General features: G+C 29.5%; 7 protein-coding genes and 1 long non-coding RNA gene across 11 annotated transcripts; 2 read left to right on the top strand and 6 right to left on the bottom strand.

The window, feature by feature from the left end:
• Window positions 1–3,449: 3,449 nt before the first annotated feature.
• LOC119662319 (myosin-VIIa) lies at window positions 3,450–24,052 on the bottom strand. Its single transcript, XM_038071914.1, has 11 exons — window positions 23,969–24,052; window positions 12,611–12,871; window positions 12,184–12,533; window positions 11,924–12,124; window positions 9,165–11,247; window positions 8,798–9,106; window positions 7,281–8,731; window positions 5,872–7,221; window positions 5,660–5,806; window positions 5,479–5,599; window positions 3,450–3,716 (listed from the first exon to the last, which is right to left on the bottom strand). Exons 1-11 carry the CDS (start codon window positions 23,984–23,986, stop codon window positions 3,510–3,512), a joined length of 6,498 nt encoding a protein of 2,165 aa, XP_037927842.1. The 5' UTR covers window positions 23,987–24,052; the 3' UTR covers window positions 3,450–3,509.
• A 54,762-nt stretch (window positions 24,053–78,814) lies between these two features.
• Window positions 78,815–92,229, bottom strand: LOC119689335 (transcription elongation factor S-II). Of its 3 annotated transcripts, XM_038104143.1 has the most exons (5): window positions 91,990–92,226; window positions 86,919–87,026; window positions 82,520–82,720; window positions 80,888–81,782; window positions 78,815–79,080 (listed from the first exon to the last, which is right to left on the bottom strand). In XM_038104143.1, exon 4 carries the CDS (start codon window positions 81,696–81,698, stop codon window positions 80,889–80,891), a length of 810 nt encoding a protein of 269 aa, XP_037960071.1. In that variant the 5' UTR covers window positions 81,699–81,782; window positions 82,520–82,720; window positions 86,919–87,026; window positions 91,990–92,226; the 3' UTR covers window positions 78,815–79,080; window position 80,888. The 3 variants fall into 3 exon arrangements, with proteins under 3 accessions (XP_037960071.1, XP_037960072.1, XP_037960070.1); XM_038104144.1 differs by lacking the exon at window positions 82,520–82,720; XM_038104142.1 differs by lacking the exons at window positions 82,520–82,720; window positions 86,919–87,026 and having other exon boundaries at window positions 91,990–92,229.
• Window positions 92,230–93,924: 1,695 nt separating this feature from the next.
• LOC119690189 (ATP synthase mitochondrial F1 complex assembly factor 2-like) lies at window positions 93,925–97,843 on the top strand. The gene is made up of 5 exons (XM_038105194.1): window positions 93,925–93,961; window positions 94,047–94,217; window positions 94,272–94,579; window positions 97,271–97,451; window positions 97,517–97,843. The coding sequence occupies exons 2-5, from the start codon at window positions 94,136–94,138 to the stop codon at window positions 97,747–97,749; spliced, it is 804 nt and encodes a 267-aa protein (XP_037961122.1). The 5' UTR covers window positions 93,925–93,961; window positions 94,047–94,135; the 3' UTR covers window positions 97,750–97,843.
• A 6,322-nt stretch (window positions 97,844–104,165) lies between these two features.
• LOC119688525 (SET and MYND domain-containing protein 4) lies at window positions 104,166–123,385 on the bottom strand. The gene is made up of 7 exons (XM_038103199.1): window positions 123,010–123,385; window positions 122,645–122,967; window positions 117,404–117,644; window positions 116,785–117,065; window positions 112,147–113,218; window positions 107,485–107,827; window positions 104,166–104,482 (listed from the first exon to the last, which is right to left on the bottom strand). Exons 1-7 carry the CDS (start codon window positions 123,247–123,249, stop codon window positions 104,175–104,177), a joined length of 2,808 nt encoding a protein of 935 aa, XP_037959127.1. The 5' UTR covers window positions 123,250–123,385; the 3' UTR covers window positions 104,166–104,174.
• A 20,536-nt stretch (window positions 123,386–143,921) lies between these two features.
• LOC119687827 lies at window positions 143,922–145,204 on the bottom strand. Its single transcript, XR_005253268.1, has 4 exons — window positions 145,127–145,204; window positions 144,571–144,815; window positions 144,358–144,501; window positions 143,922–144,301 (listed from the first exon to the last, which is right to left on the bottom strand). It is a non-coding gene; the product is annotated as an uncharacterized LOC119687827 (long non-coding RNA).
• On the top strand, window positions 145,082–276,098 carry LOC119687824 (zinc transporter 2). The gene is made up of 8 exons (XM_038102335.1): window positions 145,082–145,180; window positions 159,332–159,477; window positions 199,426–199,536; window positions 205,090–205,210; window positions 224,435–224,614; window positions 252,269–252,881; window positions 255,067–255,214; window positions 275,888–276,098. The coding sequence occupies exons 1-8, from the start codon at window positions 145,131–145,133 to the stop codon at window positions 276,031–276,033; spliced, it is 1,515 nt and encodes a 504-aa protein (XP_037958263.1). The 5' UTR covers window positions 145,082–145,130; the 3' UTR covers window positions 276,034–276,098.
• On the bottom strand, window positions 191,092–191,978 carry LOC119687826. The gene is made up of 2 exons (XM_038102338.1): window positions 191,882–191,978; window positions 191,092–191,820 (listed from the first exon to the last, which is right to left on the bottom strand). Exon 2 carries the CDS (start codon window positions 191,706–191,708, stop codon window positions 191,178–191,180), a length of 531 nt encoding a protein of 176 aa, XP_037958266.1. The 5' UTR covers window positions 191,709–191,820; window positions 191,882–191,978; the 3' UTR covers window positions 191,092–191,177.
• LOC119687825 lies at window positions 201,997–210,157 on the bottom strand. 2 transcript variants are annotated; one of them, XM_038102337.1, is made up of 3 exons: window positions 210,115–210,157; window positions 202,914–203,029; window positions 201,997–202,851 (listed from the first exon to the last, which is right to left on the bottom strand). In XM_038102337.1, exon 3 carries the CDS (start codon window positions 202,737–202,739, stop codon window positions 202,209–202,211), a length of 531 nt encoding a protein of 176 aa, XP_037958265.1. In that variant the 5' UTR covers window positions 202,740–202,851; window positions 202,914–203,029; window positions 210,115–210,157; the 3' UTR covers window positions 201,997–202,208. The 2 variants fall into 2 exon arrangements, with proteins under 2 accessions (XP_037958265.1, XP_037958264.1); XM_038102336.1 differs by lacking the exon at window positions 210,115–210,157 and having other exon boundaries at window positions 202,914–203,175.
• Window positions 276,099–288,358: the final 12,260 nt, after the last annotated feature.

Below are 288,358 nucleotides of genomic sequence, written 5' to 3'. Positions count from 1 at the left end.
AACATACGATTATTTTAAGAAAAGGTGTTTCCTTGTTACCTTTTCTTTAAAATACATGTAGAAAATATTAAAAAAAATCACTTAAACAGGATATAAGTTTCGTTTTGAGTAGACAACTATAAGTGAAATCTGTGTCTAAACAACATGCGATAGAATATTTTTCATTATCCACTCAGTAATTAGCGTTAAAAACTCTACAAGAATCGGTTTTTATTTTTGAAAAAATTATAGCATATAACAACTGTCCAAAAGAGTCTCTTGTCAGATGAGCTTTCCCATAAGAAACATATCCATTAAAGAAATAACCGATGGAAATGTGATTAAAACTCTTCCTCGAAAATATGTCACGTTATTAAGATTAATATAAAATTTTATCTTCAAATTAAATCACTCTCCAAGCCAATGGAAATGCGCAGAGATCCAAACGATTCCTAAACCAAATAAACTTGAAAATGAATTGACATCATACCGTTCAATTAGTCTTTTAGTAGCTTTTTCCAAACTATTTGAAAAGATGCACTTGCAAAAACTTCTGCCTTTTCTTCACAAGTTAAATATAATACCGGAACATCAGTTTGGGTTTAGACGAGGTCATGGTACACCAGAACAATGTCGTCGCAAAGTCCATATAATTACCAAAGCCTTTGAAAATAAAAAATATTGTTCTTTTGTCTTTCTGGATATTCAACATACATAATTGATTATGGCATCAAGGTGTATTATTTAAGATAAAAGCACGACTTCAAGCTCCATACTTTTTACTAATCAGATCATATCTTAACAATAGATACTTCTATGTTAAATAGGATATTGCCGCATGGAAGTGTACTAGGGCTCATCCTTTATACTCTCTTTATAGCAGACATATCTGTTCTAGCTGAAGTGAAACCAACTATCTATGCTAATGACACAGCGATTACAAGTATGTACATACGACATTTGCGCCAGTGGCCGCCAGTGTTTTTAAACAATCAACCACTTCCATTAAATATCTCGGTATTCATCTTGATCGTAGATCGACGTGCAATGTTCGCATTAAAGCTAAACGCAAGCAGATTAAAGTTAAAAGAATTTACTGGTTACTTGGATGAAATTCTCAACTCAGCTTAGAAAACAAAGCAAGACTCTACAAGTTCATGCTTAAAACGATCTGAATATATGCAATTCAGCTATAAGGTGCAGTGAGCAATTCTAACATTCAAATATTGCAAAGATTTTAGTCAATCACTTTACGAATGATTATAAATGCGCCTTGGTGAGTAACACAAAGGCTTACAGATTGCTTGGTTAAGAGACAAAATAAAAAGTTAAAGTTACAGGTACATCAATGGACTTGAAGTTCACTCAAATACTCTTGCCTTGTCTCTGTTAGACAACAGTTAAACAACAAGACGACTGGGTTCTACCCTATAGAACCCAAAGAAATTTTAGAAATTTTGTGTTTCCTCTGCAATAGCCCGAATAAAAGCGAACAAGCACATTTTCGTAGAGTTGAGAACTACCAAAACCAATCGATACTTTTCCAGAAAAACAAGTTGAGAAAAATTTGCCAGCAATCATGCGTTCGAATAATATCACATGATTCTGCCGTTAATGAAAACAAGTGCAGGGGCCGGATTCGAGAGGTCACGGGTGTTAACTTATATATTATATTAAGATTATATTAATAGGTAGTTATTAGATAATCGATAAGTTTAAGCTAAGAATTGTATTCCAAGTAATTAACCCGTATGTATTATAAGTTAGTGATAGGATAATGATCACATCTTAAACGCTAAGTATATAACAGTTAATTCCACTGGAAGTTAATTGTTTCTGTTATATAGTATAAGTAATAATTAAATTTGTGTGTGTGTGTGGTAATTGTCGTGTGATATGATAGATTCCAAATAAAAATGCAAAAACAAAACAAAAATCAAATATTGTTGTTGTAATACGTAAAGATCGGCTTATGTACTCTTCTTTAGAAGTGCTGAACGCACTTAGTCATCGAACTTGACGAGTGGCTCCTGAACGTAGTATGAGCCAAGCAGATCCGTATGGATCCGTAAGGATCTGCTTGTGTAGTCTCTTTTGGGAGTACTTAACGGCAGTTGGTCATCGAACTCGACGAGTAGTTCCGACCGTTTTTGAAACCAATATGTATATAACAAAATCAAACTGTTGTGTTGCAACGATCAAGTTAGATCGTGGCAAAAGCAGACGCCTAAGCTGTATAGATCGTTATGACAATAACAAAGCAAATATAAATATGAGAACTAATAGACGATTCTGAAAATTAAAGAAAACTTTTTGTACCTGTTAACTTTTCAGTGAAAGGTACAGTGAGGACTCTACAGCCAAATATGATTATGATGATAATCAAAAGATACTTTCGCAATTCAATTCTACACTGTAAACAAAAGAAAAGATAGTAGTAATAATTTAATTTTATAATTTTAAAAAATGTATTTTATTTAGATTATGTGTAGACAATAAAATTTATAAATAATAGTAAATATTGATTTCATTTTATAACGACTGTTACTAGATATAAAACACAATTTCTTTTTTTAATATGTATGTGAATATTAACAATCTTTATATGTAATAATTTCATATTTTTTTTTATTTTTAACACAAAATATTCAGTACGAAAATACAATGCTTCTACCAAAAATATTAGATTATCTTTTTACATATTTATGCATACATATAAAAACATATATGTATCAAATATACAAACAATCATATATATAACTAATATATAATCATTGTTATTGAAAATTAATTCAATTTGTTTTTACTTTATGTTTTGTTTTGTATTTAAGAGAGAGAAAAAAATTATTGCCAAACAAAATAAAAGAAATAAATAAAAAATGTTTTAAGAACTTAATATAGTAATTAAAAATTTGATAATACATATAACAACTTTAGGTTAAATAAATTAAAATAATATAAATATTTTCTTTATAAATATACGGTTATTACTTCTTCTTTTTTGAAAGTTTAACACCAAAAACAATTTAAAAATGATAACTATTTAAATAAATTAATTAATTAATTAATTAAAACCTCAAATTAACTCAACAGCTACAACCGCCCACAAAATAAGGCACACGTCTTATCAAAATATTGTTGTTATGACATTGCAGTGACAATTAATTTAATATTATTATATATATTATTAAATACATTAATAATATTGTATAACATTATACTATATTATACATATTTATGTATATATACATATATATATTTATGTAGATTATATTCATAATATTAGTTAATTAAAATATTTTCTTTTGTAAATGTTGCAAAAATTAAAAGAAAAATTGTTCGATTTAACGATATAATTATCGTAACGAATTGGAATTATTCAGACTTTTTATATATATTAGTAACGCTGTTTTAATTATTTTTAAAATTTCTCTACTTAATGTTTTTATTTATTTTTAAATAATGCTGGAATGATTTTCAGTTTAACATTTTCTTTTTAATTTGATGCTCTATTTTCAGATATTTTAAAACTAGTTTGCTCGTAAAGTGCGATTTTTGTTCATGTTGGTCAACATTAATGATATATATGATGTCAATAGATCATCCATTTTATATCCTAAAGGTGTTTCACAAAGCAGCTTTGAACCACGCACCAAATTTCCGATTGTCATGTGGAAATAAGTGTTGCCCGAAGACCAATTCGATATGCGCGTAAAGGGATGTGTAACTAAAATATCCTGAAAAAAAAATTATTATGTATTTAATAGTCACAAAATAAATATATAGAATTTTTTTGAAAAATGTTCTAATCTCTCATTATTATCTATTATCTAGATTTATATAATAAATACGAAATAAAAATTATTAAATTTGATTTTTAAAGTTAATTATGACGACACAAACCATGTTTCTCAATAGAAACTATTACAAAGATAATTTGAACAGTAGTGAATCACAACAACAAACAACAAAATTATTTATTAATTAATTGAATTTTTGACTAAGAGCTGTTTCGAATATTACCAAATATCCTTCATGAATGGTTTTTTCGAAATATTTTTTGTTATTATTCTATTTCTTTAATTTTCTTAACTTTAAATAATTTTCTTTAATATATTTTTAATTATTCGGAAATAATATTTCGAGACTGCAAGTACTAAGGGTTCTAAAAATTATATTAGACTTATATTTAAAAAAATTTTAGGAATGGGACGTTTTTATAGAGAGGTTTTTCGAACAGTAGTGAACTACAACAACAAAAATTAATTTTTATATTATTTTAATTAATTGAATTTTTGGCTGACCATACAACTGTTTCGAGTATTGACAAATATCCATCATTAGTGGTCTTGGAAATAATTCTTGTATTTAATTATTCGTTAATAATCTTTTTTGAGACTGCTAGTACCAGGAATCGAACTCGTTCCCTGTCAAATTTGAAACTCAAAGTCAACACTCCTTAACCAATTGTATGTTCGCACTTTTTTTCTGAACTTTTGTTAATTTGCTGTGAAAGTTTTATTAACAAATTCACTCGCTGTGTTTATATTAGAACAAAACCAAAAAACAAGCTGTAGAATAATTTAATTAATTAATTATATTTTTATTTTTAATTGTTAATTACAGTATTATTCTATTGGTAAAGGCACTATTTGTTACATGATTTGTTTAGAAATAAAAAAGACTCGAAGAAATCACAACATCCAAAAAATAAAATCTGTCAAACACTAAATACTCTAAAACTAGAACTTGTGGTTCCAATTTCAGAAAGTTTAATTCTTTTAATTTTTTACATGTACATTAGTGATCAGCAAAACAAAACTGAAAACGGGATATCACCACAGTCATTATTTATTTTTCCTCTATTGCTGAAAACACACGCGAACAATCTTTTGGATCAACGTAATGACATCATAATTCTAAAAAGCATAGTACCAATCTTTTTTAGGACCTATGTATTGTCAATATTTTATCAAAAATTAAACCGAAATAATAAGCATCTCAAATTAGTATGAATATCCAAAACTAACGTTTTTTGAGAATAAAAGTCAAAAATTTGGAAACATTTAATATATCTGTACTACTCCAATAATCAACTGGCTCTAATTGTAATCCTAATGGAACGGTATACTAATGCTTTTAAAACTGAACTGGAAGTAATATTTAAAAAAAAAAAAACACGCTGAATGGGGTGATGAAACACCTCAAATATGAATAATGGACCGTAAAGTTATGGCTGAGTAATTACCCAGATAGTCTTATGTTTGAATTGAAAACAGAATTATCGATATATAACCAAGTTATGATAAACTGATTTTTTTTTAATTGATAAGACCGCAACTCTATAAATTTTAGTAAAGCTCTTTCATATATTTTAGTAGAGATTTTTGATGATCTTTGATACAAAATTTTAATAAATCCGAATTTAACAAATACAAATTTTTTAAGATAATATAAAAAAAAACAATATACCATATACTAAATTCTATAAATAAATACCTTTGTCACTGGATGAATCAGGCTAACACCATGCTTATTAATAGCAATCAAAAGCATTTCTGGATAATTTTGTTCCGTAGTTTGTTTCACCTCAAAGAATGCAGAACCAAATGTCGGCCATCTAGCAATGAATATATTTTTCGTATAAATTGTATAATATCAATTCCTGTAAACTACATACCGATAAACAATTTTCAAAAAAGCCACCTTCGCATCTTCTGAAGACATACCGCCGTCTTGGTTATAAGAAGCTACAACGGATCGTTTCCATTCGTTTGTGCTTTGCATTTTCAATATGTCAGAGGGTACCAATTCCCGTAACATTTGCCTGAAATAATTTTTATAAACGAATTCAAAAGGATATTTGAAAAAAAAGTATTGAATGAAACGTACGGTATGGCTTGTAATTCTTGTTTATTCTCTCCAAAGCGCACGCGGTACACCAGTGCAGCTAATTTAGCTGCTTCTTCCCTTGAACACTTATGATAGCCACGTAGCAGTTTTGGCAATTCTTGATGATAATGGAATATTAAATCAGCATTTCGATCCTTTCCGGGTACCGTATTGGTCCATAATTTTTTCATAAAGAACACTTGGTATGTGAATTGTGGATTGGTACCATCTCTAATGGGGCGTGCTTTTTTGATCCAATCAGTTAAATGTCGCACAAAATCAAAGAAAAAGTCACCTTCGGGCACAGATATAACTTTATCGGCTATTTTAACAAATAATGAAAACCCTTCGCTTGTACGCAGTGATAAACGTTGAGAAATGTTATGACAAAAGTCTTTTGCTCGTGTCGATGAATCCACTTCAAATGCCTCATCTGTATCATCAGGAAAATAAACTTTATGAAATATTTGCGTAGTCTTATGTTGTATAGCTTCAACTTCGACTTGGTGCGGTGGATACTTCCGTTGCCCATTACGTATTGTCTTTTGCAGTCTATGCATTGAATCCTGTGAAATTTGATGCCTTCTCGTACGCAGAAACATCATAAGTTCTTTTAGCAAATTTTGTGAACATGCAAACAACCCCGTCGCTAACCACATCAATTCCCAGCCTCGTTCTTCGGATATACGATTTCGATTATCTGTCAGCTGTTTCATTATTTGACAATAGATTTCATCACGCAGTATTTCATGCTTTAGTGGGCCTTCAAAAATGTGATCAGTGATCTCATTACCCATCCGTGGACGCTTTGATGGTAGATCACCCATATATTTAAGTATGGCAGCGAACGCAAAGCAAGCTTCTTCAGCCAGTTCTTCTTTGCTCTGTAGTTTACGCAATAGCGGCGCCTTAATAGGATCTCGCGAATAACGCCATATTTCATCTGAACGCTTAGAACTCAGAGTGAGTGTTTTTGACATAGTACGTTTTGGTGGTAGCCGAAAATGATCAATCGCATATTCCATTAAAGTGTGAGGACGATCACATGGTTCAGGTACCCCATTAGAAACCATGCTAAGACGTCGACCATGATGTGCTTCTTCAATATTAAATAATGCCAATATATCTTGAGGTGGCTTTGTAAGTGTGGGTAGCACGTATACTGTCTCAGCTGGAAAATCACCACGCTCTTGTGTACGTTCACAACGGCCAATACACCATCTATTATTTAATACAGAATCACCACAGGAATCATCTTCTAATGTTATAAGGTCGCCTTTTAGGAAAGAAAGAAAACTGGATCCATCAGTAGGTGCTCGATAGTCTTGTATGGCAATGACATATTTAGAGCTAAAATCAGATTACAACATTATTACTATATTTTGCAACATTTTACTTATGCCACTTACCGTTTTTTTAAGCCATCTAGAAAATAGACAACCAAATCACGTATATCCTCTGCATTCGGACTTTGAAACGTGAACTCTTCGCCACGTACCGTAGATAAACTAAACGTTTGTGTAAAAACTTTGTTAGTTTTTTGACTCGAAACTGATGTTATTTCTGGAAAACTAAGCTCCAACAATACTTGTTCTTGATCATCGACAACATAAACGCCAGTCCAATTTACAGCGATTATAACATCATTTTTCGGTAAATTGGGTCCTGAGTTTCTGTATGCTTCATAAAAGCGCGAAAATAATAGAGGCCATTTGTACTTGGCGTAACTTACAATATCTTCCTTAATTTTTAACGACGCTACTTTTTCTTTAACGTAATATGATTTTTTATAAGCTTGTAAAACAAGCGCTGCCCAACGCTCAATTGCTTTTTCCACTCCAGTCAGACAAAAATCAGGTATAAAGTTTGGCAACAGCGTGAATAAACGTTCCATTGACATATCTGTACCATACTCAATAAAGTACTGTTGAGCAGCAATCATAGCCAAATCTTCCTCTTTATCGCAACGATACTCTCCAAATTTAACTCCACGCACAACTTGCTGGTAAATGAGATTCGTAGCAACTTGATCCTGGGTTGGTTCATGCCACGGTGCAAAAATTTCTTTGCGGAAAAACAATCGCCATGGTGCATTGCGTTCTTGTGCGCCTTGCTCCTTAGCATACTGTTCGCATTGAGAAATAGCATCCATCACATGATCGCCGCCACTACCTAATGAGGATACTTTATCGAAAAGTGCTATATAAAGTGAAAAACCAAACTGATCCTTCAGTGTAATTTTATCTGAAAGTTGGTTGCAAAGTTCGCGTGCAGTTGTTGCCGAATCTGCTAACAGAGTTTTAGTATTGCCATCCATAAATGTGATAGGTAGCATAATAGGTTTCTTTGACTTAGTTGCTTGCAACTCCAACCACGAAGGCGGTTGATTGCGAGTACCATTATTAAAGGTACGTTTTAAGCGCTCTTCACAATATGGCGCATAACCAGGTGGTCCCTCTCGTATGAAAGCGCGTAGATAATTCACGAATTTCTCTGATGGAGCAAAGCATCCCACACAGAGTGATAATAAAATCCAGCCGCGAGCATGTGATGACTTCAAGGGGTTATTTGTCAGTTGTTTACATATTTGGCAGTATATTTCATCTCGTAACTCTGCACGTAGAATACCATGACCTATAATGAAGTGCAACTTCTCAAGATTAGAGGTAGGACGTGACTGCAACCATGACTGATAACTGTCTGCAGTATACTCTTCATCTTGTAGCCTTCGACGAACATCCTCGCCAAGTTTATTTTTACGTTTGAGCGTTAATGAAACTAGTTTGTGCCTGATTGAGCGTGGTTTTTGCTTAAGGAAAGCTTCTGGATCAAGACCCATAAGTTGAGCTTCTTGAAATTCCTAATTAAAAAAAATTAAATTATTGAAATATATAAGCTTATATTGAATATGCAATAATAGCCTTACTTTGCTCCTAATAAAGTTGCGACCTAATGTGGCAGTTACTTTCGACATTACTGAAGTGGTATCCATACGATCCATTGTATGATATTTTGGTTCTGGCATGTCCCCAGTAAATCGCAATATAGTAATCCATAATGCTTGAGCTGCTAATTGATCGCCCTGTGTATGCAGTGGTAACAATGGATGTTTCAAAGCCTTCTTTGAATACTGGTGCGTTACATTGCCTTGGAAATATGTTGTAGCAAACTTTTGGAATTTGAATTCAGATAAATCTTCTTCGTCTTCGGAAACGTGAATGGGTGCAATAATATCCTAAATATAACAATAAAAAGAGATAAATTAATGTTTTCAAAAATAAAAAATTACATACATCATGGTTGGAGTTGCCATGCGGTAGATCATTGAAAACAGACGTTTCCCGCCCACCATGCGGTGTTGGCGCTTCACTACTGGAATCGGGTAGAAAATCGAACATAGCTTCAACTAGTTTACTGTCATCAACTGGTTCATCCTGTTTTCGTGCTGCGTCATTAATAATATTCTTCTTCACTTCAACACGACGTCGTTCTTCAATTTCCTTTTCCATTTCTCGTCGTTCTAGTTCGTGCAAACGATCTCGGTAATGTTGTTCCGCGATTTCGCGAGCATGTTTATTGCCTTTATGCATTAGTTCTTGCTCTTCAAGTGCACGTAAATGTAAGACTTCAGCAAATTGTTTATATTCTTCCCGTAATTTTTTGTATTTTCGCATTGCAATCATTCGTCGGACATGTGATTGTATTTTGATAATAGCCCACATCTTATGGCCATATTCTCTGCGCACAAGATATCCACGTGCATGTGCCTGAAGTCCAACTATATGACCCCGCAAATGACGAAAACGATGTGAAAGCACACGCGATCGTATCAGTGCCTGCAATCGCATATATCCAACTAGCATTTGACGGTAGCGTTGCCGCTGCGCGTAACCTTTCCAAAATCTTTGAATTGTAATAGCTGCAGCACGCATTCGCAGAAACCGTCTTCTGTAGACCCAACCACGAATAGTCCGTTGAAGTATTAAAATTTTGCGTGTCAGTACACGGTCACGTTCTTGCTCCAGAAACAAATCATGTGCATCTTTCAAGAACACTTTTGTGTGACCGAGTTGATAATCCGACTTTCCTAAAACATTGGCACAAATACGCGCAGTAGCTGCCTGACAGTCTGTGCGGTGAGCTGGCGGTACGCCTGGTATTAGGAAGCGATAACGTTCAACGAACTCACGGAAACCATGTCGTATTGGGTATCCAGCACGTCGTATACGTATAGTTTCCATCATACCAGAATAGCGCAACTGTCTACAGCATAAACCACGATCAAACATCATTGGTTTCTTGACCTCGTTCGGTTTAATGCAACGTATAAAAAAGGGTTGACAAGTGCTAAGAGTTTTCATTAAAGCGTCTAAGCTTTTCTTAAACTGTGTTGAAAGCGTAGGTGTGCGTTTCCTGGTCTCTGCTCCCATTTCAATATCTTGATTGAAAATCTGGCGTAAAAATTTGTTTGAGCTTTGACTAACTAAATGCAATAAGTCCGGACTAAACGTATCTCGGTTCTTATCTAAAAATCCGCGTGTATCATAAAATACAACACCGGCGAAGTGATTCAAACCAAAGCTAGTGTTTATATCCGATTTGGGTTTTAAATAATTTTTATGTGCACCATGTGTTTTATGTAATTTAGCCAACATGGTTTGATCAGTACCCTTAGGGAAACGTGCCTCTTCATCGATTAAAGCCATAATATTTAATTGTTTAATAGCAATTAGATCTAGTGCATCTTGATTATCAACGAACTCAATGTGTTGCCAATTAATAGCCTCATGATTATACTCTTCCTGCTCCAGCTTGAATATATGTTGCACAAAGAATTGCTGTAGATTTTCATTAGCATAATTGATACAAAATTGTTCAAAACTATTTTGATCAAAATTTTCAAAACCAAATATGTCCAAAACACCAATGGCATTCCGTGATGTGGCACGTGGCTTGTAAATAGCCGAATTAATTTTGCGTACAATGTAAATGAATAGACGACCATAAATGCCCTTCACAAACGCATCACGCACATCAACCGACTGTTCGCGGGACAAAGTCGATACGACAGTCTCACCATGTGCAAATAATGTACGACGGGTTAGCGCGTCAATTAAAGGCTGCATTGGAAGACCAAGTAAAGCTGATACCCTTTCCACATTGATGTGCTCTGGTATTTCGGTAGCATCCAAATTATCCACTACAGTTGCTTTATATTTAATATTACCACAATGCAACAGCGCTGCTAATAGTTTAATTATTTCCCAAATTTCCTGATCGGAAAAGAGTAGCACCTTCATGGCTGACCTAATATCTGAAAATTCAACTGTATCATCCCGTCCTTCACAAGTTATACAATCACCTCCAGTAAGATATCTGTAAGTAGAAATAATATAACATTAGGTTATCATAATTAAATACTTGGATATATTTTGTACGTGCATATATCAATAGAGATTTTTAAAATTATTTATATAAAAATATCTTAGAGGTTTTCGAAAAGTCATGAACTACAACAACAAAAATTATATTTAATATTATTTTAATTGATTGAATTTTAGGCTGACCATACAGTTATTTCAAGTATTACCAAATACACATCATCAGTGGTCTTGGAAATAATTTTTGTATTTATTTTTCGTAAATAATTTTTTGAGATTGCAAGTACCAGGAATCGAACTCATGCACCGCCAAATTTGACATCTTATAAATATTTTTACATTTACATAGTTGTGAATTAAATATATATATAACTAAATATATATGTACTCGCATATATGTATATATTACTGCTTTAAATTACGCGAGCTTCGAATTGCTCAAGCAGTTCAGATGTAGTCGAATTCGAAAATTTGGGTTGAACACGTTCAATGTTCGGAAATGTACTCGAAGATATCCGCGTTACTCGAACAGTAAATTTGCGTTAGGTTTCGTTTTATTTTATAAAAATATGTATGACAGCACATGTTCGTGCATCATATGGTGTTCGATAATAAGAAACCACAAAAGGTTATTTTTTTGTAGACAATGTAATTTTTTTTCTAATACTTACTTATAGTCTGAGGCATTTCCCAAGTCTAATCGACGCTTTTCCTCTGCTGATAATCCAGCCAATATACAATAAAAGATATGATAATTACGTTCACTATGGTTTTGTGAAACTATTCGAGATTTTTCTAATAGGTATTGTTCAATTTTAGCGCCCTCTATAACGCCGCTGCCACTAAAGTGTATATCAATATATTTGCCAAACCTTAAAAGAATTGAAAAAGTTAACATAAAACTTCAAAAAACAGTAAAAAGCAATATTACCGTGATGAATTATCATTTCGTATTGTTTTCGCATTACCGAAAGCCTCTAATATCGGGTTTGCTTCAAGTATTTGTTGTTCTATCCATGAGTGTTTACCACTTATAGCGGCTAGATATTGTAAAATTAGTTTTGTGCTTTCAGTCTTACCAGCGCCGGATTCACCAGATATAACAATGCACTGATCCTGACGATAACGTTTCATATGAGCATAAGCATTGTCACCTATGGCAAATATGTGAGGTGGTAATTCTCCAATTTTACGCTCTTTATACAATTTTATTTGGTCAGCCGTGTATATTGGCAAAATTTGATAAGGATTTACAGCAACAAGGATTGAACCTGTATATGTCTGCAAAAAGTTTAGATACATATATTAATTGTTAATTTAAAGAATAATAATATAATTAACTAATTGCTGATACTTACATATATTAAATTTTCTTTGTATCGTATTAAAAGGTTTCTTAATATTCCAGCCTCATGCAGATCACCTAATGATATCATATCTTCCACACCTTGGACAGAGGAGGCGTGCATCGCTTTGATGCGTCGCTCTGGCGATAGCCAAATTTCATCGCCATCGTCATCACGAACTTGTATACGTCTGCCTTCAGCTGATATAACACGAGCTCCAATGGCTACATCGAATTCTCTGCCCGATGCGGGTTCTATCCAGATGTAGTCACCCTACGCAAGAAATAAAATTTAAAGTTTTAATTTATATTTTTACTATATGTTATTTTATCATATTTGTGTTATGGAAAATCATAATTTTTTAGAAGAACATTAATTTTAAAGTTTACTATGCTCTACCATATTTATTTGAACAAAATATTTGCTTCAGCCATCTAAAGTTCTGGTTATATCGAATGAAACTAAATCGAAATTAGTCAACTAAATTACATTAGTCAAATCGCAGTAAAATTCTATAATAGAGTCACTAGTTGCAACGACTACAACGACATCAGTTTGATAGGCGTATTCACAAGTTCTGTAATCGAGTAACATTATCGATCGTAAACTTTAGGTGCCCACTCCTTATGAAAAGATATACATTTTATAGTCCTAACTTGAAAACAATGCTTCTGTGACATAAGCCAAATAGAATTTTTATGCAAAGTATCATAATTGTTGTATAAATTTTAACCATTTTATAAAATGGACCTTTTAACAACCGCTGAACATGCATTATGAATTTTTATTTAATCAAAAAGTTTAAAGCAATTAGGTTAATAGTATAACTACACTATCAAATTGATATTTAAGCTTCGTCATAATTAATAAACAAATATTTTAACTTCAATAGTTTAATGATAAGAAGACAGAATTACTATATGTAACACTATATGCTCACTTATCATTACCGTAGCTCACAGTAGGTGAGCCAGGTAAAACCTGATTTCAGCAAATCTCCCTTTACATAAACTTTGTCATTTATATATTGTTATATATTGTTATAAGTTTCGACAGTTTATAGGTTATTATATTCAAATTGAAATCTATTCTTATCTAATGACCGGCAAAAGGTTATCAAACTGGGAATCTAATTTTAATTGACGCTTTGCTGGGTGCCTGGTCACACAGGAATCAATGGAAATGAGTCTGTGGACAATTTTACGAGGTCAGGATCTGCCATTCAACTCTGTGGACCAGAGCCACATAGTGGATTAAGTTGCTCTGCAACTAGGTCTCTGATTGATAAATAGTTTTCAACCGAGAAAAGACGCTACTGGCGCAGCATTTCAAGTAACCGTCAGGTTAAAGAGCTGGTTCATCGCTACAGTTATGGTAAGGTATCCTTTTTCAGCAGAACAGAGTTGAGGTTACTGGTGGGATATTTAACGGGTGAACATGGAGTACGTTATCACCTTAACAAAATGGGTCTGTCCGAAGAGATAGATTGTCGACTCTGCTTAGAAGCAGATCAGACTTCCAGTCACATTCTCAGTGACATTCCAGCCTTGATCTGAGCCTGGAGGAGATTACTAGGTCGAGAACTACTTCACCCTTTTGATATTAGAAGGTCCTTAACGGCTGACTTTATGGCTTTCATTCGAAAGGCGGAATCTCTTCTATTCAGTCAGGGTCTGTTACAGTACAAAAGATCAACCATGGTCGCAGTACTCCGCAGTACTCCGTACTCCGTTGGGAGCTGGTACACTGTTTATTTCTAATTCTATAGATATTATGCATGAAATAAGTAAGTATTTAACAAAATATTTACATGGTAATACAATTGAAGTACCAAATAGTAGTATGGGCTATATAAAATACATTTTAAAATTAAAGTAGTTTCTAGGTAGTAGGTAGTCAATAGTTTCGAAAATTATAACATTTTTTGTAATTAATTTTGTTAAGCTTATAATTATAAACAAAAATGCAAAAAAATAATTTATGAATGAAACTAAAAAAAAATTTAAGTTGGTCTATGAATATTAAAAGGGAGAGGGATTAATGTTACTTAAACTATTTAATTAACTCTCATTCAAGATGATTTTTTACAGTAATTACTTAATTTTTTGTTTTTTTTTTATAGATACTTAAAAGTGTTGTAATTTATTTTATTCAAAGCAGCGGATAGGCGTTGCAACCTTTTTGCGCGGCAAGCAAAAGTGATTATGGTAAATCATTAGATGTACTAAATACCATTCAGAAACTGAAGATAAATATTTTATCTAATGGCCATTGTAATAATTTTACTGAAAGAAAGAAGAAAAACCCTTGAAATGAGCGTTTACCAAGGTCTAAACAACTTTCATGGTGATTTGGATTTGTTCGCGCCCTTCTACTACTGGTACACCGCCAACAACAAATAAATAATAGCAGAAAATGTTTACAAGTTAAGCTTAAAAGTTGATGTTGCTGTGTTTTAATTTATTTTATTTTTGTTTTTTTTATGTTTTTTGGATTTTTCTGGTATTCTACTTCATGGAAATGTAGTTACCACAGTGCTTTGTTCAATTTTTTACTAAATGGTTCGTTGATTTTTGTTGACGCGTCATCAACGCAACTCATAGCAACAACAACACTTTTAAGTAAGCCACACATATTATGGCATATACGATTTAAGCCAATTTCTCATTTTTATACATAACATATATCAAAATGCACTACGTAAGCCCGGTACATTAACCCTAACTTCTTTACCAACTTCTATCACCATAACAACTGCTACCTTTCTTTCACACTTTGACGGTTTTTTCTAAATTACTCAATAAAATAATTATAGTTGGTCGTAACGACTGATATATAGTTCTTCATATGTTTGTATAACAAACTGCATTTAAGAAATGTTAATATTGAATTTATATGTATGTATATTTATATAATTATGAAATTAATTTGTTACAAAATAAATTGTGACTAATTAACATAACCATCGTTAGCTATGGCGACTATTTCACTTAAAAACTAATGTATTTTGTTAGAGAGGTTCCGAAAAGTAACAAACAACAGCAACAAAAATTCTTTTAATTTTATTTGTAAGTAATTGAATTTTTTGCTGACCCAAAAAAATTTTTAATACTTGCAGTCTTAAAAAATAATTTACGAATAATTAAAGAAAGATTAAAGAGCATTTTTTTAATGTTAATTTTTTTTTTTTTTGCCAAAATTGAGGCAAGACGCCTCAAATGTAAAGAAACTAAAAGTTAGAAGAGTTCCAATGGAAATGAAAAGATAAAAACAAAAATTTTAGTTAATTTATTGAAAATTTGGCTGACCATATAATGCTCCTTCGAGTATTGCCAAGTACACATCATCAGTGGTCTTACGAAATATTCGAATTTCTTTTTAATTAGTTTATAGTTCGTATATAATTTGTTTGAACTCAAGCAAGCCAGGCCTAGAATTCGTGCCTTATGATGGTCTGAAATGCCATGGTTTCAAAAAACTCGACAAAACTCGACATATGGATTTCACAAGTTTCTGACGAAAAAATTTATTTCACTGACACCTGCGATTCTTAAAAGTCAAGAAAATTATGTTTTCTTAAAACAGATTTATATTATTTTTTACAAACTATAATTCCCCGATGATGACTATAGATTATAGTCGAAATATTGGACAATAAAAATCTTATAATACCAAATAATAAAAGTTTTTTTTTAAAAATGATCATTATTTAATAACTGACCAATTAGCCCGTGAAATAATTATTTTTAAAAAAATTTCTTTTGGTCATTAAAACATTTAATTATTATTTTTTACAATAATATTAAATACAAAAGATTATGAAATGAAAATCGTGAACCGGTCCAAACTTCTTATAAAGCTAATATTCGTCAAATATGTTGTATTTTATAGTTAATGGAATTTCAAGGGAATCGTTTTGTTGATATTTCAGCTAGCAATAGGACGATCAATTCTGAAATATACTTATATTCATTGGACTGATGAAATTATGCATCTAATCAGAAAGTCTTTAACTATTCAAAAAAAGAAATGCGAATTGTTTCATAAAGATAATGCGAAACTTTATGCAAAATTTTAGTTACCTGCCAAAAACTGTTTCAGTTCTAATGGAATATGTTGTCACACCCACAATATACTTCAGATCTAAAACCCTCGAATCTACATATATCGTTATTCCTACAAGAATGTTAAGACGGCAAACTCCATACTTCAAAAAAAAAATATTATAATTGATTTGGATCGGTTTTTTTTTTCAGCGAAGAACAGAAATTTCGTGAGAGTAAAATTATTTTACTGTAAAAAAATTGCTTAACGATATTAGAGAACTAAACTGAGAATATAAAATTCAATAAAAAATATATGTATATTTCTATATCTATATCTTAAACTTAACAACAAAACAACAAATTTTTAAATATTTTAACCTATAGGAATAAGGACTTCATAAGTTTGAGAATTATTTCAATATATTTAGTTCCGATAAAAACATTTTATCCGTAAAAAATACACTGTCACAGTTATCTGGCAGTACTGTTTTTACTATTTAATTATGAGGGATTTAAGTAGCTGTTTACATTGCGTTAATATCACCGTTTTTTGCAATCGTACCTTATGATAAACCCCTTGGCTTTCTGTTCACGAATGTTCTGAAGATGAAATAGCCACTTTAGATTAAAGAAAGTTCGCTATAGAAAGCCAACGAAAAATGTATATTGACTTAGGTCAATAACTAGCATAGTTGTTTGACATTCGATAGAGCATAGAATTAAACTTTATGGAACTAATAACATATTTCTATTATTTTTGAATTCCAGAGAATTCGGGTTTAGGTATATGTTATTTTTTATTATATTATTTGTTGTTATCCAGTAATCTTTCGAAAGAAATTAATTGTATAGCTATGAGTATCTTAAAAAACTTTCTCACATCTTGTTTTTGGTATAGATATATTCGAAAAATTATTTTAAATTAATTTTAATTTAATGAGAGTTATTTATTAGATTTAATTTAATGTTTTTTATTTGAAATAATTAACTTGTTAAAAATCAATATTAAAAATTATACACTTATTATGTTAGAAAACTGTCTAATGGAGGTTCAATGCCGAATGTAGCTCTTTGAAGTCATACTAAACAAAGCGATACCATATACTTATGTTATGTATATATAATTTAACCAGTAACAATAATTTACTAGCATATTTTATGTTTTTGTAATTATTTTGGTTACTACTACTGTTGTTGTTGTTGTTAATGTAAAAAACTCAGTAAACCGTAAATAAAAACATCCGTTCGCTCCTATTTTTTGAATATTGAATTCTATAAAAGATTTAATATTTTTATTTATTTACAAAAATAAGTCTTCCTTGAAATAAAAAGTATTTGTTTATAGTTTATAAATAAAGTTGCAATTATTAAATTTTAAATAAATCAAAATAAAAAAAAGCAGTAATATTTCTCATTCATATTAAGTTCTATGTACCTTATATTTAGGTTTAATTCAAGTTTTCAAATTTCAAGAGTTTTTCTAATAGTATTCTAATAATATTAAAATAAAAAAAATAGGAAATAAAAAAGTATGAAAGGAAACAATTTTTATAAAAATCCACAAAGATCGTAAAAGAAAGAATAGAACGAATGGAAGAGAAATTAATGTTAGGAGACTACCTAACGAGAGATATCCCCACCGTGAATATTCAACTAGAGATCAGTGGAGAAGAATAACTCTATAGTTCAATATTTCACAATATAGGAAACCTCTGTATATTATATTAAGACTGTAGCAGTTACATTTTACTGCTTACTACCACATTACAATACCCATTGTATATTTCATTATATGATATATGATATTTAGTTATTATATTTGAAATAAAATATATAAAGAAAGAAACTTGGTAGCGTTGAGATGATTACGGAAGATTGCTATAGATTCAAAATTGAAATAATTTTCGAATTAAAATTCGAGAAATTTGAATTTTTGTCTCGTTGAAGGTTGTTTTAAGACCTTTTTAAAACCGTTTCAATTAATTCTGCTACATAAGCTATTATTTTGATACCAGTCTTGTAGTAGGTTTAATAATAGATTGTATTCTAGGTAATCATGCTAGGAGACTGAATCTCCCTTTCAACTATATTTGCCGCAGTTGTGGTGAGGATGACGAAAGTGCCTTCCACCTGCTTTGTGTCTGTCTGGCACATGCGCGGCGTCGCCTTAAATTTTTGTGGGATTACTTTTTTGAGGATCTTGGCGACCTTTGAGACCTCCCTCTAAATAGCAATATAAGCTTTATCAAAGATTCTAGATAGTTTTAGCCCTTGGGTTTTTAATAATACGGTAGCACAATAGGCCTATGGGCCTAAGTGGATTCCCCTGGTATCGCCGGTATAACCTAACCTAACCTAAGATAGATGCAGGGATACAATTTGGATTTTTTCCAGTTCTCATGTATAAACACAACCCATACAGAATGCAATCCTATTAGTATCATTATTATAATAATCCGAAATAATAAATTTTCAATGCATGAATTAAATCTAAGTAAACAGTATAAGCAGAAAAATTTAATATATCTGGAGGTAATTTGAGACGCCATACTTCATCAAATAATTACTTAACCCAAAAAACATTTGGTATATTTGTTGCTACAACTATTCACTTTACATAATATACTCCTTATGTGCAATAAGTTTAACCTTCATTACTTGACATAATAACTGGTGAAACACAAATCGAAAATATCACATCGAAAATGATGCTTTCTGAAGAAAACTGAACCCGTATAGAACAATTCGTTACGATCAAATTCAAACGGAAAAAATACGATCTCGAAAAAAACTGATTTCGAAAAAGAAATAAACAAAAAAAAATTTAAGCGATGCCTGGACACATACTAACGAAAACGTCCGGGATAAAAACCGTCTGGTAGACGAATGGGGATTGGTTTTAGTCCGTGCAAATTGGACATACCACTATTGTGATGGTATAGTGATAATGCACAAAAAAAAAATAAGCTTAAACTTGTGATTAAAAAAAAACAATTTAGAGATATTTTAGCTTTTTAATTTTGCTAAAGTAATCTAAAAACGGTTACATAGCTTATTCATTAGGATAAAATATAATAAGACAGCATTTGCTATTTTAAAATAGATCTGGGAGGGACACGGAAATCAATTACAAGAGAAAATCAAAAACAAACAAAATGACATCGGGACATTCAAATTCTGCTTCACCAAAACGAAATCAAGACGTAAGTAAAAGTTGCTTGTGTTATTTCTTAATGCTTGTCGGTGAGCATCCCTCTTTTTTTGCATAACATAGCTAGGCTCACATACGCATATTAATATGTTAACTTATATTAAATGTATGAGTTTTCTTGTCAATTCATTACAAAAACTAATGTGTATTGTTAAGTGAATTAAATCCCTGTTTTATGTATATAATGCGTTGTTGTTGACTTGCGTTTATTTGTGATTTTTAAATGGATCAGTTATGGGATTAATCGAAGAAGTACGTTGAGCCAATGCTTGGTCATCGCTAAGCTAATGAAGTTGAGAAATTAGTTTTTTAGTCCGGAGGATACTAAAAAAAAACACCTGTAAGACGGTCTCAAGATAAGAAAGCAGCGCTACAATTTTATAAAGGACTAAAATGCATGTACCTATAGTTCTTTGTAAGATATTTATTCTAAATGCCACAAGTCGAAATGAAAGAGGAAATTACATTTATCGATTAGGGTATTTAAGTTAACTTATAATCCAACATTCGTTCTTTGCTAAAATAATAAACGATGTAGTAGTCTATCCGGAAAATTCAAAATCACTATGTGCGTGCAAGTGCTTTTATTAAGAAAAATAGAAGATTATCCGTAACTTTTACTAACTATTATTATTAGTAGGCATTAACAATAACATCCAGCCAGGTGCATGGACAGACAGTTTGGCAGCAGCAGGTGAAAGAGACACTTATTATATAAATGGTGGGAAATGCTATAAGCGATTAAAGTCAATATTAAATAAATTTTTTTTAAATAAGTCTTTCGAATATACTTGTGAGCTGCATCTTTATTCTATAGATATTAATAGGTATACTTCGTTGTACTGCTCTATTTTATTAATCTATAATTTCACATCTACTAACGACTAAATTATGCATTTCGGAGAAGTGAAAAGATAAAAATCCTAATGTTCATACAAATAATTTCTACTTGAAATGTTTTACTTTTTATTACAATACAGTAACTGGAGCTATGCAATTCGTAGAGTTGTGGAACATTTTTTGCAAATGATACTTTTTAACAAAGCTTGTTATCCCAACAAAAATCTAACATCTGCAACAAAAACATTTAGAATACATAGAACCTTAAAGACTTTTAATTGAAGAATAGACATGAAATTTAATTATTCTATTTCTAAAATAGGAAGGTCGCAGGAAGAGGTGGTTTTAACAGTAATTAATGGTGGTATTTCCAGTATTATGACATTTTCATTCAGCTGTTTCATTTCTACGTCAAACAGATACAATTGTTCTAACAATCTTTTCAATCTGAGAAAATAGTTAGTACTTTGAATAAAGGGAACATTTTTAATTAACACAGTTTGTACTTTCAGCTTACATTCACTGCCTAACTACACAAACATTAGTTATTTTTACAGTCACTAATACTTCTCGGTTTTTTTCGATTCTACATGGCAATATTTTATCCGATAATATCGTGAATATTGCTTTAAGAAAAACTATAGTTTAGGTGTCGGCTAAACCATATCTATAAAATGAGATTTAAATTTTTTTACATGTATCTATTTTCTATATAATTTTCTTATGCTTTAAAAATACTTTTAAGAAATTATCAGTACCACAGCTTGTTTTTTGCAATGTAAAAGATACACTTAAAAAATTAATAATACTGATTTATACAATTTTAAGTCATCATTAAATCTCAAGTTTGGTTAGATAAAATATTTTTCCACCTTCGTATTAAAATACTTATTACGAATCATTTTCAGTACAAAACCTTTGTATCTAAATTTAATTATATACTTTTACTAATAATAAATTAAATGTGCCGTCGACTATTCAATTACAGTGCTCATATGATAAATTCTATGATAAAATTAATTACTTCGCTTATTATCTAAAATATGGTAAGTAATAAATACAACCATATTGAGCCATATTATTCTTGACAAATATAATTCAGAGTAATTCAGGTTCAATTAAAAATACTAAAGAAGATATTTTCTTATTTGTCCATAGATTAAATCGATTGGAAAATTATTGGTAATGTATATCTTATAAGCAAGGGGCTTGCCTCATACACAAGAGATCTTCATTAAGGAATCTTCAATAGATTGGCTTTAAGTCTCAAAAATACTTGTTTTATTTTACAAATACAAATTAATACACACATGCTCTGTAAAAATCATTCGGAATTATGAAATAAAATATACAAAAAATATATATCAATCAATATATTTTTGCCGCCGTAGAAATAAATGCTATCAAGTGCAATATACCCCGGCTTGAATCAATTTCTCATATATTTTTCATAAATTGATTGCGGTATTTATTCTAACTGCTTTAGCGAATTATAATTTTATGACCACAATCAGCTCAAAACAGCCTCTTCGAAAATATCATTTTATGGGTTTTGTCAACTGAATACGGTACTTGGTCTACAACTTTCGTTTATTACCAACACTGTTGTACAACGATGACTTTGTGCAACCGCAGAACTCTCCAAAGTATAATTACTGATTTAAATACATTGGTAAACAGATTATTTCAAATGACTTTTTGCAACCGCAGAACTCTCCAAAGTATAATTACTGATTTAAATACATTGGTAAACAGATTATTTCAAATCAGTACTACCTACTTATAAAACAAAACTAGAATTAATATCTTTTAAATGCATTTACATTATTTTATTATTAATTTAGTAAACTTCTTTCAGTCGCTGACAACTGACATTATTGGTTTGGACTATTATCCATCTTCGGCTGTTGGCTTTTGTTGATTCTACATATATATTTGGAAATGGATTTTAGAGTTGGTATCATTCAGAATTGACAGATCTACGTAGTTCTAATGATGTTTTAAAGTATTTTTATTAGATTTGGTTCACTATGAAACACGCATACTGTGAACAGGTATATGGTATATGAGTAGATTCATGATTCGTTACTTATGTAAATCATATATAGATATTTTTTAGCTTTTTTATTATACGTCCGATAAATATTTTACTTCAGTATAGTTCACATAACGATTTTATATTACCAGGTTTTGCAAAACACCTATGTTTTTTGGAATAATAATTAATTTTAAGTCATTTTAATGAACTTTAACTAGAGGTAAGCAATGTCGACGATCAAACTCGTTATATTAGCATATCACAGTTGTAAAAGATGGAGCTTTAAAAGTTTAAGTCGGGTAGAAATTTATCGATGCCGTTTTGTCTTGATAATCCACATAGAAAATTATAACAAAACGTTGTATAAAAAAAAAGTTGGTGTAATTGTTTTCATATTTACAATGGAAATATCGAATAGGCCCTTATATGTTAATATACATGGAGTTGTCAATATTCGCAATGTAAGTTGGGATGTTGCATTACTTATAATGTAATATATCTTGTAAATAAATTTAATAAGCTATTTGAAATATGAAAAATCTCGATATTCTTTATAAATATTTCTTGTCAATATGTGAAAAGAAAATAATAAAAACAACAACTTTTATTCATATAACTATTGAATCCTTGTATTGATAAAATCGTCGAAATCGATCTTCAGACTATAACTGACTGGAATATTTTGCTTCTAGAAATTGCCGATAGCGGAATATCTTACTCCTAAGCAAGAATTCTGCCAAAAACACCATATCTGGCTCCTAAGTGAAAATTCTTGTTCTTTTTTTGATATTCTACTCCCTTAGCGAAAATCGAAATACATCGAAAAATTATAGGTCAACATTTTACTCTTAACTATGTGAATTATACTGGAAAAAAGAGTAATTAGCATAAATGTTCTTAAAGTTTTTAAGGACTTAACTTACCGTTTTAGAAACTTATTTAGAATAAAATATAATTTCCACTGCCAAGAAAGATTACAACTATTCGTATCTCACATTAACAACTTCAACTGCTATTTTATATCCATAAGTAATACTGAATGTTCTTTTATAGATTGTATTTACAAATAATAAATAAAAACAAAAAACTTCAACTCGCTTTTATTAGGAATTTAACTAAAACTAGGTCTTAAAATGGATATATCTTAGACATACTCGTATGCATATACTTAAGACTTAAACAAGTGCTATTAATAATTTTAACGCCAGTAGTAAAAAATAGTTGAAGATACTTACTCGTGTTACAATAACCATTTTTGCCCTTCATTGACTGTCTTTAAAATTGAAAGTTTGAACTTCAAACTTTTTATTTTATAATTTTAACCTGAAAATAAAAAAATACATTAGTCAATATTTATATTGAAATGATAAATAAATTCGTATGAATAAATAGCTAATTTATATTATGAATTGAATGAAATGAAATAAAATAAAATAAACTTTTGGTTCACATATGTGAGTAACCAAAAGTTTTTTTTTTAGATAAAGTCCTATAGTGTTTTGCATTTTACGGTTGCTCAATATTGGGCTTATGGGCGACAAAAACTTAACGGATTTTGACTTAACTGAAATATACAAAACAAAACAATATAAATAAATTATAATGAAAAGCAAACACAATTTTAAAGTCTTTTTTGTAACCACAGTGCGCTTAATTAATCAAGAAGCATAGGAGTAAAGCCATAAGTAATAAAAAACCGGCCGCACTTGCCTCGAAATAAAGGTGAAGTTGAAGTTTACGGTAAATTAACGATTAACAACCCACCGCGTCAGTGTTACCAACATAATAGTTACAACGCATGAAGCCATACTCTTTCTAGCCCGTCCGTCTGCACTGTGAGATATGTGCATACCAATGTATTCAGCCGAGACTAGAACTTGCTGGCCATACACTTGGACTTAATTGAAGAGACATGCATTTCATTATGCCTTAGACAGCTCTGTGGATTATACAATTTACTTTAGTTTGTCTGTTAGTTATATAAAGAAACAGGTTGCATAAAAACAAGATACACTTAGATAAATTTATCTAAATTTCGTTCAAGTAATTTTGTACTCTGTGGAAAATTATAAAGCGACACGAAAATGTGAATAAACTATTTGATTTGTGGACTGGCAAAGAAAATCGTAACAAAAGATTTCTTCTTTTCAAATTTTAAATTTTTCTATGATGTATAAATAAATATTTTGTATTTTTTTTTTTTTACTACAGAGCTCACACATATTTTTTAAATATTTTTTATATTTTATGAAAAAAAAACACAAAGCTTATATCCAACTAATTAACTTTATAATGAACTGACGGTACAGAAAAAAAATAGGGGCTGAGATATCTAAATTAAAATCAAATTTTTTCTAAATTATATATATCATGATTTTGCTAAAGGGTGACCCAATTGAAATGCAACTTTTTAGAACCTTATCATTTTTTGTATTTAAAATTAAATTTCATCGAGTCAAGATAAAATAATATTGGAAATGAATAAATTTTTTAAGTTTGTTTATAATTCGAAATGGATGATATTAACCCTTACTATGACCATGAGTCAAACGCCCCACCAATATGTTTTTCCATTTACGATAAAAGATTCTTTTAAGTTTATCAACATATATCTAATACAATATTAATCCCGAAGTTTCCTATGCTGCAGGCATTGGCCAGACTCTCACCTTTACAAATACTTCTGGCTGGTTCTAATTCGATCTTCTTTACCCATTAATACCAGGAATTGTGAATTGAAAACGGGATTCGTTCCCCTCTCCATTTCAACTAAATAAGTTCTCGTACCCCATAAAAGCAGTTCGATCCATCTGTTGTTCTGCTGTTGGAGGGGACTAAACGATAGCGTAAAATGAAGTATGAAATGTTGCCTTCGAGGTAGAACTATACTATACTTTAGATATCAAGAATATATAAACATTAATCGAGGAATCAAATCACTTAATAGGCAAATAAAAGGAATGACCAAAATAAATGGAAAAACATTCAAATATTTTCAAATTTAAAGAGAAATTAATCTATTAGATACCAAATAGTACTTACTTTTTATTCTGCAAATAGTACGAGTACTTAATATGAAGACTGGGAACTGAAATTTATAGTACGTTACATATATTATTAAGTACTTATTAATGTCAAACGACAAATAATGAGGAAAAATACTAAGTCATTAGAATGCTTTTCTCAGTAGTAAAGGTTTGGCAATAATAATGAAAAAAAAACTTTGATATTTTATTCCGTCTAGAAGTACAAATTTTACAGATGCGGTATAAATTTGGATTATCGAACAAATTTAAATACCATTACGGTAGGTTCTTCATTCAGATTCCTGAAATTTATAATTTGAAAAATGTGTCTGCTTCATGCCATCGGGATATTAATTTGGGTTTAAAGTAAAATATAGTACTATAAAACCTATTCGAATATATTTATATCAAAATCTTTAGAAAAAAACAGTTTAGGAGCATGCAATTAAGTCTCACATCAAGGTCCACTGCATAATTAATATACCAATAATTAAGTGTACTACCTAACAAGGGTCAACAGAAGTAAGTCTAAATTTATATTATAAAGGACCAACAATACACAAGAAAGTAGGAAACTACAAAGACCAAGTAATAAGCGCATATCATCAAAATATCTGTTGAAAAAAGAAATCCAAATTGATATGAAAACTGAGCTTTAAATGATCCTCAAGATTTTTATGGATTTTTATCTATAGCATAGAAAACGGCTATGATGTAGTGTTACATGGAAATATATAAAACAAATGGGCGATAGAGATGAAAAACAATATATAGAATACATATAGAATAGAAAAATAATAAAATAAGTATAAGAGCATTGTGTGTGATTTATGGAATCTCAAGAGTATTAATATTAACTACCGTCTGACTATATGTTTTATTCGAATTTCTATAAGTTTAAATCAAAAAAATGAAAAATTACTGGTTTATCAGTGAAACAAATTTAAAACAAAATGGAGAATAGTACTTGAGTTTATCTATAAAGACAAAAAAACTAAAATTGTATAATTAAGAGCTACTCATCACATATAATGGCGTGAAATTTTTGAAAAAATGGGGATTATAATAAAATTATATTACAGAAAAAAATTTAATTTTGACTAATACATTCTCAATATATAGATACATATAAACATAAATATATATATTTTATATATACATATTTATATTATATAAATATATATGTACTATATATATCAATTTGTATATATGTGTATATATATAATACAAAAAATATATAAATATATATATAACATATACATATAACCATAATATGTGACGAATTCACAAAATTGAAGTTATGTTATGTTAAGCGTTTTCCGAGTTAGTGCATCTGGGCACTTTTACTCTATGATAGCTGGAGGGATTCTGCAAAGTCCCACCCATCTCACTGACTAATTTGAGTATTCCTGATAATCTTCGTGATTATTCAATGATTGATCTAAGATTTGCGTACCGCCCCGTTCGTTTAGTGATTACTCTAAGATTAGATAGTTCTAAGTAGAGCAGCATGTCGGTTTTCGCATAAAGCTTCAGAGCTCTACCCCTTATGCATTTTTTGACCGGATCTATTCTAAGGTCTCTGAGCATAACATTCGTGCGGATGTACCAAGGTACTTTGAAGAGCCTGCGGAGAGCCTGACTTTGACGAACTCACAAAATCGGAGTGTTTATTTGTGGAACTATAAAAGTCGCCACTATTTTTAACTACTACTGCCTGGGCACCATATTAATTTGAATTTCTACTAAATATATATATGCATATAATATAATATATGTAAAAAAAATATATACCTTAATATTATGCAGAAATAAATATATGTCAGGTATAAATAAATATTTAAAAATACAATAAATTATTTTTTTAAAAAAAAAGTTGATTTTTATCTGATTTGATTTTATATTTTTAATTTATTTTAAAAATCATAATAATTTTTTTTTGTTGTTCTTGATTTTTCTTCTTCTTGAGTTAGTGCTATTACGCACTTTTACTCTATAATGGCTGGGGGGCTTATCTCGACACCACACTAGGCTTTAACTAGGCTAAAAAAAAAATCATATCATTTATTTGTCTTTTAGTTGATGACGGACCTTAAATCAACATATCTTTCTGAGAGTCCAGAAGTGGACTTGAGGATTGTTAGAGCGGGGTTAATTAGCGTATCAACTTTAGTGAATAATTTTAGAGCTCTGTCTCTGATATATTTTTTTACTGAGTCAATCCTAAGATCTCTATGTATGTCTGTTGATCTAATATATCATGGAATCCTAAACAGTTTTCTTAAAGCCAGGTTTTGAGCTATCTGTAATTGCTTTAAGGTAGTATTTGAGACTTTACTATATGTAACACATCCGTACAGTAGTGCAGGTCTAATTACTTGCGTATAAAGTATTGTAAAAGGCAAAACACGTGCTTAAAATAGTTTTTTGTTTATTTATTCAATCGTTACTTTTTATTTCCTTTATAAGAAATCAATTAGTAGGAAATATAGTAAAATAGACTTATGTTCATGTAATTTTCATAACAAACATTTATGTACGCTTAAGTATATTATAACATTTGAAATTTTTTAAATTGAACATTTATATAAAAAACTTACTTTTTCCTAGTTAAATAACATAATTATTAAACTTTAATTATATAAATATAAATACAAAAAAATTGTAAACACATATATGTATATATATAACAATGTTTTGAATTCAAACTATAAATATGATTATTTTATTCATTTTTAATGGTAAAAAGTATATTTACTGCTTATTAAAAACAACAACAAATTAAATACTAATGGAACTAATTAAATAAATGCCATGCCATATATACATACAGATATTTATTTCTTTTAGTTACAAACTGGGTGCTGAGCGCTTGGGAAGTTACAACTGTGGAGAGCAATTTTTAAACATAAAAATTAATATGACTGTATAAACTGGGTCAATAATTTTCTGTTTTATTTCCGGCTTTGCTAATAAACGGATATACATAATTTTAATTAAAAACCAAAAGCTTATAATTTTATCAAATTTTATCTACAAGAACAGAGACAATAAGAATTTTTATTTACGAGGGTTGTTTAATAAGTCACCAAATGAGTTTAATCTGGAAAAATTTATAAACTAAAGTTTAGATTAAAGAAAGAAGTGTTTCGGATATTGATAAGGCACACATTTTTGAAAAGTAAACCATTTATGAAACTGAAGGGAAGCTTGTTAAATAATGAGATTCTTCACCTATCATTCCATAGATTTAAAAGTAGTTTATAGTGTTTAATCGAAGTCGTGGGAGTATTAGAGATGCTAAATGTCCAATCACCCAAATGATTTAACAATACCGGCTCTGTCTATCTACATTGTGGATAGATATTTCTGGTTTAATATTCAAAAAAAAACTGGTATATGGATAAAATATATTAAAGTATCACTTAACATACTGTATATATAAGTGAACATTGTAATAGTTAACATTAGTAATAATTAATATCAAATAATCAAAAAATTACAAGAATTATTTCCAAGACCGCTGATGATAAGTATTTGGCAATACTCTAAACAGCTGCATGGTCAGCCAAAAATTCAATCAATTAAAATAATATAAAAATAGTTTTTTGTTGTTGTATTTCACTACTGTTCGAAACACCTCTTTATCAAATATTTGAAAAATAATTTCATGACATAATTCCGGGTATTGCTATATGGCAATAGAGGATTCGTCACGCGTAGAAATCCTACAAAGAGCTCAAGCTAAGATTCTAAGAATAATAACTGGTGCATCCAGGTACATCAGAAATGGAAACATAAATTTCAGTTTAAAAGTTCCGATGGTAAAAGCAGAGTTCCAGATAATAAGACAAACATATGTTTTAAACTTGACTAGACCTCTTATTAATTTGATAAATTTCTCAAGACTGAAACCATCCTGCTTTCCCTAAATATTATTCTGTTTAATTCAACTTATGCGTCATGATATCTGCTAAATAAGTCCTAGTTCTATCTGATAAATATAAATTGATATTTATTAATTTATGAATTCATAAAAATATTTTATAGATAAATGTATATCTATATGTATAATATATGTACTAATTCATTAAATAATTTACAAATAATTTTTATATTTCGTTGTAGTATGTATATATAAAATAGTTTGTAATGTGACTAATGTGTTATTAGTTTTTAAGATTCTAAAACTTATTTTTAGGTTTTAAATAAAAGCGATTAAATAAAGACATAGTGAAAATAAAAAAAAATAACTCTGGGTATGATGAATACAATCCTTGATCCAGTGATATAAAATCAAGAAATAAAAGTGCGTGAATTTACTGATATAGTAAAAACTTCATATAGTAAAGTACGATCATAACTTTTTGCAGTAGTATTAATAAATCAAAAACGTACCCAAGTACTCACTTACAAACACTATTAGCAAATATTTTAGCGCAATCTAAAAAAGTTTTCGCTTATACAGATGAAACGTAAATATACTACTCTATGTACTTCGGAAAAGAAAGAACTGTTGAAAAACTGAACTTTTCCAGAAACGCTTAATAAACATGTACCAAACCATGTAAAGACTGTTCCATAAGTGGGAAAGTTTTTAAGGTGGATGCAAATAGTATACTCGCAATTATAATTGTCTATGCTCTATAGTCGCTCATCCTTGTCCTTTTCTTTCAGAGTAGCAAAAAAATACTCACAACTTACGAAAGAAAACATGTGAAACACAGCAACAATGCTCTCAAAATCTTAAAAGTTAGGTTTTACTTGCAAAAATTTTTACATCTTATGATTCAAAAATCAGGCTATTGTGAATATACAGTTAAACTTCCATAACTCGAAGTCCAATTTTGCAAAGAAAAGGTTCGACTTATGGTGACTTCGAGTTAGAGAATTTTTTTATTTTTTTTTTTTTTGAAAGAAACAAGAATTATGTTTTGAGATATTGATTTATTTATTTAAAATCAAATACAGCACAGAAGTTATGAAGTATGGTGAAGTAAAATAATTAGAAATTAGTGCTTGAAGTGCTTGGGTTTTTTTTTTTTTCTTATTTTCAGTAAAAAAGGATTACAATTTATTTCAAGCCTTATAGTGATCATGAGCTTTAGTATCATTCGTTTACAAATAAAAATTCAGAATTTTGAATGAGTTTTCTACTTCAAGGCTAATGAACAATTTCATCCACCGTACCCTCATCATTGCTTTCCGCTCCGCTTAGAATCGGATCCAGTAATTCAGAGCTATAATGCTCAATGATATCGTCATTGCTTGATGTACAAATTTCATTGTCAAGCTCAATATAATCGTTAAGAGTAGCATTCGAAGTTATTTCATTTACTTTAAACTACGCTGTCAGCGACTGACATTTGCACAAAGAAGCAACATAAGAAAAAAAATTAAATCTTTCGTTTGGAAAAAGGGACTTCCCCTAACAGCAAAATGCATTTATACTTAAAACAAAAATTCACCTTATAGAATTTACTTTCCCATATTCCTGTCGGCACGGAAAAAAATTTTTTGTTCGAATTATGGAAACAGAATTGTATATAATTTGCTCTCTAAAACCTTGGTGCACTGTTTTTAGCTCGAGTTATAGAAAATTCGAGTTATAGAAGTTCAAGTTATGGAAGTTTGGCTGTGTGTTGCAAAATTTCACTCATCCGTTAAAATCACATGAGCATTTCATTTAATTTAAACATATTAGATATTAATGCTAACCATTGCCCTTCTAATATTAATTTTTTTTATTTAACTAAATTAATTTTTAATATTTACAATTTTTATATTTCATATGGTACACAACACAACAAAAAACATTTATCAAAAATAAACATTTAACATATTTTAAAAGTGATACCAATTTATTTCAACAAGACTTAATGCTGTTTTCTCACAACTCTGAAAGAAAAAATTACGACATAAGATAATTGTCCATCTGTTCCTTATATAGGCTATTGTTATAAGCTCTAAATAAAATTTTTAATATTATGTTTTATAGAAATTTAAAACATGGACAGGAAGGACATTGCCTTACTTTAGTAAATAGGTTAGCAAATGTTGAAAATATTTCGTTATGCAAAAGCGAAGAGATGTAAATAACTTCAACAAGACATACCATATGACCTAAATGGCATAATTTAACGTTTTTACTGCCTGAGGTGCAACGAATTAAACTAACTAAATGGAAAAACTATATTGACCCAATTTTGATCTCGATAACGCCTTGCATCAAAATAAACGCCTTTCATTTGAGCGTTCTTTTTTATTTTGTATTTGCGGAGCCATTCGAAAATGTATACACAGAGAAGAAAAACTAGTTTCCACTTGTATGAGCACACAATAAAAAAATTTTAGATATTAACTAACATTTCATTGTAGACTTATGGTATACGTATCTCACATACGCAGCTTGCACCGGCATCGCATGATTATAAAAACATTTTACCACTTTTTTTAATATCACTTTGTACTCGTAATGCATTCGATTAGGGTTCCATGGCAAACTGCATTTTTTAGTACAGTTTCGAGATTATTTTAGTATTTTTATAAATAAATTAATACAAAAAAAAATATTTACTTTAAGAGTATATTTTTAATTTAATCATTTAAAAATAGTTTTAAACTTAAAACAATACTCCAACAACAAAATAACAAGCCTGCACACACTAAGACACCTATGGCTAATAATAAAGACTTATGTTTGGATTAATCTAGAGACGTAACAGAACCACTAAAATAATAATAATAATAATAATGGAAATAATAAAACTTAAGTATCGCTCAATTGAATCTATGACTGTTGTTTGAAAACATGTTTTAAAAGCTTTATCAGAATGGAAGCCCCTAAACACAGATTTTAGGTAACGCATTACAAATTGTTCTTCCACTACTTTGCTTCCTCTGAAATCAAGTTATCTAAAACCGCAAAATCTTGAAGTTTCCATCAAGCATATGATCGCCTCATACGCGAGATTGTCAATAAAAAATTGTCGTACTTAAGTTTTAAGTAAAGCAAAAATTTTGTTTTTAATTAAAGAAGACCAGAAGACAACAAGAATAAAAAGCAATGATAATATAGAAAATAGATTGCAAGGAAGAAGAAAATAAGTTGAAGAATGAGCGAACACCTTAGCTTAAAAACCGGATGTCCAAACTGGTTACAAAAGTTGGTAACATGTTTCATGTAACGGTGGATATGTGACTATTATGCTTATGACCATAGTCAGTACACATAAAAATCATAATGTATGCAGTAATAATCGCTGTTAATACAACATCAGAAATTAAAATTAAATTAATAATTATAATGTATTGCCTTAAAAGAGCATATCATTACTTTGCTAAACTAAAGCAGAATGAAAGTTATTACACACGTAATAATATGCTAAACACAAGACAGAGTAGAAAAAGTAGAAAAAGTATTTAAAGACATTATAAAGCTAGATCCTTACTAATAGTGGGTATTTTACCCAGTTTATTTTAATTAAAGCCTGAAAAATAACTTCATTTAAGAAAATCACAAATTCTGATGACGTTTTCGATTGATAAATCTGGAGTAACTTTTTGAATCAAGAATCACTTTTGGTGTGAATTTCATTTTCGATTGGTAAACCTCAAGAGAAATTTTTAAGATTCGAGATTAATTTATAAAACTCCAGATATTTTGTCAGTGTATCAAACTAAAACTAAAATTTATTAAACTAAAATTAACAACTATTATATATACTTGACTTGACTTTATAGACTTGACAAATAATGTGTGATTTGATTCGACATATGTATTTATGAAAAATATTTATGTCCACAAACACTAGTATAAAAATGTTAGATTACTCATTTGGGTACCAAAATTTGACAAATCAAGTATAAATCTAGATTGAATCCAGATTTACCGATCGAAAACACCATAAATAATAATTCAACCAAACATCTTAAGTCATAATCAGTCTCCCGTTCATTCAATATATATTTTATATTGATGCCCAGTTAGTTTTTGGATTTAGCAGCAATAATATTTCCAAATTTATTTTTTAGAGTTGTTTCAAAAAGTTGTAAACTACAACAACAAAAAATTTTTATGTATTATTTTAATTCATTGAATTATTGGCTGACCGAACAGCTGCGTCGGGTATTGCCAAATACCCATTATTAATGGTTATGGAAATTATTTCTTATTTTCAAATATTCGAAAATTATTTAAACGGTTGAACTCGTCCCCTGTCAAATTTTTGTAGTCTCTATTAAAGTAAAAATAGTCACTATTGTCATATTGCAGTTAAAATCAAATATAATATTATTTTTCCAGAAAATAATTAATTCAATCACTTGTCATTTTTGCTATATCATACATTTATTATCTTCTAAAGACATTTTGCTCCGTTTTCCTACAATCAATTTATCAAATTAGTTACTTAGTGGTATTATTAAAAAAAATGCATAATTTGATAGAATGCATGAGTATTAAGTAGTATAATCATCCAACAATTTTAATAAGTCCATAGCTAAACTGACAACATAACAAGTAGCATAGATTTATTAAAGCCAAAACCCAGCTAAAAGCTATACATTCACATATGGAAAATTTAAATGCAGGCCAGCGTTCTTTTCCAAGCATCGTTGCTTAGTGCTAATCGAATTTTCTCAATTTTTGAACAAGACAACCCAATCATACTAACAGATGGCTATTGGGTCATGACAACAAATGATCAAACTTTTTAAGTAATAAAGCGACTGAAATTAGAGTAAACTCCATAGTCTCATAGTGCATCGATCTGAAAGGTAATGTCTTCTGCATTTGCATACTTCTGCAATGCCTAGGACATGAATGCAGTCAAGAATCTAGAAAAGGGGGGGGGACTCAAATATAAATTAATAAGTCATATAATTTTTATGCTGTATACTCAAAATCTGAGCAAAAGTACACACAATATATTTTAGAGTCAGAACAGAAAAAAAGTACGTAAAAAATGCTTCATTATCCCGAGTCACACTATAGTGTTTTCTGTACTACATAGAAAACCACACAATAATTACAACACATAAAATGAATTTGTTTTTATAACACAGGATTGACCTTACGTTATATTTCTAAGCTAACTTAGCTCATGACTGTAGGTTTAAAGTCGAAAACTTGCCCATTGTGATGCCCAAAAAATTGCCTGCGCAAGTTGGGTTACACTAACCATTGTTATCTCTGTATATCACTATTGTGAAGATATATATTCCTTCAGATAAAGCTAAAACCTCTCAGGGTAGTGAGGAAACGAACTGCAAGACATTAAAGTAAGTTCGTTTATAGTCTAATACAAAGGCATAGGAAACTATAGGTAAATTTTATATCTACTTTATAATGACAAGTTCTATATAATCCACTTTACAAGATAATCATTTTAAAAATAGAAAACTAATCAATAACGAAATATTGTGTAGTAAAAAATAGTCGACCTGGTCGACCATCACAGTTCTCGAACACTTCGAGACACCAATGTATATGCAAGAAACGAAGTTGTCAACAAGATAATTAAATCTGCAATTTTTTAATTTGACATAACATCACATGTAGTACCACCGAAAATTTAATTTTTATGAAAAAAAAACAAAGGTCAAACTTTTTACTCGTGTATTTTTTTTTAAATAATTTTATATGTCATGCAAAAAACCACACTGCCCTTGTCTAAAAACATGACAAATAATTTAAATAAAAATACAAATTAAATTAATTATATTTGCTGAAAAAACAGTTTATTTATTGTTAAACAACACTTCATTCAGTTTATGTAAAATCAGCAAATAATTAAAAAATATTATAAAAAACCATCATTGCAACAAAAAAGGGTTTTTATATGAATTAAAACCCATTAATATCTCTAAGATATTTGCATTATTAATTATTTGGATTGAAGCATTTAAGGCATCATGATGTGATGAGCTCAGCATGTGATGAAAAAATATTGACTATACGTTGGAAAAATATTTCTTCAGCGAACACTGCCGGGAACAATCAATTGAAGTGATTGAGAATTGTTAGTCTAAAAAACCGTTTAAAAAATTACAATTGATTAGCACTCATCACTGTGCTACCACATCACTGAGAAATAAGTTTGATACATCTATAGCAACAATTGAAGCCTTATCTGATATTAGAGAGAATTTCGGCAGCAGGAGTACACCCACTTTATCTGAATATTTTTCTAAATATCTGTATAGAATAAAGGTTTCATTTCTATAACTGGTGTTCAAGAAGAATAAGATGTTTAAGGTTTTTTAAAAACTGTATTGTTAGTACTTTCTGCTTATATATTTTTTCAGTTAGTTTGAAGTTGAAAGATACTAGATAAAAATCTAGATTACTCTCTATCATTGTCTGTTTGTACGTTTTGTGGCTTTTGTCTTAATCTAGCTGGGAGTTTGAAGAGTTAGTTGCTTTTGAATATCATTATAATAATAACCCTAGCGAAAGACAGCAAAGACTGGTTTTAAAATTATGACCAAACTTTTGTATAAAAACTGGGTTCGGAGTGTCATTGCCATGTGTCCCAGGAAAACTCTGTTTACACTATGTTTTTGTTTAATTCGTTTCAATTTGTCAATAGATATTCTTATTTAAACAGCTATTCAATGTTATTGATTACGTTGAAGATTTTTATCACATATCCGATTCTTGGATAGCTTGTGTTCTGCTACACCTTTCTAATGGACCTTTAACCCCTACGAATTTTAACTTTTCTTTGACCAAGAAATATTGTTTCGGAATTAGATCCTGTTGGCATAAAACACTTTTCAGTTGTAGTTGAAATGTAATTGGAAGAACACTTAAATGTATAGTTTTTTTAAGTTTCTTTTTTGTACATAGAAGACGTGATAACTTAAAACCACTTATTTACAATTTTCGAGTATGTTCGTCATACCAATGAGATAAGCGTAAAAATTCATTACTAGTTATGACTATGTTAATTCTTGACGACAGTAGATAAAGCCATGACATAATGTTTATGTAAATATAATGTTTAAAAAAACTTCAATGAATCGACCGATACGGTCGATTGCATTTGATAAATGGGCAATGAACGTATTTCCATCAATGTAACCACAAACTTTCTAAATGCTCAACTCAAGGCAATTAGATTTTAAGGTTTAAAAATTCTTTAAAACAAAATTACTTGAATCGAAGTAATGTCAAGTTAATGAGCCAATTCCGGTGTAGTTGTAAATAAAAGTGAAAACGAACCCACGTGCATTGAAGATACAAGAAAATATACAACAAAAATTGTCTCGAATGCACTTGAAGTTGAGTTAAATTGTTGTAATGCGAGTCACAACGCAGTTAAGATTCATTCATGATTTTTCTGTAAAGTTTTGTTAGAAAAAGTCTTTATATTCCAATAAAAAGTCATTAGCTGAGGCCTACAAACCGTATATGTCTTAGCTAACATGTCCGTAAGATTGTACGAGTACGTGCTATAAAAACGAGGTTAACAATCTCAGTTAGGCGTAGACATGTGCTCAACTAACTTTTCTTTAACCTTTTTCAGACCTTCAACTTGTTGATATTAAGTTATTAAAAAATAAACATAACAATGAAATCATATGTGAAAGCTTTTCACTTTTTGTGCAATTTTGGTTAAGAAGGAAAGTAAAGTATAATACATAGTATGACAATAAAGAAAAGTTCGCTATAAGAAATGAAGTATTCTAAAAATGATGAACTGCCAAAGAAACACCGAGCCAAACAATAAAAATTTGCCAATTAAAATTCATGTCATTCTCATGCAAATTCGATTCGCTCACAAATAAAATTGTTAAAAAATCAATTTCCAAATTGTATAACCAAAATATTTATTGTCAGCATATCAATAAAAAGCGATTAAGTAAAAATCAAAAATTGTGATTAAAAAAAATTCACTTTCAATAAATTTTTGGCTATCAGAAAGCAACCAATTAATTTTGCTTAATTTATGGCTTTGCGGTTTCAATAATGAACGGTGAATTTGGCATGAAAAAGCGTTTTTGAAAAAAATATAAACTATGAATTCGGATAAATCGGTTGCCAAACAGGGCATAGGAACTTATTCCAAATGAATGTACGTCAAGATTTCAAGTGAAAACTTCAAACAATTACTTTTTCATTTTTAACGAAAATTACGAAATATTGGGTTAGACTTTCGACTTTCCTAATGAAATCCAATAAACTAAACATGCTTTACTTTCTGCTCACCACAAACCCCTAACATTAGTATTTCGCTATCTAAGCATATAATCTATGTACGCTATACCAAATTATTGCAATAATTTTGTCTTGCAACAGCCCTCAGATCCAGAGATAATTAAAGTAAAATTAACAAGAAAATGCGAAAACAGAAATGGAAGAGATACACTTCATCCATCACTTAAAACTGGATATTGTATACGATTGAAGGCGATTGAAGGGTTACCTATTCAACTTATTCAAGCGAACATATATTTTTTGTGTGATAATATTTTTTATATTGATTAAAATCACAAAAACATGTGCAAATAATCAAAATTTAAGAATCCATTCACTCTAGCCCGGTGTGGATGAAGGCCACCTTTTGCGTTGACTTTTGACTTTTGCCTTCAAAACGATTAAAAAATGAGTTCCATGCTTCACAAATATGATCTTCCGGTATTTTAGCCCATTCCTGACAATGCCTTTCTTCAGCGCATCCATGTCATCATATTTTTTACTTCCCCCACCTTCCTCTCCACGTCTCCAAAATAGCACAGATGGAATAATCCAACAGATTTGCATCTGGCGAATTCGAAAGCCATTGTGTGGACGAAATGAAGTGTGGAACATGATTTTTTACCCATTCTGGGTTCACACAAGCTTTATGAGACGGAGACTGGTGGCGACTCATATTGGAACGTCCATGGTCTATAACCAAAATGTTTGCGTACTCAAGGCTCTACAGCAACTTCTAAAACATAATCGCATTAACTTTGACACTAAGTTCGATGATAACGATTGGAGAGCGTTTATTAATGGAAAAGGAAAATTACTTCGGGTGGCCATTCTTAGTCTTAAATGGTAGTGAACAGCAGTGATCATTTTGTGATTTTATGAATTGCTTAATAGGGAAATTTTTTTCAATAGGGCACACAATGTTTAGAAAATCGCTACGTTCGTGCAAGCGTATATATCTATATAAGACTTCGATCTGTTATAATTTTGAACGATCTGAAATTATTAACGATTATCGAAATTATTAGATTGAATTGTAAATTTGTCCATATTTTTAAATGGAAATTTGTAATACTGTATCTAATGTACATAAAACTGAACATTTATTTGCTTAGTTTCTTGATCTTTATAATATTGTAGTTTATTTTTATCATTTCCGTATTCGTTTTACTGGTTTTTCTTTCTTTCTTGGTTTTTCCTTATATCATTAATTGAGTAATTTGTTTTTGTTATATCGGAAATAAATTCACGTTTAACTAATGAATACTAAAAAGTAATTAAAACTATTACAGAAAGTTAAGTACGTGCCGTCACTCACAAAAAAAATATATTACAGCGAAAGTGAAAAATTTTATCACTGAGCCACTTAAGCCAAAAATGCGAAAAACCTTTAAAAAGCGACCTACGACGGCATGACACTGAATTTTTGATTCACCGGGTTTCGTGGCTTCATTTTGTGTCGTAAGCAATATTTTCATAACTTGCCGACTGAGATACATACCATATTTACTACAATTTCAGCTCTCAAATAGCTTCACATTCAAAATGAGAAAATAACTTTGCGAACAAGAATTAAAATTTTATAAATTTTTAATTCTTTTTAATTACTTTTTAAAAAATAATATAAATTTCAAACCATCTTCAATTTGAAATAAATTAAAAAATTAAAAATGAAATAAAAAGGGGTTTGAGCCAAAATTATATTTTTTAACTTAATAGCCTTATTTAAAAAAAATATCTAATAGTATATTTTATTATAGAGATCTGAATCTAATACAAAAAAAAATTAAACTATTTTTGTATTCTGTTCTGATAGTAAAATCATTACCTAAACAAATAATAATTCTTGAGTACCCGTATTATATGCAATGCTATACTACCACCTCCCTAATCATTGAAAGCATGGACTATAATTATAGTTTAAGAATCTGAAAACATCATTGTTTCATACATACCTATAAGTCCTTTCAAAGTGCATATAAAATATTTGAAAGAAATTTTCTCAAACAATGTTCACTCATTCTTAAAAAATAGAATGTGATTTTTAAGTACCAGTCATGGTTATTTCTAACGAGCAAAAACAAAAACAGAAGTAATCATAAAGAGTTATCAAAGGTTAAAGGTTATCAAAGGTATTTTATAGAACCTTAGTTTATATAGTTTTTATATAGTTATACAGTTCTATAGTTTATATTGAAACTTATAAGCAAAACTAAGAAAACACGCTATCAAAGAGAAACTTTCGAATCGCATACCTTCACTGTCGATCTATTTCCTAAAAAATAGTCAGCCCTAAAAAACTGACGAGTGAAAACAAAAAATGTGGTACCGATTTAGTGGGCAGGATAATTCTCTCAAACAGTACTTTGTGTACATTTTCTTGTGGAATCGTTAAGGAGTGCCTATCAGCTTCCCTTGACTAAACCTGTGGGTTTATGTAAAATTAAACAAATATTTATAAATAAACTTATAAATGAAATTATATGAAATCATTATATGACTTTTCAGCAATGAAATCAAATTGTATAGTAGTTAAGTTACTATGATTCGTATACTATCAAGAGAAGCACACTTTAAATATTTTAAAAGACAGAATGACTGTATGTGACCTCCAAATAAACTTTTAAAAACTACTTAAATTAATGAACCATAGAAAACATAGTATAGTTTAATTGCAAATGGTTTATTAATAAAATTGAATTAAAATTCTTTAATTAGATTTTGATTAGAAATGTAAAAATAATTGACTTTAAAATTTTTGATTTTTCGCAGAGGTGGCATCTTAAGCAATAGGGTTCTGGCGAGCTGCGATTATTGCCTAAACCCAATAATAGGGTTCTGTCTGAATACGCATATTCTGTGAAAAATTATAGTAAAATTTTATTTACGAATACCCAAGCTTATAATAACCTAATCTTACACCACTGAACTACTGAAATTATAGGCGATATAGATGAACGGCACAGTACGAAGAAATTAATATTAGGAATGAGCTAATTATTCAACATAGTTAAGCATTTAAGCATTTATTTTAATAATCTTTTATACATTTTTTTATGATATAGCTATGTAGTTAAAAAAGAATTAATTAGATTTTCAGGTGACTTATGAGATACAAACTTACGCACATATAAATATAAACAAATTTCATTTGAGGCAAAATGTATTTTTTGTTTTTTGATAGAAAATATTAATTCAACGCGAATGATTTATAACAGTAGTTAAGCAGTAATTTGACTTAATTTTATCAATTTTGTTTAAAATTTTTCGTTCATATTCCTATTAATTTATTTTTTCTACTTCTCATCAAAAAATAAAAAACCCAAAAAAAAAAAAAACTGAATGCGATTTGTTAGCGGCAATGTTACCACAATCCCGCAATTTTTCTTTGTAGTTTTTTCCAGTACGAAAACTCTAATAATGCTTGAAATAAGAAGCAAAGAGCCATTATAGTTACGCTCTAACAAGCATCTTAAATTTTAACGCTTACACCCATGGGTATGAGTACGTGGAACTGTACAAGACAATCATCAGCACGTCTGACTGTATACCTATATATCGACTTTCCTCTTCGTTCCAGTAATACATAAATTAAAACTTCAAGCTTAGAAAAATCATATTTTTTGCACTTTTATATAATTCCTCAAAATCGTAAACCAGTTGTGTTGCATTCGAATGAACTTCACTCAATAAAACCCGGATAAATGCAGTTACGGCTAAGAGCGAAATCTCAAGTCTCAACGACTTGCATGTCACGAGAATAAACCAGACAAAAAATATTAATTCTTCTGGAGTGAAGGACAATGAACGAAAAATTAATATAATTTAATCAATTATTTAAACCCATATTACTTAAAAAAAAAAAATTAATTAATCTCAATTAATCTCGAACTAATTTAACAATTTATTTTGGAGACATTTTTTTAATAAGTAAGAGTTTTAAACGGATTTGATTGTGAAATAGTCATGTGTTTCAATAATTTTTTGAAAATATAATTTAAGAACACAATATACTTCCAGTTATATTTTGCCTAAGCTTCAGTGTCTTCACAGATTTATTTCCATGGGCTCAAAAAACCTCCTGAGCTAAATTGACTTATAAACTCAAAAACTGCTATGCACATTGTGTGTCTGTAATACTGGCTTCACACGAGAGCTTTGTAGTTTCAGCTGTCATGTTTGTAATTTTAGTTGTCATGTTTGTTATTTTAGCTATCAATTTTTGTTGCTTTCAATGCAAAATAAAAATTTTGGACAGCTAAAATTACAAACAAAACTCTCGTGTGAAGCCAGTATTAGATTAACAGACATCACTAATTTGATTAGAGTTGTCACCATCTCAAACTCTATGACAAAATTTATATATATATATGTCTTTATATATGTCTTTTTCACACTATGTAAAGAGATAATAATAAATTAATTTAATCTTCAAAAGTATAATCGATATTATGTTTATGTATGAAGATATAAGAATAATTTTGAAAATTTTATATATAATCAAATTGTTTTCTAATATTCTAAGCGACATAAACCTATTGTTCTTTAGTGATATCAGATAGAGTCAAACCTTTTATAGATTTATAGTAGACCATCCTGCAAGCTACCTAATTTGAGAATTTAAACTTTTTTAAAATTTAGGAAATATTTGATGATTCATTCCTAAAGTATCTTCAAACTTTAGACTCTCAAGTATTTTACATATTTTCTGGATAGTGCGGGAGATATAGATATCGTTGCATTTCCTTCACATTTTTTTATTAATACTTCCTATAGTGTAAGCATATGTTGCTAGCGTCTCATGAACACACTTATGATAATTCTACAGTCTTTCTGTAACAACTCCAATGCAAATCAAATATTTTTTCCTTTGTTTGATGTACACATGACTTTTCACATTTTACAGCTAGTTAAGTTATACCACTTAACCATTTACTCGTCTTTTCATTCCTTAATTTATTTCATTAAATAGATTTTTACGACACTTTTGTATACCTATCATTTTATTCGTATCGACCCAATTGTACTTTCACCAATTGCATTTCAATTTCACTATGCAATAGATCTGCAGCCATCAATTTATGACTTCCTTGTCTTTTACAAATTTTTTTAACGAAATATCATTCATAAGATAATTGTCTTCATTGCAGCCAACCATCTACGTAAATATTTATCTTGTTTATCTATATTTTGTACGTGGGAGGGCCAGTTTCATGACTTTTTCATAGTAAAAATTTACACTTGAAAAATACGGCAATGATCAGATACCTTAGTTGACCGTCTACTACCTAACATAACAAGGTATTTAGCCCCTACTCCATTTGAGACATTCGTGCAGATATTATAGGTCGTATTACCAGATTTTATACCCTCATGCAAAGCTTAGTAATCTGTATAAACTACGCATATTCTACATATCAGTATCCAAAATTTCCATATGAAAACAGTTACCATAACTGTCAGTGAATTACGCTGATTTTGCTGAAAGGTCTTCAACACAAATGTCAATGGATATTAAGTTGAATATCATTTTCCATACAGCCATCGGAGTACTTTTTAACATAACATGAGTAGTTTATCATTTTTGAAATTATAATTCTTAGCTTGTTTAGTAAACTATTGCTATAAATTGTATTTTATGGGAAAGTAATCTATGAGTAAATGTTAATATATTAAGTACTAGAATAGAAACTATTTTTGCGCAGTTCGAAATTTCTTATTTTATACTAAGTTTTTAGCTGGCGTAGTTAGTTTAAATCCTTAACCTATTTTTGCTATGATATTGTCTTGAGTGTGTAATAGTAGCTATTTTTCAAACACAATTAATATTGGAAGTATCAAGATATTTCAGATATTTATTGGTTTTTAAAAAAATTACGTTAATTTTAAATGCCTAGTGGTATAATATTAGATTTTAATGTAAACTTTTTTGTCTTTATCAGAACTTCTTATCCATATGCCTTATAGGTGATATAATATGCTTTCTATATCAGAAAAAGTGTGGTAAGTCTATAGGTGATGTGATATAATTTCTATATCTATTATTCTATAATAAATAAAAAATAAAAATGTTATCATTAAGCATGAAAAGCAGAGTGATATTATATGTCACATTAGTCAAATTTGTTAACTAAGTCATATCAAAAGTAAATAAAGAATTCAATATAAAGATTACAAAAGCAACATATCCAAAAAAATTGGTTATAAAAGTTGATCTCTAAGCTAAATAGTGCATAGACTAAATAAATACGCTCCAAATAATCTTGAAACAAATAAATCACTGGCAAGCATTCGTACGTTAGATTTTTTCGAACTCTAAGACTGCCTTTAATAACATCTCTGGAGATAGTATTTAAAATCTATTTGATCATGTAGTTTACCTAATTAATTGTTAATACTTTCACTGCTTTTAATAAAAGAACTTAAGCGAGGACCAATAAACAGAAATTCTCAACACAATATCAAGACAGATATATCATATATATTACTTATGTACTCACTAATATGCTAATGGAATTTTAGTAGCGGCATTGGAAACATAGTGAACATCGGCTAGATCAGCTTTAAGATCTTGCTGTATTTTTTATTTCCCAGATTTAAAAAGAAAATATAACATGATTTTACACTAATAAATACAAGGTATCAACGAATACATGTAAATTATTGCTAATATAATTATGTTTATCGCTGTCTTCATTAGCACCTAATCTTTTTTTCCATCATTTTACTGGTTCAATTTTTTTTTCTAATTATTCAATATATTATATTATTATATATGTTATTTTATACCTATCATGCAGTTTATATTTATATGTACATATATTGCATGGATTTTCATTTTCAAAATTATAATTCTCAACTAGTTTAGTTAGCCATCGACAAAACTTATTCATTTTCAAAATTCTAAGTGTCAGTTTGTATAATTAGTTTTTGCTTTAAAATGTTTTTACCTTACAAGTGAGAATATGATTTAGTTTCATACAATTTAAAATAATATTTGTGGAATTCATTAATGCCAACGATTCCACTTCTCCTAGTATGCTTGGACTTGGTTTAATATTTTAGTACGCCAACAATACTTAATATTTTAATCAAACAATAAAATATACTTGTTTTTTGTAGTACGTGTTCGAGAACTTTTTAAAGTACTTACTAGTTGTACTCATATAAGTACTTCAAAAGTGTGGGTAATTACTTAAACCTATGAACACTTTTAGACAAGCAAGTTATTCAAAATAAATAAATAGGTTGCGGCTTTAGAATTATGTTATTGGACATCAAATCAGTATTATTACAAAAAGAAGGAACACTTTTAATTCAAGCACATACTTATTTGACTCCCCGACATTTCCCTTTTACTCAACATCACGAAAAAAAAATTATATTTAATGCATTTTAAAAGATTTCAAACTGTTTTACTAAAGATGAATGAACCTACGAAACACATGTTTGGTTTTTCCAAACGCTGGTTTTTCCTAAATTCTCCCAAAAGTCTGATTTCAAAAGATCTCTATAAAACTTTATCATAATATAGTATTATTATAACATGCTATTCCACTGATTAATCTCAATACTTTAATACTAACTTACTGTTAGTACTAACTCAATACTCAATACTAACTGACAATAACTTTTGTTTGATTATAATATTATATGAAATTATATGACAGACATTTGTAAGATACCATTGAGGTAGATTATCAATATACCATACGTTGCTTCAAGTTCTATTTAAACTTTTTTTTATACAATGTGCTTATGTTCGATCAGTCCTTTTTTATAGAAATTAATACCTCAATAGATGATATCATCTACTTGGGGTGCCAGAATGCCAATTAGTGTAATTATCGGAGAATTGTCAGTATTGAAGGTCACAGAACCATAGTAGGAGTTTTGTAATTTAGTTTGATTGCGACAATTAGACAGCACTTTTTAACTAGTATAAAAGGTATTCAAACATTTCTTCATGATATAAGTTTTGTGTGGTCCATACACCTGTAAAAGTGATAAAACAGTATAGGAACACACAGTTTCTGGTAACGCCAATGTGAATAAAAATGTTGTATAAAAGTGTCGAAGAACTGTCTTGTAAGGTCAAACCTGTAGTAATTAAATTATGAAAATTCAATAACTTGCATTTTATATTAAAAGCACTAACCTATAAGTACGTTGTCATGGGAAGTATATATAATGGTAATAAGTATCAGATAATATATATATTTTCCATACCTTTCATAGTCCTTAATTGGTAAGCAATAAAACAACAAATATGCAAATAATCGTTTCCAATTTATTTTAATTACATGTGTATTTCATTTCCTTAATTATACGATAGGATATCAGGCTTTCGGATATCTTTTATAGCCATAAAAAGTATGAATAACAAAAAAAAAAAAAAAAAAAAGGAATCAGGTAGTGTATTAAAAAAGAAACTTAACTTTGATAAAAAAAATTTTTTGAGGAGTTAATAATGGTGATAATTTTGTTCAGTGTTTTAAATCCAAAAATTTTTTTCGATATAACATAAATAGTGAAAATAGTGAAGGACGTTAAAATGAGATAATAACTTCAAATATGGTAAATAAAATTCATAATCTAGTACTGCAACATTTCTGAAGATAGGTGGATGAAATTGATTTTGAAAGCATAACATTTTTAAGGACATTTACAGATAAAAAAGTTATCAGCAAGATGAGTTATATATATGTATATATCGTTGATATATCGAACACGCCTTGTATACGATTTAGAACTCGTGTGAATTTCTCAAGTATCATTGAATATTGGAATGGCACAGATGGCCTAAATCATTCCATAAAATTCTTGAATTTTTATGCCAAAAAAGCAACCATCATTCTTAACCTAAACAAGCAGAGTCTAAAGTCACTCTCTGTTGCACTAACAGGTCTCGCTGCCTGCAGTAAATACCTACACAAAATAGGTATATCCGACAGAAATATTTACAGATTCTGTTATGATGAGGAAGAGCCTATGGAATATTTGATCACCAACTGTAGTGCACTAGGTTACGAAAAAAACAAAGTATTAGATGCATACCAACTAGAAGATGAAGACCTTCAAAAACTTCCTCCGAAGGAGCTGGTTCGATTCCTCAAGATACTAAATCTCTAAATACAAAGGCGTGCAGAATAGATCAAGCTGGTCGCAGTGCAGAAAATCCTTAGCCTAACCCATAAAACATTACATTACATTGTATTTTAAGCTTAAATATAAAGTTAGTACAACAAAATCCTAATAGGTATGAATAAGTTATTGTGTGTTGAGTGAGATTAAAGAAGAAGCCTAAATAAAAACATTCTTGTTTCCAAACCCTTTAACCTTCTTTAGGTAATAATTCGAATACATAAGATAAATGACATATTTTGTTGCTAGATTGATACCAAATATAATCACTTGGCTCAAACGGAAATCAGGAGACAAAAATTACTATCTCACTCAGATGCTGGCCGGACATGGATACTTTTGTAAGTACCTGTACCGCATGGGAAAAATGGCCCGACTGCATTTATGGCGATGGAGACTGTGACGACGCAGAACACACTTTCTTTTACTGTAATAGGTGGCTCATAAATAGAGGAGAGATAATAGCGCAGATTGGACCTATATATCCCGAAAATTTAGTGGAAAAGATGAAAGCGGACCCAGAGAGTTGGCGAACGATAGAGTCATATGTGATTCAACTTCCCAAAACGAAGAAATTAAATCTAGAAAGAAGAACTAGAAACTTGAATAAGAAATATAATAAATAGAGTGGACACCAAGAAAATGCGGTGAAAAGTGGTGGTGTGGACGCAGAACGAAAATCAAGAGAACGTGGCTTGAAATATCAACATAAAAGAGGCCCTCCTCGAAGTAATGCGAAAGCGGTTCCGAGGGGAAATAGGTCTCGCTGAAGAGGGGGGTTTTAGTCCGTGTACTACATATTAATGTTAGGGAGTCGGCCACACCATTCCGACGACGGTCGATTTGACGGTGCATAAAGCATTCCACCTCCAAAACATATTTTGTTAGAGAAGTAATTATTAAAAATTTCTAAATTGAGAAAACGGAAGTAAATAAAACACTTTACTATTTTAAAATAAGCAATAAGAAAACAAATTAACTTTGATGATATTTCGTTAAAAAATTTTTTAATTTCTTGGAAGAATTCAAAATACTGCAGTGCGGAAATTAACCGCAGATATCAGCAAGACCCCCTGCTGCCCTTTTCGAGCACACGTGCGCTCACATCTACTTAATTAGTTGCTAAAATATAATTTCCAGTTAAAATATAAGCTATTGGAATCTGTATTCATCAGTTTTTATTACAAATTACAAATTAAAATCTCATGATATTATGACTTCATCTACAAACAGTAAAACAGTAAAATAACTTTTTATTCAAAATGTTAAGAAGATTGTGAAGAAAACGTGTTTTGTGTAAATAAAAAAAAAAAACAAACCGAAACTAAAAAACTTTATTAATTGATTTTTTAATGCACATCTTTTAACCGTCAAATAACTTTGATGTCATAAATACGAATTCTTCAAATAGTCAACATTTATATAGAGAAATATAGAGAAATAAATAAAAAGGTACGAAATACATTAACAAAAAATATATAAATATTTTGTTCAGAATTTCTGTAAATTTGAAGCTCGTATTTAACCAAACAAACTGTCAATGGTCGACACAACCAGACTTCTTTGTCTCTTCGAAGTCACGTCGTCTTCCAAGCATAATTGGAGATAAAACAGCGGCTCAACTTTCACTTATGACACGATAAATTTATGTAGCTCAAGTTGGATAAAATTGGGTGCCAATGACAAAGAAGTCCACACAACGAGTAAAAAACAATGGTGTTAACAACTAGTTTATTTTTTAATTTAATATCTTTCTATATTCACCTATTGATTTATTGTCCAATATACGTCATTTAGTTTTAACTAACTTGCCGAACATGAATAGTTGCTTTGAGATATTTTAACTCGAACGGTATAAATATAGTATTTAATTCAACTATAATTATTGAAGCTGTTGTTCAGCGACTGCAATCGTTTAGCTAGTATCGAAACACTAAACCTAATCTTAAAGATTGTAGAAAAATATCAACAAGGGATGACTTAATGCAAGATATGTGATTTTAATTTACGCCAATGTAGCTACAAATACATCAGCAACAGACATTAAGTGGGAGAAGCCAGTGTGAAGATGCTGACTATGATACATTGCAATAGGAACTGAAACTGAAATTTCAAATAAATAGGAACTAGTGATGTTAGTCACATGTAATGCAATGACAAATCAATTGCAATATGTGGTTAGTTTAGGTTGGAGACGCGACCTTGCACTTAAAACGCACTTTAACTAAAATAATGACTCATTGAAGTACCATTGGACAAGCGTTTCTACATGCATAGACTAGAAATCAACGTACAAGCAACGCATAAGATACGACTCAACCATTAAATAAAGATGAACCAATCTGACAATTCTATAAACTAAGCTAAGTCTCTAATTTTGATTTAAGATGTTCTACTAACCAGAAATAGACACTGAGACATGACGTGGCGCGTTTCTGCATAGCCACAACCTCGATAAAAATCATTATCGGATAGACCCAGCTTAATAACATATCTTCCTATCACGCAGTGAACTGTCAGCACCGATGCCGTAGTGCTGAGTAGATTACGCCTCAATTGAAACAGCTGACTGGTGCCTTTGAGAGTCAATATAATATTAAAGAATTTCAATTAAAGACTATGGATATGTTATTACTATGGATATTATTATTACAATGATGTAATAGTTATATTCAAAATAAATACTTTAACATGTCAAACATTGGAATTTAACACACCTTTAACGAAACTTGCAAAATTATTTACTAAAATTAAGTAAAAGGTTTTTAACCAAACATGGGAAGACTCTACGATATGCAGGCATCTGTATGCAATGTGGCCACAGACCAACAATAGAAAATCGAAATCTCTCATAGAGATGCCCCGTAGAGATATCAGTCTTGCAGTAGGTTTACTAACAGGTCATTGTATTCTAGGTAATCATGCTAGGAGACTGAATCTACCCTTTTCCGTTCAACCAGTTTTGTCGCAGTTGTGGTGAGGATGACGAAAGTGCCTCTCACCTGCTTTGTTTCTGTCCGGCACATGCACGGCGTCGCCTTAAATTTTTGGGGGCTTTCTTTTTTGAGGATCTTGACGATCTTCCAGACCTCCCTCTGTGCAGCATTATAAGCTTTATTAAAGGTTCAAGATGGTTTTAGACCATAGGTTCTAATAATACTAATAATACTAATAATAAGTGGATCCCGCTGGCTTCGCCGGTACAACCTAAACTAACCTAAGTAAAAGGTTAGTGAATATCCATTTAATTTTAATTTAATTTAGTTCATTTCTTAATTTAATATATTCATTTATTTTTTTATTTTGTCTATTCACCTATTGTTGTTAATCATAAAGGCTGCTGTCAAAATATCGATCGTTATTCTCGTTAACAACATTGAAGTTTTAGTGCTTAAAAGAAATTTGTTTAGTAAATTAAGAAAAAACTTCGTATAAAAGATACAAATATGAGCAAATAAGAAAACTAACGTAAATAATAAAAGATAAAAGTAGAAATGTACAAGATACTTTTTCATACAATAATCGAATTGATCTAAAAAGAAAAACATAAAGTTAAATGAAGAAAACAAGTAAATTAATTCGGACTTAAAACGTTTCTACGAAAAAATAAAAAATTATTTTAAAAATATTTTTTCACCATAATATTTTTCTCTTAAAGACTCGTTAAATTCTATCAAAACTCAGCAAAAAATATTAATTGGTCGCTACCCTGAAGCAACATTTCACTACAACAACGATTGTAAATATTTAATTGATCTAACACCGATCGCCATTAGCAATGCTAGTGCTTCATTTCTAAAGGCTGAAGTTAATAGATTACTGCGATATTATTGAAAACTTGAATTATTGCATAAAATGAGATAAGAAATATAACTTCATATCATTTCTCTTCAGTTTTAAACCTAAATTTGAATCAAAACTAAAAAATTAGTAACTGAAAAAAAGGACATATAATAGACTAATGAGCAATATTAAGAGAAAATAAAAAATACGATAGCTAAAGTGACATCTGCCGAGAAGCAGACATCGTAATTCAATGCAAACAGATAGCAGAGACCCCCTACTCTAGTAAGACATCGGTCCTACTACACTACCTTGTAGTGTAGCTTAAATATCTACACTAGATATCTTAAGCGTAGATAGATTATGTGACCTGTCACAATTTAAAAAGCTTTGAGTATTAAAAACACTAACTACTGTAGAACTTTAGAAAATGTTTGGATCGCATTTATAGATTTATTCTATTAGAGACATTATTGATATACAATATATAGTAAATTTTTTTTGTATTAATAAAAATTCTATTAAAACAGCAAATGTGATACAAATAGTAGAGTTTTCCACTTCAGCTATATTTTGTTTTTTCTATTTACCTCTATATCATATATAATATAATCAAGCATGATAATATCATATTTCAAAAAGAAATGGACATATTAATTAACTTAAGTAATATACTGATGAAATGTCTTATGCGGTATTTTATACTGGAATAGGTAACTTTACGACCACCTTAAATTGAAAGTGGTAAGAAAAATTGTCCCCTTCTAAAGGCAAATCATAAAGCATAAAATAAACTTCCTCATATATGCTTAAAGACTAAACTGCATATCGATTAGTAAAGGAAGTATTACGAATTAATATCTCAACTGTCTTTATTTTTATTTCTACTAAATTTTATGTCCTAGTAATAAATGTAAATAAATGGATGAACGCATTAAAATGTATGGGAATTGAATTGTAAGCCACAAAAAAAAATATTTTGTAATAGACAAAAATAATTTGTAACATAACTATCTTTATTTTTCTTTCTTCTAATTTTTATCACTTAGTTATGAAAACTCCAATGACAACTATTTCTATATAGGTTCGGTTATCTGCTTCCCATTGAGACAGAGACTCTCTCTGAGCGGCATCATGGAGAGGAGAGTTATCTCCGCGTGTGTTAACATTGTTAAACTATTTGATTATCTAGATAAAGCTGTAGAGTTCCGAAAATCTATTTTCGTTAATTCTAACAGTTCTTCGCGATATATATGTTAAGTCGCTTCGTCTGCAAAGACAGAGACAGCGAACAAAGGCATAGGTAATGATTTATATCTAAGTTTCTTTAATTTTTTAATAAGTATAATAAGTATATAATGTTGATATAATTTATTTTTATAACATTTACTCTGACCCAAGGATTTGGTAAATTTTACTTAATCTTTATTATAATGAGTTTTGCAAATATAGTCAAAATATTTATATATTGTTATAAGATGTAAGATATATATGTATGATATTGTAAATATCTTTGAATATATAGATTTGTATACATGTTGTTGGTCAAAATGATCTACACACAAAGTAATTAAGTAATTAATATGATTTCAAACTTATTGGCTATGTAAAGAAAACTTATAAGCATTATTATTTTCTTCACGAAAAAATTTTAACGCAATTGAAAGTAAAATTAAAATTTTTTTTACAAAAAAAAATGTCACAAAAAAAAATGTCACACATTCATCACATATATTTTATAAAATTTTTAGGCAATATTTTGAAAATATTTTACTCTTGAAAGTAGTCATTTTAAATTCAAGACGCGTGACAGGTTTATATTCTTAAAGATTATGCAACCGAAGAAGTTTAACAGATACTCATATGAGATACAATTGCTATGCATACACGCAAATACAACGTGACTGAATAACTGACTAACATATTAACATTTTCTTCTTTTTTTATAGAAATTAAATATAATATGCATGAAAGTATCTTTAAGCAATATTATTTATTTAAAACTAAGACGAGAAGAAGAGCAGAATATATTGAGTACAGAATTAAAACTTTTGAATATTAATATCTTAAAAATAAAAATGTTTTTTTATAAATGTTTTTATATTCAAAAATAAACAGGGTGTTTTTTATTAATCACAACCTCGACGGGGTATTTTTTGGTCCAAAGAGCGATTGACCCAATTCTTCATATATTTTTCGACGACTCCAACTATTCTACTTGGAATGTTTATTTTAGCTTGGAGAGCTTAAAAAAGCCATGTACGGTCATGTCGAGTTCTTACGGACTTGGTCCATCACATTATTTGAGTTTTTTGCAAAGAAATTTGCACAAGAATGACGTTGTGCTATTATAGGTAGGATAAGCAGGTTAATTAGAAACACATTTCATATTAAGAGTAGAAGATCACTTGGTAAGAGATCACACTCAATACAGTGCTACCAACACACAAAAAAAAATTTAGTAGTATCGTACTTTATTATGTACAGAAGTTTTCTGAAGACAAACTAAGATTAAAATCAAAATAGTGAAAATATATTATAAAAAATTATTAAAATAAAAATTTATATTGCAAAGTATATCTGGATTTAAAGCTTTGTCACTGTCATGGTTCCATAACCACTTACATGGTTATCGACCCATGCCCCCGGTGCATTACGTAATGACAATATCCGAACACGGTGAAGGCTAAAATGAAAAGGTAGATTCTCCAGCTCTACAGAACTATAATCTATCTCTTTCTGATGGCATACTCTACCTATGTGGATAAAAATATAAAAATGGAAGTGTGAAAAAAGTAAAATGAAATTATAAAAATTGATATATAAAAATTGGAATATAAAAATATAAATATATATATATAGGTATGCATATATATTTGCCGATTAAGGCACGATCTAATATTGCAACCAGAGTCAACTTGATTTTGTATTATTAATTTTAAATAAATATTAAATTTTTATATAAAAAATATAACTATATATATATATATGTATATATATTTGCCGGTTAAGGCACGATCTAATATTTCAAACAGAGTCAACTTGATTTTGTATTATTAATTTTAAATAAATATTAAATTTTTATATAAAAAATATAACTATATATATATATATATGTATATATATTTGCCGGTTAAGGCACGATCTAATATTTCAAACAGAGTCAACTTGATTTTGTATTATTAATTTTAAATAAATATTAAATTTTTATATAAAAAATATAACTATATATATATATATGTATATATATTTGCCGGTTAAGGCACGATCTAATATTTCAAACAAAGTCAACTTGATTTTGTATTATTAATTTTAAATAAATATTAAATTTTTATATAAAAAATATAACTATATATATATATATGTATATATATTTGCCGATTAAGGCACGATCTAATATTGCAACCAGAGTCAACTTGATTTTGTATTATTAATTTTAAATAAATATTAAATTTTTATATAAAAAATATAACTATATATATATATATGTATATATATTTGCCGGTTAAGGCACGATCTAATATTTCAAACAGAGTCAACTTGATTTTGTATTATTAATTTTGAATAAATATTAAATTTTTATATAAAAAATATAACTATATATATATATATGTATATATATTTGCCGATTAAGGCACGATCTAATATTTCAAACAGAGTCAACTTGATTTTGTATTATTAATTTTGAATAAATATTAAAATTTTTATTTCAATAATATTTTAAGAAAATAATATTTCTTTTATAATATTACAAAAATTGTTTTTTCCACTATGCTTAATTGTGACTGGGTGTTGATTCCCACAAATCTTAAAAATTTCATAATATTTTTGGCGCCAGCAATTGACCATGATTTATCATAGTTTTATTTTAAACATTTTTTGGGACTTTTTTATTTAAATTGTACTATAGTTATCAATGGAAAGAATTTTTATATATGTAGGTATTATCTGATAACTATTTTTAATTCAAACTCTTATCTTCAAAGATATTTATTTTGAAATAAAACTTTAAAGGTTACTACTCGTATTATTCTATTGTGTTGCAATATTTACATGTTTTGCTTGTAAACAAATACTCGTATCTCAAACAAAAATAAAGAAAAATAAAATATTTAAATGTTATTTGTTTAGCAGCTAATTTATATTAATATTAAATTAAAATTTTTTTTTTTTTTTTTTTTTTTTATTTAATTTAAATTCAATAAGTATTCTGTCACATAGTACGGTGACATTTTACAATTTTTTAATAAATACTATTTGAGACTTGATCATTTACAATTAAAGTAGTTCTCCCTGTAGAGAGCTACTCTTTTCTTTTTAATTTAAGATTTCTTTATAATAAAATTTGATTTTTATAATAAAATTTGAAGCGGCGTTTTCCTTTTCAGTCTCGTAAATATATTTGAGGGGGACATCAAATTCGAAGCTAGGATGTTGGGATGAATTTGTATTCGTTCATGGTATTTTCTAGCTACCTTTTTTACTTCATCTCTTACCGGGATTATCCCAAGGTCCCGATGGATTTGAATGTTAGTTACATACCATGGAGCATTTACTATTTCCCGTAAAGTTTTAGATTGAAATCTTTGAAGAATTTCTATGTTGGATGTTGAGGCTGTTCCCCATAATTGAATGCCATAGGTCCATACTGGTTTTAGCACACTTTTATATAAAATAAGTTTATTCTTTAGGGATACTGAAGATTTTTTATTTAGTAGCCAAAACATTTTTCTGTATTGAATCCCAAGGGATTTCCTTTTGTTAAAAATATGTGTTTTCCATGTCAGACGTCTATCTAAGTGCATGCCCAAGTATTTAGCGCTATTTGATTGCGGAATTATTATATTATTAAGTTTAATTTCCGGGCAGGTGTCTTTTCTCATTGTGAATGTAACATGAGTAGATTTTGTTTCATTTGCTTTCATGCGCCAATACTGCAACCATTTTGATATACGATCAAGACCAGCTTGTAGTTTGAATGAGGCTACAGACGGATCGTTTGCACTCGCCAGGATAGCTGTATCATCTGCAAATGTACCGGTTACAATTCCTACCGTCTTCGGTAAATCGTATGTGAAAAGCAGATAAAGGGTTGGACCGAGTACACTGCCTTGTGGTACTCCAGCTCTAATATCATGTAGAGAAGACATTTCATTTTCATTGTTGACATAAAAGAGTCTTTTCAATAGATACGATTTTATGAACGTATAATAGTTAAGTGGCAGAAGCTTTTTACATTTGTAAAGAAGTCCTTGGTGCCATACTCGATCAAACGCTTGAGATATGTCCAAAAACGCTGCTGAGCAGTATTCTTTTCGCTCGAAAGTGGTCTGTATTTTTTCAACAATTCTATGAATTTGCTCAATGGTTGAGTGTTTTCTTCTGAATCCAAACTGGTGGTTCGGAATTATTCGTTTCGACTCAATTACCGGCATAAGACGTTTTAAAAATAATATCTCAAGAACTTTTGAAAGAATGGGAAGGAGACTTACTGGACGATAGGATTTTACATCTTCAGCTGGTTTCCCTGGTTTTAGTATCATCTTTATTTCGGCAACTTTCCATTGATCAGGGATGAAACTTTTTAACAAGGATGCATTGAAAAGATGAGTAATAAATATTAAAGCAACATCTGGAAGTTTTTTAAGAATTTCAGCAGTTATGAGGTCATAACCAGGTGCCTTTTGATTTTTAAGAGATTTAATAGTATAAATTATTTCTCGTTTTTTAAATTTCCTAATTGGTAACTCCATTTGGTGAGTTTCTTCTAAAAATTTGGAAACATTGACATCTATTTCTGAATCGCCAGTCATATCATGTGGAATAAAAACGTTTTTTAGATGGCTTGCGAAAAGTTGAGCTTTTTCAGACGGTTTTTTCGCCCAAGTATTATCTGTATTTTTAAGTGGGGGTCGATAATCTATTGTATTATTTACTTTTTTATTTGCTTTCCATAGAGAATAGTGAGATAAGTGAGACGTGTCGAGGCTATGTAAGAACTTCTGCGTATTTTGTTCCGTCTGTCGTTTCAGCAGAGTCTTTAGATCTTTAATAATTTTGTTAAGTTTCCTCTTGTCTTCAGGAAATCTGGTACGATGCCATATTTTTCTAGCATTTCGTTTATCCTTTAGTTTTTTTGTGATCTCCCCAGTATACGTTACTAGATTCTTCATATAGACTTTTGGAGGAGGAGTAGCTTCCCATGCTGCCTCTTGAATAGATCTGGTTAGGTATTCAGTCGCTTCAATTATATCTTCTTCAGTTTTTAGTGGCATTTTGACGTTTAGAGACGATGACAACATTGTTTCAAATATAGTCCAATTTGTTTGCTTGTTGTATAATTGACATTTTTGGATCTTGTTTCTAAGGTCTTTATCTATTATTACAATCACTGGTGAATGGTCCGATGATAAATCTAAGCTGGTCTTACATTGCACATGTTCATAAAGGAAGCCTTTGGTAACGCAGAAATCAATAAGATCAGGAATTTTATCTGTATCTGATGGCCAGTATGTGGGCTCTCCTGTGGAAAAAACTTTAAGTTTCAAGAGTCTCACTGCTTTGTATAATTCACGTCCCTTTGTTGTGGTTAGTCGTGATCCCCAGAATATATTTTTCGCATTGAAGTCGCCACCAGTTATAAATCGATTCCCTAATGTTGAAAAAAATTTTGTGTAGATTTCTTCCTTCACATTATGTTTTGGTGGGCTATATATGGCAGATATAAGAATTGGTCCGACTGAGTCCTCGATCATAATATTTGTGGCTTGAATTTCATCAGTGCTATAGTGAGTACATTCATAATGTTTAAGTGTTCTTTTAATTAATACTGCAGAGCCTCCATGAGCTTTTCCGTCCGGATGCGGAGACTGATAGAAACAATAGGATGGAATTTTAAAAAAACTTTTTTTTGTGAAATGAGTTTCTGAAACTAATAATACATCTACGTTATTTTTTGATAGAAATAATCTCAGTTCAGAGGAATGTTTTGACAACCCATTGGCATTCCATAAGACGAGCTTTATGGGCATATGGTTTGTTTAGAAACAAGACTTACTAAAAGATTTGTCATGGTAGTTATTTGATTCATTACTTCCCGCATTAGTTTCATCATTTCTTTCATTTCACTCACCAATGCATCGCTGTGAAGATTATTTTTATTGGAAGAAATTTGATCTATTTGGTTGGCAGCAACTTGAGCGTAAGTTTGCTGTGAGTTTTTATTTGGAGTAGTTTGACCTGGTTGAGCGCGTGCAGGTTGAGCGAAAGTTTGCTGTTTTTCGTGTTGTTCTTGATGCTGATTAGTTGAGGATACAAATTCAGCATCAGGTTTTAGAAATTTTTTTTAAGTGGTGGGAAAGTAGACGCTTGCAGTTTTTTATACACTAAGCAGCCCTTGTAGTTTGCTGGGTGGTTACCTTCACAAAGAACACATTTAACATCATTTGTTCTGGATTTTCTTTCGCAGTCAGCCGATGCGTGATTACCAGCACACTTAATGCATTTGGGTTGTCTTCTACATCCTGATTTAGTGTGGCCATAGTGTTGGCATCTTGAGCATTGAGGTAACTCACGTTTAAAATGGGGTGGCTCAAAGGTAACTCGACTGTGGAGTAAGCTTTTAATGTTGTAGATATCTTTGTTATTTGGTTTTTGCTCTATTTCTACAACGAACATTGGAAGGGACCTTTTTGTTTGGCGATGTTTCATATTCCATATATTTGTAGTAGCATGTCCAAATTCTTCTAGAGCTGTTTTTATATCCCCAATATCGACGGAGGGATGCATATTTCTTAATATGACCTTAAAGCTCCTTTCATTTTTGGGTTTGTATGTGTAAAATTCCGTGTTCTTACTTTCTAGCATTTTAACGATTTTTGAATAAATTTCCGGTGCACTGGGCTGTATACGAACCCGAGTAGATGAAATCACTCTCATTTCATATTTATTATTTGCAATTTCGTTAAGCAGATTTAAAAGTGGGCGAACGTCCTCAACTTTATCTACAAAAATTGGTGGTGATTTAAGCGGTTTTTCCTCTTGTTTAGCAGGTTGGTCTTCTTTTTCTTCCACTACCAGTCCATCAAATCTATTCGAATTACTGAGCCAGTAGTTCAATTTTTGTTGCTTTGGTTTTTTCATTTTTTCAGGACTGTCTCTAAGTCTTTTACTACCTTTAACTTCGTTCCATTCTTCTTTTCTGCACGGAAAATCAATTTTGGCGTTATGAATTTCGCTCATAGATCCTGCTCGTTCTCGCTGAGAAACCTTTAGTAAAGTCGCAATGTCTGTACTTTGATTATTCATTTTTTCTAAACTTTGAACTTGTTTAGTTCCAACATCTGCTGGTGAATTTTCACTTTTTAATTGGTGTGTACCACCTTCTTTTACCGGAGGTGGTGTTCTATTTATAGGCATGAAATGTTTTTATAAAATTTGTGCAGTCGTTTTATATAAAATATAAAAAATATATAAAAGAATACAAAAAGAAAAAACAAATTAAAAGATTTTATTAAAAAATTACACAATTACACGATAAGCGAATTGCAATTGGTATAATTTCAGAGTCAATTTACAACACTTTTTTTTCTTTATTTATGTGAAGCTTTCAAGCTTTATATGCTGTCTCTATCAGCTGTTTTAGATGTGTGTGAAAAATATTAAAATAAAATTCAAAACAAAAATAATTTTGCAAAGTTAAACTCTTTTTTTGATAAAAAACAAATGTTTTAAATTCAATAAAAGTTTCACTTATCTTTTAAAATCAGGCACAATTTTATTAGCTTTTTATTTAGAGTCACTGTCTCAACTTATTTAATTAAATTTGTGATCACTGTGTTCCATTTTTTTAATAAAAAAACATTAAAAGTTGCGGAGCGATTTATTTTGCGCGCACTTTGTACGAATATACAAACTACATTCCAAATTAAAATTAATATTATTTTTTATGTTAACTATTTTGTTTAACTGCGAAGCGTCAATATAAAAAGCATAATTAAATTTTAAAACAAACTTTTACATTCATTAAATTATTCTGAAGATTTGGTTTATATCCTTCAAAGGCAATTAACAAGTCATTTATGGAAATTTATGTATTTATGTAAAAATATTAGAGTTAAATTTAATGTACTTGAAGTTTGCAGAAAATAACATTGATACAAACTGCTCCACTAGCTATTCATGTCTTAAAGTGATTCTTTGACTCAACAGGTCATTCAATAAATAAAACTGAATGAAAGATATATACCTATGTCTATTGCAACTAATCGCAATTGCAGTATATTCCCAACTTCAATGTAGTTATCACATTGACCACAATGTAAAGTATTTGACTGTTTTTCAAGGACCTGTAATAATAACTTCCTCAAAAATAAAATCATTAAAGACGAAATGTTTAGATTTTATATGATTGGTAGGAAATGATAACGATCCACACACCGAAATTGAGAAATCCTGAGCTAGATTATATTTTGAACATATATATAAGAAATTAAGTTCGTTGCCGCCTACTTACAATTAATTCTTTAGTGATTTTAATAGAGAGTAATAAATTTCTTATTGCATTTATTATTACAAAATTTCAAATTGTCTATTTAGTATAATTAACAGATGGCCAACATTTATAGATTCATAATAGATTCATTTATCTATAAAGACTCCATTTCCAGTAAGCGGATACAGAATGAATAGTAAAAGAGAGATAAGTAAATTAATGTGAACCACAGAGGAAGTGAAACTAATTGACTTACTCATAAGACCTGAAACCTTGCCTGGGAAAAACACCAGCTTAATATAACATCAAACACAGTTTCGAATATGTTAAAATAATAGTGATCCTCTTGGTTTAGATCCTCTTGGGGATTATTTGTAAGACAAACATCCTTGTCTGGGACGGTAAAATAACAGATTTGTGAAATAGACCCTCTTGGTGGGGGATTATTTGTAAGACCTACATCCTTACCTTAGACAATATCACTCTAATGGTATATCAAACTTAGTTTCGGAAATAGTGATATAATGATTTCTTAAATGTAATATAATAAATGACAATATTTATACAAGAAACATTAAAATTTACTTTCAGCTGCCAAAATTACTAAAATAACTATTGAAGTTATACTAAATCTTTATAATACTATATTATGAGAACCCAATGTTGCCAAACAAACCCACAATTTTTTTTTATTATAGTCCAATAAAGATACTGTTTTTAGATTGTAACCTAATAATCGGAAACAAGTACTACATATATTTGATTAACAGGAGAATTTTAGAATACATCTACACAACTACGGACTTATGCATTTTAAGATATAGTATTAAGTCAACTGAAAAAAAATCATATTTCTATAATATGTATATAATAGGTAGTCATAACATAAAGAAACAAACATAAACAATCGGGAATTACATTATTTTACTGTAAGTCATAAAATTTAATTTCCAAACGAACAGATATACATAAAAACCTGGAAGATTCCATGCCTGACTCATAGGAATTAATCTTATTAATTATATTGTTGTGGGCAAAAAGCATGTGGAAATAATTATTTACATGCAGTCGTTTAGATATGAAAAGATAAAATAATGCTACAAACCATATTTCCCAACCTTTAACAGAATTTAAACACATCATAATGATGAGGATAGAGGAAACTATTGACAAGGAGAGTAATGCAACATATATATATTATATATTTAGATGTGCTGTCTTAGAGTACAGCAGAAGAAGTTCTTCAGAAATATATATCTAAATCTAATACAAAATTTTAAACTACCAATATATCAAGACAAATAGAAAAACATAAGATATCTGTTGGGTACCATATTAATTGAAGGAGAGATTTGTTGAACTTAATATTTATGTTAAAAGGTAGTCTTTTGTTAAGAATGCCATCTCTTTTTAATGCTACTTTCAGTGAGATTTTATATTAACTAAATGAAGAAGAAGCATACTTTGAATTTAAGCATCAATTTTGTAAAATCAAGACTAAATACTTGAATTCATTATTAGAGAAATTTATATTACCACTCTATACACTTTATGATAATCAAAATTTTTCTCTCTTGCTCTTTACAAAAACTTTCTCATTCTGCAAACTTTTTTCTTTCTTCGCTATTAAGTTCTATCTTTCTTCTCTCTTTAAAGTTTTAACTTTCTTCCTCTATTTAAAAAATTTATATTCTCTCTCTTTTACTTCTCTCCAGCACAGTATTCTTTTATTTTCACTTCAGTTGCTTTGCCAAGATTATGGCAAAGAGGATATATACTAAAAATCATTTTTTAAGCAGTGTTTTTGTAGATTGCATTTTCAAAGATGAATCAGTGCTCTAATAATTCCTCGGATACACAACTGCTTCAATTCATTATTCTTACCCGTTACCGAGTATCGGCCTGATGCAGGATGTGTCGCCAATTGCCTCTGCGGCGTGTGCGCCTACTCCAGTCTCATACATCAAGTCCGATAAGTGTTTCCTCAACTTGATGACTCCACCGGAGACACGGTCTATCTCTTTGGCTAATTTTTACAACTACGGCTTCAAACACGTTTTTCGCTGGAGCATCTTTATCCATTCTCACGACATAACCGAACCAGCAAAGCCGCTGGATGTTAATTCGCTCAATTCATTATTCACAGAGATATTTTGTTTCAAATTGGGTCTGAAGAATTGTGAACTTAATCTATATCATAACAAACAGATGGAAACTGGTAGATAGATTTATCTAATCAATAGAATATAGAAAATATTTATATACACTGAATCATACAAATGTTATTTGCAGACAAATTTATACCTCAGCATATGAATTTCATATCAAATCTAAAATAATTTTTACGTTAAGTATAAAATACATTTTTAACTGTCAGATAATTTTTGCAGTGTATTAGTGTTAATTAGCTAAATAAACAAGATTTAAAACATTTGTTTTTCGCTGCTATTGTGTTAAATGCATTGAGCACTACAACACCACAAAGTATTATACGAGCACAAAAAGACTGCTTCATTCTCGAATGTTGTGTCGTAGGCAAGTCAACCGAAGCTCAGAAGATAAATTCAAAGAAGCAAAAGATACAATATATGATAACATTTTTACTTATAAATTTCTTTTTCTCATTTACGAGTATCTTCAGCTGTGTGAAGTAGGGAGAAAAAAATGAAAACAAATAAATTCTTTTGTGTTTGTTAAAAACATAAATTTCACTGCGAATAATTTTTCAAACTTCTTATGACGGGTTTTTTTTTTTTGACTAACCTAATTCTTCACAAAATATACACATTGATAAAATTAGTCGGGTACTAATAACACAAACTAAATTAATATTAAGTTTTTAATATTATTCGGATTTATTACTATTTAGTATGACACAAAGTCAGTGCTTCATTTTCTTATTTGTAAGATAGCCTTTTTTTCTATTTCATTTTTGACTCTGTGATAATGAAAATCAGACTGAGTCAGAATAGTTTGGTCAAAACTAGATTTGGTAATATAAAATGAAATATCAAAATGGACCTTTAGACTAGACAATGTCAATGTCTCAATGTTATTTAACGTAACATTCTATGCCATGATGGCTTAATATTACGGTGTTCAAAAACATGTGTATTAATACAACGAGTCAATCAACGCTCCATTGTGGTCAGCACAGACGAAGACTGACCCCCATAATACCGGATTAACACTTCCGGTCGTGTGTCGCAAGTGCAGACCTCACCTAATACCATGCACACTTCTTACATAAGTGTTGGCGTGGCACTTGGATTTTAGTTGCCTTTTATAACAGGCATGCCTTACTTCGGGATATTCTAACCCCTTCACCGCAGAAGGGCTTTAGACTAGACAGTCTATGAATACAATAACAATAGTTTTCAATACAAACAAATACAGAAAATATTAACATCGGACAAATATATTTCCTAGAATCAAACTGCTCACTATTCAGATTTAGATTATACCATTGACAAGGACGGTGAAACTACAAGGATCTTAACAACAATATCAAACAGATCTACTAAAATTGGAAAGGTTCAAAACAGCTCGATAGATTGAAGTGAATCTATAACTACTAATCTTAGGGAAAACAAAAAGACCTAATTTTTCTATTGAAATATAAGCTTCGATAACAATAATAAGATAAAAAAAGGCATAAGATTTTTATATGAGCTATATACATTTGACTAACGAAAGTATTAATATTTAAAACGCATTTATAAAATATTTTATCTCTATAAAATTTTTTACTATAGAGATATAAGTAAACTTATAGACTTTGGACCAATATCATCATACTAAGCCAAACATAACTTACTATGATAACTTCTTTTCTTCGCTCTTAATTAAAAAATCAGTTATAATTTATAATGTGCCGCTATTGTATTTTATCAACTTTTGACAGAGATAGATAGATGTGATAGATCACCTGTGATTGTTATGTTCAAGTTATCAAATCTTTAAATTTTTTTTCAAACAAAATTAACATTGGAAGTATCAAGATATTTTAGATTCTTATTGGATCTAAAAAAATTGCGTTAATTTTAAATGGCCAGTGGTATAATATTAGATTTTAACGTGAACTTTTTTGTCTTTATCAGAACTTCTAATCCATATGCCTTATAGGTGATATAATATGCTTTCTATATCAGAAAAAGTGCGGTAAGTCTATAGGTGATGTGATATAATTTCTATATCTATTATTCTATAATAAATAATAAATAATAAATAAAAAATAAAAATTTTATCATTAAACATGAAAAACAGAGTGATATTATATGTCACATTAGTCAAATTTGTTAACTGTCATATCAAAAGTAAATAAAAAATTCAATATTAAGATTACAAAAGCAACATATCCAAAAAAATTGGTTATAGAAGTTGGTCTCTAAGCTAAATAGTGCATAGACTAAATAAATACGCTCCAAATAATCTTGAAACAAATAAATGACTGGCAAGCATTCTTACGTTAGATTTTTTCGAACTCTAAGACTGCCTTTAACAACATCTCTGGAGATAGTATTTAAAATCTATTTGATCGTGTAGTTTACTTAATCAATTGTTAATACTTCCACTGCTTTTAATAAAAGAACTTAAGCGAGGACCAATAAACAGAAATTCTCAACACAATATCAAGACAGATATATCATATATATTACTTATGTACTCACTGATATGCTAATGGAATTTTAGTAGCGGCATTGGAAGTGAACATCGGCTAGATCAGCTTTGAGATCTTGCTGTCTTTTTTATTTCCCAAAGTTAAAAAGAAAATATAACATGATTTTTTACACTAATAAATACAAGATATCAACGAATACATGTAAATTATTGCTAATACAATTATGATTATCGCTGTCTTCATTAGCACCTAATCTTTTTTTCCATCATTTTACTGGTTCAATTTTTTTTCTAATTATTCAATATATTATATTATTATATATGTTATTTTATACCTATCATGCAGTTTATATTTATATGTACATATATTGCATGGATTTTAATTTTCAAAATTATAATTCTCAACTAGTTTAGTTAGCCATCGACAAAAATTATTCATTTTCAAAATTTTAATTCTCAGTTTGTATAGTTAGTTTTTGCATAAAATGTTTATATCTTACAAGTAAGAAAATGATTTAGTTTAATACAATATAAAACAATATTAATGGAATTCATCATCGCAATTGATTCGACTTCACTTAGTATATTTGGACTTGATTTAATATTAATAACTTTTTAAAGTACTTACTAGTTGTACTCATATAAGTACTTCAACAGTATCAATAATTATTTGTACTAATAATGTTATGAAATTATATATGCATTATGGAATTTCGCCGAATTTCTTTCACTGATCACCACAAATACTATTAATATTAATGCAATTAAATGATTTCAACTATAAGAGAATGAATAATTTTAAAAAAATGCTATGGAGTTTTTTTTTTTTTGTAATAAATGAAGTCTTGAAAAATTGAGTTTCGATGATGCAAAATAATACCCAGAAAACATTTAAATCAATTTTTAAAGACTTTTTTGTGGGTATTATTTTGCATCATCGAACCTCGAATCCTACAGCACTAATGTATATCATAACATTCAATATATAGAGAAAAACTAGATCAGAATAGATGACTTTATTGTCGCCTTTTTTTAAGCGTAATTCACTGTCAAACCAGTGGTCCAACAAATTAAAATAGTGCCAATAAATAATAATATAATAAATATAATTTATTCAAATGAATTAAACTATATAAAACTAGAAAGAACACATGGTCTATAAGCACATTATTTCTTCATTCTTAAACATATGTACAAAAAATCATAAAATAATAAGTCTTAACATGGCAAGAATTAGAAAAAGCATAAAGCACTGTCATGAGGCATGATAGATAAAGATATCTCGCGAAAGTTCCATGCTCCAGTAGGAACTCAAGGATTTCAATAAACTATGATGTATGTTATTGTACTTGTACTAAATTAGTAAATCTCAAGAAGTTTGTAATATAATTTTATTTTATTCAATAGTAAATGTTATAATTTCATTCCTGAAATTTTGACCAATATGACAGATAAATAACAACTTCAAGCTGATATATTTTTTTACAAAAATAGAGCACCATATTTTGATTTCTTCTACTCGTAATTGAACCATTTTGCAGATCTAATTATTTTTTCACTTTTTGCTTTTTCTGAGTTTTCTTTATAAGATTTCGAATTCTAAATCCGAATTTTGTGAGCCTTTAATAGAATTATAGCTTAAATTTAGTTGTTAAGAAATACATTATACATATATAAAATACAATGGAATATATTTGGAAATGTTATAATATCTATTAAATAGTAAAGTTTATTACTTACCGAAAGATTTTTTTTTTTTCTATAATTAATCCACTGATAATTTTGTATTAATTTTTATTCTTGTATTTTTAGAACCTTAATTTCCGGATACTTTTAAATTTATGGATTGTACCTGCGAAGAGTTTAGAAATGTGTTTATTAAAATCTTTCACATCAAACGATTATCGCTTTAAACTATCGAAACTGTGCATAAAAGATATCGCGTTACCGTTGCAATAGGACAATTTTCGAATTCTTTTGACCGAAGAAGAATCACAGGCAAAAACAGAGTTTTATACAAAATCTGGTTTTCAAACACCTGATGCCACATCTACTGATAATCTACGTAAGTACTTGTTCCACTCGAAATAAAATAATTACGCAAAAAATACTAAAATAACAAGCAAGGAGAAAACAAATTAAAGCTTATATAGTACTTTTTTTAAAGTGAGCCACATAAAACATCGTACAATTGAAGTGATGAGTGTGTTACTTTCATTGATTTACATCTGAAAGCAAATCCATCGGAATAGTCACCTCATCAATCGAAGAGTTGGTTATACTTTTATGAATTGCGGTTAATAGAAAAATGCCTACATTCTGCAATGTAAAATTTTTCCATTTTTCTGTTTTTAAAAAGATATAGTAACAGAATATCTTATAAATCTTTGTTAAGAGTTTTTGTAGTTTTTACATCTAATTTAGAATTTCATCCAAAATTTGACATATAAGAACGTAGTAACTGTTTTAAAATGTTTCTAAAAAATAGAAAAGATATATAATTTTTACGTATAAATACGTGCATATATACAGGGTGTTTCATTTTAAATTTCGCTAGTGATTTCTGAGTTCTTGGAGCGAAGGAAAACTTATGTTAAGTGAAGGGTTCCATTTTAAATTCTTGCCGATAACGAGATGTCAAAAGAAAGTGTCAAAAATGTGTAATCAAGGTTTTTTTGTTATTTACTTTGTTATATATTCGAATATTATATCCGAAATCATAGCACACAGGTCGCGTTTTCAAGAAAACCTTAAAAGCCATGAAGAATTTGAGCAAAATTTGAACACTTATAAGAAATCATTGAAAACTGATGAACGGACAGTTGAATTTCAATAATTAGTCTAAAAAATGAACATATAATATATAACACTGAGTCACACGAGAGTTTTGTTTATAATTTTAGCTGTCAATTGTTGTTGATTTTAAAGCAAAATAAAATTTTTGAAATCTAAAATTACAAACAAAACTCTAATGTGAGTCTAGTATAAGAGATATAACATATAATAGCCTTTTGTTTTTGATTTTCCTTATACATATTATATTAATATCAATTGCAAATAATTTTGGAAAATAAATTTCTTAGCAATTACACACGGTTTTCACGTAATCGGCATATAAAGGAAGTTACTTCTACTGCTTTATCGACGAAATCGAGCATATAGGCCGTGTACGAGTTCGTGCAAATTGCGGTAAAGTAAATTGAAATTTCCTAGACTTTTTTTGCACTGCACTTATGTAAATATTTATTTATTTATTAATTGCACTTTTTTAATATTTTTGTTAAAAGTTTTCAAATTTATTTATTAAACATCTTATAAAATTGTCACAATGGTAACACCTTATTTAACTAATTTTTATATAATTTACCCTACTCATAATTTACTATTTTCCTCAATTTACTGGAACTCGCACACGGTCATAATGTGGTGGATAAGTGTTTACAGAAAAATGATGTGTGATGGATGAAAAAGTTTTTTAGCAAAAAGTTTTTTTAGACGGACATTTCTTTGACGGACCATATGAAGGATATTTTGTTTTGTTTATTTTTTTTTTTAAATATATATATAATATATATATATATGTTATGAAAATATAAAAGTTGCTGTTGGGCTTTGTTTTTATAAGAGTCACAAGAGTATTTTTAATATTATGGTGATTATATTCGATATTTCTACAGAATATATTTAATATACTGTATACGATATAAGTTGAACACATATCGGAGACTTGAATATTTTGGGTAAATTTCTTCTTGACTTCTTGAGCACCACAATCAATCAATAGATTTTTGTACAAATCACCATTGTAAGCAATTTTTTCCAACAATGCTATATATCAATATAGCTTAGTTCTTGAGATATTCGCTAGTAAATTACAAATTTTTACATAAAAAACATTAACAATTATTACACACCTTATTTGAAGTGTCCAGTTCTTATTAGTCGTCGTTAGTGAAAATATAAATTTTCAATTTTACGACCCAATATCTTGAGAACCAAGGTATTATAAATATCAATAAAAAATAACGCTTTAAATATTATTCAAACTTTTTTGAAGTCTCAAACTTTTTAGGTCGGAGCCAAATGCTCGACCACATCAAGCGGCTCAATATTTTCGAATACAAACGACTGGGGTGTTCAAACAAAGCACAACTAATATGTATTGTTATTATGGAGTTGAAGAGATTAACACAGTGCACTAAAACACTATTATTGTTGTGCTACAATTTATTTAAGATATTTTACAAGATATACAAGTACAAAATATTGTACTCAGCAAAATATTCTCAATTTTGTTTTCTCAATAAATTGTAGTACCGAACCTGCTTACAAGGAAGCAGGCAACTTCCCTGTAAAACAACCCCTAGCAATTTTTTCGTTTATGAATAACCCCCGCAACTATTTTACTGAACTCATTAGTTTCGCTACTTCCCTTCCCTACTATGAAAACCCCAACAGCTATGTTACTGAACTCATTGACTTTCCTACATAGTCAACAAGTGAAACCAATTCTAGCTTTAAGCAAATCTACTATCCGAACAAATCGAATAGTGGTCAGGTAAATCAAAGATAAATCAATGATCTTCAACTATCTCACAGAACAGACACATCTTCGAAGACTTCGAAAATATTCAAGCAGATCGTACATCTTTGAAGAACTCGAAAATTTTTGGACAGATCGAGCATCCTTGAGTACCTCAAATATACTTCAAATAGCTCAAAAATCTTGTAGTAGTTTAAATATCTTCGAGTAGCTCAAAAATCTTCGTACAGTTCGTTAATCTTCGAATAACTCGAATATCTTCAAGTGGCTCAAATGTCTTCCAGTATCTCGAATATCTTCGAGTAGCGGGCAGATCTTCATGCAGATCGTATTACTTTGAGTAAGGATTTCAGTTCGTAAATCTTCGAATAACTCGAATATTTTCAAGTGGCTCAAATGTTTTCCAGTATCTCGAATATTTTTGAGTAGCTGGCAGATCTCCATACAGATCATACTAATTTGAGTATAATCGAAATCTTCGAACAGCGTAAATATTTTTAAATAGAACAAATACTTTCGAGCAAATCAAATGTCTTCGAGGATCATAAAAATATTCAAAAGAATTGAATATTTTCAAGGAACGCATGAATTTTCGAGTAGATCGAGCACTTTCGAGCAGTTCAAACATTTTCCAACAGATTGAACATTTTCGTGCTGGTAAGACATCTCTAAGGATTTCAAACGTATATGAATAAATCAAGTACCTTGGAACAGTTGAAGTATTTTCGAGCGGACTTAAAATCTTAGAGCATTTTGAACATTTTACAACAGATTGAACATTTTCGTGTTAGTCAAACAACTCTAAGGGTTTTGAACTTTTTCGAATAGATCAAGTACCTTGGAACAGTTCAAGTATTTTCGAGCGAACTTAAGATCTTAAAGCAGTTTGAACATTTTCCGACAGATTGAACATTTTCGTGGTAGTCGAACATCTCAAAAGATTTCAAACTTTTTCGAATAGATCAAGTACCTTGGAACAGTTCAAGTATTTTCGAGCGGACTTAAGATCTTAGAGCATTTTGAACAATTTCCAACAGATTGAACAAATTCGTGCTGGTAAGATATCTCCAAGGATTTCAAAAGTATACGAATAGATCAAGTACCTTGAAACAGTTCAAATATTTTCGAGCGGACTTATGTTCTTAGAACAGCTCCAATGTTTTTATACATTTTCAATGAGTCTCTCAAACATCGTAATGCTCGAACACTTTGAAAGATTATTAAGAAAGCTCATGCTTTAAATAGAGGGTTTGTTCACAGCTGGTCTTATTGATTATCAATAAATAGTTTTGATATATGCTTCATACCAGCACTCAACGGTAAATATATGAAATTAAATAATAATTTGAAATTAAAAGTGATTTTTAGTTTATTATAATATTATAATATGTCGGAATGATATGAATTAGTGTACGACTTTTTATTGCGTGCACTTTAAATAATTTATTTGCAGAAGAACATCGCTGTCGTTGCTGTCGGTGTCGCTGTCGGTGTTGTCGTCGTATCGTTGTGTCGTCGCTTTCTGCCAATTCTTAAGTACCACTTGTTTTATGCCTTGCGTATATTTTAGTTATCTTCTTTCTTGTTGGTAAGCTTCGTTTAAGCTGGAATTTTCACCGTTTGTACTCGTAACGTTTTGCCGTAAACGAAATCTAGTGTTGTATTTTCTTATTTGTCTAAGGTGAATGCACTCACTATGCTCAGCTTACTCATGTCGCGTTTCCAGTAAGTTTAGCACCTTTTTAGCTTTTAATTAAATTTCGTTTTTAATACTTGGCGAACAATATTTATTTTAATTATTTTAATTATTTTTATGAATTTTTTTTTGTTTTTTTTTTGTTTTTTTTTTTTGTTTTCTGAATCTATTAAAAATAGCTCTTCTAGAATTTTATTTATTTTGAGCTTAAGTGCTGTTTCTAATATTGAAAAAAAATCCAAACAACGGTTTATTTATAACAGGTTACATAAATAGGTCATCACGGGCATTACAGATAACAAATTCCATTGGATTTGTTTCACTTTATTATTGAGACACTTTATCAACGAACTCGAATTAACAAATTAACAAATTTGATATTAGAAATTTTATTTTATTGTTTTCTTTTTTGTTATTCAAATGTAGAAATGTGGAAATGTAGAAAGATTTTTAACGCGTTTTGCTACAATTATTTTGACCATTTGCATCTTGCACTACTGAGCGGATTTCGAGCTGTTCTCTCTTTCTCAGTCAGGCCAGCACACTTAAGCCCGGTCTATATGTTAAACTAATATATGTAGTGAAAAAACTACAATTAAAATTCTACAATTGATTTATAACACTAACCGTATTTATTCACAAATAAAAATACTGTTTTTTTTTAGTATTTAATATCAACAAATAATCAAATTAAATAAAAATAAGGGTAAATGCACACAGACTTCCGACACGCCAACGTAACACGGACCAACCTCATCAGACAACAGGTAAAAGTGAACTAATTCATTCATTCACTCAGGTGGGTTCCTCGTTTGTTTATTTGTGTTTCCACTTTGTTTTGTGTGTGCCGCATAATCACTCATGCCATTATGCCCGTATCTTTCTATCCGCAAGCGAGTACGTGGTAAATGCACACGACAGTCGAGCTGAACTAAATCTGTGTAATTCTTGTGTAAAAAGTGCTCAAATGATATTCTCTAGTAAATTTAATTCAATTTAAAAATTTTATTATAATTAATCTTATCAATTTTTGTTGGTGTAACGTATTAGTGCTTGAAAGTGTTCGATGAATTACGATGTTCGATGTTTTATGATGTTCGATGTTTAACATCGACATGTTTGGATGAGTGTTCGATCAATTCGAGTGTACTAGAATGCAAACAGTTGGATCGAACATTGTAATAACATACTGTATTTACACAAGAATTTTGTTTGTAATTTTAGCTGTCATATTTGTAATTTTAGCTGTCAGCCAAATTTTTGACAACTCAATTGTTAAAGCAGCATAAATGTTTAAAAATGTGCATTCTGTTCAAGCAACATATAAAATTTTTATTACATATACTTTTCGTCATTTTTTTTTTTTCAAATATGTGTAATAGCCAACGACTCTTGTTAATTTATTGGCAAATACTGAATTCACACTAGAGTTTTGTTTGTAATTTTAAATGTCAACTACAATTGACAGCTAAAAATACAAGAATGACAGTTAAAATTACAAATAAAACTATCGAGTGAATCCAGTATAAACTTATAGGTTAAATAAAAATCTTTTGTTTGTTTGTTTATTGTATTAGCTTTATTATATATTCGTTATTTAAAAGATATTCGTTGTTTAAAGAGTTTGATGAGAGTTATAATGTTCGATACATTTAATTGTCGTTGGTTTAAATGCAAAATAAAAATTTTTAACAGCTAAAATTTCAAACAAAACTATCGTGTAAATCCAGTATATGATACTCGATCAATTCGAGTGTACTGGCACTCTGACATTTGTATAGAACATTGTAAATGTTTAAAAATATTTGTTTTATTCAAACAGCATATAAACATTGTGTCACATTTTCTTTTCGTATTTTTTTTTACAGATATTTATAATAGCCAACAATTTTCGCTGGTTTCTTTACTGATATAAGTTCTTCAAAGTATTCCATGAAGTACGATGTTCATGGAATACTATTTTCTATAGGAGCTATGATGTTTGATCAATTCGAGTATACTGAAATTCGAACTTTTGTATCGAACATTTTTAATATTTGAGACTATTCGTTCTCTTCAAATAACGTATAAACTTTCATTCACATTTCCTTTTTATTTTATTTTTTTTACAAATATGTATTATAGCCAATAATAGCTGATTTTTGCTTTTTTGGTGGCTAATATAAATTCTTTAAAGAATTCGATGAATTACGATGATCAGAGTGTTTCATGGCGTTCGTGTAATTTAAATATACTCGAATTCGAACATATGTGTTATTCAGCTCAAAAAAAAATAAACTTGATTTTACATTTATTTTGTTTTTTTAACACAATCATATAACAACTAAAGATCGAACATAATATGGTGTTCGAACATTTTCGAACAACACACCATGGTCAAACATTTAGCTCGCATACCCAGACATCAAAATGTTAATAACTTCAAACAGTTCAAATAATATTTAAAAAATTGCTTTGAATAGTTTATCTTTTTCACGTACAATTTAAAGATACCTTAAATTTTCGAAAGGTGCGAAAGTGTCCAAACTTTAGAAGGATTTTTATGTTCGAATGCAAATACTTATGTCATTATCAACTTTTGCATTCAAAAAATATTAGTGTAGTATGTTATACCATGTTCCCACTGTAGCTAAATCAATTTATATTCACTAAATCAAGAGTTGGTCGTTTCCATTGACATAAGCTGATTTATGGATGAAAACGCGCTTTTATGTGTTAAAAGTTCTAAAAGTGAAAGTTCTGTAAGAGCTTTTGCTCTTTTTACTCTTTAATTTTAACAAATTACATTATTCAATTGATTATGGAAAATGCAAACAATTCTGTGTATAATATTTATATATAAGAAAAAAACATTTTAAGAATTCTCATCTCTTGTTTGTATTTTACTTATTTATATTTTGCTTCATGCGTCAAATATGTAAAATTTGAATCATTTCCCTTTTGGGGAATATATATTAAAGTGTTGCATTCAATTTTTTAATTTTTTAACAAAGTTAAAAAGTATGAAAGCTCTTTGTACGGTTAACCAACGTCATTTGCGACCTAAGTTAAATGACCTGCTTTAATAAAGGCAATGGAAACATCATAAATGAAAACGTATGAACGTAAGAAAAATTCTTGCCGAAGTCTAGCCAGCATAGACGATGGGTAAATCATATTGTTTACAGATTAAAAAATGTATTATATATTTATTATTACATTTAGTTTTATTATTAATTTTTTTTTTATAATATTTTTTCGGACCATTTTTAGAAACAATATTTATTTATAATTATGTATCAATTAAATTTAATGGTTGTATATGTAGTCGGATCCCCATTCTAGAATCACTTTACAAAATCTATGACCTATTGCTATTTACCACTGCAGTCGCAGTTTCACCATCCGAAAAAAATGTCAGTAAAGCATCCGTTGTTTTTTATTCTCTCCTGACTAAAAAAATCAAGAAAGCATTAAACAACATTAAACATTATTTTTCTTTAAAATTTAAAATTATATTGATTATAAAAAGTTTATGAATTAATTTATTGCTGCTCAAACAGGTCCACAATATTACTTAAAAAGTATTTGAACATTACTATGCTTAAGCAGCTTAAATATAAATTTCGATCAATTACTTTCAATACTCGAAAATGTTTACACTGTTCGAATAGCTCTAAAAGTACTTAAACTGTGATCTCTTGACTCCAAATTTCAAAAAAATCTTGAAAATGAAAAATTGACAAAGCAGACAAAGTCGGACCGGACGAGAAGCATTGGAAAGCGCTGGGCCAAAATTTAAACTTCTTCAATAGTGAACGGAAATACCAGAGAAAAAGTGTCACAATACTATCAAACAGCCAAGTTGCTATCAACGCATTAAATTCGTATCAGGTCACTTCAAGACAGGTGCAAGAGTGCCTTCAAAATCTGAACCTGCTCGGCGAATTCAATCAGGTGTCGATTCCATAGGTAACGAGACATATTGACGTACGCGGAAACGAATACGCAGACAAACTAGCCAGGATAATAGTAGCTACACCGCGGATAGGGCCAGAACTTTTCTGTGGACTAGGTCGAAGTACCCTCCTCTCTCTTATAAAAATGAAAGAAAACCAGAACAAAAAGGAATACTGGGATAGTCAACCAGAATTAGCACAATCCAAATCACAATAGGAGATACTAAGATTGTATGGACTTTTCAAAAGAAAAACTTAGAATCATCACAGGAATCTTAACAGGACACTATAAACAAAAACGGACGGATGCAAACTGTAGATTCTGCGAAGAAGATGAAGATTCACACATGTTTTGTTAAAATGAGCTGACGAATGCACACACGGAATAGATTCCTGGGAATGTATATCCTTACGGAAGAGGCAATTAAACTCTGTGATAATAATTATTATGAAAATGAGAGTGGCGGATAATAATTTTAAAACTGAAAGTGATGGGTAATTAAAACTAGCTCGGGTCAATGTGAAAAAAACTTACTACTCCAATAAGACGGATTAAAAATTTATTCACAATTTCCAATTAATATTATATGTACTATATGTACATTTTGAAATTTAGGTAAAGTAATTTTGAATAAAAGAATCAGTAATAGTAATAATTAATTTTAATGGGATACTAAAAGATATAATCTCCAAAATAAACTCACCATAATACCTTGAAAAGTACAAGAGCCTGGGTTTATGCAATTTCAAGCTGGCGAATAGTAACGTTTAAGGCTTTGCTAAACGCTAAACATCCATATAGCAGTCGAATTATTTGGTTATATAACAGCTTCCTGTTCTTAGTATTGCATATATACATATATGCATTTTTGAATTTATGTATAAAATATAATATACTGCAAATAAAGTATAAATTTAAATATAAAAGCTCTATATTTATATATACACAAATCTAATTTCAAATATATATATATATATATATATAAATTAAATTAAAAATAAATATATAAATATTAATACATACAAAAACATAAACTTAAAATTATATATAAATTAGCTGCAAATCCTCCCTCTGAATAGCAATATAACCTAAGTATTAATACAAATATAATTACATACATAAAACTAAATAGAAACATAAATACATATTTAAATATAAATATATATATATATAAATAAATATAAAATGTTAAACATAAATATAAATAAATATAAATATAAATATAAATATAAATATAAATATATAATATAAATATAAATATAAATATAAATATAAATATAAATATAAATATAAATATAAATATAAATATAAATATAAATATAAATATAAATATTAATATAAATACAAATATAAATATAAATATAGATATGAATATATGAATATATGAATATATGAATATAAATATAAATATAAGTATAAATATAAATATATATATAAATATGAATATGAATATGAATATAAATATAGATACATTATAAATATGAATTAGTTTTTTTACTAGATCTGCTGGTGAGCCACTTTATCATTTCTATATAAATTAAAAATGAAATTAAAAAAAAACATTTTAATTTCTAATTTAAACAAAATTAAACCATTTTATTAATAAAATACTGTCGGTTTTTAGTGTTAAAATTTTTTAATACATATTTTAAATTCATACTAGTGATTATATATGCACATATATAATCAATACTTAGTACTAAGTACTATATCGAGAAGTAAAAAGATTAGAACTGATTATGTACTTTTGATGTTGTTGCTGTAACTTACTTTTGAATCCACGTTAGGAGGGATGAATGACTCGTAGTAATCTGAAGAGACGAGTAGTTATAGAGTATAGACCGGGGGTCGGTATTGATACTACTATGCAGTCTTCGTCCTAAGATTTTTGTGAGTATTTTAAATATAATTTTTAAATTATATTTATATAAAATTATATATAAAAATATAATTTTATAATTTTAATACTTTTTTATTTTACTTATTTACTAATCTTTTTTACTTTACTTACTTATGTATGTACAAAATTACATATATTCCAAACAGATATGTATAAATATATACATATATGTTTATTTATTCATTATAAATTTATATAATTTATACAGTATTATAAAAAAAATTTGCTGTAAAAAATATTAATTTTATTTCAAGTTTATAAGGAAATCCAGGAATTAATAAAATTATACAAATTTTTTAAATATAAATATGTTTCATATTAAAAAAAAATAATATTTATAACAATAAGGTTACATTAATCTTATAATTTAATCTTATCTTAATTTCTAAATTTGATAAAATTCAATTTATAAAACAAATCTGTTATCTGATATATTCTTTTGAATATAGAACATAGATCTCAGTAGCGACCGGTCCTACGAATAAGTCAACTTTTCGCACATCTAAATTTAATTCGCCCATACTTATGTGGATTACAACATCATTGAATCCATAATAATAAATCCAAGTAATACAAATTGTCATTGCCGTCTGGTGGTATAAGGGCTGGTGCGCAAAAAGAGACTGTAATCGTAAAACTCATATTAAGTGAAAGTTATTAATATAAAAAATTGTGTATTCAACTGGCTTCTCCTTAGGCCTTATTTAACAGACATAAATATTCAAAATATAATTATTTCAAAAAAGGTAACAAATTTGAAAGTAAGGTTCTTTGTAAATTTTCATTTTCAAAGAAAACCAAAATGGTAAGCAAAACAAACTCTATTCGTACAATAGTTATTAATATATTTCAAATTTTTATTTCTGAACTAATTGTCGTAAAAGCTGTTAGATGTATGACGATGTTTGTGCTATTTTTAATGTAGGAAGCAAACGGGTTCAGTCTGGAAACTACTACGGACCTGATTTGTAACATTTTCAATTACTTTGTTCTACTACATGTGCTTAAATTTAGTTTGCTCTATTTGGTAAGATTACCAGCAGTTAGTCTGATAGTTTTTGTTTTCTATTAAAATCCATAACTAGTATTAGTTTCTCATATAATACAATGTTTTCTTTTAACATATTCATTTATAAGAAGACTATGTAGTCCAATAAATTTTTATTTAATTAAATTATAAGCTTGTTTCTTTCTTTTTTTAACGTTTTTTATATAAAAATTACTTTTGTTGTATGTAAATATAAGTTTTCTTATATATAATAACTTTTGTTATATATAAATAAAACTTTTTTATATATAAATATAACTTTTGTTGTATATAAATATAACTTTTCTTATATAAATATAACTTTTCTTATGTATAAATTAAATTTTTGTTAAATATAAATATAACTTTTATTATATATAAACAAAACTTTTCTTATATATAAATAGGTATAACAAAATATATAAAATAGATTACATATAAAGAATATAAGTATCAAAGATACTTTTCGGAAATACTTGTCTAATTTATTTTAGTATTAAAGAAAAAGCCACGAAATACTAAACACCTTTAGGAATTAGTAGAGCATACTCGAAAATTTCATCCTGTCACTGTCACGTTCATCCTGTGACCTGTCACTTTTTCGTATTTTCACTCCGGTTTTTTTCTGTAAAATACATATAAAAGAAGATAATTCAAATTTTAAATAAAATCTATGGATTCAGTAATTTTGAAATCTAAAATACTTACAATTTTAAAATTGTTCCATTCGTAGCTTTTCTGCAAAACCATAGATGCTATCAAGATCTTATAAATATTTGATAATGAAACCGAGAAAGTGGTGCTGCTCCATAAAGTCGAGAGAGTTATATTAAATCTATTACAACTTGCAACCAAAGATTGAGCCAAACTATATGTTCTAATCATTTCTTGAAATATTTTTCATAACTGAATGCATCACTTGAGAATATATAAAATTGCAGATCTTTATTCCAGCTGGTATTTCATATGTGGATCTTAAATTTTATAATATATATTAATTTTATTATATATAGTAATTTTATAATTATAATATATAATAATTTTATAATATATAATATATTTATAATATATAATATATATATAATATATAATAATTTTATAATATATATCAAACAACCTATACCAGCTATTGACCTATTGACCTATACATATTTCATAGTGTTTCCGCTAATTTTCATTTATGGTTGCATTCGTTTCAAAACGCCCTATGCAAAATAGTAATGTTAGTTTTAGGCATAAGGAATCAGAAAAAATTAAGACGGGGCCATGATAGCAGAGTATTGTGCTGGATTGCTATTATTGTAGCCCCATAGCACCCTAGAACACAAGTATATGTAAAGATTACAAGACTTATACAAATGAAATAGGAAGAATTTGTGTGGGAGAGTTAGTTACATTAAGGAAAGGGGGAAATGACTAAATCTAGTTTGTGTTAATGGTTAGGAACCTTATTGGTTGGAACTATAAGTCGATAGGTCTCGAATTGATATATGGTGGGCAGACGAACAGATAGACGACATGACGTTCAGTGGACAAACATTAGGTACGCTGTGTTTGTACGTGACAAGTATTTATTTATCATGTGTATTACACCGAACATCAATTGGGTTAGGACATTTGTTGCTGCGCTCGGGAGCCAATATTCGTCATAAGAGATATTTAGCGTAAACCCGGTAAAAATCTTCGGTGTAATAATGCTTCGGTGTTGAAAGGACTAAAAGCTCTTACCGATATTATGGTGTTGCTAAATCAGATATGTTAACATATACACTGGATAACACATTATGCTGAAATCTCGCATGTTAACCGGTTGCAGTATTAACAACTTTCAGAAAAAAATTATGGCGATAAGTTTTACGCACATGTTTGAAATTATAAATTCCGGATGCTATTAATAGAAAATTATTAGGATTAATAGAAAATACATTTGTTCAATTTTTACAAATCTTTCCAAATCTAATGAAAACCTACAAAACCTGCAAAAGAAAAAAAAACAGGATCTACTTATTAGAGACAAGATCTTTGACATATGTCTTTTATATTATAAATTTCAGATACTTTTTACATAGAGTGTAGTTTTGTTTAATGTTCAAAAATCTTTATTCAGCAAAAATTATTACCAAATGAAGGTTCAAGTTTTTATTTTTTCACTAACGTATTAACGTATTAAATTTAAAAGTCTTGGTGGTAAGTTTTTGAAATCTTCAGCAGTTAAAGATATAATGTTGAGTTATCATCATGATTTATCAAAATTCTAACTTAACTTTAATAGATTATCATCACTTCTAATTACTTCTAAAATATTACACGTTTAATCTTATAATTAGATTCTATTTCTTCTTAATTTATTTAGAGTCTTTATTGAACAAATTATCAGTTACATTTTAGCATAAATGATAAATATTTTTGTATCATAAAGATATAATTCTTATTTTATTTTCAGACAATACTTGAGATATTAGGCGTGAAAACTATCCGGAACATTTTCTTTGTTCCAAGCCTTCAATTTTGTTTTTGTTTTAAATACAGTTAAAAAATTGAAAAAATCAAAATTAAATTTTAATTTTAATTTTAATTTAAGTTTAGAAAAAAATAATATCTCATTTAGACAACATTTTTTAGTTAATGTATAACATACACTAGCATGCAATTTTAAAATTCAAATAATATGTATTAAAATCATATTAAATTAGCTCAAAAAATTGAATAATTTTAATATATATATATATATATATGTGCTACATATATATAGTTATATGTTAAATTAAAAAATTTTGGAACCTTAACAAAACTTCCAGCGATTACCGCACTCGTTGCACATGACAAACGTAGTCATAGGTTCATCAGACGAACGGGTTTGCAGTTGATTGTATGTGCAGTTTCTCTTCTTGCATTTGCCGCACTTCAGTAGGTCAGTTTTAGTGCCTTGTACAGTTGCAAGCTGGGCGTCGTTGATAGCTTCCTTGACAAATTTCTCACGTAGTTTTTTCATTTCGTCACTTGCCATTTCTTCCGGTGTCATTGTAGCAAGCTTCTGTGCAGTGACCGCACCACACATAAAATTCCCACGTAGTGTTGGATTCTTAGGATCTTTCAAATTTGCTACGCGTGAGCGGACGCGATTTTTATATTTCATGTCTGTATTTCTGAATTCACTATAAATTGCATCCTCTAACTCCATAGCCATTTCTTCAGGATCTGGACAGCCTTCAGGTATATCACCACCCGTCTTAAGGGCATTACAAAGCATTTCACGACATTTAATGCGTACAGCATCCGTCATACCAGATGCTGACGGTGGAAAAGTGGTGGTTATTGGTGCTTTGCGTTCAGCATTTTGCTTCTTTTCTTCTTCACGCTTTTTCTCTTTAGAAGACGAAGATGATGATTTTTCTTTATCTTTAACAGAGGAAGACGAATGCTTACTGCTGCTAGATACTTTGGTACTACCGCTGCTGCCAGATTCTTTACTGGCATTTGGTGTTGAAGCACTTGGTGCAGCAAGAAAGCGCTTCCAATTCTTAATTAATGTTTTAGCTAAAGCAATAACTTCTTCATCTTTGCTACTTTTACGTAATTCATTCACCGTCATACCGACGCGTGTTTTAGTTAAAATATCCAAATTGATGTTAAGTGTTTGTAAAGCCTTTAGAAGATCAAGTGCTTGATCTTGACCCTGCAAAGAAAAAAAATAACAAAAATTCATTAAACATATTAAATCTATACGCAAAATATAAAAAAACATCAAGAATATAAACTATATTTCCAATTAACATATATATGAAGTAGGATCAAACATTGAAAAGAATTTTAAAAATGAATGCACTGTATCTTTTTTTTCGAATTAGTAATTTTTTATGTATTGATTGCTCTGCCAGTAACATGAGTGGTGACTATCACGCAGCTGTGATGCTAGTTTTTGTTAATCAAGCGATGGAGTAATAAATATATTAGAGTTTATCGAATTTTTGTGTGGCAGATTTTTAGATCACAGAGATTTGAGAGGTGGATGTTGTGTTAAAAACGGAATAAAATGCAGCACAATATTCAAAACTTTAAAGAAATCATTAAACGACGATATTATCTCACACGTATAAGCTTCAGAACGCTACATTGAGACAGATATTGAAACACAACAGAATTCGGAAGCATAACTCTTGAATTTTGCACCGTGACAACGTACTGATTCATATCACATTTTGCACCACTTTTAAATTTTACTACAATTTCTAGTGAATATTATTTTAACACTGCAACCAATATATTTTCCAGACGTGACACACTACGACTTTTTTTATTCTTCAAACATAAAAGACACGTGCTTCATTCAACATTAGCTTATACTAGGTAGATTGATAAATGTCCGGCCTAAGTAATAAGAACACATTTTTTTTAGAAAATTATATTTTATACTTCAACATAGTTCCTTTTTAGCTCGATACATTCAAGTCCAATGATCTTTCAACATTTGGATGCATTTTATGAAATACGATTCATGAAGTCCTACAAAACATACGTCAGTTTCCCATTCCACTCCATCATTTCATGCAAATCTCTTTCGCTAGAGTCATCTTTTCAAGTTTCGAAATAAGTAATAGTCACTGTGATCCAAATCTGTGGAATACAATGCGTGAGCAAGCAATCTCATCTTTCACATATTTATGTTACAAATAAAAATATATTTCTTTCTGTCTCTCTTATTATTAAAGTCTTCAGTTTTTCTGAAGCGAAGTGTTACAGTAAAATAGAAGTTATGTGAAAAATATTTATAAACTAATATCAACAATGTTGTAATTATAACCGGAAATTGTTGTTGTATATACTAGTGCTGTTCGCATTATTCAAATTTTTTAAAAAACCGAAGTTCTTCTATTATTCGAATATTCGTATTTCAACGGAGTCTTCGAAGTTGGAAAAAAATTCGAATTTTACTTATTTTAATTCGTTTACTATTCGAATATTCGAATTCTTCGAGTACTTCGTAAATTCGAATATGAACAGCACTAGTATATACACGATAGTACTATAGATTATTTGATGGAATCGAATAATCATAAGAGCATAAGAGTAGTACGAAAAAGGAATATGAACGGAATAATATTGTAAAGTAAAGAATTAGAGAAGATGTAGCATATAGGGACACAATTTAAGTTGGAAATGATTTTGAGAGAGAGTAAAATAAATTTATTCTGGTAGTAGTCCTCTGTAGTAGTAGTAGTAGTTCTCTGTAGTAGTAGTAGTTAGTAGTCCTCTGCAGTAGTAGTTAGTAGTCCTCTGTAGTAGTAGTAGTAGTTCTCTGTAGTAGTAGTAATAGTAGTAGTAGTAATAGTAGTAGTAGTAATAGTAGTAGTAGTAATAGTAGTAATAGTAATAGTAGTAGTAGTAATAGTAGTAGTAGTAATAGTAGTAGTAGTAATAGTAGTAGTAGTAATAGTAGTAGTAGTAATAGTAGTAGTAGTAATAGTAGTAGTAGTAATAGTAGTAGTAGTAGTAGTAATAGTAGTAGTAGTAATAGTAGTAGTAGTAATAGTAGTAGTAGTAATAGTAGTAGTAGTAGTAGTAATAGTAGTAGTAGTAATAGTAGTAGTAGTAGTAGTAGTCCTCTGTAATATAGGACAATAAATAAGTATGGTTTATTGTGTTGACTGCAAGGAGAGAAACCATGCTGTGTAAAGTCGCAACTGCACTACACATTAGGCACCGACATGATAAGTAACCTTAAATTTATATAATTGAATTTTAATTTCTTTAGACAATAAAGTTAGGCCGCCACTCAAAGACCTTGTGCCCAAAACCTACTTGAGGTTAAACAATGGCCCGTTGTGAAGATGGCCACGAAGATATCTTTAGACAATTAAAGGTACTTATTTGTTGGAATATTTTTTTTTTGTTTAAATCAACACTTAAAGTTTTCGGTACTATATTTTTCTTTTTGCTTCAGTGTTAGAGTATTACGATGTTCGAGTAACTCGCTCAAGTAACTCAAATTCGAACATATGGACCGAATATATAAAATTTTCGAATATACTTGAAATACAGTCAAACTCTCATAACTCGAAGTAACATTTTGCTAAGAAAAGCTTAGATTTATGAAAACTTCAAGTTAGAGAATTTTTTTATTTTTTTTTATTTTTGAAAGAAACTAGAATAACATTTTAAGATATTTATTTATTTGAAATGAAATCAGCGCAGAAGTTATAGTGAAGTAAAATATTTCGAAATTAGGATTTGGAATTTAAATTTTTCAGTAAAAAGAGATTTCAATTTATTTTAAGTCCTATAGTTATCATAAGTTGTAGTATCATTCATTTGCAAATAAAAATTCAGAATTTTGAATGAATATTCTACCACATTCTCGGAAGGCTAATAAACAATTTCATCCACCCAACCCTCATCATCACTTTCCATTGCACTTAGAATCGGATCCACTAATTCAGAGCTATAGTCCTCAATAATATTGTCATCTGTAGGAAAGCTTGATGTACAAATTTCATTGTCAAGCTGAATATAATATAATGGTTAAGAGTAGCATTGGGTTAAAGGAAGGTCATCCTGGTTAAGAGTAACATTGGATTAAAATCAAGGGAAAGTCGTCCTGTTCGTCCCATGTAGAAAATTAGCCAAATCCAGCTTTTTAAAGCAGTGCGGTATCGTTTGACTACCGTTTGCCAGCGACTGACATTTGCACAAAGCAGCTTAAGAAATAAAAAATTAATCATTTGTTTTGGACAAAGGGATTTCCCCTATCATCGAAATGGATTCATACTTAAAATGAAAATTCGACTTATAGAATACACTTTCCCATATTCCTAATGGCACGTAACAATATTTTTATTCGTGTTCTAGAGAAATTTGGGTTATAGAAGTTCGAGTTATAGACAATTCGATTTACAGAAGTTCGAGTTATGGAAGTTTAACTGTATATGTTTTTTTTTTTTGTTTTATATTTGTTTTGTTTTGTAGAAATACGTTTAACAGTAATAATTGCAGACAATATAATGTTCGAACATTTTCGAGTAGGTCACTATGCATGAATCAAATGCTGCTCGCAAGCAATTCGAAGATAATAATGATAGAAGCTTGGACCAGCTCAAATAATATTTAAAGATTTAGTTATAATATTAAATGTACGTGGAATTTTTAATCTATAATATAATCAAAGCAACAATAAAATAAAGGATTTGTTTTTTCTTTTTGTGATTTCAAGTACAAATGATTTTTTGACTGATATTAATGAAATTCAATTCATAAATAAATAAAACATTTTCAACAAAAGAAACACTTTGAATTTCAATTTATAGACGCCTGCAAAATATTTATGTATAAATATTCCAATGAGCTGTAAACTCTTATCAAAAATAAATTAATATAAAAACACTTGTGAACAATTTTGAATTGAATATTTAATGAGAACTTATGAAATTCCATTTCAAAACTTATGTTTTTGTATTTGTAAAATGTGTTTTAATTTTATAATAATTCGACTATACTCTTAGTAATTCAATTAATTAGAGTTAAATAAATTCTCGATCAAAACAATCAGAATTACTGAAAGAGAAAACAGACATGATTATATTTTAAAAAATTGGTACAATAATAACTTTTAAGTCATAATAATGACAAAGATTATCTACCAAAAAAGTCAAAACAAACAGGATACCTCTTAACAAAAACTTTCAACCGTTGTGCACATAGGCGTAGTTAGGTAGGAAAGAGGCGGCTACGCCCATGGTTATGTAAATACTTTAACTTGTACACAAGAGATATAGCAGGTACCATAATATCGTTGTCACATGCAATATAAAACAATCCAACGCTATCCAACTCTATAATTTATTTTAATAAAGAAATGGGTCCGACCAGTTTAGAAGCTGTCACCTTTTCTCTTCCTTCTTCTGTTAGATGGCTACACATTTGGGTCCGACTAGTTTAGAAGCTATCGCCTTTGCTCCTTTTCCCTTCTCTAAATAGCAAGATATTTGATCACGTAAATGTTATGTTCTACTTTTAATATATGAAGACAATATTTGTCTACTCAATCAGAATTTGGTAAAAACCCAATATATGTGACGCATTTAACGCCGAAAATATAAGAGAGAAATCGAATAATAGTACATACCATCTGCTCAAAAAGGATTTTGTTGTTTGTTAACTACTCCTTAATTAATAGACCTTTTTCAAAAATTTGAGCGTCATCTGTCAATTAGTTTGTTTACAGCAGCAGCTGTGAGACTATCTCAAGTGGATTTAGCAATTTTTACTATGGAAAATTCTTGTTGTACGCGATTTTTGGACCAAACACGGCACCGGCACCACTGTCATCGCTAAGGCACCATATTCGCCAGATCTGGCGCCGTGCGACTTTTTCCTGTTCCCGAAACTCAAATTGCCCCTTCGTGGTAAGCGTTTTGAGTCGATTGAATCGGTAAAAGAGAATTCGCCGAAGAAACTAAAAGCTATACCTGCACGGGCCTACCAAAAGTATATGGAAGATTGGGTTAAGCGTTGGCATATGTGTATCGCTGCAGAAGTAGCATATTTTGAAGGAGATAAAATAAATTTGGAATAAAATTTAAATTTGTGTGTTTTATTTACAAAATCCGTACTTTTTGAGCAGAAGGTATTCTACATATTCGAGGACAGGGTCTTTATGTTATAAGGCTCGCTAGCGATCAAGACAGATAAAAAAACTTGCTTTTGTTCTATGCTCTGTATTAAATAATTTTGCAAGGAAATAAATAAAATAAAATATAATACAATAAATATAATAAAATATATATAAATCAATAATTTCATGATCAGCGAAATTTACCTTTTTAACTTTCTTCTTGTTTCATGAATCAATTTGTTAAAGAAAATCTACTGATTACCGTTTAAACTACTTCCTTCTAATGATTTGTATTACAATACTTGACAAAATCTATAAAAGAATATATATCGCCATGAATTATTAAGACTGAAATGCTGTAAATATTTTAATATACAAAAATGTACTTGATTAGAATATAAAACTGATTTTTCGATTATTATTGTGTCTTATTTATATAAATAAATTGTCCATACATTCGTCGATATATATTGAGAAAGATATGATAAAAGAATAGTATATAGTATATGGTATAATCAAGTTATCAAGCCATAACCAATCATCGTTTTAACATAAGAACAGATAGCCAGTCGAAAAATCAGTGCTGACAATAAAATAAAATATTTTATTTAGAAAATAAATGCAATGTTTAAAAACATTTAACAACACTTTTATTTATCCACTTTTCTGATTTAAATTGCTTCTGAATTTTGTCATTTATTTTTTGTTTTTTAATATTGGTCTGAAATAATAAAAAACCTTAAAATCACTTACTTAAGTACTTAAATGAGATATTAAAAATACTCTCATTATTAAATAGATTTACTTTCTTCTTAATATAGCCTCCACACATATATTCATAAAGTAAATTAATGATTAATTATTAATTTGTTTATAAAATTCAAATTTCAATAATTAATTTGTAACGCTAGTGTGCTATTTCACATTATTCACTTAAACAAATTCATTACGTGAAAAGTTACATAGTACACAAGATAACATAGCTGTTGTTGCAAATTTGTTTTTTTTTCTTTGTTTCGTTCATAGTTTTTGCATTTGTTTAGAATATTATATTCTAGTAACTAATTTCCGAAAAAAATCTGTTTATAAACATTTCCAATGTTGAAGAATTTTAATAGTGTCTGCATTTGCTTTTGTATTTTCTTAGTATAAAAAAAACTCAAGTTGAAGTATTTAATGAAGGCAAATGGAATAAGTTACCTGACATGAATAAACTAGAAGCCTTAAAAGTCTGGAACTCCAATTCCAGAAACGGTCAACAAACCAATGCCGTTTAATCCATTGTAATTTTACCTTTCATTTAATATACTTCTCAAGGTTTCGCAAAATATGTTATCAGAATAACAACACAATTGTTTAATACTACCTGATATTATCATCAGAGTCTTCAAAAACATACATTGTGACCGAAAAGCTTCCGGAAATTTTTAAATAAACCGCAAAATTCTTAATCTTCATCAATATTTATTTTATCTCCTTCAAAATATGCTCCATTAGAAGCGATACACAAATGCCAACGTTTCTTCCAATCATCAAAACATTTTTTATAGGCGCTTTCCGGCATGGCTTTGAGTTCCCTCTGCGAATTCTGTTTTACGTCTTCTATGGATTCAAAACGCGTTCCTCTGAGTGGTAATTTGAGGTTGGGAAACAGGAAAAAGTCACACGGTGCAAGATCAGGTGAATACGGTGGCTGTTCGATGGTATTTATTGAATGTTTGGCCTTAAAATCGTTGATAATGTTGAACAAATTGAGGTGAATCGGAACAAGCCGGGCGTTGACACGTCGCATACACAAATTGTCCACCAAAATCAAACGAGCCATCTCACGACCGATGCCTAGCTCTCGTGCTATCTCTCTAACACTCACATGAGGATTTTTGAACACGATTTCCTTTGCCTTTTCAATGTTTTCGTCGGTGGTAGAGGTCGAAGGTCGTCCAGAACGCGGCATGTCTTCGACGGTCGTACGACAGTCCTGAAAGGCTTTGTACCACTCATAAACTTGAGTTTTCGATAAAACTGATTCCCCATAAGCCTTTTGTAGCATTCGCAACGATTCTGCACACGAAATTTCGTTCGAAAAACAAAATTTGATGCAAACTCTTTGTTCAATATTTTTTTCCATTGTTTTTTTCGCAACGCACTACTGAGGTGAACTGGTTTCAACAGCTGCCGTAAACGAACTGTCCGACAGATCGCGCTCATTTTTGGCATAGTAATTAAGGACAGTGCTGCCAAACTACATAAACTTAAAATATCGAAAAATATACAGCGCGCGAATTTTAAATGAGAACCTCCGAAAACCTTTCGGTCACAATGTATGTTATGGAGTGTTCAATATATATAAAATGAAATTTCCAAAAATTTTATATTAGATAAATTCCTTTAGAAGTATGAAATTTCTGTAGATACAATTTTAATTGAAGTAAAAAATTTATAGCAAAATATTTTTTTTATAATTTAGCAATATATCTGAATTGGTATCATATAGAATAACTAAAAATATATAACAATAACACTATATATAATTATTTTAAATTTTAAAATGGTGAATACGAAAAATTCACCACATGTACTCGATTTTTCCTATCAAATACAGTTTTTGTCAGCAAGTACCGTTCTTGTAATTTGTCTTGTCTCTACAGTTTTGGTATTTTCTATATGCAATCTTCATAAAGTATGTACAAAAATATCCTGATAAAAAATTTCAGGTATATATACTCAAAGTTATAGCCTAAATAAAAAAAAAAATAAAACAATAATATTTTAACGCTCGTCACTCAAAATTATTTAGATGACTAAATAAATGAGTAACAGAATATTTAAACACTTTTGGGTACAGTTAAGAGACGTTATATATTCCAGTAATGGTATTTGCCCACATCTCAAAAACTAGACCCAACAGAAAAAAAAATGGAGTGCAGATTCATCTTCAGCATTATGAAAGCTCCATAAATGCTAATAAAACAAAGTTTTGATCAGTGGAATTTATACATATATTAATGTATTTACATAAATATGTATATTGTGTATATACATTACACAATATATATACGGGTTTTATTAGTTAAGAAAAGATTATTAAAAAAGTACTTGCCCGTAATAATATAAAAAATGACTCGAAAATATAAGACGAAAAAATATGTAACAGATAAATAATGATATTGAACTTGTGGATTGTTTTAAACTTAAAATATTAAAGAAGTTGATTTAAATACTATTGAAATGAATTTAAAATGCAGAATTTTTTTTTTGTAAGTTTTTTTAGTTCTGTGGGTAACATTAGAAACTTTAGTATTACCGTAAGGTCTCTTGCTTTTGTTCAATAAAAAGATCTCCTCTTTATTATTTCACACCAAATGGTAAATATAATATTTGAAGTGAATATATCTATGGTTTTCTATTTTAATTTCATCGCGAATGTAGAAATAAAACAATATATGAAAATCTTCTGGGATGTATAATTAATAAAATTCGAATTTCTTGCTGTATTTTCAAATGGTAGTAACAAGACCCCTGCTTCATTATTTCACCATACTATGGTGACAACAAAATTTAAAGTGGCCTTTATGTATAATTTTTTATTTGTTAGTGTAAATATAAATTATTAAAACAGTTTCAAATAAAAAATTAATAAAATTTAAATTTTTTATTATATTTGTCCAAATGCTACGAAGAAGATCACTACTTCATTATTTCACTTTGCATGATGAAAATAAAATTTAAAATGATCTTATATATGATCTTATATTCGGTTGTAAATGTAGAAATGCCTAATTAATACAATTTGAGATGAAAAATTAATAAAATTCAAAGTTTTTATGATATTTCCAAATGCTAGGAAGATCATTACTTTATTATTTCACCTCGCATGGTGAAAATAAAATGTAAAGTGATCTTATGTATGATTATTTAGTTGCAAATGTAAAAATACCTAATTTAAACAGTTTGAGATGAAAAAATTAATTAAAATTAAATTAATAATTTTTGTGATATTTCTAAATGCTAGGAACAATATTCCCACTTTATTACTTCACTACGGTATGGTGACAATAAAATTTAAAGTGATCTTGTTTGATTTTTTAATTACATATATAGAAATAAATTATAACAGTTTGAGATGAAAAATTACTAAAATTCAAAGTTTTTGTTATATTTCTAAATGTTAGGAACAAGATCCCTACTTTATTATTTCACCATAGTAAGCTGGCAATAAAATTTTAAGTGATCTTATGTATGTTTTTCTATTTGCATTTCATTGCAAATGTAAAAAAAAGGAAAAAATTCATATCATTTGTTACGTTCTTAAGATTACAATATAAGAAATATTTATGGTGTTCCGTTATAGAACAGTTAACAATCTCACTTCAACATAGCACATGTTCCATTATAGAACAGTTAACAATCTCACTATAACATAGCACATGTTCATCTTAGATGTAAAACAAATTAAGCGGGTTATGGAAAATTTCAATTTAATATTGTTAAATTTATTTTACAATTTTTTTTATTAAACAATTTTGCATGAATAAAGCACCAAAAACTATATTAAATTATAGCGAGGGCTTCAATGAATTAGATATTAAATTTCTATTACTACTTTATCAGCTGGTAACAGTATAAGATAAGAGTAAGGAGTGTTGGAGCTTATGTTACTGCTCGAGAACACCAAATCGTACTTTGGTGACAACATGCCACCAAAAGATTGTTGTATATGGCAGATATATTCAAATCTAAATAATTTGACTTCATTTCAAGAGAGTATGTGTTTAATATATACAATATTAATATTTACTTCTATAACAACAAACCATAAAAAAAATATGTGCATTAGCAGATTTTAGGGTTCTTGTTACCAAAGGTGTGCATTTCTAATTATTTTTCACACGGTACAAAAATGTGTTTTAGGTGGCTCTAAAATTAATTAATTCACAAACTTATGATCAAATATAACAGTCATTCTATGATTTGAGTTTGATTAATTTTCCACAACCAATACTGATTGTTAAATTAGAAATTTTTGTTGTCAATTTATGCAACAAAAACCGCGCGCTTAATTGACGCCGGTGTTTTATGTGCGGAGCCAGATAATGCAAAAAAAAAGAAAAAACTACTGCAAGTCTTGTAATATTACACTATTAAATAGATCAGTGGTTTAGACAATTTATATATGATACGATCTACAAGAGTCAATATTTATTCAAAACAAATATTTCTTCAGGAAACAATAAACGTTAATCACATTTCACATTTCATTATTAAAGGTACTTACAGCTCCATCATTTGCTGTGATTTTGCTCATCTTTTTTTGGATCTTAAAAACCTCTTCCTCAACGCTCATTTTTGAAAGCGATTTTGTTCTTTTATGCACTTAATAATATTTTAAATTTTAATTCTTATGAAGTCACTTCAACTGTCGTAATATGACAACGATTGCAGACGCCTCACTATCTTTCCGCAGCGCGTTCAAAATGGTTCTACACCAGAAGCAGTAATGCAGAAGAAAGTAGAAAGAGAAGCAGCAATTTACGAATATGACAAATAGAGACAAATGCCAAAACATCTTTCTCTACTTACATTACGAAGTTAGTTGCGATTGTAATTGAAATTTTGCATACGTATCATACTTCAATTTTTCATTACATTAAATCTATTTCCATACTTTTAAAATAAACATAAAAAGATAATAAAATCATGTTTCCACTACAGCTAAAAATACTTATGATAATAAAATTCAGATTTGGTCGTTTTCATTTTCATAAACTAATTTATAATTTAAGAGTAGCCTTAAATTTTAGTAAAATGCTTTGTGGGAATTTTATTAATGTATTAATAAATTGTTAATTAATTTATAATAAACTTATTTATTTGTACTTAATATATATATATTTTTGCGTAATGAACAAAATTGCATAAATGAGACATAGTGGAAGTTAAATATACGCTTAAGGTACAGATACGTTTCCAAATCTATGATAATTATGTATAATTTTCATATATAAATATAGACTCACAAGCAAATATAACAAAACAATATTGATATAATTTATATGAGACTTCGAAATGTTACGGTTATTATTAGCCATATAAAAAAAAACTGCAACGGTTATAAAAACTAAATTGATTAACTTACTTTATATATAATACCATTTAAATACAAAAGAAAACTTTTAAAAGTTCAATGAAAAATAAAAACAAAACTGTGTGGCATAAATTCATCAAGTATAATTAATATACCAATCTTGAACTGAAGGCTCGTTGAAATTTAAGCTACTATATGCAACAGGTTCACTCCCGGTCTTTTTTAATGAAGTCAAGTAAATGTAGAAACGCAAATAACATTGTTTATCTCTCTGAGAAAAATAGCTTACACAGAATGTATGATAGCGCTTACAAGTAATAATTAGTTAATTTCCTTTTTTTTTATTCCTATTTACTTACTTCACTAGTCTTTAGTTACGGAAATAGAAAATAAAATTTAAATAACTTCTCAACTGCATTTTACTAAAAGTGTGGGGTGGTAAGCATGACGATTTATCATTCCGCCTGTTGTTGTCTTTGGTCGCTTCAAATGCACTTAAAAATGTGAGCATTTTTCTTCCTAGGCAGACTGTAGTGAAGTCATCCTAAAAAAATGTTTTATTTTAATTTAATTTTTATTACAAATAATTTACAGAAGTTATGTGATACTTACTGCAATTCTCTGTGCTATCATGTTCTCAAGCACATGTTGGTTTTCACCAAAAACGCCTATTATTACATCAGTAGCCAAATTAAAATAAAATATATTCATACTAATCACAGCAGACATGATTTTATATTCAATATATATATGAATTTTACTTTATTAAAAAATTAAGTTTTTATTAGTTTGTGATTATTTGTAGTAAAATAATTATTAAAAGTTTTACAAGAAACTAAGTAAATCCGTAATGTTGTACCGTCTGCAAAAGATATAAAAAGTTTATGTTACAATTTTATTGGCAAATTTAATAAATTGCTTTTGTTTTTGTCATTTTCACTATATTATATTATAACCGATGTACAATTTATTTAACTTTAAAATCTTTACGTTTGGAGAATTGTCAAATTCTGTTTTTGCTATTAATTTTAATATTTTTAAAGTTCTGTAAAAACAAAAAAGTTTTTTGTTTATTTGGCAGAGCACCGAAAGATCTAAATCAAAACAAATTCAATTGATGAATATTATAAACGTCAAACGCAAAAATTAATTTGGAGTTAGAGTAAGAGTTTCATATCATCTTATTCTATTGTGTTATTGCCCTTTAAATATATTACGCCAAACAGCTGATTTTTTATGCATTTTAGCATTTCTTTGATTTAGCAGGTGTGTTGCGAGTGTTGACAACTATCAGACAAAAATTTGTTTGATTATAAAATAAATGTTTTGAACTAGTATGAATAATTTGTTCAAATTATTGCAAAAACCTTTGAATAGCGCGGTACGACAACGTCAATGCTTATCAAGACGTTTTTATGGTAGGTTGCATACTTTTATTAGAATGATGTGTTAAATATGTGTATATTTTTTAGCCGCTCCGGCCAGGCGATTTTACAGAAATACTTCAGTTGTCTGCAATAATGGTAAATACGAAGTGATATTGGATCAGCGAAAACTGAAGACACCGAATGGCACAATATTCACAGTGAATAGTGAACCACTTGCGATTGCTGTAGCGAATGAATTTGATAGCCAGCTAGAATATATCGAACTCTCCAAAATGCATTTAAGTCTTTTATGCTTTACAGCATTGGACAATCCGAATAAGCTTACCAAAATGAATATTGTGGACTATTTATTGGATTACATTGCAACAGACACTATTTTGTATCAAAGTGAGGTAAGTAAATTTTATTTAAAGAGTACAGTAAAAGCTCTTGAGTGGACACTTTCTACAAGCTAAAAGTGAGCGGTCAAAGACGCTAACTTACTTTAAGTGACGATATAAAAAAAATTTGGTTTAAAAAACATTGTCTACACAAGGAAAGATTCCATTGAAGAGTTTTCACTGTGATATAATTTCGTATTTTTGTATTATATTATAATATTTAAATTATTTAGACTTTGGTATAGTAGTTGTGAAACGGATATTTAATAATACTCATTATTATTGCTTAATACGAGTGATACGAGTATAAGGTGTAATAGGTGAGCACAATTAGACTACGTTGAAAAGTCTTCTCTTAATTTAGTAGGAAATCAAAAAATTATTGTAAGCTATATCGCTTAAAAATCACATAAAAAATGTAATTCGTTTAACGTGATTTGAATCTTCTATTTCTATCTGATATTAGGAAATCCTCAGCGGAATCCTCATTCTAAAAAACTGAATATTTTTTGCTGTTCAGTTACCGTTAATTCACTATAATTCACTGTGGCTTTAATTATAAGGACACCTAATATTTTTTTTTTTTTTGGATATATTTTTGTTTCAACGCAGTTGGAACCGGATTAAACCGTTAAGGAATACGTCTTAAAGACATAGACGCTTATTTGCAGAACAATTGATGCAAATCCAAATGACGGTCTTCAAAGAAACTTTTAAACAAATTAACCAAATATCTTTGGTGATATTTTTCGTTACATGATATTAATTTGTCTTATAGACTGAATGCGTCCATGACTTGCACAGCGGATGCATACTATTGCCCTCTATTATCTGAATGTATGGTATTTTTATGTTTTCTCTGTTCAATTACGTAAATCAAGTATTTAATTATATACATTTTTTTGAATTCTAATTTAATTGAGCGTATCTCATTAAAATATTTAATAATAATTAATTTTTCAAGCTTATTAAAAAAGTAATATAAATTGATTAAAATTGTATACAAAAAATATTAAAGCGGTATATTGTTTTTGTAATTTATTTTTTCACGGTAAATAGTAAATAGACTAATTTTTGTTTTTCAGGTAAAATCATAAAATCTTATTACAAAATAGTTATGTAGTTAACATCACTTGCTATTAATACATTTCTAAAAACCTTAGTATTATAATAGGAGTCCCACAATATTGCGGTGCATAGATTAGGAGCTACATTAAGAATTTAAATAAAAACTAAAAGAACCATTCAACAAAAGAAAATATGTAGTAATAATAAATAAGTTAAAGAAATCTAAACAATTATTAACATGTATCTTTCATGTTAATAAGTTATTTTAAATTACTTAATTTTAATTATCTTACAGTTCACATAAATTTCAGTCCAATGAATTTGTGGCTCCGTAACATTGTGACGCCAAGGTTCTTAAATTTAGATACAGGTTAGTGTCATGTATTCCTCTTTTCAACTCCTTTCTTATTTCTGCATAATCCGTTCATTATATTTTCCACAACCTATCATTCCCTTACCTCTTGTGATATTTATTTCACGGTTCAATAATTCACTCATTTTTTTCTTCGCTAATCTTTCTATTCTTTTTTTTTCTAATATGACTAAATTAGCTTAATTTACTCTCGTACTGTTATCATTTTTATTTTCACTTATTTACTAACTAATTTAATTTATCACCTTTTTTTTCTCTTATTATTTTTTTATCCTTATAAATTAACAGATTCATCTACACTTCCTGCTTCATCTATGCCTTATCAATTATTCAATAACCCACTAATTTACCTAACATCAAAGTTTTCTTTTTTCCCCTCAATATTGTTTTTATCTTAGCTATATTCACTCTTGTTATCTGGTCAAGTTCATTTCTATTTATCAATAATTCACTTATTTTATTAGTTAAATTCACTCGCGTACCCTAATTAACAGCATTTTCATTATTTACTAACCCTCTATTTTCACTAATCTTTTATTTCCGTCCTTTGTGGAATTGTTTATTAATACTAATTAAATTGTTGAATTATTTCACTATTCTTTTCTCATCTAGCGGCCGCGAACTTAAATGTGAGAACTTTGATGACTATTGGATCAATTCAACATCATCACCGAAATGAGAAATGAGAAAGCGAATATTGGAATTAATTGGACATAAGTTTCGTAAGACTATGATGAAAAATTAGATATTTTATTTACATTGAATTCTTGAATTGGGAGCAAATCTGTTTACCTAGAGACTGTCAAATCATTCAACGTAATAGGACTACTAGGAATGGAAATGGATGGAAACTACTTATAAAAACTTTAAGCTCCTATTGCAGTACGGATATACTAAAAATAATTCTTTCCTAATTTATTCCTTTTGTATTACCAAATAACCCACTCATCCCATTTTTCACAAATTTAATTTCCCTTTCTTTCCTTTTTGTGATGTCGCGTTTCATCTAACTATATATATACTCTTTTGCTTAATCAGATTAACTTCATTTTCATTACCTTCTAACCTCCGGTTGAATTCTCATTTCTTTATGAATTCAATAAATCAATAAAAAATTCATTTCGTTATCTAACAATAACATAATTTTCTTTTTCTACCATTTTATGATGTTTTATAATCCTTATGGGATTACAATAATATTACATTAATAACAGAAATACGTAACTTTAATAATAATTTGAAATTATCTTTATTAAATTTAGAATGAAAAGCATTTAGTGGAGCTAGAATTTAACGAGTGGGATCCAGTTCTAAAATGGTTTAATAAGCGTTTCAATACGAATATACAGAAGACACTGAAATTAACTCCGCCACTAATCTCAGCAGAGGATAAACTGAAAATATCGAAATATTTGTCATTATATAGCCTGGAAACTCTTCATGGTGAACTATAATATTTTTGTTAAGCTAAAATAAAATCTATCTAATCATTTTTTAATTTTTACTAGGTATTGCCTTCGCTGTGGATACATTAAAATCCGTAATACTCGCCTGTGCTGTGATAGAACAACAGCTAATTAACGAGAAAGCAGTGGCACTTGCACTACTTGAAGAAGCATACCAGTTGAAATTCTGGGGACGTATCGAGTGGGCACATGATCTAAGTCAACAGTATGTACGATCACGTTTAGCGGCGGCAGCACTTTTTGTACGTTTAAATCGTTCCGAATCCTTTCTTTAGTCAAAAATAATGTTTTAGTATTCTTTAATTACACCATTTTATCTATATTATGTATTATATCTTAGTATAACCGCTTTAATTATTAAATTTTTAATTATCAATCATTTCTTGAGCTAATCCCTCAAAGAAATAAATGTTAATATTTATATTTTGAACAATATATATTCGTAATAGAAAAAAATGAAGGTTTTTTTTTTGCTTTTAAATTTGTTAAAAATTTTTATTTTTTATGTTTTTGCATATCTTAATTTTTTTTTTTAATATAAGTATACTTTTATATTTAAATTTTGAATTCAATATTTCTTATTTGTTTAACATTGCATTTGTTTGCCTTATTGACTTAATTTAAACATAAAATAGCTCTTTTTAAAACATTTGTTATATATTTTTTATTAAATTGGTCATAAATGAAAAATGTAAACTATATATCTTACCTTTTGTTCTTGCTTGTGTAGTAAATAAGTTAAATTTTTTAAATAATGTGGCGTGTTTTATAAAAAAGTTAACGATTAGTTGATTATAATAGTTCATTTTGTCGCCCAAGTGATAACGTCTTGTACTTATTTAGCATATAAAATAAATAATTTATTGTACCAAAAAATCCAAAAAATATCAAAATTAAAATAAAGCGAGGTTTATTTATAAAATAAAGAAATTGTATAAAATATAATTTTAATATTAATAGTGATTGATATTCACAATCTCGAATGTCGAGCTCGGTAATCTGAGAATATAGAATATAGAAATTGCAACTTTTTGTGACACTCACACAGTTCCTTTGAGAGATATACCATTACCAAAGTTTAATCAGCTCAAATATTACAATTATGCAAATGTGAGGACATTGCTTGGGTAAAAAAGGCAGTTATCCTTGCTATTGTTTTGTGGTAACCCATGAAAATCTGACAAGTGATTCCGGGACGTTGAATTAACAAGTGGCTCCGGAACTTTCTTGTTAACCCGTAAAGATCTATTAAGCAAATTTGCAAGACGAATGGTTAGGATGTGGATAAGTATTGATTGTGTGAGAGGAGAGGGGGGACTGTTTAGAATTGAAAATGGGTTGGAACGATGTTATTATAGCTTATTGGGACCTGTAAGCACATAAGAAAGGATTTACAAGCTGAGTAGTGGTAGTGGTTGAAGTTGAAGGGGGATAAGGGGTACTGTAGATTAAATCGCTTTTGAAGATGACAGTTATCGGTGGTCAACCTAGTTGCGTTATGAGCCGTTGTATTTATGACACAAATATTAAAATCGACTTATCTAATGTGAAAATAGGACTCTACTTATTGTGGTACTAATATTGACACTTCCATATTTGTAAAACGCAAGTGGATATATCTATATATCTAAGACAGCAGTTCAATATGTTTTTTCATTAGAAGTATTTTAGACTATGTCTGAAGTTGGTCAATATGAAATGGCAGCCGGTTAAATTTATAAGGTAGCTAGCACTGGTTTTAAATTTTTGTACTGCTTTCTGTGGTATTTACTCTTTACAGTTCAGTTCAAAGCGGCAATATTTAAACACAATTCGATTACTTGTGTTTTGTTGTTATCACATTGTATTGCTTATTACTATCTTACTCGGGGTTAACGACTTCGTTACTCAAGATCGTGAATACCTCAATTGTTTTCTAATTAACTGATTGTGTGTGCCTGCCTTGCATTTGTGAGAAGTTCTTAAGCAAATGTTAAGTTGGTATATTTTTGTTAGTAAAATCGTAAATTTGTTTTTACTTAAGCAATAAAAGCGAGTAACCGGTTTTTTTATATAGTGTGTAATAATTATAATAAATTAATTTTATATAAATATGTATATTAACCAATCGAAATTTAAATTGATACGAATATGTTGGATTGATGTTATAAAAGATAATTTTTTTTTTTTGGTTTGCTTATTCCTGTTATCAGAGCGCAAAATATATGTATTTACCGATTACCCGTTTTTTACTTAATTTATTTGCATATAATAAATTTTGTTAAAAAAGCCTGACCAATTCAGTTGTAAGTGTAATAATATGTATCTTTTGTTGCATATACATATATATAAAATACATTTTAATATATACATACATACATGTATATATATATATATGCAAATATATATGTATATGCATATATAATTGTTTTTAACAATGTATATGGGTATGTTTCTAATATTAATTACACAGTAGCCGGTAAAATTTTGATATGCTTAACAATAACAATTTATAATAAATTTTTTATAATTATTATTATTATTATTATAAATGTATAAAGCTTCTTGGAAGCTAAAAAATTATTGCCGTAAAAAAACACCAAAAACTTAAGTACTATATTTGCTTAAAACTAACGAGTAATCGGTTTTGATTTGTTTTGCGTATTGCGTTTTGCGAGTAAACATTCTTAAATCAATTAATAATTAATAATTAATAATTAATAATCTATATATAATCGCAGTACATGTACGTTATAACTAAGTGCTAAAAAGATAAACAATGCATGGTATTGCAAAAATTGTTTTTATATAAAATGAATTAACTATAATTTGTTCATTTAATTTTTACAAATTCTTTAATGTATATATATATTTGTTTTTAATTAAAATTATTATTTGTATGAGGCAAAAGCGTCATATATTATATTAATTGTTGGTTTTACATATAATTTTCTTTTTGATTTTTATTTATTTATATATTTTTTTTTTTTGTTATTTTTATAAATATTTAGTGTATTTACTTAACAATATTTTAACATTTATTCCAAAACTGCAAATCTACATAGTGAAGTAAATTTAACAATCTTCATGTATATGTACGTTTATTTATATTATTGAGAAACAGTATTCATGTTTGTTAAAAATTTTGAATAATTGTAAAACATATTTACTTTATAACTAGTAACAAATGTATAAGCACTTAAAAAACCGAATAACAGTTTTTAGTTAGTTTAAGTAGATTAGTAACCGTATAAATGTTTGATTTATAATTAATTTTTTTGTTTTTTGTTTGCTGTTTGTTGTTTGTGGTTGCGTTTTTTAGTGCCTTGCTTTCTTAAAATTATTTTCATTTTTATTATTTTAACAGATTTTATATGACTTTATATGGTATAATAGCGCTTATATGTATGCAATTGGTGCTATTGCTATTCTATAAAATATTTGTAAAATATGCACTCGATCTTAAAATTGTACGTAAGGTTACTTCTTTATAATAATAATTTTAGTTTTGCTGAAGAAGGTATTTATATCTGACATAGAAGCTCGCGTCTTAGCTCCCGTGCACACGACCAATAAAAACCGCACGGTGTCGCAGCTCTGCCGCAACGGTGCCGCGTGCACCGCTCCGTTCATCATAATCTCTTAGAATTCGCAATTGCTCAAGCAACGGAGTGGCGATACCGGGCGTTTTTGGTCGTTAGTATGCGTAGAGCCCTAATGCTTTAATTTTTAACATCTTGAAGCGCACTATTTCGATCTGCGCTGCTAATAAGCCTGTCTACATATACATTTTATTGGTGAACTTAAGAGATGGATGAATTTCGGATGTGTTATTTTTTTTCGAATTGCTACGAGTACAGATATTCAAGTCAATTATGCATTGGGCATTATCCAATCAAAACTTACACAATAAGGAATGAATAGTTTGTTCGTAAACTTTACTTATAAGAACTCAAATTGTAGTAACAGCAGCACACTTACTATATAGTTTTATACTATAACATTTTAATATATTAAAATAATATTTTTAAAAAAATCTATCTATCATAAACTGTAGGAACCACTTCAATTAATATTTTCGAAGGCTCAAAGTTTCTTCAAGACAGTTGCGCGATTAAAATCACACATCAACAAAAGCTATAGTATTTTCAATGAGACTATATTTTGTATTGAAAATATACTTTTTCAATATAATAAAAATAAATTCAAATATTTTATAATTATATTAAAAATTATTTATTTCTTCACTAAAAATCTTTAATCAGTCGTATAAATGTAAGATGTTCAACTAAGACTTATAAGCAGCTAAAAAGAAGAATGTTTAAAGTAAGGCACGTCTCATTACTTTGCTATAATATTAGATAGATTTAATGCAATAGAGTTTAATTATAATTGTAATTCGCAATTTAGTGTATATGGGTCTAACGAGCAGCTAGATAAAAATATAATCCTTTATAATTATATAATTTCATAATAAAAATTTATTCTAATCATAAACAAGGCTATTATGTTTTATCTATAAGTTGAAATCAATTCAACTTACATTGCGTCTACACTGGCTAGGCTTTGGTAAGATTTTTGTTTACTGTCTCATATTTTCACTAACACAAGCAAATTTTTGTTCATGAACAAAATTCGAAAACAATGCGTATTTCCTTTCGAACATAAAATTTTTGCGAAAATCTAGCCAGTGTAGACGCCATGTCAAAGTTGCTTGCTTATATTCGTATTCGAATTCGAAAATGGTCAACTTGTTTAAAAATATGCGATTTTACTCTATATTTCACTTTATTTTTATTTTAAATTTGTATAATAGTAAATACTCAAAAACCATTTATTATAGTATTTGAATATTTGCTTATCAAAATGTTTGAGCATAAGTATATTCGAAAAGTAAAACACTGGAACACAAGCATATTCAAATACTAAAATGTTTAAGCATAAGCAAATAAATTCGAATAACGAAATATGCGAACACACACATATTTTACACATACATATGGTTGCAAGAACGGTTGGAAGCTACGTTCCGGAGCAACTCGTCGCCAGTGACGACCAAGTACCGTTCAATACCTCTCAAAGGGAATTCACAAGCAGATCCCAGCGGGTTACAACAAGAACAAGAACAAGAACAACAATAACACATACAATTACCCATATCCTAGAATGCTAGAGTGTGCACATATTCGAACAACAAAATATGCAAGCACAAGCTGCACAGTAAAACGCAGTTTCGAATATTAAAACGATCCTAGTTTCGAATAGATCAACTAATATTCGAAGTGTATTATATGCACTTAAAGTGTTTTCTCTCCGTGATTAATTCAGTATGTGTGAATGTGTGTGTAAGTACGTATTTATAGTTAGGAGATGGGCTGAAGTATTCTCAGAAATTAGTCGATAAGCTGTATGTACGTCTTGAAATACTTAAAATATAATTATGAAACTTATTTTCTGGAAATAAAGCAATTATTTTCTTACAATTTTGGCTATTCCACCTAGCATAACAGCTAGCTTTGATTGATAATTTCCAGTAATGAAAAAGAGTACCAACTTTACTAGTGGATGTAATTAGCCATGGTAGAATGAATGCGAGCGATTCATGAAATATTGCAGTTCATCCAGGTACTGTTCAATGTTAAACCTTTGCTGGGAAAACAAATATAGGAGATTATTTCAAACATTTTTCTGTCTTAAAACTATTAGCCCTGATATACCTATGTATGTGTTCGTATTATTATTATATAGTGAAGCTTTAAAAGTATTTCGTATATGGTATGTACTCACGTGAATATCTTGAAAGTATCGATATTTGTATTCGTGAGTACTTTTAAACTTTTAAGGAATATGTATATGTTAAATGGAAATAAATAGTTTTTGTTTTACTTGTAAGAAAATTACTACTAATTTATGTAGGACAAATACTTTATTTAAAGACTTCAAGTAGTTTTCTTGTCTTCTGCTCGTCTAATATAACCCATAATAGTATATTAACAGATTTTCGTATATAAGCGCACCACACTAAGTAAGTTATAACGACCATAATTATTTCACTAAAATCAATAAGTAAAATTATTATAATTTCAAATGAAACCTAAAATTATATCTAAAACTATAGTATCTCTAAACAACCTTTGTGTACTCTTTATCTAAAATTGTTTTTGCTAAAATGTATGTAGGGAAATCACATTTAAATGATAAAATAAATTCGCTACGAAGTCCCTGTTCGGATTCAATAGATTCGTTATATTGTCTTATAGAACCATAAATGTTCTGTACTGTACAGGAGACATAGTTATGCATAGTCGCCTGTTACAATTACCGTTGTTGAATTGGGTGAAGACCTACAGTAGTAAAGATTTCTACGATATGATTTTGAGTGCAATTATTGGATATACATACTAAAAGCAATGTTTAATAAAGCACCATATCTTAAGTTTTCCAAACTTTGGTTTTTTTTTTATCACATTTGCATAATTTATGCAAATCTTCTACATTTTTTACTTTTCGGCTTTCCAAGTTAAATTAGAAACAGTTAAATGTCACTTCATATATAACGAGCCTTAACTAGTTGTATCTAAATTGTTTAATACATAGTTTACGATTTAAATAATTTAAAAGTATCTAATATATTTTAAAAATATCAACGATCTAAATTAATTTACAAATAAATAAACAAATAATAATTAAACCAGACATTATTGTATTTTGGAATAGGATCTCAAACTTGTGTATCCAGAACGTTTGAATAAGTCTCATCAGCAAATTTTGGCGCTATGAAATCTTCGTAATAATTAATAAATACTTCCTTAAATTCATCTGGTATATATTCGAGTGCATTTAGCATTTGCATTAGTTCCTTATCACTGCATTTATAAGTGCTCAATGCCATAACGTCCCAGAAATAGGACATATGCTGTACATACTCGAGGCTATAGGCGTTGTACTGTGCAGCGACGATGTTGAGCGCACTTCTCATCGTGGAGCCAAGTTTGTTAAATTCCCATTCGTCGAGTGGTTTAGAGGTTTCTAGAAAAGAGCCATAGACAGAACGAAACAAAGAATTTGTAGAAAAAAAAATTTGGAGAATAGAATAATTAAGAGGTATCCAGAGGTATGGATAGCGTTTTAGATAGAAGTCCAGAGAAACGAGCGCGTGAAAAGAGATAAAGAGTAAAATTAAAAAATAGAAATCAATTATATAACAATATTTTGAAATAATAGCATCTAAAAGTTGAAGCGTGTATTTTACTAGCAGTGTTATAAAAACTATTAGTTTTCTTCGGTAATCAAACAATCAAGCTACTTTACTTCAATTCAAAATCCCTATTCTTAAAAGGAAGAAAATATACTAGTTACCATAAGTTCTATTACTAGTAAATGTTGCGCTCTATCAGAGAATTAAGTGTATAATTTAGGTATTTCGGAAATATAATTAAAATGAGATAAAACAAGATTCTCATTATGATAATGAAATGAATATGCTAATATTAGATTGAATTATATATATGGTATTATAATTTTTTATGTAATTATCATTATATGATTTGATCATGTCTATAAAAATTTTGGATTTAGAGAAATTGTTTACAGAACACGGGTTTTCGTTAAATATGGGGTTTCACTCTATTTGTATATTTAGTTAATATTGCAAATGCCATTTTTCTTTTTTGATAGGCTTTGTATATTATTATTAGAAAGGATAAAGTTATATGTTAGTAGACCTTATTACAGAAAGACAATAATGCAAAAACAAAACACATTGTAAAATTGGTAGTTTGTTTTTGCTCACAGGCCTTTCTTAACAAAATTAACTGTACACTGTGACCTATAGAATCTATACTTCTACGATGTGTATAAAAACTTTTTAAAAACCTTAAGTGAAGTGTGCCACAAAAAATTAAGTTGATTGAGTTGATAGAAGAAGTAATTGATTGTAAGTAATATATATATATACACTATAAAATATTTTATTATTTACTATTATTTATTTATTAATTCTTACGTATTATCTAATATTTTATCTTGTGTATAAAAATTCGGAACTCATGGAAAACTCATGCTTAAATTTTAAACTAATTTTTCGGAGATACTCGTATATATACATATATTATATATAGCATTTTCAATTGGTAAATCTGGTTGCAATTTAGATTTACTCTCGATATGTCAAACTTTATTGCCTAATCGAACAATTATAGAGTAATCTAACATTTTTGTAGTTGTGTTAGTAGACATTTATATTTTTTTATAAATATATATGTCGAAATAAACCACACTCTTATTGTTAAGTCATATAAAACAGCTGTTAATTTTAGGGTAATCTTGTTACTCTGGCAAAATATCTAGAGTGTTATAAATAAATAAATCTCGAGTGTTATATGGTACATTTTGCTCGAGATTTACCAATCAAAAATGAAAATTGCATTAAAAGTGAATCTCGATTAAAAAAGTTACCCCAGATTTACGAATCGAACTAGGCTATAGTGTCATATGCATTTTGAAGAAAATATTTCTTTGACAATTAGTGCTTGAGTTATAAACTTCTTCAAACTATTTTCGAAAGATTCGATTATCAGAAAAACTTCTCTAGTGTATTTTAAAATGTTAATTATTCATTGATCGGGTTGGAATATGTATATCTATAAATTAATAATAATAGTTATGTTAGACATGATGCTATTGCATTTATATGAATTTTTTGTTATATAATGTCTCATATTATCTTTTTTATAATGAACTTATACTATATTTACAGTTATAATTATCGAACCTCATTAGCAGATTTTTTGATTATATATTATATGAATTTTATAAGAAAAATGACACTTATTGTTGCAAATTTATTTAGTTTATTAAAATAATAAATGTGTCATTAATATAAATATGCAATTAGTATAAACTTAGATATCGTTATTAATAAATATTTATGTACATTTGTATTTGTAGGATATTAGTAAAAAATTTTTATTCAAATTAAACTACAAATATATTATAGCCGCAACTATTTAAGTTAAGATGAAAACTGTGCCTACTAGTGCTTCAAAGTGTTCGAGCATCACGATGCTGAGGCAGTTCAAATATATTTTAAATATTGAAGCTGCCTAAAAATATTCGAGCATTTCGAACCACTTTTTTGCTCAATGTTCGAACATCAATCATGTTCGAACATTTACCAACAACTCACTGAGCTAAATGTTTGAACTCGAATATCGAATTGCTCGAAGCTTGGAACGGTTTGAGTAATATTTAAAGCACTAGTATTTACTAATGTGCATTAGATAGAATTATGCTAATATTTACAAGTAACGAATAACTATGTGCACGAGTAACCAGTATTTCAATGTAGTCAAAATCTTTATTCATTTGTGTCCTTACTTGCTATGTTTAGCTAGACTAGTAAGTAGTGGTGTCTGTCAATAATTTTTATATGGTAGGTAATCGATAATTATGATTATTGATGAAAGTATTCTGGTGACCTGCCTAAGTAATAACGATTTTATTCGTGTTCTAATAGAGATACATATTTAATGAAACTATTTATAAAATATTTGATTAAAATAACTAGTGTGGAACCTTTTTCTTGAAAAAAATTATATTAGATGTAGGTACAAAAATTATAAGGGTGTTTATATAGTATGGTGAGCAAAAGGAATAGTTGTATGTATATAAAAGACCTATATATACAAAAAAATCTAGTGACTAGTTGAAGTTTTAACAAAAATATCAAATTTTACTAGAAATTTTTGAACTGAAATCTTTCGTCTTTACAATTTACTAAAATCAAATCAATAACGAAAATAATTAATACCATTTTAATTATAAACTATATACAAAACAGTAACAATTTACGAAGCGTTCATTAAAATTTTTTTTTTTTTTAATATAAATATATACTATTTTACATATTAGCTTTTAACTAGGAAAAATAAAACGCGTGCTATTGATTTCAATTGTAAATACTTTTCTGCAATTTTATTTAAATTCTGATTTTAATAAAATTCTGTAGTTTAGTTTACTTGATCACATACCTCTATGCACGAGCAGGCAGTTCTGTACTAATTGCCTGGCAAGCGCCACTTTCATCTCGTGCATCTCAATGAGATGGTTTTCGGCTTGTTCGATAGCCGCGTATAATTTACATCGTTCTTCGATAGAATCACAGTCAACCAGTGCAGCGTTAAAGGCCCAAAACCATTCCAATTTCTGGGTTTCATCGCAAACGCTACACACCAATAACTCGGAGCCGTTATTTTCGGGGCACGTATAATAATCGGAATTCCACCATTTTAAATTTCGGGTGCGTTTCAAGTATGGTGGTGTGAATATTTGCTTACAATTTTGATTATCACAGCGATAGCGATGAAATTTATGCTGAAAATTGTTTCCATACATAAAAAATAATCAACAATTTTCGTACTAACCGATACCAACGAATGAAGTACAAAACCAAAAACATATTCATTAAAAAATTATACATTATCTTTTTTAAAAAAAAAAAAAAATGAATCTGTTTTAATTAACAAAATATTGCAAAATTATCTAAAAAGAATTATTTTAAAAATCTTAGTAAAATTAATCAGTTTATTATAGAGGTCTTGAGTTTTCTTTGATATACTCTCTGAAATGCAGTTATATTGATGAAGGAAAGTCATATTTGAGACGAATAGTTTATTACTAATCAAGAGCGAGAAAGAGAGAGAGAGAAAGAGGGAGAGAGAGAGAGGGAGAGAGAGGGAGAGAGAGAGAGGGAGGAGAGAGAGAGGGAGAGAGAGAGGAGAGAGAGAGAGAGAGAGAGAGAGAGAGGAGAGAGAGAGAGAGGGAGAGAGAGAGAGAGAGAGAGAGAGAGAGAGGGAGAGAGAGAGAGGGAGAGAGAGAGGGAGAGAGAGAGGGAGAGAGAGTGAGGGAGAGAGAGAGGGAGAGAGAGAGAGGTAAAGATAGAGAGGGAGACCATTATATTACTTTTCATTCTATGCAATCGATTTGGATTGAAAAAATTTCAAACCCCTAGATCAAACCCCTTTTTTATTGTTTTTCACAAGAAAGTTTGATTCTTGTTTTGAACTTAGTAAACCAGTTACCTAAGCTAATAGCACAAATTAAGAAGAAACAATGGAATAAAAGAGGATTGCTTGTGTTATTTCTTAAAAACCATTTAGGATCTTTATATGCTACCTATTAATTTAGTTCAAAAAGTTTCTGCTGTACTCAATTTGTCTATTGTCGTTCTAAGTATTTTTTTTTTTTGTTAAAACCGTGGAGATGATTGTGCAAGGTTAAATGCGATTGTCTAAGAGTCCTATTATACAGACGCTCATCAAAACACTGGGCTCGTCGATTATCGTTCTAAGTATTTTACTTTTTTTGAACCGCAGGAACGATTGTGCAAGGTTAATGCGAATGTCTAGGAGCCCTATTCTACGGAAAGTTAAATGATATGATAAATGGTCTCGAATCAATTCTACGCTCTTTTTAGAGATGTCCAAAGCGCATGGCACATTTTTTTTTAGCGTTAGTTTAAAAGGTAATTATATTTGTGTAAATATACGTATGCTTAAATACTCAAATATATACATAAATATTTATATGTGCACCTTTTTGGCACAAATTATAATATATATCACTGAACAATTTTTATTTTGACCAACATAAGACGGCATAGAAAGTCTCGTCATCGTGATCGAAATATTGAAAATAACAATTTCAAATTTTGAGTGATTGTCTGTATAACATGACCGAAATCGAAAAAGTTTTGAGGGACTCTTGTACAAAATTATGTATCATCAAGAGAGGGGCTCTTTTTCAAAATTATGTATCATCACATAAGGATACATCAAACAATAATAGATCTTAAATTTCAGTTATCAATTATTACATATTATCTTTCATATTTCATATTAACACTTATCACAACTTTAAACAACCTGCTATCATTCTTAAATAAATTCTACATTTATATAGGAAATGAGTATTATAATTATTGTGCTTCGATATTCCATTTTCTTTATTATTAATGAGAATAGGATATTATTGAATTTCTCAGAAGACACCAAAGTAACATTCGCTTCCTGAATATGGTTAAGTCACATTGTAAGATATAGGGCATAACTACTCGTATTAGATAAAGTTACTCAGAATATGTTAATTTACTAAAAACTGTTGTCAACTCACAAAGTCCAGGAAATAAGAAATTCTTAGTTTGAATGATAAATTTCTGTTTGGTTGTTGTTGAGTACACTTTAATCTATTAAAAAATTCTGTGCCTTTACGATGTCAAGCTATATTAAATTTATGGACCAGCCATCTAACAATATTGAATAATCAGTTAATAATCTCTGATGTTGGTACTTAAGTCTTACAACCACTCTTTGATCCAAATTTGATTTATTCGATATATATATTATGTGCATATCCGGTATAGATATGAACGATTTTGAAAAAATTTGATATAATTCAATAACAGAATTTAGAAGAAATAGTAACAACAGGACAAAATGATGTTTCTATAATTTCCAAAGAAAGTAACAAATTTCTATTACCTATACAGAAAACAAGGATAATGGGTGATAATGGATATAATGGTGTTGATACAATCTAGCTTTGGGACCGCATTTGCAAGTATGCGTTCACACGTTACATATAAAGTGCTCAGTAAAAGTTACTTATCTTTTACTATCTCTAACTAAAATCACTTAGGATCCGGAAAGATGCTACACATAATCTTGAGGGCAACCTTTCAACCAACCTACCTATCTATCTAGGTATTCATAATGTTCTTTCAATTCTATAAGAATTTTTATAATAAAAGCAATATAAAAGATGTTTAAAATTTCTCCTACTCTAAGATTTAAGGATAATGGAATAGTTTCAAAGCTGCACTATATTGTAATAGTTCAAGTGATAAAATCACCTTAGTGGTTTTAGTAAAACAACTCGGATTAGGTCTTTGAGCAATTAACTATCTAGTTAACTTGAAATCTATAGTGTTCTATAATTTCATTGACTACATTCAGTGTATACAAAGTATTCGGAGTTCACAAGTTTAAAAACACATGGAGTGGATATCGGCTTTAAGAAGTAGATTTTATTTTTCTTTTTTATAAACATGATTTTTTTTTGAAAATTAGAAAGGAGATATGTAAAAGTAAAATTACCAAATGTATACTATCTGTATACCATAAAAGCATTTGAAATATATACCCCTTTTTAAATTCTTTAAAAAACTTCTCATAAAATTTTTTGGAAGAACTCAACGAATATAATAGACTATGTATTCACGAATCCTAGGATTATGATAGACCATGTACGGGGCACCTGACAAGGCCCCGTGAATTTTTTTTGTTTCTGACGTCAACATCACCATTTCGAGGAAGTTATATTGAACCTATTGCGAGCATAAAATAAAAATCTCGGAAAGAATTGAATACCATATCAAAATTAGTCTACGAAAATCTGATTGGGTCAAACTTTAGCTGGTTGGGTTGTATTGCACTCGATGTGGTGATAGGTTTTCAAAGCAGTAAACTAAATTTTAATTGATAATTAAATATTTTTTGTATTTAATTCAGTAATTTCTGAAACTATGTGTACTAAATATATTACCAGAGAAATAGAGAAAAAAAAGAAGAAAAAATAAATAAATTCAATGAAAGGAGTTTTGAATTTTTTGTATAGCCTGAGTGAATCGCATCTAGAAATAGTGTTTTAGGTCATTAAGAATATTATTTAAGGTTTAAAGTGCAGAACTTATAGCTTTCAACTCGATTGTTGGGTTTTTGAAGAAGAACATTCCACTGTGTTTAAGTCTGTATGAAGATAGAGGAATGAATATGAGAAGTATTTGACATTTTAAATACTTTCACAATATAATAGTCATTTTTTAAAGAAAATATTAATAATATATATATAAAAAATTAATGTGGTTTTTTGGGAGCAGCGTATATATATATATAATCCAAAGGCAAACAGACACTGTAATATACCACGATCCAGTTTACTTTGAGTTGTTAGAAATTTGTAAACTCCAGTAGTTGTCATAAGTCATTTGGTGTATATTTTAATTAATTTATTTTGGTCATTCTATAAAACTTATTAAACATAAAAAATAAAAAGCATTATTGAAATTATAAAGAAAGTACATTAAAATATTTACTTTAGAGTTACACATACAAAGCAGCAGATCATTCGCACTAATTTGATTAGAAAACACAAGATATTATTAACTATAACAACATATATAACAATATATAACTTCACATATGGGAATGCACACATATTTAAATAAACTTTAATATATTATATATATTTATTAAATGATTAGGAGTTAAATATTGTGGCTTTTCTAACTCAGCCAATATTCTTAAATAAAAAGGAAACAAACTAAAGTACAATATTTTCATACAAAAACTACGCATTCTTTAGTTTTAATACAAAATTTACACACTCACAGAAAAACATCACATCAAAAGTTTTAAGTACCGATTACTCCATTGAAAAAACCAGTACAGAGATCCATGCGAGTACTATGTTTTCATGACGAATTTTTGGAAGCGAAATGAGGTTTTTCTAAACTGCATTTTAAGTGAACCAACTGCATTGGTTTTTTCAGCGTAGCAACGGCACTGAAGTTGGATTGGAGTTTGTGGAGTCGAGTGGAAGGGAATGTATATTTAGTAATTATGAGTTATACTTACAAAATCCTCATCGGGATTTGGACGAAAGCACTTTTCGCATTTGCATTCGATGCCTTTAGCGTTCAGTTCCAGCTTTCGTGTTTCGTACAACGATTGTCGATAGTTGGTGCTGGCGAAACAATTTGAAATCATAGTTCCTGCACTTAGATCGCATGTAGTGTATGCTGTTATTGTTCGGCCCGAAAATTTACAGTATATAGTATCGACGCAAGATTGCCGGCATAGGCTTAATTTCTGAGGAAAGACGGCTAGCACCACATTAGCCATATTGCCGGCAAGCAAATGCAGTTGACCTTCGCGTACGTGTTTGATTTTTGCCCACACATGAAATTCATTGACTGGTGCAATGACATGCGGATCGGTAGGCAACACGAAGGACGGGCAGTGTATGAGACTTTTATGACGCAACTGGCATATGTGACGCATCAGCAAAGCAGCTGAGAGTAGTTCCCATTCGTTGTTTGTTAATTTCGCTGTTACCGGCAAGGCGTGCTCCAGAAATTCAAAAAAATCTGTACACTCATTTAGGTATATTGCCATTATATGCGCCATTATAGCGAATGTGATCAGACTTTCTGCATCCTCCTGATCAGCGTACGCATCTAGGTGTAACATTGCGGAGTATGGTATATCGGTACGCTCTTTCAGGATACCATTAAACGCAGACCACATTTTATTTACGGTCGGTTTTTTGCGACAATGTGGTAGCACTTGCGGTAGTCCTGTTATAAGCATACGCAGGGCAAGCTGTAGCAGGCGTGGATTCGAAAATTCCTCACTAAACTCTTCGAATAGCTCTATTTGATGAGCAAAGCATTCGACGGAGTGTATGGAAGCGTGCTCAAAGCGACATTTACGAGAGCAATAAACTGCTGAACGATTAGTGCAGAAGACGCAGGGGAATGGTACAAATTGCGTTATTGCACAATTATCGCATACGCGTGCCTCATCATTACTCACAAAAACAATTGCATCCTCTTGGAAAACCGGTGTGTTGGTGGAAATGTTTGCAGTGGCGCGTAAAAAGGCGCCCTTATTGGTGGTTATTACATTGGTGTTATCAAGCCAGGCTCTGTAAATTTTACACAAATTAAAATTAATCAATTTAATTTAAGCGATAATAAGAAATTAAATTAATTGAATTAAAGGCAATAGAGAGATGATCTTAGCACACAATTCCTATTTAAAGTCTTTGTTTACTTTGGTATACATTTAAATGCATTAGGGATCAATCCTGATAAGGTCTATTTTTAACATACAATTTTAAAACAGGTGAGGAATTTTATACATACGTATGTACTCCTAAAACTTTAAGAGCTCCTTGTACATTTTTTGCTATGGAACTACATAGAAATGGTTTTATAATGGTTTTTGCTATAATGTATATTAATTCCTTAAGTACATTAAAAACTCTTCAAAGTTAGACATAATATGATAGACTGAACGCTGGTTCATTAAACAGGCACACATATGAATCGATATCTTAAATATATGATTACTTTCAGACGAAGAAACTATTTTGATTGAAGATAACTGAAAAGCTGTTATGAATTAATTTCTAAAAGTAGTTTTATTATGAGTAAGACTTCCTTAACAGTATCAGAATATACTTCACTCAATTCAGACATGGAAAACTTTAATTTAAATTTATTTAACTTCGCAAGAATTTATTATATTTTACTGTCCGGTTTGTGTACTATTAAAATCGATCTGAAAGAGCAACTCATACGCAATGACAAATACATCAGAATATATGGTCTAATTTTCGCCACAGCATACATCAATCTATTGGTATACTATGTGTTTTTCGAGGAGCACCACGAGAAAGTCATGAGTTTGACTGAATTGGCAGAAAAGATTTATGCTGGTACTAATATATTCATGTTTATATCTGTGGTTCTATTGACTTTACGTAAATTTTATCGAGACCGTTTCATAACAGAAATCTTTAAAGCACTATTTATATTGAATTTCCGCTTTCTTCGCACATTAGAACCATATTCTGCTCGTCGGGAAATGATATGTTGGCTTTCGTATGTAAAATTCATCCTCGTGGGTATACATGCAGTGTCCACTTTTTTATTTTGTTTGAAAGTTTCAACAGTCCTTGGATTTATGCAAATATTAAATGTATTTTGCCGCTTGAATTTTTTTAATATATATGATGCATCCATATATCATCTCAGTCAAATGCTATGGTATATTTTGGCTAATTTTGAATCTATTAATTTTCATGTTAAGTCAATAATGGAAAAAGTGCTTACAAACCGAAATGTAAACTACTTCAAACTATCGACCGAATTGCATGATCTTTCAATCGCATATAAGGAGTTCTATAATTTGTTACAACGTGTGGTCTATCTTCATAGATTTGAAACGCTTCACACAACATTTTCATTTTTTTTTGCTTTTGCAATAAATATATATCATATTTATCTGATCTACAATGAAAAACTGGAGACAATCAGTATCTTAAAATATTTTATGAGTCTTTTCCTTGCATTATATTTTTTTAATGTATATATTCAAAACAATATGTGCCAGTTCATTACTGATACATGCAATGAAACCATGGAAATTTTTAATCAATGCACGGAGTTTCCCAGAAATACCGATGTTGGGTTTTTGATGTCGGTAAGTGTGGATTAATTTTTTTTATATAAAGACTATCATTATCATATGGTTTTATTTCAGTGTGAATCATTCGTTTTGCAACTCACTTGTCTTAACGCAACAATTAGAACCTTTGGTATATTCAACATAAACAAACGACAAGTATTCAATATTGCAGTTCAAATCACTTTGTTCAGTGTAATATTGATACAGAATGATTATTTGTAAATATAATATTTGTTTTAAAATAAATAAAGGTTGTATATGCACTAGACTATTTTTATTTTTTTATTTGGAGTAAGGTTAATCAAAAACATTTTAGCCAAAAATCTTCGTATATCTCTAGTAAAATCAGAATTAAAAAATAATTAAACAAAAATGCGTTGATACCCTTCAGAGGAACGGATCTTTCAGAAATAATACAAAACTATGTTTACTTCGATTTATTATGTTTTATTCATTAATGCTCTCTCTTTCTAATCTTGACTTTTGAATACCCACGTTAACCCTTTAATACAGAAGACTTGTTTTTATAACTAGACACTCACACCTCAAAGGAACGGATCTCTCGAAAATAACACAAAACTATGTATACTTTGATTTATTATGTTTTATTCATTAATGCACTTTATCTTTCTTGCTAATCTTGACTTTTGAATACCCACGTTAACCCTTTAATCCAGAAGGCTCGTTTTTATAACTAGACATTCACACCTCAAAGGAATGGACCTCTCAGAAATAAAACAAAACTACGTTTACTTTGACTTATTATGTTTTATTGCTTAATGCTCCTTGTCTCTCTTTCTAATCTTGACTTTTGAATACCCACGTTAACCCTTTAATCCAGAAGGCTCGTTTTTATAACTAGACATTCACACCTCAAAGGAATGGACCTCTCAGAAATAAAACAAAACTACGTTTACTTTGACTTATTATGTTTTATTGCTTAATGCTCCTTGTCTCTCTTTCTAATCTTGACTTTTGAATACCCACGTTAACCCTTTAATCCAGAAGGCTCGTTTTTATAACTAGACATTCACACCTCAAAGGAATGGACCTCTCAGAAATAAAACAAAACTACGTTTACTTTGACTTAATATGTTTTATTGCTTAATGCTCCTTGTCTCTCTTTCTAATCTTGACTTTTGAATACCCACGTTAACCCTTTAACACAGAAGGCTCGCTTTTATAACTAGACACTTACACCTCAAAGGAACGGATCTCTCAAAAATAACACAAAACTATGTTTACTTTAATTTATTATGTTTTATTCATTAATGCACTTTATCTTTCTTTCTAATCTTGACTTTTGAATAACCACGTTAACTCTTTAACACAGAAGGCTCGCTTTTATAACTAGACACTTACGCCTCAAAGGAATGGATCTCTCAAAAATAACACAAAACTATATTTACTTTGACTTATTATGTTTTATTCATTTATGCATTTTGTTCTTTTTTTAATTTTTACCTTTCTTCGATGTTAGAAAATAAAATCAGTTTATTATTTATTCACCGACCACGTCATTATCTTTACTTATCAGCCTAACTAAGTTAAGTTGAAGGTCGTGGCATAAAAATTACTTATAGTTCTTAACTATAGTTCTTATAGTTCTTAACTTATAAGATATAATAGAGCTTAAGTTTGTAATATAACTATAAGTACTTTTAAGATTTATATACTTAAGAGAGGGGACTCAATGGATGAATAGAATGAAATAGAAATAAACAGGGTACCAGCTCTCAAAGAAGCGGAGCACCACGACCATAATTAATCTTTTGTCCTGCTACAGACCCTAACCGAATAGAAGACATTCCGCGTTTCGAATGAAAGTCAAAATGGCAGCTGTTGAGGACTTCCTAATGTCAGAAGGGGGGAGTAGTTCTCGACCCAGTGACCACCTCCTGGCCCAGATCAAAGCTGGACAGTCACAGAGAGATTCAATATATAATCTCAATAAATATATATATAAACAAAAAAAGAAAGTGAAAACATATGTAATTTTTATATTATATTTGTACTTACACTTCGTACACTTTGTCTATATTCCTTTGTAGATCGTCTCCTGTTTGTACTCCCATTTCGATTTTTTCCGCTTTTAAAATTTCGCATTCGTGCCAAATCTCATAAGTACGTTTCTCAAAAGATTCAGAAAGTTTCATATGAAGGAGTTCGTGTAAATGTTCCTCGCATAGATTAAAATTACGCATTTTTAAGGCACAAGAGGCTTGACGTAGTTTAATCAAAGGATAAAATTCCTCCGGATAACCGAAATCCAAAGCGCAAAGGCAGTCATCATACGATTGCTGCATAAATTACAAAGTTATTATTTAAGTTTATTGACATATTAAAAATAAAAATAATAAAGAATGGAAAGAATATATAGAAACATAATAATAATAATTACTATTTACAGAAGAACTTAAGAATATAAGATTATGAATGTGAAAAAGAAGTTAAAGCAAAAAACAGAAAATATGAATACAATATAATATTAATTAATACTCTTGCCAAGAGTACAAGAGTACATGCAACATTTTAACAACTTGTAATACCAATAATGTAGCATGTTAACCACCAACTCATGGCCAAATAAGTGTTTGGCCAGAACTAACAATATGACTACGGCAAAATAAATATATACCTCATACAAGCCCACATCATGCAATACAGTCGAGCGATTTGCATGAGCCATTGCGATTGTAATGCTATTATCCAAAGTCGCTCGAAATAGAGCTTCCGTATAAAAATCACAAGCCTTAAGTGCATGGCGTTCCCTTCGATAGGAATCGTTACCGGACTCTCGTAAGCGTCTGGACTCCTCATCCTTTTTGAAATTAGATGTTTGTTGTCGCAACTGTTGAAACCATTCAAGGACGTGGGCTCTAATTAACAAATAAATTATTCCAAAACAGTTTTAGTTACTTAATTGTATTTAATTATTCAGTAATTATTCAGTATTATAAATATTCAGTATCTGAGTTAATATGTTATTCCTTATTAGTTAATCATTTTATGTAAAATTTAGGTTTATATTTACAATAATAATTAATAACGAATAATAAAATCATATATTGGACACATAATAGTGGAAAGGAGTATTCTATACGTTTATAAAATATTTGTTTTAGGAATATATTCAACTGTCATACATTATGTATGATTTCATAAACTTACTTCATTTCTTAATATATAACATTGAGCGAAATTTACTTCTGTTAACTTGATATTTACCGACATTCATACTAGAGCATGAAAGCAGCTATACTTTACAACAGTAATGAGAAAAAAATATAATAATGCAACCAATGCCAGTTTTAGCAAAACTATTTAATCTTTTATTCCGTATAAAAAATAATACAGGTAATATTGTAAGACTGCATATGGGTCATTCATTTACATATCGGACAAGTTTACATGAGTCAAGTTTGTCAATTTTGAAATTATTAAATTTTTTTTCCTAGAAGATATGTAGATACATTTTTAAACAGCCGTATCTCAGGCTCTATAAATGAATAAAATTTGTTGTATTTTAAAGTTAATTGATTTAACTTCTTTGAAATTGTTTCAACAATTAAGATTGTTTATATGTAAGTACTAATATTAACCATTAAGTTTCAAGAAAAAAAATTTCCCAAATATGTACCCAGAATTTTCACTTTTTATACTTTATTCAGATTTAATACTGAATTTTACTACAAAAATAAAAATTTCGGTCTTTATCCTGGTTATGTGTCTAGATTATTTATTTATAGATTATAATTGTCGAGATTATTTATTAAAATACAGCATTTTTCTTTCACGATTCAATTTTAGTCATTTAGATAAGTTCTCTCATTCCACTGGTTCCCTAGAGCAACTTTCAGAAACCGACGATGAGGTAATAGTATTTCATCGACAAAACTAGAGAATATGATAGATAAAAGTCTTTGTGTGTGTGTACGGCTAAGTTTAGGCTCAGATAATTGCAGTTAAATACTCGAGACCTTATAACAATTTTGAAGTCATTACAGTATTTGCCTTCAGAAAAAAATGTTTAATCAAAATGCGGAACTATTTTTCTTTCAAATTTTTGCAAAAGTCAAAGATATATCACTTAAACCACTAAAAAAAGTCACAACTTTTTGAAAATCTTATGTATTTTTTATAGTGACGTTGTCTGTTAGCATGTTTTTGGGAATTTTTAAATGATATGATAAAATATTGAAGAGAGCTCATAGTATTGCAATAGACAAAACAATTAATATATCATACATATGATATATGTTATGTGATTTTCAACACGTTTTAGGTAAGTAAATAAATATATTATGTGGACTTACTATTTCTTAATCGATCACTACTAATAATTAACTACATAAGTTACGCTTGGTGACTTCGCATATGTAATAAGCATATACCACATATATTTAATTGGAAACGGTTCATATTTGGTTAGGTATGTTAAACTGATCGATATTAAACTCTGAGTTCTTGACGATACCTATTAGAGATATATGTTACTGACGTTGTTTTTTTTGTATAGAATTATATCAGTTTTTAAGTTTTAGTAAATTTGCAGGTCGTCTGCCTACTAGAGTAGTAACGAAAGCATGTGCTTTTGTGTCGATATATTAAAGGTGGTGCAATCCAATGAGTGGACTATGCAGAAGTCGCCTTAATGAAGACGATGTCGAATTTATCAATCAGTTTCTGTGTTTATATACCTTCGTCAAGGACTGCATGCGCATTGTTTTTAATGGTTAATATTTAAAATTATGTATCCTTTTTCTATCATAGTCATTACCTGGTTTTTGAAAGAACTAATAACAAAGAAAGCTAATTTAAGGGAACCAAAAGAAATGTTTAACGATCAGATACTAAGTACTCACATAAACAATATATTTATGTTAAAGTACGGAAACTTATGCAAAAGTAAGCCTATTTCCCTTAAGACCCCGTAGTAAATAAAAGGTAAAAAATAGTTATTAGTACAGTACAATTTGATTAAGTTATGGTTATCACTTCTGTTTATTTATGGATGATTACTTATCGGGCTTTATTTAAATTGATGTCTTTCGGTATGTTTTACTGATTACTACAATTTGTTGCTTAGACGAATAGCTTATTTACAAAGTAAAAGTTATTAGTGATCCAAGAATTGAAAATAATATAGACAATGAGATAGATAAAGAGCATTAACCGGTGTCATGTAAGTAAAGATAAAACGCACCTAACGATCAAAACTTGCACTCCCGCCCAACTTTCTGAGGTTACCTTGCGATTACCAGAAAACGAGTCTAACACCTACATACGGTTTTTATTGAAGCGAATGAGGTCTGGGATCTAAAACTAAGAACATTACATAAATATACACATATATGAGAATATATATATATAATAATATATATATATATATATATAATATATTATATATATATATTATATATATATATATATATATATTTATTTATTTATATATATATCCACAGCTTTAGCTTCTTGTTTATTTTTAAATATAATTAATTATCCAATCAAAAAACGCAAAACCTTAAATCCAAAACGTAAACCATAAATAAGTTGGTTCCAATTTATTCTCTCTAGCTTATGGCGTATATATATTATATAAACCTTACAGTTCTCAGTCATATGATTAGACCATCCAAAATAAGTAGTATTTGAGTATTGCAGTATTTGAAAGGCATTTGAAAATCATGGTTTGAAGAGTCAGAACACTCTAGAAATAATGAGGTTTTGATATTCGTTATTGTTAACTGCATTATAGTGCGACAAATACGATAAGTTTAAATTGATATTCAATTCAAAAATCAGTTTTTACATTATCAGTGCAAGGAAATAATATATTATTTATCAATAGATTGTAATCGTTTTTGTGATACAAAATATTACAGGCCTTTATCGTGATACTTTTAATTAAGTTCCTTTGTTAACTTATATGATTGTTCTTTCGTTTGTGTAATAGTACCCATATATAAAGTTCTTCAATAATTGAAGGCGATACTAATTCGAAACATCATCATAGAGAATATTATATATTTATAAGTACAAATTTTTAACATTTCCTTTAGTGTAATTATATAGATAAAGTAAATATAAGATGTACCACTTACAAGATGTAATGTCGGTTAAGAGAATATAACTGATTAAAGGTGTTTGACCTCTTAAAAGATATTGTAATTAGTTGTGACAAATTAACAATATCTATTTTGTGTTGTTAATGGCTTTGTAAGTGATTTCAGTCTAACTATAGTATGCATATCAACTAAATTATAAATCATATTTATAAGGTTGACCTAGCATAGCAAGATTACTGATTCTAGAATTTACGGAAGATATTGATATCAGTAATTATTAATTTATTGCATATCTACTTTCTATTATTTATGGTACTGTTTAAGTGTATCTACATAGACATTCATTTCATTATAAGCCATATATATAACGCTTATATCTGATACATCTTACAATGTTTAATGTAGCTTAGCTTGATTACTGATTCTAGATATTGGAACTCATGAAAGATGTTGTTCTTATTAGTGTAAATTTAATTGAATATTAACTTTTAATTGCTAATTGTTTTAGTTTAACTACATGGACATACATTAGATTATAAATTATGTTTATTAGGTTTACCTAATATAGCAAAATTACTGATTTTTGTTGTTCGAACTTATGGAAGATGTTGTCATTAGTCATAACAAATTAAATGATTACATACTTTCTGTTGTCGATTGTTTAAGTGTAACTGCATAAGCATCCATTGGATTATAAAACATATTTACGAGATTTAACTAGATTAGTTATAGTACCGGTTCTAGATATTGTGACTAATGAAAGATTTTGTTCTTAGTAGTTGAAATTTGATTGAATTTCAATTTTTAATTGTTAAGTTTAACTACATAGAGATCAAATAAATTATAAATCATACTTATAAGGTTTATTTAGCTTGGCAAGATTACCGATTCTATATCTTGGAACTCGTGGAAGATGTTGGTGTCAGTAATGACAAATTGATGGTTTATCTGTTTTCTGTAGTGTATTATTTAACTTTAATTATTTTTTATTTTATTTTTCAATAAATTTCTTTGATTTTCTCATTATTCTGTTGAGCCGGCATTGTCTTCTATCAAGTCAAACTATTGCAAAATGTTATATACATTGCATAGGGGTATACTCTTAATGCATACTTTAATACGTTATAATTGAAACGTATTGGAATAGGTTTCGCATAGGTTTCATTTAAAGTGAAATAATTCTTGTTAAGTGGTTTCTAGTGTTTATCTGAGTGGCTTAAATATTTTGCACAATCTCAAGTATTGACATTTGAACTGTTTGCGAAAGTGTACACAAAACTGATTGGGGTCCTTACATGAATATTTGAATTGTGAGCAAAAATAGCAAGACACAAAGACTGAAAGACTGAAAGACAGAAAGACAGAAAGGAGGTGAGGTCAACAAAAATCAATTTTAATTAATTTGAAATGTTAAATATTAATAAAAAATTTATGCATGCCAATTTCCACATTCACATGACCTTATTGTTTCGTACTGGTCGAGATATGAATTCATTAGAATTGCTGGTAACATGTAATTTGAGAGGAATTATTTTACTGGCTTTTGTTTTGAATTGTAATTATTTTGAAATGCATTACGTGTAAATTATATTACTATGAATGTAAATAAACTTATATGGGTATTTTCATAAATTTTTGCTCCTTTCCACTCGGAAATATTACTCGATTTTATTATTTGTTAGATTTGTTGTTGTTGATATTTTTGAGGTTTTTTGTGAGGTAATGCAATTAAAATGCCAAATATGTTTTTATTTCATTTAATTTTTTTTTTTTTTTGCTTTTTTTTTGCTGTTGTTTTGTTATATGCTCACTTGAATCCTTTTTGTAGGTCACTTGAAGCGAGTGATATTTGACTGCTAGTAACACCGGCGCCTCCCACTGCACCAATTTCAATTTCCGTATTTTCGCTTCCACTAACACCGTAAGTAATGCTACTAATGCCAGCGCCAAGACTGCCACCAAATTGTTGTCCAGTCGTGAAAGAAGCAGCACTTGCACCGAGCTCCACATCAGATATTGATGTTGGCACTTTTTGCTGATATTGCTGGCACTGGTGTAGGTTTTGTTTATGTTGCTGTAGTTGTTGTTGCTGATGTTGTTGTAATCCTTTTGAGCGTTGCTGCTGCTGCTGCTGCTGATGTTGCTGTTGCTGCTGCTGCTGCTGTTGTTGCTGATGTATGTGTTGTTGGTGTTGCTGTTGTTGATATTGGAATGGTTGCTTATGGAATTTTTGATTTGTTTGTTGCTGTATTTGCTGCTTCCTTTGGAGTTGAAGTGGCTGCATTTGCCAAATGGCGTCCAGTTCAACCAATTGTCGCAGCAATTGCAGCTCATCTTTGTACTTGAATTCATCTAGTTTAAGGCGCTCCAATTGAAAATTGATTAAGTCGCTCAGGGCCAACAGCGAAGAGGCCATAATTTTTTTAAACACCACAATTCCCGATGGAAACGTTTGACACTTTTAGGCGTTACACTTAATGCGACAACTACTTTTTCTACACCAAAAATATTGTAAATTTCGTTGCACAAACATTTAGAAATTTTGATTTTTGTTTCTCAAATCACAACGAACGAATTTTATTATTTATTTCATAAATTGATTTCCATCAAATGCGCTCATATTGATTTTTAACATTTTGTACGCGAGTACGACGAACACTAACCGAAACACCAGATACGGACACTGTAAACACATGCAGAGCAGGGAGTAAAAAGTGAACAGAACCAACTTACGTTCTGCACCGAAAAACGGTACGGAAAGCTCAACATAACAAAATAAAAAAAAATTTAATTGGAACACTGAATTCACTTGTAAGCAGAACAAAAAAAAAACACTTCTCTACATTTATTTATAATTTTTATAATTTTTATAATTTTTATAATTTTTGTAATTTTTGTAATTTTTGTAATTTTTAATATTTCCAATATTTATAATTTTTTTTAATTATATTTTGTTTTCGGAGTTTATTCAACCGTTTTTTCGTAAATTCATCAAATGAATGGCGGTCAAAACAATGAGTGACACAGGCGAAAAGTATGCAATACGAAAAGTCAAATTTTTTAGTACACACATTTTAGTACAATTTTATTTATTTAGAATTTAGCACTACACTTTGTGCGGGAAACAATGCGAAGAGCAAGAGACATTGTGCACTCAAAACTGTTCAATCTGTAAATTGAATCAGGTTTGCTCACTTCAATGAGCGCTACACTTGTTTTCGGTATGTTAGGTGCGGAGCTTCGATTAACTAAAATATATCGTACTACATAAGCAGTACATTCCACATATTAAGGTAGGTTAGGTTATACCGGCGATACCAAGAGGATCTACTTATAGTTATAGGCCCATACCGTATTATTAAAAACCTAAGGATAAAAACCATCTAGAATCTTTGGCAAAGCACATATTAAGTTAACTGAGAGGCAAAATATTTTTGCTTCTTTTCTACTAATTTTAGTAAGGTATAAATTATGTTAACAAATATAATCAACTTCTTATATATTAAATATATATAATAAATTTATTAATATTAATAAATATATATAAGTCCCTCAACTTTAGAATCAAATGGTTTGCTTGTGATATATATAATAAGCAACAATATAAAATAATATATAGGACACAAAACACAATGAAGACCCTATACTCCAAATACACCAAATCTAAAATTGAGACTTTGAATAAACGCAATGTGGTTTATCAAGTCAAATATAAAGGTGATGGAACTAACATATGCACCAAGTATACATAGATACAAGAAAAAACAAATTGTAGATGCGTATATCTGTTCATAAACACAGCGTGATTTATACAGAAAATTTTGACTCCAAAACAACACTGACTTTATATAGCATTTGATCAAAGCACGAACCGGATTTAGAAAATATACAGGTGTTACACTAAGAAAATAACCAACAAAAATGCTTTTTCTTGTAAATAATTTATGTTCTACAAATTCCTAGTGACGCCAGGTTTAGTTGTGAAACTAAAATGCAACACTGTGTTATATATGTATAAAAACATCTTCAACAAATCCTGAAGAGGATACATATAACATTCCTCTATATATATATACATATGTATATATATATTATTTTCAATGTATTGTATAATTATTTTCTCTATATAATAGTACATATTCCATTTTTAATGTGTTGTATAATTATTTCTTTGTGATTTATACTTAATTCTTGCTACACTGTAAAAACATTATAGCACCCTAAATATGACTATATAATATAGTAGGATTATTGGTTCAGATAAAATTTTTTAAAAAACAAAAAAAAATTATTTTTAGTTGAATTATTTATAATAATAATAATTTATAGTTAAACTATTTATAACAATAATAATTTGTAGTTAAATTATTTAACTATTGCCCAATGAGTCCGTTTAAAAACAAAATTATTATTAAAAATTTTTAGTCATCAAAATAATACATTATTTTATTAAAAATATTTAAATAAATTCAATAAATTTAATTATAATAAATTTTGTTTATTTCTTATATTTAAAACCGTATAAGGAAAAGCATAATATATCTTACAGGTCGTAGAGTTCCATTGTTCTTTCTAAGAACAATAATGTTACAGATTTAAATCATTTGTATACATATTTAATAACAATTATTTATTTCTAACACCTGGTAGGAGTGGTTTTCCGACAGAATGTCACTAAAATTTGTATAATCTCCCGGCTCCAGATTTCTAAGTTGCAAATTATTATATTAATTACGCACCTAAAGAAAGAATAACGCCTGAATGAAAATTATGAATTCAGTTCAGGAAGAATCCAACCTATTATTTTCATTCAACTTCACTTAGCGTAGAATTGGACCATTTAACCAATGATTTAATGCAGGGATTGCAATGATGAAAAGGAAGTTAATACTGAAGAATACTTTCTATATCTTTGCCCGAAACTACAGATGAAGCAGATCCAATATCTAGAAGACCGTTTCTCTGTTACGAAAGTGGGCTCATCGGATCTTCTTGACTTGATTTAAAAGTCAAATGATTTAAAAACGATAATCGAAATAATTGTATTAAGTTTCGTAGAACCTGCCTCCAGACCCCACTCCTGATCCAATTTGGAAAGTCTCAGATTGCCTTTCGCTGTAGTTTAGAGATAGTTTATGTTAAATATAATAAGACAAAATTTAAATATAGCAAAGAAAAGACATGGACAAAATTTATTTAATGAAATTTAGCTGATTATACAACGCTGTTTCGAGTCCGTATGTAATTTATTTGGACTGCAAGTGTCAGATCACAACTCCTGCTTAGAACAAAATAAGTAACTATTGAAAAATAGATAAAACATAAAAAGCCATTGTATGGTGTAGTATTTGATCTAGTGATATAATAAGTCCATATTTTATGATGACGAAGTTGTATCACAAACCGATTATTTTAATATTACCATTCACATGATTACCAATAAGTTTTAGAGTGAAATTGAAAACACGAATATGAAAGATATATAGGTTGAAAACAACAGTGTTAGAAACTACACTGCACGTCCCATTTTCGCATTGTTCACGTTTTGAATGACACTAAATTGTAATAAACATAAAATGCTCACCATTTTCGTGTAGCGATACTAAAATGTGTCAGTGCGAAAAACTCTTGCTGCATGTGAGTAGTTTACATGCCAGAGAGCAGCTGGTGGGTGTTTAGTGGGTGCTGAGAGAGTTTTTTTTTGTTTTTTTGGAAAACGGTTCAAGTGAAAGGTAGACTGAGGTAAGATTTAACACAATTCTAATAAGAGTTATGTAGATTATGCATTTTACTTTCTCCTACCGTCGTACATATTGTTAATATGCTCAGCCGTAAAAAGTTACCCGTACGTACACATTCCCGAAAGTACACGAGTTTAGGCTTAAATCGAGATTATTGTCATTGTTATATGAAAACAATTAACGGTTCAGGCTATGACAACGATGTATAAGGGGTTTATTTAATGCTACTTCAATTAAAAATATACTATGTTTTGGATATTAGAACAATTTTCGAATTATATTTTATAAAATATTTATTCATATGGTTACAATTTTGAGTGGATTTTTTATATTGACTTTAAACAGAAAATTGGCATTTCCTATCTACAAATCTTCCACTTTGAAAGCATCAAGTTATTGGAATGGATGGTTTACAGAAAAGTAGATATGTAGTTATGTAGTATGTAGCAATGGAAATTCAAGAAAAATATTAATTATCAAAAATAACGTACTTTGGCATGCGTCTTGAGAGAGGTTTAATTAATATGACAACACCATAAGTTCTTATAACGTGAGGTTTCAGAAATCATACTAAAGTCTGTATCATCCAAAAACACAAAATGGTTCAGTTTTAATATTCAGAGAATTTGAACGTAAAAATACTATGTTACATTTTCAATCCAAAATCTCAGAGCTACTGCTAAAATACAGTGCTATGCAATTAATGTAAAGATATTTGAAAGAAATCACGTTATTTCTTATATTACTTGAGCAACTATTGAGAAACAAGATTCATCCACTTACGAAGACACATTCTGAGATCTTAATGATTACAATCTTACATTTAGAATCGCATTCTATTTATAACATATTATATATTAAATATTATTCGTTATATATTATTATTATATGTTACATTTTACATATTATATATAATATATTATGTATTATATATTATTTATCATGTATTATATATTATATATATTTTATCATAATATATTACATAAACGATATATCATTATTTTTTATACATATGTGTTATATGTATTATATATTATTTATCATGTGTTATATATCATATATATTTTATCATAATATATTATATAAACGATATAACATTATTTATTATACATTATAATATTTACTATTTTATGTTAGTTAATGAAATACTTTTATTGCATTATTGTAGAAAGGAGTTTGTAGTCATCCACATGGACCAATGAATCGAAGCTAAATAGGTCTGTATAGTATTCATTTAAATATTTATTGCAATTAGATATATATATATATTTAGCATATCTTTTCAACAATTTTTCTGATCTTGATCTAAATAAAATAGAAAAGTCATGATAAAAAATTTAGCAATAGTTTTATTGTTTGGATATTACTCATAATTCTTATTAGGATATAATCAGCCAATATCATTAACACATGTGGGAAACTCTGAAGCTGAAAATTTAGTACTGGCAATTATTTATGATCATTGTTTTTGAAATGTCATTGTTTTTGAACTCATGCATAATTCATTCCAGATAAGATTATCTGTCACATATTTCATAAACGTTATAGTTGATCTAACAATTAAATATATTCTTTTCTTATTTATTTAATCAACCGGAAAATATTCTTATTAATATGAAACTATTTTAAAATTCTATAAACAATTAATGAAAAAAGAGATTTTGGGATTTGTCAGGATGTTTCTAATAAAGTTATAGATAAGTTAAGTTAAGTTAAGTTAAGTTAAGTTAAGTTAAGTTAAGTTAAGTTAAGTTAAGTTAAGTTAAGTTAAGGATAAGTTTCTAATAAAACTATATTTACTTTATATGAATTTACGTAAACGAAGATGAATGATGAAAATTACTGAAGAATATCATATCTTCAAAATTATCAACTGTTTCGCCCAAGCACATCAAGCAAGATTGTAGATTCATGTTATCTGTTAGCCAGATGATAGAATAGTGAAATAAAGTCATAGAGTTAAAGGTGATTTGATAGTTCAAGGACGACTAAGAAATACGGTGATTAGATGTAGGTACAGTAGACCAAAGAACTATGGACATATGCATTTCATTAGCTAAGATATAATAATCGGATATAAGTTTATAGGTATCTTAAAAAAAAATTTTAAATCTTTTTATTAATGAGAATATTAGTAAATTATTTATTATAAAATATTACTATTTAAAGGATACTTAAAATCTGGGAAATCCTAATCAAACCATTACTTTAATTTTTACTTACTCGTGGAAGTACTCAGTCGGTATGCAGTAAGAGATTTCTGTAGATATTGCATAATTAATACATTTTTTAGTCGTTATCTTCTCTAGCAGGATTATAAAACTAAAAGCATTTTTTAATTATAAAAAAGCTGAAAACTGGTTTTATATTAATCTCTTCTTCTGTAATACTTTTGAGACTATTTAGATTAATAATTTTGCTTAAGTATATTCATTCATATCTTGCAAGTACTAAGTGTTCTATTTTTTTTTCAATCTTAAACTTGGCCATTCTAAACTTGGGAACTGGATTAATGGTAAACAGCAAGTGTTTTTGCAAGTGTACTTCTGAGTGTTCTGCGATGGCACAAAATTATTGATGTGCAAGCGGTTTTGGATCGATCCACTGGAGACTGAATGTTTTTCCTATTTCCAAAACCAAAACATTCATTTGGAACGTTTACGGCTATAAAAAAAATTCACTGAAGAAATTAAATTAATCTGTTCAGGAAAAATGCACGACAAAATGTGTTACACGTGGCTATAGGGGCATTGCAATTGATGAGATCTAATTTGAAAGCAATATTTTGAATGTGTAAAAAATCATGCCATATATCTGTTACACATATGTTTCGATAAAGAAGATATTGTCAATATTAAATAATTCGGGTAAAATTTTTTGCTTTTCAAAAATGTTAATGAACAAATTTGAACAGATATTTTAAACTGACATGTTGTTAGCTTATTTAAGTCATTAGATGATTACTCTCCCACTCTTCCTTTTAAGGATTTATGGTCTATTATGGTTACACAAAGCACATTTCTATTATTGTTGTCCTGTTTTATTTGTTGTTATTATAAAAACCAAATTTTAAACTTACCCGAAATCGTATACCATATTAGCACGCTAAGTATTAATCTGTGTTAAATTAACTTCTACACTATACTACATTTCTTTTAAAAGTGCTCGAACAGTAATGGAGCAACAACAATAAAAATTTTAATTAATTTATTAATATTTGGGTAACTGCACTTCAACAAATTATATACAAACTACAAACTAATTAGACAAAAATACGAATATTTCTCAAAGATCTTTTTTCTCTTTTCGATTTTTCACGATTTTAATTTGATTTGAGTCTGCTGTATTCACAAATCTGTATCTATTTTTCTAGGCATCTAGAACTCCGGTCGTAAAAGGTTAAAGTTCAAAAAATGAGATTTTAAGGGTTTAATAAAAAATGTTTACTTTAAGAGATACATCTTTTGTGTCTTCAGTAAATTTGTTATTTAAAATTCATCTCCTTCTTTCCCATCAACCTGTAAAAAAAAGTATTTTAATGAAAATTTAAAAAATTAATTTCTTAAATTTTATATTTAAAAAATAAGAGGACAATCTGCTGAGTATTTATTAAAAGTATTGTAATAAATATTTTTTTTTTATTTCTTAATATTTTTTAATATTAAAAGTATTTTAAAAAATATTTAAAAAATTCTCTTTTTTTACAAGAAAAAAGGAAAATTTGGGAAATGATTTTCTAAGCAAAAAATGTATATTTACTTGTATTAAGTTTACTAAAGATACGAAATTTGAATCTCTTAAAACAATAATTTATTATTAACCCTTTAAGACCCCAATTTTTGAACTTTAATCAGATGTTGCAGATTTGAGCTTAGTAGCTTCAGAATAATCTAACATAATTGAAAAATTAAAAAAGAGATTGTAGTATAGCTCAGTGTTATCGATTATTGCAGTTGACTAAGTAATAGTAATTAAGATCCAACTTATATAGGGCGCAATAGAAGAAATGCTAATTAATGCCATTTAAACTAACAAAAGAAATTGTTTTGTTTGGTATGTTATTACTTAATTTATGTTTTTAAACAATGACGTATTAGAATCAAGAAACCAAATATTCTATGCTAACAAATTTCAATAGCAAAGCCCATAATTCCAACAAAAGTTTGTTTTTTATGTTAAATATACATATTTATGCATGAAAAAATGAATGAGTAAACACTTTTTTTTTGACTAACTACAACTCACATTCTAGTTGAATATCGTATGAATAATTTTTTTAGTACAAAAATTGCATCTGTTCGCACCTCACTAGTAATGAAATTTGTAGTAACACATGAGTGGCCATGCCTGACCCAAAACCAAACCCTTATTCTATATTTCATTCATATTATATGTGCTTCCTTAAGTGGCTTGTAGTAAGCGTCAACTCAATTTTCACCCTCAGAGCACGGCTTGCATCCCTTAAAATGGAAAAATAGTTTCCCAAAAATATTGAGTTTTTATTACAAGTAAAATAAAATAATACAAAGCAAGAAAAATTGGTTAGAAGCATCAATATATCTTATATGATTTTTGGTTTTTTTTTTTTTTTGGAAATAAACTGAGGAAGGTTTATGAATGTACTCACATATCGAGTAGAATGCTTACTTTTTATGAATATCTATCAAAACAGCTCTCATATGAAATAATCTTATTGAATAAAAAAATAAATGAACATGTCAGTTCTAGTATTGCTACTAAGCTCTATATTTATATTACAACCCATACACACGCAATTAACTTGCACAAACATTTTGCTTGATACTTTTGTAAATCTGAATTGCATGTCATTTTCAAAGGCGAAGGGGTTAAATGCTGGTTAAAAAATCAAAAAGAAGCTACCATTTGAATAAATGGTGCTTTTATAGCAACAGTTTGCAGCAATGCCACTCATCCCTTATCCCTACCCCAAACTTCGGGTATTATTACGAGCATAGGCCGAATTAACAGTTCGTTTAAAAGTTGTATTCCAGCAATGCCACTCATCCCTTATCCCTACCCCAAACTTCGGGTATTATTACGAGCATAGGCCGAATTAACAGTTCGTTTAAAAGTTGTATTGACCTCTAAGTTTATTAGTGGGTATGTGTAATCGTCGGCGCCGATTAATTGCAAATCGACATACTACGGTCAAATAACTCGTTGTAATACCAGAGGATTCTAATTAGATGGGACTTTAAATAGAATTAGCAGTCTCCGTTGAACCATTTTTTGGTAACAAATTGAAATCTCTAATCTTAGTAGAAAACGGTTGAAGACATGTTATCTTTCAGTTTATAGTAACCTAATCTGAACAGCTTCTTAGTAGGTTTTAATATCCATTTGCAAAGCATGTCAGCCTATAAGATAATGTTAGGATTGAAAATTTCTTCGTATTTAAAGAAGTTCCAGGTTCAATATTGAGTAATATATTTAAAATATGTTATTAAGTAATCATATGTTATTATGCATACTCCATTCTACCATTCATCTATTTTAATTAAGAAACCTATTCTTGGCTATAAATTTACAAGTTAATAAATTACCTCCAATTTTTTCTTCGAGAATTGTAGTAATAGTTTTTTATGTGACTAGGTGATATATAAAACATTTCCACCATTAATCGTAATGCGCCGAAATTAAATTATAGGTAAGCCAAACTCTATTATTTGTTGTGATTCAGCGATCTTTAAACCGATCCTGTTGCCCTAATTTCCTTTAAAGGCATTGTATTTTAGATAGCTAGCGAAGAGCGATCACATCTACACTAGATAATTACACAAATAAAGACACAATCTAAATATAGGTCATTCTTTCACAAATCGGATGGCTTTTGTCTATATCATCTACTATACGTTTATGTTTAATTAATTACGTACGCATCTAAAATGAAAGTTGAGTAAAAGTTTTTTATGGAGTTCTACATCATAAAGCTGTAAGTCTTCCCAATAGTCATTGTTACTAAACAAATTGGTGGCATTTTGAATAAACGTATGGTGCCCTAACTGCATTAGCAATGCTGACCTTTGAAACGCTACCAATCAGACCCCCGCGCCTTTTGAAATTTGCAAACGAAAATGGCGTTGGATTGGGTAAATGCCAAGGACTTAGATGGAATCCTCAAGGCAAAGGTTGACGAGCACCAGCAAGAACATGAAGAAGATCAATACAATAAGAAATGGTGATGTAAGTGTGTGTATTTCCACTCTGAGGCATCTATTGCCCATTGCGATGCCGTCATATTTGTCTGGGAGAGGCGAATAGTATAAGCTGTTGTTATTTCATGTACTAGTTCTTTTTGAAATATTTAGTGTTCGAGATATGTACAATTTCTGACTGACTGAAGATTGACTTAATAGATTCAATCTTATCTTCGTCATGGTAACTCCTGCACAATCCACTTGTCGGAATACACAATCGTTGAAACATTGTTATAATGACACAGCGCCCCGTTGGTACTTCAGTAAGTACATGAATGCAACGTTTGATAAAGTCCAAAGTGCTTTTTGTTTTATTCTAATCTATGTAATAACGTATTAACAGCCTCACCGTCTGTGTGATTAGTCGACAAGTTATTTAACACAGCGATAATAAAATTTTATATCAAAACAATTCACGCACGGAGCTAGTATTGATAAGCAGTTCTCATTTATATTAACTTCAGAGTCTCTACTGACCAACTCATTTGTTATCTCGTTCCCTTTAATCTTTCTATGTCCAGAAATCTAGAAAATGAAGACCTTGTGATCTTCGATATTCATCAATTAGGAACAATATTTAAATATAGTTCCTGATTTCACCGTCTTGGACCCGATTGCCTTTATGGCTGCCCGACTGTGTACAACGATCGTGATATTTAAATGACGAATTGTACTAGCTTGTACTTGTCTATCTGCTTTTTCGACTGCGGATATCTCTAACTGAAACACGCTATAAGTGTCAGGAAGTGGGTATCACTGCCTTAACTACATATTACTCGAATAAATATTTGCTTCCTTTCCGCTATTCATTTTTAAGCCATCCATAAAGATAGTAATTCCAGAGTTATTAGTTGGAGATCCCGATTCTCAATTTTCTCCGGTAGAGCAGTGAACAAGAATTCTAGTTTGAAAGTCTTGTTCAAACCACGACCTTTCTTTTCCATACTCTTTTGCTTTTTGCCCTTATATATATTTAGGCCTTTCTGGGGTGCAACATTAATTACTCCGAAAATATCCAAGTAAACCAGTTTTTGTACTTTCCCAATATATGACTGATTATATTTTTTGTCTTACGTGTGTTGGCAGACAAAACATTTATAGATAATCATAGTCCTGATGATCGTCTTGTAGATTCCGAGGATAACATAAGGTGACGATTTTGTTGAATACATAATAGGCTGCTAGTCTCTTCTTAGTTTTCTTCTTTATATTTCTCCTCTAATTCAGTTTTAAGTCAAGGATGATGTCAAAATATGTGGTTCCATTTCATCCAGCTTATGCAAGGCGTCATAAGTTAATTTCATTATTTTTATATCCAAATTTGTGATATTTGTTGATTCCAAAGGATTCTTACGAAATGGCGAATGGCTATTATCAAAAGTATTTTCTACTACTACTTGAAGATTTAAAATTTTTAACTGTAGTCATTGCAGACGCTTTCTAAAGACCATTCCATGGATGTACTAATATTATATTAATGTGAGATAAAGTAATTTAATAAAATACAAATCAACTCATATATTGCACATATTGTGCATTGTGCGCTTAAAAGAAGAATAGTTGCAAAACAATTCACGGACCTAGAGTTTGTTGCATAATTTTATCTATCTATTGAGTGTAATTTCAGCAGAGCACCGCGCTTAAGAAGACATATAGATCTCTGAGATCTGCCTCGACTGGAACCCTCTAGGAGGTAAAAGGCCTGATCGTTCAAGTGCCACATGCATGTGAACACTTTTAAAAGAAATTGAAGTAACTGCGAAATTTTGGAGCGAAGTCAAGCAGTTAGCTTGCAACCGTATGAAATGGAAATGTTTTGTTGAGGTCCGATAGTCGGTCACACTGGTCCATTATATATAAAATGCTAGAAAGGTATAGGAATACAAAATTTTAAAAGGTACATTTAAAAGGAACCTTGTATTAGCAACATAATACACTGTCGACGGATATATAGCCACGTATAAAAAATTTATTGTCCGACTACAAAGATTTGCAACTCTCAATAGAGATTATGGTATTAAATTGATTCACGCTATCTGAAAATTTTTCCACAAGCCATTTAACCAAATTAAAACATTGGAACATTGACTACACCGTTAACAAACGCTGGCAATTAGCAGTAGACTTTGACGCTAAATGACAGGAGACTAAAGTCACAACTTAGTCCTGGTCTCAGATAAATGAGGCTCTGCTGCAAAATAGTTTCATGATTGAAGTTGACAAGAGTTTGTTCGAGTCACAACTCTTAAAACTGAACTAGTTTGTTCCAAATGTTCTGTAGCGAAATAAAGTATAACGTCGCTACAATATCCTGTGATGGATATTTTGCCTAAGATAAGTTTATTCCTTTTTTGTTATATTTTTATTACACAAGATTATTTTGGACGGACAGACGGCTTTATGCTTATTTTTAATAAACAGGAATATATTTCAGTTTGTAATATCTGTTTTTTTATTATAATTACATCATATGTTACTGGTTTAGAGTCCTCAATGTACAGAATGTGAATACGTTATGTGATAAAAAAGTTATGAAGAATTTCTTATTTTTGTAATTATTATTTATTTAATATTCGATTTTTTTTTCTTCCCATTCCAAAAAGTGTTCTCTGATATAATGCGGTCATGTCGTAGTTTTCAGCTTATAACAAGTTTTTTTAAAATACCTAGGTATAGTCCTGAGGTCGCCTAGAGATTTGGACTTTATGCTCGCTATCGTCCTTAAATTATGGTCTTAAAATTTTGCAACATAGGATTGTGATAGGAGAGTGATAGTGACATTATGTCATTCGACCATGAATGACAAGGCAGTCATCAGTAGTTTTGGAACATATTTAAGTTTCATTCGTTTAATATCGAAAACACATGCAAAAATTACTTGAATTAGTCGTACGTCATCCCATTTCTTCTGCAGCCTTTCTAATGGTAATTATTGATATTTTTTCTCAAGTTGTCATTAATGACCTCACTTAGTTACTTTTAAATTCTTTTGAGAGTGTTTGTACTATTACAAACGAACTACTGTATATAACACGAACTGCTGGTTCTTGTCATAGTTACCGAAATCCATCTTTATTAAAATTTTTCATAGGACATATATTTTTTGAGTTGAGATCGTATCATATAAAGGTTGCCCAACACACTGAGATAGCTTTTGCTCATTCACTCAGTAAACACTTACTCAACATCACTTGATACTTAACATATATGTTAGGTTATTGGCAGTGCAACCAATACACAAAGCAGAAATAGGATTACTAAGCCCATAGTTTTAAAATTATCGTCATTTTTGATCATAGCATAAATTAAGATTTAGGTAATGCCTATCAATTTAATTCAATGTCAAATATATGATATTAAATGTATGTAATTGTTCTTTACATACTGACAGTTTTCACTATTTCCTCGATTTTAATTTAGTGGAAAAATGTTTGATTGTGAAATATCACAACCAATAGTTATAGCAGATCTGTAATAAGTATTTTCTTGATGCAGAAAATTTATAGATTCGTATGCAGTAGATTGATGTTTAATTAAAAAATTATGCTAAACATAAGTGGCCAGTATTATTTTCCCGATATTCTTTGGTTCTAAATTGATTGGGGATTAAAAGATACAAAATGGTGAATCAAGTTCTCTAAAAATGTTATCAATAATGTTTCTTTCTAGGGATAATCGTAAGTTAATAAGATCTTCCACTACTAAAGCTAATAATCTCTGCGTGAAAGTTTCAAAATATCAGTTTTGAGAGGGAATGTATTGTCCGCAACAAGTACCTATGGAACATCTCTAAAATTATCACTAACATCATTAAGTTGAGTAATATGAAAGTTTTTGTTAACCAGCTTTGTAAAGCAAGATGAATTCTTCCTCGAATCTATTATAAAAACTGAAGCATCGCACTGTGTGTGCTTTACAGTGGCAGTTTCTACTGAACTGTTTTAACTAAGTAGTTCACACTAAATGTCTGTAGCCGTTCTAAACCAATTTAACTCATGCAAATGAACACATTTTTCATTGATTGTATACAAAACACATAACATTTTTTATTACATTTTAGAATAATCTAAAAGTTGTTAGTTTTTTATTGCATACTTCACATTACAGGATGAAAAAATTATTTTTCGGATAGTTTGAAATTAAATTTACTTCAGATAATACACTTAAATGTGGTCGGAATTGGATTTGTAGCAACCAGTGTACAAAATTAAACTGTACAGTACTATATATAGCATTCGCTATATTTGATATTCATGCGTTCTGCTTTAAAAATCTAGACTTCTAAGTACTAAGCCCCTTTATCCCAACTCTCTTCCCTAAGTATTAGAATGAAGCTTCACTCACTGCACTCCGGGACAGTCGTGGAAATTTTCTCCATTCTATTCCAAGAAGTGATTTTAGTGGGTGAAAGTTTTATACTGCGACTATCAATGATTTAGTAAACTATTTTGTATTTTTTTTTTTAAAGTCTACGTGAATAGTATATTTTATAAGTTCAAAATATTTCAATCAAATTTTTCATCAACACAAACACTAAAATTATGAGACACTCTTTCCGAAATCTAATATGAAATTTTTAGCGTGAAAATAGTTCACTACCTTAGTCAAGAGAACACTTGAACACTTGTATACGCAATGACGGAAGTAGTGCTTTTTTTAGTGTTTTGTCTTTCATTTTTAGTTTACTCTTTGTGTTAGTATTTGTGAACAGAAATACTTAATATTGTTTGATGCATTTTAGACTGTTTATTTTCGTTCGCTAGTAGCAACCTTTTGTTTGGGGAGGTTAATGAGACTATAAATGGTATTCTTATTTCCGATCTCTACAGAGAACTGCACTTGAAATCTTTTAAATCGTTGCATTATATGTTTAGTAAAATTGCAATTAAGCAATTTTGTTACTTACAAGCAATGAAAATTTAAATAAGTCAAAATAATTTGAAAAAAATAAAAGACTTGTGCTTCTTCTAGTTCTTCCATTTTTATTTTTAAATTTGTGTTCCCGTATATTTGCTAGTAGTTAAAAGCTTTTCATGCTCTAAAGTGGTAACCGTGAAAAGTATGGGAACACAACTTTATTGTAAATATAGCATTTTTATCTTAACGACAAAGTTCTACCTACTATGCTTCGTTATAACAGTTATAAATAAATTTATTTATTTAATAAGTTATAATTTGTAGTGTTTAATATTTTTGCTATTTGTTGTTTAATTTGATTTATATTATTTTGCTATTAAAACGCTATATAACATCTACATTGTGACCGAAAGGTTTTCGGAGGTTCTCATTTAAAATTCGCGCGCTGTATATTTTTCGATATTTTAAGTTTATGTAGTTTGGCAGCACTGTCCTTAATTACTATGCCAAAAATGAGCGCGATCTGTCAGACAGTTCGTTTACGGCAGCTGTTGAAACCAGTTCACCTCAGTAGTGCGTTGCGAAAAAAACAATGGAAAAAAATATTGAACAAAGAGTTTGCATCAAATTTTGTTTTTCGAACGAAATTTCGTGTGCAGAATCGTTGCGAATGCTACAAAAGGCTTATGGGGAATCAGTTTTATCGAAAACTCAAGTTTATGAGTGGTACAAAGCCTTTCAGGACTGTCGTACGACCGTCGAAGACATGCCGCGTTCTGGACGACCTTCGACCTCTACCACCGACGAAAACATTGAAAAGGCAAAGGAAATCGTGTTCAAAAATCCTCATGTGAGTGTTAGAGAGATAGCACGAGAGCTAGGCATCGGTCGTGAGATGGCTCGTTTGATTTTGGTGGACAATTTGTGTATGCGACGTGTCAACGCCCGGCTTGTTCCGATTCACCTCAATTTGTTCAACATTATCAACGATTTTAAGGCCAAACATTCAATAAATACCATCGAACAGCCACCGTATTCACCTGATCTTGCACCGTGTGACTTTTTCCTGTTTCCCAACCTCAAATTACCACTCAGAGGAACGCGTTTTGAATCCATAGAAGACGTAAAACAGAATTCGCAGAGGGAACTCAAAGCCATACCGGAAAGCGCCTATAAAAATGTTTTGATGATTGGAAGAACGTTTGGCATTTGTGTATCGCTTCTAATGGCGCATATTTTGAAGGAGATAAAATAAATATTGATGAAGATTAAGAATTTTGCGTTTTATTTATTTATGACCGGAAACTTTTCGGTCACAATGTACATCAGTTTTGAAATAAAAAGTTGAGGAAAGCAACGAAAGCTTTTGTGGACGAAAATAACTTGAAAGCACAATGAAAGTTCTTGAAAGCTCAAATTAATTAAAAATAGTGAGCTTAAATACTTTTCTTAAATCACAGACAAATAATATAATAAGCAGTTGATTTTCCTTGATTTCACATATACTACCTAAAAAAAATTAAAAAAAAAATTCACGTTCTTTATCAGATAGGGATCTATATTGTAGTTTAAGTAAAAAAGTTTTAATCACACTGAAAGTTTTCATTAAAAGCTTCAATTGAAAGCCGAGATAATTACCAAGAGAAACAATTTTTCGAAAACTTTGCAAAATAGCTTTAAAGCTTTTTTATAGAATGAGAAATAACTTTATTTTATACACCATCAGAACGAAAGTTCTTTAATGGAGTAAAATAAGCTTGAAAAAGTATGTTTCCATAGAGTTCTTTAGCTTTTTAAGTTTAAATTTCAGACGTTGTTTTTGGCCTAATACGAGTAGAAGAGGTAAATATAAGTAACGTCATGAAGTGCTTAATTGATAATCTCTTTGAAGAAAACGATAAGCATTTGATTATCAAGTAAAAGTTTATCAAGGTGAGTAAATCAGTTTGTTTGATAGAATTATAAAGACAAGTAAATGGAAAAATATTTTATCTTAAGTAAATCTTTGGCAAAAGAAAAATTTGTGGTACTGCGTTAAATAAACTTTAACTGTTGATTGAGCTCGTGTGCAATATGCATTAGTCTTGCTCTAAATAATGCACACTATATCTCTCGGTAGATGTTGTATAGTATTATTATTATAATAAATTGTTTTATAATTACATATGTATTTTGAAATAGTTTTCTTTAGCGAAGCGTTACCTTTTTTAGTGTTAAGTACTCTTCTCTTTTTTCGTCATGAAAATCCAATTTTTATCCAATGCACCACTATTATTAATTGGTTATATTTCATACGTTTTTTATAAAATCTAGCCAAATATAATCAAATCAAATCAAATCTTTAACTTAAATCTATTTAGATGGCTTTTATGAAACATTACATCGTTGTTAGATCGTTCGAGATGATTTTCGATAATTTATCAGCACTTAGCTGACAATAACATCACGATAACTTCGTTTTCAAGGCAGTTGGATTTGCGGAACTATCCACACAAATATGATCTTTTCATAACCTAACAAAAATAGTTTAGTGATTTACAATACTTAATTGTGAAAGAAAGGAAAATATTTCGGCTAGGAAATATTTCGCACAGCAAAGCGTTAACAGATATCTTATATGGCTTTTAGCTTGCAGCTTGCACTTTTTTGTTGAAATCGAATGGAAGATATATGAAGATCTTATATAAGATATAAGATATACTGCTATCTTAAAATTCTCATCCAAAAATATTGATATTCATGCGGCTGTAAAGATTAGAATTGTCAGTTTTTTCTGACGTACCTCCGGTGCCTAGCTTTCATCGTATACGGGAATTGTCATTAGGCAATACATCGTGAACCTGGGCTTATAACCATAAAAATGGTTATGAAACCGTTACAGTGACGAAGCTCTACCTAATAAATCACTGGAGGTTTGGACACATAAATAATGTAATCATTTTTAAAGATATATAAACTTATCACATATCCAGACCAACAGTCACTCTCTACTGGCATATTTCGCATGCAGTGGTCTTTCGATTGCCATTTATGGATTTTTACTGCTTCACTGTTCCAGATGTTACAATTTTTTTGCTAACATATCCATCAAACAAAAAATTAACCTCATCACTGAAGAAAATTCAATGCGTTGTTTAAGAACCCAATTAGTAAATGTTCTACGCATTATATGGTCAGCCGGGTTCTGTTCCTATGTTTGCTGAATTTTATAGGTATGGAGATACAAATCGAAATGTAAAATATATGGTAACGCAGCATAGGATAGATCCAAATGCCTAGAGCAATAAATAATAAATTTGCATATTCTTTCATACTTTCAACAGCAAATCATTAAGCTGGTGTATATTATATATATTTTGGGATTTAGAAATTGTGACTTCTTTAAATAAAATACTGTTAGTATTTCAGTCATAAAAACAACATTCTTAGCAAAACTATGATCAATCTCTTTGAACTGCAGTTAGAATAAAGTTGAATAATCGGCTGCTGCGTTTATCGGTGCGCATGAATTTGTAAATAAATGTAGTAATACTCTAAAGAGAGGTACAAGTTTTCACTTCTTCTGTATAAATATATATATATAGTTATATCTAATTCAGAACCCTTGGCGAAATACGAAAACAAACAACATCTGCAACAGTAGTTCTAGTATCGTAGTGGAATGTATGCATAAAACAAGGCATCAAAATCTGTTGAATATATTCTTCAAATTTTTTATTCTCATTAGCATTATGTGGTTTTTGGTTCCTATTCTGCTCAAAATGGTATTATTTGTTTTTCTCTTTTTTATTTTTGGTATTATTCATATTTTTACAAATGTAGAGAAGATGAAATGTTATTTACATTTATCTGAAGATCATTTCAATTATCTGTTGTGTACGCATTATCATCTTTCTATCTAAAGTTTCTTGCTGATAACCCCATTCACTGTTACACCTTCATTAAATAAGTTGACGTTTTGTTTGCTATTGTTTACTTTAAAGCATATATTTTAAAGTATGAGAAGGCAATCCAAATCTGAAAATTTTAAAAAACTAAAATTTGTTTTTAAATTTCATATTTTTTCTAAACCACTTGATCTGCTATTAAAGATGCGGAACTTATTTTAATACGATAGATTTAAATAGATTCAAATTATTAAGAACGTTTCATTATAGTACTAAAAACTTGTACTAAAACTATGTTATAATTTTCCGTTAATTGTTTGAATCTAAAAAAACCGGAATTTTCTATTTGTCTGAAATTTCTTTTAACCAATTGCATATTTTTTTAACATAAGTAAACGAGACTATAAAACTACATATAAAGCCAATAAATGCACTAAAACACTTATGACTAAGGTAATAAAACGAATTTTTAAAGTTTAGATACTACCCATATCTATAATTTAGATATACACTGTATCTGTCTACAGACTAGAGCATGTCACCGCTAGGTGGTATTGTTACATTTTATACCCATTTTTGGAACAATAAGTATACTGAAGTATACTGTCGCAATCTGATATTGAGATAACAAAAATAGTTGTATATAGTACATTGGAAACTTAAAGAAAAAATTGCATTTCCGATTTTTGCAAGCATTACTGATAAAAATAAACTATTCATAGGCTTTGCCTGTCAGTAGTATATTTTATGGTGAAGTAATAGTAAATCTCTGGGTAAAATCAACTAACCCATTAATGTAATAAAGTATTACATCACTTATACACCTCTTAATACATACAAACCTCTAAATTTTGTTGGACTAGTTTCTCGAGGAGAAACTCCATCAAAGAGTAAGTAATTACGTTAACTCACGTGCGGGAAATTTTTAAACCGATAATGATTCCAATTTCGTTAATTCTGATTGAAAAGATCAGATGATCAACTGAAGACATGGATGTCAAAGACATATTCTGTCTGCGTTGCGAAAGAAATTTTCGAGCCATGTTGTTTTACATTTTGGTAATGTGAAATAGACACCAAATTGGAGCGATTTACTTATACTGGATCGCAGTAATGCGGAAAATTGTTAAACATTTCACATTTAAAGTCCATTACTAAGCACTAGTAATGGTACAGCTATTGTCAACTATGATCCTAAGAATTATCAAAGACTAGCTCAAGAATATACAGTCCTGCAAGATATTTTAATGAAGATATTTATGGTGTCGTATTTCAAATTTAACAAAAAGGGTTCAAATAATACACTAATATCTAATGGTATAAGAACTTGATTATAATATAAATTGTAAATATGTTTTGGTTACATTAACCATCGGTAGTATGAAGTAAAGAGCCATGTAGTAGTTTCTAAATGGGCTTGAACATTAGTTTTCCGTCATACTGCGTCCTTTATATTGTAAGATACTATTGCGTCTTAATCGTATATTCACGTTATGGCTTAATGTATATATGATTTAGTTTTAAATAGAAACAATTTTTCTTTGTGTATTTACTTAAAGGAGTGTGTAAAAATTAATAATTTCCTATTATATTTTCTTTTTTTAATTTAATATTTTATTTTTTATTTTAATAGTTATTTTTTTTTAGTTTAACAATTTATTTTTTTTTCGTATAAAACATATTTCTTCTAAATGCTCAAAACTTTAAAATGGATCCGGCAAGAAAATAGCATTTGTGGTACATGCAACGTACTTGAAATATGGGAAACTCTAGAAGACCTGCATTTCTATCTGCGTCAAGAATGAAATTATCATTCCATATCACTAACAATTTGTCATTACACTAGTCATATATAAAAAGCGAAAATTGTTCACTAAAAACGATCTTACAAGGAGTTGGTGGAACTGATAAAAAAAATAAGTGAACGCAGTCGACTCCTTACTAGTTTCCATAATTGCAGTTTCCAAATATAACTTATGGAACTTAAACATGGATCTGACCTGCATTGCTAGCCGTGTTAATCTACGTATATATATATAATTTGTGTAATCTACATAATTTTCCTATGTGTTATATATGGTATATTCTTCTTTCTTCTCTTATTACTGTATACAAACTTTGGGATTTGATATGTTATCTGTTGGTAAAAAATATTTTGAAAAACATATTCATAAAAAAAAGTATATTTTATATATACACACATAAAATATTATAAAAATAATATCGCTTCTCTATGAATTTTTGAGTACCTCTTTCACCTTTTTTTCTATTTTCAAGAACGTACTTTAGGATTTTGTTTTAATTTGAATTTTTCTTTTTTAAAACTATAATTATATTATTTAGTATTAATAACAGATCGATTTATAATTATTAGATATGTCACGTATAAATCGATTTCCTTTGATTTGAATTTCTTTTTTTATAATTATAATAATATTGCCTAGTATTACTAAAATATATGTTTATAATAGTTGCATTCCCAATATAACATTATAATACAAGTGTTATACGATCATCGTTTTCAGTTAAATCTATAGTTTAAAACTGAGTTTGATGGATATTAGTGTGGGAGAGTTTCGATCAAATTTCTAATATTTTATGATATTGAGCACACTATCTCTCTCTCAAAACACTGTAAAATAAAGTTCGGTCGGAAAATGTATTCTATTCCAATGGACCTGCTGGAATGACATCCGAATACTGTACGTTTCAAGCTCTTCAGCAAGTTTTAATTGTTCTTCATTTATATTTTTCGGATAAGTTTACTTAAAAGAAATAAATATAGAGGATTTTGAAAAAATGTGTTCAAGTGTTTTCATACAAACTGAAGAATAGCTCTTGTTTTTCACCATATCAAACTTTTGTAATCATCATCAAACTTTCAGATAAGGGCCCATTGCATGGTGTTTGTATATATGTAATCTTCTGTTTTTGATTATAATCCGTTTTGCACATTTCACCACAGCTTCAGATATAACAAAATAACAATAACAATAAATGTGATGTATTACAAAGTATGTAATTATGTATATACTTATTCTGTTTCTTCTGTTCTTATGGAATACAAGATTGTTGCCGACTTTCTTATCAGAACAATCATTTATCCATTCGCATGGGTTTGTTGTTGTAAACGTGATGATAACTCTAATATTTCTTGCTCTCAGCGTACTCTTCTCATATGTAACCAGGCCTTTCATATATAATTTCTTCATTCGTGTCTTAGCAGAGATTTGGTGAAGTTGACGCGTCTTCAAATCAATTCTTTCAATTTTTGGTGTTCTGGTGTTGATAAAAGTTTTTTGAAGAAAATAATAAATTTTCTGACATTTTCGTTGAATGTTAAATTTTATTAAAAAATTTAAATGAAATTTTTTAAGTGAACTATATACCAAATAAAAAAAATACAATTGCATCTCTAATTAATTAAATTAAACCATACAAAAAGCAAATTTTTGCACTTTCTGAAAAGTGAAGAGTGTAGTATTTTGTTATATACATTGCACATTTTTTTATTTATCATTCATATAAAACTTATTTATAATATATAGTTTTTTTATATAATATTAACAAACAAAAAAAACCAAACAGACAGACATGCAGCCGGAAAAAAATCAGAAAAACACAGAAGACACGCCGTTCGTAATGTGAGTAAAAAAAAATTTTTAAAAATTTGAAATTTTTTAAATAAAAACAATAACAAAAAACACTTTAAAAAATATATTTACTTTATTAAATTACATATAGTTTACAAAAAATAAATATTGAATTGTTTACCAAAAGTTATTTAGTATACCTTTTTGAATTTTACTGAGAATATTTGATTGAATTTTTTTTATATTAGTTTTAAAGTATGTTTTATATTATATTTTATATACAAAAATTAAATAACTGAATAATTTATTAAAATAAACAAATTTGTGTCTCAAATTGCTTCAATTGTTCTAACAGTGTTATAGAGCTCGCTTTTAAGTGTACCTGTTAGCATTTGTGATATGTGGACTAAAAATAGGTTAAAAACCTTGCTTGTTTCATTCAAACAAAAAGTTCCCTAAAAATCCTTTTACCTTATTTATTCTATAATAACTTTAAAATCTAAATTCTTTGAATTACTTAAAATAAATTAATATTCCAATATATTTCTATTACGAAAGATATTTATAGTCTTACAAGACTATTATTAATATAACTCGATTAACAAGTTCATAGTAGCTTTGAATTATCGATTTCAATATTAATTTTCATTTTTGTAAAAGATACTTAGACTATAAAATATCTATCTGGCTGTGATACAAAAAAGTTGGAAGAAGTAGGGCCTAGGAAATTTTAATATTTTTAAGATTGAGCAATAACGAAATTAGTCCATTGTTCGTACTGAGGTTTTTGTGCTGCAAATGGCGAATTTTCAACATTTTTCTACCAGAATTAAGTTTCTCACCAATACGACTTTAAACTAAGTCCTACCAACACTACTTGTTACACTAGATGTAAATGGTACTGCATGCGCGTCATACTTTGGCCCCTAATGGTACTAAATAATGATGATAGATTCTCTTTCTTCAATTGGCCCGATAATCATTTTACTTGCTTAGTCATTATCGGAAGCACTTATTTTATTAATCCTTTTAGAAATCTGTTTGACACGAGTGTCGCACGTTGCCTTTACTTGCTCCAATTTTCACAGATATTTGATGTAGACATAGCCTATACACATAGATATAGCAATTTCTCCACGTAAAGAAATTGTGTCTTCCGTTCAATACTTAATGTAGAAGCTGCATAAACTGAGATGAGGAAGAGATAATCACACCATTTTTCGATGACGACACAGCTTAGACTAACTGGAAGCACATAGCGTGAGGAAGTACTCTGATGACAATAAGTGAAATTACTTATTAGAAACCACAGAAGATCTATTAAAACACATAAACCCAATTGAATTGATTTAGTTTATCTATAAGAGTTTCTTGCCAAGAATTTGGTACTAAAACAGCAAATAATTGCTAACTATGTGAGGCAACTAATTGTGGCTCAGTGTTCCCCTGGGGACTCAATGGAATGAAAATGAAGAAGCTGTGAGGCAAAACGATGTCTGCAGATCAGCCGCTGCAGCCAAACAATAATCTCAATGGGTTTGGTGGGTTGAAATTTTCAAACACCAATAATGGCGTCTTCGATTCGTTAGTCTGTATTCAATCTAAATTTATTCTCGAACTGTCAGATTACATTTTCAGAGTAATCTAACAGTGGGCAGTGGGCAGTTATATTTTTCATATATACAAATGTCGAATCAAACCACAGTTTACACGTCAAGTCATATAAAAAAGCTGTTAATTAGAGTGTAACCTTACTACACTGGCAAAATTTCTAGAGGGTTATAAATTAGCCTCGAGTGTTATATATTTCGCTCGAGACTTACCAGTGGAAGATAGAAAGAGCATTAAAACTGAAAATGCCATTTCGTTTGAAAAAATTCACCAGATTTAGCAATTGAAAATAGTATCAATAAGTGGTCAACTCTTTAGGATTAATACTATTTCACGGATTGTATTGAACAGTTTCTTTTTCTTTTTTTTTTGGTGGAAGCTTACTAGTTTTAGAGCTAGTAAATTCAGTTTAGTGTACAAAAAATCCGGAATAATTGAAAAAATATGAATAGGAAATTTAAAAGTTTTTTGCTAAAACTTCATTCGCTGATTTTAATTGTTCATAAATGATTTTTTTTAGACTACAAATGTTAGGTTTTAAAATTTTCAGAAATAAAATTTTTTATTTTTTATTATTAAAAACTGTTGACTATTTTTCAAGGAGTTGAACCTTTGGTACTTGCAGTTTAAAATAAATTATTTACAAATCATTAATTCACTACTGTTTAAAATACTTCAATATTGTTTATATGCATAAAATTTTAATATTTAAAGAAAGAAAGTCTTTGATGAAAGTGCTTTACTGTTGAACTTAAAACCAGCTCAGGTTCACTTTTTTTTATGAAAAGTCAAAGTAAATGAAATTATACAATTAAATTATAAGATAATTGCATTTTCTTGCAATGCTAATTGCAATAAAGATATTAAGTGAAACAACTGACAAATATTTATTTAAATATTAAACATATAAATTCTTTTCCTTATTGAATTTCATTGTTCGAAAGCACATCCATAAAATCATTTGATGCAATTCCAAAAAGGTCTTAAACCGTATCTCAAATAATACTTTTATTACCTTCAACACTTCCCAAAAATATGTGATAAGATTAAGATTGTCTATATACATAGATGACTTCAGCATGAACTTAGTGCTTTCGTGGGATAGAATTTCTCAACTAAAAGCAAATAATACTTATAAAAATTTACTTTCAAGTGAAATGAAATGCACAAATACTACAAGCGAGTATCTTTGAAGTTACTGCAAAATGTAATTATAACGTTTACATATGAGTAAATCTCAATCAAATTATATTACATCTAAAGACAATATTTTTTTTTATTTTTTTTTTTTTGATTTTTTAAAGTAAATTTTACAATGGCATAATGTATATTGCATATAAAAATTGTTTAAATTAGTTATTTTGTTATTTAAAATTAAACTTTTTGCTTCTTTACCGTGGCTGCCATCAACAATCACATCGATGGCTATGCAATCATCATTATCATTACCAACTCCGGTGCAGGATATTAAATGCAGCTTCATCAGTGCATTTATTGTTGCACGATAGTCAATTGCCATGACTGGCTTCAATTGAACTTTAGCTTTTCGAGGTTTGGCGTGTGTTTATAACAACGTAAATTTAAAATTACCGTCATAAATTCTCACTGATTAACGTGCGGAAAAATGACGCTGAAAATGCATCATCATTGAATATAATAAAAAGAAAATGAAAATGAAAATATATAAAATATGTATGTACGAGTATATATAATATTATAAATTATACATTCGATACTCGTATAATAGTGCTGATATATAAGTAAGAGCTGCTATTGACAGTTTCATACAAAAAAGTATATTAAGTAGTATGAGCAGCAAGTTTTGATGGAGCTGTGTTCAAAATTAATAGAGAGAAATGCGGTAACCGTCTTTTTGTTCAATGAAGAACCTTCAGCAAAAATCTATAGACACTCTCTACCTGGTTTATGTTATAAAAATTACATTGAAAAATTTGAAAGGTTAACTTTTTGAAACCTTATGCATCGCAATGAAATAAACAAGTAAGTAAAAAGCAAGTGAAAAGTTTAAGTTCGGATTTTCAGGAACTTCAATACCCTGCACACAAAGTTTTCAAAGACCTAAGAATAGGCAGCATATTGACTTTCAACTAAGCAGAGTGCTATTACTACGGCTGATCTCTTATGCTACAGACTCCACCTAACTGAACCTAACCCTAATCTGCTGAGGAATTCGTAACATCATGTGGGTGTACGAATGTATGAGCCAGAAGTAATTTTTTGGTCTAAATCAAAGCCGAATGATTAAAAACAATTATTATGTTGGGGCTATGTGAGTCAATGCACTTGAGCACTTTTACTCTCTATTAACTGCGAGGTTTCTTCATAACCCCTACCTACGCCTTGACTGAATTATTGTTTATCACTTCATCAGACTAAGCAATAATTGACCTCAGATCTGATTACCTCCCTTAGAAGGAGGACATAGAAGATCTTATAAACTTTCAAGTAAAGTTGCCACTCCGTTCTCTCAGAAAAACTTGTTAAGATATTAAGGAGGGCAATAGTACCCAGCCAAATAACTTCCCAACAGCTTCAGCTCTGTTTAGAATAAATTAGTACTTAAAGTTATTCGAAGAAAGGCAGATAATAGTGAACAGACACATTGTCAACAGTTTCAGCTCCATTTTAAATAAATTAATTCTTAAAGTTATTCAAAGAAAACATATAAATTAATGTCTCTATATTATTCGGACCATTAAAATGCTTGATATTGATGTTGGACTGAAATTCTGAGTTCTTTAGAGAGACATACGTCAACATCTTTATATTAGAATTATTCCGATAAAAAATAAGCTTGATAGTGATGTTTCAGTTGTTCAGTGAGCATAAACGATAAAATATTTAACATCAAGAAATTACTGTCTTATATTAAATATTAAAGTTTAAAGTATTTATGTATCCACATTTCTTTTAAAAACAAAGTTTTTTTTTACCATGTTACCGAAGAAGACTAAATACTTTTAACAGAACAAATATGCTTATCTAACTTAAAAAAAAATAATGTGAAATCAGAATAAATTTATTATCATCGGCACAACATTCGCTGTCCTATCTTGGTCTTTTTACACAAGTTCCTCGACCGATCCCAATTACAACTTGATCTTCATCCTCTCTCGTTACATTCGCGAGAGGATGATGTACTCTGATATACTCTTTGTATCAAGAATATATCGACACCTACCGCAGCTATACCATACCGGCGCAGTAATGTTATCGAGACCACTACTATAATCCAACAACATTCTTAGTGAACCTCCAATTGACATATGTGAAGATATAAAACGTCTCTCATGTGCAGCAAAAACTATTCTAGTTCAATTGAGATTCGATTAAAACCACGTTGTAAATAGTTACTTATCAGCCATAAGCGCGTCGATACCAATATATGCATGAACTGTAGCTCCATCTGCAGTTTGAATTCGCTCTACTTTTCACTTACCTCAGACATGCCCAATCTGAACACTATCGATTTAATGGTTTGTCTCACTATAGTGGCAAAGTTTTTTTATTTTGCCCCAAGCTTGGATCGATTTTTTTATTTATTCCTTATTCTTTATGCTGTATAACTTCCACTTTTTTTTGAATACGTCTTGTCATACTTTTAATATTTGCTTTCTAAGGTCGAATGAGCTACATCCATACTAATAGTTGATCTATTTCATCTTATTAAAGCAGAAATAGCTTTATTTGCTTCCGGTTACTATAAAATCTGCTACAAAAGGATTTCCAATCTGGCTTTTCTTTACTCATATGACCTCCATATTTTTTCCACCGTAGTCTACCGTAGTCTGGTTGAAACGTTTTCGTAATCGGAAACAAGTTTATGCTATACCATATATTTCGCAGGAAAATGCAAAGGGTAGAGTTTTGGATTAAAAAAGGTGGTAGACTTCCTAAGTATATAAGGATTGTTTTGTTAGTTGCGATGGTTATTACTACAGTCTTTTACATGGTAACCATAGGTAATCTGGAAAAGACTCGCACAACACCTGAAGTATTTTATGCAATATTGCTTAATAGGTTGGGTTGTAACTATCAATAGGTAAAGGGGTTTTTTATCATTAAAATATTTCTATACTTCATATTGCCTATACTTCAGTAGTAAGGAAGTCAAGGAAGAGAAAAAATGTTTGTTAAAGTGGTTTTAAAACCCCGTATAGAAAAAGTGTATAAAATTATCTAGAGGTTTTTTTCGTAAAAAAAAATAAAATATTTTAAAATGTCTTTTTCCATACTACGTGCAAAACTTTTTGAACAGTTCTCGTTTAAGCAAAGTATTTAAGTAAATCTTCGCAAGGTTAGCCACACTCTCACTCTTATGTACAGTATAATAAACTTTTTTAAAAACCTAAAACTATTTTTATATGGGCATTATTTTATAAGTGAGTATATCTCACACAATTATAAGATAAAAAGTATTTACTGGCACTAGATACACCTTATCTTGTTATTTCAGATAATCTTTGTAGTTTGAAATTTTATTTAGATTTCTCTAGGTTGTTAGGTATTTGCCTTTTCACTAGGAGGGTCACTGTTCATATATGTGTTGTGACTTTAATTGTTGTCCAAACCGTTTGCCGTAGGATTTTTTCGTTTCCATTGAAAACGAAATTTTCGAATCCCTTAAAGGCTTTTTTTACTAATGAAAATAGTTGTCTATACAGTTTGTCTTCAATATGTGGGAACAAGCCGACTTGATCCAAATCAGAATTGTGCGGTATATGGCATATTATTTCGATGTTTCCTGTAACCAAAAGTTAATTGTTACAGTAGGAGATGACTCATGGTTAGAATATATTCATATTTGAGGCATGTTGGTTGAACATCCCTTTCCTGATAAAAATAGAAACGATTTATACCGAGGTGGTTTGAGTTTGATTGAATTTTGTTGGATTTAGTAATGAACCAAATACTTATAAAACACTAATATAGTCGACTGCTATTTACTTTCTGGTTCATATGCATAGATCTATGATTCGTCATCTATTGTACTCACATGAAATGACATCATTGATCGCAATAAAAAATGCGATGGTAGATGGAAAGATTATTGTTATTATTGCTATGGAGTGTAATACTACGACCGTTGGTTCTATTTTGCCCACTTCTGAGTTTAGAGTAAATCTCTAAGCCCTGTTGCATAGACAAAAAGTAGTGTAGAAACTACTTTACAAAGTTGTATTGCCTCTTTCTTAAGGGAATAGGTATATTCACAGGAGTCTATTTTGTATGATCTATGATTCGTCATCTATTTTATTCTCTTGAGATACCACCATTGATCGCAATAAAAATCGTGATGGTAGATGGTTAAATTGTTATTATTATTGCTATTTGGTGTGGTGCTGCGATCATAGCGTCCACTTTGTCCTCTTTTGGGTTTATAACATGTCTCCAAGCCCCGTTGCTTTGATAAAGTGTAGTTTAGAGCTTACTTGACAGAGTATTCTTCTTCGTAAAAGTATACATTCCCAGGAGTCTATTCGATATGTGAATTGGTGTAGGGCATTCTAACAACACAGCAGAATCTCTTTCGATGGATAGATAGATAAGTAACTCGGACATATGCTTGCATTCTGCTTTGTTAAGCAAATGTTCCTAACATAAAAGAATAATGATTTTAATATTTTATAGAATTTTAAAAATCTATTTATTTTATAAAAATTTTTTAAAAAATTTTCAAAAATACGTATTTCATTATTGAAAGTAATTGTTTAAACTTTAAGTGCTTGTCTTTCTGGCAATATTGCTTTCATCTGTGAATAAACGAACTCATATCGAAAATTTAAAAAACACAAATTTATCCTTTCTTCTTCTTTATTATTGTTTCATTTTGGAATTTTCTACGATATTTTTGCGCGACAATCAATTTCATGAGTCCTGGTACCTGTGAGAGCGATGCAGTCGCCGTAGCTTCGAATTTAGATGTAAACTTATTGAGCAAATAAAAATATTACATTTGATTGTGAAAATTTCTGTTAAAAAATTTGTGCTGCCACATTTGTTGAAAAACAAGAGTTTCTAAAACTTTTTAAAATGCAATTTTCTGAGTTCTCCATTTCAGGCGCTTTGTCTGAACACACATTGCACACTCGCACACCGACGACTGCAATTGCATGCGATAACATCGCACAAAATGCACAAAAATGCACAGAAATGTTTGAGTTTCCACACTATTTTCTTCTTGATTGCAAAATTAGCACATCACAAAAATTTGGCATAAATTTATGCGGAAAACTTTTGCGTAAGTGCGCTCAATTTTTTTTAGTTTTTCATGTTTTTTTTTCATTTTTCTTTTTTCATTTTTCATTTTCCATTTTTGTTGAAATATATATAAAAAAGCATTTTAACACCATTAGAAGTATATTCTGGTGTATTTTTATTTATTTTAGATTTATTTTCACTGCATAACAAAACTCCGATCTCGAACTCACGGTTTGGTTGGCACACAAGTTTTAGGTATTCACAACCACACTCCCCCCGTTTCGTCTATTTGTCTTCATTAAGTAGTTTGCTTTCATCCAAAACATTATAGAACTACCTCAGTGGTAGTTTTTATAATTTTTGAAAAGTTTTTGGCAAAACTTTAAGATTTTTTTGAATTGTCGACGGTAGATGTTTATCATGACAAACAATATGGCAGAAAATTGGCATGAAAACCAACATTTCTTATGCAAAACATTGCCGAAACCAAGTAGTTTCGAAAATAATGGAAACTTAACTTAATGTGAATTTGCCATTTTACAATAAAGCAAATTGCATTGGTTAACACTCATAGGGGAATCCAAATTGGACTCTTCTTGTGGTCCGTTTGTGATTATTGATAAAATTTAAATATACATTGTAAACACTGTTGCTGACGAAAGTTGCAACAAAGTAAAATACTCTATTATGTTTATTTTGGTTGAATTCAATGAAAGATAAATGCAAATATGCAAAAATAAGGTACTATCTGGCTACCTCTAGCATGAATTATGACCTTCAAACGGCCAATAAAGTTATCGCACGCTGCTCGCAAGTGGCTTTGAGGTATTTTGGCCCATTCTCAGCTTAGCGATTGTTTCAGAAGATCAACATTTTGTTATTTTTAAGTGCCAACTTCAATTTTTAAAATACCCCAGACCTAGAAATCTAAAGGGTTTACATCAAGTTAACACGGTGGCCATTGTGTTTATAAAGCACGGAACGTTATTTTTCAGCCATTTTTGGTTGAAGCTTGCTTTGTGCGATGATGCTGAGTCCTGTTCGAACGAAGTCCTTTAATGCTTCCTCTAAAATAATTTCTCAATAGATTTGGGCATTTATTTTTACCCCACGGTCGATGAACAGGACCTGAGAGCGACCATTGGCCGTTACGGTGAGCCACACCATCAACATCCATGGCGATTGCTTTCTGGTCGCCATTCGTAAGTTTAAATTTTCAACTGACCTCTCTTACAAGTAAACTCGACTATTTTGCTTGTTTATGTCGTGATCTATTATGACTCATCAGATGACTGTCGGCCAAACGACAGTGTTGTTCATCGATGAGATCAAGCAATTTGTTCAACTTCAATGGCCTCAGTCCGAGCTCATTTTTCAAAATGCACTGCAAATATTTTTTTGTGTCCACTTTCTGGGCGTTGGAACATAACCAGTATCACGGTATTCAGCTATAGTAAGAGACACAAATGATTTGTTCATATTTAGGTGTTGGAGAGCTCGAACAATTGCTACTTATGTTTTTCCACCCATATATAAAACAATCACACTATCCCGAGCACGGTTGCCACTTGAAAATTTTTTTCTGTACCAAAATTGGTTTAAAAAGGTACCATTTCTGTAAAAAAAGGTCCAAAATTTTTCTATTGTCTTTTTATAAGAAAATACAATTTATAAAAAATGTACAAAAAGTATAAAACAATACAATATCCACAATAAAGTTGGGTCGCCGAAAATGTACCATTTTTTGAACATGAGTACCAGAGTACCAAACGGAAAAAAAGTACCAATTTTGGTACTAAAGTACCATAAGTGGCAACCGTGATCCCGAGCTATCCATCACAGAGAGAGAGAGAGAGAGAGATGGAGAGAGAGAGAGAGAGAGAGAGAGGGAGAGAGAGAGAGAGAGAGAGAGGGAGAGAGAGGGAGAGAGAGAGAGAGAGGAGGAGAGAGAGAGAAGGATAGAGAGAATGAGAGAAATAGAGAGTATGAACATCATTGATGTCTAAGACATCACAACCACATAATGTCAGTGCAATTCTTGCAAATAGTGGACAAAAATAGTTGAAGTGCTGTGTGTTGTTAACATGATCAACATATAACTGACATGGAGTTATATTATCACCTATAATAGCAATGTGATGTCTATCTATGTTTTGATTTCCGTTGGCTCCCATCAGTACTCTGGAGTCCTTACTCTTTAACTAGATGAGAAATTTTGGTTCTTTTACAAAGCTTTTCGTTACTTTGTAAATTTCAATTTTGGACTACTTTTTTTTTGTGAATAAAGTTCATAAAGTCATTGAAGAAATCACGAAGAAATTCTGCAGAGCTTTGTTTTGGTAAGCTGAGCATTAAGTGTCTGATGTCACTTAGATCTACTAGAATTATTAAGAGTGTTTGATTATTATTTTTATTTTATTTCTTAATAAATGTGCTCTCGTTGCTACTGAATATTATGACATATATTTTGATTTTTTGAAAGTCTTCAATTCAAGTATATCCACAGAAATTCTATAGACTTATATTTCTCTTATTTGATTTGAAGTATTGCAAATGCTTTTTTTCGGACAGCTTTCTTGGTATGAAATATTTATATCACCAAACATTTAATATTTTCTTATTATACAAAATAATTCATAAATTGTATTTCATCGTACAATTTGCCAACAAAAATATATTATTGCATTCAGTTAAAATATCTTACATTCTGGTATGAAGAAAAGAAGCTCATGATGCACTACAGTTGACGGTAAATCTTTTTCAAGAATCCTTGATATATTTATGAAAAATTTTCGTATAAACATTTTTATGTACCTCACAATAGTGATAATGCAATTATTTTATACATTAAGACTGAAAAGTTTTCGGAAATTCTCATTTAAAATTCGCGCGCTGTATATTTTTCGATATTTTAAGTTTATGTAGTTTGGCAGCACTGTCCTTAATTACTATGCCAAAAATGAGCTCGATCTGTCAGACAGTTCGTTTACGGCAGCTGTTGAAACCAGTTCACCTCAGTAGTGCGTTGCGAAATGTCTTCGACGGTCGTACGACCGTCCTGGAAGGCTTTGTACCACTCATAAACTTGAGTTTTCGATAAAACTGATTCCCCATAAGCCTTTTGTAGCATTCGCAACGATTCTGCACACGAAATTTCGTTCGAAACACAAAATTTGATGCAAACTCTTTGTTCAATATTTTTTTCCATTGTTTTTTTCGCAACGCCCTACTGAGGTGAACTGGTTTCAACAGCTGCCGTAAACGAACTGTCTGACAGATCGCGCTCATTTTTGGCATAGTAATTAAGGACAGTGCTGCCAAACTACATAAACTTAAAATATCGGAAAATATACAGCGCGCGAATTTTAAATGAGAATTTCCGAAAACTTTTCGGTCTTAATGTATTAAAAATTGCAATTGAAATTTGAAGAATTCTTCAATTCTACATTTGGACTGAAGTCGATTAAAGTTGGATTTTTCTGAAAAATTGTATTTATATATTTTTAAAGAGCTATATTTTTGTTAGATTTATAAATTTTTCATAAAAATCCACACTTTATTACTAATATTAGTTATTTAAAGCGAGATATCTTAAGAGTTCATCTAAGGTTGAATGTAATTGTTTATCTTTAAATTGCTTTATCAATGCACTAAATCTTTTCAGTTTAAATTATTAAGTTGCAAATATAAAACAATTATTTTAAATTTAAAACAAGCAAAAACTAAGTAAATTTTAATTGATTGTGAATAATTCACAATTATATAGTTTCTTCAGATATCTACTCTTATATACAGCCACTGTAAGATATAATAAATAATAATAAAAATAGATGATAATAATATATTCATATTATTCTTTATCCACAATTTCTGTACTTCAGAAATATAGTATGTTAATATTTCCAATAACTGCTTGTGATTCCTGAGAGTATGCTATACATATTTTCTTAACCACCAATTAATTTCCACAACTCCTATCAGAGTCACTATTTGCAAGGACATTATTAGAAAATCGAACTTATAACTATTAAAGGATATGATACGGTGGTATTACTGATGGCATTATACATCAGTTACAATTAATAATGCTTGAAATAGAGCCATAATGAATGGTTTATTTTCTAAAAAATTACTTGTCCTTCTTATATACCAAGAATTTATTTCAGATTTGAAAAAAGTTCAATGGATCTTTTTACAACATATTGATTAGTTGTAAATAATACAAGAAAATCAATCAAAATTTATATTTTTGCTTTTAAAGTATTGCAATACAACTATACCAGTGTGTGAACAAATCCATTTTCACACATTTTTCACAGATTTTTTAGGAAGTAAAGGCTTTTTCTTCCCTGGCGTGTTTCCTTTCGTGGTTACTATCATATTATGCCAAATATTTTAGGCTATATTTTTTTGTGAAGATAGTTGTAAAATTTGATTTGGAAGCCAGTGATAACTTATTACTATAAAAAAAAGCAAAACTGCTGCTGACAAATTTGTATGGATTGCAGGAGAGGATGCAGTGAGTAAACGCCGGGAGTGGTTTGCTCTCTTTCGTTCCGGAAATTTGGTTATCACAGATGTACATCGGTGCCAGAAGATAGCGGTAATACTAAACAGCAACGATAAGAGAATTTTGAAATCATTTAAAAAGAGCAGGCTACACAAAAACGATCGATGTTAGGGTACTACTCGTACCCTAACGCAAAGCTATTTCATTGAACAGTGATTTAAACCATTTTTTAAACGACCAAGTAAAATTGATTAAATACGAGAATATCTTATGCAAGTGATCATAGTCCAATACCGAGGACTTTCCAGAAATAACTACATACTTCAGATTGGAAATAAAAAGGGTTATGTTGGGTGATCATAGTCATAGTCAAAAACCGCGGACTCCCCTAGAAATGACTACGAACACCAGATTAGAAACAAAAAGGGTTATTTTGAGTGTGTTGTGGAATTGGAAAAAAAGCATTTATTATATCTTATGCAAATAATCATAGTGAAAAATGGAAAACTTTCTAGAAATGATTACAAACCAGATTGGAAACAAAAAAGGTTATGTTGGATGTGATGGGATTAGAAAAGAATTGACTATTACATCTTATGCATGCGATCATTGTCATAAACTAGGAACTTTCCAGAAATTACTAAAAACTTCAGTTTGGAAACAAAAAATGATGTTGAGTATGTAGTGGGATTGAAAAGGTATCGTCTATTCTTACCCGCTTCAGTTTGGTGCAAGGATTAATTCGTTTCTAATATTTGATTATAATTAATTTTCAATAAAGAAAATTTTTATTCAAAAATGTACCAAAAAACGTATAGAAATCTTGCGTCCATTAAATATACATTCTTTTGCTAAAGATTTTTTCTGTTATCATACACCAGTTTTTTATAATCGTCTTTTAAATGAAGCCACCTACTGCCTATTTTGACTAACATGTATAATTAGTTTGTTAGTATAGTATAATATGTTGAATAATATGTTCAAAAGTATGAGTCCTCAATAATTTATGTGTAGAGAAAAAAGGTGACAGTATCTTTTACGTATGTATTTCAAAATACGTGGGCAGTTTGATAAGTCAGTGACTTTTTGAATTCCCGCGCAGTTACTCCAAATGCAACAGTACTGCCGTCACCTGTAATCTACCAGTGGGCAACTTTATAATTTTAAGCAAGCTACAAAGTTCAGTTGGTGTTTGACAGCCATTCAAATCAGACAACATCGTGAATTTTTACGAAAATGGAAAAAATACGAACTGCTACTCCATTCAGCATATTCTCCAGATTTAGCCGCCTGCGACTATTTTCTGTTTCCAAACCTAAGGAAATGGCTGGGCGGTAAGAGATTTGAGTCGGATGAAGAAGTCATTACCGAAACAAACGCGTATTTTGAGAGCTTTGAGAAAACCTTTTATTTGGAGGGAATAAGAAAATTAGAAAAACGCTGGACTTAATGAAACGAGCTAAAAGATGATTATGTAGAAAAATAAAATGTTTATTTGCCGAAAAAAATTTGTTTTATTCAAAAAGTCACTGACTTATCAAACCGTTCTCGTACAAACTTCAGATATTTTTTACATAGTATGTATAGATGACCTTATGTTTTTGTTCCTTTGTGAATATTATTATATAATCTCTATTTTTTTCTGTATTTACTTTTGTCCTTCAATAAATTCCTTAATGAATTCTTATGCTTATCAATACAAATAATAGGCAAAGAAAAATGTACTAGTTCGAGTAGTTTAAGTTAAATAATTTTCACTTAATTAGTTATTATCCTTCACAAAAAAACTATTTATTTTACTGAACACTATAATACAGAAGGAAATAATAATAATAATCACTTTACTATTATATTTTCAGAGAGTTCAAACAGAAAAGTACGGGATATGGCACCGCTCCCTCTACCAGTACCAGTGGGAATGTTGTTAATAGCAGTAATAACAATAACACCCCCGTACGAACACCACCAAAACTCTATTGCCTGCACGGCATTTCAAATATCGAAGGTAAGTCTTCAAATTTTAATTATAACTTTAGTTCCTTTTTTAATTCCCACGGAATTTTGTCATATGTATGTGCAATTCATCATATTTTGCCATTTATCTGAAAAAGCGAATTGTAATCAAATAAAATCCTTCAAAAATTCAAAACGTACGCAAAAGTAATCAAGTTAAGCCCTTTATAAAGCACAGTGAAGTAGTGTCGGAATAAATTTTTATACCCAGCACGACCTTTTATGAGTCTTCGAAATTTATTCCATGTTTGAAAATATTGTCCCGAAATGTGATGGTAACTTTAGTGGAAGCTTAACCCTTTGCGGTTACAGCTCTGCTAAGTGCAGAAGTTTTGCTCACCTTTTTTATGTAAAATTTTAATCCATTTGACTTAATTTCCAAATTTTTTTTCGACAAATGGACTATTTCATTCATATCAGATTTACTATGGACGGCATATGTGTGCGCACAAATCGCGTTTGCCTGAGTGCTGTGGTCCAAACATTTTCGTTTTTACGATTTTAACTGAGTTAATATCACCTCAAATCCATACAATCCTTTCAATTCGTTTCATTTCAGTTAAGTTAAGTTTAGTTCAGCTCAGTTTGGGCTGAACTAAGTTCCATTGCAGCACTAACGTGTGATTTAACTACCATGCCAACAAAATCCTTCTAATTTGGTTGCATTCATTTCGGTTTTTTACTATTATTTCCACAGAATATTTTTTCATATTTCTCTGAATACAACAAAATTGAAACAATTTTTCGCAGCATTTAAAATTTGAACATATTTTAATTAAGTATATGGTACATAGCTCACCTTCATGCCTCGTCCTTAAACTTCGATGCTTGAGAAATTTTCCAATTAAAAAAAAAAAAGGAAAAAATTTTAATTAAAAAAAGGTATGGAATTATAATTATTGGATGTATGAAATCGCAGGAATAGTCACGCAATATTTCAACGTTACTAGAACGTCATGTTGTGTAGAAGATTAAATTTAAAATTACATTTCATATTAAAAAAAAAAATTAAGCATTTTTCAAATAAATACAAACAATATTTTGCGTGTTTCAAATTTTTTCCAATTAATTTGTTAAGCTGAAATGCTTTTCCAACATCAAAACGGAAAACCTAAATTGATATTCTAGAACAAACTTTGCAAAGAAGTATGGGTTATAACGCGGATTTCTAATAAAAAGTCCCAATATGCTCCAATAATAATCTTTTTAAATATTTATTGCTTATTCTATATATTGCTATTTTAACAGATTTAATAATGGTTTGATATCAGCTTGTGTAGAATATTCGAGAAAACATCAAAGAATGAGTCCCTTGAGTGAGCCTTATATCCCTAATTTTCACAACGCATTCATATGAGTATAAAAGTTTGCCCTTCCCAGTAATAGAGAACTATAGGCACTGAAGGACAACTGGATGAGACACACTGACTTTGCTGTACAATTTAGGCATCTGGTGTGATACAATACTACCATATTTCCATCAGTAAAAATATCAGATTTCTAAACATATTCCATGTGAATATCCGGATTTAAACCATCAGAACCAAATCATATGCTATATAAATTCCCGGATTTAATTCATTTGGGGAAAAACTAATTTTATGTACCTTATCAAAAGTTATGGAAGGTTTTTTCTGTCGATAGCATGTTACTGTAAATACTGATAATATAACGCAGTACCATTCAAAACAATATCGGACTATTAAGCGTTATAAAATTTCATGTCAACATTAGATTCCAGATTACATTCCACAAGACTGGATGAGTTAATTTTATTTCGATTTCTACTTCATTTGGATTAAGATATAGGCAAAATAATTTTAGACAGTATCTATATTTTAGTATTTCTCAATAACAGTTGATCAGATGGAGCTGTGGTTTCTGATGGGTAACATGATGGAATAGATTGGCCTGTAGTTCTATATTACTCTGATGGGACTATCACAAATTAAAAAACGTCGTTTCTGTCTGTAGGTACACTTGAATACTTATGCCATTAGTAGTCTTTTGTGATTTTAAACCATACTCCATAACAGCCAAAAGATGTTGTAAAAAAAATTTTATTTTATTTTTATGTTTTTTATTTATGTTTTATTTTAAAAAAAAATTATTGATTTTGAAATTAATATTTAACATTAGTATTAATATATTAACAGTTTTAATTTTTTAAACTATCTCTAAAATATTCTATCATTTACCTCTAAGACACAAGAAATTTTAATTCTCTATTGCTTACGGAGCCTGAGATATGGTCACTCAAAACTTATTCTAAAATGCATATTCTCAAAAAATCAGGCCTCATATCTCTAACGAAAAAAATTTGAACAATTTTTTTTGTAATAAATTTCTTTTCATTTTACCAAATGACTTAAAATATAAAACCCAACCAAATCAGGTTTTAAGATCAAAAGCCATCCCCTTTATTAAAGATTGTTCCATATGCTAATGACACTGCAGTTACCAATCGATATAAAGAAAGAATAGAAAAGCACTTTTCTATTATAACGGGAATGGCGAAATTAATGGAATGACGAGGTCTATTGCGTAGTTCCAAGAATGGCAACAACAATCTAAAAAGAAGTGAAAATCGACGCCTAGATTAATAAAAATTGATGAGTACTAGTTAAAGTACAGCTGTCTCGGAATTAGTGTAATTGAAGATAGTTATCAATAAAAATAAGCTGTATAAGTCAACACCTAATGATAGCAAATAGAATATATTATGCCCAATAAATGTGTGGCACACCTCAAAGCATATGGCTGAGGTTTGATTTTAGACGTTAGTGTAAAGATTAACTTTCGGGTTTTCAAAAGAAAAATATTCCACAAAATATTTAAACTTGTTGGTAGCAGAAAATATGGATTATCGCATGAAGAGGAATAATGAGCTTTTTCAAATCTTGGCTCTGCAAAACATGAACTATATTTGTATTTAAAATTCAGAAACAATAAGAGAGGTGCAAAAACTATAATACATTAAGAGACGCTACTGTATTAATGGATAAATGTAGTTGAGTGCAGCCGTAATGTAGACATGACATTTTTGTAATACCCACTCCCCTCACACAAAAACAACTTTGTTACCGGTTTTTAGCTATTGTTATTATTAAAGATATTAACTTTTATTAAGAAGTGTACTTTTTGTTAAAAATAGTGCTATTTTTGGAAATGGTGTTCGGTATTTTCACATGGTACAATTTTTTTTACACTGCAAATAATAACTAAAGATAAAACATGAAAACTGAACTTCTACGTTGTGAGAGATTAGTTGTTTGAAATGCATGCAAAATATTTCAGTACATATATTTCACATAAAAATATTTCCAAAATTTAGGAGATTTTTTCCACTACCGACCTATTAGCATTATTAGTTTGCCATGTACCCACCCGTATGCCTGCATTTACAGCCTGTACAATTTGAATTTTTTTCTAACGTAGACAGATAGTTTTTGTACAGATACTCATATCTTTAGATACGTTATGTACTCTTAGTTGTTGTTCAACGTTCATTGCGTTGTGCATATCCTGTATACTCTCAACTGAGACAAGAATAAATTTCAATTTTGAATGCCATCAATCTGTGATTCTTGTATTTTGCATCAATTTGTGGCATGTTTCCAGCCATGTAAGCATACGACATCGTATTGCCTCCACAGCAACGAAAAAAAAAATATTGCAAAAATAACTAATCTGAATTTATATGACAGCTTTCAAGTCGAATATCAGACGATGCGGGTAATTTCTCATATTTAAAAATATATATTCAGATTGATGTTGTTCTTGGTGTTGTTGTTGTTGTTGTTGTTGCCTTTGATAGTCTCAGTGTTAGAGGTTTGGTATGATTCCTTAACCAGAAATTTACACTTAAACATATATTAATGGTCTGCTATTCATATTGGATGTGCTGGACACCAATTCAAACAAGGCTAGACGGCATCTAAAAAGGGACATTAATTTTTTTCAATTTCTATGCCTTCTTTCCTTTTCTGTTTGGTTATAAATTGCAATGAAATGCTCATAATTTATAATTTAATGCAGATAACGGCAACGTAATGCAAACAGAAATAAAAAGGAGAAAACTCACTAAAATTGGAATATCTTTCCTGCCGTTTTGTGTCCTCTATGGGGAATTATTTAAAGATGTCGATTTCCATACCAATGCCAGCTACATACTCGTAGGTATATCTGAATGTCGGTGTTTAGTTTATGGTTCTATCCTATGATCACCATACGTCGCATGGTGCGAAAATCAATTTTTAACCACATAAATAATACGATAAAATCTCATTTGGTTTATTTTTCTTGCTGACTGAGAGTTTAAGAAAGGAACGATGATAAAATATGCTTTTTCAACTTAACATGGTAAACGATTTAATAAATTGACATTCTGTACGTTGCAATTGTTGCCTATAAACATTGAATGTTGTAGAGCAAAAGTTATCGGGATGTGCCATGAATTAATTGCTAAATGTCTTAAGGTTATAATGGAACTATTAGATATGCAACTATCTATTTTCAATTTTTAAATTTATTCTTAAATAAATATAAATATTATAAATATAAAAATAAATAAATAAAATACATATAGTCACTGATAGCAGTGACTAATTTACTTAATAGAAACCATAGTATTTAATAGAGAGGTTTCGTATTTTAAGGTTTTAATTGAACTATTAGATATGTAACTTTTTATTTTCAATTTTTAAATTAATTTATAAATAAATATAAATATTATAAATATAAAAAGAAATAAATAAAATAAATATAGTCACTGACAGCAGTGACTAATTTACTTAATAGAAACCATTGTATTTAATAGAGAGGTTTCGTATTTTAAGGTTTTAATGGAACTATTAGATATGCAACTTTTTATTTTCAATTTCTAAATTTATTCATAAATAAATATAAATATTATAAATAAAAAATAAATAAATAAAATACATATAGTCACTGACAGCAGTGACTAATTTACTTAATAGAAACCATTGTATTTAATAGAGAGGTTTCGTATTTTAAGGTTTTAATTGAATGCAACTTTCTATTTATAATTTTTAAATTTATTCATAAATAAATATAAATAATATAAATATAAAAAAAATAAATAAAATAAATATAGTCACTGACAGCAGTGACTAACTTACTTAATTGAAACCATTGTATTTAATAGAGAGGTTTCGTATCTTAAGGTTTTAATGGAATTATTAGATATGCAACTTTCTATTTATAATTTTTAAATTAATTCATAAATAAATATAAATATTATAAATAAAAAATAAATAAATAAAATACATATAGTCACTGACAGCAGTGACTAATTTACTTAATAGAAACTATTGTATTGAATAGAGAAGTTTCGTATTTTAAGGTTTTAATGGAACTATTAGATATGCAACTATCTATTTTCAATTTTTAAATTATTTTTATAAATAAATATAAATAATATAAATATAAAAATAAATAAATAAAATAAATATAGTCACTAATAGCAATGACTAATTCAATAGAAACCTTTGTATTTAATAGAGAGGTTTCGAACAGTAATGAATCACAACAGCAATTTTTTTTATTATTTTTAATTAATTTAATTCTTTTATATATATTTTAGTTTATATAAGTACCTATACCGTATTAAAAATTTCGTATTTAAATTTTGTTTGTAAATAATAATAAAAAATTTTTTGTATGTAAATGAATATAAAGATAAATTGGTGGCTTTTAAGATAAGAATCCTTAAAGGATAAAATGATAAAGCCAAAAAATTTCTCGAATTTAGATATATGAAAAATATTTTTAACTTTCAAGCAAGGAATTCTAGAAGCATGAAGTGAAGTGACTTTTTAGTTATGTTTGATCTCAACTTTAAAAATAGATTTCATAGTGAAAAGAATCTTTAAGTTCGATCAATACAAAATTGAAAAAGGAGATTAAATCTGGTTTTGATCATAAATTTTATCACAGATTTTTTAATGGAAAAAATTTTTTGATTTTACCAGTGCAAAATTAAATGAAAATAAATCTAAAATCTATAAATTTAATAACCACAGATTGAAAAAAAAAACACAACCCATATCAATATTGAAAACGTTGTTGAAATTGCGAATTTTTATACTTGGTAGTGAGGTTTCGAAAAATAATGATTCACAACAATTTTTTTTATCATTTTTATTTAATTCAATTTTTTGCTGACCACACAGCTGTTTCGAGTATTGTCAAATATCCATCATAAGTGGTCTTGGAATTATTCCTAATATTTAATTTTTTTGTGAATAATTTTTGAGACTGCAAGTACAAGGGATTGAACTCGTGCCCTGTCAAATTTGAAGCTCAGAGTCAGTGTTCATTAGCAAACTGACCCAAAGTCATGCCCGACTTGTATGTTGGAACTTAAAGCTTTGTTAATTTGTTGTGAAACTTTATTAACAAAAACACTTGCTGGTTTTATAAGAAGGAAATTTTAAACTAACTGTAGAATAATTAAATTTATTAATCATATTTTTTATTTTTAATTGTTAATTTTTTTACTGAGCTCACTGAGCTGATGAATCCAGTTGACAGATTTTTATGTCGATTTTGTCTAATTTGTACAAAAAATTTACCAAACAGCTACTTCAACAAAAGCGGTATCTGCTCAGCACTACGGTATCGGTACTGACGGGTCACTGCATAATAGGAAGGCATGCTATGAGACTAAGTCTTCCTCATAATGCCCCTCGCGGCTATGGCATTAAAGTTGAAATTTCTTTCAAAACTATATGTTTACTTTCGAAACCACAAAGAAGATAACTCAAAGATTCTTCATAGTGCCCTAATTACAGTTTTTTTCAATTTAAATATGTTTTTTACAAATGTTTTTCTTGAACCATCATTTTAACTGTTCATCACTCCACAAGCACTTTGTATGTATAAAGTAAAAACCATTTTAACACTTCAAGACACTTGGGAAGCTTATTTTAAAATTCAATTTTAAAGTTTGCTTAATTTGTTTTCTATATCCGCTCTTCTTAACAGTTATTTAGTTTTAAGAAAATTAAGAAAAAATATTAAGAAAAGTATTAAATATTTTGTAGAATGACAAGAAAATTGCATTTATTGAAAACAGAACCAGGACTCATTTTAAAGCACTCATTTATTTTAATTACATGAGCAATCTATTGCAATCCTGTCGATTCTGCAATACCATTCGTATTATTCCAAAATTTCATTATGTCATTGCAATATTTAGTCATTCAATCATTTATTATGGTCTCGATGTGCTCATTTAAAATGCATGTCAATGTTGTAAAGCTACAAATTCAAATATTGACATTTTACACAGCTCATTGAATTTAATTCAATATTGTCTGTTTCCTTATCTTATGGCAAATTTCAATAAATCACATTATCCTTGTCTAGACTTTAATTCAAATTAAGCGCCAAATCGTGTGTGACAACTGCTACATCTTCCAATGCAAATGGTTGTCCGTTTCCCGTGACGGCAAGAAACGTTGCCTACTTGCTCGGAATTTTAATAGTTTAATTCGAAATTAATAAGACGAGAAAATATTTTTAAAATGAAGACTTAAATTCAGAAACAAAAGATATAAAAAATTTTCCAATAAATACTAAAAATGCGTTTAAATTCTATTTAAGTTCAGTACCGCAGTAATAAAACCTAATAATAGTAAAAAGTAGCGGAAGGAATTCCTTTACGTCGGAGCAAGTAAGGCTAAGGGAATACTTAAGATTCCACAGATAAAAAGAAAAAACCAATTTCATTTCAATTAATGAAATTTATACCCGGAGTAAATGAATACTACTGTCAATATGCTGGGCTTCTTAAATGGATGCATTCAACGCATTGTACACATTGCAACACTAACAAATTGTGCTTCCCTTTGCGAGCTCGCATTGAAACGCAAGTCCTTGTCCCAATTGGCATACGGATTAATACGGAATTCCAATAAAGTTAGTAGTGAGCAAATACTATTAGAGAAATTATTTGCTAAAGGCTAAAGCGTAGGAGCACCGATAAAAAAGCGAAAGCGTTGAATTGAATATTTTTTTACTAGTAACTTGCCATTTCTTTCAATCGCTGAATACGACTTTTATTTAATATTTTTTAAAGAACGAGAAAAAAATGCTCTACTTTTTCTGCTTAAGTAATTTAGTTATATATACACATATATATGTAACATATATACATACATATTATTCTACTAAATTGAATTCATATCAATTTGGAACTATGTCGTACCCTAACTTCATTTACATATAGTTCCCGCTTATGTTACGTTATACCAACAATTCACGTAGATCTATTATCTCATTGTGTTACCGTATAAACGCAACATTGGGGATTTAAAACTGCCCGAAACCTTTGCTGAAGCTTAAAATGCTGTTTAGTGGCAGACCCTTAAAGAAAGGTCCCCTAAAGTACTGAGTCGCCGTCGTGCATAAGCTAGTCAAACACAAACTAGATGAAAAACACTTTCATTGTCTTCTCCACAGCTACGACAAATATAATTAAAGCGGAAATTTTAAATGACCTGTAAATAAACCTAACATAACACTAATATCACTACGAGGCATCTGAATAAGAGAAATGGATTTCCTATTAGTGTAATGTAGCCAAACTGCATACAGATGCCTGTATATCGTTGAGTCTTCCCATCTTTTATTAAAAAGTTCAACACAGAAAGAACTTTGTAACAGTATGCATGATGATAATGATATTCCCAGATTGTTTATATGTACCGAGTACAGTCTTAAAGCACCCCTTATGGTTAAATCGTCTGCTTTACAATTACCGAAAATACACCTATCACCGGGAACCTAGATAAGAGAAATGGTGAGTTGCGTCAACATAACATATCGTTTAGAGATGTGTAAAAACCAAACTACGAACTCGATGTAGATTAGACTAAACTCAAGGAAGCAGCTTGACTGTCTAAAGGTATGTCTATATTCCTGCTAAATATAATACTTACTTTCAGACAAGCTATAGCGTTGCTAATTGCAATCACTTTCGCTTGAAAAACATTACAATGATTCCGAAGCGTATAATAGGAAGATTTGTTCAGTTCTCCCGAGAAAACTTCACTGCCTACACCTACACTTGTTTTGGATCCCTCCGTAAAAATTCATGCGTTAGAATAAAAGAAATATCAAAGTGCTAGGTAATAGCACCAAAAGTGTGATAATATTAAAAAGTGCGAAAATATTAAAAAGTGCTAGTTAAAATAGATCAAAAAATAAAAATTGAAACAGATTGACTTTGATTTATTTGGAACTTAAATGCCCTGTAGACATTCTTAAAACTATTTTGATATTAAAAAAATTTTATATAGAGAATTTTTATTAAATTTGTACCTTTGCAAAATAATTAATAACAATGAATATCTGAATTTAGCAGTTAAGCTTAAGTCTTAAAAATAATCTTCAAAATAATTATACTTAATTTTAGAAGGAAACATTAATGACTGCACACTTAAAAATCGATTGATGACATTTCTACTCTTACTAAGCACACTTAATTAAACTGTAAGTGACTCTTCAGAGCCAAATAATGAATGTTTAATGGTCACTTGGTCACTAAGCAATCAGCTGATAAAAGTACAATTATAAATCTTAGATGAAAGTATTAAGACTTATAACCCATAAAAAATGTATGTGTTGTTGTTGAAAAACAAACCGGAAAATAGTGTATGATAAAAAAAAATTTATGCTTAAAAAATGTCCATAAGATAGCAATTTTGCATATTGTAATCTATTGAAGCATAAGGAAGTATTAGGCATGAATAGAAAGGATATTTAGTGGACGAAGATAAGGTTATTTCTAGGTTATTAAACATTTTTTGATGGAGTTATTTTTTTTTTTTTGTTCAAACTATTCTTAGAGTTGTAAATGGAAACCACAAACCATACATATTTTTTCGTATTTTGGAATTAATAAAACCTCTATAGCAATTAAAATATTTAATTTCGGGAAAATATTTTATAAACTTAAATCAACATTGTATTTGAATAATTAGCCTACCCAAGTGCTAAAATAAATTGTATGAGTGCTTCATATTTTGAATATTCAGAGATTCAGAGATTTAGGAGATTTAGGTCAAGGCCTTTAGGAATAAAACACGAGTATAACCGATTCCTTAGGCGGTAATGAAAAAAGAAAATATAACACTATACAATACAAATGCCAGTATGTGACTTAAATATATATTAAAAGTTTTTGAACAAGACAATGGTTTCGACATAAGAAGAGGCGAAATTGACATTATATAATTACTTTAATTTTTATATATTTAAATGATAAGTTCAAAAAACATCATATTAAAGTTTTTACTATACAATTTTACAGCCTTTTATAAACACTGCTTCAAATATTCATATCTGAAACATATTAATATTAAGGATATCTCTATCTAAAAGTGACCCGTTTCTTTTTGTGACAACACTAATACAATCTATGTCAAATATATCCGGATTTTATAACTCGAAGAACGTGAAAGCAAACCAAATATCTGTCAAGTGTATAAAAATAGGTACTGTTATGGAGACTAGTTATGGAAATATTTTGGTCCATATATAAGCATATTGTCCATTATGTACAGCCCTTAACAAAATGATCATTTCAAATTTGTATTATTGTTAAAAAAATTAATTGAGGAAAAATATTAAATAGTGACAAATATTGATTAGAGTGTGTATTTTATAGTGATTACCACTCACATCAAAAATTGAGAGACCTTAATGCTAAGTTCTTACGTAGACAATAAATATAGTTACGTCACCTTCAGTTTACCATACTCCAACTCTATGTTGATGAAATAAAATTACATTTATAGGAGGAAAATGAAATAATTCTATGCTAGTTTTTAAATATAAAACTAAAAACATCAAAAACCACTCAAAAAAATGACGAGTATTTAATAATAAAAATAATAAATAATAAAAATTCGTGGAGTAACATTAGCATGACTTGCTACGTATTAAGTTCTCAGATCAGCAAATTAATGAAACTCCAAAAAAAAAAGTGCGAATATAATAGTCAAATACGGTTTTGGGTGCGCTGACTCTAACCTTCAAATTTGGCAGGGCACGAATTCGATTCGTGGTGTTTGTACTCTCAAAAAATTATTTTCGAATAATTAAATACAACAATTATTTCCAAGTTCACTGATAATTGCTATTTAGCAATACTCGAAACAGCTGTATGGTCAGCCAAAAATTTAATTAATTAAAATAATATAAAAAAGAATTTGTGTTGTTGTAGTTCACTACTTTTCGAAAATCTCTTTAAAAAATGGTTACAAAAAAAATTATATTAAAAAATTATATATAAAATATTTTTATTTAGAAACACGAAATATTTATTTTTTGCTTAACTGAATTATTGAAATTCGTTCCTGGTGCAATTTAAATGTCCTAAATCCAGACATTTTTAGTTTATAAACATTCTATGAGAGAAAAAGTTAGCTGTTAATCAGTTTAGTATGGCAGAAAAGTGACAACTTAAAAATTAATAATTAAATACTTAAAATGAAATACAATTACTTACTTAAGGAAATCAGTTCATCTCGTTGAATTGTATCTGACCCTTTGTCATTTCAAGTCGTATCGATTGGATACAGTTGCCATAGTTCAAATGATGCTTTCTCCATTTGAGTTCAAAACTTCCTAAATGTTTGTGGTTATTGCCGGTTTTGATGAAAGGATAAGGGATTTCTTAATTGCATGGAAAATTGAGTTTTATTGAAGTTAAATATTAAAAAGATGATTTGTTTGGTCTTTGAAATTTTCATTATTTATACTACAATGTTTGTACATAAATGGAAAGTGTCCATGTATGTAAGTTTGACATAAGGATATAATTCGTTTATTTGTATCAGTTTTAAATAAATTAAGTATATTATTGCTCACAAAAATAAGTAAATTTAAATTGTCTTCACTTAATTCTTAAGAAATTCGAATTGTTTGCAATTTTTGCAGTATTTAATTTTTTAAAAACTTAATTTTTAATTTAGAAAATATTTAACTAAATGAAATCTAAAAGTATTTTATAATAGTTTAAATGCACTTCTTCGATTTTATATTTATTAGCATTTATTTTTGTGTATATTTTAGGAACATAGTTTGGTTTCATTTATTAGTTATTAGTTACTTTTTTTTTATTTTAACTAAAATTTTTCTTTTATATAAAAATTAAACATACTTTTATATTAAATTGTAGTATATGTATTAAACTTAAAATTAGTGCATAATTTAAACTATTTGGTTGAATTACTTTTAAGATTCTAAGTAAATTAAGCCTGAATGGCTCATTATTACTTCTTAATTAAAAATTATTTTTTAGAGCGGTTTGAATAGAAACGAAACGACAGTAACAAAAATTTTAGTTAATTTTTTGAAATTTGGCTGACCATACAATAAAGTAACTAAAATTTTTATTGCTGTTTTTTTATTTCTTTTATTTTATTTTTTTTATTTTTATTAATGCAACTAGTAAATATACTTAAGACTAACAAACATTTTTAGTTTAATAAATTTACTTTTTAATAATTTTTAAATAATTTATTTTTGTCATAATGCACTGCATTTAAGGCAAGAAAAAATTAATTAAAAAAATTATTTTTGTTTTATGACAGCAAACCAATTTCGAATAGATTTATTCACCTGCTCCCCCCAAATCTTTTCCGTTTAAACGGTTCAAGAACTCTCGTTATTAGTTTTTAAATAAAAATTCATTTTTGTTCTATGACAAATAAAAATTCGTTTTTGTTCTATGACAAAATATCTATTTTGAATAGAAGTATTTCTAAGTAATTTGTAAAAATCAATTAACAATGATTTAGTTAATTATATATAGCTGTTGTTTATGCTTTAATTCGAATTATTAATATAAAGAGACCCAACCAAAAAAAATTTTGATGCATATTAACAGGGCAATTCTAATAACTATGGTAACTATAGCTTACCACAGTCAAAAATTTTTCAAAACATGTTTTGAAAGACGTTTTGTATTCTGGCGCCTCTATTTTAAAAGATAGCAGATCTTTCAAACGTTCAAGTACGATTTTGTTTGTGTTTTGTGTATAAAATATTTTTATATAATATGAAATCGATTAAAATCAAAAAAAAATTAATTAATTTTTTAATTAAAATTTGTAAAAATTGAATAATTATTTTTAAATTCATTTTTAATACAACGCAAATGCAAAAATGTTAATACACTGTTTTTATAAAAATTTTAAAATATATATTTTATATATTTATATATAAAATTATTTAAATTTCAATATTTATTAATATTTATTGAACCCCTATTTATTTCTGTGTATTTTAGCTGCAATTTTAACAATAATTAATTTTATTTTTGCCACTACTGTGTTTAATGCAGCTGACTTTTCTTTCATGACGTGAGTTCATTTCAGTAAATAATTATTAATGTATAAATAATAATAATTAAACATTTACCTTGCGGCTTTCCATCACATTTGTATTCAATCGAAATTATTTAGTTAGATGAAGTAACGAAAGCAATAGTACAAAACAGCTCTTCACCATGAATCACAAATGATAAAATTTTTTTAAAAGATTTTTGTCCCAGAAAGTCTTTCAAAGTATCTTTCGTTTTATCTTACAAATATCTTTCGAAAGATATTTGACTATCTTTGCCAGATTTACCCTGCATTTCAACGTTGGACACCAGGGTACAATATACAATTTTGTCAGAGTTCATTCCTGAAATATATTTTTTTTTGTTTTTGTTTTACAGTAAGTGAAAAACATCGATAGTCACAGTGTGAGAACCTACTTGAACCTATTAAGAATGGATATGTGAAAGAATACAACAGCAGATTGGCCTTAAGAAAGCTTAATTCATCATAGCCAGGATAACAAGGTCGAAATGATTTAGTGAGAGAGTGTTTATAGATAAAGGGAGAGGTTGGCGCAAACTTATGGGAAGTCTGAGCTAGGAATAAATCCTACGCTCAAGATCATAGCAAGCGGATTACATGGCGAGTGGGCTAGCACTTGTTTGAGTTAGATGACAAAGAATTGAAGCGGGGATTAAAGATGAAGAGGGGCTTCTGTGTCATGGTCTCAAGCAACATGATTACAAGAGGATCTACTTGGAGAACGTCGGAAGGATTCCTATCAACTGGTTTCGTGTAACTTTAGCAGAGTTGAGAATTAGGGAATTGCAGAAGTATTTTTCACATGCTCAGCGTTTGTAGCTCACATATTCATAAAAATCATTCCTATCATTTTCAATCCAATATTTATCTATGAACAATTAAGTCAATGCATTGCAATGAACGTTTCAAAAGACACTGATGCATCAATATTTGGTTATAGCCGAAACAGCTGTATAATGAGCTCATGAATTAACTTCATTAAAAATTAAAAAGTATTTTTGAATTAAGCAATTTCCTGAAGGAAATTTCCTGCCTCATTTTATTATCATTATTTTTTAAAAAATACTTGGTCGAAAATATTTTGTTTGTTTTTATATTTTTTTTATATAAACATTTGATATAATAAATATTAGATATATTTTTGGTATAATGTATGCATATATTTTTTAGTTTACCGTTAAAAAACCTTAGTCTTCCACATAGATTTTCTTCCATATTCGTTTTTTTCTAGGAGTATTCATTAAATCATAGACTATTCCATTCGAATTATATATTCGTTATAGAGAACGATCAATTATCTAATTTTGTCGTTTATTATTATGTTTCTGGATTAGGTATTTGTTAGATATAAGGACTATTTCCTGAAGAAGAAGAAGATTGTTTTTTTTAGGTAATGTGCAATTGTTAAACTTTTTTAAGTATTGTGCAAAAAAGTCCAGGTATAAAGTATCTAGAATCTTCAATATCTCTATTATTAGTGTAAAAAAAACTGTTATTAAGCAGTCAACATGTAATTAAGTTTGCTTTAAATAAGGTTTGAGTTCATTATACATGCATGTATATATATATATTCAAAATTTATATTATATGTAAATATAATATATATGTAAATATGTATATGTGTGAATACTAATTTGTAATGACAGCAAAAGAGCTTAGACGTAAAAAGCTGCCTATAGTAAAAAAATTGCTTCTACACTTATAATTTTTATTAATTACGAGAAGTAAAGAATTTTATTGTTTGTATACTCGTAAATATTACCTGCCTATATTATTTATATAATATCTCAAATTGATATACACCATACACCGTAAATGTAACACAATACAATATGTTAAATTGTAGTAAATTAATAATTCATAATATATTTTAATGTGGAAATTATCTTGCACGTGTTTTAAAATGGATTTTTCGTCAAAGTTTAATTTATCTATACAATAGATGTAGTGCCCTTACTAGATAATTTGCACGGGTAGTACGTGGAATATATTACTAAATTACATTGTATTGCTTTATGATTTGATTTTATATATCTTATGATAATTACTGATTATAACACAAAAGAGTCTAAAAAAATCTAACGAAAAATTGTGTGAATAAATTAGTGCCATTTAACTTATAAGGCACTTTTTTATATTTCTAATAGCATTAAATTATAATGCAATACAGATTCTGATCCAAAACAAGATAACTTAATAAGTAAAAAAATGTGCTTTCAATTTTAATTAGTGCAATCATAGGGAAATAAATTCATTAAATGTCAATTTTATTTGTCTAAATTGCAAAATTACGTTTTCTATTTGCATATTTGTAAAAATTATGAATTAAAATATTATAAAAAATTTGATGAAAGAAGACTGCACCTACAATATTATTTACAACAAATTATTCATATATCAGATATTCATTTGCATGCCAATAATTTCACTTTCCATTTTTATATTAAAAACATTTTTTTCAAACAAATTCAAATCTGAACTAATACGTGAGTTGGAATTACTCGCAATGTGCTCCCTTAATAAATACATTTCACTTCCTACATATATTAGTAAATTCATCTTTATGAATACTCTTTCACACTTACCAAGTATCTATGGATACGCGCCGAAAGCGTCTATTATAGTTAAATTGCGTGCGAATAAATGTTGCGCTTTTTGCCAACCGCTGTAATTTGTTTACATTGTTCTCGTATTTAACACTATTGTATACATGATACTCTCTTTTCAAGAACATAGAACAGTAGGAAGAATATCTGGAGAAGTCGTAAAGAGAATGCGATTTGTTTACCAAACTAAGTTGTGCCCACTCAGAGCACACTATTATCATTACGTTCTAGTTTCGATTCAATTTCTGCAAACACTCAAAACTTATCACAGTGGGTAAATTAAGAAAAAAATTGAAAAAACTAAATATATTAAAATATATTAAATATATTAAAACAAGTTAGATATGCATCTATATTGAAAGTCATAAGCTGTACATGAATTCCCTTATTAGATTAATATTGTATAAATTGAAAACAGGTTTTCGAAAAGTAGTCAACTACAACAACAAAAATTATTTTTTCACATTATTTTAATTAACTAAATTTTTGGTAGACCATACAGCTGTTTTGAGTAATGCCAAATACCCATCATCAGTGGGCTTGGAAATAATTCTTGTATTTAAATATTCGTAATTAATTTTCTGAGACTTCAAGTACCAGGAATCGAACTTGTGCCCTGCCAAATTTGAAGCTCAGAGTTAGTGCTTCTTAACCAAATGAACCAAAGCCGTACTTGACTTTTATCTTCGCACATTTTTTTGGAATTTAATTAATTTGCTGTGAAAGTTTTATTAACAAATTCACTTGTTGTGTTTATATTAGAACGAAATCATAAACCAGCTATAGAATAATTTAATAATGATAAATTAAAAAGGTAAAGTTTTAAGTTCATATATTTAAATAGTCAATGTGTTAACAACAGCTAATATCAGCTAACAGCACCAAAGAGAGCGTATAAAATGAATCAACTAACAGCACTGAAAATGCACAAAAAAATTATTTTAAATAACATTTCATAAAAAATTTTCTTATTAAAGACTGATTTATATACACACTTTTACTCTTTGGAAAAAAAATGATGTGTACTCCTTGACTGTCAACAGTAAGTGTTAGAACATTTTTGATCTAAACTATTCTCTAAACATTTATTTAAAACTGCTAATATTTGCTACTCTCCGCAAATTGCCTGAGTGTGTTTGTGATACTCCGCCTACACCTCGATAACCTATGACTCTATGACACGACTACCCTACACTTCAAATTTCTCGCATAGTAACTTTTAATCCAACACTGATCTTGTCAGCTACCATAGTTGACCATTTATAGACCACTTTGATTATGTTTGACTGGTATTAAAACCCTGTGAGTTGTAATGAAGATGGAAAAAATTGCTAATCAAGCATTATTAAATGGATTTTCGTCGAAAACACCGTCACCGAAAACAAAGAAAGATTTCTGAAAACTATAATAGTTTTAAATGAATGACTTCGAATTAACGACCATTGTGGTCGTACCAGCTTAAAAGTAAGAGTCGCCGAGAAGAAATTATCGAAGAAATTATATACATAGTATATTGTTACATGGATAACGAGTAAAGGTTCGTATGATTATGGAGGCTGTGGGATTCTGAGATGATAAGATATATCAGATTTTATATTAATGTTTGGATATGAAAAGCGAAATTCGTGTGATAGATATCATGATTTCTCACACTTGACCATAAACGCAACCGCTTATGTTTTGTCTGATTTGGTCTCTGAAGCACTGCTGTCAGTTCGAAACCAAGGAATAGGAATCCATTATATGTACCATAACTCTCATACAAAATTGTGGTTTTCACCTGTAAACTTTTTTAATCAATTCTCAATAACGCTGAGAAGAGATTACTTATTGTTTGGCGAGTTCAAACAAAATTTAATATTAGTCGCAATTTTTTTTGTTGAGAGTTGTAAAAAAACAGCATTAAGTCAGGTTTAAATGAATTGGCATCACTTTTAATATATGTTAAAGGCTTGTTTTTGTCATGTGTTTTTTTGTGTTGTGTACAATATGAAATATAGAAATTGTAAATATAAAAAATTATTAATTAAAATAAAATAAAACAAAATTAATATTAGAAGGGCAATGGTTAGCATTTTTATCTTATATATTTAAATTAATTTATTTATTTATGTATTTGAATTTATTAATAAATTAAATAATCATATGATCTAGATTCTAGAATATGACTGGAATTTTGCAATATATTTCCAGTGAACATTTACAATAGACTGCTTTTTGAATTTGGCTGCACTAAAACTTAAGAATTAATTTTTTTTGCTAGTAAAGCCTAACTCTGAAGATTTTAATAGCATTGTTATTGCATCACATGTTTTCTTTCGTAAGTTGCGAATATTTTTTTGCTACTCTGAAAGAAAAAATTTCTATTCTCACGGTTATTCTCATTTTTAATTCTTAGCTTATCTACTTCAATCCATAAAGATTCTTAAGTTCAGAAATTCTAGCTTCGCAATTTTTATTTATATTGAAACCCACTGCTTGCTAAGGCTCTAACTATGGCTTAAGATATGCGTCCCACTGTAAGTAACTTGTGCTTATAAAGTATCTCGTGTTTTGTGTGAAACCATCGAGCTATGTGTGCTTCGATTATGATTCGAACCGCTATTGATTAGGTGCGTGCAACTTAAACTGATTTAACTGAGAGTTAAATGTTTTTAAATAAATTAAGTAGAATTATTTGTTTAGATACATTTCTCTTAGTTCATGCTTAGTCTATAATGTGTTACACTTTTTTTTAACACCCATATTTTTATATAGATAATATGAGTATTATGGAATAATATTGTAATGCATTTTGATATATACTTTAATTATTTAAAATATTTTTGTTTTATAGTTTTTTTTCATTAACGAATATATTAATAAATTTATTATAACTTTTGAATCTAATGAATCATGTGAACAATTGAGATTGTTCGTTCCAATAAGTTCATTCTTTAGATGAACTCGAATGTTGCTGTGTTACACTTAACATACTGAATAATAATTGGCAGAAAAAAACTCTGAATAGGCGCTGCATTTTCAGTGCAAAGCCGAAGTGAAATCAAATGTCGATGCACTACAAATCTTAGCAGAAAGCGCACTCGCCAAGTGATCGCAGGGCTTGATTTCTGTCAGTAACGATTCGATATTAGCTTCTGATAAGCTCGTCAGCAGTTATGCCATAGAGCCCACTTGAGTGTTTTGTTTTAATATTAATAGTGCTCAAAATATTTAAATTACTTTTATAAATAAAATTATATATATGGTATATATCTTTGTTTATATGTATTGAAGCAAATTAATGTGAATAATTAAGTGAAAAGCGGTGAAAGTGCAGTTAATTTTATTCAATTCGATATACTCTCATATCCTTACAATAATTAAAAAATTTTTTTTTTAATAAAAACAAAATATATCGGTTATTTTCAATTAATTTGGATAATTTGGATAAAATAATATGGAGATTTTTCTACCATTGAACCCACCTGAAGGTATGTCTTAATTTTGGAGCATTTACTGTAAGTTCCAAGTTAAATTTAGTTTGCTTGATTATTAATTAGTTTAATAAACCGATTAAAATGCAGGCAAATAAATATTTATATATACTTTTTTTCATATATTACGTTGGCGTGTATATTTTATAAAATATACTTAAAATTTAAATAAGCCGGGTTTAAGGTCGCTGAAGATGGTTTACGTAGCATACATTCGCAATATTTGTAAGAAAATTAATTTTTATAATTTATTAAAAATTTTAACAAAAACTTAATAAGTGCTATTTATTAATAATTCATTTGAGTGTTCAGTAACAGACCTTAAGTCCGGTTAAAAATAAATTTTATTGAATTATGAGTAAAACTGTTAATTAATTTTTAAAAATAAATAAATATTCAAATAATATAATTTATATAAAGCAAATATAATGCAAAGTTTAATATGAAGACATGGTATAGTAAGAAAAGTATTGAAATTAAACAATAAAAAAATAAATATAATTAATTAATTCAATTATTCTACAGCTAGTTTATGATTTTGTTCTACTATAAACACAGCAAGGGAATTTGTTAATAAAATTTTCACAGTGAATTAACAAAACTACAAGTCAAAACATATAGGTCAAGTACGGCTTTAGGTCAGTTGCCTAATGAACACTGACTCTGAGTTGCAAATTTGGTGGGGTACATATAGGGTTCAACCCTTACTAATTACAGTTTCAAAAAATTATTTACGAATAATTAAATATAAAAAATAATTCCAAGATCATTGATAATGAATATTTGGCAATACTCGAAACAGCTGTTTGGTCAGCCAAAAATTGAATTAATTAAAATAATGTAAAAAAAGAATTTTTGTTGTTGTAGTTCATTACTTTTTGAAACCTCTCTACTAAATATAAAGACATGCAATTTCAACAATGTTTTCAATATTGATATAGGTTGTGAATTTTTTTAAATAGTGTCACCGAATCGAACGATCACTTAAATCTGTGACTATTAGATTTGTAGGTTTGTCAAACGTTTAATAATGATCAGTGAACGGAAACAAACCCTAAAGTACCAAATATAGTGTACTGTTTTCTATTTCTGTTAAAAAGCTTTGAAGGAACAGTACACTAAAAAGGGTCCAAGAAAAATAATTAAAAAAAAAATATTTTCGTATATTGTTTCTGATATCTCCTGCACAATTTTTAATGTTTCCATTGTGTTCCTTTCACGAAGGTCGTCAAATTTTTAGCTAACTTTTTACGAAGATAGTGTATTTTTAGTATTCTTTTAATAACTTTATTAAGTACACCAGGGAACCAGAGTTTCTCATATTGATGTGAACATTAACACTTGCATTCGGAGACAATCGTTGTTTATTGTGATAATATAACATATAACAAAACTATTGAAACATCATTCTCAATTAATAAAATTTAATATAGGTTTGAGTTTTGTTAATATACACAGCTACTGGCTTTTATATTCTCATTTCCGATTACCATGATTATTAGGTTCCCTTTAATTACAAGTAAGCATTGATTACTTACTCTTCATTATGCCTGGAGCCATCTTATCCGATATAAACATCACTGTTCAAATTAAATCCTTGTGTATTAGTCATAGATAAGGTTGAAGTAATGGTCTTTAATACTGAAACTTGTCTTAAGTAATGATGTTATCTTATGAAATGTTGCTCAAAATTCTTAATTTTTTTTTTGGTTATCAGGTGCTAATAATTTTTTATGGTAGAATAATTATCACGTATGTTACGTTTTTGGTATGTAACCTCCAAAACTGTAACTATTATTTAACATATCTACTAAGAATATTTCCAGTTCCAGTAAGACGTATGCCCCTAGAGTCTTGACTGTTGCAGGGAATAGTATTGCTTGGCAATTGCATTTTTTCTTATAATAAGCTTGTTGATCTCAAAGTCTTTACCTAACAGATGTAAGAAAAATTAGAAGTTAGGTACTTAGTCCGTTAGGTACCGATTGTATATTTTATGATTCATTAAATGATTTAGTTCTCTAGGGGGGAAATAAGAACATAAATATTGTATAATTTTCAAAGTAAGCGATTACGGATGAGTAAACATTCCAGCTTCGTCATATAATCCAATTTATATATTGATTTTCTATTAATCAAAAAAATAAATATCTGTTTATGAGACAGGTGTTTTTATTGTTATTATTCTTGGGTTTTGTATTTTTAATATAATTGTCTCTGTAACAATCAGAACTTTATCAACTTAAGCAAATGCTATTTATTTACATAAAATATCAATGTCATGCCTTTGATAATAAGTATTGGTTCTACATTGAATCTGCATTAAAAGCAGTTAGAAAAAAAGATAATAATCAATGATAATGCATCTAAATGTCTGGTTTTATATATTATAATGTTTAAAGTACAAACTATTTAAATCTATAATTTTTCAGTCTGCAAAATACATAATAATATTTTGAGTATCTGTTGATTTTATAAATTCTTAGAAATAATATTTATTTTTTAAAAATTTAAACAATATAAAATGTGATTCAAAAATGTAATAATTAAACGATAATGAAAATAAACGCATTATAATTGCATTATATTGTAAGAAATCCATAGAGATATAAATATATATCTCTATGAATATGTTATTTATATATTTCTAAATCCATATGAATATATTTATTAGACCCTTAATAAATATATCAATAAATTCCTGGTCTAGATATGACATTGTATGGAGAAACAATTAAGGAACTTTATCAAGTTCCATTATGATAAGTTGTTATCCCAAGGTATATCGTAAGGTATGCGGCAGAAACATATGCCACAAAGGACTATTTTATTAATTATTGTGTGCTTAACAGAAGTAGCAGATATGTTATGTGATTCTATATTTTGGTAATTCTATTTTGTATACTTAATGATAAAGTGCGGAAAAAGTGAGTCGAAAAGTATAGCAATAGATATTTTTGTTAATTAATTTCAATAATTCATTGAATAGAGATCTTATAATTAATTTGACTTCAGGTTAAGTTTAGACTACTTATGGATTTCTAGCTTGACTTAAAATTATTGGAATTTCCAGAATTGTATTAATTGCAATAGGATGATATTAATGTTAAGATATAAGCTAACTGAAACAAATTTTTATAACAATAGCTACTTAATTACAAAAGAATATATATTTAAAAATAAATAAAGAAAAATAAAACCAATAAATATAGAAATAATAAAAATAAATAGTAATGATTAGAAATAAAAATAAATATATAAATAAAGAAAGAGCAACACAGGATGGCAATATTTGATGACTTATATTGGTAAAATCAATCATTCTATTTAACTTTCCTCACTATGCTATATTATAGATCTTAAGATATCGAATTACTTTTCAACAGAGAACACGGGAGCAACTGATAAATCCATTTCTTGCTGGATCCAGGTGTTGTTTACATAATTAATATAAATGTATAAATACAATGTATACATAAATATATATATATATTTATATATATTATATATTATATATATTTTTATATATTTAATATATATATATTATATATATATATATATATATATATATTTATATATTTATGTTATATATGTAATATATTTTGATTACCACTAGATGACTTGATTTTTTTTTTGTTGGTGTAATTAATGCTGAAATTTGGACTTAAGGTTCAATATCTAAAGAATCAAGCTATACAGACGTATAATGTAGTGATAAAGAATTGCTTAGAATTGTTTTACTTAAGTCCATAGTTAAATCACGTTGTTTAGAAAATTATTATATAGCCAAAAATAATTATAAAAATTACAAAAGCCTTATATTTTATAAACCATAAAATATTCGGATTACTTATGTGTATATATTTCTCTCCTACAATGTTTTATTTATCTGATATTCCTTAGAAAGTAAAATGAATATCTCTAGATATATATCGCTCTTCGATAGACTATAGTAGTTTCCGCTTTTAGTTATTGAGTTGTTATAAGGTTGATTGTAAAATTAGTGCCTCTAAATCTGTTTGTTAGTGTATATGTATTTTTAGCAATCTACATGAAGTAAAGTAGTGCTCACTTTCATTTATAGGGTTGTTAGTTAAAAGTAAAGTTAGTGCCTTTAAATTCTATGCACTGCCTGCTGTCGCAGATATAATAGTCACAAATTATGTGGTTTCTTTTAGAGAATTTGTTCGGTTCCGGTTTGATTCTATGCAAAGTGAATATTGTTAAGAATTCAAAAACTAAATAAACTAGGAACTAGTTTTCGAAGTATGACAGTTATTTAGGAAATAAATTGTATGATATTATTATTATTAGAGAAAAGTGTGTATTGGCAATTGCTAGAATTTAGAGCAAAAAAAAAATCAACTAGAGTCGATTGTGAACGATTAAACCGAATTCGAGAAACGTACGCAACAATATATAATTAATATATACATTAAAAATAGATTGAAGGGTAATAAGCATCACAAATTATTCCTTCTTGATATTAACTTACTGTTTAACAGAAGCATAACTGGTCTCTAGTCGAATGATTGAAGTTGTTAAATTGTTTAGCCCATTTTCACAAAACTTCATTTCTGGCTTCTTTATTTAGTTACCCACCCAATCGAACATTTTGAGAGCAATTTGATTTTTTTTTAGTAGTATTAGTAGATATTTATATTTTTCATAAATATCACACTTAAACTGCCAAGTTATATAAAGCAGCTATTAATTTCAGTGTAATCTTGCCACTCTGACAAAATGTCTAGAGTGTTATAATTTAAACTCGAGTATCATACATTTTGCTCGAGATTTATCAGTTGAAAATGAAAATTGCACTAAAAGTGAATCTCGATTGAAAAAGTTACCCCAGCTTTAGCAATCGAAAACGGCATTAAGTAAATTTGTGTTATTTTTGCTACAATTAAACTTCGTCAAAAATACATCGTCAAATAAAGTAAAATTTAATTAAAAATTGTAATTAATTTTGTAATTGAAGATCGTAGCATATAAAATGTTTTGATATTATTAAATAGTTGCTTTATAGAATTAGGTAAGCATTTTGTGTGCGGAATTGTGAGCAGAAGTCTGTCAGATAGAAAATAGAAAACGAAATTAATTTTAAACAAAAATATACACAAATAAAATTTCGGCAGTGGTGACATAATTTATAAATTGCTTAAACATTCTGTGAATATAATAAAAAGTGGAATTTTTATGCTGTTTCCCTTTCCTGTGAAGAGCTGCCGCCCCAGTACTGTTGCTATTACAGTTCACAATCGCTTCATTCAGTACGAATATACGCTTTGCCCATGTTTGCCCGTTTCAAAGCAGGCCCATGTTTGAAGCACGGTCTGCCCAGCTCGGGGCTACAATGACAAAAGGAACAGTTAAACTTACAACAACAGCAAAGTCTACAAGAATCGTACTAGAGAGCACAATAAGCGCCTTTTAATGGCCTGTAACCAAGCGTAGCCACAATTGGTTTGCACTGCAATTTTTCCACAACAATTTAAACATGAATTTGTGTGCAACATTAAAATTGTTTTTCATGTTGCAGGCATTGGTGCACATACAATATAAATAAAATAGTTTGTTTTTTAAGTACTTGCCTTTTTTCCTTTAACAATGACACCAATAAAAACAATAACAATAACAATAACTGAGAGCACAACCAACAGTTGTAGATTTATTAACAACGTGTGTTCACAGGCTCCTGTTCACAATAACACCCGGGCAACGAGCCGGGTGTTTTTGTCCTCGAACAAAAACTTTAAAAAATGAACTTGCAATTGCGTTTGCTGCGGCAGCCGGCATTAAAGCAGCAGCCGGCAAAAACTAATTTGTTAAGAAAATATACAGTTTGTTAAAGGAACTATAAATTAATGTTGGATGAATAAAAAATTGCCGAAAATAAAGCAACTTGGGTGCGGACTAAGGTGCATTACTCGTATACTAATTTCACTTGCTGAACAGAATTTCACAAAGCTCAACAGAGAAACAGAGAAACACGGAAATGCATGTTTTAATATTTAAACTCCGTAATGGTAGTGTTCACTTTACCGCCATCGCGTCTCCATTAATTTATTAATTAATTTAAAATAATGAAATTAAATATTAATATATATATGCGTATATACATTACAATAAATATACTTATGCTAATACCGAAATTAAACAGAGCCTGCGAAAGCAAAGCGAAATTAAAAATTTGAAAAAACCGTCTAAAAGATATTATCTTTAAGATACAGATGTTGGTTCTTCTTTTGTGTTTATATGATTTCTCTGAAAATTGAAAAATGGAAACAAAATTAAAGAAGATCTTTTTTTTTACATAAATAATAACTCTAACTCTAATCATCTCGAGCAAAATGTTTAACACTTGTAGTAGAATTAAAAGATAAATATAAACGGCTAGCAACCTTAGTGACGACAAGTGTAAAATAGAGAGGAAAGAATAGAGAATAAAGTTAGTGTTTGTAATAAGGAGCCAAGCGAACCGGTCTTGTTTATTACTAAAATAACAGGTGTGGAGTTCGAGCCCACGCTCCCTTTGCGCCACCCACTCATTCAGCTCTATCTCGATAACCATTAGGTGTGAAAATAAATTGTTTTTATCCAAATTCGTAGGGGATCATAGTAAACTTTTAAAATCTTGTAAATCACTAATAATGTCATTGTAAATATTGAAAGTGATATATGTATTTATAGCAAACAACCTATTTTCACAAACTTTCACCTCCGAATATCTTGACTCCCACTCGACATTTTTCAAAACCTTTGAGACAACACATAATATATCAAAATAAAGATTTCTACAAGTTCTTAGCATATTATTCTTTGTTTCGCTTTATACTACTATCTGTCTCTCTACTTTAATGAAAAATATATCTTTTTTATTCAAAAATAATTTCGTATGGATAATTCGACAGCAACTGTTTTATTTCATACTGAAAATGATTCTAAATCGATTATTTATAGCAAATATTTAAGCTAAAATTAAATACAAAAAACGCTGTTGTGCTTTCATATCAAAAATAATCAGAAATAAGAAAAATTCCAGTTACCCTTCTCACGTAAACTTGACATAATTCCATAATGACTTATAATTCCCATTTACTTCAGTTTTGCTCACATACATAAATTACTACGGTCTACTTTGAATTTATTGTTTTAATGTAATAATGTGCTCAATAATCTGTGCTCAACATTTGATATAATACCTGTAATGGCCTCATTTGAATTTAACGTTAAGTAATGTAGATTTAGTATTTATAAGAATTATTTAAAAAATACACACAAACATGTTGTTAGCATACAAACAGCTCAGTCCATGTCAAGTAATGGGGTTGTTCTAACTTCCCCAAAAATACCACCAGCGGTTTACCACTGCCTATCTCTCTATTTTAATGAAAAATATATTTTTTTTATTCAAAAATAATTTCGTATGGATAATTCGACAGCAACTGTTTTATTTCATAATGAAAATGATTCTAAATCGATTATTTATAGCAAATATTTAAGCTAAAATTAAATACAAAAAACGCTGTTGTGCTTTCATATCAAAAATAATTAGAAATAAGAAAAATTCCAGTTACCCTTCTCACGTAAACTTAACATAGTTAGGTAAGACTTATAATTCTCATTTACTTCAGTTTTGCTCACATACATAAATTACTACAATCTACTTTGAATTTATTGTTTTAATGTAATAATGTGCTCAATAATCTGTGCTCAACATTTGATATAATACCTGTAATGGCCTCATTTGAATTTAACGTTAAGTAATGTAGATTTAATATTTATAAGAATTATTTAAAAAAAAACACACAAAATGTTGTTAGCATACAAACAGCTGAGTCCATGTCAAGTAATGGGGTTGTTCTAACTTCCCCAAAAATACCACCAGCGGTTTACCACTGCCTATCTCTCTATTTTAATGAAAAATATATTTTTTTTATTCAAAAATAATTTCGTATGGATAATTCGACAGCAACTGTTTTATTTCATAATGAAAATGATTCTAAATCGATTATTTATAGCAAATATTTAAGCTAAAATTAAATACAAAAAACGCTGTTGTGCTTTCATATCAAAAATAATTAGAAATAAGAAAAATTCCAGTTACCCTTCTCACGTAAACTTAACATAGTTAGGTAAGACTTATAATTCTCATTTACTTCAGTTTTGCTCACATACATAAATTACTACAATCTACTTTGAATTTATTGTTTTAATGTAATAATGTTAATATAATCTATGCTCCAACATTTGATATAATACCTGTAATGGCCTCATTTGAATTTAACGTTAAGTAATGTAGATTTAGTATTTATAAGAATTATTTAAAAAATACACACAAACATGTTGTTAGCATACAAACAGCTCAGTCCATGTCAAGTAATGGGGTTGTTCTAACTTCCCCAAAAATACCACCAGCGGTTTACCACTGCCTATCTCTCTATTTTAATGAAAAATATATTTTTTTTATTCAAAAATAATTTCGTATGGATAATTCGACAGCAACTGTTTTATTTCATAATGAAAATGATTCTAAATCGATTATTTATAGCAAATATTTAAGCTAAAATTAAATACAAAAAACGCTGTTGTGCTTTCATATCAAAAATAATTAGAAATAAGAAAAATTCCAGTTACCCTTCTCACGTAAACTTAACATAGTTAGGTAAGACTTATAATTCTCATTTACTTCAGTTTTGCTCACATACATAAATTACTACAATCTACTTTGAATTTATTGTTTTAATGTAATAATGTGCTCAATAATCTGTGCTCAACATTTGATATAATACCTGTAATGGCCTCATTTGAATTTAACGTTAAGTAATGTAGATTTAATATTTATAAGAATTATTTAAAAAAAAACACACAAAATGTTGTTAGCATACAAACAGCTGAGTCCATGTCAAGTAATGGGGTTGTTCTAACTTCCCCAAAAATACCACCAGCGGTTTACCACTGCCTATCTCTCTATTTTAATGAAAAATATATTTTTTTTATTCAAAAATAATTTCGTATGGATAATTCGACAGCAACTGTTTTATTTCATAATGAAAATGATTCTAAATCGATTATTTATAGCAAATATTTAAGCTAAAATTAAATACAAAAAAGGCTGTTGTGCCTTTATATAAAAAATAATTAGAAATAAAAAAAGATCCAGTTACCCTTCTCACGTAAACTTGACATAATTCCATAATGGCTTATAATTCTCATTTACTTCAGTTTTGCTCACATACATAAATTACTACAATCTACTTTGAATTTATTGTTTTAATGTAATAATGTAATATAATCTATGCTCAACATTTGCTATAATACCTATAACTGCCTCATTTGAATTTAACGTTAAGTAATGTAGATTTAATATTTATAAGAATTATTTAAAAAAAAACACACAAAATGTTGTTAGCATACAAACAGCTGAGTCCATGTCAAGTAATGGGGTTGTTCTAACTTCCCCAAAAATACCACCAGCGGTTTACCACTGCCTATCTCTCTATTTTAATGAAAAATATATTTTTTTTATTCAAAAGTAATTTCGTATGGATAATTCGACAGCAACTGTTTTATTTCATAATGAAAATGATTCTAAATCGATTATTTATAGCAAATATTTAAGCTAAAATTAAATACAAAAAAGGCTGTTGTGCCTTTATATAAAAAATAATTAGAAATAAAAAAAGATCCAGTTACCCTTCTCACGTAAACTTGACATAATTCCATAATGGCTTATAATTCTCATTTACTTCAGTTTTGCTCACATACATAAATTACTACAATCTACTTTGAATTTATTGTTTTAATGTAATAATGTGCTCAATAATCTGTGCTCAACATTTGATATAATACCTGTAATGGCCTCATTTGAATTTAACGTTAAGTAATGTAGATTTAGTATTTATAAGAATTATTTAAAAAATACACACAAACATGTTGTTAGCATACAAACAGCTCAGTCCATGTCAAGTAATGGGGTTGTTCTAACTTCCCCAAAAATACCACCAGCGGTTTACCACTGCCTATCTCTCTATTTTAATGAAAAATATATTTTTTTTATTCAAAAATAATTTCGTATGGATAATTCGACAGCAACTGTTTTATTTCATAATGAAAATGATTCTAAATCGATTATTTATAGCAAATATTTAAACTAAAATTAAATACAAAAAAGGCTGTTGTGCCTTTATATAAAAAATAATTAGAAATAAAAAAAGATCCAGTTACCCTTCTCACGTAAACTTGACATAATTCCATAATGGCTTATAATTCTCATTTACTTCAGTTGTGCTCACATACATAAATGACTACAGTTTACTTTCAATGTATTGTTTTAATGTAATAATTTAATATCATTTGTGGTTTACATAGTTATAGTAACTGGATCATTTGAGTTTAACGTTAAGTAATTTAGATTTAATATTTATTAGAATTATTTAAAAAATACACACAAACATGTTGCTAGCATGCGAACAGCTGAGTGCATGTCAAGTAATTGGGTTGTTCTAACTTCCCCAAAAATAAATTCAATTAAATATCACATTAAATATTCAGTTGAAAAAGTGATGCTTGTTTTTAAGTTAAGTGGTCGGCTATTTATAACCCAATTGATTATTAACATTAACGTGATTCTTACTTATGTATATTCAAATGTACTCGAATCATTTATTTATTTCTTAAAAGTGTTCTTGACAATTTTTTTTATAAAGGTTTTTCCGTAATTTCGAACTAATACATTATCTAAATGATTATTTCTCAGATAATCAGAATACCCATACCCACTTGACATAGGTAGGTAAGGCTTATAATTCCCATTTACTTCAGTTTTGCTCACATACATAATGACTGCAGTCTACTTTGAACTTATTCTTTTAATGTAATAATTTAATATCATCTGTGGTTTACAGTTATAGTAACTGGATCATTTAAGTTTAACGTTAAGTAATTTAGATTTAATATTTATTAGAATTATTTAAAAAATACACACAAACATGTTGCTAGCATGCGAACAGCTGAGTGCATGTCAAGTAATTGGGTTGTTCTAACTTCCCCAAAAATAAATTCAATTAAATATCACATGTTTCTTTATGTGACTTCATCGGTATTCAAAAATGAGTCGATTTTATTTAATCCTTAAAATAGTGGTATTGTAAATCATATATGCAATTTATGAACTCATTAAATTTTATAGATCAGGGCTGTCCACAGCGCGACTCGCAGCAAAAGTTTGTGTGCCATGTTTTTAATTTACTACCATTTCGCAAATTTTTTTTTCGTTATTGGTAAAACTACTAAATGATAAATTAATAAATTTAAATTTAACATTATTACCATATTCTTGCGGTTATAATCTTATATCTCTATTTACGCATGAAAACCCTTCCTTAAGATTAACAAGGATAAGAATAAATATGATACTAAAATCAAAGAAATAAAACATGTTGCTAAAATAAGGTTTGAAACAATAAAAATGAAAGGATCCTATAGAGGAAATAAAATAAATATGACAGAAATGAAGTCAAAAATTAAATACGTCGAAAAAAAAGGATGAAACAATCCCTGTAAGATGTAGCGAGTTTTAAAAAACTATAATGCTTTACAATAGTAATTAAAACAACAAGGTTGACCAAACTGAAACATTTGTATTTACACACCATTGATAAGAATGATGAAATCAATAGGTCGTTTAGGAGTTAGGAAACCCCTACTGAAATTAAACGAGCATATATTTGAAGACACATGATTAAAATCACCAAAGAATATGTTAACTATTGTCAATCCTGTCAAACACATAAAGTTACAACACAACACATACAGAAAAATTATTACAACTGATACACCTTCATCAAGTGACAAGGATATATATAATATATCATATATGCGATTAACAAGCTACGTTGCAGTTCACTTACGTACTCTAATCACTTTATTTCTTATTTTGAAATTATAATGCTTAATTTACTGAATTCAGACACAACATTATTCTGGTCTATTACACTCTTAATCTATAATACATAATATATTATAATCTATAATATATATTACAATCATAATCTATAATATACATCGTAAAAAATAATATAATAATATTATAGATAAATTAATAATATTTTAAGCTGCGACCAATCAAACAGGTTTGCGGACTCATAACTTATATATGTTTACATATATATAAGAGTATAAAGATGACTTGATAATACTATACAGTCAATGACCAGGATTGCGTTCCACAATAGTTTCCAATAATTTTTTTGTTGCATGACGCCTCTTTCCCAACAATATAAAAACTTGTATCTTAGTTTGAAGCATTACTTCGTTCTCATTTAATTTGGAGAGTTTTCTAACTTCAATTTCGCTAAGGGAGCCAAGCACCTTCAATATTTCATTATTAAAACTGATAATACCTTCCAGAAACGAGGCCATAATTTCATCCTTGTATGCCAAATAGAACGCCTCATTTGCATTTTTGACTATGCGCATAACAGTATCAAAAGGTCTTTGAATGTCGCGCAAGAGACGTATAACCAGTAAAAACCTTTCGTCACTTTTGACCAGAACCACGGCATCTGGCAAGCATTCTGGACGTTCTTGCTCAATTTTAACGAAGTCACTTATGATTCTTGTTACGAAATACTTCAAGGCAACCATTGGGTGTGTGTAACTACACAATAAGCAAATTCGTAATTGGCTGTCGTTGTAGAACTTAGTGACGGACGTCATATCACCTGAGTTCTCCATATTTACTAAGCAGAATACACGCTATGGACCAAGCAATAAGGAATCTGGATGAGCTAGTAATGTAAACACGTTTTCTCTGAAGGAATTGAGAGATATCAGGTTGCTCTAAATGCTAAAAAAAAATGAATTACAATAAATGAGGTGTAAGATTGAAATTATAAAAATATACTTACTAGTTAGAACTTAAGTTACTTTAAATTCACAATAATTTTATGCAACGTTTTAATTAATTGAGAATTTTGATACCAACAAAAAGTAATTATTAGTAATTGTTAGTAACTAACTTTTTTTCATTTCGTTTGTCAAAATAAAAGTTAGTATTTAAAGTAAAATTTTTCGAATTTTTCGAAGATAATGTGATTGAAAATATTTTCTTTGATTAAACTAAATATATAAAATAAAAAAAAGTATGGTTTGAAAGTAAAATTAAGAGATCAAAGTTTAAAACTAAAGATCACATAATATATCTATCTGAATATTATATATATACAAGTTATATATATAATAATAATATGATATAGATATAATATTAATGTACTAAATATTATATATATATCCATATATTATCTAAGTTAAGTATGCACCGTCAAGATTTACACGATGATTAGTACACTAGAGAGAGACTCTTATAATATAAATACCTAAGGCCATGGTATGCAGATTGTCAAAGCTTTTTAGCGCTCTTTGTAGCCATTAAGTCAGGTTATAGTAAGTTTACATTTCAAGCAATATGAAGGAAGCTAGACTTGAGGTATGCCTAAACATCGTACCTTATATATGGAAAGTACTATATAACAATTATGGGGTATAGAGTAACAAGCAGATGAGATATGGTACTAAGGTAATTTACTATATGAAATCGTACCGGAATGGTACTGCTTTCAAAACAATTGATTGCACAGTAAATGACAGCCGTCAAGCGTCTGATGGACTTCATTTCGTTTGCAAAGAAATATAAAAAATTAAACAATTTTCGCTAAATTATATTTCATACTCATCAGAGTTCCAAATGCTAGAGATCTGATCAAATCAAATCTATGAAGATAATCTTGTTAGGCACCCACAATTCGGATGGCCACGTTTAAATAGTAAATCAACTGAATGCTTATATGTGAATATTATAATACTAATTTAAAAAATCTTTACTTACGTATTTTTCGCTCCTGAATGTTTACTAATAAATAGATTTTCATATTTAAATTTTAACTTACCTGATATCAGTAAAAAGTCCTTTATTATAACACATTTGCATTAAGTTATCTATTATATTTATATATTATGTAAACTTTCTAATTACGAAGTCAAGGTGGGGTTCAAGATGAGCCGAAAGATATAGTCTTTATATATAGCTTTTATATAGATATAGCCCTTACGCATATTCATATTCCTTATAATTGCAAAATGAATGTTTATTAGAACAAATATTTTTTTAAATAATTGAAATGAACTAAAAACCCCTCTGAAGTAAATTTCTGGCTACGGGCCTAAAACTTCTATGTCATTAAGCAAATAGTCTTGTATATTTGGAGTAATCCTTGCAAACTAAAAATGACTTTATTTGCAATTAAATTAAAATAATTAAAATATTACCTTTGAAGTTTAAAAACTTTTCCATTGCAATATTATTAAATAAATTATAATATTATTAATCACAGTTATGCATTCTGTGAAATGCTTGCGGGATTCATTAAACTCCTTTGCAAAGGGTTTCATTTAATTAACTTTAAAATTCAGATACTACATTAAATGGAAATATACATGTCTATCTATGGTACGATAGACATGCAGTTGGGTAGACTCGTCAAATCGATTTGTGTCGTTGAGTTTGTCAAAAATACGTATAATTAGCATGGTTTCAGATGTGAAGGGTATTATACTCTACGAAAACTGGAAACAAATATTCATACTATACTCTTATCAAATGCAATAATACTGAAGCACTCAGCACTCAGTACTCAGCTGTTGTCGAATTGCTTAATTAGAGTTAAATTACTTCGCTGACTGCAGCTTATTTTGTAATTAAATTAATTAACTGGAATGCACTGTTCAATAAAGGTTAAATAATTAATTCATTTTTATTTAATTAATTTGTATATTTAACATTACAACTATATTACTTTTTAACAAGACTAGTGCACTTCCACGCATAAATTAATTACAATTCGCAAAGTTATGGTAATTGCGATAATGTTGCAGCTTTAATTTGTTTTGTTGTTGTTGTCAACATGTAAAATTAATTGCAATTGTTGCTGCAACACAATGCAGCTGCAAATGCAATATTTTAGCGCATTTAAGAAAAGTTGTTGCCAAACAATTGTTGACCTACTTTTATAGATTTTGAATTGTTAATCATATGATAATTTTTCCGCATCAGATAAATTTATTTAGATTAGCAGATAATGGAAGGATCCAAAATGCATTCAAATAGGAACTTAATTAATTGTTTAGACATTAATCGACTGTATGTGAAATTATTGATATAAATATAATTAATTATGCTTGATTGCTATATATAAAATTTTTTATTAATCAAACTATTGCTTTAATATAATTTTTAATCATATTTTTTTATCATATATTTTTGTATATTAACAAAATTGTATTTATTTATTTAAATTAAATCAAATATAAATATACAGTTGATTGCCGTTGGTAGATACTTTAACCCAACTATTGTTGCAATTTTTGAGGCAATGTATCTAAAATATAAAACAGCAGCAGTTACCCTCAACAAAAGAACTGAAACAATTATTATACAAATATTATTTATTTATTTATTTATTATAATTATAAAATTTAATAACTCAAATAGGAAAAAAACGAACTTTAGGCCTTCAGTTCTGATATTAACAACTAAATTTATTAGCTATTATCAGCTGATATTATACATGGTTTATATCGATTCATTCGATTCATTGAACCAGCAATTTAATATAAAATTTTTCCATACAAGAAATTTATAGAAAAGATTTCAGTTTAATATAAAGAAATATATATCAACATGGATCATTCTCTTACTAGCGGCACGGATGTTGACAAAAATTGACGTCATCACCTCAGAATTGGTTTAAACATCTTTTGAACAGTTCCATTTTTAAAATAAAAAGACAAATTACTCGGAAAAAATATTTAAGCTTAAAATGTTTTTTACCGATAATATCTCTTAAATCATGTTTTCACTTGAAAGTGAAGTAATAATCTATAACTATAAGTTATACTACCAGATTAAGTACCATAATAATTGATTATCCAATTCATGATTTGGACTTGGCAGTACTATTTCAGCCACATACGTCAAACACAATTTTTAATCAAAGGATTACGCGTTTAGTTCAGGGTTCGCCAATTTACAATTTACAATATCAAGATCCTGATCAATTAGCACTAAAGCTATAAAAATTGTGGACTCTTTACAAAAATATTGATTCTAAAGTACCGCTAAATTTTTTCATGACAAGGCGTAATTTAACGGATGTATTAACTGACAAAAATGTCACAACTAGGATTAAGTATCGAAGGACCATTGCATCCACAAAAAGTAACATTTGATTTACTGCTATGATACTCCTGTCAATACTGATCATAATTTCTTGACATATGGTACAAATTTTAGCGCCATCTGTCAATTAGTTTGTTTACAGCAGCTATTAGTGTGAGACTACCTCAAGAGCATTTAGCGATTTTTACTATGGAAAATTCTTGTTATACGCGATTTTTTGACCAAACACGGCACCGGCACCACTGTCATCGCTCAGGCACCATATTCGCCAGATCTGGATCCGTTCGACTTTTTCCTGTTCCCGAAACTGAAATTACCCCTTCGTGGGGTAACGTTTTGAGTCGATTGAATCGATAAAAGAGAATTCGTTGAAGGAACTAAAAGCCATACCTTCACGGGTCTACGAAAAGTGTATGGAAGATTGGGTTAAGCGTTGGCAAATGTGTATCGCTTCAGAAGCAGCATATTTTGAAGGAGATAAAACAAATTTGGAATAAAATTTGAATTTGTGTACTTTGTGTATTTGTGTAAATCCGTACTTTTTGAGCAGAAGGTATATTAATGTATCAATTTGATTAATATCTCAATTACAAGTATGGTTTTTATAAATTAGCGATTTCTAATGCGTGACATTAGAGGCATTAGAGATAAATGGGTAGAGTGGTGAGATTCTAAAAAATCATCCTCATCTAAATTTGAGACACACTTATTTCCACAGTTTCTCGCAAAGATTTATGAAAGGAAGGGCGGGCTTGCTTAACTTATTTACTTATAGTGTACTCTAAAAATGGTTTGTTCAGATTTTAAAGTCTGGATCTAATTGATCCATTGATTACATATTTTATATTTGATTTGGCAAGTGGTGTTTTTTTTGTAAACCTGCCAAGAATATCACACGGATTATTATTTAATATTTTCTTGCGAAAATGAGTGATATATATATATGGTATATATATGTATTTGTGAAACAAGAAATAAATTGTTATATATTGATTTTATACTTAAAGGCATTCTTTGGTTTACTGATGCATATTACATTATGAATTGTACATTTTGTATTATAAAGAGCTTAACAGAAAATCAATTAATAATTAAGTTGGTGCTTGAGTGCTTTTGAAGTGTAATAATATACGCATAGTTGCAGAAATCTGATAAGGGATGGGAATAAAAATTGTGAAGGAATATTTTTAATGAAAAATTTTTAAAAAAAAATTTAAATCGATGAAAATAAAAAACAATTCAATTAAGTGGTGAGTATTTACTCGGAATGAAGTGGGTTCTTGTAAAAGAATTTAATTTTGTTTGATTTCTTTGGCCGCGACTGAGAGTGCGACTAGGAGTACGACTGGGAGTGCGACTAGGAGTACGACTGGGAGTGCGACTAGGAGTACGACTGGGAGTGCGACTAGGAGTACGACTGGGAGTGCGACTAGCAGTACGATTGGGAGTACGACTGGGAGTGCGACTAGGAGTACGACTGGGAGTGCGACTAGGAGTACGACTGGGAGTGCGACTAGGAGTACGACTGGGAGTACTAGTATTGTTGCTATACCAACTACGAGTATTGCTCCTGAATGCAAATGTCGCAAATACCATGTTTTGTTTGCTTAAAAAATGTTAAAAATAAAGTGGCAAAGCATGAAATACATACTACTGCGACAAATGCAATAAAGTACTTAATAGAGTATGTCTATGGCACAATCTTTTTGAATGGACACCATTTGTTCCTTTTTTTTGCCACCAAGTGGCTGGTAAAGTTTAAAATGAATGGAAAAGTTTGTTCATGCGTGCAGCCAGAATCAGGATATTATTTCCATACGGTGCAGTGAGAAAAGCGTTTTATTTATTTTTTATTTCTTTTAATTGTGTGAAATTTGAAGTGATTTTAAATATATTTAAGGATTAATAAAAACTCCATTAAATGTAGTTTTAAATTTTTATAACAGCTACAGTTGCTTTGATTAAAGTAAAGCCATTTTTTATTTACTTATATGCGTTAAATCGATAGTCTCGGCAATAAATACTTACGATATTTTTTTAAAAAATTCAAACTAAGTGAAATATAGATAAATTAGTATTTATATATATAAGAATAATATTTATTTTAATTTATTTATTTTATGCGTATGAATACAGTTCCAATGCAAAAATTAAACAAAACTAAAACTTCCATTTTAGCTTAAACCATAAAGTCCCTATAGCAAAGATTTGTCTGTATGATAAAAATATTATAACCGTTATTGAAATAATAAAAGTTTAAAAAACTCAAGAAAATCTCAAGGTATCCAATTCATCAACTTGTTACGTAGTCTTTTTGAGCTGAAATCTAACTATAATCTATTAATGTGACGGACAGAGTGTAAGTCATATATTTAGGTATATATAAATATTTTTTTGTATTTAAGAATTCTCTTCTTCGGTTTATCTCGATTATTTTATATTGAATCAGCTTAATTCGTTACTTAGCAGAAATCTAACAGAAATTCGTTAATGTGATGGATGGAGTGCAAGTTTTCTATACAGATTTACGAGTGCTCTTCGGTCTATTGAGATTTTAGGAACAATATAATTATAACAATTTCGATATTATATTTTATGATAGTTCATTTATACAAAATAGATACTAAAATGAAAAGGACTTTCTATAAACATCCTTTGGCAGTTACGTGGATCACCAATCCACTTCAAATTCAAATACTTATTACACCAGAGACGACTGCTCTAAGGTGCAGTTGCCTCTGGTAAAATCGAGATTCGAGATTTAATATTATTTATAACATATACATACATGTATAGACTTTTAAAAATTAAAGTTTTAGCAAAAACAATTAAATAGAATTGTCTAATCAATTTTTGTTTTTTAGCTGCTATACTTGTTAGGTCCTGCTAGCAAATCCTGTTAAGAATATAACTATCCGGAAAGTAAATCTTGGTCAGTGGAATATGCAGTACACACATATTAAAAAAAAAGTTAATTTAATTTTAATGAATTTTAATTAATATAAGAAAATAATATAAAAACTCTAAAATCTGTCAATAGATTTCCTTGGCTTTCAAAAAATTGAGATATTTTGTAAGATAGGATTTAACTTTATAAACGTCTCATAACTAATCTCTTAAAATTGGAATAGACAATAATTTTTGATTTATTCCATCAAAACTATTAATAGAACTAACGGTGTGGAACGGTGTATAGCGGTGTATATTCAAGATTTACTTTCCGGATAGTTATATATATATATATATATATATATATATTTATTTATATTTATATATATATATATATATTAATGTATATATAGATATATATTTCCGATGAACTCTAAATATTAGATTATATAAGGCTAAGTATTTTATTATAACAATGAATGTTGCGCCTCACATTAATAATAATATTAATATTAAAGAATATATATATATATATATACATATATTTATATATATAATTGTAAAATTTGACCTAACAGTTCTTACTAAGAAGTGGTTTAGCGTTTCTAGCCAATAGTTACTGTGTGAAATTGTAGCTGGCATTATTTACAGTCGTTGCTAGTAAAGAGTGCTTTAGCGTTTCTGTCGAATAGAGACTGCTTGAGATTAAAATTGGTATTATTTATAGTTGTTGCTAGAAAGACAGGGTTTAGGTTTTCTGACGGATACTTCGTGTTACGTATAGCATCATAATTTTTATGAAGTTGTTTCTTTAAATACTTGTATTTGATTAAATGCATATTCTGCAATCAAATACGTTTCGTCGACCTACCCACAAATATATTATATGTAACGTAAATGTACGTAAATGATTTTTATTAAAGCTAAGCTCTATAGGTTTGAAATTGGTCTTCCTTGTGAATCGGTCTCCGCAATTTTGTGTAAATTTTTGTTTGGTTCAGTCATTATAATATTTTATATAAGAAAAACATTATGTACTTTATAAAATACAATTAACTAAGACAGTATTAATATCGTGATAAGGATATATGTTAGTTTTTATATGTTTATATCGATATACGAATGCATTCATGGATGTTATCATAGCTCATCTATATCCGAAGTGTATAAAAAATTTTCTCAACTAAGTAATTTCATCTCTGCAGAGTGAATTAGTGACGAGAATTAATAACAGACTTTTAAGTTTGATTAAAGGATTTTTATTTTATTTAATTAAAATCTTTAGAGAAATGAGTTTAAGAATTAATTTTTCTTTAATTTTTCTTTTAGTGCGAGATCATTGCCATCGTCAACGAAGCGAAGGAGTCGATGTTAAAGCGCGAAAGAAACTCATCATAGCGAGTGTTTTATGTCTATTTTTCATGATTTGCGAAATTATTGGTAAGTTTATTAATGAATTGTTCTTATTCATTCATAAATTAAATAACTAAGAAGGAAGTCAAATGTAACAAACTTCTGCAACATGAAAAAAAAAACCAAGAAAAGGTATTTACTAAAAAATTGTTACAGCTTTTCCTTCCATTATCCATTCTGATTGAAGTTGAGAGCAATATTAATTACGTACGTTTTTTTTCCATTCTTTCCGGATACGGATGGAGCTCCCATATTGCACACTTTTTTGTTGCGAACTTTTTGGGTGATAAGCGGATTATGCAAAAAAAGGGTTGCTTAGATGCAGAAACAGCGTATGTTCCTTCTAAACTCCCTTCCACGATGTTTTCCTTTTAATTTGAATTTTTATTAAACACAATTCCTTTAATGACTTAAAATTCGTTCTCAGCTGAAAGTTTTAAAATTTCGTTGCCATTCCCCATATTTCAAAACTTTACAAAAATTTAGCACCAGACCTAAGTAAAAAAATGTTTCAATAAAACATAAACTGTTATAAGTTAACAATTTTTTTAAACAATGAAGAAGAAAAATATCTACATTTGCATTTAAGTAATTTCAAGCGATGTTCAAATGTTCAACGATTTTATCACTTCAGTTTTCAGATAATATTTAAAAATTTATATGAGGATGATAAGTTTTGCCTTTTCTGTCTTTTTAATCCTTCTAATGATTTGACAAATTTTTGTCCTTATTTACCTTTGATCTTTATGAATGTAAATCATTTTATAAATCTTCCTTTGTATGAAAAATTTTAACAACTTTTGTTGAATTCACATGGAAATTAATTAAGGCCCTCTATCCTGTATTCTCTGCCCTCTATAAATGCATTAAATTTCAAAAATTATGAATATTTCTTCCACTAGTACTTGGTCAGTGATTGAAATTCAACTTTTGTAGTCTTCCGGTTTTACGCAAGCAACAAGTATGCTAGTCCACAAACAAAAATATCTAGCGAAGCTAAATATTCCTAGATAGAGGAAGATTCTTATGAAACTTCTAAAGTTATTTGGTAATATTTGGGCAAGACTCTACTATATCAAACTGACTAGGTTCCACTTTAGTTAAACCTTGTTAGTATGGTTCGACTGTAGTTGAACCCAGTCACTATGGCATGGTGGTATCAACGCTGTCCTGCGTGTGAGGAAGATATGGAATGACATTTTATCTACGCCATAATTATTTTCGCTAAGACTGCGAGTTTAGTGTAGAGGATATAACTCTTATGTATTAGTTATCTTATGTATTAGTACCCAGCAAAAGATTTAATATATCTGGTATTTTCACCGATTTAAAATAGCTGTCATTCTTCAAAATGTGGGATATAGCCAAGTTTATCAGGCACTTATCAGGCTGGCTCGTTTTTGCTTTGGTGTGTGAGTTGCGTATATTCTCTTCATCGTTGACTGTGTACCGATTATTTTTTATACCTGTTTTAGTATTTCTCTTGATCAGACGTTGGAGCAAAGTTTTTAGCCATGGTATCATAAGAGACTTTTATCTCTGTTTAAAAGAACTTTGATTTGTAAGGTTGCTACTGCAATCTAACCCAACCTAATCGATGGGTTATGATTTGAAATTTTTTATTTATTTGTTGCTTTTGAGCACTACATCATACAATTGAGTTTAGTTAAAGGACTATATAATATACTAAACTAAGAAGAATAACATAAACTTTAATGTACATGCTGTCGCCATAAGTTCCACACCGTTAGTTCTATTAATTGTTTTGATGGAATAAATCAAAAATTATTGTTTATTCCCATTTTAAAAGATTCGTTAACTTATGAGACGTTTATAAAGTTAAATCCAACCTTAAAAAATTTCCCAATTTTTTGAAAGCCATGGAAATCTATTGACAGATTAAAAAAATTGCTCTAAATTATACTTAAACTGAGTATAATTTAAAACCAATTTTAGAGTTTTTATTTTATTTTCTTATATTAATTTAATTTTATTTACAAATAAAAATTTATTAAACTGAAATTAACTTTTTGTTTAATATGTGGGCACTGCATATTTCACTGACCTATTCACTGAAATCACATTCGGACTAAAGTCATCGTGAATCGTGTGATTGAGGAATTTAATCCATTGCGATAATTCACGAATGGCTTTGAAAACTAGCGTTACAGTGCAAAGAGTTCCATAAGAATATATACGAATTCCTTACCAAGCACTCGTAAGATGTATATGGAAATATAAGACTTATACGAATCGTTTAAAAGCACTACATCTTTCAAAACTGAAAGCTGTTCTTAAATAAAGTTTCCTTATTTTATATTTGAAAGAAAAGATATCTTTCACACCTTGTCTATATCTTCGATTTTAAACAATTAAGCAAGGATATATATAATATATCATATATGCGATTAACAAGATACGTTGCAGTTCACTTACGTACTCTAATCTCTTTATTTTTTATTTAAAAATTGCAATGCTTAATTTACTGAACTAAGACACAACATTACTCTGGTCTATTGTACTCTTACATAAAAAGCTCATAATCTATAATATAGGTATATCGTAAAATAATATAATAATATTATAGATAAATTAATAATATTTTATGCTGCGACCAATCAAACAGGTTTGCGGATTCATAACTTATATAAGTTTACATATTTATAAGAGTATGAAGATGACTTGATAATACTATACAGTCAATGACCAGGGTTGCGTTCCACAATAGTTTCCAATAACTTTTTTGTTGCATGACGCCTCTTTCCCAACAATATAAAAACTTGTATCTTAGTTTGAAGCATTACTTCGTTCACATTTAATTTGGAGAGTTTTCTAACTTCAATTTCGCTAAGGGAGCCAAGCACTTCCAATATTTCATTATTAAAACTGATAATACCTTCCAGAAACGAGGCCATAATTTCATCCTTGTATGCCAAATAGAATGCCTCATTTGCATTTTTGACTATGCGCATAACAGTATCAAAAGGTCTTTGAATGTCGCGCAAGAGACGTATAACCAGTAAAAACCTTTCGTCACTTTTGACCAGAACCACGGCATCTGGCAAGCATTCTGGACGTTCCTGCTCAATTTTAACGAAGTCACTTATGATTCTTGTTACGAAATACTTCAAGGCAACCATTGGGTGTGTGTAACTACACAATAAGCAAATTCGTAATTGGCTGTCGTTGTAGAACTTAGTGACGGACGTCATATCACCTGAGTTATCCATATTTATTAAGCAGAATACACGCTATGGACCAAGCAATAAGGAATCTGGATGAGCTAGTAATGTAAACACGTTTTCTCTGAAGGAACTGAGAGATATCAGTTTGCTCTAAATGCTAAAATAAAAATGAATTGCAATAAATGAGGTGTAAGATTGAAGTTATAAAAATATACTTACTAGTTCAAACTTTAATTACTTTAAATTCACAATAATTTTATATAACTTAGCAATAATTTGACAATTTTGACACCAATAAACAGGAGACTTTTCGCACGAAGGTTTTGAAATAAGTCCTTAAATGTTTGAATGTTCAATAAAATCAGTAATTCTTAGTGACTAATTATTATTTAAAAATAGGCTATTTGTGCACCCCGACCTAAAAGATCTATTGTGCGCCTAGTGACTAACTTTTCTTTCAATTCGTTCGTCAAAATATAAATTAGTATTTAAAGTAAAATTTTTCGAATTTTTCGAATTTTTCGAAGATATTGTGATCGAAAATATTTTCTTTGATTAAACTAAATATATAAAGTAAAAAAAGTATGGTTAGAAATTAAAATTAAGAGATCAAAGTTTAAATCTAAAAAGCATATAATATATATATCTAAACATTATATATATATAATTTATATATACAATAATAATATTGTATGTATATAATTTATATATATAATAATAATATTATATATATATAATATTAATATACCAAATTTTATATACATATATCTACATAGTATCTAGGTTAAGTATGCACCGTCGAGATTTACGCAATAATTAGTATAGGGAGAGAGACTTTTTAGCGGAAATAGGTTCTACTATAGCATATTACCTTCCTGATGGTTTATGAACTATTTCGTTTTTCTCAATTTTCTGTTGTCCAGAAATTCTGGTATCTGTTGTGTCATTTAATTAAAGGGGTTTAACGTCTTCTGCAATTTTGATGTTACTTTAAAAATATGTAAAATGATTTACTTAGTCTTTAATTGAATTGTATGATTAGAAAACCATATTAGCAGCCTAACACTCAACAACTCTATAGAGTTGATAAAGAATTTTTAGACATTCATTCTAATTCATGTTGCAAATTGGGGCGAGTTTTAATGGAAAGAGCAACTGAACTGCATACAAAATAGAAGAATACAAGAAGACTAACCTCAAAAATTTGTAAAGCATAAATAAGAAGCAAAATTGTTACCTAAAAATTCTGTGTATACATTGGCTTTCGATTGCGAACAGAAACTTTCGAATTACACTACGTACTTGAGTACTAGGTACCGACGACCTATTTGCAGTATCATTTTAGGGACATCAAAATGCTTGCATATGCTGCATATTTATTTTGACTTTGTGCATGTTGCTAATACCTAATTGAATTTAAGAACTGTTTTACTTGCAACAAATGCAATAAAATCTACAACTACAACAACTTCGATAAATGCAACAATAGCAACAATAGCAACAATTGCAACAATTGCAATTGCAAAAAATGCGCTTGTGACTTGCTTTGAATGGAAAGTATAAATTCAAGAATTGTCCTTGCACTGCAGCACAAACGCAGAGAATCGCATTTGCCATGCACAATGAGCTCATACATTGTGGTCAGTTTTTATTTTTCCTTTTCAATTTTATCATTTCATTGTGCCGGAAATAGACACATTCCGGAAACGAAAACTGTAAAATTGCTAAAATATTTTTTGTGCCTCAGTTTGCAGTTTTTGTACAGGTGGTTCTGTACAAAACTGGCGATTGTATTAACTCGACGACTTAACGTAATGTATTTCGTTTCAGCTTGTTTTGTGGTCTTTTTAAGACATGAAATTGATTCCAAACACATTGGTAATATTATATAAAAAAAACCAAAAAAAAAAAAAGAATTGAGTTTTCAAAAGAACGAAAATGAGAATGAATTAGAATAGAATGGGTTTGGGGCGAATTGAAAAAAAAGAAATAAAAATTGGCCAAATTATCCCATCTTTTTTTTTTTTTTTGTTAATAACAAAAACACGATTTTGTTGCCAAAATTGTTACAGCTTAGCTTAGCGTTCACAACTTTTGAAGACTCCACCTTTTCGTTGTTAGCCGCTTTCAACATACAATGACTTCACTAAACATTTTCCTTCAATTCATTCAGTCGCCTTCGCTTTCGCCTTTTTTTGCATTTCACATTATTCTGATTTTGTGATTTTGTGATTTTGTGATATTTGATTTTATTTTGGCCTTAAGCTTTACTGAATTTTTATTTCATTGTTCGCCTTGTAAACTCCATCCGCACTCCATTTAATTTCAGCTCCTTTCTACTTTTTCTATTCGAAATTTTCTCTAAAATTTTCAATTCTTCTCTTTGACAATGCAGGTGGCTTTTTATCGAATAGTTTGGCGATTGCAACAGATGCTGCACACTTGCTAACAGATTTTGCCAGTTTTATGATATCATTGTTTGCCATCTGGATTGCGGGACGGCCATCGACACAGCGGTAAGTTTTGCACATAAGTTAACTTTTTTCCTCGTTTTTAGATATTTGGTGTCCCTGCCGTAGCAGCGTGTACACCAGTGACACGCACGTACGAACCCCGATACAGTCATGCATCGCACTTAACAGTGCCAATTCTATTCTATTCTAAATTTTTGATATTACTCCTGAAAAGTATCCATTAACAATTATTCATGGGTTAAACTGCTTTGTGTTTTAAAGAGTTGCTTGTCTTTAGTTTATGTATCATGTCTCCAAATATACTCTGATATAGCAAACACAAAACTTTTATGAAATTAAGCAAATCCTGGCTGACCTCACTAATTACTGGACATGGAACCTAAAAGTATCATATCAAAAAAATAACTCTAGAAGAAAAAAAGACGACAGCGGTGCATATATTATGCCAATGTCCAGCACTGGCAAGTAGGAGGAAGACTGTCTTAGGGCAACATCAAGCAGGCAACCTCAAGCTAAATGAGTTGCTTGCATTAACAAGAGATGTAGTTATGCGACATCCGAGAATCGAAGGACGAAAAAGAATCCAAGTAGTTTTGTGATCTACTTATGCTAATCCTTCACTTCAGTGGGACCATTTGTTGGACGGTGCGCTTTCCCAACGTCCCACATTATAAATATAAGTGAAAGTCTATAGTAAACCCCTAAACAACAACATTTTATATATAACGTATGCTATATTAGTTGAAGTTGAGGGAGGTACGAGACCTCATCAATTAGATTTAATTAATTAAAAAAACGTTTTGATTCCACAATTTTTGGAAATTGTGGGTAGGAGAACCTTCATGCTGGAATTAGCCGGAAGGAAACATTGATAAATGGGAGAATCTAGCCAACGCTAGGGCTGCAAATATAACCGAGTGTGTTGAAGAGAGCGGCACCGATTTCAATCTATGTACGTATCAATGCTATTCTTGTGGTACCAAAATGGCCCATTATTTCGGATCAAGTGGGCTATACTTACCTAGCTAAACCTGGGCATAAACTGATGTAGCCCTTGCTCTGGCTGCTAAAGAAATATGAGCCCACTCCCTATTTTTCTGTCGCAAAAAAAATGGTCACAAATGAATCTACGGCTTTGACCGACAGGAATGTCCGTAGAAGACGCTTGTAGTCTGGCGAGTTTATCTCTATGCTCATTACCCATTTTACTGGAATGCCCTGGAACCCAAATTTGAATCACCCCACATGTATTAACCTGCGTTAATACATGTATGTTAATGCATTGTCTATATCCGTTTACTATTCTAAAAGAAATGCAAACTGCTTATATAACTTCAATAGCTGCTTAACTGTCAGTTTGGTAACATATATTCATATAATCTCTAGAACAACAAACCTAGAACTTTGTTCAAATTTTATAAAAATCTACATACATTGACTATCTTTTAGTCGGGGTGTATTCTGGTATCTAATAATAGAAACAGTTTATATATATCAAACCTCTTTTATAACTATGTAAAAATAAACCAAAAATGGTGTTTTAACATAGAGCATTAAAAAGTGAGACTATTCATAATGAATATATTTCGGTTGGGGTTAATTTTGGTCTCTAATAAAAATAACAGTTTATACATATCGTAACTCCATATAAGACTATAACCATTACAATTATTCTGATGGCTCTAATAATAAAAATTTGTGTTATTACTTCTCCATATGAACTCTGAAATAACAAACCAAAAACGATGTTAAAATCTTAAGACTCCAAAAAATAGAGAATTTAAAGAGAAGACTATGCATATGGGACCCATTTTTTAAACCATATCTTCATATAAATTTTGGAGCAAACTCAAAACTAAGTTGAAGGTTATTAAAAATCAAATTATGCAGGGTTAATAATTTAAATTTAAATTTATGAACAGTAACATCTAATAATAGTTCATCATATCTTCATACAGATTTTGAAAAATTGGAACCACAAGCTGTGCTGAAACTTCTTGAAACTCCAAAAAAACAGGCATCAAAAGCAGGATTATATAGAATTGAAATATAATAACAATTTGTACATCATATCTTATATATATCATATATCTTATGATGTATTGAAAATTATTTGGTGTCTAAATATATAGGGTAAAAAGTAAGATTATACACAATATAGATAAACTCCAGAACAAAAATGGTGCCAAAACTTGTTGACGATCTAAAAATGGATGGTTAAAAACAAGACCATATACATTAAATATATGTTCTGGTTATGGTGCATATTGAGCTCTGATAATAATAGATATTAGCATCTAACAATAATAAAAGTTTGTTTTATCATATTTTCATATATGGTAATATATGAAACAATAAATCATAAATAGTGTTGTAAGTTTTCAAAAGTCTAATTATGCAGAATGAACAATAAACTATACATAAGAAATCTATTTTGGTGGAAGAAACCAAGATCGTTTCTAATTACACTGAGTAACGAAAATGGGGGACTTTTATTTTCTTCTCTAATTTTCTCTATTTTTATTTCTCTTATATTATTAAATCTATTATCTTTTTATTTCTTAAATATTTGAGTCTTTGAAAACACCTTGTTAATATTAAAGATTTAGATCTACGAGGGGTTAATGAAAAATATTCTGTTTTAAATATTGCAAGATTATTTGGAATAAAATAATGATAGATCCCGGGAACTGATCAAAAGAGTCCACATAAACACTGCGTGAACACCAATGACCACTTGTTCACCCACACAGAGAAATTGCTCATTACTCATAATTCTCACTACAGACCTGCAGTTGTGGAAACCTACAAGAAAAAGAAACCATACAACACTTTCTCTGTGAATGTCCGGCTTTGCCATTCAGAAGAAATAGATTTATAGGAAGATTTTTTGGATAATTTATCAGATTTCCACGGGATGTATATATGTATACTCTAGTATACTCTTTAATCTTAGGGAATTCATCTTCCACGAGGAATGTGGTAGCAAAATAGCAAAAAATCGCTAATTGAGGTACTGGAAAGTTGTCTGACCAACCAATCAAACACTGCAAATTTTTTGTCTCCAGCGAATTTGCTACTTATAAAAAGTTTAGGCATTGTTCCCCAAACTGTCCTTCTCCTATTCCCAGAGGAATGATGCTTTAGATGTTTCTTAAAACTTATTTTTACAAAAGGATTTTGGAAAATATTAAAAACTCCCTTTTTTTGAGTGAAGAAAAAGAGAGTTTTGAGAAGGAGAATTTTGTACAGCACTGGGACACAGTGCTGTACATAACAATAGTTAATGTATCAAGCTTTCACTGTAATTGTTGAAAGTGGCTATAAAGGTGGGCGTGTTTAGTGTGGGCTTCTTTAAAGGTTTTCGGTAACAATTTAGCTTAACGACGAACTGCAGTTTTGTGCACATTTTCCGAAATATTTATTAATGCTCGAATGTGGCAAATGTGCAAAATGTGCATGTGCAATTGTTTGGCTGGATGTGCATTCAAACTACACATTTAGTTTGTTCTCTGAAAAATGACTTTCAATTATTTTATTTGATTTTTTATTTTAATTTTTCATTTTATTCTAAATTCGAAAGCACGAGTATAACAAATTTTCAAATTAATTGTTGATTTTCCTACGATTATGATGCAGTGGAAATGGGAAAGTTTATGCTCATACGTATGAGCGACATATGTTACGACAGCTCGGGAATGTTACGCATTCGTATGGATGCTTTTACTGGTACAAGAAATTGCATCGAAATGCAGGAAGTTGAAGCTCAAAATTTTATAACAAATTTTTTTTTTTTTGTTGATTTTCTACTTTAAAATACACAAATGAACATTTGTCTTTCAAGTGAAGAAAGTCTATGCTTTAAATTAAGGCTAGAAATTGTTGTATGGAATACACTTTATTGCACATAAGAATGGAAAAATCCCCCTATTTTTTTATTTAAAAATCTTTTTTATTTTTTTTTCTTCTTTCAATATAACGATGTTATTAAATGATGAATTAAGAAACCTAGGAAGATTATTATTGTTACTTTTATTATCAAAAGAATTGACATATTGACCATCTAATAAAAGATGAATACTATGAATACTAACCACTACTGCTAGTTCTACTGCCTATAGTTCTTAAAAAACTGTTTAACTACAAAAAGATGATGCCACTGCAATATACTTTACTACTTGAAGTATTAAAATAAGATCACCTTAGAGAAAGTACTCCCTCTGCATTGATTAAATAGGCATCGTTCATGTCACTGCTGTATCTTCCACTGTCTAAAATATTGAGACAGTGATTACTCATAAGAGATTAAGGCAACTATAAAGCGACCACCATTGTCTAAACAGTTTAAATACTTGATGTTAAAAAAATTTGTTATAAAATTTTAAGCTTCAACATTCTGCATTTCGATATAATATCCATTAATATCCAAGCATCCATACGAATGCGTAACGCCACCACGTTCTGTCACGAGCAAAGGATTGAGAAGGCAGAACGAGGGAATATAGCATCATCCACTGCCTGAAATATTGAGACAATGATTTCCCATAAGGGATTAAAGCAACTGTTTTGATCGCCATTGCCTAAACAATTTAGATACTGATTATATAGAGAAAGTTGGTTTCACGATTCCACCAGTGGTAATCCACTGGCTTAAGTATTAACTTAGTGATTACCCATGAGAAACTGTTTCCATTACTTCGACTTCCACTCCCTAAAAAGTTGAGATACCGATTGTATGAGAGAATATGACGTCACACTGCATCGTCTACTCCCTGAAGTGTTGAGTTAATGATTATCCATGAAAAACTAAAGGCACTATCGGGACTTCTACTGAACTTCTACAATTGAAATACCGATGGTACAAAAGGAGTTGATATCACTACTGTATTATTCGCTGCTTGAAATGTTAATAAACTTTTAATGTTGATTACTTAATAAAAACTTACGTTTTATTATTCCCGAATTATTCCTGTCACAAATATCTGTCAAGAAAACGTATCCCAAATCTTTGTGTTAAATTTTATTTATATAAAAAAAAAATATTTATTTAAAAAAATATTAAATACGTAAAGGTAACTTAGATTATATAAACGTATAAGTCAGTAAAAATATGTGTTTAATACAAGTCCGATATTTTAATGCCTCTCTTTTTGAGAGAGTACTCAACGCAGTGAGAGAAAGCTCGATTGTTGATGGTGTGTTCCTTTAATACAAGATTAAGTTTCCTTGTTCCGATTTTTAGTTGTTAAAATCAGAACAAAATGAGTGATCAAATTTTTGGTGATTAGAGTTCAGGATACAATTAAGATTTTAAGTCAACAGACCATAGTGCTAAAATCCAAAAGCGAGAGAAAGCCATGGATTAGTTTTTAGTTGAATGTAACAAATAAAATTAGAAATGTAAAAGATTATTTATGTTTTTTGAATGTGTTGTAATTGTGTTAGATATTAGAAGAGATAATAACTAATTAAATATTCTAGATTTCCTACAATAAAGTGAACAGAGAAACACTCAAGTATTATCACAGAATATTAATTTGACTTAGAGTAAAGTTGGGCAGTCACATAAGATGTGACTAGAGGTCTCGTTTGCCTGTAAAAGGAACCAATATTCTGCATCCCTAGACAATCCAATTTTGTTTAGATAATATGTGAGATACATTTTGTAGAGTAGCAGATAAAAAGCTATATCCTCAGATCTGTTTTACTGAAGAGGGACATTCTTTCATCGATGTAAGGACTACGGCAGAGCTATTTAGTTTATTGTTTACCCGGACTGTCGCTCCACTTCATATCAGTTATGGGTCACTTTTCTATCACTTTTCTAGATTATTGTGTATTATATGTATTGTACTATAAACCAACAACTACAACAACAAAAATTATTTTTTTATTGTTTTAATAAATAATTAATAGATTAGTAGGCAGGGCACGAGTTCAATCCTAGGTACTTGCAGTCAAAAAAAAATTATTTGCGAATAATTATATATAAAAAATATTTCCAAAATCACTGATAATGGATGTTTGACAATACTTTGAAATAGCTGTATGGTCAGCCAAAGATTCAATTAATTGAAATAATATAAAACTAAGTTTTGGTTAGTGTAGTTCACGAAACCTCTATTAAATACCACAGTTTCTGTTAAAGTAAAAATAGTCACTACTGTCATATTGATCTCATATTGAAATCAATTAAAAGTCGATATATGAAATTAATATAAAATATATTTTGATTCTAAAATAATACTAGTACATATAAATAATTTTTATAATTGTATCTACATAATTATATTTATGTATTGTTAAGTAATTTATTTCTAGTTTTTTTTTATTATTTTTATTTTTGAAACAGTCTAATTGTTCAAATACTGCAGTTTATAATAATTTTTAAAATTATATATTAAAATTATATTTTAAAAATATTTATTATTATAAAAATGTTTACTATTTGACTATTTAAAAGTATTTTAGACACTAACTTGTGTTACATAAAGCAAAAAAGTCCTATTACAGAAGTCCTGCTTCTATAATCCCTTTCGAGGGTGTTGAATGTCACTTGGTCATCGATATTGACGAGTGGCTCCGGGAATTATTGCTGCCGTTCTTGGAACCACTTCCGTCTTCTATTAATAAGCTCAGCATTCGTCGGTAATCGAAGTCTTAACCACATCTTCTGTTTATTTAGAGGGCAGTATCAAAGAGTTAGTTATGATCCAAGATACTCCACTATATTCCACTATAACCACACCTTTTATTTATTTAGAGTGCAGTATCGGAGTCTAAGTTCTGAAGCAAGATATTCTATGAGTGACACTATGAGTGACTATCCAGCTGCATTTGCTGAAAAAGAAGATTAAGTCATAACTTTTTCTAGTTAAACACTTGAATTGTTTAAAAACAGACTAGTTTTATTTCGGTTTCCTCAGGTTTCCTCAATAGCTGTTGATATGATACAAAATAAAATCAAATGAAGTAATTTATTTTGATTTCCCAAGTTTTTCAATCAAAATATTTTCCTGTTAAATTGTGAAAATGAAAAATCGTGCAATTATTTGTTGTTAAATATCGCTTCTTTTGTTACAAATAAATTACTGGGCACACATTAACAACGTTTTAGCTGCGGAAACTATTAACTTAATAACACCGCCTAAAATCATGCAATAAAACGGCGAAATTAATTTAAAAGTGAGCAAACTGCAAATATAACAAAGGCATTAAGTGTCTATGATTTCCAAACAGAGTCGAAGTATTTGTGTGCTTGTCTGCAAATAAATGGCGCAAAATTGCCATTTACTGGTTTAAATGAATGTACCGCATTTACTATTTGAAAACGTGTACGAGCGTGTGTGTCCCCTTGTACGCTTGCCATTGCCAGCTCCATGCTAGTCCTGTTACAGTCGGTATTATCGGTATTGTCGGTACTGCGCTGATGGTGCTGTTGTCGGTGAGGGTGCGAGGGTGTGAGAGACGTCGTTATGTGTGTTTATGTTTCAGTTTGAGTACTTGTATTTTTATGTGTGAATTTTTTCAAAAGAGTAATTTAACTTTATTTTTCCCCAATTGCTATGAAATTCAACTCAATTTGTGTACACACGTATGCGAAAGTGTTCACATGCTGATACTTGTGCTGATACTTGTGCTGATACTTGTTCATGTGTGTCTGACTGAGCGCTTTCACGTTGCTAACTTTCAGGTATATAATGGTGCATACTTTCTGGCTCACAAATAATAATATTAGACCCTTTGCTAAGTGAAGTTTCAATTGCAAAATGCAAAACGAAAAGAAATGATAGAATTTCTTTATTCTTTCTCTATTTTCGGATTTTTTTTTCTATTTATTAGGACTTTACTTTCCATTTTTCTCTGTTTTGTTTTTTGTTTTTTGTTGCCATTTCAATTTTCATTTCATTTAACTTCTTTTTTAAACTTGTTTATGGTATTTGTTTTTCACAGGCCAGTATTGTGGCAGACGAATTCTACTAACACATAAATGAATCTCGCATGTGAGCCGGTCGGACCATATTTGTGTGGGCGCCACATTAGGCTGTCAGATATGTAATAGCAAATGAGTTCTTATGCAAACAGTAGGGCAAGTTGATTAGGTCTTAAAACAAATGTTGCCACATTTTTGCACATTCTGTCCTATTGTTGTAGGTACTTTTTACCTAATTAAAAAAAATATCCATTTGCTGATTTTACACTCATTTTTTAAAGTTTTAGGTCAAAAGTTAGGGTGCAAATTACTAGACAGAGTCTCGTTTTAATTTTCTATTGAATTTTAAGGCACGAGTATGATCATTCATATATATTTTAAAGTATTATTTACATTCTTAGCTTGAATAATTACATTAACAATATTCCATTAATAGTACGTCAGCGATTACTGGTAGCCTCGCGCCTAAAAGCTGATTACACATAAATAAATGAATGACATTTTTTTTCCTAGAATCGGTTTTATTCAATATTTAATGAATGAATGAGATTTTTAACGCTTTGTTTTATTTTGTTGAGAGACTGTTTTAGAGATAATTTTCACAAGAAAGTGTTATGTTATGTTGAGCCAATTTCGAGTTACTGCATTCTAAATAGCTGGTGGGTCCTAGCAAAGTTCCACCCTTCTCACTGACTAATTTATGTATTCCTCAAAAGCTTCGTGATTATTCGATGACTAATCTAAGACGTGCGTATCGCCCCGTGAGGCTAGTGATTATTCTGAGATTAGATAGTGCTGAGTAGGGCAGCCTGTCAGTTTTCGCGAATAGCAGTAGATCCTGTTAATTAAATTCAATATATTCATATATTTTTATTAAACATATTCTTGAAAGTTCTGAATTAATGTGCCAGATTTAAGTAAAGTGTAATATTTCCTTATTTCATTGAAATGAAACACATGAAAGACTGTATTAAACCAACTGATAAATTTTGCAACTGCTTCAATGAATCGAAAAAGTAAAGCTTTTAAAGGATTTCTTAAAACTATTTTATAATTATGACAAGAAGGTTGTTGGCTGTAAGTTTAACTATCACCTAAATAAATAATGTAATCGACTAATTCCGAAAAACGCTAGAAGAGACTATAAATCAAGAGTCGACAAGGTATACAACACTTATGCATGAACGAAAAATGCATATCGATTGATAGAGACTGTGCAGGTAGCTTATTAAATCTACATTAAGACCGAAAAGTTTTCGGAAATTCTCATTTAAAATTCGCGCGCTGTATATTTTTCGATATTTTAAGTTTATGTAGTTTGGCAGCACTTAAGGACAATTACTATGCCAAAAATGAGCGCGATCTGTCAGACAGTTCGTTTACGGCAGCTGTTGAAACCAGTTCACCTCAGTAGGGCGTTGCGAAAAAAACAATGGAAAAAAATATTGAACAAAGAGTTTGCATCAAATTTTGTGTTTCGAACGAAATTTCGTGTGCAGAATCGTTGCGAATGCTACAAAAGGCTTATGGGGAATCAGTTTTATCGAAAACTCAAGTTTATGAGTGGTACAAAGCCTTCCAGGACGGTCGTACGACCGTCGAAGACATTTCGCAACGCACTACTGAGGTGAACTGGTTTCAACAGCTGCCGTAAACGAACTGTCTGACAGATCGAGCTCATTTTTGGCATAGTAATTAAGGACAGTGCTGCCAAACTACATAAACTTAAAATATCGAAAAATATACAGCGCGCGAATTTTAAATGAGAATTTCCGAAAACTTTTCAGTCTTAATGTATAGGAAAGCAATATCTCTCAATAAAAATTATATGAATAATAAGAACAGTCAATTGTTTTTAAGTGTAATTAAAACTATTGATCTTAACTCAGTTGTTTAATAGAACATTATGCAGGGCATGTAACAAGATACGATTAAAGAAAAAATGATCTGAAAATTAAAAATATCAAATAAATATTTAAGTGAACCAGAAGAATACTGAAAAAAAGTATATGAACTATAATGAAAAGTACTTTAAATCATATTTAAATCCGGTTATGACAAAAGTACCAAGAAATCTTAAAAAAACGGATTTATCTGATGCCTGGATTCCAACCGAAACACAACATAAAACGTATGAAGATAAAAGTGTGATTCGCAGACATGGAAATATCGTAGACATCATGGCAGATAATATGTTCAGACAGATTGCCTCAGCTACATGTATTAGACCCTCTGTCAACTCTGGGCGAAGCGCTAGTGACATGAAAAAAATTATTGAAATTTTACTGTATTGTGCTAACAAATATAAGATGGGAAGGTTTAATAATATGCAGACATATGTATACAATTGGTTCGCAAAAGTATCAGGCGTGTTCACCAATGGATCACTATCAGGTATATAAATACACTAAAAGATTAAATCTTTTTCTAAATGCTTTTTGTCACAACTGCAGGAAAGACACAGAAAGTGCTTTACATCTGCATCTTCATTATTTAAAGCATGCGAAACGTAGATTGAACATACTAAGGATTTACTTTCTATAGGATCTTAATCAGCTATAGTATTTATTTGCAAATATAATTTTGGTTTTATTACATGTTACTCAAATAAATTGTCTTCTAGAATAGTCGGTCTAGAATATTCTAGACTGTCCACAATTTTTGCAAACATTTTTTTCCCCTGGCAAGACATTTGAGACGAAATCATCACTGGCTTGCCCTTGTCCGTATTCCGAATTATTACATTTGGACATTGTAAAAAATAAATACATAAAAAATTTTTTTATCTAATACCGGTTAAACAAGTCAAACTAAAGCAACAGATTACATTTAGAAATGGGCAAATGGGGCTGAATGAGGCACACTTTTAGAGAATCAAATAACTACATTGCTCCACTTGTACTAAAGTGAAATCCAGCAGATTCTACGTAACCCGGTACGCTGACTGTGGCTAAGATTAAAATAGTTCTCTTATAGAGTTCATTTTAAACTGATAACAGAAATAGAATCCTTGTAGAATCTATCTAGGAAGACAAAAGCAGATGTATACATACATTCTAAATCTTTCAGTGCCAAAAATAAACTACACTAAACGACCGTTATTGAGTTTTTATTGGTTTTCTTTATGACTCCGTACAATTCAATAAAAGCTAGCAGATGAAATGGTGCACAGTTTTATCGTATTATTTTATATTTTGAAAAGACTGGACTATTTTTTTCTATAAGGCGTATATGGTAGAATATAATGCATTGTTATAGAGAGGGCTCTATTTCTTATACTAATTTATATCTCCTTTTTTGTGGTATTATGAAAATTGGATCGCATGAGAACTATCAAACGAATAGTGTTCCAAAAGAGTTTCTCTTAAGCAAACTGGTGGAGTCGTCATCAGTCCCAGTCTTTTTATTTTTTGTATATACCCATAAGTTACACTCCGTATAAGATTTATATACTCCGTTTTACATAAGGATATAGATATTGTTGAGGAAACCTTTCTACATTTTGATCCATTATTTCAATAGGAATTAATATTATTTTTTTAAAATCTTCAACATATAGTATGTCTTCTTAAAATTATTTTTTCTAGTATTCATTATACAAGCGATTCATTTAATATGCAAAATTGGTTGCTGATCTCACATGTGGAGAATACATATTATGTCTTCTAAATTTGGGTTCTGTTAAAATATAACAAAAGTTTAGTTAAGTTATTATTGTTGTTCAAAAAATAAGTTTTGACAATTACAGAAACTGTATTCATATGTATTCAACCTCTTTATTTGTTAATTACAGATATTTTAAATTATATATATGATATATGCATAACATCTATCAAGTCTATATACATGCAGATTATTAATCAAGCTTTTTGTATGTAAATATTACTTTCCTTGTAGTTAGAAAATATCATTTTAATTAAAATAAAACACCTTTTATAGAAGAATAAACACATCAAAATTACACATTAGAATTAATTTCTAATAGTGTCGAATTCAGTGTTGGAGTTTGACGGGGACACTTCCATATTCAGACAAAATTATAATACGAAAAATTACATATAATCATTTAATATACCAGATATGCATCTTGTCTAGTAAGATAATTACTTTACTATTCTTATACCCTCAGTGAATTTGTTTGGACAAACCGTTTACATAATTTTCGGAACCTTAAATGCTTCTCCAAAATGTTATAAATTATAGTGCTGCCCCATTCTCACCCTTAAAATTCCAAAAAAAAACTTTCTGTGTTTTTATGATGGAATATGCATTTATCAGTGATTTTGTCCAACATATTGGGACCCTATTACGAAAATAAAAATTATTTCAATAACCTTGTTTTACCTATTTAAACGGTTCAGTAATTGTTTTACCAGTTATAAAAAAAGTCAATGTTGGTTCCTTCTTCTAAACTTATATAAATACTGTCAATTTTGATCCAATAACAATTATTTTATCAAAATATCATTTGCATTTAACTGCCAATAGATGGCTTTACTGTATATAATAATATCAAAAGTTTCTAATTAGTTTGGACCACTTCATATACATTTTTGATCATTTTGGGACTAATATTTTATTAATTTTTTTTATATAATGAAAAAAATTTTCAGATATTTTTGTTTTTAATTTTACAAAAATTACAAAGAAAATAAATAAAAACTTGGTCTTATGTTAATTACCCTGATTACTATTAATCAATAAAGGTGATAATAATATTAATATTTAAGAGTTTCTTTTTAATAAGGATTATTTCTCATACACTAGTTTGGATATTTTCTTCTATTTACTATTATTTTTTGCATTGGGTATAAAATTTATAATTAATGAACAATGATTATAGTTGGACCTTTTGCTTTAGTTCCTCTTCAGCTTGGACTACTTCTCATACAATATTTTGGATCATATTGAGATTCATATCTTATTATTACTTTTTTTTATTGGTTAATATTTTATTTTTGGACTTTGGATCAAATTTTTAACTAATGACAAATAATTTTAACTATCGCTTTTGTTTTTTATTTGATCAAGAACACAAAAAAAAAGATATTGTTTCGGTGTAAAGCCAAAAAAATCCCTACCAAAATTTAAAATCATTAGTAGTACTAATAACATTAATATTTAAAAGATCCTCTTTTGTTTGGACTACTTCTTGCACAACATTTTGGTTCATATTGTTTATTTTATAATTAATATAATATAATTTTTTATAATTTTTTTATTTTATAATTATTTATCATTTTCATTTGCTACTATTTTTTTCGGTGGTGTGGATCATAGTTTTAATTAAAGCGAAATAATCATAGTTGTCACTTTTGGTTTTTATTTGATCAATATTCCTAGAAAACATAAATAAAAATTTGGTCTTAGTGTCCAAAAAAACTTAATATTACCTTAATGCAATAAAAGCAATAAAAAAAATATTTATTTTATATATCTATGTTATAAGCATGTATATAATTCCCTCTTGTTGGAAAACTTTCGCTAAACTTTCGCCTCCCTTTGCGAATAGCTTGCTACGTTACTGATTTGCGGTCTTATCTGAACTGAAGCGGGGAACTCGAATTCAACCTGTGCTCTGCGAATGGAATAATTTTTAAATTTTATTTAAGTTTATTAGGTTCAACTAACAAGAATATAATGTATGTTAAGAAAGTGCATATTTGCATATATTTAAATAAATATTTACAAATATATAAAGGCATTGCATTAGGAATCCAAATACAAATTATAGCACGGCAACAGACCTGCGAAAGAGTAATAATAATAATGCAATTTCATTTCGTACTTCTCGCTTTTGGATTCACAGTTGCGCCTGTGATCCTCTGCTGTTTGTGGTGACTGCTGTGTGTGTATGTGTGTGTATGTGTGTGCTGTGTTTTAGGTGTGTGTTGCCTGTTACCTGGCACTGTGGGTACTGCTTATAATGTATTTAAATTAATTCATATGCTGCACAATGCGCAATAATGCAATAGGTACAAATCAAAATTTTACTGGATTCTCTGCGACCTCAAGGATTCTGAAATTTAACATTGCATTGAAATTTGTTATAATTGTTTGTTGCCTTACTTATTTGCGTGTTTGTGTGTTTGTGTGTTTGTGTGTTTATATGGTATTCTGTATGTTTTTATAAGTGTTTGTGCAAGTGAGTTCGCTTGTTTACTTTACAATTGTGTAAATGTGTTTTGTTTTAATAAATTAGGCATGTCAACTTGAGCAAAGCGAAAACTATGGTATGTAACGCCCGAAACGCTGCTATAGAAATTTTACAAAATTGCTAAAATGCAAACATACCATAGTTGAGTTGTGCTTCACATCTTTGTTACTTGGTAATGTTGTAGTTGGTGATGGTGTTGTTCTTGTTGTTGTTGTTGTTATTGCATTTTCACCATTATTTCTTTCTCGTACATCTGAAATTATACATCGTAGTGTTTTCATATTGTAATGTTTCTGCTTTAGTCCTGGTTCTACATACCATTTTTTTCTGCTTTACTGTGCGCTATGTTGCGCTTCACCGCTCAATTTTCCAACTCAGACGAAATTACAAAAGTTTTTCATTATTCACTTTGCGGCTTGCGAGAATTTTGTATGAGTGCAACGAAAGTACGGCTGACTGAATCAACTGACTTTGCGAAACTGAGTATCAAGCTAACTGACTAACAACTGTTCCTACTATACGACGAGCACTATATAGTATATATCGTTCCTCAGTCAGTCGCACTGCAGCACCATTCACCTATCCCAGTGCCATATATATTTAAAGTCTGACATAGTCGAATTGTAGTAACGTACGAACGAACGTAAGTACAACGCGCGCTGTATGATATGGGTGCGCTTAAAAAAAAATTGAGGTTTGTCTTTGCACCTAAAAGTATGCAATAAAAAGCACAAAAATTGTTGAACGAACAACGAGCAATGAACGAGACAACGTTCAAAGAGGAAGGAAACGGAAATATGCGAAATTTTCTTCAAATTAGATGGGGTGGTCAGACATTAGGGAAATTTGGAGGTTGTTGCTTTCTTTCTTTCGAGTAAACGAAAAATTTTTTTTGTTGCCTATTTTTTGGTGTTTTTGTATTATTTTATTTTACGTTTTACTTGCTTTTATGTATATTTGGGGATTGTTTTTTTTATTTTATTTTATTTTTTTTTTTTTTTGGCAAGCATAAAGCTTTACAAATTGTAATGTAATTTAAAGTTAATGTTAGGAAGTTGCATTGAAATTTTGAAAATATAGAAAATGGAATTTTAAACTAAACCTAATAAAAACGAAACATTTTGCACAATTTCCAAAGTTGATTTTGGCTAATATTGCGGCGAGTTTAGTTAAGTTGGGTCCAAATATAGAATATACATGTAAATGAGTGGAGCAAAGTCGCAAATTTTTTATGCAGGTAGAATGTAATTAATAAAAATTTATAAAAAATTCTGTAGAAATAATGGGAATCATAATAACAAAATTAAATAATTAAAGAAAAATATTTGTAAGTTGGCATCATTTAGCAAGTATATGCAAATATTTTTATTGTGAACTATTTAGGCAAAAGCAGTTGGTTTTAGAGGATATATTGAATGAAAGAAAGGAAAGCTGAAAGATGGAACTACATATTCTAAGATGATATATAGTTCCACTATAGTGAACAGACATTGTAAAACAAAGCAAAGACATGAATACATCCAGTCCGATGATAAACTTTGTTGAATTAATTTTATAGCTGTTATTCTTCAAAAGCTGTACTCATCTCAGTTTCGAGGTGGATCAATGTGTCTTCGTTCTTTGTGAGATGATTTAGAACTTATACCAAAGCAATTATTATAAATGAAACTATAGTGATGGTCCCTGAGTTTTACATCTGCTGATATTCAGTGGTTAACCAAAAGTTTATTATTTTTATTTTTTAATTTTTATAGAATTTTATATTAATTTTATTTTTTTATAATATTTTCTTATATCACTTTTTGTGTTTTATTTTTATTTATTTATATTTTTTTTTTGTGTATTACTTTTTCGTATTTTTTTCTTTTATTTTTTTTGTACTATTTTTTATATTATTTTTTTATAGTATTATTTTGTATAATCGTTTGCATGTATTTTAAATTTATTTTTTCATTATTTTTTTAACTTATTTTTCTATATAATATTTTAAAATTATTCTTTTTATTACATTTTTATTTTTAGTTTTTTTTATTATTTTTTTATTTTATTTTTTTTTTTTTAATATATTTTTATTTTATTTTTTTATATTACTTTTTTATATAATTTTTCTCTATTATTTTTTAAAACAATAATTTATTATTTTAATGACCAAAACATTTTTTTTAAAAAATAATTATGTTTTTATACGGGCTAATTGGTCAATAATTAAATAATAAACTTTTTAAAAAATATTTATTTATTTATTTGTTTTTTAAAAAATATTTAGTGATGGTGACTATAGATTACGGTCGAAATGTCAGTCAAAATAAAATTTTTTTTTAATTTTTTATATAATTGTTTAATTTTATTTTTCTAATGTTATTTGTTTATTATATTTATTTATTGGCTTTTTTATAGTATTTTTTAATTTAAATTTCTTTTATATCTGCTTTTATATTATGTTTCTAAATTAGCTTTACATATTTCTTTTAGCAAGATTTCGATATTCTAAGCACGTCTATGAAAGTTTCATAATGATAACTCTTTTTAATAATTTTTTTCCTATATTATTATTATTATTATTATTAGAAATTTTCACATAAAAACCAATGACAAATTAATGGGCCAAATGACGATTGTGTATTCAACGATAAAACTGCATATTGTTAGCGATAGATGGCATAGTTTTTGTTGATATAGTCAATGTAAAAGTTACAACTTTATGCATCGATATCTCGACAAGTAGACTTTCTTAATAAAATATATAAAAATTTGGAAAAAATTCTTCATACTCTATTCTTCATACTCTATTATTATTTTATTCATTATAGAATAATTATATAATTCTATGTCATTAGTTCTATTCTATTATTCTATTAATATCCGTTGTCAAATCGGCATAAACGGAAAGTTAGAATTGATCCAATTTTTTTTTTATATTTTATATTATTTTTAGATACTCATGTATATATAACAAATAGCTTCATGTTTATTGTACTAAAAAAAAAAATTAAATAAAATAAAAATAAACTTAAACAGAATTTCAGTTTAGGCTTTAGCACATTTAATTGATTTTTTGTGTAAACTCGAGGGTCTCATTAAGACCTGAGCTAATTACTTTAGTAAATCAAATACTTTTAGTTTTTTCGGAAATTTCGTTTTGTTACTTTACTCAGATAAGTGAAAAGCTTTGTTAAATATTTTTTTCTGAAGTAATTTTGTTCATTCAATACAACGAAAAAAATAAAATGAAAAAATCCACGGAAATACTAGAAAAAATTATGCGTTATTTGTATTCTCATTTTTCAAATTTTTAAAAATTAATAAATATTATTTTTTTTCAAAACTCTCTCAAGATAACTATGACAATATTATTATTCAGAAGTATTATTAGTAGCAATCACTGTTTGTTACTATTTCAGACCTATATTTCGGTAATGAAATACATGAGTTTTTAATATTGTTGTTCTATATTTTCGAACTTATAATCTATTATAATGTTGAAGTCAGTTGAGTCAGTTTGCACTTCTGCACTTTTACTATCTATTAACTGTGAGATTTCTTTATAACCCCTCTCTACGCATTGACTAGATTATTGTTTACCACTTTATCAGACTAAGCAATAATTAACCTCAGATCTGCATACCTCCTTGAGGAACCTGTAACTATTCTGAGATTCGATAACGCGGTGTTGATAAGTCTGTCAGTTTTCGTATATAATTTCAAGGCTCTATCCTTTATGTATTTTTTGATCGGATCAGAGCCTGGCTTTGTCCAATTTCTAGCTGGCGAATAGTAGTGTTTGAGGCTTTGCTAAACGCTATTCATCCATATATAATCACATATTTCTTTTTTAACTTGAAATTATCTTATACTTTATTAATGCCGCAACTATAACCCTTGAGTTCTGCATATTTCTTGTAAACTTAAATTCTTTAAAGATAAACTCAAAAATATTATTAATAAACCTTTTTTTTAATACTTGACATTAATTGGCATTATACTCAAACAATATCATAATTGAATTATTATTATTGTTAGGGGATGTGGCACTACGAACGTTGGTTTTATTGTACCCCCTTCTGGGCTTAGAGTACCATAGATCTCTAATTCCTGTTGCGTCAATAAAAAGTAGTATAAAACCTACTTTACAGAGTTCTATTGAATCTTCTGTAAGATTATACATTCCCAAGAGCCTATCCGTATGTGCAATAGCGCAGAACATTCTAACAGCACATGTGTGGCCGACTCTTCATTGTCTTCACAGAATCTATAGTTTGCATCCGTAGTATACCCAGTCTGTTAGGATCCTGTATGATTCTTAGTTTTTCTTTTGATATGTTCATATAATCCTGGTATATCTTATTGTTATAGGTAACAATAAGTGATTTGAATTGTGTTAGTACTAGTATATTATCCCAGTATCATAACTGTAATACATGAGTTGTTGATATTTCTTGTCTACATTTCCAAAGTGATGTTCTAATAAAATTAATTTAAAATGTTTATATCTTTTTTTAACTTGAAATTATCTGGTATGATACTTCAACAATATCATAATTATAACTCATGAATTTTAAATATTTTTTGTGTAAATTTTTAAGCTCATCATATATAATTAAAATGATTTATCTATTGAACAGAGAAGTTTTTAATTAACAGCCATCAATTTTCTGTCTAATAGGCGAAATATTATTATAATGCGATTTCACACTGACCTAGACCTAAGTAACTGTATAAAATTTATTCTTTACATAATTCTCAATTAATTGGTTTAAATTGATTTATCCTAAAATGAACAAGGGATAATCTAATAACGAATAATAATTGCTATTAGCAGCAAAAGCCAACTGCAGGAATCATAATAGCGGCAGCAATTTCACATTAAAAAGTTTCAACCTCATTAAGACCTATTTAATCCATAACCTAAGAGTGCTGGACGAAAACCAAACCCTTCGTTACGGCTATTGTTATAATAATTTCGGTTGCTGTTGTACGAGTTTATTAATGCGCCTAAATAAGTGCTTTGGTTTTTTTCTTTTTCGTTTGAACGTAATAGGCTAATTTGTTGTATGCGTAATCTTTTAACGCAATTATTACTATTTTCCTTTATCACCAGTTTTTTCTTACGTCTCTCCCCCTTATAACAGCTCTTCATGCTTTACTTAATTTTTTCTAATGTTCTTTCATTTTGCAGCATGTCCTTTGGTTGGTACCGTGCGGAAGTAATTGGCGCTCTGGCATCCGTTGTTATGATTTGGGTTATTACCGCCATATTAGTTTGGCTGGCTATACAGCGTCTGATTAATAAAACATACGAAGTGGAGGCGGAGTACATGTTGATTACATCGGCGATCGCCGTTCTGTTTAATATAATGTAAGTACATAATTGCATAATAAAATATTAACGAATAAATGTGTTAAAAACCAAGAAAATAAAATAAAGGGAAATTTGTGGCAGGCGTTGATTAAGGACAACACAGCATTATAGCTCTCGTACAGTAGGCATTCTAGCTCTCCGCCGCCACCGCCACCACTGCCACCACCGTCGTCGCTTTGGCGTCACTCTATACCCTAGAAGGAGTATTTGGACTAGTGCGTTTCCCAAATTACGTTGGTACATTAATTTCGTTTTAGCATTCGAAACTGGCGCCAGTTTCGTAAGAAATTGATTTCGTATTTTTGTAAATTTGGCAAAGTGCAAGTAGCAAAGTAGTAAAATTTATAGCTACGAAAATAAAAGAAAAATTATGTTGGCAGAACTTAACGCACATGAAGTTTATTTTATGCAAATATTTTGAGTTTGCCGTGCGTTGCCAGCCAAAAATATAACTTTGTTGCCAACATACTTTTATGTGACTCGATGACAAGCTTGAAAAATGAACTAACCCTGAGAAAATTAAAGTGGTTACCTTCAGTATTGTCGAAAAAAAATAAAATAATTATACTAAAAATAAGGAACAGCAATAATTCATTTTTATTATAGTTATTATCATAAGGCACCATAGTTCACTGCAAGCTATAAGATATTTTATCTTTTATTTGGAGATAGATTACTGAGGCAAATAAAGCCTGTTGATTAAATTATCAGTATCTCCTAGTCCTGTCACAATATCTCCTAGTGCTGTCACAATATCTTCCAGTCCTGCCACAATATCTCCAAGTTATGTTACAATATCTCCTAGTCTTGTCACAATGTCTCCTAGTCCTGTCACAATACAGCCTAGTCCTGTCACAATATCTCCCAGTTCTGTTACAATGTTTCCTAATCCTATCACAATATTTCCGAATCCTGTTGCTATATCTTCTATTACTATCACAATATCTTCAAGTCCTGTTACCACAATATGTTCTTGTCCTGTCACAATATCTCTTAGTCTTGTCACAATATCTTCTAGTTCTATCACAATATCTCCTAGTCCTATCACAATATCTCCTAGTGCTGTCACAATATCTCCTAGTAAGAACCCATACAGATCTCATCCAGATTATCTTATAGATATTACATTGGAATCAATTAACACGTTTTTTACATAAGTGACTCGTATTCCAAAAATCTCAAAGCCCAAGTCTCTTACAGGCATAATAGACTTATCAGATCTGTTATACTATTCTTGGGAGAGGTCTTCTGGGATTACTTAGACAAATTAGCACTATTGATTAATTTAACAATACCTCTTCGTGTACAAAAAAAAGGCACATTCCGTTTAATGAACATCTCCTGAACATACCAGATTAGTTAACAATCACCAAAATTATCATTAGAAGCAACGATGACAAACCGCGACATGTAAGATTTGTTATGTTATTCTTGGAAAAAGTCTAATAAATTTTCTAAGAATAATGAAAGCTATTGATAAAATTAACGATATCTCCAGTTGTAAAAAGATAATCCACATTTGACTCCATGAATACTTTTTAAACGTACTATATTCATATTTTAGTGATTACAGCGCACAAGCACAAAAGATAACTAGACGTTTCTTACTATTTTTAACAGTTTTCTAGCCTAACTCTGACAAATTAAGACTATTATTAATGGCTCCTAACTCAAAGAAGTATATCACATTTAGACCAATGAATTCCTTAAGGATGTATTATGCTCGCTTCCTAGTACTAGCAGGAAATGAATACATTTCACATCACTTTGAATAGAATATGCGTTTATCAGTAAACAATTATTACAATTATCAATAGAAGTGACCATGATATATCACGACCTATACGATCCATTTTTTAAAAGTTAAGCTTAGTAAATTAAAGCTATTGATAAACTTAACAATATCTCTTAGTTCTAGAAGACAGATGGCATTCGGATCAGTGAATGTGTGTTCTAAATTCGTACCCTGGCAGTGACAGGGTAAAAGCACTGAATAATCTAACATAAGATATATTTCGAGTGCGAAGCCTGAATATTTTTCTTGTTGACTGAAAAATCACGTTTTGAGATAAATTATTACAGGTTAATAGTTCTTTGGAACTAGTTCTTTTAGAGATGCATAAAAAATAATTATATATTCTAAAGTCCAAAAAAAAGTTGCATGTAATATACACAGACATGATTTATAGTATGTGAATATATTGTAAAACGCTTTGATAAATAATCATTATAATGTAGGAAGAGAAGATAGGTCAATATATCTTAGGATGAAATAGGTAAGACTTTAAATGATACAGTAGTCGAAATCACTTGCCATCTTTTAGGAAGTAGCTTACAGTGTGAGTCTTATTAATTTTATATGGTAACGTACCGTGATGGCTTAATACTATAGCATATTAAAAACATGTTTGCATCGACAAATGGCACATAGGAATAAATTTCGCGAGTAGCAAATACAAATACAAAAATACAAATATTCTTCTTACTTAATTGTAGGTGCTAACCATAACCATCATCATACTTCCGTACAAAGCGAATCCAGTGTAGAGGACAGCCGAAGCTATCGGCATCTGGAACTCATTAAACTAGTAACACACCTCTGATCGGATGGTGTGTTACAAGTGAAACGCACTTGCTACCAATTATATTCCAAAACAGTGCAAGATAGTGCCTAATAGATTTTAGTCCCCTTTTACAAAACGCAAGCCTTAACTCGGGAGTCTTCTAACCCTTTTCACTAAGTGAAGGTAGCTTACAGTATGAAAGCGTGAAATACCGCTTTCAATTTATTTATGGAAATAATCGAAATTAGTCAGACATTAGTTTTAAAGAGATTTCTATTCCACTTTTATGAATCTTAAAACTTTTAAGAATCATGTAGAATGAAGGTAATACTCGTGTATCACCTGATTAGTTTAAGGAGATTGCAAATATACTAATATATGTATCCTTAACTCTACTCTATAAAAATATAATGCAATACTTGTTAAAATTTAATTCAAATGTTCTATTTTACCTAAACTGCATTACTGAGCCATTTTCCTCACATTTTCTATGCATTTAATTTAATTAAGTTAATACATTATCTGGTATCCCATAAAATTATCCATGATCAATTTTTTTAATTTTAGAGCGCATTAGTGAAAGCATGTTCTTAAATTTTATTTCCGACATTTTGTATTTTTAAGAGCGAAATTTATTTATCTGACTTTCCGTTGCAAATTTTTTCAGTCCCATAATTTTTTAAAATATATGTTTCCACTCCTTTCGCTTTTGCTCTATCTGTCCTGAAATGTTGTTACTGCTTTGAGCTGTTGCATACATTTTGGCATGCATTACGTTTTTCACAAGTATACATTTTGGCTCTTTACCGAATTTGAAGTGTTAGTTTAGGCATTAGTCCAACTACAAATGCAACCTGTGAGTAACAAGCACTATGCAACGTGCAAGTATCCTCGGTATGGACAGATTCTTCAGTGCATTAATTTTTTTACTAAATGGTGAATTGCCACTGTTCGTGACAGTTGTGCAGCAAACGATGATACTTAGTTTTTGGTCTACTTTAAATTTTGTTTTCGTTTCAATAGTAAAATTTTACATACTTACATAGATACATGCATACATATATATATATATATATAATATAAATATGATATAATAAGATAATTATATATATGTATATATATTTTCCTTTTGTTTTTGTTATATATTGTTAATTATAACAGTGTTTGCACGTTTTATGTTTATTGTTTTTTTTTTCTAAATTTATGGCCTTTTCTTAATAGCGCTAAAGAATTTTAAAGTCATGAAATAAAATGGTTTCCTAAAAGTAGGCCACGAATAAAGTCTGTTTATTTAACCTTAACACAGTGTGGTTAAATTATCCTTTAAAAATGACTTGGCTTGTATAAAAATTAACTGAACAGTATAACCAAAGCATCGCGTTCATTTTAATTATTTGCCTTAAAATTATTGTGATTTTTACTCGTACCTCCGCACCTCCGTACCTCCGCACCTCTGTACCTCCGTAACTTCTCTTTTTATTCCATTTTACGTCCAGGGACAGAGAAACTCCGTAATGTTGCTGTTGTGTGGTTCGTGTTGCTTGTTTGTTTTTAAATGATTGCTTGGCAGCATTCAAACGTAATCAGCAACGAGAAAAATTGCAGTTCCAAAATAGAATAAAATTTAGAGACAACAAACGGAAGTGGCATCATCACTAACGCACACAACTCAACTCTCGTATCCGTTTTTCATTTGAACTCATTGTTAATTTAATGTGAAAAATTCCGTAACATTTTCTACTGATGCAGTTTTTATATTTTTATTTAATTTTTTGATCAAATAAGAAGATAATACATTTCGTTTTAATTAAATAATTATTATAATTTAAATACAATATAATTTAGTTGGCCTTGAACCAAATTGTTTAACTCATTTATTTGTACTACAATAACTGGTTATACTATAGTTAATGCCTGCTTTAGACCCGTGTGATTTGTGCCTATTCCATAAGCTTAAGAGTCCGTTTCGGGGATACCATTTTGACACAACTAAAGAGATAAAAATCGACTGCAATAATTGCTTTCAGAATTGATAGAAACGTTTACGTAAATATGTTCCATAGGAATAAATGGACTTTAGGTTTCATAAAATAGAAGAATACAAATTTCAAAAGCTGTAAGCAGTTTTGAGTAACAGTAATATGCTACAAACTAATCCATTAGTGCTTAGAAATATAAGTTTTAGCTGAAACCCTAAGTAGATTTGTAATAGTCATGTGGAGGATGTTAATGTTTTTTCACAAATCTAAGGAATGTTTAAAGTTCTATTCCTGACATGCTTACACACTTCAAGAATTGTGAAGCATTAACTATTTTACGTAGCTTCATGACAACCCAACACCTTAGAAAACTCCCAAAGTCAACATTCTTCCTAGCTTTCCGCATTTCGTATTTACGTCACTCTTGATAATTCTTGCCGTGTGTGTGTCATCAATAGACTGTGCCCATCCGCAAACCTAAAGGAGTACTACAATACTTTCTACACATTCTTCAAAAAGTATTGAACAATGATTTGCTTCTATCTCACTTACAACAGTACCCAATGGAGACAGCCATATATCTAATACACCTGACCTGTTGAGGTGACTTAAATGAATTAAGCCTGCAGATCTACTCCCGAATTAGTAGTCTGATAATAATTTAGATAACTACTCTATTAGCGCTAAGTCTTTGACAACTTGACAATTGTGAAAATCATTGTAAAATATAACGAATCTGCTTGATAGTTCTCTGTACTTGAACTAGTCGTAGGTCGTAGTCAAATGAAACAACTATTTATGTTATTGTACGTATTGGTTTTCAAATAATAAAAAAAAAAAACTTCGGGATAGGGGTTAGAATATTCCGCATAAAATCCAATGAGCACCTCTTATACAATTTGGAGATTTTTTATTTACTTTTTCAAGATATGGAGTTCCATTTTCCAACCGGGTGGTGTAGCTCAAAAAACAACATAGTTAGTAAATAAGTCCCGCTCTCTTCCAAATAGAAAAATATATCCTAACGTATGGGTTCAACTGGTGCCATCGTTTATGGACGCATTATATCGATACGCACATTAAGAGCATCGTGGTTTTAAATCTCAAAATCAGGAATGGTGAGATCAGTTCAAAATTAGTTTCTAGCACTGTATTGATTAAGCAGGAAACTAATCTTTATTTATTTATTCTTAAAAATAAATATAAATAAAAAGCCAAAATAATGAACGATAGTTTGGTCAGCCAGACTAGGAAACTTTCAATTTCCATGAAAGATCAATAGAAAGCAAAAATCTAATTTTTTATTGATTGTATATGGGTCATTCTTTTACAAACATCCGTCCGGTTTGGCAAAAAATGACCTCATGATCTCCGATTTGGCTGAAATTTTTTCTATGAGCTCCTTTCATAAAATAAGAAGACCCGTATCTCGGGAAAAAATTTTTTTTCTAGGAGATATGGACCCATGGGGTTTTGAGAATTGGCATAGTAGACACATTTTCAAATGGCTATATCTCAAGTTCTATAAAAGGTAGAAATTGAAATTTACAGCGTCAAAAAGGTGTCCGAGTTGTAAAAGATTGACCCATATACATATTGTTATCTACGCAAATGATCTTCGCTGCTGATGCGATGAAAAAACTGTCAGTATAATGTGTAAAAAGGATAAATCATTTAATTCATAAACACATGTAATATTATTTTATTAAAACGTTTGAACACATAACAGATATATACTGTTGATACCTGAGCTCCTTAGGTACTTAGTGCAAATATTATAGAAAAATCCTTTCGCAGTGCTTTTCGGAGTATTTTTTAAGAGTTGAAAGTTCTTAGTCCTTTTGTTTTTGTTGTAATTTCGTTCTAAAAATTTTCTGTCAACAACGTTAAATGTGGACATTCCTTTTCCTGGTGCCAAGGTTTGTGTCGAAGCACAGCTTTTGGCGCATAATTCGTTTAGTTTGCAGCAAGGATTTTCTCGCTCCTTTTTTTTATTTATAATTTTTTTTGTTTTTATTTTTGTTTCTGTTTTTGTTTTTATTTTTGATTTTGTTTTTGTTTTCGTCCTTGTTTTTTTGTTATATATATTGTTTTTAGTTTTCTCGTTGACGTTAGCATTTTGCAATGTTTACTACTTGAATTGTTTGATTATGTGAATTGATTGCGAAACTTTATTTTATTTTCGTTTTAAATTTTCTGAAAACTTTACGTAAAATGTTTATCAAGAAGTTGACAATAAATAATTTCAAAACTTTAAGGCATAATTAAAAATATATCAACATTGGAACACTAAAAAAATACCATAGAACTTCATAACATTATCAACGAAATATAAAGGAATTTGCCGTTTAAATTGCTCTCTCATAGGTAAATGGATTATTCTTTCCTTTTCCTTTCTTGTGACAAAATAATACTTATGAAGTGATACGAAAATGTCATAACAACGAAATAAATTTTATAATAGAACCAAACTTTTTGCTTCAAATTGTCGTTCAATAATGTGCACTTCTCCACTTGTCCACTTGTCCATATAAGGAAGAGATTTGTTTAAGTGGTCAGTCATATTCCATTCATCACTCTTACGTTTTTGTTTGCTTTGAATTTCTTTTAAGTTTCTAAAAGCTTATTATTATTATTAAAAATTTTTGACGTGAAATCACCCAACAGCCGGTACTACGGCCAAAATAGTTCCAAACATCACTATTGATTATACAAAGCCGTTTAAAGCTTTGTGAACAAAGTCCAGAACTAAATCTACAGAAGAGCTCTTAATTCCATATGAAATAAGTTTCTCCTATGCGTTGTTAAAGCTGGACAGGCATAAAAAATATGCATAATAGTTTCCCCATCTTCGAAGCATTATCTGCACTCCGAATTAACAGATAATCTTATGCGCTTATGAAGGTGACAGTTCAGACCTTAATAAACCGAAATAAACCTTAAATTGCATTTTGAGAATTTAAGAATATTTTTGTAGAAATACGGTTTGATTAGTCCTTTGCATTTTCTAAATTCTGGGAACTCTGCTCAGTATACCATAATATTCTATCTTCTCTTGTTTATTTGTTTTGTACTGACCCAGTTTAACCCAAAACTGGGTTGAGGGCCTGTAAAAGCAGTTTTGGAGAGCTTATCAGCTTGTTCAGTTTCCAAAATTCCCCTGTGACCCGGAAACCAATAAATACTTATCTTAATTCGAGCTGCAAGTAACTGTAGAAGCTCATAACACTCGAGGAGCTGTTTCGATTTGAAAGTTCAAGAAGACAGAGCAGCCTGGCTGTCAGAGTTAATAATAATCCTCGAGCCAGACTGTTTTTTGTTGATATTAGATCTTACGCATAAGTTGATTGCATCAATTTCAGCTGAGAAGACACTCGGCCATGTGCCAATTGCCTCCGAAATTCTGGTGTTGGGTTTATATACTCCATTTTTAATCTGTGTACCAAACCAAACTTTTTGAGTCAACCTGTGGCCTTCTGTTTTTCCAAGTTAAACATGATGGAAGGTGCACCACAAATTTTCTACCAAAGCTATTTGGTAAAAGTTTAGTCTAAAAGTTTATTTAAAATTTGAATATGTGATTTTCTACCAATTGTAAGTAAAAGTCAGTTATATTATTCGGCTTGTGAAATATCTAATTTGCTCCATATATTGTAATTAAGGAATTAACCGGCAGAATCCATTAATATAATTATTATAACTCCATTCAACACAACATTTGATACAGATAGTTGTCGGTTTAAACAGTCTAGATTAGTTAGTTGGCTGTAATCAGCTAACCAATAGGTCAGCAGGTCGATAGATAATTTTTCACCGACTTCAGTAAGCATTTTTTCGCCATTTTGCTACCGTATTCCTTGCAAAAAACCTTTAGATATAAAACGACGGCTCAATGATAAACGATTTCTAAATTAATGAATTAAATAAGCAAAATTTGGTACTTCAGTTTACTTTGACATAATGACAAATTTATTTAAATATGTTAACTAAAGATTGGATTTTGACTTACGGAGTAAAGAAAGGACTTAACTACGTCTTTTTAACGATTTTTGGGAAAATGATGATACATTTTTAATGACACAATCTTATTTTTAATGGCGTTTTTGGTTAGTAAATCTGGTTTTAATCTAGATTTACTGTTGATCTGTCAAATTTTGTTGCTCAAACGAACGTTTTTAGAGCAATTTAACATTTTCTGCAGTTGTGTTAGTGAGCATTTATATTTTTCATTAATACATATATCAAATTAAATCAGACTTTATTTGTCAAGTCATTTAAAACAACGGTTAATTTCAGGGTAATCTTGCTACTCTGGCAAAATATCCAGAGTGTTAAAAATTAATCTCGAGTTTTACACACTTTGCTCAAGATTAATCAATCGAAAATGAAAATTGCACTGAAATTGAATTTTCGTACTTAATATCTATTCACTTTTTTGTTTTAATATATAATAGATAATTGATAGAAAATAAATTAAGATTGTTGTTAGACAATATATATATATATATATATATATATATATATATATATACATGCTCTTTATATGTTTACTTTATACATAAAAGACTAGGGGTTAAACTAGCTAGTAGTACATATTTAATAATTAATAAAGCTTTACAGAGAGATCGACAGAAATAATATTGGCTGACAATACAAGATTCGGGTTAAATAGTTGATGTAGCAAAATTTTTCAACCAAGTTCTGTCAATTTGTTTCAATTATTCACAGATTTGTGTTGCTTGGCGTTGTCAATTATGATCGTTTGATTATTACATTCAAGCTGACGAGTTGTGCGAAGTAGAAAAGTACACTAAATCACTATTAAAACTATCGTAATCTGGTGATAATAGATGGAATAAGATCTCTATATGGGCTTACCTTAAGTATCATAGAGGATATCGATACTATTTGCTTGAAACTTCCTTACAAAGTATTTTAAGCAAATTCTTGACAATGCTGACTATAACATTGTGAAGGATTTATAGTTTCCCTTATTTCGACTTCTTATCTATTATACGTGTGTCATTACCAAATTATGATTAATCAGTAAATTTAATAAAAGGCCTCAGTACTAGATGACAGTTTCACAGCAGAATAATATACATGAGATTGATAAAATCTTTGCAAATATTATTTAATATGTTTCTTGAAATATATAAAATTGATCATTTGTCTTCAAATATTACTTTACAACGATTGCTAAAATCTCTTTAGATATCATTTAATAGATTTCATGAAATATATAAAATTAATGAATATATCAAAACTCAAATAATATCTACAAATATCACTTTTCATATATAAAAAAAGATTGATTTTATCGTCTTCAAATATAATTAAGCACATTCCATATATAATAAAAGTTGGACAAATTCTCTGCAAATATAATTTTATACGTTCCATATATAACAATAACAAAATAAAAATTTATGTGGACAATCGGCTTCTGTGTGAAGTTTGTTTTTTAATTTTATTTAAGATATGTACTCTACATTTCTTCCATCTCAAATTATTGAGAGTTATAAATAAAGCCCATAAAGACTAGAAACAATTTGTTGTCATTTTCATTTTGAAGCACTAAAACATTCCTACTTTTATGTTACATATAATATATGTGGGATTAAATTTTCATTAGCTTTCGAATTTTGCGAATTTTGTTGTTATCAAATAAAATTTATTATTTTCCTGCATTTCACGCTTAATACATTTGTCACATTATTTGATTCGTGACTTCTTTCATAACTGGCTGTGTTTACTCCAGATTTGGCATCCGTATCAATGGAACAAAATTCCAACAATCACGTGAGCAGAAAGTGTTTCACATGTGTTGTCTTCAATTACGCTACCTTCTTTTATTATAAAGTATAAAAGATATACAGGGTATTTAAAGTAACTTAGAAATAGAATTGCAATAGAATGAAATTAACACACTAAAACTAGTTAATTATAATGAATATGGAATAAGCAATCATAAGTTTTTAAATTGCACTCAAATTGCGGCACTCGGTGCGTATGAGTGTTGTAAAAAATTAGTGAACATTTTTATTCAATTTTTTTTTATTCTTATTTGAAGTCCTCAATTTATCAGACTACCCAGTATTATTGAAAATAAATAAAATATATGTAATCATCTAACCACAGAGTCACCCGATAACAACAATAGCACCAATGCTAAATGCCAATGTCATGTGCTTTGTGTGCACTTCCGCTTATGTTGGTGACATTTTTTATACTTTCATCATTTTATTTTCTTATGTATTAATGGCCGCGCGCACATCCGACATCCACTTTCAGCTTTGTTACTTCCGTTTGGCAAAGAATTTTTATCGATTTTAATACAAAACAACAAAAAAAGACAAATGTATAAGAGAAAATACCAATATTAGTACCCGTACCATTGCATATGTGTTGTGTCCGCAAGAATTATATTCGAATTGTTCAAGGGAATGACCAACGAAGCGGTCAAGTCATCAGCGGTTTCTTTAGTAACTGTTACAGCCAACAGCCAACAGCCAACGGCCAACGGCCAATGGCCAGCAACAGGATCACGTTCCGTGATGTGTGATTTGCAATGTGAGCAATGAAGCATTTTACTATGTTGCGGCATCTCTTGTCGCCTTGTTAGTGGCTGATGTTTCGTAGCACCATCAGAATACAAAAAAAGTAGAAGAAAGAAGAAAGAAAAAAAAATGTGAAAATAAACGATATAATGCCACAAAAAATAAGACAAAATAGCAACAACATTTTTATAAAAAAAAACACAAAACAAAATCAGGAGAGTAAAAATATTTTACAGCAATAAACACAATAATATGGACTTGAATGTTCTGATTTAATTGACAGGAACATAAATATTAGCGCATATCTTGGGTGTAATTCTTCCTTGCCATATCACAAGCGAGGCATTCAGCTGAATGAGCTGAATGAGCCGTATGAGCTCATATGTGTGTCAAGTACTTGAGCTCATGTTTGTTTCTTTCCGTGTATTGTGCATTGTGTATTGTGAATTGCGTATGTGTATGTGTGCATTTGATATAGTATTTTAATGTCGTTTTGTCTTTTCGTCTTGCTAAGTTATCACAGCTGCTATTTATTACACATTTTTACCGCTTACTGTGCTTTTATGTACTAAAACCTTACGTTTAATTTATTTTATTGTTGATTTTACTGCTTCCGGTAATGGCGATGTCAAAGCAACACACAAGATGGCGGTTAACAATGGCGAAGGGGTGCTACGTAGCACAGCAATTAGTTGAAATTTTTGAAACATGAGTCGTTGTGGGTGGTAATTAGCACCACACATTTCATTGTGTATAAATTTTAAATAAACAAAATTTTAAGTTCGTCATAAAAATCAAAATATTTTATTGTTTGGAGTGGGGAAAGGTGCAGTGCTTTATAACAGAGAAGACTATTTAATTTATTGCGAAAACTTTCCTTTACAAAAAAAAAACGAATTAGGAAATAAAATAGTTTATTTTTTTAAAATATTAATTACAACATATAATAATAAAATATACTAGGAGTACTCCGCTGCTGCAAAATGCGTACGAAAAACAACAACACTAACCTCTTGGTCTAACAGACTATTTAGTCTAATCACCTAAGAGAATGCAGGCTACAATTACTATTGTATTTACTACATTTTATTTATAAATTTTACAAAAGAACACATTCTGCTTTTCGGCCATGAGGCGAAATAGCTTCTGTTCAACTATAATCTACTGTAGTACAAAAGATTCAGTGCTCCGATCTTATTAAAACCTATACTATTGATTTGTATTCTATAAAATCTTCACTTACATAAATTTTTGAATAAAAATTTTTTTTATTAAAAATTAATTGTATAAAATTTTTATTGTTCATTATTATTTTTGAGCTCTTATTATATTTAGGGTAGCTGCATGATGCTATCTGTGTAGAACTTCAGTGGGTCTTCGGCGAAAGTTTTGGGCAAGGAATTTTTGACAGACCTTTGACTGCACAATTTTTAACCATTAGGAAAGCTTAGCAGAAACCGAAACAAAAAGTGCAAATTTCAGGCTATATGGTGGATGTATCAAAACTTCCCAACGATATACCATCAGTTTATTCCGTGTCATCAAAGATATATGCGACCTGGTATAGTTATAATGGCGGAAAACTTCTTTTCTTTTTGCCAATTCTCGTCGCGTAGTGAACAATAGAGTACCGAACTAAATGCTCCACCAAGTAGAGGCAGTTTCTAGTAGAAAATTTATATGATATTCTCATATAAAATTGAGTTTCTTCTAGTTAAACACAAAAAACTATATTCGTCCAAGTTGTTTGCAGTTGGTTTGCTCATCATATCGATTTCTTTATACTTATAGAACTTTGTTTCATCCAAATATAAGTCTACATAAGAAGAATTGCAATAAGCATTTAGTAAAGTTTATTTTTTATGCCAGTTTGTTAAAAGATTTGTGAAGAATCCTTGGAACTTATGGATCTTTCAACAAACTGGCATAAAAAATAAACTCCACTGTATACATTATCCAAATTTTTAAAGTAGGAAGATTTAAATATTTGTGGAGTGGACTTTATTTAAACTTTTTACATTAGGATTCATTTCTTAAGCCAGATTGCAAAAACGTCCATACACATTTTGTCTATTCGTTAATGTTAATGAATGTTTTTACATTCAGACGTAGAAACTAAATTCCATTCCATGTGTATTCTAAATATGCGAAATAAGAACATTTGGAATATGCTTAGACTGGAGTTTGTTTGATAATTTCATTAAGAAATATTTGGACTATGAGTAGAGTAGAGTTTAGTTATTATTGTTATTAAGAAAATTGGTCACATGGATGTCTGTTAAGTAAATCAGTACTTTAATATCAATCTTGTATAAAAGAACACAAACCAGAAAATACATGCTTTTGCCTATAGATCTTTGTGAAATATTCTCAGAATATGTTCGAGTCGAGATAAGTAAGCAAGGTAAATTTATGGCGAATGATGCAAAAAATTTAATACCTAGGAACATTGAAATAAAATAAAAAAGTACGGACGATTCAAGCACGCATTATACAAGCCTTACTATGAGATTTGAGAATTGAATCCAGAAATAAATAGAATAAAAGAGAGAGACAAAAATCATTCGGCGATGAACTGTTTTAAACAAGGCAGAAAAAAAATCCTGTGATAAATAATACTTATTAAAGATTATGCATCACGAAGACAACATTGGTGGTTCTATGTAAATAGGTCTGTTTGTATGCTGGAATACGATGTTTATAAATTTAAATATACAGTAATTTTTATTATATTTTAGTATATGTGTTTCTGATCAAATCTTGGCACTTTTGACAAATAATTATAATTCAATGTTTTTCCTAGTTATATTTACTTCAGACACGCCTTTATTTCTCAAAAATCTTAATTTCATCTTCGTTTGAGCGAAATTAAGTTTTTTTTTCCATACAAAATTCAGTTTTAAGGTTGAAGCGAAATTAAGGACAATTGCCTTAATTTCATTGAAACGAAGGCTGAAATTAAGGGACATTTCAAATGCAATTATGCGGAAGATAAATTTTCAGCAAAAGATAATGTTGAGATAATGAAAAAGGGACATTTTTTTAAAATAAATGTTAGTGATAGTTGACTTCAATGAAACCGGGAAAATATTTTGAACGTAGTGTAAACTTTTAAAATATATATAGAGAAATATAGAGAATATAGAGAAAAAATTGTAACGGTTATTAATTTGAATTAGAGTGAAAAATAATAATTCACATCCACTAAAGCTAATACAACTACTGAATGTCATTTTATATAGTTATAATAATCAATTTTTGAAATTTCCCTGATACAAATGTTGTTTGAAGCATGTAATTTTTAACAATCGATTTGTAAACAAAAAATATATGATTTTCTTAATTTTGGGCAGTATAAACACTTTCCAAATTAACTTAATTTCATTTTAACAAAATGAAGGAAATTCGGTTGTCTGAACATAGTATTACTGCCTAATAGAATGAATAGTTAATGAGTAAAAGATCATCCAGTCATATCATCCCCCATATGTGTTTGATAACTGGTTATATATTGTGCAAAGACAGTTCTGAAGAATCAATAATAATTTTTATGAACTCTTTAATTTTATAAGAGTGTGTTCAATGAAGGAAAATTGCTGAAAAATAAGTGAAACGCAATTATTAATTGCGAAGTGTCGAACACTACGAACACAAATTAAAATCAGAAAATGTTGTTATTGCTCAATTGGCGTACTTTAACTTTGTTCACGTTTCATATTTGCAGTGTACGGCTACGCTACTAGTCCAACTACGATGAACGTAGGTTGAAGGTTTATAACTTTGTGAAAAATGTTCGTGCCCGAAGAGCAATGATAGCAGAAAGTCTCGTAAAAACAACAGAAGTAACTAATTTTAAACTTTTGCCAGTGCACACAATCAAGCACAGAAAGAAATTTGCACACACTCATGCTAGGAAAGCTCTAACCTTTAAATAAACACAAACACACTCGCGCACACACACACATACATGTAAACATTGCCGCACACAAATTAACTTGCATTGGTATAAATAAAAAGCCAATGTGCCAAGCTGTTAACTGTCTTTGCATTTTGTCGTCTTAACGTCTGTCCGTGCATATTTTTTTACAACTTTTTCGGCTTGACATGTTTGCGCTATAATATTTTAGTTGGCATATAAAAAATTTTACAATTTCCTATAGAACTGCTAAGTTATGTATTTTGATACTGAATATTTTATATTGCTACGTACATCTCTAATGGTAGAGTACATTTGATGCGACTACGACCTGTTATAAGACTTTTAATGTAATTCTTTTATGCATGTATACACGATGCGGGCAAATCTCTTGGCAAAAATACACAATGTTATTTTTCTTTTTTGTGCTTTTCTGCTTTTCTACCATTTTTATTCTTTTGTGTTTCTTTTTCCTTGCAACACTGTGTTGCATTATAAAATCCGATACAAGATGCACAACATTGTTGTTTTTATTTGGTATTGTTATTGTTATTATTGTTGTTGGTGTTGTTATTGTTGTTAGTGTTGTTAGTGTTGTTATTGTTGTTAGTTATGTTAGTGGAGTTAGTTTTGCTTGTTTTTGTTGTTGCGCTCGTAATGCAGTGGAATAGTGCAGTGATTTTTCGTTTTGAAATGTTTTCAAAGTTCTTCACCGTACATGCCAGACTAACATTTAAATGAAATGTGTATGAGAATGTGTGTGCGTGTTTATTTTATGCAAGTGTGTGTTTTGATTATGTAAGTATTAAATGGGATTTATTTTACAGACCAACTGGCACACATTTGAGTGTCTCTTGCTGCCTCTTGTAGCCTCTTGCTCTGGTACCTAGTCGAATGGATGCATGTGTTTCTTTACTGCTTCTTTAAGCAATTTTGTTACTTATAAATTGTGCGCCACTTCTATACGTTCCATGGGTATGGGCTGCTGCTGAGCAGGATGAATTTGATAGGTACTTCAAGTCTATCGTCAGATAGCTTTTCTCTACAGAAATTTAAATAGAGAAAATATATACAACGTCAAGGCGAAGCATTCCGTTTCCATCAAAATTTTAATCATATTACATAAATAAAAGTAAGTTTATTTATATTTCAAATTGTTGGGCTACATTCTCCTCCTTAATTCTCCTCAACATTCTGTGAAAACAAGTTAAACGAAAGATAGATAATAACAATCCAAGGATTAAGTGAGCAATTTGATATTCATTTTTAATATTGTAAATAAAAATAATTTGCTTTAGTTTCAATTATCGGCAAAATCTCTATCTCTTATACTAGTTGAAATTAGGGGAGAACCCTTTTACTTACAGTATAAGAAGTTCATTAAAAAGCATCGACCTATACAATACATATTGAACTGGCCGACCAATACTATTGATATATTCTAAACAATTGCATTATTTTGAATATTTTAGAATAACTGCATTCGGATTTTGAATAAGTCTTCAGAAAGACTTATTTCAAACTTCAACATAATTTTTTTGGGTATTAGTATATATTAATTACTTAAATGGACATAATAACTTGTTAATGCGTATAGACTTAACTCAGTATTTTAAGTCTGCTGCATACGCGTCTTCTCCAGTCTCATATATAAATTCCGGTTAGTGCTTCCTCAACCTAATTCCTTCACCGGAAACATATTTACCTCAGTGCCATTTTCCTTCCACTAACGCTTTAAAAATCTTTTCGCTAGAGCATTTTCGCCCATTAATCTGCTAAACTATATCAACGTCTCTATAAAGCTCTTAGTTCATTTAATTGCGGAAGTATTTGTCAATTCGATTAATAAGAGGCAACCATAGCTTTAAGGATTATTCTACTTAAACCATACACTTTTTACATTGTTTAAACAAAATCCGATAGGACTACTTTTGATATTTCTGTCAGTATAGTGAAGAAATCGTCTTTTAGCTAACAGACCCACTTTATGGTCTCGGGCAAAGATATATTTATTTACTGATAAATTTCAGTTTTTTTTCATCAAGCAGCAGTGCACACGTCCAAGCACACAAACTTTGAAAAATTGGTGCAAAATAACAGCGCTCGTTAGTACTACAGCGAGCATATGAACTGCAAGTTTTCTGAAACCCTAAAGATTCTTCATTCTTCTCTCACTCATGAGTTATGAGTTCTATGAGTCCGTAAGGGTCCTACCACCTATACAATAAGTGCACAAGATATTCATCTCCATAATTGTGAACTTCCTAAACAGTTCACACAGCTTTAGTTTCTTCTGATCATCTCATCTGTTGTGTTGATGGGGTACCCAAATTATGAACTTACGTTCCAAAATAGTTTACACTGGGATATCGAACTCATTTATTTTCAGTTTACAGTTTCTTCTGATTATCTTATCAGAAGCTTTTATTGCAAACTTATTTTGACACAACAAGGCTTATATTAAGTTAACGACCTTACTTGTGTCCAGTTCGCCGCTGTTTCTAACCGCGACCTCGTTGCCTTAAATATTCTCAGATCCAGAAGACACTTTATGATATTCATTATTATTTGAATAACCTCAAGTTCTCGTGTTATATTTGTATTCCATTTAACTTAAAATAATATTACAAGTAAACAATGTAATGAAAAAGTAAATAACTTTACTGATTTTAGTTTTTTATATCAAAAAAAAAAATAGTCCTCATATTTTCACTAATCGATAAAACAAATAAATAGTAAATAAAAATAAATAATGGACAGTAAATAATAAAAACATTTTAGCTAACAATTATATTAAAGTATTCAATTAGTCACAAGACAGAAAATTTTAATATATAGTAAAAAAGAATGGATATCACCAAAAGTTATTTACTGTGGCATTATTGTGCTTTTCAATAGCACTTTTATTGGTATATGTTATCAAGGAGTGTTTCTTGTTTTTCACACAGGTTTCGACTGAAGTTAAAAATTGATTTTTTTAATATAGATTCTAGTTATACATTATTTTATATAAATAACACTCATAAATATTAAATATTTAAATCAAAGTATTTATACTTACAATGCAGCCGATATGTATTACCTTTATTGCTAGTAAGTGTGTTTTTATATATCAAAAAAAGTGTGTATATCTCTTTTGAAATGTAAAACTTACCAATAATCAACATTTATTTTAAGAAAAAAATTATTAAATCATTTTCTATCTCATTATCAAATTTTTTGTAATTTTAAAAAAAAATTGTTTAACTTAAACAAATATCGGCAGTAATTCTATATGAATATAAGTAATTTGCAATCAATTTCATTATTTAGTTTCCTCCAATTGCTTTAAGTACACAGACATCTAGCGATATCAGTTGACAATGGGACGAATAACACGATTACCGGAAATTACATCGTCCGGTTATAGTGAGAGAGAAAAAGATTGATCTACTACTAAGCAAGCTTACACAAATCTTGGCGATCCTTCCTTATTCTTTACTTACAACAGTGTGATAAATATAATAATATGGTATAAGTATTCCCTTATAAGAGTAATAAGTTATAAGTTTGTATTCCGAAAAAGAGATTTTCAATTTTATTCTAAATCTAATCAATAAAATTATTAATTCAATTTAAGAGCTTAGTCAGTAAGAAAAATACAACCAGTTTCAATATACATTTGGTATTGAATTTTTTTAACAAATAAATAATAAGAAAGTCGTTAAAAACCTTAAGCATGTACTAAGCTCCTGTTTATATAACATATATACTTGGTAGTTCTAGAGAATTTTACATAATTTTCTGAGAACTACCATAAAATTAAGGTGTTCCAGTATTTCTTTAACAACTACTTCTCTGCTTTTTTTTGCATTTATTACTGCTAGCAATATTTAGCTTATGTGCTACTGCTTGAACTAGGAATAGACCCTTCCCGGTACCAATATTCACTACAGTTCTGCTGTCCTTTCGATCGAACAACAGCACAGATTTGATGAATTATTTATTGCATACATACTCGTAAATATTCTTAGTGACTTCTGTAGCATATATGATAGTCATGTAGTTATATATATCACACGACTACGATTAAAAATTAGGTTATGTTATTTTCTCGGTTGTTTATAATGTTGAAAATATCTCAGCAATTTTATAATCTATAATATATTTTATTTATGGTCATATGCACATATTTACACGGCAAAGCACCTATCTGTCTTTTACCTAGAGAACACTTTTTGATGAAGACTAAGAGATTATTTTTATTGCCAATTGGGTTTCAACCAACTCAAGGACAACCAATAATTATCAAATAACGTGCTCCTTACGATACAATTTTCAATTATCAGAGGTACGTCCTTGAGAATTATTTTACGGACGATAAAAATATGTACATCAGCTTAAATAACACCTTTACGTAATACAAAATTTAGAGAGGTTATAAAAACGGGGTATGCTGAAAAAAATTGTATAAAATTAAAAAGAGTTTATGAGTTAAAAGTTAAGTTTTTTCCAATAATCGTTGTCAAAAAATTTATGAAGCATAGTTTTTTATTGCTTTTTTAAATACTTAAATTAAGTTAAAATATCCACTTTACTATTTATTAGAATATTTGATTAAGAATTTTATGTCCCATGAGAAGAAATTTTTTCCGAAGAGAAAAATAGAATATTTTTAAATAGCCAAGAATAAAATAAAGAAAATTCTTCATTATATAAAGAAATTTTAATATCTAAAATTTTTTATCTGTAGTAGCTAAGTAAAATCTTGGGCTGACCATTCAGCTGTTTTGGTTATCGCCAAATATTTCCTTTATTTAGCGTGATTTAGTAGGGCCTTTGTATTCAAAACCCATTTAAGCTCAAATAATGACCCATTTTGATACTATGGATAAGCGCTGTTCATACGCAGATCAGAAAGATTCTTGAAACGACTCCAGTGATCAGCAAGCAACGCCGAAAGTTACGCCTCCATCATTCAAGTAAAAGGGAACTTAGCTGACAAGACTATTGACTTAACAAAATCTCTAATTTTGCAGGATGTCAGCTGCTTTAGGTTGGTAAGAAAAATGGCTCTTAATATTTTGAATATATTTCTAGTCAATGATGACCACTGATACATAAAAATGATGACCACATTCGCAAAGCTAAAACTCATACAAAAGTCATTATAGGGCAAACCCAATCTCATAACATATCTTCCTAGTATATAATCTCTAATTTTGCAGGATGTCAGCTGCGTCAGATTGGTAAGAAAAATGGTCCTTAATATTTTGAAGTCATTATAGGGTTAACCCAATCTCATAACATATCTTCCTAGTACGTAGTGATCAGTCAATACCGACTCTATAATAGTGTGTTAGTTCTGCTCAAGTTAAACCAACTGACTGATGCGAATTTTCTTCAGTTTGCAACAGGTCAGTCCTGTAATCTGACAAGAATCTTCATCTTCATCAAGAATGCTGTAGTGCTGAGTTGGTTCTGCTTTAGTCGAAACAACTGAGTTGTATGAATTTTGTTTAGTTTTAGTACCGAATTCACCTTGGGGTTTGATACGAGGTTTGATTTGTTGCGCGGCCCATTTGGCTGGTGCAAGTGGCTTCCTGTAATGGAAATAGTTCGTTTAGAAAACTCTCAATTACTTTATGTGTAGTTTATTAAAGCAGTGAAAAGGCTAAGTTGTTTTTTAATGTCTTACAAAATGTTTTTCTACTATCTTCAATTTGATATACTCGAATTGCTGCACTTATGCTATTAACTATAGGACTTTCCTAAAAATATATGTGTGAATGTAGCGTGCTTTTCGTAGTCGGGTTACATCAGTTGTCGGTAGTTGCTTTGCCCGGTAATTTTACTTTTGAGCTGTCTCGCCTTGACCTTATAGGAAAAATAGTTTCTTGCATTTCCTTCTCAAATATTTTATTTGAATAAACAAGTTAACATATTTGACTTTTCAGAATTAATGGTTTTAACTTACACAAAGCCATGTTGTAGAGTTTTTCATAGATTTTTTGTTGTTGTTATTTTTAGGTTCTTTTTTTTGGCAACATCCGGATGTTTTTTAATTTTCCTATTTATTTATTTTTTTTTTTTTGAGCTCACAACGAAGCATAACAAAATGACTTTGAGAAAAGTCATTGCATACGACGACTTCGTATGTTTTCCACTTATATGATCTTCTTGGTACTGAATGATGCACATATAAACATTACTGCATGGTCCCGGACCTAGCAACTTGACACTGGATGCTCGTTTGGTTTTTGAATTTATGGTGAAATGTTGTATTTTGCAGTGAATGTTTTTTCGTTCCTTGGGTTTGCTTTTTTAGTCTTGACTTAGTAGTAGGAACATTCATATCCTTCTGAAAAAAAGCTAATTTACTTTGCGACAGTTTTTTAGTTTCTTTGCGAGTAGGAATCGTAAAATGGAAACTGTTTAAAATTGCAAAAGTTACGATTTTAGTGGTTTTTCCTTAACAGATTTTTTTCCTTTCATATCTGGTGAAACGTTTTAGATTATTTGAAATACTTGTGCATGCGAAATAAAAAATTGAAATACTTATTTTTTTCTATTGCAATTTTAGTGATTTTGAAAAATTACATAAAAATTGTAATGAGTTTGCTTTAGAATGTGCAAAAACCTTTGATATGCAAACTTTTAACATTTGATGCAGAACTCTTTTTGCACACTGAGTATCATCTAAACCGAAATGTGCTTATCCATCTTTAAAGCTACATATTCTGTAACTCATGTTTTGCATTATACAAGTCTTAGATATATGAATTTAAATATAAAAAAATAAGATAAATATATATTATTTCCATTTTTCTGGATTGGAGTTCCTTAATAGCTTCAGTGCACTTTTCTTGCAAGTAATTTTACATGAACATGAAACTTATTAGTGCTGTCTGCTTATTCAAAGAAAAACATCATTAATGCATATAATATTGTTACTCGTACACCCTAATTGCGATAAGACACTCTGCCTTAGTAAAATAGATATCTAGAGTTACACATTGTAGCTTATCTATAATGATTGAGAAGAGGCTCACCTACATTAAAATATTTCTAAAGGCCATGTCATACAGACAGGTAGATGACGAATAGTCACTGAAATTTTACGCTTCTTTTTGGTAATGACCACAAGGCATGTTATACGGAAGTCATATCACAATTATCAATTTCCTACTATTAAAAAAGTTTGCAACTCTAAATCTTGATATCGAGATTAAAACTCGAGATTTAAACTCTCGAAAGTTACAGTGATGCTCGAGTTTAAACATCACATGGTATAGTGAAGGAAATCCGGAATATTTAAATCACAATAAAATACTACATTCTCTATAAGGAAAAGGTAATCCAATGCAACTTTGAATGCTTTGAGATGCATTGACTGAGTTTTTGAAAGTGATAAATTAAATAAAATATTTTTATCTGGTAGATTTTATTGGGTATAAAATATTTTTATTTACCCATTTGTAACTTGCTCATTATTGAAAATGGATACTCCGTATGTATATGACGTACATCGTTTCTCTGGTCAAAAATTTACTTTTTGAAATTATGCTACTTTGATTGGAACACCTTGTATTATATCATATTGTTTACAGCAAAATACGTTATCTTGAAGATATTAAATGCATATGTACTTTAACTTCACCTTTTGTAGTTATATTCCTTTGAAAAGGAACTCACGGTATTATATCATATTTTTTAAAGAAAAGTACGTTATCATGAAAATATTAAATACATAATTAAAATTGATTTTAACGTCAACATAACAGAAGTGACTATTTTTACTTTAAGAGAAACTGTGGTATTTAATAAAGAAATTTCGAACAGTAGTGAGCTACAACAACAAAAACTATTTTTATATTATTTTAATTAATTGAATTTTTGACTGACCATACAGCTGTTTCGAGTATTGCCAAGTACCCAACGCTAATTGTTTTGGTAAAAATTCTTGTATTTAATTATGCGTATATAATTTTTTTTTGAGACTGCAAGTACCAGATGTTGAACTCGTGCTCTGCCAAATTTAAAGCTCAGAATCAGCGCTCCTTAACCAACTGACCCAAAGCCGTACTTGACTTTCATGTTCCCACATTTTTTTGAAGTTTTGTTAATTTACTACTGATGATGAGTATTTGACTATACTCAAAACAGCTGTATGGTCAGTCAAAAATTTAATTAAATAAAATAATATAAAAATAGTTTTTGTTGTTATACCTCACTACTGTTCGAAATTTATCTATTAAGTACATAATATGAATAATAAAACTCAAATATTGTATCTATACTATTTGAACAAAATACGAAACTTAAAAAATGTAATCGTGGGGAATACGGAAGAAGATATGGTAAAGGTAACAAAGGCAGAAGAATAGGGAATAGTGTTAAACATATAGGAAATGGGATTATTTATACTCTTGATAATGGTTTTATTTTATTAATTGTACATTGCAAATAAAGTGAATATAATAACTTTTATCATAGCATCATTTTTCGTCAATCTTCTAATAATTTAGGCATGATAAATGCATAATTTAGCCTTTTTTTTAATACTTTTTAAAGCCTAATTAATATTTAATAAAATTTCTGTTGAAAGAATGAATTTATCTCCTAAGTTCAATTAGAATTTATTTTTAATTTTTAAAAATTTTACAACCTTTTCTTAAACACTTTTTAAAATCATCGAAAAAAAATTGTTAACCAATTTTCCTGCAAATAACAACCTTTCCTATTTTATTGGTAACGAAGAGGGATGAGGGTGTGATAATTTTTGTTCGGAATAAAAATGTAACTCAAAGGGAACACAACCATTCGTTCGTAAGATTTATGGCACTTTGACTATTTCAGGGACAATTGCTATTGCTTTATCTTTCCTGTCACTTTTTTGTGTACTTCTGCCGTTTACATTTCTTCTTCTTCTGTTTTATTGCTTCCTACACTTGCAATTGTGATAGTGTCTCCCGCTCTTCCCGGTTCTTCTCACACTCGCCACTCACACTCAGACATCGTCTTTGCTTTACCAGTACAAGCCACACTTTTGCAATTCATTTGAGCTTTCTTTATCTTCATTTTGGGCTTATGGCAATCGTGTTCTTGTAGCCTTCATAACTACACTTTGGAGCGGTCATAACGTTTGCCGAATGAAGAAAAGCAATCGCTGTCAGTTGATTTTTGTGGGGGGAAAAATATATATTATTATAATTTTCAAAATAATACAAAATTAATTACAATTAATACAAATTAATTCCTGTCGCACAATAACTCTTTCGTCTTCATTATAGGTTAACGTTTTTTTAATTATTAATCATACTTTCTAACTTAGACGAACTCAGCTTTAATTTTTTGCGATGATCCACTAGATGTGGTAATAAAACTATTTGGCAATTGATCAATATGTTTCTTATCATTTACATGGATATCTTATCTCTGCATTTATATTGAAGGAAGGTCTACGATACGATAGAGACGATAGTAGTATAATAATGATCAGTCACGTAAGCAAGGGCCCTTGAGGCAGTGAAACTCAAACAAATGGATCGAATGGCTACATTTAGACTATTCATGAATTCATGCACATTCATTATTAATCCATCATCACTATTAACTAACTTTAAAATAGCAAAAATGATCTCAATCAATTTATATTACTCCGAACTGAACCTAAAAATCACTAAAAACTTAATTTTGTTGAAATGAAAATTGGGAACAACGTATATATACTTTTTCAATTGAATTAAAGAAACAACCGGAATGAAAAAATCCTTCAATCAAAACCCTGAATGCATGACGTTCCAGTGAGTGACGTTAAAGTGAGTTTACAGAGTTATAAAACTCTTGTATTAGAATTTAATAAGAATTAATTACTTCACTTAACATCGATCACTTAAATCGATGACTCCTCGGAATGTTGATATCGCCAGAGAATTATTGATGCGATTTGAGGTCTAGGTGTTTGACTTAAAATTGAGATACTTAAAAGGAGCTTTACTTTGCAATATTTTGACATAAATTAAATAAGTATAAGTATAATTTTTAAAATAACTCAACTAACAAATTCAATTTAAAATAATTTTAACTTTAATTAATATTAATAAAGACTTTTTAACATAATCTATTTTAGCATAACTATAACATGCACCCGTCAAGTTTTTATTTAGCTTCCACATGAGTACCTTCTTAGTGGAGATCAGTTATCTGACTCTCCATTTTGTAATAATCTTTAACATTTATAGGTCAAATATTTTACAATTGCTCTACTTTTGATTCTATTCAAATACATCTTTTCAAATATTTTGCATAAGAGCTTATTAGAGTTACAGTTACTATTAAAAATATACTTTTAAGAATATATTTTATATTTATACATATATAAATATATTTATATACTCTTATAGGTGAGATACTTCTTTATTATTAAATTTCAAAATTTTTTAACATAAGTAAGTAAGTATTATGCCTTAAGTTTAAAAACATTGCTTAGAGTTACTTAAAAATATATTAAAAAATAAAGTTTATAGTTGATAAGTATATGTTCATAAAGTTTATTACTATATATATGAGAATTAAATAAATATAAATGTATGTAAGTACATATATATAAATATATTCATAATATATTTATATATATTATTTATAGATAACTTATAAATGTATATAAGTATATATATATATATATAAATATATATATATTATATTCATATTTATTATTTATATATAACAAATTAATATAAGTGTATATAAGTATATATATATAAATGTATTTATAAATATTTATATATATAAATAAATATATGATATATAAATATGTTAAAGTCTTTAATTTAGTCAACCAAATTTAATTGATAATATCCAAGCTAAAGGCTAATGCTCAATTGCTTATATAAATTATAATAAGTGTTTATTTTTTTATAGGCTAATTGGTCAAAACTTTTTTATTATTGTTGTTAAAAATGAAAACAAAAATTAAGAATTCACAATTTGATTTTTCAATAATTTTTATTTTTCTTCGATATTTCGACTTTAGTCTAAAGTCATCATCAGGAAACTATATAAATATATAAATTTATATAATTAAATTATATAAATTATAGGATCTTATAGTTTGTAATAAATTATAGCAAGTAATATAAAGTTATTTTAATATCATATTTTAACATAACCATTTTAAAAACCTCGAATTAATCCTGTTTTTAACTATTTGCCGAAAACATAATTTTTTTGTGCCGAAAGGAGATTAAAAAATGCGAAACGTTCAATCTACATGGACTAAAAACAATCCGCTCCGTATGTCAGACCGTTTTTAGGGTCTGGCAAATTTTATCGTGAGTTCTCAAAGTTAGAGTCTCTATGTTGGTTACCCACTAAATGTTGTTTTCATTAACCTGCGTCCAGATCTCATTTAACAAACCGTTCAATAGCGCTCCAGCTTTCTTCGGATAGAAACATCTTGACAACATGGTGGAAAAGTATGAATTCTCATTCTCAAATGGAATCATATATTGCAAGTTTCTATCATCTTAACTCAGTAATTTTTTTTACTGGTAATGTCATAGACATGATAAGTTATTAAATATTTAAACTTCCTCTAGACTTCTAATAGATTTTCATAATTATCTAAAAAGTAGAGAAATTTTTTGGTCTAGACTTTTGACTTCAACAAAAACATGACCGACCGTAAATTTTCTTATTTTCGGTCCGAGAATCAATTTTTTTAATTTTTCTCTATATGTTTTTTACAATATTGTTGTTGTTGCTGTTGTTGTTGTCGTTGTTCTTTTATTGTTTATTCGTGTCGTGGGTGATATTTACACTTTTTTTTACATATTTTTTTTTATTCTTTTCTATTTTAGACGGCAGTTAAGTCAATTTTACTTACACACCTCTTCGGCTCGAAAACACCTGCCCGTATGCAATTTCTTGAATACCTCATTTTGTTGGGGCATTTGTTTTTGTTTCTTTTTGTTATTGTTTTTTTTTTTGGTTTTTTGTTTTTGTTTTTGTTATATTTTGTTTTGTCTTAAGAAAGTGCTAAGTCACTACGCTTGCATATGTTTTATCGTCGCACTTACAAAAGTTTGCCTCGTAATTCTTTTATTGCCGTTTTCTTGTGTTTGTTACTTGCGCTCGAAACTGTTTTGGCTAAAATTTATGTTCCTTTTACATTTTGATGACATACTACGTTCTGCCGACACACACACGCACACACATATGATACGTATGCGCATAAATGCCTGTGTGTGTAAATTGCATACAAGTTCGGTCAATGTGTCAAGTTGTGTTAACGTGCGGGGCGGGGCGTAGCTGTAGAGAAAATTGTAGCCAACTTAGAGCCGAACAAACTTTAAAATGAAAAGATGATGCATGACTAGTGAAATTTCCGACTAGTGAGCAGTGAGTGTGGGCCATAAGCCCCTGTGTAAATTAACTGGCATACGTGTTAGAGGTGACAATCGTAAAAAGACTCACGTTTCCGGTAGTTAATTTAAGCCAAATCAGCAGAAATTTATTCCTTGTGAGTTATAAGTTCAGGAAAGTGAAAAATAGAAATAACTATTCAGGGTTTTGTGTATCAAAGTTACATTAAAATGCAAACTTTTCAAAATTGTGTTTCATTTTGCTAATGATGTAATTTATATTTACAGAATGGGATTCCAACTTCATCACGGGCATTCACATGGTGGTGGTGGTGGTGGACACAGTCACGGAGGTAGCCACTCAAAAAAAGAAAGCGGTAAAGATGTGGAGAGAAATGATGTATGTGAATTGAAAGCAGCCAAGAGGAATGGTTTTGAGACACCTAGAAATAGTAATACAGTTTCGAGAACATCATTGACTGACAGCACCAAAGCTTCTAATCTATCCATTTGTCCCGAATCACCAAAGGGACGCATAGAAGATGGCGTGGCTGACTTGGAGGCTGATGCACAACTACCCGGTGATGGTTTACGCACATTTTCTTATCAAAATTCGAAATCCGTGGGTGAAGTTCACTCTGAAATTGCTGCTGTGATGGCTGAAACAGCGCCTGGAGCACATCATCATGGTGGTGAGGCTGCACGGGAAGCAGTGAATCTGAATGTACGTGCCGCATTTATACATGTGGTTGGTGACATGGTGCAAAGTGTTGGAGTATTCATAGCTGCTCTTCTCATATATTTCCGTCCAGATTGGGCGATTGCTGATCCAATTTGTACATTTATATTCTCCATTATAGTGCTCTTCACTACTTTCGCCATCATGAAAGATGCGTTATTGGTAAGTACAGTCGTATTATATACATTCGAATTATATTTTCATTTTTTATGAACGGTTTATAAAAACATTAATACTACACATCTAAATAAATACTTAAATTTCATTAATAATTAATTCGTTAAAAATAAGTGTTATTATATCAGAAATTAGTTTTTAAAAAAAAATGGAGGAAAATAAAGCCAACAAAAACTTAATTTTTACTTACTTACTGAAATGGTCATAACCATTCATTAATAGGTTTCGACCTGGCGCAGCATTCTTCCCCTCTTTTTATTTCTAGATCCATCTTCGATGTATTTTTACATCGCCTGAATACTACACTTAGTTAATTAGTGCAGACTAACACAAGCTCATAATCTTCTGAGAAGAAGTTGTAATATATATACTTGAAGTGTATATGGAATACAAAGAATAATGATTTTATTATCTTTTTCCTTATTTTTTTTCTGTTTAAGCTAAATTGTTATTTTAAATTGTAAGTTGCTGAAGTTATATGTTTTGTGTACTAATAAAACACATACAATTTTTAAGTATATATTTTAATTTCTTACTTCACTAAATCATACTTTTTGGGTAAAAACTGCAAACAGCAGCAATATAAACTCCTGAACTTAAATAAGACAGACAACTGAATCATTATTATTTGAAGAACCTTAAGTTCTAGTGTAATATTTATATGTCGTTTAACTTAAAATAATGTTGAGAGTACCCCAAAGATAAGATATATTGAACGAATAAATAACTGTACTGATTTCAATTTTTTATATCAATATCGATAAAGCAAAAAAAGATGTAAAACATTTTAGCTAACAATTATATTAAAGTATTCAATTAGTCACAATACAGAAAATTTTAATATATAGTAAAAATGAATGGATATCACCTAAAGTTATTTCTCGTCGCATTATTGTGCTTTTCTATAGCACTTTTATTGGTACTTTCGCATATTGTTTCTTCATAGAGACTAAATTGATTTTTTAATGGAGTTACTTTTAGTTTTATATTACTTTTTGTAAGTGACATTCATTAATATTAATTTTATTAAAAATTATATTATTTTTACTTGAATTTTGACGGATATGTCTTATCTTTTATATTTTTTTAACATGAATTCCATTGCAAATATTTGTAGTAATTCTATATGAATGCTATTAATTTTTAGCAACCAAATTCGTGAATGTTACTTGTCAAATGTACACTCCATTTGCTATCAATAAACAGATATTCAGCAATCTCGACCGACAATTAAAGAAAGATTGCGAAACTATTTACTGCGTTCGCATTTTCTCCAGTACTCCCTGAAGTTGATCATTACACCGCAGACATGGTCTATAGCTTCTTTCTCTAACTTCTTAGAGAACTTTTCTCTAACTTCTCTAACTTTCTCTAACTTTTCTCTAAGATCTTTTCAAAATTGAAAATGAGAGTGACATATTCAATATTTTTTTGGAGTAGGGCTTAATGATGAAGAAGGGATTTTTTGAATTAAGGAACTGTGTCCGTTGTCTACACTATGAAGCTTAAAGTCTAAGATCAAATAATACTGATATTTGTTTAATTATAAATTCAAACAGCATCAGGGCATTTCGGTGTTAGAAATCACTATGACACTAATTTAAAACTCAGAAAATAGAAAGTTATGTGTTCGATATTGGACTTATAAATAACTAAAATAAAATAAAATGCAAATTAAAGTCACTTTATTATGAAATCATTATTTAAGTGTGCTTTAACCCTTAAGTGTTTAATATTACGCTCTTAAAAGGCTCCTTAAATTTAAATAAATGTCACTCTATTGTCAAATCGTCACTTAAGTGTCTATTTTAAAATTGGGATTTAAAGTATGAATTGTTAAAAATTATATCCTTTAGTAGTCATATACTTATAACAACCAATTATTTTATCTTTAAATGCATCTGAATATGAATCGGAGACATAAATCATTATTTATCATACCTTATAGAAACATTTATCTACATTTGTTATATGCGGAATTGTTAATTGTATATTGTAAATTATGTTATCAATTATTAATTTTATTAATTTTTGTGCTTTCTCTTCTTTACATGTCATTTTGGATGCGTTGCACATTTTGCTCTGTCGCATGTCGCATGTCGCTGCTTCAACACATCGCGAATTTCGAAAACAACCATTTGTGTACTGCTTACGGCTAAATGATAAATAGGTCCTTATGGAGGGAACGCCAAGCTACCTTCATTACACGGAGGTGCTCAACATTTTCCAGCAAATCGAGGGCGTTGAACGTGTGCATAATTTGCGTATTTGGGCGTTAAGCATTAATAAAATTGCTTTATCTGCACACTTGGCAATTGGTGAGTATGAAAATTACACAAATAAACACAAGATAAGGATGTTTTGTTGTTGTTGTTGTTGTTTTTGTATTTGTTGCCCTACACGAAGAAATATGAGCTATAGGTAGTCTGTGTATGCGTAAGCTTATGCCAACACTCCGTATAGTCTGTGTGCAGTGCGTGTGTAGTGTGTGTTTAGTGTGTTTGTAGTGTGTGTGTAGTGTGTGTTTAGTGTGTATTTAGTGTGTGTGTAGTATGTGTGTAATGTGTGTGCGTGCCTGCGCCTGTCTGTGCGCTTACGGATAATGATTGTTTGTACATATTGTAATTATACTCATGGATTTATGTTGTTGGCTGTAATTGTTGTTATTGTTGCTGTTGTTGTTGTTATTGTTGCTACTATTGTCGTTCATGTTGTTATTAACTTAATTATATCTGAAATAGGATTTTAAATGTTTTGACACATTTTAATTAGCCAAATTTGTTTTTCCCCAAATCGTTACATTTTTCGAATACGAGTATATATGTATATATTATTTAGTAATTGAGACCTATAAGAGAGTTTATGATGTGACATTTATGTTTACTTAAGATTCACCATGAGCAATTAGATTTAAATGAAGGAAAACAAATAATATTTAACAAATATTATCAGTTTTTTGATATACATTCTTCAAAATATTTACTACAACTTCATAAATATAATATATAAAAGCATGAAGTTCATTGATCAAAAATTTCAATTTTAAGTCTATAGAGCAATACAATTAAATTTTTAACTAATATTTGTAGTTTCTATTTTTTTTTTTTTGAAAAATTCTACTTTATTCATCAAAGTAGTTCTTCTTCAAGAGCAAAACTATCATTCAAGTACTTCTCTAACATTTCCAAACCTCTTTCGTAGTACAATTAAACCTTGACCTTAAGATATGCTTCAATTTTAGCGAAACTTTTTCAACGGAAGCTGAAGTCTCTTTCCTTGATGCATTGTTTTAAGATCTACGAACACGTAGTAATCGCTGGAAACCAAATCTGGCGAATAAAGTAGATGTGGAAGCAATTCGAAGTATATTTTATAGAATTTGACTATGGTTACCAACGTCTTGTGACAGGACACATCGTCTTAGTGAAACATGACTTTTTTCTTTTCCATTTGGAGCCGTTGTTTCTCGATTTTCTGCTTCAAACGCAATGGTTTGACCATGTAGCAATCATTATTGATGGTTTGGCCGGTAACCAATTTCAAATTAGTTGATAAACGCAACTCCATGCGCATTCCAAAATATAAATGCCAGCTGTTTATTGTGTTTTTGGTTGCTGTGAATGAAATTCGCAGTCTACTGAAGCCGATTCTATTAACTGCCGATTCGACTTTGAAGCAAATTGATGTTTTCAAGTTTTTTCGTTCTTACATAGTAAGAACGCTCCAAACAACACCAAGAATCATCGACACGTTGTTGTTTTTGATAAACTATCAGCAAACATGGGTGACACTTCGAAAAGAGTTTTCTCTTAGACAAATTTTTTTGCAAAATGAAGCCGACATATTTTTTTAGAAATCTTTATGATGTCCGCTATCTCCTACAAATTCACTTAATGGTGTGTCAAAATGATTTTGTGGATTTTTGTGATGTTTTCTGGTATTACCACTTTTTTTGGGTGACCAGCAGTCTCGATAAGATCTGTATTTGTACAGCCACACTTAAAATCAGCAAAACACTTTTCTGCCATTTGTCTCGATGGAACAGAGTTCGGGTACCACTTATTAAGTTAAACTTAAGCTATCATGGTAGTAGTGGCACTAAAATAGCTATAACTGAATAAGTTACAAATCGTTCAAAAGTCATGAAATTTTTATGAATTAAAAAAATTCTTACTAGGGTTATTATATTAAGGTTTATTAGCAATAGATTCCTAATAACAAAATTCTCTTTGTATTTATATTTTATCCATATTTTTCATCTACTGAAAATAATAATTTTAGTGTTAAAAATAATCCATTGAAAACCTTATCATATTTTGTTTTTAGCAGATCTTTATTAAAATAGTTAAGTTTCCTATAAATAAACTCATTCAGCTTCAAAATTGTATTCTCGATTATTGTGGGTCGGCTGTGAATGTGAACTGTTTTTTTTCCCTTGCAGAAGAAGAAGAATTAAACACAATGCTTGATGAGAAAAAATTACATTTTATTTATGTTCGAAGTTGACATTTGCGTTGTTTGATTTAATGACTGCAATACATTCAAAGGCACACATACATCCCAATCTCAATCAGGCACATGTGTATGTCCTCAAGCCCCGATGCGTATAGGGAATCTTGCAATGAAATAAAATCCATGTTTATGCGACACTTTCCGTCATTTTATGCTGTACTTGGTGCCGCTATTGTGCTTTGCCTTTCCTGTTTAGGCAGCTTTTTTATGGGTACAATTTCCGCATTTTACGCGCTTCGACATTAACTCATTTATACTCGTACATACCACAGGAGGTTAAAGTGGGTTGACCCAAAAGAAAGTTCATGACGTTGCATGACGCCAGTCATTTTTTCTATACATATTATATTTTATTAGGGTTTTATTGGTTCCTTTGTTTTTATTCGTTTCCATGCACAATGAATTCATCCAGAGCAGAGAAACTGCTTTACTTTAAAACTATTTTAGCTGAAAAAAAAATTCATTCTGTTTATTTGATGATTGACTTAATAAAAAAAGTCATACCTTTACTTTTTATTTTGTACAAATTGAACCGATAAATATATTTAATACTTAATCAAGGATTTAGAAAAATTGTGTACTTTGACTATTTATAGGATTAAATGAAATTAAACAAAATCATTAAAAATTTGTATAGATAAATAGTTCTATAAAGAAAATTTAGATTTTTAATAAAATAACATTATTAATCTAAATTTAAATCAAAAATAAAAAAAAACATTCGACGTATATTAAAAAAAAACCCATTTTTTTCAATAACAGTTAATATTAGTAAATAAATACAAACAATTTCTGAAAGCTTAGTATATAAAAACAATATATTTCTAAAATCTCTCGCAATATTGATAAGACTCTATCCATATTGTTGTATACATATTGTTAAAATAATGAAGTATGAACCTCTCTTCCAAATTTCGTCGCCATAGTCCGTCAACGTGTATTTTTCCATTGTTCCGAGACATTTCTAAGGGTTGCGTAGCGGTAAAATTTTTCCGATGCAGGGTTGCTGGCCTTGCGATCAACCCCCAACTTGGAGGGCCAGATCTCCTTATTTGCTAACCCGGAGATAGGATTGGTGTTAAGTAGTTATAGAATTTCCGCTCAATTATATGTTTTCAAGTTATGCCGCGTGTGTTAAAATAATATATGCACCAAATCAAAATCACATATTTAAGAAATTAGTTCCACAAGGAATTAGTTATTATGTTTTGTAAAGTATCGCCGGTTATTGCAATTTCATTTACAATTTTAAAACAAACCGGGTAGGTTCCATCTCCAGATCATTAACCACAACAAATAATGATTTTTTGTAGATTTGAAAGTATTCCCAGAACAGTGCATGGGTACTCTTAACCTCAAATGTAGCAATTCTTTTTATTTACAAAATTATAATTAAATTTTGATTTCAATGTCAATATGACAGTAGTAACTATTTTTACTTTAATAGAAACTGTGGTATTTAATAGAGAGGTTTCGAAAAGTAGTGAACTACAACAAAAAACATTATATATATTATTTTAATTAATTGAATTTCTGGCTGACCATACAGCTGTTTCGAGTATTCCCAAATATCCATTATTAGTGGTCTCGGAACTATTTTTTATATATAATTATTCATAAATAATTTTTTTGAGACTGCAAATACCAAGGCTTGAATTTGTGCACTGCAAAATTTAAAGAAATAAACGCATGCAATAAATAATGCCTCCACAAACGTAATAGTATTGAAATTGAACAATTAAAAGTAAAAATTCCTTCTGCTCAAAAAGTACTCGGATTTTGTAAACAAAACAAACAAATTTGAATTTTATTCCAAGTTTATTTTATCTCCTTCAAAATATGCTCCTTCTAAAGCGATACACATATGCCAACGCTTAACCCAATCTTCCATACATTCTTCGTAAGCCCCTGGAAGTATGGTTTTTAGTTCCTTCGGCGAATTCTCTTTTACCGATTCAATCGACTCAAAACGCTCGGGAACAGGAAAAAGTTCGCCAGGCACCATAGATCTGGCGAATATGGTGCCTAAGCGATGACAGTAGTGCCGCGTTTGGTCAAAAAATCGCGTACTACAAGAATTTTCCATAGTAGAAATCGCCAAATGCACTTGAGATAATCTCACATTAACAGCTGCTGTAAACAAACTAATTGACAGATGGCGCTCAAATTTGTGCCATATGTCAAGAATGGGAGTACCAACATAACAAAAAAAAATTTTGAAAAAGGTCTATTACTTAAGGAGTAGTTAACAAACAACAAAATCCGGATACTTTTTTAGCAGAATTATTAAATTAATTTATTTGTTCTATAGCTGATTTATGTTTCGTTTTAATAAACCACAGCAAATTAATCTGTTTCACAGTAAATTAACAAAACTCCGAGTTCGAGCATAGAAGTCAAGTCCGGCTTTAGATCAGTTGTCTAATGAACCTTGTCCCTGAGCTCCAAGCTTGGCAAAGTACGAGTTCAACCCTTGGTACTTAGAGTGTTAATAAATTAATTTACGAATTATTAAATATAAGAAAGAATTCCGAGACCACTGCTGATGAAAAAAATTAATAAAAAATAAATAAAACTTTTTGTTGTTGCGATTCAGTAAGATTTGAAACCTCGCTATTAAATATAATTGTTTATATTAAGTAAAATAATCGGTAGCGTCAAAACTGACGTTAAAATGCAATTTAAAAATTTTATGTGTAAATTAAATATAACCATAGACTCAATCATAGACTTAAAAACTAAATATTCAATAATATTATTTATCTGAAATTCAACAAAAACCTATTTAGTTATTGTCATTAACCTGGTGAACTATAAATACACCTTTTTCAGATTCAACCAAATCATTAATTAATAAATGACAAAAACTATTTACCCAAATTTGATGTGACCTTAATGTGAAAAACAAGAAATACATATTTAATTTTGAACGGAATTTTCTTATCAAAACTCATCCAACCAGCCCGACTATTCAGTGAACTCCATATCATTGTCCCTGTTTACGTTTCATTACCCCATTCAGTTAACGTCAATATTAGTTAGAGTTTTTCTTCAAGTTTTGTCGTAATTCATACGTTTGAAAACCTTTATGTAAGCAATTAAATTAGACGTTTTTCGGAATGGAATGGAAGAGCAAAAAAATGCACACCAGATATATCAAAATTTATTAAATATTTAAACAAATTTTAAAGTTTTCACCAAAAATTTTAGCAATAAATTTTCTCAACTAAACTTTTTCTTTCCACATGACTTCTGTTGTCCTTTTACTTCCGCAATTTATCATTTTCCAAAACGCCTCTTCCCATTTTTTCGAAAATTTTTTGCCAGCTCTATATAGTCGTACTTTCGTATTATTGTACTACCATTTTTGCTCCAAAAGTTTTTGTTGTTTTTGTTGTTTTTGTTTGCTAAATTTCCCAGTCATTGACAATAAATTATGGTAAAATTTAGTCCTAACTTAGAAACTGTGTGACTTTTTAAAGGTTAATTCAGCTAAACTAAAAAATTTTCGCACATTATGAGCGCTCGTATCTCAGAAACATTAGACGCAAAAAAAAGTAGTGAAATTATTCGAAGTTGGAAGTAAATAGACTGTTAAAACATTGGCTCAATGGGTTGCAGAACGAACAAGTGGTGGGTGGTATGGTATGGAGTACCAGCAGTATGGAGCTGAGAGCTGTGTGTTGGGAGTTGGAAGTTGGGAGTTGGGAGTTGGGAGAACGCCAGTCGACAGACAACAGAGTCTATCGCTAGTGCTAGTGTATTTAGTGCGATTATGCTAAAATTCTGAATTCTTCCAAATGACAAAACTAATCAAAGTACGCATAAGTTTATCTGCAATGGCTTTTGATACCTTAAGAACGGCACACCACGGCACACCACGACGCACCACGGCGCTCGATAGCGTTCCATAGCGTTCCATAGCGCTCCACGGCACGGCACGACACAATAACAAAACCAAACAGATCCTTAACCATGCGTGCATGTTGCCCGCCTGTAGCTAAAAGCCGAGAGTCAGCGAAGCGTGCCTCTAATAAATCTCATTCATTTGTGTAGCTTCGCTTCGCATTTTTTTCCCTCTGAAGTTTTGAACTTATCTTATAGTTTCCCTGAGTTTTGATGAAATAGCACGGTGGGTTGATGTCGTTGAAGATATTAAATCTTTTTTTTCCACTTTTTTTTGTTGAATTCTGCTCGTTGCTTAAATGCTGCTCAGTACTATTCGCATTGGATTGCAGTAAAACTTTTTTGCCTAAAAAGTTGCACCTTCCAATGTGGAACGTAGAAAGTGTGAACATTTAGAAAATGCTAATTGGCAAAATGCACTGCTAGCAACAGGAGCCAATGCACCAGGCACAATATCAGTGAGTGCAATTGTATTAAAGTAACTACAAATGGGAATTCACAAATAATTCTCTTCAGTTTTTATACAAACACAATTACAATAATGAGATAAGATCAGATACTTCTCGTAAAAAGTGAATACGAAATAATATATGTAAAGCAAATATTTTTAAATTTAATATATAAAAGTATCTCATGATGATTAGATACTCTTTGCAAAAAAGCAAATATATGAAATAATATTTGTATAGCATATAATTTTGAATCCAATATATTTATTTATTTATTTGTGAGTTAAAAAAGAATAAGGAACTACACTATTAGGTGCTTCGCCCTGAGTTAAAATCCAATATATTACAGTTAATTTTTATATATAATGATGATTAAAAATATGAAATAATATTTGTGTAGCAAACATTTTTAAATTCAATATATAAACGTATCTAATAATAATTAGATACTTCTTTTAAAAAGCATATATATGATAATATTGGCATAGTAAACAATATTAAACCGCACATTTTTACTACAATACATTGTGACCGAAAAGCTTCCGGAAATTTTAAATAAAACGCAAAATTCTTAATCTTCATCAATATTTATTTTATCTCCTTCAAAATATGCTCCATTAGAAGCGATACACAAATGCCAACGTTTCTTCCAATCATCAAAACATTTTTTATAGGCGCTTTCCGGTATGGCTTTGAGTTCCCTCTGCGAATTCTGTTTTACGTCTTCTATGGATTCAAAACGCGTTCCTCTGAGTGGTAATTTGAGGTTGGGAAACAGGAAAAAGTCACACGGTGCAAGATCAGGTGAATACGGTGGCTGTTCGATGGTATTTATTGAATGTTTGGCCTTAAAATCGTTGATAATGTTGAACAAATTGAGGTGAATCGGAACAAGCCGGGCGTTGACACGTCGCATACACAAATTGTCCACCAAAATCAAACGAGCCATCTCACGACCGATGCCTAGCTCTCGTGCTATCTCTCTAACACTCACATGAGGATTTTTGAACACGATTTCCTTTGCCTTTTCAATGTTTTCGTCGGTGGTAGAGGTCGAAGGTCGTCCAGAACGCGGCATGTCTTCGACGGTCGTACGACAGTCCTGAAAGGCTTTGTACCACTCATAAACTTGAGTTTTCGATAAAACTGATTCCCCATAAGCCTTTTGTAGCATTCGCAACGATTCTGCACACGAAATTTCGTTCGAAAAACAAAATTTGATGCAAACTCTTTGTTCAATATTTTTTTCCATTGTTTTTTTCGCAACGCACTACTGAGGTGAACTGGTTTCAACAGCTGCCGTAAACGAACTGTCCGACAGATCGCGCTCATTTTTGGCATAGTAATTAAGGACAGTGCTGCCAAACTACATAAACTTAAAATATCGAAAAATATACAGCGCGCGAATTTTAAATGAGAACTTCCGAAAACCTTTCGGTCACAATGTACAACAACAAATGAACACATTTTACTTTATATATTACAAAAAATTATTGTCTTATACAATATATTACTACTAAGGACTTTATTACACATTATTTAGATATTTTATTCCGTCCCTCTTTTAAATTCAAAGATTGTTCTGGCATTTCTTTGTGTCTATTTATTGTTACCCATATTCTCTCAATTTCAAATGTTTAATGCGTTGTTCATCGATTTTCTTCACTTGATTGCTTGACTGCATTTTTCCCTAAAAGCAAGAAAGTGAGAAAATATATTAAAATATATTTAAAGTTTAATATATATAAATTATAATATAATATAAAATAATAGTTAGAGTTAATTAGTATTGCCGAAAGCTACGCTTCTTGTGCCGACAAAAGAAACTATTTTCTTTTTAATTTTTTTTTGTTTATATTTTTGTTTGTGTTTTATTTTTCTAATCCTTCCAAATATTATATATTGTATTATTATATATTTATATTTTTTTTGTTTCTACATGAAACCGCCAGCATTCTTGAAACGTTGACAGTTTCATATAGAAGAGAACTTTGTAAATAAGTACACTTATAATAACTAAAAAAAAAAATCAATTTTCATCAAAAAGTTCACATAAGTCTTCTTTGTATAAATAAATACATTTATGTACTTTTAAATTTGTCCTTTTAATTTCCACCATCAAATTTTTGCAAATACTACTTTCAATAAATCTTTTTTGCTTCTTTTAATTAATAATTTCTCTACTTATTATTTAATAATTAATATTTTTGAATTAATTAAAATTTAATAAATTTTCACTTCAGCCTTTTTATCAATTCTAAAGAATTAAAAAAGTCAACTAAAAACTATTGTAAATTAATGCATTTTAATTTTAATCCTATAAATTATTATAATGTTCTTGTAAATAAAATAAATTCTTTTTTTAATGGAAAAATATTTTATTCGTATTTTTGCCACATTAAAAAATTTATTAAAATTTTGTCAAAGAGTTTTTTGGTCTTTAAATCAAATAAAAAACTTGATCTGTACTTTTTTTTAAATCTGATATTTTTAATAATCACCTTTTATTAACAAACTTCCAAATTCGACCACAAAACTGCAGGCTTAGGTATCAAATAGGTTCATTTATATTTTTATTTTCCAATTAAGTGTGATTTTCCAATGTAAAAATGCTTTAAATACAGTAATATAGAAAGGAATTAAAGAGATTCGATTATGAACATGATTATCTTATTTAAATTTATTTTATTTATCACAACAAAATATGCAACACAAACATGATTTACTTCAATACGCGCATTACGTTGTTCTGGTGGGTAATTGAGATATTTATGTTCATTAACCTATTCAGTCAAGTAAAGAGTCTATCTGTTGAAGAACATTTCCCTTGCTACCTAACAGACCTAATCAAACAAAGTAGAAAGCACTCGATATATCTTACTGAACAGGACAATCTCTTTACCTAGAGCCGTATGATTTACTTCAATACGCGCATTACGTTGTTCTGGTGGGTAATTGAGATATTTATGTTCGTTAACCTATTCAGTCAAGTAAAGAGTCAATCACACTTCCCTTGCTACCTAACAGAGCTAATCAAATAGCGAAGAAATCAAAAAAAAATCGCTTTACCTAGACCCGTATCCAGCAATTCAACAAGTGGCCTTTTAGTTATTTTCAGAGACATCAAAAAATTTTATACATTAAAATTTAAAAACTTTCAACAATAGCTGGAAAATAAAGATGGAAGAATCGCTTGGTACACAATAATTCTTAAGGTACTTTTTGAAACGCTCTATAAATAGTGGGAATGAACACTAGTTTGATTGTTTTGTGGGAAGCTGGCTGTTATCTCTTCGAAATAATTAAGAATTTAATAAATAATTTAAGAATTTTTAAAAATCTTATAGGTTTTTTGACTTATATTAGGAAAATATAACAATTTTATGTATTTAGCATTTTAGGGACACTATTCAAATAAGTTGATACTGCATTAAAATTTCAATACCTGCTACTCTCTTTATTTCTATCGATTTAATTGCTATCAGTAGGTTTTATTATGATAAAGACAGGTACATAACCTAGCTAATGGAAAATGAGCTTAAGTTTCTGAAGTCCTCCCAAAAATCATCATCAGCAAGTTTCCAGAAATGAAGCTGTGATTTCTTTTTTCTTAATTTTTTTTTTATATTTTTAACAACAATATAAAAAAAAAAAAGATTTGACCAATTAGCCTGAAAAAAAACACTTTATTAAAATTGTTTGATCACAAATAATTAACATAAAAATTTAAATATAATATATAAGAATTATTTCCAAGACCACTGATGAAACAGCTGTATGGTCAGTCAAATTCATATAATAAAAATAATATAAAATAAATGTTTGTTGTTGTGGTTCACTACTGTTCGAAAAAACCTCTTTATAAAAATATAAATTAATAAATAAATTAATTAATTAATATTAAATTTATTTATTTGATTTAAAATAATTAATAAATATATAATTATTTTAAGTTTTATGTAAATTTTCATTAAAGATAATCATGTTTATTACCAATGAATATGACTTCTTAATAAGATAATAGGTGACTACAAGTTAAATTGCTGGGTAGGGGCCTAGCTAAGGTGTTTATTCTGTTTAGTGTAATTGGATCTTTTCTTTCATTTGATTTGATTTGATTTGATTTGATTTGATTTGATTTGATTTGATTTGATTTGATTTGATTTGATTTGATTTGATTTGATTTGATTTGATTTGATTTGATTTGATTTGATTTGATTTGATTTGATTTGGATTTGATTTGATTGATTTGATTTGATTTGATTTGATTTGATTGATTTGATTTGATTTGATTGATTTGATTTGATTTGATTTTGATTGATTGATGATTGGATTTGATTTGTTTGATTGAATTTGATTTGATTTGAGATTTGATTTGATTTGATTTGATTTGATTTGATTTGATTTGATTTGATTTGATTTGATTTGAATTGATTTGATTTGATTTGATTTGATTTGATTTGATTTGATTTGATTTGATTTGATTTGATTTGATTTGATTTGATTTGATTTGATTTGATTTGTTTAAGACGTTACTTTTAAAGGCATAAGACCTTCACAAAGTGTTGATCCATCAGTCTTTTATGGATTGAAGAATATTTACAATAATAAAGACAGAGAAGATAGGTGAGAACTTTTCTGTTATTACCATCTGCAGTTTGATTTAGTCTAATAATATGTCCAGAGGGTTAGAAATATCTAAGTTTATGTTATTAAAAAATCTAATTGACAAATCCTGCATTTTAAATGAAATTAAGCAATTAAACTTAATGCAATTTCAAAACTAACTACAAAGTACCATTCACTTTGTGTTAAATGCCATTTTTTAATGCGATACTTAAATAGTTTTTATTTCAATAAAAGAAATAATGTACTAAATGAAGCGATTAAATGCAGTTATAAAAAATTGTATTCACTCTCTTGACAGTAAATATGAAAACCAAGCAACATATAATTGCGAACAACTCATTAAAACTTCAAAATTGTTTTCATTGTGGAAATGAAACTTTAGAAAAATTCCATTAATTAGCCCTTAAAATAAATTGAATAATAAAAAGTCCTTGCCACAGACACAGAAACTGTGTGTCCAACTATGGCGATCATTTTGAAGCCGTTTAAAATATTTTATCACATGTTCTGAACTTTACATAAATGTCATCATACTTAACCATTATGTCTCATCATTAGTGGCTAGGATTGCACTTAAAACTTTTTCTAAACAAGCACCATGGAAACCAACCAGAGCCGAGTACCAAGTGTAATTCCAGCAATTCGACCAACTGACAACTTACAACTGCTGGCACAAAAGCAACATAAACAACAGCAGCAACAGCAACAACAACAACACCAACAACAACAGCAGCAGCTAAAGCAACTGCAACATTTAAATGAAAAAGCACATCTACAACTGTTCCGAAATTAAAAATGAACAGCTTCATTAAAAAATGTGCGGTCATGAGCAGAAAATCCTTGACGTACTCGAACACACAAACCCTAGTCCTGAGTACGTGGAAATAAAGTTTCCAGTTGTAATAAATACACAAATAAATTAAATACGAGAAACCATGAACAATATCAATCTGCTTGTTGGGATAAATATTCAAATAATTAAAAGTATTTATTGAGAATACTTAATAATCACTGCTTCGGAAAAATTTTACTTTTGTGACTATAAGGAATGCACGACTAAATAGAGAAAATACTTACCATACATTGTAAAGATACTCGTCATATATATTGTATACATAGTATATATATATATTTATCGTTTTGTACTTCAACTATTAAATCTGAAAGCTTTACTAACTAACAGACTAAATATTAAATCTACAGCTGCGCTTAGTACGTTCCGACTAAAACTCCATACGAACTTGACTATAATCATGTAATTATATTAAAAATATTTGGAACACACAAAACACCTTAGTGTGATGGAGACTATATAACAAAACTCCATCGCTTTGGTAGAAAATTTGTGGTACATCTAATATCACGCTCAACGTAAGTAAACGGAGGCCCACAAGTTGAACCAAAAAGTTTGATTTGGTACACAGACGGATCAGGCACTGGTGCTAGTATTTACGAACCCAACATTAGAATTTCGGAGGTAATGGGCACATTTTTGAGTATCTTCCAAGCTGTAATTCATGCAATCAACTCATGCGTAAGATCCAATATCAGCAAAAAACCAGCTGGCGCGAGGATTATTATTTACTCTGACAGTCAGGCTGCTCTCAACGCTCTGTCTTCTTGAACTTTCAAGTCGAAACAGCTTCTCGAGTGTTATGAGCTTCTACAGTTACTTGCAGCTCGGAATAAGGTAAGTCTTTATTAAGTTCCAGGTTACAGGGAAGTTTTGGAAAATGAACAAGCTGATAAGCTCACCAAAACTGCATGAAAAACTGCTTTAACAGGCCTTAATCTCTTTTTTGGATTGAACTGGACCGGTACAAAACAAATAATCAAAGAAAGGGAGAATCATTTACGGTTGGTGTACCGGGAGGAGTTCCCAGGAATTAGAAAAAGTAAAGCACTGATCAAATCGTAATCCTACAAATATATTCTTAAATTCTCAAAAGATAATTTAAGATTGATAACGGATTTCATTACATGTCATTATGTTCGGAAAAATCACCTTCATAAGCTACGATTATCTGTTAATTCGGAATGCAGTTAATGCCTCGAAGATGGGGAAAGTACTATGCATATTCTTTGTGACTATTCTGTCACCAGAACAGATGAAGAGCTCTTCTTTAGATTTAGTACTGAACTTTGTTCACAAAGTTTTAAAAGACTTTGTATAATCAATAGTGAAATTGGTACAATAGTACTCTTCTGGCCGCAGTACCAGTTATTTGGCGAATTTACGACAATAGTTTTAATAATAATAACTAACAGACAATATGTGGACGCAATATATATACCTCAGTTTCTCAATATCAACATATTGAAAATTTATATCCGATTTGTGCATGTAAACTTTAAGAATGACACGTGGCGTCGAAATAAGGAGCTTCAGTTTATAAACTTTTGTGGCTGAAAATACAATATGGAAAGTGACCAATAAAAATACAAAGCCACTGTAAACACTGTATTTTATAAACTTAACAAATCATTATTCGTTTTCTTGCTACTGCTGAAGAATGATTAGCATGCAAATTATGTTTTGTAAAAGCCAAATCCAACTCTACAGTATTAATCAAATGTCCATCTCTATTTATCTTCTTCTTTCCTCGTGTGATTCCAACTGATCAACACATCAAAAACCTATAAACCATAAGTAACATACACTACATTTGAGAGAAGAGAGAAAGAACCTATGACTATGAATATTGACTATGACTATGGCTGACTATAGCTTGTTTATTAATATACAAGTGCAAAATTTTCTCAAACCAAAGGCAATACATATTTCGTCAGGAAGATATGCTAGGCTTCAAAGTATACATCTATAAAATCATCTGAATAACTTACTATCAGAGTTTAATGAAGCTTTTATTACAGTGGATCATCTGAATGGTTTAACCAAAATCGTTAACGTTGAAATAGTCACTGGAAATTTTATACCCAAAGACACTCAACATAAAAGAGTCTATGCGTCTGTGCATTTTTACAGCATATTCCAGAGCTTGCCTGTAGATTAATCACAGACTACATATTCAAAAGCTATCATTTATTTAGAATGTAATTGAGGCTTATAATTCAATTAACCTAGGTAAGCCTAGGTACTTTAATCACTATAAACGAACAACAGTGATCTGTGTTCCAGGATATCAAACTATTGGCATAAAGGAAGAAAGTTAACCAACTAACAAGAAAAGGATCTGCATATAGTTAAGCCTTCACTAAAAAAGACTTCACTAAATAACAGAACGAATACAAAGATAAAATCAAAGATAATAGAATTGAAATTATATATAGACTTTAAAATAATACTGTCAATGACAGAATATGTAACAACAGTGAATCATTATGACCTTATTATAACCTGAAGTAAATATTATCACTGATAAATCGAAACAGAAGCTAATGGCACTCACTCTTAGCTAATGGCACTCAATTAACAAACGTCCAAATTAGAACATATAAGTCAATTACGGCTTTGGGTCAGTTGGCTAATAAGCACTGACTCTGAAGTTCAAATTTGGCAGGATATGGGCAGGGTTGAACACTTGGTACTTGCAAGTACCAAGTCTCAAGAATAGTTAAACTTTCCCAAATAATAACCGGACTCTGAAAAAATGGAATATAAGAAAAATTATTACTATTGAAATTGAAATGCCAAAAATTATATGATTTAGTAAATCAGAAAGCGGTAAAATAAACCACGTCCAATGCAATACTTCCGCAATAATGTCAGCAGCTAATCCAATTCTTCATACATGTTTGGTATGCAGATTGGGATATTGCCTTGACTTATTAAGAGTATTTTCTATTATGGTTGCAAACGATTGGAAACACTCCACTTAAAGTAGTAGGTTTCGGTTTTAGAACAAATGCGATTAAAAAAAGTTACACAGACTATCTGAAATGACTACATTTATTGAGCAATTCAAATTCTTCGATATATTTTTGCTAAAAACACTTGTATGAAAATTTCTCTATGCCATCGCAAAACACTTAAAAATATAACTGTGTTTTGTTGATGTGATCCCAAGTTATTAACAGATTGCAATTAAATTCTTTTTATAGATTGTTTTTTATATAGACTGTTTCATCGTATGTTGAATAGATTTAAAAACTTTAAGACAAAGCATCCCAACTAACTCAGAAAGTAGCAAAAATCGATAATACCTTCTATTTTTCCACATTACAATTATAATTGATGCAGTTTATCAAAACTTGGTTTTCTATGTAACAATTACACGTTTCTATGATTCTATGTTTTACAAAAATATGTACCAATAAACAAAAGTATTATTAATTAAAACATTCATACTAAAAGAAAATAAATTATTTTTCTTATATTAATTAATTTTCTTAGAAAAAATTTTATTTTTTCTCTCTATGAGTTATTAATTTTTTCCTTGGTCATTTTTTTTTTCGAAATAGGACGATTTTGATTTAATCACTTTTGATTTAGCTGAATTTTTTTATAGTGATTTTTAACAATTAATTAAAATAAAAAGTTATATATTGTATAAGACTATCTCCAGTAAACTTTCTGCTGTCAAAATTTCTTTTTAAGATTCGTTACATATTTTTAAACGATGTACCGGATTCAGCTAACTCACAGTTCAGTCACTACTACTAGTAATAATTTATTTTGATATTGCAAAACCGGTGATAATGACAGTTTATATAAACTTTCCGTAATAGATAAACCGGGGTAAAAAACCTGCGATGTTAAATCACAAAGCCATACTTATTCGCTTATATATATGTGACATACGCGAGTATTGGGGGCCGATAATAACAATATGTAGTACATAGAATGTCAACCAACTTGAAGTAACTGCGCTTTAGCATACCATATAAAGCAAAGTTCTCATTTCTGCTATGCGGGATATAGACACACCACAATGGTACTTCAATAGACATCACATAGTGAATGTTGCCTGTTCTTACCTCATTCTTATGCTGCTCCATTTAATGTTGTCCAAGGGAGCAGACCAACTAAAAAATTCCAAAAAAGCAACAACAAAAAAATTGAGCCAGAATAGGAAGTAAAAATTAGTTGTAGTAAATTTTTGTTTCAAAAATGAAAATAATTAAAATATTAGTTTTTTTCTCATTTTCGTTCGAAAGTTTTTTCCTTTTAAAGGAAAATTATGTCTAGCGGTGGTTTATACATTCAAATATTTTTTTTTGTCATATTCGGTATTGACTGCGATACAGTTGTGGTCATAATTGCTTTCCAGCAGCTCGGCATGATAACGTGCATATTCGACCAATATCAACTCGGACTACACCCAGTCATACCCAATCAATTCGAATGCAATCGAGTTAGCTGCTACAGCAAGTCTCCTTTCATTCATTCAAGATTGAATGTTTAGCCAAATATTTGTTTTGTTATGTTGACAGCTGCAATTGCTGCTGCTCCTGCTACTGCTCCTGCTGCTGCTGCTGTCCCTGCTACTGTTGCTGATGCCACTGCTGCAAAATGCAAACTCCAACTTTCGATTTGTTAATTTTGTACGTCAAGTGCTATTGGATTGAGTGAATTTCCGGTAGAGTTGCGGTAGAAACCTCCGAGTGATCAATTCTTTAGCTAATGCAATAATAATTTCCAAAGTTCAGTTCTTTAGAATATTATTGAAAAACATTGTAATTGCCAAGTTTACTTTTATTTCTATTCTGTTGCTTATGCCAAAATTGTACATTCGCTTAATCAAATACATACGGGGTTAGCTTAATATGTCTTTACAATGATAACATTATTGAACGATGAGAGAGAGCGAAGAAAAAAGACAAGCACGTATACTTTTAAAAATATTGTTGTTGTACGGTCAATGTAGATTGAGGTTGATGAGAAGCGGCAACAAACGATGCTTTTTTAATAGTGCAAAATAACAATAGTAATATTTTCAAAACTGCTGGAGATCAATGAAGATTTCTTACTAAATTGTTCTTACACACCTTTTGTCAATGTTTATAAAAGTTTTGTTTTGTCTATTTCATATCCACTTCAAACGTTTAAAGTAACAACTTTGGATTTTCAATTCAAAAATCGGCTTAAAAGTTTCAGTAAAATAGTTTTCTTCCACATTGTTCTTCCATGATGTCTTGGACGACTTTATCGGTTTCAGGTCGATGTCAGACCTGAAGATGGTAATTACACTGTACACTATATATTACAGTATATATCACATTAAATATCATTTTTAAAGCCAATTATGATAAAAGAAACCTATATTATTGATAGTGTAGAATAGTTAGAGTTTTTAAATAGTAGTAAATAACAAGAATCAATTTTATTTTAATTATTTCTGTTTTTGGGTGACCTTACAACTGTTGAGAGTATTGCTAAATTTTCATCATGATCTCTCTCTCTCTCTCTCTCTCTGAAATATTTGTTGACTTTTGAAGCCCATATATTATTGTTAGATTCTGTTTAGTGTTTATTGGATCACTGATTTTCATGATCAGTAGTCTCAGGAATATATATTTCAGATGTATATTTCAGATACAAAGACAATTCGGGTAGTTGAACTTATACACTTATACAATCTACACTTCGTTGATATTCGTATTTCCCTTGCAACGGGTAAATATCAATTAAACATAAATACATAGGATTGGCAACGAAAACCAAGGTAGTTAGAAATTCTTGTCAGTTCATAAGTCTATATTGGATAAAATTCATATTAGTCAATTGCTCCGACTAAAACAAAACTCACGTAGTACTATAGTATCTGTTATAATAATAATTATAACCATGGGTAGATGAAAATACTTATCAGATCATGGAACTCACCTAGTCTAAACCAGATAAAATTCGTAACACTCAGTTGTTTCAACTAAAGCAAAACCAACTTAGTACTATGGTATCGATGATAATAGGTGTATTAGGAAAATATGCAATAAGATTTCATCTTTCTTTAACGACTTTTATCGGAATTAGGACGCTATGAATGACGAGAAATCTTTACATAACCTAATATTATATTGTCTATTAATGGCTAAGAGAAGTAAAAAAATCTTTAAGGTCTCTTTGGAGCTGTAAATTTTTAAAATTAGAGAAATATCACGATTTCTGGAATCGTTAGGTTGGTTAGCTTTTACTTAAATGGGTAAACCATGCCATCATAAAGGCACCGTTCGTTTATGTATCAGACTGCTATATTTAAGATAGTTTTTCAGGTCTGGAGTGTGGTCGATGTATCATCACAACGGGTCATTATTTGTACTTAAATAGGTTTTGGTGCACAAAACGGCCACTTCAACCTAGTTCCTAATTTCACTTTTAATAATTCTTATATGAATATGCCTTTCATTAATAACTGATACAGTTCTAGAGCTTTTCAAATTCATTCTATTTCAATTAGGAGTAGTAAAAATATTTGCTTAAGCGAACCTTTTTAAAAGTATGCCCGTAGTAATATTTACTAAAATTCATATGATAGTTCGATATCCTCGGCTTATTACTTAATATTTCGAAGGACCACTTTTTATCACTAAAATATGAAAACTCCTTTAAACGGTACGACCAAAAATTTAAAGTTAATTTTAGTATTCATTTTAACTTAAAAAAGAATACGATGAACCGTACCGAGTAGGAACACTCTCGTAGTTAATATGCAATAGTCCCATTGTTCTGCACGCTAAGGTCACTACATATTGCCAAACTTCCAATATTTTATTTCATTTTTTGCCTCCCAATCGTATCATTTTATTGTTAAGCACATCAAGAATAAATGTAAGGTTATCATTTCTATAGACAGCCAAAAGGCAGTTGCGGATCTTCAATTTTTCACTATTTAATCAAAGCTAGTCAACAGAGAGCGAGTGTCTCTGTATGAAATCGACTCACTGACATCACTCTCACCTCGGTGAGAGAGGTGACTCTGACTTTCCGCAACTCTGTAGACTCATTGCAGAGACTCTGTGGACTCTCCGCAACTCTGTAGACTCTCCGCAACTCTGTAGACTCTGTAAATCAGCTGTCCCAAATTCATTACAGTCAGGGATTAATATTTGGAATATGTTGACCTATTATAGTAACCTCGTTAGTTATTTATTAATAAGGAAACTATTTTCGAAGCTTATTAAAATTAAAGTTAAAATATTTTTCATATTATAACACGTCTTAATAGTTTATTAGAAAATATGGTATTATTCGTTCTGTTTTTTTTTTTGTGTTTCGTTTAACTCTGCAGGTTTCGGTGTGGATGGGCAAAACATACTGAAATTCACACAGGAAACGTCAAATAAACCAACAAACAATTTTATTTTCCTTTTTTATTGCTAAATTATTTTTCAACTATTTTTGTTGGCAAGAAGTTTTGATGTCTGTCAGATGTTTTGGCTGATTTTCCACTTTCTTTTACGGTTTTGCGCTGAAAGTTATTTGCACACTGCATGTGCGAAAATGCAATTTTCATCTTCGAAGCGTGAAATCAACTTTTCAGGATTAAAAATTGGCAATGCATAAACCAAACTAATGAAGAAAGATGTCGTCTTTTTTTCACACAGTTTATTGAATTCTGTATCTCAACCGAGACACTCATACATTATGAAAAAGTTCACTTAAATTTAGATGAATTTAAGACCTAAGAATATAAAGAGAAATTTTAAATTGAAATACTAAAATTTATTTATTGTAAGTAATATTTTCTATAAAGAATTGTCTTATCTGTATGATATTATTCCCTTTCAATATCAGGATACAACACTTACTCACTTGTACGAATGGAAAAGAGCATAACCAACTGCTATACAAACAATATCTCCTCGCGTGCCCCACTGATGAATAGACATCATCTAGGTAGAGCCCTCCCTAAACATGCATACGTCTATCAATTTCTTCACATCAGAGATATATCGACACTTATTTCAATAAAGTTAACACCAGTGAGCTCGAATATAAATGTGAACTTACTACTCTCCACACAGATATAGTATTCTCTTCCAGGCATACTTACACTACAACAAAGTTTGCAATAGGTTTCCGACTTTGATATTTCCTAGGGGAGGAATGGCTACCCTTGAAGCAAGAACTGTCCTAGATCAGTTGAAAGCAGGATATAGCCACGTGTTAAAGAGTTACTTGCCACGCGCATAAATGCATCTTTTCTTAATGTGTATTCCAACTGCAGCTTTACCCCTCATTGACGTTGACCATCTGTTTTCCTGCCCTAATGCGCACAGAAACTCAAGTTCAATCAACATTTGATTCGTTCTTTAGAAATGCCTCGGTTTTTTGTCTTGACCTATTAGACTTCAATTTAAATCCCACCTATACCCCAATTCATTTTTTCTTTCTAATATTTCTCTTTCCACTCACACAGCTATTATGCATCCACTTTCCAACCCATGTATCCGTCATGTAAATCCTTTAATTTTATTTATTTTACAGATTCCTATGGACTAATACAACAACAAATATTATATAGATATCTACGAGAGATAAAATACAAATATCTTAAATATATACTCATACCTTTGTTTTTACTTATTTTACAGCTTCAGACGCCGATCCAAAGACAATTTTGCAAACAGCCACCACTGCCGTGCATATGCGATATAACTTCTTTGAAACAACCATTCAGATCGAAGACTTCACCCCTGATATGGAGAACTGTAAGCAGTGTTCAGTGCCAGACAAATAGAATAAAATACGGACCATATAACACAAATTAGTCTAATAATGTCTTTTATATATATACAAAAATAAATGAAAAAATAAATATATATATATATGTAATATTCATATTCATAATTAAATAAATTAAATATAAAGAGTATATATATTAATAAAAAAAACATATAAAAAATATTAATAATTAAATTATATTTAACAAATAAATGAAAAATATGGCCAGACACTCTGAAAAAACACTTCTTCCTATTTATTATGTTTATTACTATTTTTTTGCTTTTTTTTTGTTTTTGTTTAGAAAAATATTAACAATATAACTTTTAATATTGCAATTATATAGTACTAAGTATAAGCCATATTTATGTATACATATATATATTTACAATTTGTATAATTGATTTTTTTTCTAATTTAATAAAATATAAGTGTTTCAATATAAAACTTAAATGCCTTGATTTAAATATATATATATAAAATATATATTAATCTTTTATATATATATAAAGTTTTCATTAAGACACAAATAGGGAAGAAGATTTTGTAGAGCCAAATACGATCCACATTTATAGCTTATAAATGGAATATGGACTAGACGCTGAAATATTGTTAACTGAAAATAAAGGAAAAATATATTTCATCTTACGAGCTTGACCAGTGTCGGTTAACCTGAAATACTTGCTATTAATAAAGCAGCTCTATTAATTTCAGAAAAAATTAACGATTACAATTAGCAGTCTCTCTTTCAGTAGAGCTCGTTCTCTATTCAACTGTGTTCAGTGTTTGAATTAGGTTGGGATGGAATGGCGGCTTTACATACCAAAACTCACTTGAGCACAAATAATGGCATCTTATGATTTCAAGGGAATTCAGTGAGTAATATCACTAGTTTAAATTTCAGACTACTGAGGCAAGAAATTAAATTATTAAATTATTAAAATTTTTTTTTAGATCCCAGAACCTAAATGGAAAACTATATTGCGCTGCGAAAAAAACTCAAACAAATATGAACAAGCTACCTATTTTTTCATGAAACAATGATGAACAATAATTATAATCCTATAAAGTAGTTCCAAAAAACTGGTTATTGAACTTTCAAGTCGGAATTACAGAAACTACAGGAAAAAATGATAAGTTGTATGAGTACGTAGTTATCTGTAATTAATTTTATTCTAGGTAAAATAGGTTTAATTTAAATTCTGGAGCTTTGGAACAGATTTTACAAAATGATTGCAGAAAGCATCAACAGATACTAGTTACACATATAGTTGCATATATACAAGTAACTTTATTTATAATTTATAAATCATGAATAGATCATTTTATAGATCATAAATTAGCTCCACATATTTCAGAGATCAGAGCATTTAATTCAGTAAAAATCGAATAAAGATATTGGACTTATTTTCTGTCATTTAATTTCGATAAAATCGTTCAAAACTTAGAACATATTTCTTCAGTAAATAAGTAAAAATCTAATAAAGCCTTTAAGTTCCAGGTCACCGATCTCCTGTGATTCGATGAAAATGGTATTACTTTTTGAATGTATAAATGTATATTCTGCATAAATAAGTATAGTATGGCCACGATTAATGCAATTAATAGAATTCGAGGGTGTTGCAATAGTCGAGGTTGTTGCAATAATCGAGTTTAGTTTGTTTAGTGCAACCAAAATTTTTATATCATATAAAGAGTTATTAACACAAAGTTTATTAGAAAATAATATGATTATTTTTATTTATAACAACATTATTGCAATCATATTTGATAATTCCCACGATATTTTTGATTTTACGTGCAATTACATGGCCTCAGTTTTCGAGTCTGAATCGATGTCAAGTTGTTCGCTCATCCATTTCTTGATTAGAAAGAACATCTGAAATAATTTCATGATTTCATAATATTCTTTTGCAGCGAGAGTGTGTTCGAAAATTCTTTTGATTGAGTATAGGGGAGAAATATAATATTAAGAATGCAAAAGAGGAAAATAATTAGAAAAAGAAAAAGTTACAAATTTAAGAGGTTGCAATAACCGAGAAGTTGCGATATTCGAGGGTTGCATTAATCGAGGCCATACTGTATTTCTTGAATAAATCAATAAATTTCTGACAGTGCTGTCCTATCAAATGCTTCTCACAGGAAAAACTTAAGAGGTTGCAATAACCGAGAAGTTGCGATATTCGAAGGTTGCATTAATCGAGATCATACTGTATTTCTTAAATAAATAAATAAATTTCTGACAGTGCTATTCTATCAAATGCTTCTCACAGAGAAAATTTAAGAGGTTGCAATAACCGAGGAGTTGCGATATTCGAGGGTTGCATTAATCGAGGTCATACTGTATTTCTTAAATAAATCAATAAATTTCTGACAGTGCTATACTATCAAATGCTTCTCACAAGTAAAATATAAGAGGTTGCAATAACCGAGAAGTTGCGATATTCGAGGGTTGCATTAATCGAGGCCATACTGTATTTCTTGAATAAATCAATAAATTTCTGACAGTGCTATCCTATCAAATGCTTCTCACAGGGAAAACTTAAGAGGTTGCAATAACCGAGGAGTTGCGATATTCGAGGGTTGCATTAATCGAGGTCATACTGTATTTCTTGAATAAATCAATAAATTTCTGACAGTCCTATCCTATCAAATGCTTCTCACAGGGAAAACTTAAGAGGTTGCAATAACCGAGGAATTGCGATATTCGAAGGTTGCATTAATCGAGGTTATACTGTATTTCTTAAATAAATAAATAAATTTTTGACAGTGCTATCCTATCAAATACTTCTCACAGAAATTATCAGTATAACTACTCACATGACATTGGCAATATTTCCATTTTAATTAATTTAATTTTAAATGAAGGGAAAATTTTTATTTGACTTAATTGAAAAATAAATTTCACAATTACTTCAACTTAATTTAATGAAGAATCGAAAAAGCAAGCAGGAAAGTTAATTATTTTGCTGGAAATTAACATAAAATAACACAGCGGAGAAAATATGTTGTATAAGATGGAAAATGAATGTCGGCTTTCCGGAAAACAATAACAAAAAGGAAAACAGCAACGTTAGCTGCAGTATTGTTTGCAATTCTGCTTATTTCCGCGCCAGTTTTCTTTAAAGTTTTTGTTTATATTGTGATATTTCGCTTTATTTTTATATAGATTTTTTTTTCCAGAATTTTTTTCTTTATCCTTTAAAATTAATCCTTTCTGGCTTTTAATTTCAGGTAATGAGTTGGTAAATAACGTCAAGCATGCTTGCTTCTTTCAAACTTTCTATTCCACGTTGTTTTTAGTCATCGGTTTGTGCTTTTGTGCTTTTTATTATGTTATTTTGTGTTTTCCTATTACGTTGCACCCCGTTTTCTTTGGCTCTTTAATGCTATTTTCGAATTCACTTTTGATCCTTGATACCTTGCGAGAGTTATCCGGCAGTTGTGATTTATTGCTGTTGCTTACAATGTTGACATCTTGTGCACTTGCAACCGAACTAAGCTCATCCTTGCATTTGCTTACACAGTCCGTCCTCTTGGAGTAGTTGCATATTTTTGCACAGATTATTGCATTAATAATATTGTTTTTCTGAAAAATATTAATAACTCAAATCAAATAACCACCCTATTTGCATTTCAATTATAAGAAATTTTAACCTCAAATTGATTGGTAACAAAAGAATGCAAAATGATTTTTTGCTATCTGTGACTAGACTGCATCCGGCTATAGAATAGACAAATCTTAAAAATAAAATTAATTTTATCTTTTATGTACTGTACATTATAATAAAAGTTATGCCTTACCTCGGGTATTTCCGAACCACAGATTTTTTTTTTTTTGATAGTAAGTGGAAGCATCGAAAGCCACTGTGTGAGACTTGAATCCACTAAACCACCTCTTAGGAATGAATGGAGAAGACTTCCACAGAATTGTGAAAATTTGATTTCAGTAATCAGGGGAGAGAGTAGAAAAATAAGACTTAGTACTAGCGAGCTAGATTTATCTATGCCAGAAAGCAAGGGAGTACATTAGGCAAATTGGGTTATAGGGAGTAGGGAGTAGGTTAGAGCAGATGAGCGGTGGCGGGGTTAATTTTGTGACTGGGGTCCGAACCAAGGATAAAATTTAATGTATATTAAATATCTTACATATATATAAAGCGCTTGAATGTACAGTACGTAATGCAAGAAAATAAGGATATTTTTTTCTTTTACGTACTGTACATTATAGTAAAAGACATACCTTACCTTAAGAATTTTCAAATCATTTTACCAAGAGTGAAAGTTAATGTACACTAAATATCTTGCATATATATATATAAGGGGCTTTAATGTATAGTACGTAATACAAGAAAATAAAGATAATTTTTTGTTTAATGTACTGTACATTAAAACCCATTTAATATAAAAGCTAAATCGGTGTATATATTCAACAATTTAACTAAATAACATTCCCATACCACAAGCAGGTAATATAACGTACTTAGGTATTCACCTAGACAGACGACTAAATTGGAGCAAACGTATTGAAGCCAAAAAAATTCAGATGAAGCTTCAAGCCTCTAAGTTGCATTGGCTCATTAATAACAGATCTTCTCTATGTCTAAATTATAAAAGACTCTTGTATGATAGCATCATAAAACGAATATGGACTTATGGTATCCAGCTATTTGGCAATGCTAGTGCTTCAAATATTGAAATTATCCAACGAGCTCAGTTAGAAATATTGAGAATAATCACTGGTGCCCAATGGTATATAAGGAATGAAAGTATACATTGAGATCTACAAATTCCACTAGTTAAAACTGAATTTGACAATATAAGAAAAAAATACAATAAAAGGCTGACATAACATATTAATCTCCTAGAAAGAAATCTCGCACATCTATCCACTACTTCCCGCCTAAAAAGAGCTGACCGTCCAGCCATTAATTAATATTCAATAGCTTGAAGTAAAACCCGCACCTTTCTTTTAAGTAATCTGATAAAGTTGAACTGTTTTCTTAATAAACCACCTAACATTTACTCCGATGAAATTTAATCCATTGTTCTAAGTGAAGTTCGTGATATAAGGTCTAATTATTTTATTTAATAATAAATTTTATTTTTATAATAAAATAATATTATAAAATAAAAATTGTAATATTATGCAATTAGTGATAAGATTTTACAACTTATTGTTAGTCTTATTCTAAGAGAAGATGCAATAAATAAATGTATAAGCATTTAAAAAAAAAAAATGTAAAAGTTAAGACATTATTATTACGCTTCAGTATTATATCGAAGTCGTCCAATACCAACAACTTTGATTACTATATTTAAACTTTTAACTAATAATAACTAATATTAATATATATTAATTTTTATTTAATTATTTTTCGTAATACTTATCTCCATTATACTAAATGCTGAGACTAATATTTCATTATATATTCATATATATGTCTTACCTATTTTACATGGTTACATGCCTTAACACCGAGGTGTGCTAAACATATATATTAAGATAATGCACCTATAAATGACTTGTTCCGACGTAACAATAGAAAATATATCTTTAAATAGAATTTGACCTTGTTAAGGAGCGGACCCCATTCTCTTCCCTAACTTAGTTAATAACCAGAATCATTATAACACTCCTGTTCGGACTTAGTGAATTTCGAGGTGCCAGACACTCACTTCTGGTCAATGCAAATAATATAGCTTTGTAGCTCTGTTCAAATAACACAAGTGAATAATTTTTTCCTTGATATTTAAAAATAAATGACTTTCAATATTAAAATTTTATTTCGGAAATATAATGGTAGGGATACAAATTTAGAATACATGTTATCGCAACCTCTAATCTTTTTACTTTAGCAAGTAGTAACTTCACTTGGTATGTAAATGATGGAATTTGAAATGATCTATGCAATATTATGCTACATTAAACTTATAGAAACGCTGTAATAATATAGCTACCTGTTTCTTATAGAAAGGTATTATCAAATATGATGAGAATTATAATTGAGATAATATTAATAATAAAAATGTTATTTTGTATTAAATAAAAAAAACAATTGCAAATGAATTCTAGACTTAATACAATATATAATATCTAGAAATATTGGTGTCTCTTATTGTCATTTAATAATTCATGACGTTCAATAGCAAAATATTATTTCTTATCTTGTGAGATATCTTGTGAGAGGTATAAGTAAACAATATGTACATACTACCATATTAATCATAGTTATTGCCGCTCATCATTTTTGCTTTATCAATTAGTAACTCACCCATAGAGTTGGTAAAACTAAATAAAAAGCACATATTTAACAAATTCCCTTTATGGCAACGTCGAACTAATATTTTCTTAATTATATTTTTAATATCTTGCTTAAGATAATGTTTTAAAAATGTTGCAGTTCCTTTAAATTAGATTTTGTTGTTTTACTTAAAGCGACACAAAGATACGACGCCTAAAAAGATACTTTGATTTAGCATTCATCGATTTTAAATCAAAAGGCGCATAGGAATAAGATGGAGAGGCGGCAGTTAGCAGAAGGTTAAAAAGAAGCGATTAAAAAACATTGGTTCATATCGGACTAACATGCTTAAAACACATTTGTCAAAATAACTTAATTTGAGAGAATCTATCTTTATATAAATTGAGGTATAAAATCTTTTTTTTTGAAAACGTTCACTTAAATATGGCTTAATAAATAATTAAGCAATTCAGCATTCATAATAAATTGCTGCATCACAAATGACCCAGCCAATAAAGAAACAACCTCTTAATTTCTTCCATGCAAATAACAGATTAGTGCTCCTTTAGCAACCTGTAAACTCTTGATGAAAATTAAAACTAGAAATGAATGACGGTATCAAGGAACAATTCCTTCAAACGCTAGACATGTTAAGCCAAAATAGGACATAAAAAGTCATAGAGCAATCTTTCAATTTCAAGAAATTAAATAATAGGAAACAACAGTCGAACAGATTAAAACTATTTATAAGTAGTATTAGATCTAATGCCTAATATAGAAACTGAGATGGTGAGAAAAAAAAAGAGACTATAAAAGACCTTCTCTAATCCTATCCAGTACAATAATATTAAGTAATTATCAGGTGAATGTCGTCCACCTTATGTGCTGTCAATATTGTTTTACCAATATTACTACGGCTTATTATAAGAATGTGATGGTTCAATGAGGGCTGTATGATAGGCGGTCCTATTGGGATCATATGCTAACACAATGCACTTTTTTTCACATCTGGTACGTAATTTACAAAGTAAGTTTAATGTTCCAAAAAGGTTTTTAGCTGATAACTGACATGCACACGAAAATAATCATGTCCGGAAGAACCTCTCCAAGGCGTTTGACCCAAACGAAGTTTCAGAGAGGATGACTCCTTATCGTGTGACTACTTTAACCTGATATTGGGAACGATAATTCGAGCAGCAGATTTAAACCGCACTGGCACAATATTCTACACAAATGTAATGCTGCTTCCGATGATATCGACTTTGTTTATTTAGGAACCAACATAAACACCAAAAATGACGTCAGCCTAGAGACTTAACGAAAAATCACTGTTGCCAACACATGCTATTTCGAGCTAAATAAACAATTAAGAAATAAAATCCTCTCTTCACAAACAAAAATCACGCTTTAAAAGTCTCTTGTCATGCCTGTCTTGCTGTATGTTGCAAAAGCTTGAACAACAACAACAATTAGTGATAAGAAGGCATTACAAGCATTAGAGAAAAACTCTATTACGCGTTGACAACAAGCACCGAATTAGATGGAACAAGGAACTATACCGTGATATATACCGTGACCGTGATATTGCATAAAAATTTATCGGTTTCGCTGACTTGGTCATTTCGTGCGAGTGATAGAAAATTTTCTACTTAGCAAGGTATTTGCTTTGGTAGCCGCTAGTGAAAAACACGGTAAAAGACATTTGCATCTTCAGGGCGAACTTCTAGGTGGGCAACCTAGTAAGACCAGGTGGTCAAAGAATTGGGGGCACTCGATACTACTAACTTACAACAGCAAGCCACTGTTCTATTTAGCTTGAAGAGGCTACTGGATGGGACCAAGAGCGACTTACATCTGTACTGGCCACTTATGTTATTAAGTAAATACGTGTCGACTGTCAGCATAAGAATTCAGCGGCCACATTTACTCACCTATCAGTGTAGGAACTTTATTGCAGTAATTAGGGACGAAAGCTGAGACCAAGGGGCTTAATAATTAGAAGTTTAGATTTATCTAAACCAGAAGGCATGGGCGTGGTAGAGGTGGAAGAGTGGTCTCATTTAATTAACTAATTATGTACTTACACACATATTTGTGGATTTATATCTAAGTTTATTTATTTAAACTGAAGTTATTATGTTACTATAATTATTACTACTACTAATTTTACTATTATATTACTATATTATAATTATATTATATATAATTTAAAAATTTTTATTTTTATACCTATTTCAATCATTTATATATTATGTAACTAATTATACATATCTGAGAAGACTTTTCAAAGTACCATGGTACATTAGGACGAATGACATCCTCACAGACCTCAAGAATTATTTACGAAAACTGACCGACTTACTAACACCGCGTTATCGAATTTCAGAATGGTTACAGGCTCCCCGCGGAGGTACACAGATCTGGGGTCAATTATTGCTTAGTCTGATGAAGTGATAAACAATAATCCAGTCAAAGCGTAAAGAGGAGTTTTGAAAATACCTCAAGTTAAGAAAGAGTAAAAGTGCTCAAGTGCACTGGCTCAAATAGCTTCACCATAATTATAATTGTATTATATATAATTTAAAAATTTTTGTTCTTATACTTATTTCAATCATTTATATATAATCTGACTAATTATATAGAATGCTTAACCCAAAATTTATATACAATAATCTTTGAACTACAGTAAGCATCATAAATTTGTCGGGTGTGAAAACATTTCATTTACTTCATGTGCTTACTGCCTCATATGGTAAAACAAGTTTTCCACGCCTACTGCCACTGAAATGTAGTGCTCTGATATTTGGCATCACCTTGTTGGAAATTAATAACGTTGTTCGATTAGTCTATTTTGGATATTCCTAGTGCCCTTATTTGACAAAATCCATTGGTTAAACTACACATATGCACTGCTGTAAAATTTTTTCAAGCTTTGGCCTACTGTAACTGGATGAAAGTGTTTCCATATTTTACACTTCCACAACGTTGCCACCATTTGTCAGCTCTCACCTATAATGCAATTCGAAGCGAGCTTGTGTCGGTTTTTTAATGTGATTGTTTGTTTGTGTTTGTTTGTTTGACAGCACACTTTCAGGCACATTAGCATGTATATGTTTTGAGGTTATTTAGGTTTGCTGTTGTGTCATAATAATAGTTTCCGTTAAATTCTGCCAACAAAAATTTATTATCTTACCCGAAACGTAAATGACATTTTCACTGGTTTCCACTGGTACACGCACTTGCGAACCGACGACAACGCAAACGCTCACACAAATATTCGTTGGCGTGTGCGGAGGAGTACGAGCATGTGAACGCTGTTTAAGGACAACAAAATTTGACATAATTTTCGGCGCCACTTACGCATTGTCAATTGCGACAAACGTAATTATTAACGCGTTACGCCTTAAAATATGCATGGATTTAGACGTACATGTGCGATATGTCAGTGTATATCAATGTGCTTAGCGAAAACCTTACTCGTTTCTATGTACTCGAATCGACACCGTTAGTGTTACTGTATAATAACTATGCAACCGTTCACGGGGCCATACTCGCACTAATATATTCAAAGTTAATAGCATTTATATTCACGCATAAATTGGTATTAGTGTGTAAAGTAAAATTTTATGGCGTTGCGTCAGTGCGTTAATAATTTTTATGTTTGCATATTGACAGGCGCACGGTTATTTTTGCGGTTATACGTCGCTCATACGCAACGTAGTCCATGAGTGCGTGCACGGCGAAGTAAATGTGCGTGTCGCCTTTATGTGCGGCGGATGAGTGTGGAAATTCGTGATTGTTTTTTGTTTGTTTTCCTTGACAAAACACCACATACATTTATGCGTTTATACGTTTATGCGTTTTTACGTTTATGCGTTTATACGTTTATACGTTTTTACGTTTTCACGTCTGATCGTCAATGTTTTTAAGCTTTGGCGACGCTTGTTAAACTATTTAAACTAACGACACAAACCATTACGCTTGCACATGGATATACGCACATTGCGGTGAGGCGAAGGGAGGGTGTATCGAAGATTTATAATGTAATTATGGTCTATAATTTTGTATAAAAATATGCTATTTAAGTATTGATAGTTCGTATGTATTGTTTGATATTTTTTTACTCGCATTGCTGCGACTTTTCCCATCGTAAATTTATGCGCATATTTATTTTTTGTATTAAAATAATAAAAAAAAAATTTCAATATATTTTATTTTTATACTTAATATTTGCCCAGTGTTGTTTTCTTTTGTTTTATATAAATTATGTATTTAAGTAAATTTAAGAATATATGACAAAACTATCATGAGGTAAGATAGTCACAATGTACTGCAGTTTACATTTGAGAACCATTTAGCCTGAAATATACGTTTGCGAAGTTGAAAGTATTATATTATTTCGCAGAAAAATTTCAAATATTTAATATCATTAAATTTTAAATAATTTAATTTTTTACCAATTTAATGTCCTATTTATCATACGCAAAAAATAATATATTTATAAGCTAATTTTTAATGCTTATTAATTACATTAGTTCACAAAACAAAAACAAAAATTAAGTGCATATAATGTCACGTTATTTTTCCTATATATTATATTTTGGGCCTGGGCATCTTTATGGATTGTTTTTCGAGATATGAAAGTATGAAATATTTAACTTTTTTTTTCGAATGTAGCTTTTGTACCACTCAACTCGAAAAACATTTATTATGAATAGGTTTCTAAGATATATGAAGCTTTGAAATATTTATTTACTTCGGAGAAAGCTTAACATGTTGCAGCATATCTTGATTTACAAACTTTCAATTAAGTCTGTCAAGTTAAGTTATCTTCAAAAATTTTATAAAATCTTGTACTAAATATGTGCTAGATAAAGTCCATAATACAAGAGACACTATTTGTATTTTGAGCCTAATAAAGAACGAACCAAAAAACTACTAACTTGTCGTTGAAAATTGCTTCACTCTGCCTAGAAGTATTCTTCTTTATAATTAACACACTTTTGTTTGCATTAAAACTATTTGTCAAAGTATTTTTTTCAACTTTCTTCAGACACCTCAAAAACATGGCTTTTAAATGCAACAACGGCTTTATCCATTAAAAAAATTGCTTATTCATGTGATTTATTCTTGTTCTTAACGTTCGGAAACAAGAGAACAAAAAGAAGTCAGTGGATACCAAATCAGGTACCCAGCTGTATTGCAGATAACCCATTAATTTGGTTTTTTGAAATGAATTGTTTAAAAAGTCGTTTATTATATGAGATCTTTAAGCACTCACATTATCTTGATGAAGATGAAGAACGATCCGGCGGCGCTTGTTTATTTTTCATATTTCACTGAACACTTCCGGTAAACAAATAGTTGTATATCATTCGAAATTGACCGTTTTATGTTTCTGTAATGGTATCTGTATAATTACCACATGACCAGTTTTCCTGAAAAAACAAGAAACCATTTATTTCGAGCAGGAATAACTTTTGTAGGCTTTGGTTCATCTTGCAACACCCATATAGTCTACAGCTGTTTACGAGCCGCATACTCGTATACCCATGATTCATCGCCTGTTACAGTCTTATACTCATATACGTCTTTTGAAGCACCGCTATTGTATTTATCAAGCATTTGTTTGCACCAATCAACACGAGCATATTTTTGAGTTTTTGTCAAATGATGGTGGATCCAACAAAAACAAAACTTTCTTATAGCTAAATGATCGTTGAATACTTTATATATGCTGGCGGAACTAATGCCTAGGGTTTTCTCAATATTATAGTATGTTCTTCAGCCTTTCACAGTGACAAAGGTTGGAGCTTCATCACCAAATGTAGAAGTAAGTTGATCGATGCACTCTTGTCTTGATAATCTTGTTAAATCCATTTTTTCGCGAACACTCAATTTACAAATCATTGCAAATTACATAAATAACGCTCTTTGACGAAAATTCTAAGGTAGGTTAAGTTTAATAATGCCAACTTTCGTATGGAAGCATCAGATGACACCTGACAACAATGACCTCCGTAAAGAGTCCTGAACAACTCGGCAATTTTCGTACATATATAAATGTAACGCACCGATAGAAGTCCCCATTTGAAT

This window comes from Teleopsis dalmanni, chromosome X (assembly GCF_002237135.1).
Source record: "Teleopsis dalmanni isolate 2A chromosome X, ASM223713v2, whole genome shotgun sequence".
NCBI lineage: Eukaryota > Metazoa > Arthropoda > Insecta > Diptera > Diopsidae > Teleopsis > Teleopsis dalmanni.
Note: the sequence above shows the minus strand (reverse complement) of the source record. Positions and strands in the feature narration are given on the sequence as shown.

Coding starts and splice junctions, on each gene's coding strand:
- LOC119687826 (XM_038102338.1), bottom strand. CDS start 191,708: ATGGAGAACTCAGGTGATATGACGTCCGTCACTAAGTTCTACAACGAC.
- LOC119662319 (XM_038071914.1), bottom strand. Junction 9,107..9,164: donor ATGGCAACTCCAACCATGAT/GTATGTAATTTT, acceptor TGTTATATTTAG/GATATTATTGCACCCATTCA. Junction 5,600..5,659: donor TTTTTGAAAATTGTTTATCG/GTATGTAGTTTA, acceptor ATTCATTGCTAG/ATGGCCGACATTTGGTTCTG.
- LOC119687824 (XM_038102335.1), top strand. CDS start 145,131: ATGCAGCCGGAAAAAAATCAGAAAAACACAGAAGACACGCCGTTCGTA. Junction 159,478..199,425: donor CGGCATTTCAAATATCGAAG/GTAAGTCTTCAA, acceptor TTTTTCTTTTAG/TGCGAGATCATTGCCATCGT. Junction 252,882..255,066: donor TCATGAAAGATGCGTTATTG/GTAAGTACAGTC, acceptor AATGATAAATAG/GTCCTTATGGAGGGAACGCC.
- LOC119690189 (XM_038105194.1), top strand. CDS start 94,136: ATGAATAATTTGTTCAAATTATTGCAAAAACCTTTGAATAGCGCGGTA. Junction 94,580..97,270: donor CTATTTTGTATCAAAGTGAG/GTAAGTAAATTT, acceptor TATTAAATTTAG/AATGAAAAGCATTTAGTGGA. Junction 97,452..97,516: donor TAGCCTGGAAACTCTTCATG/GTGAACTATAAT, acceptor AATTTTTACTAG/GTATTGCCTTCGCTGTGGAT.
- LOC119688525 (XM_038103199.1), bottom strand. CDS start 123,249: ATGGCCTCTTCGCTGTTGGCCCTGAGCGACTTAATCAATTTTCAATTG. Junction 117,645..122,644: donor GACCTACAAAAAGGATTCAA/GTGAGCATATAA, acceptor TTTGTTAATTAG/AGCCCACGTCCTTGAATGGT. Junction 104,483..107,484: donor CTGCCTGCTCGTGCATAGAG/GTATGTGATCAA, acceptor GCTCTTTTCTAG/AAACCTCTAAACCACTCGAC.
- LOC119687825 (XM_038102337.1), bottom strand. CDS start 202,739: ATGGATAACTCAGGTGATATGACGTCCGTCACTAAGTTCTACAACGAC.
- LOC119689335 (XM_038104142.1), bottom strand. CDS start 92,058: ATGAGCGTTGAGGAAGAGGTTTTTAAGATCCAAAAAAAGATGAGCAAA. Junction 81,783..91,989: donor TCACAGCAAATGATGGAGCT/GTAAGTACCTTT, acceptor TTTTCTTTGCAG/GGTCAAGATCAAGCACTTGA.